Source organism: Grus americana, chromosome 2, assembly GCF_028858705.1.
Source record: "Grus americana isolate bGruAme1 chromosome 2, bGruAme1.mat, whole genome shotgun sequence".
Taxonomy (NCBI): domain Eukaryota; kingdom Metazoa; phylum Chordata; class Aves; order Gruiformes; family Gruidae; genus Grus; species Grus americana.
The window spans coordinates 117491270-117756032 of NC_072853.1; the positions used below are offsets into that span (position 1 = coordinate 117491270).

The window sequence follows — 264763 nt, forward strand, 5'->3', positions numbered from 1 at the left end:
ATAAAAAATAAAAAAGATTCAGAAAAAGTGTTCCCTTCCCAAATTAAATATCACACCATTGCATGTCTTTGCTGTCTCTGGTAAAGGCTGTAGACTGTAATATTACAGAGTTTTAAAGCCTCTTACATTTGTGTGAATGCATAGTGATTGCATATTCATTTCTGACTGCAATGTTACCTCAATTTGTTGAATAAGGGGTATTGAAATATTTGATTCAAAGTTCTTGTTTGAAGGGAAATGATCTTTATATTTCCATTCCCTCTCAGTCATTTGACAATTGTCATTTGACAGTTCCTGGTCTTCCTCTTCCAAATGCCATTTGCATCCCTCCATCCTAGCTCAGAAAATTGCTGTTTTCTGCTCAGTTGCTCCAGGTTGCCATGCTAGAGCATCATGCATCATGCAGGGGATGGGGAGACTCTTTTAAGGAGGATCTGGGATGACAGATCCCACAGTCTCTGGGATTGCAGAGACTGAAGGATATTTTCCATTTTGAGGTATTGGCCAATGAGACCCAATATTGGCTGCCCTTTCCCGGGTATCCAGTGTGGGTTTGCCTCTCAAAGCACCTCAAGGCTGTAACTAAGTCAGAGTCAGCCTTCACACATCAGCTGCTCTACATCATGCTGGTGGAGAAAGGACCGAGCATGAAACCCAGCAGCAGGGTACAAATGGTGGCGTTGGACATCTTTTGCAAGCCTTGCTTTGGAAAGGTATTGTCCAGTGAAAAGCAATGGTTTTGTTAGGGTTTCCTTCACCAACCCTCAGTCCTTAAGCACAGTTCACTGTCAGTCTGTTGCAAATTAGGCTTCCTCAACTACTCCTCCACTGAAAACCTGCCAGAAGTCTGTTTCCCTATTTCCCTTACTCAGGCCAAACACTATATTGCCCCAATCTTGACTTCTCCAGGTAGTTAACTCCAGCAGTCACTGCTGGATTTTACCCCAGGCCTTTTCCCATCTAGGTCCCAAGCCCTTCTCCAGTGCCAGCACTTGGAGACCCTTCAAAATGTCTTGTATTCCTGAATTGTTTCCCACAAACCACTTGCTGGCTTCATCAGATGCTGGAGGGCACAGAGCTGTCTTGCAGTAAGCTTCTGATGTCTCAGCCTCACAGGGTCACCATCGCTTCCCACAGCAAAAAGACTATGAAGCTAGTCAAGCATGGAGGGTAAGCCTTGGGACGATTCAGCTTTGCCACAGCTGTGTGTTTAGCTCGGTTGACTTCTCCGATGTGTACATGCTATGGTGGTTGAGTGACACACCTTTCCGGAGCTTTATTTAGGAAACACCTGTTGACCCTGGTCATCTCTTCTCTGGGTACACCGACCAGTTCTGATCAGCAGCAAGCTGTTGGTAACACGCTCTTTGCCCAATTGCACTTGCCACGTGGTCACTGCCATCACGCCTCTCTTTTCACTACAGCTGGGTTCATATTTTGATTCATTCTTCAGGCATTAATTAGACAATCAAATTAATCTCTGGTACCACTTCTTTAGCTATAAAAAGCATGTCTACAAATTTTAGAAGTGTAATTGGAGATGGAGCACATTTTCCCACTACGGAAAATCCCGTTAGAGTTTACTCATATACCCAAAGCAACTTCAGAAGTTTGTAGAGAACTTTACTTATAAGGTAGAAAACTCATCCACAACTTGGCAGGACATGTATCGCAAGGAAGTGTTTAAAGGGAGATGATAGTGTTGCTGTAGATTTGTTGTTGGCAGCTGCAGAATGAAGTTTCAGTCATAAATAACTTCCAGGCTTCATGTTCTAGCAGAAATATTGCCACTTTTTCAAGTAAAACCAGATTCCACATAAAAATCATATCTTATCGCTTATTCAGACAATATCTGATTCATTGCTTGGTGCTAGTCATTCTGATTGCATCCTTGTACTTTTTCATATGTTGCTAACACTATCTCATTTTGTGGCAATAAAATCTTGGGGTGTAAGACTTTTCTAAGGCTTTCCCTTGTTCATTGGGTAAAAAATGATTATAACTAGTCACGTGAAGTCATGTTCTCTATTATGGAGGGCTACTTAATAGAAATGTGTGTGAATAAATGAGCTATTAACTTTGACAGTATAGCACATTATCTTTCCTTTCTACGTATCCGCATATCAGTTAGATGAGAAATGCACAAAATAGAAACAGAATTAAGACCGCTTTGTCACTATCCTTCTTTCCTTGAGTAAAAACTTCCAGGGATAATACAGTGCCTTGGAAGGACTAAGTGGGTTGATCCTGCCTCAAAGGAGATTTTACAAACAGTACTGCTTTCCAGACAGTATAGATTGCCAGACTGTAATCGATTTATGGAAATCTTTTTTTTTTTCCCCACCTCTTCTTCCAAGAAGGTGGAGTACCCATCTGTGCATAAGGAGGATTTCAACCCAGCTGTATTCCCAGTAGTCTGGGCCTCATTCTTGTCATGTGCTGCCGAAGGAGAAATGATCATGTATTTAGTTTGTCTGGGAAGGCAGAGACTATTAAGCACAGGGCCTGGAAGAGATGGGATGTTTTGGAATTTCTAGAAAAGGACGGTGGTTTGATTTGCATAGTTTTGCTGCTGACTGGTGGCACGAAATTCGGACAGCATCTGTTTTATTGCATCACCATTACTGGACATCACGTGATATGATAAGACTGACCCACCCTGGAATGACTAATCGAGTGGGATGCTTGAAAAGGTTTTTTTCTTTTTTACAACCCTCAATTAGAGAAACCACATTTTCCAGGGAAAAAACAGTAACTTTTAAGCGTGTGTGAATGTGTATGTGTGTTGTGCTTTTTGTTTTTAGGGGTTTTTTTTGTTTTTAACAAAGAAGGCTCTCCTGCCCACTAAAGAATTTGGTCAGAGAGGCTTTTTGTTTTTAAACCTGTAGTGAATCAACATGAATCATCTAATTTTAACCAGCATCTTTATAGTTTGAAGCAAAAAGTAAGACTCACTCCCTAGGCAAGGCAAAAATGGATTTCCTGGCTCATGCAGCTTGTCGCCCCAGTTGTTGTGAGATATACAACCGCGCTACTTTCCCCGCTTTCAGCTATGCCTATTGGAATTGCAGCTACACCATTTCCCAAGAATATGCTTGGTGCGTCAGCTAACCTTTAAATATTAAAAATGGAGAGTGGCTTTGCAAACTTATGCCAAAATGGAAAGGTGTAAGGAAACCGCAGTCTGGAACACGAGAACTTGACGTTCCTCGTGCTGAGGCCCCTCTGCATCTTTCAGCACTGAGGCCATGGGTGGTTTCTAGAAATAATATTGTGCTTGTAGCTGTGCACGGCTAGAAAATGGTTTTCAGATCTACCTGTTTATGATAAAGTCCCAAGCGATAACCAACTCTCTTTTTCTCTTCTCCAGCTGAAATTGGCATGCTTAATCCCTCAGTAAGGGCTATGCCACATTTTGCCCCTCTGTCCTCTTGTGGGATGTATGTTCCGCTGACCTTGGGAGAGCTTAACATAACATGCAGCAGATTGAATGTGGGACAGTCACCATTCATTTGAGATGTTCAGCTGTGTTTAGATCTCTTCAGCAGTTTTTTAAGAGATTTAGAGTAAAAGGCACCATGTACCACAGTTGACGTGGGGTTTATCAGTCCCCTGTGTAAATTTGTCATGCAGCAGATTGAAAAGACATCCTACCAGCCACCATGCACAATAATAACTATCCTTCCAGCCTGGTTGTGTAGGCTAAGTAGAGCCTTTGGTAGAGCAGGCAAACAGTTGCTGACCCAAGTCCCGGACCGCTGAGTTTGAGGGAGATTACTGTCTACCAGGAAGCCTACAGAAAACTCCCAATCTTCCACAGAGATTTGAGAGGTCAGACATCAGATGTGGCAGGATCCATGGTGTCTGACCATATCCATAAATAAGTGTCGGGCGTTACAAACCACCTTCATATGTGACACGTATGGGTGGGGGTGGGGGTTTATTATTATTTCTTTGTACTCTTCAACATTTGAATCTACCCAAAACTGGGGGGTGGGGAAGTGGGGGTCCTTCATTTACATTGTCTATCCACTATTACTGCAAGAACATATCTCCGTAACAGTTATCCGCCTCTCGTAGGAGCTTCAAGACTTTTTCTGCATGTTTTGGAAAAAGAAGGAGTTTTTAGCAGTAGCGTGGCGATGGGCTCTGTGCTAGCAACCTGCTCAGACTTGCTTTGCTTCAACCCACTAGGATGACAAACAGGCCATTGAGGTATAGTATTTTTCACTGAACAAAGTGAAGAAATGGTCTCCTTCCAGCTCAAATTTATCCAAAATTCCTTCTAGCAGTGCTTTTTAGGAAGTGTTCTTGGACATGAAAACAGTAGTCTCACAGACAGCTTCAGGGATGAAACATCCTTTCTATCATTTCCTAAACCTGGTTCACACACTCTTTCTTGACACTTATAGGGTGGGACAACGTATTTTCTGCAGACCTCTTATGGTACCCAAGTTTCTTTAAAGGAGTATGAAAGACCTCCCACCCCTCTGAAAACCTCTATCTCTAGATACCCCCGAGGGGAAGGCTGCAGCTGGAGCTGCTGTGACCACCTCTAGGGATGCCAAAATACAACCAAGATCCTTTGGGCAAATCCTGGGTGAAAAAACCAAACTGAAATGCAAGAGAACAGTTGGGAAAGCACAGCTAGGACCTCCAGGGCTTATATTCCCATCAGGTACATGCTCTAAAACTGTGGAGAGGGGTTGTGGTTTGTAGCTTGTAGTCAACTGATGGATTTGAGCTGCTTTCAGGGCCCCCACAGGCTGTCAAAAGAAAACAAATGTTTGCCGCTGCGGCTGCAGCCCGGGGAATCCCTTGGGCCGCTGGTCACAGTCTTCACGCCCCAAGCTTCAAATTCCCAGTAACAAAACAAAACACTGCAAGGAGCTTCATGAGACACCAACGCCCAGCCCAGAGAGCTGAAGGGAGACAGGTCCTATAAAAGCATCCTTATATGTTATGGGAAGGATCCCAGCCTGCTGTAAAGGTAACAGTCTGTCCGCAGAAACCACCGGTATTTTAGGGAGTTTTCCTGCTCACTACAACAGCTCCTTTTGGATCCACACAGCCAGGGCTGACAGGGAGCAGAACAAGTGCTGGTCACCCTTCAACACCTCCCACTCCTGCTGCACCTCCTTCCCAAGGTGCACCTTCTGAAACAACAGGGCTCACATCAAGATGGGGATTTTAAGAAAGCAGTCATAAATATGTCCCAAGCCTTTGCTGATCTATTAAAAAGGACTGGACTCTGGGCAAATGGCCAAAGATCACCCCCAAAACAGATCTGCAGACAAAGTCCAGGTTATTTAGCAAAATCTTTACCCTCTCCTCTTCCCTTTCTTCCCTAGAAACCATGACGTAGCTGAGAGTATGGCTGGAAGGTTATAAAAGAATTCAAGGAGCACTATGTAACCCCTCTTCTTGCTGCCTAAACCTGCAGAAACTTTGGAGGATGAGTCAAGGTTTTAGGACAAATCAGAGCCATGCCGTGCTCTTCAGGTCTCAGCAGGGCTCACAGGGAGTCCCCCAGGCTGCAACTTCAGGGACTACTTAGTCCCTATTAGCAGCTCAGACAGCAATTCCTCATCTCCTTTTGGGGCAGGGGAATATGGATTGCATCTTAGGGGCTGCTCACAAACTTATCAACTACAGCTTTCAGCCTTCCTATTCTTTAGGACACCAAAGTAGATTAAAAAAGAAGTTTGAAAAATGACTTCTTTATGTTGTTGTCAAAATCTGACACCCATTTGGAGGTACTGATAATGTTTTTGTGCTGGCTTTTCAGTTTGTGCTTTACCACAAATTTCCTATGGCTGTAAAGGCAAATACAACCATGTAATTATCATGGTTTTCATCGTTCAGTGGCATTAACTGGCTGGTTACAGTGGCTTTTATACCCCGGTTCCTAGCCACATTCTAACATTCACTCATAAATTTCGTCCTTGAGTCAGATCCATAGTTCATGTCTTATCATGGCAGATTAATGTTTCGTCTAGCTGTTCTGTTCCTTGCCAACTCTGTGCCTGCTCACAGTTACTGTATACATACCCAAAAAAACCCCTAAAGCAAAACTTAGGATAAGTGCAGAGAAAACTCAGCATGGATACTGGTGAATGATTGATTTAAAAGAAATATGTGTTTTGATTCAGAATGTTATTAGATGAGCTTTTAAGATGTTGGATAGAGTACAACAAAATAACCACTTTGCAGGGAAATCACAGAACGCCAGCAGGACAGCTTGTTAAATATTCACACATTTATTTCTTAGCAGAGGTGGTCTGGCTGTTGAGGTGGTAGTGGAGCTCCATAGCTCTGCCTCCTCAGTGGGGGCAGATAATGGTGACAGACAAAGGGGAAGGCAAAACCTTGTGCTCTTGAGCATCCACACATAAACCCATGCTTTACTACATTCAGAGGAGATAGAAATTGGATTACTTTTTCTATCACTCATTTTATATAATTGCCATTTTCATTTAAGGAACAATAAATTGAGACATTTTTATGGGGATGCCTAAGTTTTGATCAATGGACAATCCCATGGTAAAGAAAATTTTTAAATCACATACACAAATTAAATGCACATAGCCAATAACATCAGTGGAACATGATCTAAAATGCCCCTTGAAAAGACATGGCTAAAGCTCTTTCAGTTGTAAATGAAAAACATGAAAGGAGTTTGATATCAGAGCAAGCAAACTTCACATGATTGTACCAGCCATAACAAAAGCCTTGCCGTCTATTCATTTGGAGCATGATGGAAGCCCTTAAACACCACGATTCTTGACAGAAAACTTGAACTACATCAGGCAGAGGTTCTTTTCAGAGTCCCAGACAGTAGCAAATCCTTTTCCACAAGGGGAGTTTTACTGTGAGCTGGAGGGGGAAGAAAGGTGCAGCAGCAGAAGGGAAAAGGTTACACTCTCACCTTCATAAAAAGTCTCTGCTCAGGAATTCTGTAGATTCAAATTTTCCATAACATCTATAGACGATACAGTTGAAGGAGGATTTTTTGCAATAAATCATTAGCTGTGCTTTTCTTGGAAGACATACTTTCCTACGCTGCCCTGATACTAGAGACTGTGACAGTAGGGAGCTGAGTAACACAACTGGCTCTGCCACAATGCCCGGTTTCCTTCCTGAAATGAAATTTACTCCTTGAATAAGGTTGGAAGCCAGAATTTTACAGACTGAAACACAAAAGCACTATCATCTGGCTTGACCAAGAGAAACACCAACCAGTGGCATAGCATAAGGGTCTTCATATATTCTGGGATAACACACATCCAGCCTCATCCTCCAAACCTTGACACAGTGCTACGGAGTGATTCATACTAACTAGAATAAAAATGCCAGGTAATATATGACTACCAGGTGAGTGATCTTTCCTCTTTCCTCCCCATCCCTGTCTTTCTTCTCTCCCAGGTGGAAGAGGTTAGCTGATTAGACACCTGTAGCATCAAGTATATCATTTCAACTGCTGCTACAAGAAGTTAAAAGATTTACAGATGGCAGTGCAAGCCAGCAACTCTTGTTCAATTTGCAATGAGCAATAACTCAGCACCAGGGTCACATAGCTCCTTTTGTCCATAAATCTGCTTAAACTCAGACAATGAAAGCCTTGTCTTCCACCCGAATGCCTTTTTAATTTTTTTTTTTAATATGTAAAGGTGGTATCTTTGATGTCCAGTGTGAGGAGTATTGAAATATTAATAAAAACCAGAATCACAAAAGGGTATTGCAATTACCAAAGGCACCTGTGAACAACCCCTGTTGTTTTTAAACTCTTTCTGCTAAAGCATTATACAACACTAGAAAGCTGTATAGTCTGGCAGGTGGAAAAGTTATTAAAAGAAAGGCTGCAGTGCCTAGAGGTTTCGTTTTCTTGTACAAACATAAGGGTACATTGGAGCATGTGGTGTTGATGATACTGTGGGGACAAAGCACAAACTACTTGGGCCATTAAAAACCCACATCCCAGACTATGCCACATGGCAGCACAGAAGAAAAACCAAGCATTTCTTGCTAACACAAACCAATTAAATTATTTTTAGCTTCTACAAAAACAAAAAACACAGAAAAAAGCAGCCACATGGGTCACTAAGACAATAAGCATTTCTAAGATTAGTCTTGAAATTTTCTAAATACATGCACCCCCTCCCCCACCTCCGAAAAGGAAAATCATAGTAACCATTAGAGTGTCTGCGTTTATGACTAAAGCCCATAAAACAAAGATTTAGATTAAAGGCTGAAGTTTTTACTTTACATTCTGCTGTGCAAAAGGAGCTTTTTTTGCTCTTCTTTACTCCCAGTAAAATGATCTATATGGGCATTTTCTACGACTGCATATTTAGCAGAGTGAGCTAATGGATCCTCTGATTTCCCTGTCCCCATGTGGGTTTTTTTTCCAACAAACTCAGTAAATTGGGATATTAAGTCTTCTACAGTCTTTGCACCTTGTTGTCAGCTTCATGAGAGCAATTCCTGTAGCTCAATTGCCCAAGGTGTGCATTGCTCTCCCCTTTCCTCTGCCTTTATGATGAAGTGGTTCTGCCTTCAGACTTTTACTGAAAAATATTATGCAAGAGAAAAAAATAGAGAAGAATAAAACCAAGCATGTCCTGGATATGCTTTATTTTCTTGGGAAACAATTTCATGTGTGTGTCTTTGTGTCTTTATATGTCTGCATATAGATATGCATACATACATACATACATATATGCGTGTGTGTGTGTTTGCATATGTGTTATCTGAGGGTCCTGCGTATGGGCAGCAGGGCCAAAATGTAAGAACAGGAGACTAGAAAAACATTCTTTCATAACTTGTGATTATACTTAAAAGCAGCCCTGCGGTTTTGGGGGGAATTGCAAAGCACTGTTCAGGCTCGTATAGTGAAAATACCCACTGAAGGTGCCATAAAACTCATTAAAGAAACATAACTTGTGGAAGACTTTACAGTTTGTTATCATACGAATCCAAGAAACAACAGAAGAAAAAATAGTGGGACTTCAGACAACGTGTGTCAGTGTTCTTTGGAAATTTCCCCTAATATAGCAAAAGGTGGACTTGCTATTCCTCTTAATTAACATGCAATGACATGAGCTGTTACTTTTATTACCTGAAATTTAGCTTGACAATGGTTGTTGTAAATTTTGCAAAAATAAATATGTAGGTATATATTTTTAAACTCTTTGCATCTAGCACCAGCATGTAATTTTTAGAACTGCTGTCTTAAGTAATTACCCTTTGCCTTGCAGAGGTCTGGCTGATGGTCTCGGGCCAGAGCAGCTCCCCTCTGAGAGCCCAGGGTGGATGGTGGCTGCCTCATTCCAAGTCCTGGTTGGCTCATGGAGGAGCCGTCAGAGAGCTGATGCAAATAGACTGGTGGGTGGCCCTACATAGATCCAATTCATCTCCCTTGTTACCATATTTTTGGATATTTCACTTAAAAACTATTAAGTTCCTAAACGTGGGGAAATTCAGACATTTACTACCCTGCGGGGAAAACCATAGGCAACTCCAGTGTGTGCGACATGCCTGGAGTGATGTGGCAGTGTGCTCCCCTGCCCCATTAAGCCCTAACCACCCGAGTGGGTTATGATGGCTGCTGCATCCAGCTTGCACTGGACTTTGGGGGACGGATGGCAACACGGTAGCCAAGGGCTGTCTGGAACAGTGACCCAGATGTCTTGCTGGTATGCAAATATGACTATAAATCAATCATCTTAATAACTAATGGACAGCCCAGTGTCCATTGAGCTCTTCTGCACAGCAGTGGGCTGCACGCCAGCATCTGCCCTTGAGCAGGGATGCCTCTCAAGGTCACTCCTCGAGGTTGAGAGATTCCTTGCTGCAACAGATCCCCAGTAAGTGACTAATAGCATGCTAAACTTCAAAATCTTAGCTAAGTGATATCAAGGATTGATTGCACATATGTAATCCATTAGACATAAACTGTTGATCAAGTCTGGGACTAGGATTGGATCCAACTGCACCTGGATTCCTCTCTGAGAAGAAGTTTAGAAAGCAAGAGGGTCCTTTCTGAACCTCAAGACTCAATGGGAGGGTCTCCTTGGCAGTTTTGCCTGACCCTGTCCTCCATGCAGTAAACAATCAAGTGTACTTTGTCATCGGATCTTGTTAAACCACTGTTGCATTTGCTATCAAACTTTGTTAAATCACTGTTTTATGTCAATAAACATATTGTTGCTTCTCTGTTGCGAGCAAAGTGCATGACTCTATCTGTGACAAGTGAATGGCCACCCTAATTAGAGGCTAAAGCCATAGACAAGCAAAACGTTGGGCAAAGAGGGTTTTTTAGAAAGGAAAAGGCTCCTTTTAAAAAGCCTTCATTTTTTATGTGGCAAGGACTCTGTGTGGATCCTGCACGCCACTGCACCCTCTTTAAAGAAATCAGTTACTGAAACAGGCTGCTACAAGGTCCACCCCAACCAGCACGGCTAGAGGATATGACTAGAGGAGGGCAGAGCAAGCAAGCCAGCCAGCTCCAGAGGCGCTCAACAAGAAAAATGGGCATTCATGGTGGAAAGCAGCAGCCGGTGGGGAACCTTGCCATAGAAAAGCTTAGAAGCAGCAGGTGTCTGCGGTCACCTTCGTGCCCCACCACAGTACCCTAGAGTTAAAAAAATATTTTACAGCTATATGTCCTCTACACCCAATCTTCACTGGGTGGGATGACACGTTGGGCAGGATGTATCCTGCTGGAGGACAGTCGCTGGGTAGGTCAGTTGTCACCAAGAGCTTTACTGGGGTGAAACACGTGCAGTCAGGCATTACCGTTGGGGCATTCATTGATGCTGCTCTGGTGGCTTTGGAAGGGCTTGTGTTTTACTTCTCATTCTCCTTTCTGTGTTTCCACGTTGCTTGCCATTAACACAGCCTTGCATCATCACAGTGGAGCTTGGCTCAGCAGCCTCTGCTCCAGCTCCATCCTGGCACCAAGGAAAAGAAAGCACCACCCTCCCTGGTGCCAACCCCCCGATTTCCTGCTGCTAGCACAGTAGCACTGCCTGACACAGTCCATCGCTTTTGGCAATCTCCCTCCGTGTAGGCTGGATAAGGCTTGCAGGCTCAGCTGATGCATCTCAGTAGGACGGGGGCAATATATTTTCTCTCCATTTTCTGCACCAAGAACTTGATATGGGTTGTTCCTGTGATCATTAGAAAGAAACCCAAGTTTAAATCCATGTCCATACATACATTGTGCTGTTTGGTCTTTTAACTTCTGCTGGTTGCAGAATATCAATCCTCCTAATTTTTCTATTCTTTCTCCTTCTTGGGTGTCAGTTCCTTTCCTTAGCAGCAGTAGTGTGCTTCAAATCTGACTGTCATACTTGTCATCCCTGATGCTTTGCAATGGCGGTACTTATTTTTTTTCAAATTACAGGGTTTTAGTTATGAGACACTTTTAATAAAGGAAGTACTTTCTTGCAGCAAAGAAAACATGGCAAATTCACTGCATGACATAAACACCATATTATCATGCCACTGATTACAAGACTACCCAAGCAAGATCTTTAACACCTTTTTGAAATTCCTTGTTAGCAAAGCTGTTTTGTCAGACTACTGGCTTTGAAGTCTAATTCCATGGAATCTGAGCAATCTTCATTAGTGAAGGATGGTCAAAGATGGCAAAACCCAATAGCCAGTCCATTGAACATACCTCATGAAGATACATAATACAGATTTTTTTTAAAAAAAAGTTAATCAGCTACTTTAATGTTTTTATTTTTTCAGGATTTTCATTTTAGCTGTGCTTTTCTACAGAATTTTACTTCAATGAGTTTCAAGTCTCTCTTCAGTTTATGCTGAAGTTTGGTCTAAAATCCTGACCTGACAATTCATGTTGCTGACTCCAGGGAAAATGGAGCTGCCTATTTTAATTAAAACAAATTATTCTATGGTCTGGGTTAACAATTATTTCTGAAGACCAGCAATTTCACGGATTTTATCTGCCTTTTGCTTAAAATTTAATGATGACTCTGCTGTCTGTCTTCCCACTTCATCCTTCAACACCCTGCTCTCCCAGTGAGTCATTTCAGAAAATTCCCCTGCAATTGTCTGGTGCACTGACTTATGTCTAAATAGGGGAGCAGCTGCCTGGGCTACTGCTGTCTATCAAACAAACATAGCACATATTTTAATGGGTCAATTGCACAGGTATCATCTATAAACCTGTTAAAGACCTTTGTTATTTCTGCCTTTCATTATACAAAAATTTCTGTTGTACAAAGTTTAACATAATATCAGAATGATTCTTATTGTTTTGTAATGTTAAACAACCTTTTTATTAATTAATCACGTAATACTGTATTTCATTTCTGGCATACATTTTTGTAGAAAAAAAGGTACTACAAAAATTCATTATATGTCATTTAACAAGAAAATGGCTACGTAATTCTTAGTTACATTTAATTTTTTAAATTTTATGAAACTAAAAATTATTAATGCATTTTATGTATGAGAATTTTTAATAAGCTAAGGAAAAGCTTATGTTGCACACTCAACTGTATATACAGGCCATACCAACCATGTGAGTACAGTCTCCCTCTGTGACCAAAAGTCCTCTCAGAAATATTTTTCGGCCGCAAGTAATATAAAGTTTCAAACCCCACTTTGACCACTGGAAAACAAATACATTTATGCCTAATCATTGTAACAAGACCCTGTGTCCACATGGTGACATTTTGTTCTGGTTTCCTCCACAGCAAATGATGGGATGAACCACAGTTAAGCTAGAAAGGGTTAAAGCTTACAAGTGGCTGGTTAATTAGACTTCATGGAAGTTATAAGCATATAGTCCAGATATATAACCCCAAAACCCTTATTTAAAAACCTAAAGGAAAAACCCTGTTGCTGTCACTGCAACGTTTCCCATGTTTATAGTCCCTGACTTTATCACATGTTTACATAAATTCGTGCATTACATTCTCCTGAATGCAAGGACTTGAGGTTCTTTAGTATATGCCTTAAAAAAAAAAAAAAAGACAAAAAATAGATTTGCATTTAAAATACTTCCTTATACAAAACTGATGAAGTCCTTTTCAGCCAGGAAAAATCTGAAAAGAGTACCAAAAATCTTCAGTCCCAACCAACCCCTATGAGTTTTTTGAGAAAAGAGGAAAACTCATTTTCCTTGCCCAAACCATGAAGATGTAAGACATTCAAGAGAGCAGACAAATTGTGGAGGCAGCGGACAACTTCAGCGCCCTTAGGCTGGAAGGGCATAGAACACTAGATCTGGAGAACTGGCTCAAAAGCTTCAGCAGTGAAAGGCTTGGGCAGGATTTAGAGACAAAAGTAAAACTCCACATCAGAATCCAGATCTCACATATCTGAGTCCTGCCAATATTTATTTAGGCGTCTGAAGCACAGAAGACCCTGAAAAACACTGATAGGATTTGATGAACTGTCAAATGGATGGTTGTCAGGAGAACTTCCTAAAGACAACCATGCTGTCAAAATATTGACAAATCTGAAAACAGGATGTTTCTAAAGGCTAGTCAGAAGAGGCTGCTAGAAGTAATTCAGATTATTCAGCCCCAGAGGTGTAACAAGAAGAATAAGACTTGGGAGGATTGAAGTCCTCAGCATTCATCACCAATGGGCATTCTGATCCAGTTGCTTATGTTAGGGACAAATGTTCTCGAATTGGACCTGGAGGGTCAAAATAAACTCACCGAGCCTGAAACCGGTCATGGGCTTGCTCCGTTCAATCGGTGGTGGTCCTGTGAAACCCATAATGCAACCTTGCAACAGTCAAGGACAACCGATGCTACAGACCTTGGCTGCTGAAATACAGATGCTGATGTTCTTGGTCTCCTTTTAGGCTCCTAATCTGAAACCTTGCTCTGCACCCTAATCCTTTCACTGAGCAGCAGCAGGAGTTGCCAGACCTCACACAGATCTGCAAGACCCAGGACTTGCGGAGGCACAAAACTGTTCTTGCAGGTCAGTCCTCTTTCTATACGACTGAGGAACCTGTCCAGAGACAGAGAGCAAGCCATGGAGTGGGGTGCCTAAACCGTGCTTGTGAACATAAACTCACACCATTCAATCCAAATTCACTAAACTTTCACCACATTCACTGAGCTGTAGACACTGTGGTGGGTTGACCCTGGCTGGACACCAGGTGCCCACCAGGCCACTCTATCAAGCCCCCTCCTCAGCTGGACAGAGGAGAGAAAATATAACAAAAGGCTCTTGGGTCGAGATAAGGACAGGGAGAGATCACTCACCCATCACCATCACGGGCAAACCAGACTCAACTCAGGGAAATTAGTTTAACTGATTACCAATCAAATCAGAGTAGGATAATGAGAAATAAAACCAAATCTTAAAACACCTCCCCCCACCCCTCCCTTCTTCTCAGGATCAACTTCACTCCTGATTTTCTCTACCTCCTCACCACAGCAGTGCAGGGGGACGGGGAATGGGGGTTGTGGTCAGTTCATCACATGTTGTCTCTGCCGCTCCTTCCTCCTCAGGGGGAGGACTCCTCACACTCTTCCCCTGCTCCAGTGTGGGATTCCTCCCACAGGAGACAGTCCTCCACGAACTTCTCCAACATGAGTCCTTCCCAGGGGCTGCAGTTCTTCACTAACTGCTCCAGTGTGGGTCCCTCACGGGGTCACAAGTCCTGCCAGCCAACCTGCTCCGGTGTGGGCTCCTCTCTCCACAGGACCACAGGTTCTGCCAGGAGCTTGCTCCACTATGGACTTCCCACGGGGTCACAACCTCCTTTGGGTGCCACCACCTGCTCCAGCATGGGGTCCTCCACGGGCTGCAGATGAATATCTGCTCCACCATGGACCTCAATGGGCTGGAGGGGGACAGCCTGTCTCACCATGGTCTTCTCCAGGGGCTGCAGGGAAATTTCTGCTCTGGTGCCTGGAGCACCTCCTGCCCCTCCTGCTTCACTGACCTTGGTGTCTGCAGAGCTGTTCCTCTCACATCTTCTCACTCCTCTCTCTGGCTGCTGTTCCCCCAGCAGTTTTTTCCCCCCTTCTTCACTATGTTCTCCCAGAAGTGCTACCACCATTGCTGATGGGCTCAGCCTTGGCTAGTGGTGGGTCCATCTTGGAGCCAGCTGGCATTGGCTGTATCAGACATAGGGAAAGCTTCTGGCAGCTTCTCACAGAAGTCACCCCTGTAGCCCCCTTCGTATGTATCAAAACTGGTTAGCATTTCTCTTCCTACTAAGCAGACTCACAGATGGTATCATACACTTTATTTCCTTGTGGTTCTCTAGGTGTATTTCCCTTCAAAGGCTCAACTGCACAAATCATCCAGTAAAGTACTGGCAAAGGTGTGGGTGAGGAGGACCTCAGAACTAAGCCTTGTTCAGTGACAGCGGTCAGCAATGTGGGGAACAAAAAGCTCTTTCAAATTATTATCAAAACCAGTTTTGCTGTTGCAATGGGGACTTAGCTACCTCTGCACCCCTCTACTAACTACTAACTACAAACAATGCTTCTAAAAGCCACTACTTGGTGCCTGCCAAGCCCCCCACATGACTGTATACCTACCCACTGTCTTCTCAGCTTGTCACTGACCGTGCAGACATAATGACTATCCCATTGCTACCCAGTACTCCACAACCACTTGGTCACCAACTTATTTATCTGCAGATCCATGTTCTTTGCTTGACCTCCCACCCATCCAGACTTATATGGTAGCACAACTCCAACTCAGGCAACAGGCAACAATGAGGACTGTCAATACTAGAGCTTTGTGGAGATAAAGTTTGGTTTCCAGCCTTCTTTTCTAGGCCTTTCTTTTTCAGCAGTCACAGTCACTTCAGGAAACATCTGTTTCAATCTCTTCAGCACCCACATATTTCACCATGTCGCTAAATTCTACGAACCACCCTGATGGATGTGCCAGAAGGACAAATAAATAAGGATTAGGAAATACATTAGGAGATTCCACTAGCAAGTTCCGGGGCTGGCACAAAAAGAAGAAGGGCCTTATTTTGGTTGCTGCATTCTTCAGGAAAGCAGTTTTATTGCCATCAGTTTCAGCAATAAGCAGCTCAAACAAAAAGCAATTTATTAACAACACTCTGTGTACTTCTTTTCTTCAGAGAGACTGGTAGCAGCAGTCTCTCATCCTCATCTGTCCTGTGGGGCGTCTCCTACATGTGGAGAGAGGAGATGTCTGCTTTTCTTCTCAGCCCACACATGAGCAAATAAAGCTTTCCTCTTCATTCCCTTCTTTCCACATCTGATATTTATTCACGGTTCAATGGGGTGGAGTGAACTTAGCAGCCCAAGGGCCATTTGCTGGGCCCAGACGCTCCTTGCACGCTCTCTGGGGATGACATGTCACCCTCTGCTCTATGTGATGCTGTGCTTAAGGCTGTGATTAGCATGACTGGCAAAAGATGATGGCTGCTGGCATTTCTTTGGTAACTAATGCATTGATAACAGCTTGCTCCTCTGTGATGATAGTCTAACTACCTGCAGTTGGTATTAACTTTAATTTCCAATGTTTATTTTTTAGTTTTGGTGTGGGTGCTGAGGCTTGTGTAAGCATAACATAAATGCAGCTGGAAGTGTATCTGCCCTTTGAACTCCTCGCTTGCTCTTCCCAGAAGGTCCATCTTATTATTTCTGTTCAAGGATACATGAAGTTGGCTGCATGCCTAGATTTGCATCTGGTGTCTAAAAAGAAAAATAACAATTTGCTCCAACACTATATTCGGAGATGACAGAGGACAAGAAGAAGCTGAGGCTGAGAAACTGAGGCATTGGACGGAACTGAGCAGCTGCACACATCCTACGTGTAGCTTGAAGATGTTAGTCCTTGGCCTAAGAGCAGGGGCCAGGGAATGCAACTTTTTCCTTGTACACACATCCTTGTAAAAGCAAAAAATAATAGACTAGAATGTGATTTTTTTTCAAGATCCTGCCAGCTTCTAATTATATTTTATGATTGCTTTGCTTGTAGAAGTCCTGCAGACAGGGGGAGCAATGTTCATCCTCCATAGATTAAGGAAGATTTGTGCCAACATGCCACTCCTATTCTGAAAATTTCTTCAGGGTATGGAGATAGTGTCTTGTCACCACAGCTCTGCAGGAGCTTCAGCAGCACATGGAAACATTACGGCTCTTTAACACTTTAGGCATACTCAGAAGGAAAAAAACATCTCTCTCTTCCAAAGTGCACAAATGCCCTTGATCATGAAAAAAATTAACAGCTACAAGCCCTTCCACTTTCCCTTCTTGTGTGATGGAAACAGCAGTAGCTTATGGATAGCATCCAAACAAACAAACAAAAAAAAAACATTTCCTGCTGATGAGGCTGTAGCACTGTAGAGACCGTATCAGTCTTCAGCATGCTGTACAGTTTTTGTCAATGGGGTCATAAATACTTGCAAAATTCAGTGCCTAATATATGCAATAGCTGTTCCAGAAAGAAGTCTACTGCTTCCCCTTAAAGATGACATCTTTGGTTGTAGCCCAGCTGTCTCACACTCCTACTGCCTAAACCATGACTTGGAGCCATGGTCCTCTGGGGATTTTTTTTCATCTGCAACTTGAACCACCATGTCTCACTTCCATGAGTATTACAAGCACTTCTATCCTGAAAAGCAGCTGAAGAAAAGGTCTGGTGTGCCTGATCTCTTGGATAATCAAGTCAGCATGAGGAAAAACATGTACTTAACTGGTCTGCAGCTGAAGACTTATTGCAGTGAGGGTGTTTTGCATAGTGTCAGCATCTTGGCTAGCTAATAACTAACCTGTAATAACTATCCTGTTCTTACCACAGGATGTGCAGCCTCCTAATTTTTGCGGGATAGATGATCAGTTTTTGCAGGATGGGTATTTCCGTGGATTGGATCCTGTTTTGCTGAAGTACGCCTATGTGAAGAAAAACGTGGTTCTTTCCCAGGCTTGAGATCTGCATTGAACAGGAAGACAATGTTCACTCTTCTGAGACTAATGACCAAGTGAATTTTTCTTTCCTCAGACTATTATTTAGCCAAGACTATTGGTCTGAGTCTTCAGTCACTCTCAGTCCTAGCATTACTTTGGATGCCTCTTTGGGGAAATCAGTGTTCATATTACTTTAAACATAGCTTTATAGTGGAAATGCATATTTCAAATGTTATCTATGTATTGTGGCCACGATATATTGTGGATGTATTTCTATAAATGCACCCTAAAATAACCCAGAGAAAGAACAGATGGAAAAGATTTTTAAAGCCTTCATAACAAATCCCAAGCAATTTCCAGAAACTATGTCAGTTAGCATAACAATAATTGCACCCACAGTTCTTCCTTCTCAAAAGATTTGATATTGTATGTATAGGACTTCACAGTCCTGTATTGCATTTCTACAGCTTTTGAAGTCTCATTTAAACTTTGGAAAGTGAAGCTATTGGAAACTTGGCTATTCCCTTGTAGTTGATGGCCAACCAAAACACTGGATATGTCTTGTCAGATGTAAATGATAGGATAGTATGTTGTGATGTGTGTATTTTAGAGACCAAATTCTTGTTTGTAGAGGTTTTATGTTGACATGGGAATCATGCGCCACTTCATCAGTAATTTCACTCTCAAACCAGTGTAATTATAATAAAATACAATAGAGTAGAACCAAGCCACAACTGAAACATCAGCTTTCTATCCCATCCCATCCCATCACTTGTGAATGAGATGTGAAAAGTTCAGGCTTACCGTAACTCTGCGCTAGTGCCCAATACACAGGATTTTGATCAGTAAAACCAAATATTTTCAAGTCCTTATTTCTTTTTGGTTTTAGGTTGTAAGCGGAACAGTCTATAAAAACACTGCTATAATTCTACCAACAGATGGACTGTTTTGTTTGTAGATACTACTAATACATGAGTAGAACATACTTTTCTGACTTGGCCATCTCTTTTAAAGCTTACTTTCCTGATTGTCTTTTTGTATGGCATCTGTCTGATGAAACATGCTTAGCTGAATTCCCCTTTACTAAGGTACCTATTAAATAGAAAAGTTTCTTAAACATTTCCATGTACCCATATTGTCATTTTTTCTCCACTGATTTGCTGCTTTGTTATCTCTACTTCTGGCAACCTTTCCATCCTTAAACAGTCCCTCAGCTGTATTTGTTAATATTGTAAATTTAGGGCACAGATAACAAATGTCCTGTAATGCTTTCATTTTTATTATGAGAATGATCCCCACAATAATCTCTGGGACATCTGCACAGAGGTCAAAAGTCAGTAAGTCAGTTGTGAACTGATTTTGGGGTGTTGGTTTAGCATCTTGCTTTTGCAGTAGCAGCAGTCCTTGGAGACTCATCTTGTTTTCTGTACTTTGTACCTCACCTGCACTGTTGTAGTTACCATTCTCCTCTTCCAAGTGTGTTGCCACACACCAGATGCAGTCTGATCCCCCTTCAGAAAGCAATAGCATTACGGTGTTCATGCCATGAGCTGTTCTTAGCGACTTTCAGAATTAACTAACGTAATTCATAATCCAAGGGAACTAGTTCATGCTTCACCACCGGTTCAAGATATTTAAATACTTCTCTAATTAGCCCTAAATGTATCATAAGTTATGTCTTCAAAAATTAGGAAAAGGAAAGGTTCTGGTTACATCTACGGCTTAGGTCACAGGAACATTGAGCAAGCTTACTTTGGCCCTAATACATCCGCCCATTTTAGTGTTTGTTACTGTTTGCTTCATTTGAAATCTCTTTCTAAAGGCAAACACTAGCTTTCACCAGAGCAGAACTGCTCCCATTCCCTGTACCATGCTAAAAAGGGCTTAGATCCCAGAGGCTGGGAGGAAAACAAACAAACCACCCCTAGTTCTTCTTCATAGAGGCTCAGGCAGATAATACTTTTAAAACAAACATTTGTCTGAGAAAAACATTTTCCTTTGGAAGTTGAGATCTTCCCTTCGAAGGCTGTAACCTGGTCCTCAGGACACGGTCCATGACTTCTGGCTACAGCCTGAGTTCTTTGCCACCTTCTGAATGGGAGCGCATCTACAGACATTCATGAAAGCATTTACTGGTAGAAGTGCATGTACATCTCTGCCTCCCTACTAACAGATCCCTATGTATCCTCACTATAAAAATCTGTAAGATATTTGAAGTTGCAGTTCCATTTATTGCTGTGGTGGGTTGACCCTGGCTGGAGGCCAGGTGCCCACCAGAGCCGCTCTCTCACTCCCCTCATTCACTAAACAGGGGAGAAAAGGCATAACGAAATGCTTGTAGGTCGAGATAAGGACAGGGAGAGATCACTCACTAATTGTTGTCACGAGCAAAACAGACTGAACTCAGAGAGGGAATTAATCTAATTTATTACTAGGCAAAACAGAGTAGAGGAATGAGAAAATAAAATCAACTCTTAAAACACTTCCCCCCACCCCTCCCATTTTCCCGGGCTCAACTTCACTCCTGGCTTCAACCTTCCCCCCCCTCAGCGGCACAAGGGGGCAGGGAATGGGGGTTACGGTCAGTTTCTGCTGCTTCTTCATCCTCAGGGGGAGGACTCCTCTCATCGTTCCCCTGCTCCAGCATGGAGTCCCTCTCACGGGGTGCAGACCTTCAGGAGCAAACTGCTCCAGCATGGGGTCCCCCACGGGGTCACAAGTCCTGCCAGCAAACCTGCTCCAGTGTGGGCTCCCCTCTTCACGGGTCCACCGGTCCGGCCTGGAACTTGCTCCAGCATGGGCTTCCCACAGGCCACAGCCTCCTTCAGGTGCCTCCACCTGCTCTGGTGTGGGGTCCTCCACGGGCTGCAGGTGGAATCTCTACACCCCCTCGTCCTTCCTCCATGTGCTGCAGGGGGACAGCCTGCTTCACCATGGTCTTCACCAGGGGCTGCAGGGGGATCTCTGCTCCAGCGCCTGGAGCACCTCCTCCCCCTCCATCTGCACTGACCTTGGTGTCTGCAGAGTTTCTTACATCTTCTCACTCCTCTCTCCGGCTGCAAAAGCTCTCCCTCTCTAAGTGTTTTAATTCTTAAATACGTTATCACAGAGGCGCTGATTGGCTTGGCCTAGGCCAGCGGCGGGCCCGTCTTAGAGCCGGCTGGCATTGGCTCTATCAGACACAGAGGAAGCTTCTAGCAGCTTCTCACAGAAGCCACCCCTGTAGCCCCCCCACTACCAAAACCTTACCACGCAAACCCAACACATTTGCAAATAAATTACAATTGAATGCAACTTCATCATAAAAGGGAATAAAATTTGGTCTCTATGTATTACCTATTTACTATTTCTATATGAACCTGTTGCCTATTAATTTGCCTAACCTCCTTTTTGCATTAGTCTCTTTGACCTGCCCTTCTGCCCCTGCTTCTCAGTCTCTGTCCCAGAACTGTGTAAAGCATGGACTATGAACAATGCAGCCTTCATATATAGCCTTCAAAATGAGCATTTTATTTGGTACCAAAGTTAATTATTCTGCTCTTTATCTGATGCCTCACTTCCTAAATTGTCTTTCCAGGAAAAATCCACCTTTGGGAGTTCCTATTCCAGCCCCCCTGAAATCTAGCTACCATTCTCAAACACAGAAACTTTGTCTGCACCTTTAGCAGCTCAACAGAGTGCCTTTAAATCCTGTATCCCTGAAGAAGGTCCTTGGAGTGTTCCCTGCCAATGCAATGATTAACAAAACAGAGGTGTAGATGGTTTCCAAAGCTTCCCAGGGTCTGAACTGAGCCCACGATGAATAACCTTCTGCATCCCTTTGCTGGCCAGCGCATCTGCAGAACCCTGAAGGTTTGCGGGTAACGCGCCTGGGTGCCCACCATGCTTGCAGACAGCATCTGCTGCCACATGTGGTCAGACACCAGCTTTTGGCAGAGCTGCTGCCCGATGTGGGAAAGGCTTAAGCTGTCAACGCCGTTGTGCAGCAGCAGGTGCCAGCTTGGAGCCAAATAACCACCCATTAATTGCGTGCATGTTTCTCTCCCTCAAGGGCAATCACAGAAAGAGAACAAGACAATATTTCCCAGCAAGGAAACAACAACGTGTAACTGTGAATGCACTTGGGAAATGTGTGATAATTGCAGCATGGTCCTACCATAAACAAGAGGAAAGAAGTCAGTGGCGCCAGGAGGAAGGGATCTTTTCCATCAGCCCTCTCTCTGGGAGCGACGCACCCACCACATCTCCCCTGGCTGCCTGGCGTGTGGCAAGACGTAACACTGCTGGGGCAGGAGGGTTTGAAGAGAAGTTTGATGAGGTATTCCTGAGCAAACAAGGCTTGTGTGAATGAAGTCACAACGCTGGCAACAACGCCAATTGTTAATAAGGTGCAAGTTCAAAATCAAAGCCTGTCCCCACAGGGGACACAGTTTTGTGGGCTCAGTGCCACGAGATGACGATTCAAGAGTTTCTTCTGTGTGCTGGAAAGGGAATTGGCTGTGTTACCTGAATGCACTACAAGTCAAAACATATCTCAAAAAATCAAATTCAGCTCCCATGGAGTCAGTGACAGAGGTTGCAGCCCACAGCTGCTTGCACTGCTCTACGCTCTGTACCTAACAGATGGGATTTCCCACCATGACAAGGGACAGTTTTAGGCTTCTGTATCACAGACTGAAAAACATGAGCATTTCCTTCCCCATTTCTGTAGCGTAGGGCAGAATTCAATACAGCGTTAGAACAGCAGCCTCTCTCCCTTTTTAAGCAGCTATACCAAGGACATCATTTTGCAACTGAAATAATTAGCTTTAACATAAAGTTTCTCAAACTATCAATGCTTTATGTTTGCAGTCTCTTTGAACTCAAAGTAGTTTCTTTTAGGAATTTTATTAATCAGGTTTAAGAATTCTTGATTAAAAATACAAATTATTATCAACATTTGCTTAATCTCTAGAAAAGCTTCATTACTTCTTCTTTAACTGGTATTCTCTTATGTATATACTCTCTATATACATAGCTTGTATCACTATCAGTATGTACCAGGATAAGATTATACAAAATACAACACTACAAAAATCTGTATGATTTTAAAGTTGCAGAACCATTTATTGCAAATAAATTACAGCTGAATGCGACATCAGCATAAAAGGGAATAAAATGTGGTCTCTAACATATGAAGTATCTTTCTCTAATAAATATGTGAAGAAAGATAATGCTCTTAATGCCTGCAGAGTTAATTTCTTTATCCAAATTTACCTACATGGACACAAATTATTATGAAAATCAATATGTTTCATATCTACATTTCACTAACTAAAAAAATCCTTTAATGTCTGTAATGCATGTGAACTTGATCTGTTGCATCCAGCCCTGTTTTTAGAAAGTTGCAGTCCACTGCAATACAGATGATGAAACTGCCTTTGATAAAAAGGTGGCTGCACAAAACAAAGATTTTCCCCTGTAGCACGTTATTTCCTGGAAAGAAGGAAACACTCCTGGACAAAAACCTGGAAATAATGTTTCTTTTTCTTTTGTAAAGCCTCTACAAGAGGTAGCTCGAACACAGCTGTACTGGGTCAGATGCTATTTTTTAACTTTCACAGACGTCTTTTGCCTTCTTTCTATAGTGCAATGGTTCAGGATTGCTAGACTGAACTTTAAGAACAAGAATAGCGCAGTGTTTTAGCTTGGCTGACAACCAAATGAATGCTGACAAGATATTTCACGCATCTGAAGGTCTTTTGTCAGCATACGCTGTTCGTATGGATCTTCATCTCATCTCCAGCATCCAGCTTCTACACTTTCAGGGCCAAATGAATTTCTGACTTTCATCCTTTCGAGGCTAGTTTTTGCTTGATGACGGAGGCAGTATTTTCCTGCAAGTCAGCGTTTATTGCCGTGCTGAGCCACAGATGACTTTTATGGTCCCCTCTTCCAACCACGGACTAAAGAAATGCCTCCGCGTCCGGCTGGCTAAGCCCGGCTTTTCAGGGGAAGCTCCGGTTGCCTTAACACCAAAACTCAGCTGAAACAGGGCAAGCCGTTTCCTCGGCTTTGCTCGGAAGAGCAGAAAGTGCAGCATGCCGGTTGCCCAGAAGAGGGGGCTGGCTTCCCGCCCCCAAAAAAAAAGCGCTTCGGGCGCGTTTCCCCCGGGAGAAGCTGAGCTGCGGCTCACCGGCACCGGCTCTCAGGCTCCCGCCGCCTCCTCCCTCACCCAGCCTCTGAGCTGGACTCGCTAGAAAGCGGCTGATGGCCAGAAAAAAAAAAAAAAAAATTTGCAAAAAAAAGCATCTCCCCTGACTTTGTCGGTAGGACTTTGCACCGTTGTGCAAAGGATCAGGGTCCCGGTTGTACCCATCCAGAGTCAGAGACCGTTACATTTCTGAGCAGCTTGCAAGATGCTTACTGTGCGCCTTGAATGTGGCTCTGATACGCTTTATATACCCCCTCGGGCCAAAAGGGGCTTTGCAAGGGACTAATCTGAAGAAGTAGATGCCATGTCAGCACAGGTCTTGAACAGTAGCTGCAAAAACAGCATCTCAGGTTAGAGTGACTCACCTAACTAGATTCAATTGAAAATGCATCCGATACATTGCGTGAGATCCATGTATATTATTTTTAAAAAAAAGAAGCCCAAACTGCATGGGAATTTCACAAGAAACTGCAGCTGTGGGAACGGTAAAAGACATGGAAAAGACTACGTGACATCTTTCACATAGGAGTGAGTTAAAAGAATAGAATATGCAAGCTTCATTAAATTTGATTAGAGAAAATTAAAAGGTGGATTCTGCAGTTTATTCTGCTGTTTCCATCTATATTGTTTTGGGAGAAAGGACTGCAGATATTTTAAAATCTGACATCAACTTATGTGGTCACATGTTAAAGCACGTAGAAAAAAAAGACAGGGTTTAGTCATTTGAATTTTTGAGTTTTCCTTGCCACCTGCATAATTCTGGTTGTCTCATTTTTATTTGCATGATTCAGTACTTTCTCTTTCACTTAGTCAGAATCCTCCACAAATGTTTTGTTCAGAAAAACATTTGTCATTCAGACAGGAATAATACATTTGACGTTAGTGGTGTTCCTATTAGAACATCCTTAAAGCAAAACAGAGAGGAGAAAGAGGAGGGAGGAAGCAAGCGCTAGAGGGACTTACTCACTCTATGGCCATTTAAGATGAAAAAAACTGGACAGCAGCTATTTCAGCACCCCTTTCAAATGGTTTGAACCGCTCTTGTCAAAATATCCTTTTAAAGAAACCCTTTTGCTGAAGCAACATGTCAGCATTTTCACCCTTTCCGGAACTGACAGTGCTTTAAACATACATTACTTCCTTAGCAGAATTAGGTATATTTATGTTCAGAAAATCTTATCAAACACAACTGGGGGGGGCAAATTACATTGCATATATGCAAATTATCCAGTAAACAGTTACTACCTTGTTAGTATTACATTGTTAACCACGTAAGTCTAAAATCTGAGAGGTATTGACTGTCTACTGAGATGATGACAGTCATACTGATAATACCATAATTGTCAATTTGTTTATTGAAAGCTGCAATTGTACTTAACTCTGTTGGTCTGCTGTCTCAGGCTTTGCAGAATTAGCATTATAAATACTTCTTGGGTAAAGTCCAGTTTGGTGAAAAATCCTGTCTTGCTTACAGGGCAGTTTCTGTACAGTAATCAAGACATATTTCCTCTTTTAGCAGAATAAAATCTATTGAAGGGTCACACTTAAAACCTCTGGCCTACAGTGGTATTTTTTTTGTTTTTCTAATTTTTACTTCTCATTTTTCACTTAAACATTTTAGTTCCAATAAGTCTGGTCACAAGAATGACAAAAATAATGCCTTCCTTTTTAAGCTTCATGAAACTACCAGATGTTTGTTTGGTCCTACAAGCATATACACATATTCTTATGGTTAACATCACTAGGTATATTTCTATACATAAAGGAACTTGTTGAGGTTGAATCCATGGACAGTTACACCCAGAAATACATAAAAAAGGATAAAAAAGAAGAAAGCGGATCCAGAGTACACTGTATATATAGTAGTTATGCACAAAACCATAGCTAAAAAATGGGCTACTTATTGATGTATACAAGTATTGCATATAGAAGGCTTTTAATAAAGATAGCAAGATAGTTTTAGGTACAGGTAGAGGGTTTATCATCAGTTTATATGGAAAAGAAATTGTAAAAATGCCATTAAATGTTTGAAACTTCTCATTTTTATTCTCATTAAACTCATAAACTCTAGCTGTGGGTGACAGCACTTTTCCTGGGGCAGAGGAACTCAATACAACAAAAAAAAAAAAGGAAGCACAATTTGAAAAGGTCATGTATAGAAACAGGACCTCTGTAGATGGAATGGAGAGGAATTGATGAGGAAAAAATAATAGACAATAACAATATGCATTAGAAAGCTAAGGCAGTAGAAGAGGAAAAGACAAAGAGTTTGCAGAGAGCTAGAACATGAGTGTGCACAGACAAAAAATGGTAAATTGGCTGTGAAACGGCCCGGCAGCATTCTGCATGCTCAAAGCACTTTCCAAAAGCCAACAGAAATTCAAAGTGGTCTTTTGTTTAAAACTAAAGTACAAGCATTTCTTCCTTCCTCCCAAGTGAATAAGCTCTTATCTTTAAGATGAGATTTGTCTTGTTTTGATGACGGGCAAGAGCTCAGATAGAAACATTTCTGCTACGGAGCTGACTAGCAAACTGCTGTGGGTTTCAGTCAAATAAAGCTCCCATTAACATTAGAGAGTGGGATTTTGGGGTTCTTTCTTTTCCAGGGAAGGAGAGGTTCTCTTTAGAACACAGGGTTATAAAGTTTCATTCATGTACATGTTAGAAATTTGGGGGCTTTTAGCATTTGAGACAAGTGTATGCGGAAGTTATCTAATTTCATGGCATGCAAAAGTGGCACGTCAGCCTTTTAATATGGTATCATTATGCTTAGTTGCTGAGCTGAGTATTAAGCAGAAATTACTGCTTGCACTAATACCATCACATCATCCTAAAAAAAGATCTAAAAAATAATGTATTTTATTTCAATGCCAGACGAATGGTTGGAGTTTCGCTCTTAGGTTTGCTTAGTCATTTTCTTGCCACAGGGTGAGCTTACAGTTCCTACACTGGGTGGTTTCATTCACTTAAATTGAACAACATCATGGAAGAAAGGATTAACATCCGCTATAAGATTGAAGTGTAATAAGTAAGTTAGGTGAGAATCCTAACTCTATACTCACTTTGTAACTTTTGAGTCAAGAAACTCCTTTTCTTCCTGCTTTTTCGTAGAAATACTTGATTGCCTCCCAAAGAGATAACACAGTTGGGATGTTATCTGATCACTCCCAATGCAATATACTTCACTTTTCTTGAAGGGGAAATGGACATTAAGAGCATACCAGCTATAGAAGCAGAGGTGTTAACTCAGCTAACCAGGGATGTCTTTGGTCACAAGTTTGCAGCTTGGGGTTTGAGAACCAGTCGTGCACAGGAATATGAACCTCCCACCACATCCTTAAATGTATTTAAGCAGATCAGTTCCTTTGATTTCAAAGGAGATTTGGGGGTGTAATGACTTTGTACATCTTAGTCTCTATCTTTAGACACTATGTTTAATTACAGGATTATTTGTGCACCTTCTGTTGCAGGAACCAACTGACTCATTTCAGCTGTTTACCACAACATGAAAGAGCAGGAAGAAATATTTAAGACTCTTACATCACAGAATGGCTCATCTTACATCCATCTATGTGATGTAATGAGGCATATTAGAGATAACTGTTGCAGTGCCCAGGCTTCACCTTACAGCATTAGCTGCTGTGAGAACAATTAACCGATGTCCCAAAGCCAGTGTGGACAGCAAAGAGCAGTGTCCTGCCTTAACTGAGACATCCTGCCTTTACACCTGATAATTGCCCTGAGCAAAGGATCATGCTGAAAACATTACCCATATTCCAGTTCCAGCACAGGCTAGGAAGCTCTATGCCACAATCCATCCCTGGTAAAGCCAAGTGACAAGAAGGCCTTCTTGCTCCTTCCCAAAATCCACACCTCTGCTGCTGCAGACTGACAGATCCTCTTTCTAAAAAGCAACATTAAGCATAAGCATAATCATTTTTAGAAAGCAATTTACATCCGGTGGCTTTAATTAGTTTTTACCAATTATCTGTCAAGTAGCGATAGCACTTTTGAATATGGAATTAGGATTTCCTCAGCCCTCAAAGAAGTATCAAACCCTCGTGGTCTTTCCTCAGAAAGAAAGAAAGAATATAAAGCTGAGAATAAGCATGTTAAGAACAATACACAAATATTAATTGTCCTGATTGTTGGCTACTTATTCCGCCCAGGAACCTATTATTGTCACATACTTTTTACAGTGGGAGCAGACCTAAACACTGAAAATAGGAACTTAAATACGAGCAGAGGAAAACTAAATGAGGAAGGCTTTAGGATGTACATTATGAGTCCTGACCCTGTGCTTCTCTTTCCATTTCTCTTGCTCCACAAGATTACAGACACTCTTTCCTTAATGCTCTGTAATAGGCACATGTGAACAGAGTCCAAGGTAACAATTTAAGTGGAATGTGGTCCGAGACCTACATGCAACCTGCTCCGCTCCTTTGGAAGGTGGAGCAGGCACTCCATTACCTGCACACAAAACTCAGTTGCTCACATTCAAACTTCAGTGTCAAGACAGAGACACATGCCTCTGTTTGTAAGGCACTATTGAAGAAACTGCAGAGTCCTTCCTTACACGATCTAACATTGTCTGTCCTTACCTACGTTCAGATCCACTGAAGGCTAGGAAAATACCTCTGCACAGACTGTTAAAACTAGCCCATTAGCCCATGCTCAGCTCATTTTTTCCAAGTCTGCACTGCTAAATGTCCTCTTTTTGGACAGCATTGCATTTACTGGATTACTTGGCTAAATTTGCTCATAAATGAGGACTTTCAAAGCCAACTCCTACATAATTTAATCTGTCCAAAGTTACCCAAGTGGTTACTGAATGTAAATCCATAAATCTCTCAATTTCTTATCCAAAAGCAAACGTTATCAGCTCCCAAAATTAAGGTGCCATTTACCTCATTAAGATGATCTGAAATTAAGGCATCCAGTAATAATACTGTGTGATATACAAGAACATATTTTGGTTCTCAGAATTTCAGTAGATTTGAAAACATAGCCTTAGCATATTTTGCTAAGCACTTTAATTGCTAACTATTTTTAGTAAAGCTTAGGGAAGTCATCTCAGCAAACCTTACTTGAATTTCCTTGATTAATGCAAGATGTGAGGTCTTTGACTCCTTGCAGTAGGAACTGAAACAGTTCTTCACCCATCAGGATCACCTCCACATACCCTGAAGAACAGGAAAAGCAGAACAAACACTGTTTTCTCCCCAGTGAGATTGTGTAAGGTAGTATTTTGACAAAGCTAGCAGAAGAGAGGAGGAAAAGACTTAAACATTAATCCAACAGGTCTTCAGACATCAATTTGTTATCTTAAGGCAGAGATTTCTCTTCTCTCCTAGATCTGATCCAGGATCCCTCTCCCCCCTCCTTTCCATAGTTGCCTCATGCATTTCTCTTAAAGCCAACCACCCCCATCTCTAGCTCTCCACTTCTCTATAGCTTAACCTCTCCCAGTTCTCACCAGTACTCTAGAAGAGCTGTCAACGGGACAAGAGCTTCAGGAGAGAGACAAGTTGCACTAGCTGTTATGAATAGTTTAAAGAAGAAGCTTTCTGTATTGATCTCAGTGCTACTTTCCATTACTTCTACATTTTCAGGAATTTCAGTTTGTTGGTTTTGGTGGAGTTTTTTCCTATTCTTCTAATACTATATCTAGCATAACTACAAAATAGAATAGCCATTCTGGAGCTACAAACTAATCACCTTCTACTTAGTCCTTTGTTTGCAGCCAGATCTCCTTTTTACCATTAACCAGCCAGCTGCCTAGTTCTGTGAATATGCATGGCTATCAGGCCTGAGACTCAGCTGGATATAACTATCATATTTCTTTATTGGTTTATACCAATTTATTCCATCAGGAATGTGCAGGAATATTGAGAGTTCTGCTTTACTTATGATGTTAATGCTTACACACAGCCTGTATAGGCTCTACCTAGCTGAAAGGTTGCCTCCATTTGTTGAGCTTGGCTATATTTTCAAGATGTAAAACTGGGGGGTTTTACAGTTTGATAACCACTCATGGGGCCTGAGTAACAGTGGCTTTTCATGTGTTTTCACAAATTATGCTTTTATCTGTTCAGCTAAATGTCAACCACACTCTATTTCAAGATAATTTTTTCTCAATATATGCAGTGACAGAGGGCTGCTGCTTTTGTTTTGCAATGTGTTAAACCACTGGTATCAAAAATTTTGGAGACAGGTAATTCAAATACAGGCTGCCACTGAGATTCAAAAGTCTTTCTCTTTGCATTTGTATGAAAAGTGACAATAATTCCTAAATTATTGCACCTGTCTGAAAGCCTGAGGTGATCTTTAGTACAGTAACTCCAGGGAAAAAAAGACGATAATCAAACTAACATTGTGTGTGTCCAAAAAAGGGCAACAAAGCTCGTGAAAGGTCTAGAGAAGAAGTCTTACGAGGAGTGGCTGAGGGAACTGGGGTTGTTTAGTCTGGAGAAAAGGAGGCTGAGGGGAGACCTTCTCGCTCTCTACAACTCCCTGAAAGGAGGTTGTAGCCAGGTGGGTGTTGGTCTCTTCTCCCAAGTAACAAGCAATAGGACGAGGGGAAATGGCCTCAAGTTGCACCAGGGGAGGTTTAGATTGGATATTAGGAAAAATTTCTTCACCAAAAGGTTTGTCAAGCACTGGAACAAGCTGCCCAGGGAAGTGGTTGAGTCACCATCCCTGGAGGTATTTAAAAGACATGTAGACATGGAGCTTCGGGACATGGTTTAGTGGTGGACTTGGCAGTGCTAGCTTAGCGGTTGGACTTGATGATCTTAAAGGTCTTTTATAACCTAAATGGTTCTATAATTCTATGGGTAAAAAGCATAGAAGTGCATAAAGTGATTGTATGTTTACTGACATTGCTTTAGAAAAAAGTATTAGCAAAAAAAGAGATCTTGCAAGATTTTCCTCACAGCTGAAGAAATTCCTCTCCCTTCCTACTAATGAGAGGCAGTAGTGGACAGGGTATTTTATTATTTATTATTATCTGGGTTTGTGAAACAAGGGAGAAGCAACTCACCTTGGCTATCATTAACCATAATGGGTTTATTAAATGCTTAGGGTACTTGTTTACAGCTGTATTCTAACTCCAGGTTGAGCACCCCAGCAGTCAGCATCGCCTTGCCACGGCTGCTGTGCACCGATCTCCCTGAAGATGCGTGGCATCCTGCAGAGATGGGCAGGGTGGGGTGGGTGACCACTAGCTGGATGGTTGCAGCTTTTTGTCCTAGACCTCTCCTTTGATTCCTTCTCCTCCGTTCCCCTGCTGTAATGCAATAGCTGTGATTAATGTTATTTTGCTCTTCTTTTCTCTATATGGCTTGAGCTGTACAGCAGAGCAGATAATCGCTCTACATTTATTCTTTGATGTATTGTAGAACTAGCCTGCAACATTGAACTGCAAGACAAACCTTATGACGTACGTAAGTATTTGACAAGCGTTGGGCTTCAATAAGGACGGAGACCATGGTTCCTCAAACGAAAGGATGGTTTTCTTCAGCGGCTGACGGGTTGAGTTTCTGCTGTATTTTCACAACGATGCCGACCACAGTTGGATTTCCTGCTGCTAATCGCAGTAAACACAAGGACTCTGCTGCAAGACACAGGAGCGTAAGCAGAATTTAGGCCACCGACAGATAATGAGTGTTCCTGCCCGCTGTGATTGTTTCATTACAATTTGGGGGTGTTCACATTTAAAAGAGAAGAGCTCCCACCGCGGGGCACACGGCCACGCGTGGGCCGTCCGCACCCTGCCCGGCCTCAGCTGCCAGCGCCGCTTTTCCCCGAGCCCTGGCACCACGGGCAGGCAGCGACAGCGGCGGGGCAGTACCGGGGCCGTCCCGGAGACACCGCGGCGCGTCCCTCGCCCTTAATTAAGATCAAAACCACGCGCTGCCGCGCCACCGAGGGGGCCGTGGGCTAAGCCCCGCCCCCGAGATAGTCCCCGCCCCCTCCGGTGTCAAACCCCGCCCCCTCCGGTGCCAAGCCCCGCCCCGCCAGTCCCCGGGGCCTGCGGCGGTGCCCAGCCGCGGTGCGGGCCCTCGCCGTTGGGCCGGAGCGGAGCGTCTCGGGTAAGCGTCGCCGCCTGGCAGCGGGGAGCGAAGGGAAGGGGCGAGGGGAGGGAGAGCGTCGAGAGGGATGTGGGGCGCGTTGCTGGCGCAGGGGCGGCCTGGTTGCGCCTCTGGTGAGAGCCGGCCGCCCCGGCGAGGAGGCCGCGGCTGAGGGGAGCGGCGCGAGGGCAGCCCGTGCGGGCGGGGGGGCAGCTCGCTGCGCCGCCGCCGTTGGGGCCCAGCCCTGCGTCCCGCGCCGGTGCCGCCGCTCTCCCTGGGGAGGGGGCGGGAGGGGCGGCGGGCCGCCCGCTCTGTCAGGGCGGCTTTGTCCCCCCGATAGGACGCCCGCTGTCTTGCTGGAGCGAGGCGAGAGTAACGGCGCTTGGAGGGGAGAAGAGGAGGAGGAGATCACGTGCCGGGAGGCAGCCGTGCGGGGCGGGAGTCCCCTCAGCGGGAAGGGGATGTGCCTGCCGGGGCCCGGGGGGTGCTGAGCGGCGGAGCTGCGTGTGCTGCTCCTCCCACGGTCGGCACCTCTCTTTCTGCCGGCGTACCTGAAGGCTGGAGGAGGATTGTTTTCCCCTCTCTTTCTGAGATCCTAATGGAGCAAATACATCTTTAGGGAAGTACAGTAATCTGCTTGTCTTCTTGATAACGGTGTGGACAAACTGGAGCGTGCGAACCTCTGGTTTCCAATTTTAGCGTCGGACTGAATTTAGGCAACTTTGGAGACACTTAGCAATTTTAGCATCTCAATTAAAAGTGGGTCATTCATTCTTGGAATGTAACGTTTTGCGTATATCTTAAGGGTTACACTGGTGGGTCTGCAGAGCGAACTGGTTAAGCTTATAGCAGTTTGATCTGCACTAGTAGTTAAAGTTAGTCGTTGATGAAGTGCTAGCTTTGAGTCAATTCCCAGTGTCGCTGTAGTCGGGTTAAGTGGATTCAGTGATTGACTTTAACATGGAAAGTATTCACCACAAATACTAAACTTGAAGAAAGAGTGTTGTGTTTGTTTTTTTAAATCATGTTAGAGTGCTTAGAGGTATAAGACCATCACAGTATTTCCACACAGTGTTGCTAGTACGTTTTATTATGTATGTTTGTCACCTTGGCATTTATAACGCGATGTAGGATTGTGTTGAGCATTAATTGCTAATGAGAGCTGACATTTTGTTCTGGAAATCCGGGTGTTTTGGGGGATTGTTAGTCAATCTAGCATTGCAAGCAGGCTCATTTCTATTTATAAGCCAATAGGGTTATTATTTTTAGTAGATGTTTTTCATCAGCTTACACAGTTTTAAGTAGGCCAGATGCAGAGTGATTGGGTTTTTGTTTGTTTGTTGGTAGTGTTCAGGGCCAGATACTTTGGGTGAAATGCACCAGCGGTCCTCTTGTTACAGATCCTTAACTATTAAGTATTTTTCTGTTATTTGCATGTTAGACTTTTTCAGGATTAATGTTGTTCTTTATAGACTTGGTATGTCAAGAAAGAAATATTTGACCTTTTTAATGATACTGAAATTTTTGAATTACTAAACTCTTAGTTCAGATGGATTTGGTTTTCTTTTTGGTTCATTTGGGCTAGAATACAGTTTTCTTGACATGATGCATTCTAACTTTCATAAATTCTCAAGTGTTTAGCCATGAGCTTTTCAAAATAAATTTAGCACGATTGCTCTAGGCCTTCATTCATGTGAAAGAATGTATTTAGACTTTACTATTTTCAACTTTGTCAGACCATCCTAGTTAAGCATGTGTTTTAATAACTGTACTTGTTGAAATATTTTACAGGGCTAAACGTAATTTCTAGTAAGCAGGATTAATGGATTTCATTCAGTGAATTCAGTCAGCAAGCACAATATTATCAATGTTTTGCAGAAGAGGTTGATGACGTGGTAATGTTAAATCACACTTCTGACAGCAGAAACTGATTTTGCATGGTTAGCCAGCAGCATCCAGCAACTTAGCTGAGTCACTTTAAAGATCACAGATGTGTTGCTTGTTAAATCTTCTCTAATTTAACTATATCTACTAAAAATATGTTCTTAATTTAAAATCCTTAGTGATTGTATCAAAACACAACTTGTACATTACCTTTGTGACTTGCTGTGTTAAATCAACTAGAAATAAGATTAAAAGTGAAAGGTTGGAAAAAAAAAATCTTAGTAAAGAACCAAACCAGTATCTTGTGATGACATCACACTTTTCATGTTAAGATAGGCTACTTAGTCATTAGCTGAAGCCCTGAAACAGCATTACTTCAGACATCGGGAGTTAATTTCTGTCTAACACTGACAGAAAAACTAGATGAATTATGTGGAGATGTGTTAGAAGAAATGTTTTATGCTGAACATTCAGATGTAGATCTTTCCTAGAATTTGCTGCTACTTGGACTAGGTAATTATTTCTGTACAATATCCTTTAAGACTTGTAAGGAGAAAAATGGAGGTAATATGTAAAACCTGACACTTTCGTTTTGAAGCATCTTCAAGAGCTGTAAAATAGGAGTTAAGAGTGAAAAATCTTAGAAAAGTTTGTCTTGTATTCCAAAGTGGATGTTAGTTTCTTAAAATACTGTATTTGTTAAGAGCTCTGAAGAATTTCCAAGGCTTGAGTTTGCCTGGAGAAAACTTTCACACCATTTTGTTAAATAGTTTTTGAGGGCGTGACAGAATCCTGAGTGTTTCCCACTAATACATAAAATGACTGACATATTTTGGGAAGAGTCCTGCAATTCTGTGCTAGCAAAAGAGCTTTTCTTGTCCAAGTAGTATCTGGCTAGCAGCCCTGGGGCATATGTTGTTGACTTGGAGAAAAAAACCAAACAAATGTATATGAATATCCTGTGTAATAAACCAGTATCATGCTTGATGTTTGAGACAATCAGTGAGGTGTTTGGTCTCTTTAAAGAATTGTATTTTGTATTTAGAGAAATGCTGACATGATAAAATACATATGCTTTTGATACCCAGAAGGTTTATTTGGCCTATGGTTGTTTTAACTCTGGGAAACTGAATGGATTATAAGCCCTTGTTGTTTAGTATTTGATGCTAATTGGAGTAAAATCTGCAGTGAAATCTTTACTTCTGTGAGCTCACGTTGGGTGGACTGCAAAGTCCGCTTCAGAGAGTGGGTAATAGATGTGATAAAGAGTTAAAACCAGATTTGGCAGAGGTTTTTTGTCTTTTCTCTATCTTTGTACCACTTCACCTTTATGCCCACTTCTCCTCCCTCTCTGCTTTTGCAAGAAGTCAGTGGTTTCTTTTTTCTTTTTTTTTATTTTTTTCTTGCATGGAGCTATAAGAAAATACTGTATACATATGTTAATATAGCTGCAGGGAGCTGATTGCATTTAACCTTAAAATCCTGACATGGTTTCAGGTCTTTGGCAAGACTAGTCTCGAACCTCTAAACCAAAAAAGAGGTGATGTTTTAGTTTTAAGTAAATAATAACTTATTTTTTGTAATTAAATAAGTGAATACTATCAATCGTAATATATTAGCTTCAAATAGGATGATATGGCATCAGTTTTGTAACTGAGGTACTTGTCTTTTGTATGTTCTAAGGACATAACAGTGACAAAATTAACACACCTTAGTTTTTTTAGTTTGCAGTGGTTAAATATCTTGCGTGCAGATGACACACCTTCGGAACGTGTTATGGTGCATCCTTTTTATATGTTAGTTTTTTTCTTAAAATAGAGTATAGTTGTGTATTTAAGATCACTCTTGATTAAACAAAAGCTGAAGTCCACACATTTTTGAGTTCTGGCAAATGTGTTTTCAAGTGTGTCATGAATTCAGCATGAGGTGTCTTTTCAAAGTCACTTCAATTTAACTCTGAAGAACTGTTCTTTCACGTACTGTTTCCCATGTCTGGTTTGAGCATACTCATACTCAGGCACAAAGTCATACTTGCTCATTTTAGAAGTAAAAAGTTTGGGATGTGCTGTTAAGAAGGAACCCAGAGGGGAAAGTGGCAGTGGAGATAAAAGTAAGGCAGCGCTAATACCAAATTTACAAGCTGTTTATTCTGCCATTTTCTCAGCTCTTGTAGGGCAAGAGGTGGAGTGAAGGACAGCAGAGTTCTGCAGGACACTGCTCAGTAGCAGGGCTTCTTCAGCTACAGGGAAAAATTAGTCCAAGGTTGAAGCACTTTGATTTGACTTTCTGAATCTCTGAGTCTCACTCTTGGGATGGGAGAAGATGATGTTGCCGTTCCCTCAGATGTCCTACTGACCCAAAAGACTGACTTTTTTTCTTTCTCCTTTTAACTTGCAAGCTGTGTCCTGCACTCTTTAGCACCTTCTTCCAGCGTCCTGAGAAAAATATTGTTCAGTGTGAATGTGGGATGTGTGCAACTGCACTGTTACTTTTGTTAGGTCACAGAAAATTGGGGAAACGTCTTTCTCAAGGAAACTTAAAAAGAAAACCTGGTAGGTTGTGGGGGTTTTTTTACACAGAAGTTATCTAAATATTTTTCAAATACAGTTCTTACTCAGTAAGAAGTAAATAGCATGAGTTTAGACTTAAGTTGTGTAATCATTTTGTAGACAATAAAACTTAAACCCCATGTGAAAGAAATAGTAGGAAGTAGAAAAAACAAAATAACATTCATTTGCTAGCAGAATCACAAATACTTGTGTTTCCATTCGCTTTCTAACCAAGGCAAGTTTAATTGCTGTGCTTGCTTTGTTTTTGTCTGACATCTAGCCATCTGCTTGGTGGCATATCTTTCAAAATCTTGGTGATAAGTTATTTCAGAGCTCATCAGTATGAAGCCAGATGTGCATTTTAAATATGAGTAATTTGTATGCCATACACAAAATATACTTGAGTGCAGCTTGTATTCCTCTTGCATATTGGATGAGAAATGTTCTTTTAGCCTGAGGGATGAGTAAGAGCTGCTACTTCAGGGTCAAGCAGAGCTACTCTAGCTTTGAACACTCAACTGAAGCCATACTCTTTGTAAGTTTTCTCTTGTGTGCTGGTAAGTCTTGCCCTGCCCCTCTGACGGGAAGTCTTCCCGGTCTTTAAATGTGTTGCATATTTGTACCTTGTTGTTCCTGCTGTGTTGCTTAATTGAAATCTAGAGTATTGCCAAAAAGTTACACGCAGTATCTTGTGCTTATGTTTGGGGAATTTTGTGGGTGTGCAGCAAGTTGAATTTTTCAGTCCTGTTTTGATTAAAGTATCTAGTGCCTGTCAAATGCAACACTATCTAAATGCCTTTTTTCTTTTTCTTTCTTTTCAGTAAATAACTAGCTAGGAACTCAGTCTAGAGGACAGACTGTAAGATAAGGTATTTCTTTAACTGTGTAACTAGATGAAATCTCTGTTGGGAGTGAGCATTGGAGTAGGCATTGTGGAGCTGATTAACCATATCCTACAGAGTAGGAAGGTGTGCTTCAGTAGTTTGCAGGAATTTCATGAGAATAAAACTGGAGAGGAAGGGAGCCATGGTAGACAAATGAAAGGTAAAGGAAATACAAACCTGTGCAAGTCAGGAACAACAAAGGACAGACTTCTTGGTTGAGGGAAAACTTTCCTTGGACTGAACAGTTATTGGAATTGGTATCTGTAGTACCATTTTTTTAGTGTGAGGCTTCTTCAGGTGGTCTTTAGTACTTTCACATTGGTTCATACTAATCAGTCTCACTATTGGGAGCCTGGGCCTCTTGGTACGGTGTACAGCCATGAGTTTTAAGTTGTGCTGGCTCCTCAGACACAACTCATTTAATATTGATTTGAAGCAATTGCTTTTAATTCTGTAAGTGGTGGTTCTATGTTTGCACCTTTTGATGATATAATGTGACCTGAATGTTAACTGGAATGTCACATGTCAATGAAAATGACATATCTTTCCTATTTTAGTATCCTTTCCAAATGTTAACTGCTGTTCTTTTAGCTTGTATTTGGTTATTTTGTAGTCCTGTATTATTCAGTAGATTTTAGTTTTGAATAGGCATGTCCAGTTCCATGGTGTACCTATTTATACAGTTTAAAAATTTCTGCCTCCCTATTTTAAAACTAGATGATATGAAAACAAAGTGTTTCTGCGGACTTTGTGCTTTAATGGAATAAGAACATCTGTAGAGAAAGGATGCAGAGTAGTCTTAAAATTCCCAAATGTGCTGTGAAGTAATTAATAGGGAAACAGATAAGTTGTGTCAATTTGAATAAAATTTGAATAGCATAAAATATTTTTGTTTCATCTGATTCAAGATTCAGATGCTTCTAACATGTCAAGGAGTAAGCAGGGTTATAAACTACATGATGCATCACTCATTAGGCAACTTCTCATGACTATAAAGGCTACTACTATGTGTAGGGTAGGTGTCTTCAGGTGGTCCTATAAACCTCTGAGTATTGTTGAGTATCAGAGTTATGCCAATAAGGTCTCCCAATGAGTCTTAGCTAGTTTTCTGAAACTGAAAGTTCAGGAAAGGCTGGAATTGCCTTAAAATAACTGCAAGTTGATTTTTGCTTTAGCAAGCTTTTTTTTTTTTTAATGACTTCCTTTCATGCCTGAATTTTGGCTGAGCTTGAGTCTGAAAGCAGTGACTGATGGAGCCAAACTCATCAAGGGGCAGCTTGGGAGGCTTGGGTTGAACCGTAGGAAAACTCTCTGTAGGAGTTAGTGCAGTACCACAACATGTTACCCAGAGAAACTGTTAGAGGTTTTCAAGACTTGACCTCAACTGATCAAGTGTTAGCAGTGGTCAAATCCAGCGCTGGTCCTGCTTTCGGGAGGAGCTTGGACTAGATCACCTCCAAAGATCCCTTCCAACCTACATTTCTGTGATTTTGTGGTTACACAAATTAGAGTTTTTATTCTCTTCATTTGCTATAGCTGTGCGTGTGCTTCATGTTGGCCAGATTTCGTATGAATTTGTCTTTTTATTCTGCTTACACTGTTCATGTCAATGTGCAGGAGGTCGTAGACTTTAGTTGACCAGTCTCTAGACTAACATTTTGTGGTAGTGAAATTCAAGGGCTTTATAATACTGGTTCTTATTTTGCTAAACCCCAAATTTGCAAGATGGAAGTGCATCTGGGGATATTTCCATTTCCAAATTCTCTACTTTCACAAGCAGGCTATAGTATCAAGAAACTGAATAAGCTTTGAAATTAAGACAGTGTATTTCCGCAAATATATGCTCTGTTTAGTTTTTTTAAATATTCCCTCATGTTTACTAAGGAACATTTGTTTTGAACAGAATATTACTTCGGACAAATGGAGAAGTATTTTTAAAGGCATTGAAACCTTATAATGCTTCTGAGGCAACGATGTATTACAGCTAGAGTCAGAATGAGTGCAGCTTGGAAAGGATTTAAGTGCCCTTCAGGAAAGGGAGCAATGACTGTCAGGAGGTCACTAGTAATGTGTTCACTACAAGCGGGTTTCATGAAAATTAGTTATTTCAGTTATGTGGACAGAAGGAGGAGAGAGTGTATCAGCAGAATGTTTTTGGCTCATTTATAGTAGAGAATGATATAAAAAATGTGTCCAGGTATGGAGACATTCTTCAGCTCTTTGGGATTTTTTTTCCCCCCTAATTTACAGTCAGCATTACCTCATCTTCAGAGAAGTTTGGTTTTATCTGTGTTGGCTCTTAATCTGGGTTTATGCTGGGAGTGTTGGAAAACACATTGAGAGAATTCTGCTAATACTCTTGCAGGTTAATACAGGTTTGTACCAGATATTCTCAGTTTATTAGACTTTGTAGATGTGGTGTACCAAAGCAGTGTTTATGGTTAATTGTATATTCTGCCCAAGATGTTGGCATGTTTTATTTATCTCTGCATGAAGAAACTTTTTGCTGTGGAAGCGCTTTGGTTTTTTGCTTTGTTATGAATGAATATTACTACTGTCTATGTCAGCTTTCTCATCAGGAAAGACTTTAGTACTGAAAACCTTGTAGTTTTCACAGTACTTAAGCATCTTGGCTGCTGTATTAGACATGTCATCCTATTTTCCTCATTGAAAAAAAAGTCTTTTTTTTTTCCTTTTTAACCTTCACAGAAAAGCTATTCATCGTGGGAATTCTTGGGCAGTATTTAGTGTTGTTAGACACATATGTAAAAAGTATTCTAGGCTTTCAGTAAGTTTCAGCAGCAATCATGACACAGTATTACTTTATGCAAATATGTTTTTTTCTGATATTTTAAACTGTCAGTGTTGTCTTTTCCTAAAATGGCCTCTATGTGAAGCTTTCACTTTTGATTTTCCTGAGCTGTTCATAGCCCTTTGAGAAAACCTCTTTTTTTTTTTTAATCACTTCTGTTATCTTTTCTTAGTTAAATTGTGCTGTGTGGGTTTTTTTTCCTTGGAAAGAAAAAAGTAATATGTGCTGGTGCTCATGTGTGATACATTAACATAACAAACAAAATTAATTTAAAACAGGTACAATAGAATGGAACAGTAGGGGTAGTATAATGATAGAAAAGAGAAGTACTATTCTGATCTTGCATCTCTAAAATATATGTAAAACTGACATGTGCAATGTGTGTGCCATCTGCTTCTGTCACTATGAGTGAAAATAATGGTGTTAATTGTAAATAATGTAAAAATCATGGGTTACCTCTCACCATGTATTACTTAAGTCTTCATTAGACTTTGAGGGCAGGGAAGGATTGCAGTCCTAATCTTGCTACTTGTATTAAACTCAAGTGTTGGGTTTGCATGGCAAGGTTTTGGTAGCCGGGGGGGGGGGGGTCTACAGGGGTGGCTTCTGTGAGAAGCTGCTAGAAGCTTCCCCTGCATCTGATAGAGCCAATGCCAGCCGGCTCCAAGACGGACCCCCCGCTGGCCAAGGCCGAGTCAATCGGTGCCTCTGTGATAACATATTTAAGAAGGGGAAAAAACCAGTTAGAGCTTTTGCAGCCGGAGAGAGGAGTGAGAAGATGCAAGAAACTTTGCAGACACCAAGGTCAGTGAAGAAGGAGGGACAGGAGGAGCTCCAGGTGCCAGAGCAGAGATCCCCCTGCAGCCCGTGGTGAAGACCATGGTGAAGCAGGCTGTCCCCCTGCAGCCCATGGAGGAAGGATGAGGGGGTGTAGAGATTCCACCTGCAGCCCGTGGAGGACCCCACACTGGAGCAGGTGGAGGCACCTGAAGGAGGCTGCGGCCCATGGGAAGCCCATGCTGGAGCAAGCTCCTGGCAGGACCTGTGGACCCGTGGAGAGAGGAGCCTGTGCCGGAGCAGGTTTGCTGGCAGGACTTGTGACCCCGTGGGGGACCCACGCTGGAGCAGTCTGCTCCTGAAGGTCTGCACCCTGTGGGAGAGACTCATGTTGGAGCAGTTGGTGAAGGACTGTCTCCCGTGAGAGGGACTCCATGTTGGAGCAGGGGAATGATGAGAGGAGTCCTCCCCCTGAGGATGAAGAAGCGGCAGAAACACTGTGTGATGAACTGACCATAACCCCCATTCCCCATCCCCCCTGTGCTGCCGGGGGGAGGGGGCGCAGAGGTTGAAGCTGGGAGTGAAGTTGAGCCTGGGAAGATGGGAGGGGTGGGGGGAGGGGTTTTAAGATTTGATTTTATTTCTCATTACTCTGTTTTGCTTAGTAATAAATTAGATTAATTTCCTCTCTAAGTTCAGCCTGTTTTGCTCGTGATGATAATTAGTGAGTGATTTCTCCCTGTCCTTATCTCGACCCATAAGCTTTTCATTATACTTTTTTCTCCCCTGTTTAGTGAATGAGGGGAGTGATAGAGCGGCTCTGGTGGGCACCTGGCCCCCAGTCAGGGTCAACCCACCACGACTCCATTGCTTTTCACTTAGTATACTAGTTAATACTATTAATAACAATAAAATCTCTGGTTCTCTAGAATAAGTTTTTGAATTTAATTCTGTTTGGAAGCCTGACTTATGGCCATAAATAAGTGTGTGTTTTGTCTTCTTATTTCAACATTTATTTAAGTTAAATAGATACAAACTTTGCTTCTTTCCAGGGGAAAAAAAAATCCACTGCCTATGACTTTTAATAGGCCTGTATAGAAAACGTAAGTAAATATTTTAGTGGTAGGAGTTGAGTAAAAGTGAATGTATGCAGTTAAGAAAAAAAAAAAAGTTAAAATCTTACTTCTCGTGAAGTCAGGAGGAGTGAGGAGAAAGTATATCACAAATATACTAATGTGGATTCTTATATAAGATTTTTTTTATTTCCCTCTTAAGCATTTTGACATTTCAGTAAGCTTTTGAATTCTGTTCTTTGACCTGCCTAGTGGATGAAGGGAAGGCAGTGGATGTAGTTTTTCAGCATTTTACTAAGGCTTTTGCCTTCTGGACAAGTTGTCCAACTGTAGGATGAGCAGGTATGGGGTGCGCTGGTGAAGAACTGGATGGCAGGGCTCAAAGGCTTGCAGTGACTGGTCAGCAGCAGTGTTCCTCAGGGCTCAATCCTAGGGCCAGTGCTGTTCAATATTTTTATCAGTGATCTCAGTGCAGGAGTTGAATGCACCATTAGCAAGTTGATGATGATACTAAACTGGGAGGTGCTGTGGAGTTTCTTGAGGGATGTGAGGCCTTGCAGAGGGATCTGGATAGATTGGAACAATGGGCAATCATCAGTGGCATGACATTTAACAAGAACAAAAGCCAGATTCTGCACCTGGGATGGAGTAATGCCGGATACAAGTATAAATTAGGAGAGGAGTGGCTGGAGAGCAGCCCTGCAGAAAAGGGTCTGGGGGTGTTGGTGGATAGCAGGCTCAATGTCAGTCAGCAGTGTGCCCTGGCAGCCAAAATGGCAAACTGCATCCTGGGGTGCATCAAACACAACATTACCAGCTGGTCAAAAGAGGTGATTTTTCCCACTGTAGCACTGGCGCAGCCTCACCTTGAGTATTGTGTGCGGTTCTGGGCCCTACAACTTAAGAAGGATGTGAAGGTGCTTGAATACCTCCAGAGGAGGGCACCAAAGCTGGTGAAAGGGCTGGCAGGCTTGTCCTCTGAGGAGTGGCTGAGGTGTCTGAGTTTGTCTAGTTTGGAGAGAAGGAGGCTGAGGGGCGACCTCACTGCCCTCTACAGCTTCCTGAGGAGGGGGAAGAGGAGTGGGAGGTGCTGAGCTCTTCTACCTGGGACCCAGCGCCAGGGTGCGAGGGAATGGCTCCGAGCTGCGTCTGTCAGGGCAGGTTTGCACTTGCCACGAGGAAGCATTTCTTTACCAAGAGGGTGGTCAAACCCTGGCAGAGGCTTCCTGGAGCGGTGGCTGATGCCCCACGGCTGTCCAGTGTTTAAGAGGCATTTATTTGGACAATGCCGTTAATGCCATGCTTTAACTTTTGGTCAGGCCTGAAGTGGTCAGGCAGTTGGACTAGATGGTCGTTGTAGGTCCCTTCCAACTGTTTTGTTCTATTGTATTCTCCTACACTCATGATGAGTTGAGCAAAGATGAGACTGTTATTTTCCTGAAATGCCAGGGTTTTTTCAGCTCCAAACCCACTTTCAAGGACACATCACAAAGGTTTCAAGTGGTAAAAGGATTTTATTTTATTTTTCTGACTCTGTTTCAGGGCAGATATTCACAAGCCTTAATACAATGCGCAAGTGTAGCCAGGAAGCAGGCTGATGCAATCCTCAGTTTAGCCTGAAAAAACATCGCTTGAAGTCTGGCAAAGGAAAGTCAGAGAGCTACAGAAAGTTGCAAATCCCCTGCATCTTGTGGAGAGCTGTGTGCTGTTGAGACTGCATGGGGGAATACCGATTTCTGTCTCGCTCGCGGGTCTCTTGTGACGAGGAGTTAACGGCACAGTTAGTATCCAGCACGGTTGCTATGAACTCAACCTCTCTGGGCAAGTTTGCCCATAGAATTTCTTGCAATACCATGAATTATGGGCTGTTTATCTTCCTAGTGAATGTCCTTCACCCAGGCGCTGCAGAGAATGAATGTGCTGGTCTGTAAACATCATTCCTTCATAGGACATACTTTATTTTGACCACACATCCTTCCTGCGGCCTGCCATATAGAATAACCCAAACAATGGGACCGCCTGGAGCCTAAAGAAGGGGTGCTAACTGAACCCAGCCTCCTTCAAATCAGAGGCAGGCAGTGGGTCAACCCACAGATGATACAACAGTGCTGAAAATATGTAACTGATACAGAAAAACACCCAAAAAATAACCTTTGCCAGAAAGAGGAAAGCAGGTAAGTGACTGATGCAAAAAAGAAGGCTCTTTCTAGAGAAAACAAGATTGAAGAATGTGATTTTTCTCTCTTTTTTGGTAATGGAACAGTCTCACACCTAGTTTATAGTGGTGCAAGAACAGCAGGCAAGACCCTAGCCGAAAGGGGCCAGAGGAGCCCCGCCAAGGGGTTGTGCTCAATGCTACGGAGGACTAGAAGCAAGCCCCGGGGACCTCCCCTGGGGCCCGCCCTGGGAGTCTAGCAAGCTTCCTCCCCCCAGATGTGGGGCACGAGGGCCACCTTCGTGGAGCATGAGCAGCAGGCACCTGGCCAAAATGGCCCAAAGCAGGCCTGGCAAGGGGCCAGCGCTCAAAGCCACAGAGGAAGGCAAAAAACCCCCGGGGACACCTGCTAGCCCACCGGGGTGGAAAAAAAGCCTTCCTCCCCCCAGCTGCAGGGCACGAGAGGCCATCTTCGTGGTGCATGAGCAGCAGGCAGTGACCGAGCCAAAATGGAGCGGAGGAGCCCTGACAACAAGTGGTCGTGCTCAGTGCTGCAGAGGAAGGCAAAAAACCCCCGGGGACCAGTGCCAATCTGCCCCGGGGGAAAATTCCTTCCTGACCCCAGCGGCGCTGGCGATCGGCTATTCCCTGAGCATGTGAGCAAGACCGGCCTCCTCCTCCTCCCACAGGCAGGCTGGTCACGCCTCCCGGGAGAGAGATGCCCAAGCCCTGTTCTCCCTCAGCCTGGAGCCATCTCAGGGGCTTCCCAGAGTGGCCAAGTGCCCCCGGCCTGATCCACCTTGGGGGCAAGAATCCTTCCCGTGGGTGTCTGGCGGGACACCAGTGGGTGCTCCAAAGCACCGGGACCCCTTGCAACATCTCTGCGCCCTCCCCTTTCTTATGGCTGCTGCCCCTGGCTCCACGGGGGATGAAGATGGCGAGCTCTGCCGTGCTCCTCAGGAAGGCATTCCCTGGCTCTGGCCACAGCTATCCAGCGGAAAAGGCCTCATAGCCTCGGGCACCTCCAGGGGTTGGTGGTTCTTCTCATCTCCTGAGGGGCTTGCGTCTGTTCCCCGATGGCTGAAGCAAGATTTCCATCCATCCGATGAACTTCAGGAGTTGGCCTTGCAGCGGAGAACACCCAGCAGCCTCGTCCAGGTCTTCCTTCCTCATCCTCGATTGAGGACTTCCACGGGTTCCTCAAGGACTTCCTCTTGGGTGCCTTCAAGCTGCCCCCGGGCCAGCTCTGGCAGCAGCACAGGGGAGGGCGCTCTATTTATACCACCCCGGGGCATTGTGACTGCTGCGTTGCCGGGCAGTGGCATTGTGACATGGGGGTGACAGGGCCCCCCCATGCGCAGCCCCACCTGCCGCGCCTTTGGAGGAAGGAAGGACAGGCAGGCCGGCCTTTGGGGTGCTGGCCTGTGGGCAGGGGGCTGTCCCTGCCCTTGGCAGCCATGCACTGGGCACAGCTGCTGGCCATTCCTGGCAATTCATCTGTACCTTCAGGCTGTATCAATAAACAAGGGTGTTTGTACCACAGGCATTCACTTGGTGGTGGTGATGCTAGAGGTGAAAGAGCGGGTTTGGTTCCCTCTGCATGACCTCTGCAGAGACACAGAGGGCATGCGTGATTTCCTCAGCATTCCTTCCCAGTGCGCCAAGGGACACTCTTTACGGGGAGGTCTTCTTCTGGGAAAGGCGGCCTGAATTGTTTTGTCTTCTTGACCATATTTTCCCTTGCACTTAACAGCTCTTTTGCTCCTTTGGCCTTCATCCTTGTTACCTTTCTTGAAAGCCATGGCAGCCCCCTCAGCCTTTGTCTTGCTCCTTCCAGTCGTCGTCTTCTTCTGGACACCTGCCGTGCCCCTCTTCAGCTGCCTAGTCTGCTTGCCTTTCTTGCCTGACACACCAGAATGCATTTGCCTGTATCACACTGGTGGCTCGTAGTCCCCCTGTGACCTACTCATGCCTCCAGGAACACTGGCCTACTCCACTGTTTCCAAAGGGGAGCAGAGACTCACGGTGCTCCACCTGACGTCGTGTTACCTCTTTCTACCCTGCAGTTCTTCACGCTTCACGTTTACCGATGTCGGGGGTATCTCTTCTGTCAGAGCTTCAGCTGGTCGGGAGGATGGGGCCATAGAACGATAGCACGAGATAGAGCCTTTTCTGCCTCAGGGATGCCATGAAATCCAGGCCATGATGCGCACAAGGAAACCCACGTTTCTTGGGCGATGCTTTTCTGCAATCCAAATTCAAAAGACCTGACCATGAGCGTCACTCTCTCCTACAGCTGATGTCAGCCAGGCATGACGGGTGGAGCCTGAGAGATGCATTAAGGGGGCTTTGGCCCAGCGGTGGCCTGCTGGAGTCCAGCTCCACACAGGCACGACCAGCAGATCTAGACCCCACCGGCCAGCTGAGCAACAGACGGGCTGTTTGGGTGGGCTCCGAACACGAAGCTGGTGGTGTCAGTAGCGTCACTTCCCAAGTGGCTGTCTGCCTCCTAGGGAAGAAAATAGCCCCAGCTGGCATGAAGCCAGCTTCCATTTTGGAGGTTTCCTTGGAGAAAGTGCCCAAGCAGCCCAGGCGCTGCAAAAGCTACAGGAGAGGCAACCCTGGCGGGTCAGCATGACGCAGGTGGTGGCACTGCTGCCCGCGGGGATCTGCTTTGCTCTCCAGGAATGTGAGTAACGGTTGCTGATGATTTCTGAAATGACTTCTGCAGGCATTTAGTGAAGGGGAAGGTTGTTGCTGGGAATGCTTCTATGGATGAGGAGGTGGTTTGGGCAGGTGGCCATCCGACACTAGAAGACAACAGGCCCTCTGTGCCTGTAAGATAGCTGCAAAGAAGGACTGAAGATTTTGCTTTTTTGATACACCCACCTGTCCCGATTCAGTATCGGGGAGGTTTCGATACGATCCCAAGAGCGAGATTAAGATACAACTGAGGTCACACGCCGTATGCCAGAAACAGTTTTTATTATGAAGAGAGTAAAAAAAAAAAAAAAAAAAAGAGGTCAAGGTAACTGATAAGATCTATAGGACAGGGCAGAAAAGAAAGGCAGAAAACCAAGCAAGACTCCGGGATAGAATCGCAAGAATAGTCACCACCACGGATCCATGGTGTCTCGGTGGAGGGGTCCAAATCTCTCATTCTGCAATGGTGGACGAAGACACAGGTCCACAGCGTCTCGGCTCGGAGGTCCGGCTCGGGAGAGTCCAAATCTCTTGTTCTGCGGTGGTGGGCGAAGGCGCGCGCCATCCTCATCTTGGCAGTCCCCTTTTATACTGGTGGCGGTCTTCACGAAGGCACGTACAACACGGCTTCCCTGTTCCTCCACACACGTACACGCAGTTCCAGCCCCGTTCTTCCCGCAACTGTTACCTGACTCTGTGGCACATGACCCGGCAAGGTGTTTTTTCACAGCTTGAAAGTCTTGACGACCGGGCAATCGTCCTTACTACCCGGCAATTGTCCTTATCGTCCTTATCGCACTCAGTAGATGGAGGGGTTTCCCGCTTGAGCAAGGCGATCTTTGAGACAAAAGTTCTTACAGTCCGGTTTCTCACACCACCTGAAACCACCTGAGAATGTTGGTGTGATGAAATTACTGATTATGTTATTCACATAAAAAGGAGCTTCTATTTTTTTAATTAATGAAAGAAACTATGGAAAACAATCTTCTAGCTCACACTTTGTAATTAATCACTTTGCAGAACCGGTGCAGTGAGTGCAGAGATCTGCCAGGCTATGTCTGTTCAGGTGGCCCAAAGTTCATTGTAGCACTTGAGACACCTGACCAAACACATGCCACATATGTCTTCCTCCTCTAAAGCCCTTTGACAGCCATGTTTCAGGCAGCTGCTGTAGAAATAAAGGAGGAACATTTAAAGATGTATTGTGCTTGGCTGCCCTTGCCTGGTACTTTTGGCTTGCTGGGACGTGGAGGCAATATCCAACATTTCCTTCCGCTCTTAAAAGCGATCCTTCAGAGAGGGAGATTTCATTAGCGAGCAACATGTCCGACATCGTGTGAGCGCTGCTCTAATATAGACAGTATTAGCCCCAATCTTTGAAGCACAACAGTGCTTTGATTCCTGTGGCTTAGTTTTTGTGAGTGCCCATTTCCCAAGTGCAGCTCGGGTGGCTCGTGTGATGGGAGAGTCAGCCGGTGCATGGGAACATGTCCTGCCTTGCTTTGTTCTGGACTTCTCCCTCTGATTATTTGCCCTAATGTTTCCCATGGGGACCATCTGTCCTTTTCATCCACGTCTGTAAGAGTGAGACTGTTGGAACAAATAATCCTAAGGGCAATATCATTCTGGCAGCGTGAGCTAGCACAAGGTGGAAATTAAATGGGAGTTAGGTGCTTTCAGTGTCCAAATTCAGCAGCTTAGTTAAGAAAATCCTTTCTTGGAAAGGAAAGAACAGGGTCATAAGTGCTGACTGTTGCTTTCCACTGGCTAGAGATGATTTTGTGCTCAATATATCCACTTCAGTGAGAGGTGCAAATGTTTGGTACTTCCTTGAAGTGAGCCTGAAAGGCCAAATTCACACAAAGCCTCCTTCCCAAGGAGGAGGTGGACGCCCACCCAAAGCCTCCTTCCCTCTGTGGGGCACCTGAAAGCCCTGCGCTGGTCCCCACGGGGCCGTTGAGCACTGACTGAACAGCGTCTGTGTAAGCAAACCCCACACATACTCTGTCAGGCTGGTCAGGTCTTTCAGGGGTTTGTATTGCCTGAAAAGAAATGCTGATGTTTAGGAACCTTTTAAGTTTGGATTTGGTTCCCCATAAAACAGGCTGAGAAGGGGCAGGCAAAGATGGTTCCCTGTCATCTTTGTTTTTTCTTTTTTTTTCCCCTTCTCCTTTCACTTTGGGCATGGTTGACTGGTTTACAGTCTAGGATGTCCCAGCAGACTGGAAACAGGGAAAAACATCATCAGTTTGGGTAAGCTTTCTCCCATGATAAAGGGACACAGCCTGTTGCTCAAAGCCTGCTCTGTGTTCAAGCAAGCACATTCAACTAAAAAAAAAAAAAAAATCCAGGACAGATCCTGTGCTGGCATAAACCATCATCTTTCTTTGGAACTCTGCAGAGTACCGAGGGCACACACAAGAGACCCCATCTCTTTGACAGGATAAGGTTTGTAGGAAAAGGCAGTATCTTTCATTAGCTCAATTGGTAGGGTTGGAAAAAGTAGCAAACTTGAGGCAAGAGCCCCTCTTCAAGCCCACAACAGAACCAGCATCTTCTGAAGCTGAGTGCCAGTTGAGAGTGGTTATTCAGAGTTCAGTCCTTCTGACCAGTTGCATTATTTATGTCCATGATTTAAGAAAATCTTCTTAGGTTCAGATGTTGCTGATGCAGACTCATGAATTTGCTGCCCTGAGAAAGTTTACCTGTAAGTCATCCTTACATTTTATTCTATAGGATGGAGATTCAGCTGAGTAAAAATGATTTTACCAGTTAGGAATACAACATTGTCACTGACCTCCTTTGCTATTGGTATCTGTTGGCCTGCAGCTACTATGTAAGGCTAGGATGCATAATAACAACATAAACCTAAATGATACTCCAAAATTAGTATATCTCATTTAGGATTTGCCTCCTCTGCTGCAGGTGTAAAGCTAAATGGCATTTATGGGCAGAAAGCAAAGCATTGGCTCCATGTAGAGCCCCATGCGGGTCCTGTGGCAGGCACAGCGCCATCACCTTTTCTGGTGTGCAGAGCCGTGTGGTCTTCACTTCGAGATCTTCTAAGAAATTATCAATTATTTCTAGCCCTGTTCAAAATCAAGGTCTTTTCCTATCAAGGCTTCCTGGAGAGGTGATTGATGCCCCATGTCTGTCAGTGTTTAAGAGGCATTTGGACAGTGCCCTTAATGCCATGCTTTAACTTTTGGTCAGACCCGAAGTGGTCAGGCAGTTGGACTAGATAATTGTTGTAGGTCCCTTCCAGCTGAACTGAACTATAGTGTTCTGTTCCAGAATTGTGAATCTGATGGTACTAATGAAATTAATGGCAATTAGTACTATTTCTGTTTGGGGGAAGAGAGGACAGAGTAAATGGCAGATCTTTCTGCAGAACTTCTACTTTTCAAACTTCTTCTTTTCCTCAAAGAAGCAACATGAATCTGTAGATATGGACTAGTCTTTACTAGAGGTTGTTATGAGATAACTGCATTTCTACTCAACTTTACTGTGTACTGTACTGAAATATGTCTTTACATGGTGAATAGTTCAATGATATACTTTGTTTTGAGTAGACATTTTAGATAACATCTGGATATTATCAAACTAACAGATAAATGTGATTTGTAGAATAAGGTTTAGTGGCTGGTATTTGAAACACAGATATAGAAGTAAATGCAAAACAGTTTCTGACTGAAAATGCGTATCAACATGGGGTGGTCAGAGACAAGCAGGTTCACTGGAATTCTTAATGTGCAGTAAGTCTGCCTTTGTGTTCCTACTGTAAAGCTTCCTAGTTCTTTCAGTACTCTGTGTAAGTGTGGGTTTTGTTTTGTTTTTAAAAAGGTAGAAACCTAATGCAAGTTCTGTTTAACTTCAGAGTTTGTCCACTTGCTGAACGGTGTTTATAAACTCTAATTTGTGCATGATTCAGAGGAAGGGAGGGAGCATGTTTTACAGAGTTGAGACTAGTACTTACTGAGAAAGGTCTTTGCACAAATCCCGACACTTCTCACCCGAAGCTGGGTAAAGAAGAAGGTGAGAATGAGAAGTGATGAAGATGCTCGTTGGAAATCTGCTTGAAAAGGTCTTGAAACAGGAGTGAGTGCACTACAACAATTTCTGTATTTTTATTCCAGTTAATGATGAAACTGATTATCTCAATCTCATATACCCAGTACTTAATTTCTCTGGTCATGGGTTCTCTGCTAGCACCTCTTTAAAGGAGCTTAAGCCCAGCAAAAGGCCTGGCAGCTTTCCTGGTCCCATGGCTTATGACTGAGAACCAGAAGACAGATACATTGGGTTGGCATTAGAAAGCCACAGGCAGGAGCATCCTGGGCTTGATTGTCAGGCAGGAACAGGATGGCAGTAGCCTGTGCTTGTGCTTGGCCTTGTGCTTGGCTCGGCCCACAGCTGGATCCCAGAATGAGATAATGATTGATACTGGCTTGGTTTGCCTCCGATTGCTTGTTCCCTGCAGGTGGAGACAAGGTAGTTTCTGTCTTGTTGTGAGTCTGTTAACATTCTCATGACGTTGCCCGAGAAAAGCGGGCTTTGAACTATCTGAAGGCTGTATGTGTGACTTGACATAGACATTGGCCATCCCTGGCTGGCCTGCCTCTTCCTCAGCCATGATGTGTGTGTGCTGGCAGCTCCCTGACCCACCTTTCCTTTCCTTTTCCCCTGGCTCCTTATATCCTTGGGTTTGCCTAGCATTGTGTTACAGATCCCCTGTCTGCTTTTCCTGTTGTGCTTTGACTGACTGTGTTCTTGCAGACTTGGAGTTGAAACACTATTGGAAGAGAAGAGGGAGAAGGGTTTGTCTTTCTGTTTTGTGGTTTACTGAAAGACAACCCACGCAGGAAGAGACAAAGTTTCGTTCTTGAATTTCAAAAAGCTATTCCCCCAGCGTTACAGAAGCTTGTCTGATGTGATTTGTACTGCAGGATGTATAGCTTAATCTTCTGAGTATTTTGCATAAAAATAAATTTTCTGTGCGTTTCGTTGAAACTTTTTTGTGACCTTCTTAGTCAACTCTTTCTAGAAGCTTTAATTGGAAAAAGGTTCTCATGGAGTAGTGTAGTGAATCATACATCAAACTGCTCCAGTTTTATATTAAATTTAACCTGATTTTTTTTTTTTTTTTTTTAAAAAAAGCCTTATAGTCAGAAGACACTTAGGGTAATTGCATTACCTTTTACCACTGGGTTGCATACAGTTTTTTCAGAGACACCCTGTCTGGCAATGTAAGTTGTCATGGCAGCTGAATTTATAGAGCAAATAGCAGTGTATTTGCTTTATAGAATGATTACTACAGTATTCAGGATTTTTAATGAACTTTTAATCTTTTGGTTTTGTCAGCTCAGGATGTGCTGATAGCTAACTGCCATTTTCCAGGAATTGTATGTGGAACTTCCTTTAAGTTGGCTTCCTATTGAGAGCATTTAAATCAGAATTGGAAACCTTAAAGATGCATCATGCTTTTTATTCATTCCCATTTAATGATCTCACTCTAACAACATGGAGAATGGAGCTTTCTAAATCTAGACAGTTCTCCCTTATTCCCACCAGTCTAATTAAACATTTATTCTCTTGTTTCCCAAATCCTGAGAGATGAAGAAAGCCTAGATATATCTTATTTTAGAAACAAATTTTTGAGCCTACTTGCCAAATTCTCTTAGTCATCAGTTTAGCAAAAAGAGAACTGACATGGTAAGATGAAAATACCTACTGGAATTTTGGGGGTTTGGTGACTAACGTGTTTTGTTTTGGTTTTGTTTTAGAAATTCTTCCTGTATGGATCAGCCTTCTAGTGATGGTGAAACTGGAAGACGACCACTCTAAGCAAACCCAGGATGAATCGGGTGCCAGGTGATGCAGAAAATGCTCACAGTAGCAGTGTGGAATCCTGTCCTTCACTGCGGGATGTCCACTCCATCAACCCCGCGCAGCTGATGGCAAGGATTGAGTCATATGAAGGCAGAGAGAAGAAAGGCATATCAGATGTTAGAAGGACTTTCTGTTTGTTTGTTACATTTGACCTCTTATTCATTACCTTGCTGTGGATAATAGAATTAAATGTGAGTTGTCTTTTCAGTACCCTTAGACTTTAATTTATTTATTCACTTCAGGAGTGGTTAATAAGTTGCTTTTTTCTATCCCAAATTATATGCTATTTGTATATATTTAAATTAAAGCAGCTTCTTACTTTTAAGCTTTCATGAACATAGTATCTACTCAATTGCATCTACTTTTAGTCATTAGGATACATGGTTTATTATCTTCTTGTCATTAAACCTTTTGATGTTCCTGTAGCGTATGAACCATGCAGAAGAAACCTCTGGAAATCCAGTGAACTTTTCAGGCAGCAAGTACACAAAAATGTTACTGTACGTCTTTGAATTTGGCAAGAAATATGAATTTTAGGGGGATTCAAGAGTTTGCCTTCTGAGTCAGTGATACTTCACTGAGGTGTTAGTCCCAGGAAAGACTTCCAATGGTCAAAACTTTTCTGTGATGTATTTTCTTTGAGACAAACTTGGTATGCTATACATTGCGTATGGCAGGGTGCATGTGAACAACATAAACTCCCATAGTTGCCACATTTTAACTCCAGCATTTGTAATTTGGAAAACAAGGCAGTTCTGAAACTTCCAGAAAGGTGATTTGTTATTATTTTATATGTAGCATCCTAGTTTTTTGAGCTGGGTCGTAAGCTATAATCTAAAGTATGCATTTAAGAAAGGACACACAGGAAAAATTGGAGGAATCCCTTTTCTAGACAAGAAAGATCTTGAGCAAACATTTTTTGTCAGCATTGCTTTACAAGATAAATAGCCTTGGTTATCAATCTGACATTATGAAGTTTCAGGAGCTGACTATTCAAGTAGTTCATTGTTATAGTGAAAAATACACTTCCCAATTTAATTTGAGAAAGCAGACTGTGCTTGTCTGAATGCTCTAATTCTGGGCCTAGACTTCTGTTGTCTCTCTAGGTGGAAAGATTGTTGCATCCGGTGAGTAAAGTTAGCTTGTCTCAGAAAAGCAGCATAGTGTTATGATGCGTTTCTTTTTTTAGGCCAGTTTCTCAACAGCTTGTTCGACTAAGAGGAGCAGAGTCTGGTTTGTATCTCTTGTTGGGGATTCAGAGTACAGATTTTCATATTAGTGCTCTCAGAATATTTTAAGGCTTTGTATAGAAAATGCTACCAACTCATGATGTTAATTTTGAATGCTGCAGCATTAAGGGACCTCACGATCATAGCAGTTTTCTTTATGTGAAAAGCTTTGGTTTTAGGAGAACATATTATGAACCAGAATTCTGTACTGCCAAATGTCAGCAAGAATGAAAACCAGTTTTTTGTCTTCAGAAGTCATAATATTAGAAGCCATCATTTGATATCTGGGATCTGACACGTGGTTAGTTTTTTTGTTCTGTTTTTTAAATTGTTTTGTTCATTGGGAAATCAAATAGCACTGCGTTAGGACTGTCTGTCACTGATATGTAAGTAATGGAACTTCAGAATTGCTACCAGAGTTCCTGTAAGTATTGTATTCCCTTTGTCACCGTTATCCAGTGCGCTTAGGCGTAATTTATTTTTAAACACCTCAGGGAGTAGCTCCATGGCAGTTTGAGCAAACCCTAAATCAAGGCTTTCATGTTCTCTCTTCATCCTTATGTTAATACGGTGCTCAGGCAGCCATGCAGTGAACAGCTTGGAGGGGGGGACACTGATCTTCCTTATTTAGGCTGGAAACAGATGATCACACCTGATGCAGTAGAGCAACCAAGGGGAAGCTATATTTAGAAAGTAATTTGTCAGGTAGCCATAGAGGGGAGGGAGAGGAGAAGAAATAGAAGAAATTTGGTGTTGAAAATGAATAGTCTCAGGAAAACACTGTCCAGCAGTGTAGTTGGGAAATGTTTGGAGGTGCCTAGACTGTATTGCTTTGAGATGGTGAGCATATGTAGTTGTCACACTTTGGTACCTCCTTTCTTTAAAAGGATGACAGTAGTCAAACTCAGTATTAAAGCTAAACCCTTCTGTGTTAGTGTTGTTTTCCAGTGCTATATGTAACTATTTCATGCAGTGTTTAATTGTTGAATTTAATATTAAAAAAAATAGGATATCGACACTAAGGTTTTTTTCTCCCAACTAAGATACATACTCCTCTCCCTCTCTGACCCAATACATCCTAAATGATTTTCTTACTAACTTACTCGAAAGTGACGAGTCCTTCCACTGGAAAGAAACACAGTGGCTAAGGAAGATGTAATTTTGAATCCCCTCAAGGAAATGAAAGAATTAAACTGAGGTGTTTGTTATTTGTGGGAGAATGATCAAATAGTTGAAACTTCTGTGTTTTTTACAGTGGGTTTTTTGCTCAACTCTTGTAAAACAAATACTATGTATGCTGATAAGGAAAAGGTCTGGAGTATGAATTCAGTTACTGTTTTGTTTCCTATTTGCTTATGTGACTAACAAGCTAGTTTCTGGGTGGCTTTTTGATCAGCTGGTTTGATCCTTATGAGACACAAAATGCTTCGTGAATTTGTGTAACAGACCTTACATTTAATCATTTCTTCTTCCCTCAACTACTTATTTGTTTTTATTTTGCAACAATCTGAAATGTAGCTTGCATAGGCCAGGTGATAATCCTAAATGTTTTCAATTTGAAAATTGTATATAATCATGAAAAACAAATAAGGACACTAATCTTGAAATAAATATTCTTAGCGTGTATGTCCTCTGTACTTAGTTTAATGATCTTTTTGTACATCAGTGGGGAACTATTAATTTCACCCTTCAGATCTGTGTGTATTTTGGCTTCAGTAACTTCTGTTCTAAAGTTATGTGTGTTGTGGTTTCTTTGTAGGTAAAAGGAGGCATTGAGACTACCTTAGAGAAAGAAGTCCTACAATATGACTACTCTTCTTCATATTTTGATATATTTGTAAGTGTTCTTTAAAAAAGAAAAAGAAAAAAAAGGAGAAAAAGCAGCGAAAGTATAGTTTTCCACATTCCTCCTTCCACAGATGTTCCCTAGTTTGAGTCCTGTGAAAGGGTTGATTTTTTCTTGATAACTTAAAGCAGAAGGGCTTGTGCCAAATTTCACCCATCTAGGGGTTGCCCAGTCCTGCTTTGGCAGGAAGCTCATGGAGCTTGTGGCTAGAGATGCTTAGACACACTTAAATTGCATCTTCTGCTGGGTGGGGAGAGTGGAAAAGCAGATGAAAAACTCAGTCAAGAATATGAGACTGATGTAACATAAAGATAATTCATGAAGAGGGCAAGACCAATAGTCCTCCAGCTGTAAAATCTTTTTGTTTAAACTGAAATTTTTGGGACACCCTCCCCCAAAATAAGTCAGTTGCAGTGAGGAAAGACTTGTTCCCAGGTTGGCCTGTATAGGTCAGGGTTTTTTTCAGGTTTTTGTGTTTTAACTGCAATGTTTTTTTTTAACGTTGTCCTAAAAACAGATGACATGAAGTATGATTCTCCTTTACTATGTATAAGCACCTTAGGCACATGGGAGGGGCTCTACAGCATTAGGAAATTTGTCTTTCGGCAAGGCTGTAGCTCTGTAGTTGCAGTGCGTTTTGCACTGCATGGACCAAGTTACTGATGTCTAAGTAAAAGCTGTTTCTTTATGGTTCTAAAGGGCCCCATGTTTTTGCAAGATCATTAATTCTACCAGATCTTGTTTGCCTGGCAGAGGTGAATTGGTTTGGTATCAGTCAGTCATTTTATATTGACAACTATATCCAGAATCTCTCTTTGAAACTGATGTAAAAACCCGTGTCAAATGGAATAAGATACCGGATATAAAGATTTGATAAGGTAGCAAACTGTGCTACTTCTCCCTTTGTGTCTCATCATTATTTTGCTGGCAGGTTCTCCATTATATACCTTACTACAGAAAGCAAAATATGTTACCTGTAAATCTTGATGCTCTGGAAATTATTTTGCCCTGTAGTTGAACTGAGGTTTAAAAACATGTAGTGCAAAATAATAGACTTTTATTCCCTGGAAAGGGACTAGGTCATTGAATTCTGCAGAATGATTTGTGGGCTTATATGGGTTTTCTTCTGTTTCTACTACACATCACTGAAACATATATATTTGCATAAGATTAAATGGGTTCATTGTACCTCTGGCCATGTATGTCCTTGATTTCTCTTCATTTTTAAGTGTTTTTCACATTTTTTAGATTCTGAACACATCTTTTAAAACAAGTTGGAGGCAATCTAATATCAAATAATAAACAGGGAAATTGAGGATTAGGGTCCCTGATTCAGAAATCTTGTCTTGTCTGCTAACTGATTTAATTTTCTGGCCTAGAAATACTGTAACTTTCTTTACTGCAAAATATTTGGAACCGTTTGCTTCTGCAGGCATCTCCATAAAGAATAGATTGTTGCAACATTGATATTTCAATAAATACTAAAAATTTAGTAAGTAGAAAATTGTTTTAAATTTTTTTCCCGTTTTCCAGTTGCATTTGTGAAGTATTTACAGTTTTAATGATATTCTTGTGCAGTAAGATTAGTGAGATGCAGAGTGGTCCTCAAGGTATTTGCTGGATTAACTGCGTCTAGACTTAACTGCTTAGATTCCAGTCAGGTAAAATGATCATGAACATACTTTGTGTGGCTTTCTTATGTTTCTAACTTATTTGTGGAATTGCACATGCTTGCGTATTTGAGCCTATGTAGGCATGTGAATGGTGCCACTTGCTTTACAAATGGGAAATTGTGTTCTATTTCTGTTTTATAAGCACACATTCAAATTTGTTTCTCAATAACAGAACTTAGATTGCCCTATTTGAAGTGTTTTGTAAGCAGTTAGTATTTTCAGTGAGCTGAGAATCATGTGGTTCTTCTGTGTTCTGAATTAACCAACAAATATTTTTCTCCTTTCTCTATAGCTACTGGCAGTCTTTCGATTTAAGGTGTTAATACTTGCATATGCAATGTGCAGACTGCGCCATTGGTGGGCAATAGCTGTGAGTAGTAGCCAAGCATAATGGAGTTTTAACTAGAATGGATCAAACAGACAAAAATTTTAGATGCCTCTTAACGCTTGTATGTTAAGAATCATCTTGATGCTATATATAAAAAATCAGCTGTACAGTAACAGATTAAAAATTTCTGTTCTGGAAGATTTTCAGCTTAAGACAAGAATTTAATAGCACAGTGGGTGTGGTCCTTATTAGGTATCACGTTAATACAAACTGAAGACTTATTTTGAATCTGGTATGGATGTTTAGTTGTAGCCACTTGTTACACCTGACTTGTTAATTAATGTTTGAAATATATTTGCACATGAAATAGTGAACTGTATTTCAAAAAGAATTGGCATTGTTGTACCAGAGATCCAGCTGTCCATTAACTCCCACTTTTTAGAGTTTTAGGTGCCAGCCATTGAGCACTAGCACTTGTATTGCTTCATGCTCCAATACAAAATGTTGAATATGCATTCCTTCTTAGAAAGGTAATGCTTGAGAACTGCAGGCAATGATAATTTTTTCAGTGGATTGGAGCAAAGATCTTTAATGCAGCTGTACTGTGTGGATGAGAAAGAATGCAAAACTTGATGACAAATTCATACTTCTACCAGTTAATACTATAGATTGTCATACAATAGGCACATTGCTGGCTTAGTGCATTGTAAATCTTAGACTTTTTTTCCCTTACACCATGGTTGGTGCATGTAGAATGTGTTCATTTATAACTTTCAAGTGAGTAGCATGCAGTTTGTTTACATCCTGATTTTTTTGAAATTGTTACTGGCATGACACAAACACATAACTAATATAACTGCTGCTCTGACTGTTTATTAAGTGCTCGCCTCTCAGAATCCTTTATTCTTAGTTGTATAGCTTTAGAGGATTTCTTCCAATTACATCCTCCAACTTGATGCAGTTGGTTGTGAGGTGGTGAGAGTGAACCCATTGTGGTGGTAAGCAATAAGTACATAAAATTTCACTGAAGATTTTGCAGAAACCATTCATCTTAAAATCCTACCTGTGCTTACCAGAAGCTAGTTAGGTTCTGCTGTTATTTAAAGAATTGTTGGACTCAAATGCACTAACAGAGTTAGAAGCCTTGCTTAACTGAACAGTACTTGTCCACTGCTTTTTTGGGGCTTTTTTCAGACATTTTACACAGCCTACCATTTTTTAAATGTCAGAGAATATTAAGTCTTCAGTGATTCATTTTTCACTATACCATTACGTGAATTAAAATACTAATTAAAATTTACTCATGCAAAGATGTTTTGTTATTTGAAATGGATCTTTTGATTTGGATGGTAGTGAAAAGCATGTGCTGTTTGCTTTTTCCCAAATACATAGATTTTTTTTTTTTTTAAGGGACTTGGTGAATAAAATACTGCATTTTCATTATACAGTAAGATCACAATTTATATAACTTAGCATCTGTGTAGCATCTAAACTGCTTATCTGCTATGTGGAAATCAACATTTGGAGATGTCTGTATTAAAAGTTATCAATATTAAGATGGTTATTTTAATAGCACATTAAGTTAATTGTATCATACTTGCTATGTTTTATTAATCTATGATCTTGCTGTTGTTGGTAAATATTTAAAGTTGCAACTGATAGATAATGGCAGAAACGAGAAAGTAAATCCAATTATTAGTCTTAACTGTTTTTACCCTGTCTCTTTCAGTTTACAACAGCAGTGACCAGTGCCTTTTTATTAGCAAAAGTAATTATTTCACAGGTACATATTCTAATCAAATGTTTGTTTTACTTTGTTGCTTTCTGGAAAGCAAGGTTCTTCAGGGTAATTTCTGTAACGTTGTGTGGTTTTGTCTCCTTCAAGCTGTTCTCACAGGGTGCTTTTGGCTACGTGCTGCCCATCATATCCTTCATACTTGCCTGGATTGAAACTTGGTTCTTGGACTTCAAAGTGTTACCGCAAGAAGCTGAAGAAGAAAACAGTAAGCTTTTGATATATCCCTTCAATCGCTGCAGTTAGCAACATTTGATCCCCTGCTATCTGGCACAAGAACGCTTCTTTCAACTTCTCAAAATTTAAAGAACTGTGGGAAAAATTAAATTATATGGCATAATTTTTCTTTTTGTGGAAAGGACCATATGCCTTCAACTAAGTGGGTTTTGAATTAATTTAGGGAGGTAGAATTAAAAGTTACAAGGGTCAGATTGGTAATTTGTCAGGCACTTAGGGACATATATAATTTTGTATGCCTAAGACATGAAAATTTAACTGACTTGGGCTTCTAAAATTTTCTTTTTTGGGTAATGCATAGAATAAGTTGCTGTTTCCTCTTCTAGGAAGAGTAGGCACAATAACTAACTCAATGTCACTAACTTTTCTTTTGAGGAGGAAAAGGGAAAGCAAAGAAGTATTGTGGAGAGTCTCCTTCGTGCACAGACAGAATGAGACCAGAGAGAGTACAAATTTCAGCCTCCTCAAGATGAGGCAGCAGGTCATCTGATGCTCAATGTATTCAACTAAATGGAGGAAACCCACCGATTTAGTTGAAAGAGAATATTGCTTGAGTGGTGAGGAAAAGCAAGCATAGATTTCTGCTACAGATGTTTTGTTAGTTTCAACAGCAGGAGAGTAATTATACAGCAATTATGCATCACTATCTGAAATACAGTCTGAAACTGTGTTGGAAGGGCAGGTTTGCATGTTATGTAAAAATGAAAACTTTACACAGGCATGGATGCCTCCATTTTTTTAGTGCTCTGAAATGCAGTCTTTCTGCTTTGATCCCTTCTCTCTTCTTTTCTACCACTCCAAGAAAGAAAAAAAAAAAAAGAATTTGGTTAAATTAGTACATTGGGTTTTTCCTAGACAAAAGGAAACTCAGGGTACTCTTTTTTTTTTTTTTTTGAGGGGGTGAGGAAGTACAGCTGCATCACATTTTAATCTCAATAGATAAGAAATCTGTCCAGTTCAGAGACTTTTGCATGTTTTACACTGAATATTCATAGGCAAAGTATTTGATACATAGACATGTAAATACATACTTGATGATCATAGTCATAAAATTGAGATATTATTTGTAAACCCCTGAGGGAGTCAATGATACTTTCTTCATTCTTTGAAATAGGTGGTATTTATTCAAAAGTATGCTTTTTATTTGAACTCTGTTTCCCAAAAGGACGGGGTTTCACTGGAAAATGCTGGTTTCAAGCAATTAAGTCAGACAAATGATAGGCATGATTGTATTGTGTTGTGTGGTGGTACTTATATAGTGCCTTATTTGCTCTTAAATCTAGGCAGATAATGAAGGCAGATTTTAATAGTTTTTGCTTTTTGACCAGGTATTTTTCTCTCCCCTCTTTAGAGGGAGTGGGAACTGACTCTTTTCCACCTTACTGTTTTGTTTTTTTAAAAACAAACAACCCTACTCACACCAACTTTCTGCCTAATGCAACAGTGCTCATAATTTGGGTGTTTTGTCTGTAACTTAAAAAAAAAAAAAAAGCAAAACTATCTTTCCACTGAAGAAGATTTCCAGCTCTAAAAGTTTCCTTTTGTGAGCAGGATTTAAATCTAAAATCCACCCAGCGTATGTCTTCTAGTATCTTGTGACTCATTGTTAAGTATGGAGATTTACCTTCCTCTTTTGGACAGAATGGAAATATAAGTAAAGCAGTTGTCTCCTTGGAGGCTTCATAGAATAAAAGAATCAGAGAATCATTTAGGTTGGAAAAAACGCTTAAGACCAAGTCAAACTTTGAACTGGTTAATAAGATAGATTGATATGTAGAGATAGTAGTTTGAGTTGGAAAGAGGGGGGTTTTTTAAAAAAAAATAACTGCTGGCTACCTCAGCTCTCCTGATTCAGTAAAACAAGGTGGGGTTTTTTTTTTCCCCATCAGTCTTCATGTGGCAGAGAGTAAAGGATGGAAGTTCAATAGCCTTATGTTGACCTAAAATGCCATCGTTGCCCTGTTATTATCAGAAGACCTGTGAATGGCAGTAAGGATGAGATGAATTAGCTTCTCTACTAACCCTTTTTGGGTTTTGTCCTGTATTAAACACTCTAGAATAGCCCCATGTAATTTCTAAATCATTTTCCTGATTTTAGATGAAATTGAGCCAAAAGGAGTTGAAGATTGCAGTAACTGGGTATGTTGAGACAGATAAGTGAAAGCCATTCATGAGGAGTCTTGTAGTGGCAAAGTGAAAAAATAATTCATTGGTTATGTGTGGCAACTCACTGATCATTAAAGTATTTCAGAGTTTTAGTTAGCCAGTGGATATTGATGAATTTACATATGGCATCCTAATCATGCAATTGCACATAGGAGAAGGAAGGATTCCTTAATTCATGTGTACAGTACCTCTGTTTTGCCAGAGTGTGTCTCCTTAGCTGCCTGAAATTATATAGAAGACATAAATGTTAAATAAACAGTTTGCTTTTTTTCCATGAGATATTTACTTATAGAAGTAACTTGTTAGGAATGCTAATATCAATCTAACATCAATCTTTAAGATGCTTCATCAGTACTTGATCTTTAGGATGCTATGTGACAGCATTAAGGATTTGGTTTTTTGGGATTTTTTTTTTTTTCCTTTTAGGATTTTTGATGGCACAGGATGCTTCTGAACGAGCAGCTCTTCTTCACCCGGGAGTCCTCTCTGATGGGCAGTTCTATTCTCCTCCTGAATCTGTAGCAGGTAGTTATGTTCGCATAGTGAATGATTTTTTGTATTGACGTTAAACTCCTGCATATTTTCCCCCCTTCAGAGGGTAAGGTGGGGGAAGGGTGAAGGGAAAAATATATTTTCCTTTTTAAATTAAAAATGTACTTTACAATCCTAAAATGAAAGATTCTTTTTATTCAGTAATTCAGTTCAGTTACTACCTATCAGATGAATTACAATACACGTAGTTATAGTGGGGCTTCTGACATGCCCTGAAGGTGTTAAAACCAAGGTAAGTCTGAAAGAAAATGGTATCGCAACTGAAAGGGGGTGGTTATTGTTTGTTTCTGCCATCGACGATCCTTATGGATCCCTTCCAACTTGAGATATTCTATGATTCTGTGATCTCTTACCTGCTAGCAATAGTGTTTATGCAGCAATGCGCTATTTGATCCAGCCTAAACTTGGAGCTTTACGTTATCTTAGGATAGACAGTGAACCTGAAACTGCTCTAAAGCAAACTGAAGTTTCAATCACAGGCTCTTTTCCTTTCTCATAACAAAAAGAAAAAGCCCTCTCTTTACAAAAAGGCTAGCTGTGCGGGCATATTAATACTGAGGGCAAGTGTTAATTACATCTTAACTCTGCATCTCATGTGCTTTGTTCTAGTTGAGGTATGAGCTGAGCAAACCAAAAAAAAAAATGGAAATATTGCAAGATTTAAGAATGTGTTTGCAGGCATTTCAAGGAAATGAGTAATTTCTTTATGGGTTGAGTGGATTTGAGCTATTTGAGGATGCAGTGTGAACCCCCAAATCCTATCTCAGTCTTTTTACCCTAAAATGTAAATGCCTTCTGTAAAGCTGTGGTGTATTATACAGTATATTTAAAATATTAATACCTTCTAATTGCTGCAGATACGTTTGCTTATCTTGTATTATAGTTATACACGTTGGTGATATTTTTCAGTTGGCTGGCTGTATGGTTGCTGAGCATCTTGTCGTAATGAATGACTTAAGAGCTCCATCTAGGGATGACAAAGCATTAAGACAATGTTGAGTATAACTAATGGTTCAAAGTGAAAACGTATTTTAGTCAAAGCTGTGAGTCTATCTTGAGGAATAATGATTGGACATATTATACTGGATTCAACCTGGGATTTTTTTTAGCAATAGAATATACAGTGCGAGAGGAAGCCTAAGCAGAGCTAATGTGTTTTCCTTGGCAGTTGGGCCGCATCGGTGTTGCACGTGCAGTGAGCTAGCGTGCCTCAGGTGACTACAGGCCTATGACTATGCCATTGCTTTCAGCTTATTGAATGGCTGCTTGTTACCTGGGTTTCACTAACAGCTTATGCCTTCTCCTAGTCTGCCCTAACTGCCAAGTAAATTTGTTTAAGCGCCCTTTATGGGTATGAGAAGCAAAAGAAACAGTCAAAGGAATAAATTTGAACTAAAACACGCAGATACTGGTAGTTACACAGTATTCTGAAACTGTTAGATGATATACAGTAAAAGTAGCTCACAATTTAAAATACATTCCTCAAAATTCTGCATTTCTTTCAGATCAGACAAACTATGGATTGTTCTCAGAGAACAATTTTTGGTCAATTTACCTTACATAGTGATTGGAAAAATATTTAGAGATAAACTGTTCCCTATGATCATGCAGAGGGGAATAAACCCCTCTACTGACATGGCAACATGTCTAAAAACAAATCTTTGCTGTCAAGAGGTGACATTTTAAACATTCCAACTCTGTTGGAATTTGCAGCATATTTATCTTTTTTATGTCTTCCTTGAAGATGCACATGTCCAGGGTCATGCCCGTTTCCATCCATTTTTTTATATGGGTTGACCCTTCTTTTTCAACATTAGACTTGGTTGCCAAGTAATCATTCTGGAGGTAGCAAGTGGAAAATCAGCCTGGAAAGAATAAACTTCTACAGTTTCTTTACAGTTTGAGCTTCAGAATGAAAGGCAAGTATGCTTTTCCAAGAAAGGAAAGGACTCCAGAGTAGTTTGGCCAAAAAGAAAAAAAGCTTAACACCTTTGTCTTTCTTTTTTTACTTCTTTCTAAGAGAGAATGTGGGTCCATAGTTCAGCTTCAAAATGATGGCAAAAGCCCAAGTAAGTCTCGAAGGCATTTTATCACAGACAGTTCCTCACTCACCCTTTTCCCCCCACCCCCCCTGCTGTGGAGGTCTCATTTTAGACTGTCCAAGATGCGTACGCATACAACGGGCTGCTTGCTTGGTGTCTCCTTGCTCCCCTTGAACCAATCAATGCATCAAGCCACCTTCCTGCAAAGCAGTGCCTCCAGCAGGAGCTGTCTCTGGGCACGCAGCCTGTGACCACCTCAGCTTGCTTTTTGGGGCCTTCTAGGGCTCTGTCACAGCAGAGAGCTGAGAGCAGGCAGGGGACGAGGAGAAGAGAACTGGGCAGGGGGAGGCAGAGGGAGCTGTTTGGTCTCTGGCTTAGAGTGAGACAATCTCTTGCCAGAATGCTAGACACAGAAGTTACTAATTTGTAAAGCAGTATTTCTGGCTGCTTTGAAAGCGTCTTCTGAAGTTGTCTTCCAAAGGGCAGGACGCAGCAAGTGGGAAGATCTGCTTGTCAGTGAGCAATTGTCCTGAATGTGTTGTAGTGAAAACTTGAAGCACTTGCTAACTGAACCTGTTGACAGTGTAGGTATTTCATGAATGATCCCAGTGCTGGGTTTTGTGTTTGATAACTGTTTTAAAAAAAAACTTTCAATGTGAAACATCCAAAAAGATAAGAAATCTAAAGTAAAAAGAAAATATTTTAATGAGAAATAGTTGCTTTGATTTGCCTTTTGATAAGCCATTACTAGTGGTGGTCCGCTTTTTCTTTTCTCTCTCTGTCTCTTTCTCTCTTTGCTTTCCCTTTTGCTCACTGTCCTTCTTGCTCATTCTCTTTTCTTCTCTGAACTGATCTAATAGCATTCCTGTCTCCTTTTCAGGATCTGATGAAGACTCTGAAGAAAAACAAGACAGTGAAAAACCAGTTGTATAGCAAATATGAAAAAGCAGGTAAATTCCTTCACATAGAACCTGCGTATTCCTAAAAATCTTTTTTTCTTCTTAGTTTCTTCCCAAGTAATTTGAAGGGTGGGCTAACTCTTAGGAGTTCATCATCTTTGAACTCAGTCTGTCTGTGTCAGCAACCTTCCAGTAGGAAATCATGCCAGGCTTTTGAGAGCCTGTAGTTGGGCTTCTCTGCTGCTGAGTTCTGGTTAACCCAGGCCCAGGGGTCTGAGAGCTGTTCTGGAGTAAAAGGCCGCAGGCTCGGGATTTGTTGTTTATTTGTTGACTGGCCTGGAAAGGACACTGGTGGACTAAATGTGTAAAAGCTCCTTTTTTTTTTTTTTTTTTTTTTTTTTTTTTGAAGTGGGGAGATATTTCTTTGGAGATGGAAATGAAAGAGTGCTAGGAAGAGATTTTTCTTTTAGTTTAAGTCTAGGACACATATACTCATGTCAAAGATTGCACAGGCAAAACTACTTTGATATTTCCCCTCAGTCTGTTTAATACTACAAATGGGTTACATTGGAGCTGCTGCAGCTTAAGATTTTTGTAGGTTAAATATGAGAGATGATTTCCTTATTTTGGAAATTACTTCATTTACTTTCGGAATTATCTTGCCCTTGCTTTCACTTCATCATACGTGGCAAAGCTCAAGCTCGGGGAGGTATTAAATATTCTTGAGCAGCTGAAGCTTCTGATTTGAAATCTTGTGCTCATCTGGAAGACTGGATGACCTTTTCTTTTCAGCCTCCCCATTTTCAATATCTATTGTCTTGACTTGCATCTTCCTTCATCCTGACTTGTGTAATCTGTTACAGAAAGAAAATCTCTGAGGGAAGGTGTTGGGGTTTGGAAACTGGCAACAGAGTCTGTGCCTGACTTGCTGGTGGAGCTGCTGATGGGAGAATTTTCTCATTGGAAAGCAAAGGGAATGGTTCCCATGTACTGTAATACCTCACAAAGATGTACTTTGTTGACATATGTATATTAGTTGCCTCCCAGGTGGTATGCAAATACTTGTCCATGATGTATTATTATTCGGTGATTCCTGAAGTTGATCTTCTAATGACTAGGTAATTACTGGAAAGTGTTGTCTTGTGTACCTAATCAAGAGACTGGTAATATAATGAAGTAAAACTTCTCTATGGTGGAAGTATATTTAATGATTGTTGGGACTCACTAGGTAAAATTATTTTATGTTATTGCAAATTTGTCATTAGTTTTATGTTTACTTTTTTTAACTCCATGTGTTTTCTTTTTTAATGGATATGTTCACTTTCTAAAATAAAAATGTTAAAACATAGGTAATGCATTATGGTATTTTGTTGCATTATCAACTGAAAATCCATGTGTACCACTTCTGTTTCTTGTGGGGTAATGAGGAGTCCAGTTTGCATAGATTTTGTGCAGAATGTGTTACAGTGGTGTTTGGCTGCCTGTAGGGATGCAGTGGTGGTGGAACATCATTTCTTTGTTGCGTATATGGTATCAAAAAGATGCAAGGAGCTTTTTGAAATAACTTAGTTCCCACTCCTGTATTGGTGGTGGATGTTCTTCAGGTTCAAGGAGGAAACTGAAGTGAAGCCTTTGCAAACACCACTGTTACCCCAGTAATAAAAGGCAGTCAATTGTTTGTTTTAACTGTGTAAGTATAAAATATGTATTTTCAGATACAGATCTTAAGTGTTAACTGATTCTCTAACTGATGCTTGATCAAAAAAGTTTTAGGTAACACCTAATTCTTAACTGAAGGGGAATGAATGTAAGTGTTGTTACTTTGCTTAAAACCTAATGGCTATATATGAGCAACCTGCACAGTGAATATTAAGTACCAACATATTTTTCACATGTTCACTCATGCATATGGACTGTATTGCTTTGTAATATTTCCATTGCTGTGAAACAGAAGCACAGTGGGTAGAAGAGGGGATGGGCTGTGGTCTAACTCCTCCAGTACTGGCTCAAGAAACAGCTGTGATTGATTGACTGTTTGCAGGATTTTTCCATGAAAGGAACAAACCAAAAGCCAGTCCTCAAAGCATTAAAACATACCTTGGTTTCTCCTTAACCAGTCTCAACAAATCAGTAAGCTAACAGCAGGGATTTGTAAGCTGCTGCTGCTGTCAAACTCAAAGCCATGAGGCTTGATGAGCCCTGGGTAGTGCAGCAGATGGATAGTGATGTTCAACACTGCTTAGGGCTCTGTGGATACAGGATTTCTTTTCTTAGCTTTGCAAGTGGGTTGGAAGCTCATTTATTAAAAGTGGGCTTGAGTCATTAACATGATCACTTGCTTAGTTGTCCTGGTGGAGTTGAGGCTACAGCACTGAATAAAGTGCATTCTGGGGGTACTACAGGGGGAAAGGAGAGGAAGAGATGGAAATGAAAGTGATGCTACTGAAGTCTGTAAGAGCTACAGTGCAGCAGCTGTTCTGAGAATACTTTCACAGCTATTTTATTTCACTTTAGTTGCTATCAAGCTTTAACAGCAAAATCACCACCTGCCTTTTTGCTCCAAATAACAGTTCTGTAAATAAGTGTGTGACTAAAAGATACAGCATTTCTATTCTATTCTGTGCTATTTCTAAAATTCTCTTCTGTGGCTGCTGAATGAAAAGAATAAGCCAGGATCAAGTCTGTTCAGTAGTCCAGAGCTGTTTCAGCAGATGCAGGTAAGAATAAATCATTAGAAGGAAAACATAAATCAAACCCAGTCACTTAATGCTGGAATGTTCCTAACCAAATATTAAACTCAGTAAGAAAAACACATCTGGGATATCTGAACAGGTTCTGTTAGATGTTCCATAGAGGGAGTTTTTCATGTTTAATATAAAATAAATTTGATATATTAGGCTTTACCTGTGATTTGGATTTAGAAGAGTGATACAGCAGTATGCTGAAATCACCAGACAAGCACACTATAGCAAGGGCAATATACAGCAGAATCACAATACAAATGTGATTCCATTACCCGTCCCTACGTGCTCCACCATCTGAACACTGGGTGCTCTCCATTGCCAGCAAGTAATATGTTGGTCAAATCCAGCTCCGGCCAGTTGCTCACTTCAAATTTCATTTTCTTGGTTGCTCAGTTGTTATACTCTGTGCAGTCACTTCCCCCTTGCTGGTCTGGTTGGCTCAGGAAGATGTGACTCCAGTAGTAACTTTAGTGACAGTATTGCCGGGGGGGGCAGTACAAGGAAGAAAAAACATTCATGCTCCTCCATCAAGATTTCAGCTTTATCCTCCAAGTAAAACAGCCTAGCATGAATGTGTTTTTAGATGTGCACCAGTTTGTACAAATAACAACTTGCTCAACATCTCTCAAAAACTTTATATAGGTCAGGCAGGTTAGCAAGCTGCAAAATGTTGCCATCTTCTGAGAAGTGTTTAGGAGGTAAAAGATGAGTCCTAAAAGCTTTGTAAAGTACATGTTCCACAGTCCATTTCCATGTTGTTGAACCAGAGTCAGAATCTTCATCCTAAAATACAGAAGGAAAAGACAATTAAATTCTCTTTTTCTTAAGGAGTGCTATCCTCTAGTAACTATTATGTTAGACTACAACAATTGTAAAATTCTGCTAATGTTAGAGAAGTTAATTCTATACAATCAAGTCAGTTTTAAGCTGTGGCAAGTCACCTGCAGAATGATTAAGCAGATAGTTGGACACAAGCAGACTAAGCTTCTAATTTATATGCATCCTTATTCTTCTATAGAAATTCATCACAGCTCAGTTAAAATAAATCCCACACTCAGAGGCCAAAGACTGTTGTAATATTAAATACGCTGTGATACCCAAAGTTAAAAGGTTCTCTTAAATACATATAATACTTCAGAAAATATAAGCTACAGACTTTCAGAATCTTGCCACACTGCTACCTGATTTCACTTCACTGAAAATAGAGTCAGGACTAGAAGTCTATAGTTGAAAAAAGTTGTTTCCTGTGTGGTGTTAGGTGTTTGTTCACATGACTAGTTATATATTCTTGTACCTGTGAGTTTGTCAAGTTGGCTTCATCTATTAGATACTGCTTTCTAATGGAGTAGAACATAGCTAATTCTTTACTTAGGCTTTCAAAACATTCCTTTTCTTCATCCCAGTTTACCTGTTACAAGAAAGAGAAGACATATAATAGACTCTGGAGAGCAGTCAGAGACTTGATAGAAATTCTCAATATGGAAAAGTCATAACACCACCTTGGCCATTTTTGTGCTGATAAGGCATAGAACAAAAGAAAAAGGTAAAAACGCAGGCTTTCAAATCAAAATGTATTCTCATTCAATCAGTAGTTAAGAATGCAGAAGCAAAGCACAACTAGTCAGTAACCATAGTAAAAGCAGCAGGAGCATGTAACAGTACATTTAACCAATTCTAGCCTTTCCTTTGCAGCTTCTGATGAATTAATTTGATTAACTTCATTCTTTCCTGAATAGAAGTAGTTATTTGTGACTGAATACAGTCATTGAGAGATTATACCTCTGTGGCCAAGCGAAGGATAAACATCGGCAGTCCTTCCAGCGGCGGAACATAGTTGTCTATCAGAAGTGGTAACCCAATTAGGTTTCCTTCCTGCAAGGCAACACTGCTGCTTCAGTAACAAAACAAAAGTTCTTTCTTGCAGTAAATGCACCAAAAAAACTGTTACCTGTTGTAAGGCTGACTCTTACCAAACTTAGTGAGCCTTAAGGGTATCTGAAGTTACAAGGTTTTAAAGCCTGATGCCAGGCAGAGATCGCAGGAAGAGGGTTAGGGGTGGCGTTTAACCTCACAAGGCCTGGATTTAAACCACTCAGCTCAGGGAAACTCAAATTCAGCTTCCTCCTCTACCTCTAGCCACTGACTACATGCATCTCACTTCCTAGGAGAGTATCTGAGTGAAGTGTCTGAGTTATATGCTCATCGATGAAGCTGTCTGGTTTTATATAGAGTAAGGGATGCATTAGACCACACACACAAAAAAAAAAGACTCAGAAAGCAACAGTGATGCTGTAGCCTGACCTGGCTAGGGAGCTGGGTAAAGGCACACACCTTGTTTGGATAAGAGCATTGGTCTGCATTCTCGTTACAGAAACACTAAATTATTTGGTAACTAATTAAATATAAACTTCTTTGTGTAGCCTCCTTGTAAAAGCAGCATAAGTCCTGAGTGTTTTTAGTGAAAGGGGTAAGCCACCTAAAGCTTACTAAGCCCCATCTCCAGTAAGTAGCACAAGATAACTACTCTAGTTATCCATTATCAACGTGTAACACCATTTGTTTACTGTCAGACGCAATAGCAGTCACCTCATCAATTTCAAGAGAAAAATAATCTTTCAACATCTCAGTCTTCTTTTTCAGAAACTCCACAATGTACTCAGCAAGCCCCTCTTTTGGGCCATCTTCTTCTGTCCAGCCACTTTCAGGATCCTCTAAAGCAAGCATTGAAAGCTCATATAAAGGAGCTGGCTCCTAAAAATGGAGAAGGCAAAACTGTTGTTAATGATCAGCACAGTTTATTGAAAAATGAATGGGTTCTTCCTTCACATATAAACTAATTGTAATATACCATTCCTGGCCTGCAGAGCAAACTGTTCTGCTTATCATAACCAGTCTAGAAAGTATGAATTTCTTTCTGATGTGATTCTGTGCCATTCACAATCACTGCAAAGTGGCATAATATTTACAGGATAAGCACCAGCAGTCAGTGCATTATTTGTCCCAATGTAACAGGCAACAGCAAAACTTGGTGAATATCTAGAAGTGACACTAATAAGAGGCAGGATGACAACTTAGAGTAGTAGCTACAAAATTACTGAGAGTTTTCTACATTCTATTATTGTAAAAGAAACAAAACATTGCTCTTGTGGACAAAAAACAACCTGTAAAAATATGTTTGAAAGGACAGGCTTACTGTAAATAAATTAAAAATATTTTTATCTGGAATATAATGTAAAATTATACTTACAGACAACCTTAAGACTCCAAAGTTTGCAAAGTCATAAATAAGTATCTGGTAGAAGAGTTCTTGGCTAAATTGAAGTACAAAAATTAGTTATATTGACAAGATCACCTATCTCCAAATTACCGTAATTAAGAGGTGAAAGTAAGGGTCATCTTGGAAATGTCAGATGTACACATCCATTCATATTAACAAAAATCTTACTTTAACAGTTTAAGATTCACACGCACTATATAGATATTTGCAATTAAATCTGTTATGTGGTTTCTGACCACCCACATTGGTGCAGAAGTGTCATGTACTCAAGCATGCAGCTGCTATCAATTTATTCCCAGATACCTTATATTTCAACCTCTTTACTCCTTTGCTGCACTGCAAGAAATGCACAGGATCTTGGAAATTGATAGACATGTCTAATTTTAAGCATATTCTCTTATTTGTTACCCAATTTATGTAGCTGGCCCAGTAAGAGTGCATGTGCAAAAAAATCGAAGCTTTGTTACGATCACATCCTGCAGCTTCTCTTAACGCAACTGGACACATCGTTTTACATGACTTTTCCAAAGCCTCTGCTTGCTTATCTTTATACAGTGTGCTGTAGACAAGTTGCTGCAGTAGAAAATCATGAAGCAAGTAAAACATCATTCCCATCCCCCAGTCTGCGAGCACACAATACAATAGCTGGCATTACACCGATTCCCTGCAACTTTTCCCAAGCACACCAGACTTGTTTCCACTGTTCTGAACTGACTGCTTCATCTTTAGCCTCATGACTTTTCAGATAGGCAACAAGAAAAATCATGTTGTTTTTTCTGTCATTTCCTTCCTCCTCCTAATTAGCTTGGAAATTGGTACTTATTTCAACTGCCAACAAGTCTAATGGCTTCTTTACCTGAGTTTCGTTGTATTGAGAAGATACAGTTTTGTCTGATATTGCACCAGAGCCCACTGAGGACTGACACAGCCAACAAAGGAGTGATCATGGAGCATCTCCTGGAGATCTGAAACAATTGAGGGGGTGGGGAAAAAAACAAATGTAATTTCATGTTTGCAGCCCTGCCTTAATGTATTTAGTTGAGCGGTTCGTGTCTTTTCATTTTAAAGTCTCAGGTTACTGGTCAGTCACTACAACATACTTGCTTCTACTTATAGGCCTGTACTACCAATTATCAACATATTTTGAAATGTAAATCATATCTATCTCATCCTAGCCAAAACCAGCATATGTGCATACACATATATATATTAAAGCATAAGTGAGAATAGTTACCTACGCTACCCAAATTCACTGTTACCTTTTCCAAGAGAATAGTATTTCTTTCTTACAAGAGTCTCCTGTAGGTATTTCTTACACATGTGAGGACAAGACAGAACCTCAAGCAGCTGCACAAGTTCCACTATGTTTTCAGACATTTTTGGACATTTTACGGCTCACAGACAACTGTTTGTTTCCAGTATTTAAACAGTGACAGTCAGATAAGGAATTACCAGCTCAGAATTACCAGCCTAATGCAAAATTTTTTTCTGGACCGCAAGCGTAAGTACATGCTTTCTAAAGATCAAGATTTTTAGTAATTTATAAAAAGGTTATTTATTTTAGGTGTCAGTTAGTCTAGCCATTTTAGCTGTGGAGCTTCCCCAATTCTGACTACCAGAAAAATCAAGATGAATTCAACAAAAACCCCAAAACATGAGATTCCCAACATTTACACTGAATAATACGGGCTACATAACTCAGTATGATTCTGAAGGCAACTGAAAGAGTTAAGAGGGGAACAACCCTAGGAAGAATTAAACCTTTTACCTTTTTCTAGAAAAACTCTTACCAGAAGATAGAATAATATTTCACCAGTCTCATCACTTCATATAAGTAGGACAGATGCAAATGAAAATAAAAAGCAAAAGCAGTAAATAAAAACTATGCTTTATCAAGCCTGTCCCAGTTCACTTCAATTGTGGAACTAAGCAAAATTTTTGTAGTGACTATATCATAGCTGCCATTTCTGTTGGAAAATTACAAAATAAACTTAGCTTTTCAAGCTGTGATTTTATAGTGTTATTAGTTATGATGCAAGTTAAGGTTTGCAAGCTATTTAGAATGCATAAAACTTTTATCAACTAACAAGATAGACTAAAGTTTAAAACACTCCTCCAGCATGGCTCTGTATGGCAGCACTTTGGCCCTTGATGTCTAACAAATGTTTTTGTTAAAAGCTTACTTAGCAGCACACTGAGCTGACTGGGCCACCTTTTAAATATCTTTTTCCTCAGCAGTTCAAACAAATCATATTTAAGTTGGTGGAATAACAATAATCTTGAGAAGCAAAAGGCTTGCTTACTTGCATGTGCCTGGTTATTAATTTCTTCCTGGAGTGTCAATATACTGGTCAAGTTGATAATTCTTCTTCTAGGGGTGCAGGCAGCAGTCATGTCCTTTCTTGTCTCACCTTTCTCCATTTGCATGTCCACATCTTCCCGTGGCCTCTTTCTGCAATACCAAAACAAAAAGGAATTATGGTCAATTCTCTTATCACTTAGGCAAAACACACATGCAACAGATGGACCGCTCAAGTCATGTGCTGTATGTTAACGCAGGAAATGCAAAGTTTTCCAAAGCCTCCCAGAAAGAAAGGCTGGCTTATTTTACTTCCGAGGCATAATTTGTTAGGAAAAGGTAGTTCATGAGAGAATTTGCAACTCTCAAATATCAATCACATCAGACATCTGTTGTTTAAGCACCAAGACAATTGTGCTCTAAAAGACATGTAAAAAGAGTGTTGATATTTCTAATGATTTTGTTCACGATCATTTTTCTGTAGTACTGCAGGGCGTGGGGGGGGGAAATCAGATTCCCTGAGAAAACTTCAGCCTCTCAGAACAGCTCCTGCAGGAGCTATGAAAAAGATTACAGCGCTTTTATCTTTACTAGGGTAATGTCTACAAAAACTGAGTAATATAGTTTCTAAATGTAGTTCCTCTCTTTCTATCCCATCACAAAAGGAGGGCTTCCAAATACAGACAGACCAGTATGATCTCCCTAAACTAAAGTTAATGTCATTATTTATACTGTTTCCTGCCTTTCAGTATGCATGGAAATCCCATTCCAGTTACAAATTTTATCACGAGCTATGTAATTTACAGTTCACAGATGAAGTTTAAGTTCTCATCAAAATGCCATGGAAAGTTATTCCAAGAAAGTTTTTCTTTATGACAAAGCAGAAGTGCAAAGAGATCAGAAAAATCTTCAGTTTCAGGGCCATGCCATGAAATAAATAGGTAGCCTTGCATGACCTCAGTCAAGATGAGACTTACCGAGGAGGCACTGTCTCAGGAGATGAGCATCCACTCTTGCTCAGCTCCCCAGGCATCGCAGTGTCCTCCTGAATATCAACCATTTCAACTAGATCACTGACATCTTCCATTTCAGCATCCTGTGGCCTGACCGCACCCTCCGGAGGTCCTGCGTTAACCTCTGTCATCACTTCAGTGGGGCCTGTACTTAGGGGGTTGTTCACTGGCTGAAGAAAAGCATCCAATTTCTGCTCTCGGGAATCAGTGCGGACCATCTGATGCGCGTAAACTTTATCACCGTTTCCTTTGGTAGCCGCAGAAGAGTTTGCTGCTGATTTTACAACCTCACTGGAAGAACAGTCATTCCCTGGAAGCAGTGTCTTTGTTCAGATATGGGGAAGTAAAGAGAAGAGATTCAGCAACAAGAAGAGACCCACAAAGATCAGCCACATTTCTCACAGCATCTTACTGCTCAGAAGCAAGGAACTTTCAAGCCCCACAAACAGCATCAACTACTTAAAGAGGCTGCCAATTTTGCACTTGCTGTACACATAGCATGAACATCATCATCTTAGCAGTTAGCGAAATCATTTGTTAGCATTCCCTTGTCTCAGAGGAAATCTTTTATTAAAAAAAATCCTTGAGCTTTTTTATGTTAAAGATTATAATTCTTATTCTCTGTTCTTTATATAGAGAGATTAGGAAATATTTTTCCTGAAATTTTTTTTCATTTAGATTAAATCCAGAGTGTTGTCAAATACATAGAACAACCAATTTCCTCAGTCACACACAATTCACATAAACCAAGGCAGAATAAAAACAATTTACCACATGTGAAGGCTAATATACTTGTAAAATAAAAGAGACTGAACAGATACTTGACAGAAAAATATGTTTCATGTACTTTTTCTCCAGTAAATTCACTGCTGCATTGTTAACATCAGTATATTAAGGCAATTTCATCCCTGAAACAGAGCAAAGATCTCGAGCTACCAGTATTAACATTGATAACTATCAATCACTGTATAAATTGTACTACTGAACTAAGTAAACGTATCCACAACAGTTAAAATAGCACAGAACTGTGGTCGCTTGAAATGTGTATTCTCACCTGAGTGAAGTACATCCTTGAAGAATTAGACCCCAATAACTTGCTCTCTACGTGTTGTTGCACACGCTCCAGAATACTATCTTCATGAAGGAAATGGACCTCATGTTTTGTAGGGTGCACGTTCACATCTACATTCTGGGGGGCTATTTCTAAGCTGGAAAACATTTTAAAAGAAGTTAACCTAAAATGTCCCATGGATGACAGAGAGGGCACAAATTGGTTCAGTACCAAGTTTGTCAGACTTTGGGCCATTACTCCACACAGAGAAGCCAAAATAGTCCTGTAACCTCCTAAAGTTATACAAACAAATCTGACTCTAGTGTATTAAGAAATAATTACTCTGCAGAACTCTATTTCAAACTCACCAAAATCAGCTTACAAAGGTAAGCTTAAACCAAACTCTCCATTGTACTACTACAAAACAGCTTTTAGAAATATCTTTTACTTGCAGTGTCTCATGAGTTAATGACTTCTGATGCCCTGTCATTTAGCAATAATCCCAAGCAGGAATTCAATTAAATGCTGCAATGCAAGAACTTTATTGTTAGAAAGCACTGGATATCAATAAGTTTTACAGGTGAATGGCGAGATTCAATTATTTAGCAATTACAAAGCCAGGTTTTCCATTCTATGTCATATTCCCCAATTTTTAAAGCACAGTTTCTGTTCAATTTTAGCTATTACTTGACTTCAAAAAAATATTTATTTCCTGTAAGCAGTATGCAATTCACTTCTTTTTGTTGCATTAGCATACTAAGAACAGTGTTAAAAATACAGATACAAATATAAATCCCAGCAAGATAAAATGTTAATGAGTTTGCAATAAGTGATCTGGCTGGTCCTAAATGCTCTCCTATATCCCTAGCATCTTATTTTCCTAAGTGAAGAGCATCCACAATATCAAAGGACTTAAGCTGGAATTACAGACACTCACTACTTCTGAAAATAAGGCCCCTCTTCTTAAGATTTCTTTGATGTGATTTAATTATCTCCTGTCTGGCAATTAAGTACGTCAGAGCAATGCTTAACACTACTATCAGGAACATAAGTGTCCTTCTAAACCTATTCACCCTAGTTACATCCTACGAGATAGCATTAAAAGGCCACTTCTACCTATTACTTTACCTTAAGTATAGGAATGGATGCGTGCTTTTTGGCAAATAAGCAGCGTACACAGTTTCTATGGCTTTCCGCAAAGCGGCTGACTCTACCAATCGATCTGAAACACAGAACAAAATGCTACGTTCAACGAGCCCCACTGAAATACACTGCACAGCGTCCAACTACTCCTTCGGATCAACATCTTCATATCATCAAAGGGCATCCATTATACCCATTTTTCCCCCCAAGGCCTATTTACTCTTCATACAAAACCAAGAACAGGCAATATCTTCCTAGTATGTTTTATATTTAGAAGTACTTTTTTCCCCACAAATACTGAAAAAAACAGACTACTTTTTCATGATTTCTTACAGTCAAGGTGTGCCAATGTTGCTACAAAATTGAGAGACCACTCTGTATAAGTTGGCAGGACACAGTCATAACTTTGATACTCTGCAGGCTTGAGTTTCTTTAGGCCTAATCATAGCTGCTTTCTGCTATTCAGAGCGCAAAACATGATACACATTACATATAGGAAAACATCTTAAGCTCTACAATTAACTGCAATACTTATTCTTCAATGTTTTTAAGAATGCTCATGCATTTTGTAGTTAGAAAGTTTTGTTCTTCTGATTATTATGTAAACAACATATGATTCTACAACATGCTGCTTATTTTTTTTAAACTTACGGTTTATGAAGAGTAAAAATATACATTTCTTCACAGAGTAGTTTGCATTCGTGATGTAGCCCTTCATTTTAAAGGCCAGATTTGCATCTTCACAGCCCACTTCTATCAGTTCCCTATTGACAGTTTGACAAAAAACACACAAAAAAATAATTTTTCTGTTGATGCAAATTTCAAACAGTACTCACATACTATCTTCTATTTATATCACAGTTAATGAAAACACTAGAATTACCCGAGAGTTCAAACATTCATTGCTGAGTCACAAAAATTATTTAACCTCAGCTGCACTGTTTCTTCTTTCTAAGTACATGTAAAATAGTAATAAAGTATGATTGGAGTCTGTAAAACTATCCATAGTATCTTTTTAATATCTTAACATATCACAGCAGCCATGATATTATAACCTTCTATTAATTCTAATATGGATTTCACCATTTAAGTCATTGACAGTGATAGACAAGGACACCTCAAAGTTGTCAGCAACCAGGGAAGAACATTGCTTTTCTTGAACTACTCTGTCCACTTTTGTCAGTCTAATATTTATTGGTGGGCTGTTCAGAAGTCATGAAAATGTAAACATTTTTTTCTTGCTCATGCATACAGATCCTAACATTATAAAAACTATTATGAAAATTGTTAATTTTCATGATTCATTAGTCAAGGAAATCCACTTTGATAGTTGGTAAGCACAGCTCTAGCAAGGCATTGTGCTGCTTCTAAAGTTAACACAGAAAAGGCTTACGGGCTACTTATTTTCAATTCAACTTCAATATATACTGAGTGCCATTTTTATTTGTGTTCATTTTTTAAGTCAAAATAACAAGCTAGACTAAACACCATCATAAATTGGGTAAAAAAAGTTTCACTTCAAAACATCTGATCAAAACATTTAAGTTGAAATGGACAATTTATTCAGAACTGTACAAAGGAAAAGTTGTATCAAACAAGTATTAGTAGTAGACACATAAAAAACAAATAACAAAGAAATACAAACAACACTGCAAATCTTATCACTAAGCAGCCTCTCTAGTTTGCTGCATTTCATAAAGGCATTTCCATATACTAAAAATTGCATTCCTTACATGTGAAGCGTGACTTTAGTAACTGAATCAAATTGACGTATTTATAGGACAAATCCATTCTGCAAGTTCATTCAATGAATTCTTCACAGCTGAATGTCTTATAAAGAGAGAGTATTTTCCCTAAAGGGACAGATACATTTTCAAAAGATGATCGGTTTTATTTGTTTTCAACTTTTCTGCCTGGTTTACTCAGCCTCAGCTAACGTAGCTTTTGTCAAAATATTAAACCATAATATTTCAGAAAAACAAATTTGTGAAGACTTCAACATTTATCAGACAGCAGACTGTGGTAAGAAGTGGTCATATTTTCATGGCATAGGAAGAGGCTAGGAACTTGTAGAGAATACAGGTGCAGCTTGCTCTTTTTAAATGAGCACACAGAAAGTTACAAGCAGATGGTTCCTCTTTAGTAGATTAAAGGAACAGCTTTGCAACTTGCCTCTTTACTAAAAAAAAAAAAAAAATATCACACATTCTGCAAGACAAGGGAGAGCTCTATTATTGCAATATTCCCTTTCTCTGTAATTCACCTTGATGGAAGGAGGAAAAGTTAAACACAGCTTCTGTTCTTTAAGAGAGAAAGGGAGGAGATTTACTAGAAAACTTTATGTCAAAAGGAAACTTGACGTCAACGTACCTGCTAACAGCATTTCCAAAGACAGACCTAATGTTGTCCACCGTTGAGGCGTTTGATAAGGTTCTAACATCTGACACTGTATCACCTTGCTAAAGAGAGCAGAAACGAGTATCAATCAATTCACAGTTCTGACTGAAGTTTTAGAAATACATTCAACTGAACAGTAACATTTCTAACACAAAGCCACGGGACATAGCACCATTATAACATTTTGTATTATTATTTACCTATTTGTGTTCAGAAAAAACACTAGATGGTAAATGGCACAGAATTATAAGATTTGCTAAATCACAACAGGTCCATTCAGGCTAGTAAATCCATTTTTGAAAGTGCGGAACCTGAGCAGTTCAGTAAATAATTATCCAGAACGATACAGAATGAAGGTACTCTACCCCATACTGTTTCATGCAGTTACTAGTAACCAGAGTCTCCAAAGAAGCTGAAACAGCTCATAAAATTAAAACAAAATAACACATTGACCACACAGAAAACTTGACTCCTGCCAAATATATTTTTGTCTTGTTTACTTTTAGCTAATGTGTTTTCTGTCCAAACTGCATCAACGTACACGTCAACATTTCAGTACAAGGGAAGGCTCTATACAATATTGCCATTGCAAAAGATACAGTGCAAATTTTCTGGCATTTTCAGATACACACGTTATAACACACACATATATACAGACACACAGTAGAGTTATAAAGACTTTATTTACATACCTTTTTAACTGAAAAGCTGATGCCAGAGTTATGGATGGCATACCTGAAAAATAGGTGAACATAAGACTGCAGTATGTGAAAGAAAAGGTTCATTTCCCTGAATGCTGAAAAGCAGCTAGTAACGGGGGCAAACCATTTCCTGTTACACAGTAACATGATTTGAGTCGAACTGAGCTTTTGTAGACTAAACAGCTATAAAAATAGTTGTTTTCTATTTATAATTCACCTGTAACCATATGAAATTCAAGGATCAGCTTAGCTTATTTCTCAGAAAAACCTGATGAACTTCTATAGACCTGGTTAGTTCAGTTCCATTGCATAGGTTTAACTAGAACAGCAGCAAAACTTCCTCAGTGTAACAGAATTAATTCTCAACTACTACAGAGAAGGATCTGAAAAACGGCTGGCTCACCCTTCTAACTTCCCCTGTGCAGATGGTTCAGCTGTCTGTGATCCCAGGGCTGAGTTCTGATACACTACAGCTGTGTAACCTTGGCTCCAACTTCTAAGGAAGTGGCCAAGTTGTGAGAAAGAACACACGGTAGAACATTGCAAGATGAGAAATGTAAAAATGCAGACAGAGGTTAGACTGTTGTGACCAGAACAGTTAGTAACTCAAAAATTCAAGAGGAAAGGAAAAAAAAAACCAAAATGAAAAGATGTAAAATCCCAACAAAAAAACACCCCAGTGAGTTGGAAGCCAGTAACTCAGCAAGACTTCAGATCAGCCTGTTCCACAGAGCAGCAGGACCTGACGCTTCAACTCCTGACTGAAGTCTGCCTGGCCAGTAAAGGCTCATTCAGGAAGCAGGCTAATGCTTAGCATGCAGCCTTGCTACTCTTTGCTAGGTTTTGTGTCTACTGAAAGTGTAAAGCAGTTATTTTGGTTAAATTGTGTAGATCCTGCTTGCAAAGCCTCTGCACATGGCAAAAGATGCACCAAAGGGACCCAGGAAGGGAACATCTGGTAGCTAAAGTGATTTTATTTTTTTTAGGACATGATATCGCCATTCAGCTTTTTCATATTCAGCCAAATCTCAACCCTCCTGCACAGTTTTTACTTGGATTCTATTCAGCCCAAGTTCATTGAGAGTTCACTCATTCAAGTCTCCAACTATTTGCTTCCTGGAATTCTTACTAATAACAGTCATAGACTGAATACACTGTTTCTCCTCTGGATTTTCTGTATCAAGTTGGACTGTTATCTGCCACCATACACTAACAAATAGTTAAAAAACTCCAAAACCAACAACAAAAAAAAGACACCAAACACACAAAAGCCAGTCCCTCTGAAAAACCCCAGTACTCCCCATGGCAGTATAAAAAATTGGAGCCTCCTATTTCAGTTTACCTGCTAACAACTTCTAGTATTTTTGCATATTCTTCGTTTGGATTTTTTAAAGCTTTCCTCCTTGTATTTACATTGTAAAAGAGATCTTCAACCTACAGAGAAAAACATCATAATTAAAAATAATTTTAAAAACCTCTTACTAGATAATTAATCTAAATCCATCTTCTTAATAGATACTACAAAATTTTCTGAGAATATTTTAGTTTATGAACTATCAACATTCAATTTATTCCTTACCTGCTTAGGTTCACCTGACAAAATGCAACTCCAGAGAAGCGTATGTTTTCAAGTATTTTAGTACAGTATTTTTACTAATAATAGCAACAATTCTACAGCTCACTTTTTAGTGAAAATTATATACCTTCTGCTGCAGATGGCAATGGATTCCCTGATTACACTGTGTTTTAATGAAATGCAAATAAATATTAGAACAGTTGCTGCAATCAAGGCTATTAATGTCATTATAACAGCAGCTTAAACTGTTCATTTTCACTATTTATTTAAACAATATGCAAATTATTTTTCTGCTATACTGAGAAAGGCAGAAATTTAAAGTTCAGCTTCATTTAAGACACATTATCCTAAACATTGACATGTGAAGCTTGCTGGGTGTATGCTCCCATGCAAGACAAACACTTACTTGCAGACTCCTAGGCCAGGCTTCCACTTTCCACCTTGCACTGTGCAACATGCACACTCCTTCCTTTTCTCAGCTCCTTATTCTTCATATTCCTAATGCCAATCTTAATCCCAACCCGCATTCAAATCTTCGTATGATATATGAAAGATATGATTCCAAAACTAACAGCAGTTCTGTAGTTTCCAATGCCAACCCTCATCTTCCCACTCTGGCTCGTACAATGTAGACCACTCCTCCATATTCTGAGCTTCTTGTAGCCTTAACTGTCCTTTGAGGCTTTCAGCAGTCCAGAAGGATTCTAAAATATTTCTGATAGTAAATGGCTATACCATTCTCAGAAGGAAGACCAAAAAAAAAAAAAAACCAACAACAAAAAAAAACCCAAAACAAACCAAGACCATCTTCTGAAATTTACCTTGCTATCTTTGGTGAAGAAAACAAAACCACACAACATCATTTGGAAGATATTCTACAAGGTGATACTGTCATGTACCTTACAATGTAACACAAACCAATAAGTGGTGCAAGCATAACGACCAGGGAACAGAAAAGGGACAAGAAAGAACAGGCACAAAACCCTACCGTGATCTGAGTTCCTTGGTTTCCAGCACAGGGTTTCGGAGGGGCTTTAATTTTTCCATCACTGTAAGTAGCTCTAGGCAGAAAATAAAAATGAAAAGCTGTCAGACATCTAGATTTACAGGGGTGCAGACATGGACAGATGATGACAAAAGGGAGAAGACAAAAGAAATCCAATCATCATCACACTCCTCCCAGCAAAGAACTTTGGACACTGACAATTAGCTGCAAACCCTCCACCTTGCTGCCAGAGGAAAACTGTCTTCATTGAACTTAGGACCCAGAGGGGCAGTGGGAGAGTGGGAATAACAGCAGAGAAGGGGCACATAATATGTGTCTCGAAATTGTATTACTGAGCCTTTGCCTGTAAAGACAGAATTATTGTATTTTTCTTTAATAGCTAGACCTGGACTAATAATAATTCTTCCATTAGACTTTACACTTCAGTTGTATGTAAAGTCAAGAATTTCTTATTAGTATAAGATCTATTTCCTTTTTGGCTGTAATGGGACTTTGAGCATAATAGATTTCTGACCCATGTAGGTCTTTCGGGAAGTTATACAGATGCAGAATTTCAAAGGGCATAGTTTTTTTTGCCCTCTCACATACCCTACATACTTAATGCAAGAAAGACCATAGTCACACAATCTTTTGTAAAACCAAGATGCAAAGTTTCTCTTCCCCCCCACCTTTCTTTTCTTAAAAGTAGCTGAGAAGTTAATGGATGGGCTTGCTTATATTTAGAATAAGTTTTCAGAAGAATATTCAAAACCTTTTTTTTTTGGACAGGATTAGGCACCATACAAAAGCAAAATAAGCTGTAAGTTCCTGTGCTCAGACACTTATGAAATTTGCAAGATATGCTGTGCATATACATCATTTTGTCCTTGAATGAAGACAAAGACAAAAAGTTTACCCTACATTGGTTGCTGAAGTATAATTCCCTTTAAGATTTCACAGACTGTTTAGCTAAAGCTTACCTTTAGAATCTGGACTAAAAATCACTGAAACTGTTTTCTCACATTCTGGGTTTTTTTTGTAACTACCCTAGAAACACTTAATTCCATATGCCAACCTCCTCCTTAGTAAGATCACTGAAAAGATAATTAAGTACATCTGTTCATTATTACATTCAGCAGAAGTTACTTGGATAATAGGTAGCATACCTGTATGCACACTTTGCATCAGCTGTTTTAGTTGTTACCATAACATGGGCAATATGACTGATGCTAGCCAATGCCTAGAGAAAGAGAAAGCATCTTTGTAAACCTTGCTCTGGATACCCCTGAGGAGCATCCACACTTTAAACAGCAATACTAAGTTTTGATATACCATTTGCAAGTCATTAATAAAAATCCTTGTAAGAAAATTGCAGGTCAGTAAAACTTTAACAAATTTTAGTACCTATAACACCGACTTTTATCCAGTACCTTCTTTTGGCTTTTCTAACATTTCATTATCTCTGACAATGCAAGCAGCTAACCATGTAACATAACTAAAAGAAATCTGCAAAGTTATTACAGTTGTGCTCTTTTCTTTCTTTCATGTTAACAAAAAACAGCTGGGAGGTCTTAGCCATTACTTTCTCATCCCTGCTCAAGTTCTTCTCCTGACTGTAGGTAATATTATAAAGTTAGGTTACAATGGTTTTCCTGGAAAACTCAAAGGATGTGTCTACACAGCCTACTGAAACCAGTCTCAGGACAAGACTCCACTGGCTGTGGAGCTGATTATGTTCAAAGTGCAGCAGGACTCAAGCAGTCTGCTGTCTGAAGCACAGAAGGATCTATGTATCCGAGTACAGGCAACATAATTACACATCTTGTTGTCCATCTGGAGAGGAAAGCAGAACTCACCCTGGACTGTTCTTTCAGACAAGTTTAGATACAGCTTATGAGAATATGGAGAACTAGTATATCTGAGGGGTCAGAGATACTAAATTTAACTAATAGCAAAAGCAAAGGGAGACAAAGGTACACTTCAAACATTTTAACTATTGTATTTAGACAAATGTCTGATATCAAAGATTCACATGCCACTCAAATCTTTCATTGTCTTTTACCTGTAGGTTCCTGAAGCAGCATTTGGGAAGATAGACCTTGGTTTACTTTCAAAAAAAATACTCCAGAAAGCAAAAAAGAGTATATACCTCTCCCAAGGCATTCATCCAATCTTGAAAGACATAGAAATGTATTTTGAACTATATTCACATGGCAGACTCTCTCAGAAAATGGAAGCTTCTGTAAAGAGTATTGGGAATAAGATAGTACGTAAACCTGTCCTGGTTTCTGCTGAGAGTTAATTTTCTTCATAGTAGCTAGTATGGGGCTATGTTTTGGATGCATGCTGGAAACAGCGTTGGTAATATAGAGATGTTTCTGTTGTTGCTGAGCAGTGCTTACACAGAGCCAAGGCCTCTTCTGCTTCTTGCACCACCCTGCCAGGGGAGTGGCTGAGGGGCATGCACAAGGAGTTGGGAGGGGACACAGGCAGGACAGCTGACCTAAACTGACCAAAGGGATATTCCATACCACATGACATCATACTCAGTTTATAAGGGGCTTGGGCAAGAGGAAGGATGGGACCGAGCGGGAGCTGTTCGGAGTGATGGCATTTGTCTTCCCAAGTAACCGTTACACATGATGGAGCCCTGCTTTCCTGGAGATGGCTGAACACCTGCCTGCCCATGGGAAGTGGGGAATGAATTCCTTGCTTTGCTTTGCTTGCGTGTGTGGCTTTTGTTTTACTTATTAAACTGTCTTTATCTCAATCCATAAGTTTTCTCTCTTTCACTCTTCTAATTCTCTCCCCCATCCTGACAAGGGGGAGTGAGCGAGTGGCTGTGTGGTGCTCAGCTGCTGGCTGGGGTAAAACCACATCAAAACTCCACCACAACAGTGTAACAACAAACAATTAACAGTTTCAAAACCTTGATGAAGAGCTTACCTCACCCCTAAAACCATATGTAGAAATACTAGCCAAGTCTTCAAATTTTTGCAGTTTACTCGTAGTAAATCTCTCACATACAATATCCAGATCTTCTTTCTATGTGAAAGGGACAAGCGATAGTCACTCTCCAAGTTTTTTCAAGGTCAGAAACATTTATAAGTTGAAATAAATTTTAAGAGGTAGTACTAAACACCAGTGATATCTTGCATCGAATTTAAAAGTTAATCATGACTCTGTAGTTAAGGATGTTACAGACAGTTTTGTAGATAGTTGCTAGGTACTACTAAGGATGACTATTGTATAGTCCAACCCCTGTGTTGGTTAAAGTTTATCCAAACAATGTATTAATTAAGATGTGATTGTCAAGAGGTAGAAGCGTAACTGATGAATTGTTAGTTTGATCAGCAGACCCTGAAGAACCACTTGAAATTACCAAAAGTACTGGGAAACTAGGGGAAAGGTAGTTCTGGCAGGAGGATCTGCAACCACCGACCCATGACGCCTCTACCCAAATTATACCACCTATTCAAAATATAAAGGCGGAGAAAAGAACTGACCATGCGTTCTAGTTTGCATACTAGGTGAAGAAACCTAAACCAATCATTGTAACTGAGCATATACTACCTTGTAACATTTGTGTATAAATATGACAAGAGAACAAGGTGTGTTTGATTTGTAGAAATCCACCTAGCACCCAGGCCTGAATAAAAGTAGTATCTCTCCTGTGTATGTGAGAATTGGCTTATTGCACATCGGGCAACGAATCGGCTTTTCAGACAACGCCAGCATACAGCTGTAAACTTTGTTTACTCACTCTGATACCACAGCCATTATCTTGGACCTGGATGAGCTTCAGACCACCTTCCTTAACTACTACCTGGATACTTGTAGATTTAGCATCCAAACTGCAGAAAACAAGAAAGCATTCTAGAGAACAGCAATTCTAGAGTATAAAGGACTATATGACTTAAACTGAATTTTAAATCATTCTCATATAAGTGATAGCTTGTTTCTACTCTAGATGTCATTCATATTGGAATTGGTTATGTTTTAAATAAATCTTTACCATCTCCTTCCCCTTTTTTTAAATGGCAGTGACATATTATTCTAAGTCACCATCCACAACAATTACGACAGACTTTCAAAAACTTCAAAAATTAAGGAAGAAGATGCTTAATCCAAGAACTAGACCTGCTCTCCCCACTACCGAAACCTACTGCAGACTCAGCAGCTTGCTTTTAAACAGCTCATACAGCTCACCACACTTACTAGTGAAAAGGTGGTGATTTTAATCCCAGACAGACTTTCTCTTCAGAACAAATAGCCGAATTATTGACATTGAAAGCAAATGATTCACAGGCCTCTCAAACAACAACAAAACCAACCCAAACACAAATTTAGACAGTCTTTTTGAACAGAGTCGTACACCTGTGCTTGCAATACGAGCACACACGTACTACCCTTCCTCGTCACGCAGAGCACCTCGTTACACGCCGGTGGCCTGGAAGCGGTGACAGCAGCTGCAGCGGCCCCAGCGCCCTCAGCGAGCAAGGCCGGGTTGCGCCCCAGCGCCCGCGGCAGCCCCATGCTCCCCGCCCAGCCGTTACCAGTTCTCTATCATCTCCTTGATGGCGTTCGCCGGTCTCTGGATGACCTCGCCGGCCGCGATGCGGTTCACCACGGCCTCATCCAGCCGCCGGATGACGCCGGCCATCAGTGCCGTGAGACGAGCTGCCGGGCGGGCAAAGGGCGCCTGAGGAGGGGAGGCCGGCTCCGCGGCCAGCCCCAGCTAACGGGAGCTGAGGGGACAGGAGTGGGCAGGGGCTGCTGCAGGAGCGGGGGAGAACCCGGGGGGAGAGGGGGAACCAGAGGGCCCCCGCGGGAGACCGAACGGAGACCGGTACGAGGAGCTGGCGATGAGGGGGAGAGGGACGGGGATCACCGCTTCGAGAGGGACCGACAGGAGGGGAAAGAAAAGGCCGCGCGGCCGCAACCCCGCTCCCGCTTCTCGCGCCAAACCGCCGCTTACCCGCCCCCCGCCTCCTCGAGCGAGCGGCTCTCCGATTGGGCAATGCAAGTGCCCATCACACGGCCTCCTTCCTTCCCGCGGCAAAAATAAACACGGACGGGGGACCGGAAGGCAGCGGGACCACGAGGCCTCGCTGCGATTGGCTGAGCGGCGCGGGGGCGGGGCAGGGGCGGGGCGCTGCGCCGGGGAGCAGCGCGCCGCCTGGCGGCCGGAGGTTGCGCTGCGCGCGGGGTTGTAGCCCGCGTGAGGCCGCGCGTTGCGACGTAGGCATTGCGTTACGTGATCGCGGCGTGCCTCGTGACCGTGGCTGTGACCGCGGCTGCAGTAAACGCTGTGGCGCGTGTTTATGGTGGCAGTTCGGGCTGTGCCGTGTGTCTGCCACAGCAGTACGTGCGGCAGCGTATGGGTGACCACAGTATGTGTTCTGCTGCCTGTCTCGGATCACAATACGCTTCCCGGGGTGTGTCTGATCACTGTTACGCATGGCGGTATACGTCTGTACAGTCTCAGCACACGTTCTTACGCTGTAAGCTCAGGAACTGCTCAGGAATGTAAAGCAGATAATTATTTGTGGCATGGCTGAAACCTGGCAGCAAGCCCCAAGCTTCGGGGTCTCCTGGGCGTTGGAGACGCTGCTTGTCCCGCAGAGCTCTGGCTTTCTTTGCCAACCGTGTGTCGTGCTGGGTCTCGTGGTTGTAGTACGGCCAGTGAGATGAGGGACAGGAGGCCTCTTCCCTGCGGCCAGGGAAGGGACCATAGTCATGATGCAATGAAACCTGTTGGCTCTGGCAGCGATCCTGACCAGGAGATCATTGCACGCGAAGGAGTTAGTGGACCACGTAAGGGTTAAAACTGCTGCACACCCAGCGTGGCCTTCGGGCCTGTGTTGTGCTGCACAAGTCCCCTGTCCCGCAGGACAGCCTCTGCTCACTGTGACGGAGGAGCCTCCAGGCAGCTCCCCCTCCGTACCAGCAATTACATCACCTGCGCAGCCTTGCCCTTATCTAGGAATGCAGCAAGAAGTTCTCATGTGAGCATCCTTTCTGTTGGTAGAAATGATGTATCAAGTTGTTTTCATGCAAGAAAATCCTACAATAGCTTGAATGACCAAAATGAGGTAACCCTTTCTTATGGACGGGGTCTGCACGGCACACTGCACATGCACTGGAGGCCCGTTCGATGCTGCGCAACTCGAGGTTCCCAGCATCAAAAGGCGTGTAAGATTATCTGTACTATTCTCTCTTTGTTTATAGTGCCATCTCATACTGGATTGTAACAGACCAGCACCTCCTGGTGCAAAACAGTTCTTCACAGCGTTTCCCTCAGCACAGAAAGCTCCACTTCTCTCAGGCAAGCTGCAAACAGCTTCAGAGAGGCAAAAGCTTCTCCAGGAGGGCAGTGTCACTGCAGTGCCTTGTCAGGGTGGTGTAGTGGGCGCGTCACTGTGTACAACACCACAGTGTATTCGTGCCACTTATGAGTTGCTTGTAGCTGCAATGACAAGAAATCATTCTAGTTGAAGATGCTCTACCTAGCATCTACCTAGCATCTACCTAGCACCGCTTCATCTAATGTAATGTAGTTTCAGCCACTTCTCATCCTCTACATAAACACCTGTCTTCATGTTTGGAATTGTACATTAAATTTCAAAATGTTGACAGCAATCGATAAAGCAGTTTTCACTTTGCAGAAAAAAAAACCACACCAAGAAGTATATCTTCACGGGTGTCGCTTTAAACAAGAGGCTCATGGCCATGCCAATGGCCGTGCCCTGGCCAAGGGCACGAAGAAGATACAGACCCTGCAAGGAATGTGTGAAGCATGAAGCAAAACCATTTTTTTGTGAGTGTTAAGGATTAAGTGTGTGAAACATTGATTGGCGGTACCTCGGTATAAGGTGCTTTGCCTTGCGAGGACATTTTTGTCCACAGCGCTGTCCAGGACGGTTGCTATGAAGTGTCACTAATTCCTGTCCTTATGCACAGTGCCTGCAGTGCCCCCAGGCATGAAAGGTCTCCACAGGAGCTACTTTTGAGGCTGACTTCAGGTTCCCCACTTGTTGTCCTTGGCAAAACGACCTGGGCGGAGGCCAGCAGTCCTGCCATGCCACCTCCGCGGCCGTGGCTTCCTGAACCTTCTGGTTGCAGTGACAACTACCTGGGCCATGGTGCATTTTTGCTTTGACTCGCAGGAAGAGGTTCGGGACCTTGGTACAAGCCCCCCTGTTAGTGTGAGCGGGGCAGGTGGCAAAGGGTTAATAGACACAAAGAGAGGGCAACCTTGACCGTGCAGCGACCTGAGGAGCACGGGGAGCGTGGGGAGCATTTGGCTTCAGAGCAGATGAATCTGGTGCTGCTCTGGGATCTGAACCAAGGGGAGGAATCTGGTTTCGGTGGCCTTGGGCAGCCTGCCACAAGCCTTAACCAGAGCAGCTGGGAAGGGGAGCGGGAGAGCTGAAAGCGTCTGCTGGATCTCAGCGCACAATCTGGGACAGAACACATTTACTCAAACTCTTCCTTGCGCGCGCTGTTGCTGGCAGCTATTTGCACTGTCAGTATCTGCCCTAGACCAGCCAGGAGGAAAATTTCCACCTTTTATTATTTATACCTGTGTTATAGTTTGTATCATACAGATGCAGTTCATTTTACTGGATGTTGCTTGCATGAAGCCTTAAAATCTTGCATGGTCTGTGCCAAGCTTCCAATTTCCATGTTGAAGCTGATGTGAATAAGGTTATTTCTCTGTTTGGCTGCGAGTAGCCATCAAAAGACTTTTTCATATTTGCATCACAACTGCTCCAACTGGAGGTCAGCCTGGCCTGTTCATACCCTGCAAGCTTTGCTCTGACACATTCAAGCTTAAATTGTTGTTTTGTGTGACAATCCGGTGAAGAAGGGGAACATCAGTCACAACTTAATCCCTAAAAATAATTCACCGGAGAAGCCTGGTAGAGACATACATGTCATGGTAAAATACTTCTTTGGGTTTTAGATTTATTTTTTTTTTACTAAGAAGATAAAGAATATATGAATTTGTTTTTATTAAATCAAATAAAAACCAAATTATCTAGATTTCATTTTGATAATTTAGGAAGATATAACCAGTGTATTTGGATGCCAGAGCTCAGAACTGGTGTCAGAACAATAGAAGTGGTGAAGAATGAATGAAAAAAGCCTGTTGGAATCTTAATGCTTTTTAAGATCCCAAAGAGGAAAGCTAATATATTTAGCAATCAATGCTAAGAAATTTCAAAAGGCAAGAATTAGTTTCTTGGAAAGACACAAAACTGAAACAGCCCCATAGTCATTAGAGAAATGTAGTGAGTTTTTCCCGTGGAGACATACAGCACCATTTAATAAAAAAGAAAAAATAATGCAGTAGGACTACAATCTTATTAAATCTTTCTTACTGCTGAGAAGAGGTGGCCCAAGTGCCAGTCACAATATGGATTTCGAATTCTTTGATTTTTATTATAAAATGCATTTTGTTTTTAAAAAATGGAAAGATCACTCTAGTGCTGGGTGTGATAATCTTGACCTACTATATAATGTAACATTTTCCAGTCTTACCCACTTATTAGCTGCAGCATGTAGTTATTATGATTATTCCAACTTACTGATGATGATTATTCCAACTCAAATGCATTAAGAAGACCAGAAAACTGTTTTTAAACATATTTGTAGTTTGTTAGTGACCCATTCAAAGTCACCATTGCTTTATTCGGCTTGAGCAATTAAAATAGAATATAAAGAAATTGTAAATAAGGTTTAAGAAAGAATTAGAGCATGGGATTGTAGCATAGGGGAAACAAGTAAATCCTGGTTGGCCCAACACTATCTTCTCCTTTACAGAGCGAGAACCCAAGACTACACGCTCTAACAGGAGGCAAGGCTACAAAAAGGCAGAGACCTGCTACACTGGCGAAAGGACTGGAGAGTGATGAAATCAATTTAAAAGGTTAAAATTATTAGGGATTTAGACTGCAGCTCAAGCAGAATAGGAGGTTGAAAGATGAGGATTGCTTGAACAAAAAAGACTGATTTGGGTTTTTTTGTTTTCAAAAAGAAGCAAGTTGAGCAGCATTCCAGTAAGTAACAGGGTTTTTTCTATGCTAGTACTTTTATAAAATTCCTTGCAAGAAACAGCTTTTTTCATAGGTGATATTCCAGTCTCTGGAAATATCTTCTCATTTGCCTTTAAATAATTTTCCTTGATGTGCGTGTTAATAGGAAATTGTATCTTTCACCCTTCTTACAGTTTTTTACTGCCAAACAGCAGCAAAGTTTATGACAGTTTCTTAAAACTATCTCCAGTTGGCTAGAAAGAGATAACTGAAAGAATGCAAACCAAATTTATGAGACCAATTTTATGGCAGCTTTTTTTTTCCCCATTACAGTAACTGCATCGTTCCACAGTGTTTAGATTTTTCCAAGCTATTCTTCACAATGATGTTAGTTTTCCTGATATTCTACTTATCTTTTCCTTTGAAACAAAAAATCATCTGGGCCAGTCGGGAAGTATGAAACAAAAGCCCTATTTTTTTCCTTCATTTTTGTAACTTATTTTCTGTGTGACTGTGTATTCCGCAGAATATAAGACTTATCTTTATAAAACATTTTGTGAGCTCTGGATGGTAATTTCTGTATGATGGTGTAATACTACTGCATGACATTTTATGTATTCTGTCACTGTTTTTTTTCCTCTGGGATTTAGTATATTCTCAAAGATCAGTTATTCTGGCATAGTCTCAGTTAGGGGAAGCTTAAGATGAACTTAAAAGTACTATATTAAGTATATAGAATTATTATATGTTAATGGAAATAAATTGAAGAATAAACATATTTTAAATTATATACAGGTGTCCTCATCTTGAGACATAAGAAAGAAATTTTTTACAGTGAGAGCAATCAATCACTGGAAAAACCTCCTCAGGGATGCGGTAGAGTCCCCATCACTGGAAATTTCCACAATGAGACTGGACTCGGTGCTATATAATCTCATCTAGGCTCCCTTTCCCACCAAAGGTTGGACCAGATGATCTTTGGAGGCCCCCTCCAACCTGGGCTCTTCTATGTTTCTCTGATTATTGTGTGTTTGGACTGCAGGGAAAAACAATTGTTTTGTAATATTTTCTTTGGTAGTAAATACGGGGGGTGGTTTATCCTAATTTTTATTGTCATAACTAGAGAATGAAAAATTCCCATTTTGATTTTGCTCTTTAGTATAAATATCTTGCAAGAATGGACAAAATACATATGCTGAAGTTTCTATACCTTAGCCTTTCCTTTAGTAGATGAACCAGCTCTCGTGGGGTCATCTGAGTCTTGGGCCAAGAGCTCTCTAATGACCTGTACATTCCTGAACTTTCTAAGATAAAAGAAATTTTTAAAAAAAAATGCTTACTTTCCAGAAAGAAGGGGATAAACCGTCCTCTCTCACCTCCAGCCAGTGACCTGCCTGCTCTAAAATTTAGAAGTCACATTTTAGTTAATATGTACCTATTCAGTTACTGGGCAGGATCTGGGGAATTTTTACCACCACTGTTCTCAGGGTATTTAATTTCTCTCAATGGATATCGAGAATAGCAAAAGCACCGTGGACTTCAGTCAGCTGAGAACACCTGCAGGGGCTTGGATGCACGGAGGTTTGCACCACTCCGGCAACCACACTGACATCAGTTATTAATCAGTAATGAAATAAAAATGAACTGGGGTTTGCATGCGGTTTACTCTCCTGCTGTGCTGTAATTGGGAGGGGGGGAAGAGAGAGGAAGGAGGGGGAAATTATAAGAGGTAAGAAGAGGCTTTTAAGTTAGTGGAGGGGAAACGGGCTGCTGAAGCTCTGCCAAATTTTCACTTTTGAGTTTTACTTCCACAGAGAGACCTTGCTCCCAATGGCAAAAAGGTCTAGAGCAAACAGCTACATGCCCAATCAGGGGGACACCCCGTGCTGCAATACGTGGCTGTTGTTCAGAGGAGCCACGTAACCAGAAGAGCACAGCGACCCACAGAATTGCGTAAAATTTGCATCACGTTCTGCAGAGACTTCTGAGGTTTTTAGATAATAATATCTGCAGTGTGTAACTCAGAATTTGTTGCCTGCTTGTGCTACGGTTAAATAGATTTATAAGCCTGTGACAGTTAAAAGTGCTGTGGAAAACTTGGTGAGACATTTGAATAAGTAGTGTTTAGACATTAATTAAAGAGATCCCCACCACTTTTGAAGGTAATCGGAGTATATCGCAGCTATATTGTCTTCCTGCAGTAGTATGACAGTAGATGTGTGAACAAGATGTGCCTGTTTGCAGGATAAGGCTCTTCATTTGCCGAACTGACATGGACACAAAAGCAATCTGTTTTTTCACAGCTTCCTTTTTTAACTTAATGTAGTGGACATTTAGTGGAGGGGATGTATGTGAGTAAGAGGGTTGGGTATAGTGCTGTGTCGGGTTTGCGTGGCAAGGTTTTGGTAGCGGGGGGGGCTACAGGGGTGGCTTCTGTGAGAAGCTGCTAGAAGCTCCCCCTGTGTCTGACAGAGCCAATGCCAGCCGGCTCCAAGACGGACCCCCCGCTGGCCAAGGCCAAGCCAATCAGCGCCTCTGTGATAACATATTTAAGAAGGGAAAAAAAACAAGTTAGAGGGAGCTTTTGCAGCCGGAGAGAGGAGTGAGAAGATGTAAGAAACTCTGCAGACACCAAGGTCAGTGCAGAAGGAGGGGCAGGAGGAGCTCCAGGCGCCGGAGCAGAGATCCCCCTGCAGCCCCTGGTGAAGACCATGGTGAAGCAGGCTGTCCCCCTGCAGCCCATGGAGGAAGGATGAGGGGGTGTAGAGATTCCACCTGCAGCCGTGGAGGACCCCACACTGGAGCAGGTGGAGGCACCTGAAGGAGGCTGTGGCCCATGGGAAGCCCACGCTGGAACAAGCTCCTGGCAGGACCTGTGGACCCGTGGAGAGAGGAGCCCACACTGGAGCAGGTTTGCTGGCAGGACTTGTGACCCCGTGGGGGACCCACGCTGGAGCAGTCTGCTCCTGAAGGTCTGCACCCCGTGGGAGAGACTCATGTTGGAGCAGTTGGTGAAGGACTGTCTCCCGTGAGAGGGACTCCATGTTGGAGCAGGGGAATGATGAGAGGAGTCCTCCCCCTGAGGATGAAGAAGCGGCAGAAACACTGTGTGATGAACTGACCATAACCCCCATTCCCCGTCCTCGGGTGCTGCCGGGGGGGGTGGAGGTTGAAGCTGGGAGTGAAGTCGAGCCCGGGAAGATGGGAGGGGTGGGGGGAGGTGTTTTAAGATTTGATTTTATTTCTCATTACTCTGTTTTGCTTAGTAATAAATTAGATTAATTTCCTCTCTACGTTCAGCCTGTTTTGCTCGTGATGATAATTAGTGAGTGATCTCTCCCTGTCCTTATCTCGACCCATAAGCTTTTCGTTACACTTTTTTCTCCCCTGTTTAGTGAATGAGGGGAGTGATAGAGCGGCTCTGGTGGGCACCTGGCCCCCAGTCAGGGTCAACCCACCACAAGTGCTTGGTAAGAAATAAGTGATTCAGGAAAATCCTGCCAGCAGCTCCAGAACCAAGCAAAGGTCTAGATACTGACTGAAGGAGCAGTCCTGCAACTGGAGGAAACGTCCTGCATGGATGGAATGGACACAGGGGTGCGGTGCCTGGATGCTCAGTTTTGAGCAGGAACGGCCATGCCAGCCATGCTGTGCCCCTGGGATGGGGGAGATCACACTGGCTTAGTTGGAAGGCCTGGAGGATGGGTGGCAGAATGTGTGCTTTTTAGTAGTCACTGTCATGAGCTGGTTTTGGGAGGTTGAATCGCATAAGGGGAGAATTTGGAAAAGCTGGTTGGTCCTCTGCATGCATGATAGCGTGCCCACTGTTGGCAGTGAAAACAAATACCTTCTGCTTAACACTTGGCATGTACTCATCACAAAAACAAACACGGAAATTCCTGACAATCTTGTCCGGTGTGCAGCTAGGAGTGTGCTGATGCTGAGACCTGGATGGGAGCATATTTCAGTTAGGTGTCCTGTTTAGCCTGTGCAGATTCTTGGCTGGTTTCCTGATGCACAAACATCTCCTGGCCCTTGGGCATCTCTTTGTAGGAGCATTCCTCTTCCTCTCTGTCATCAAGGCTGTCACCTCTGTTTCTCATGAAGTAAGGCTCAACGCCACTGTCTCTTGCTGAAATCCCATTCAGTCCTTGGTGTCGCAGATGGACACGTTCTTTGCTGATTCAGGCTTTACCTTCCTGCTCCAAAGCAGGGGGTGGCCCTTTGCTACTGTTATTTTTGTGATTGGCTTCATGCAGTCTTAGCTATCCTGGGGGTTTTGTCATTCCCATATCACACCACCCGTAGGTGGCTACACCCCATTAGATGGTATAGAAGCACAGAAAAGTGGATCTGAAGTTACTGGCAAATTACCTGAAGTAGAACTAGGGTAAATTTATGGATTTACTTCAAAACAAAAGCGTACAAAAGTATGTATCTTTGTTTTATTACAGTTATGGGTTTCTGTCAGGGTGACTCAACTCGGATGACAAGCCCCATGTTTTTGTTTGTTCTGTTGCCACTGGCTGTTGGTTGCCCTTTCTCTGGATTCCTTCAGGTGCTGCTGCTGAGGAGACTCACCAGTCCCAGCCTGTACCAGCGAGCCTCAGGGCATGCCTTCCTCCAACCTTCGTCTTCTTCCCTGCTCTCCACCTTTCTGTCTTTCTTCCCTTGCCCCCACTCCTCCTTGCTCAGTTATTTTCCCTCCAAAACAAATATATTGAGATGACAGGTGCAGAAGGGGCACGTTTCTTTACCCCGGTCACACCTATTGCTCTTCCTAGCTGTTCTTCATCACTTGCTCGGCTTAGTTTCTGCCTCTCATACAACTATTTGAACTGCTCTCGCAGGAGTGGCTACACTTCATGTAAACAGTCTTGAACTGGCTGGGTTGTTCCAAATTGTTTAGCAGCTGTAAAAGGAGATAGTAAATGAAGAGAACTATTTGTGTGGTACTAAATGATTTTTATGCTGCCACAGCTTTAATGCTGCTATCGATAGTCAGGTTAAAGTCTACATCCCTAGAGCAGTCTTTCCATGCACAACAGGCCTTGTGGTGTAAAAGATTATATTGCTTTTCTAAGAAGTTATCCAGTGCTTGCTGTCACAGAACTCCAGTCCCAGCTCAGGACACAACTGTTTTAAGTGTATAAAGAATAACACCAGAAAATGGCTGTGGACTGTGCTGTTGGCAAACACAGGAGGAACAAAACCCCTTGTGTTGCAAAGAGCACCAACGATTGTGTGTGGATCGCTGACAACTGCTTGTACAATGATACAGACCTTTTCTTGGAGGGCTATATAATGCCTTAATAGACGTTCAGATGGTTTACAAGTATACTAGCCTATATGATGCTGACGCAGGCAAGGTTAAGCAGTCAGGCTTTAAGGAAAAGGAGTAACAGGAAAGGATAATGGGCAAGATTCATTAGGAGAGATGTGAAGGGAATTTTCAGCATTAGGGCAACTAGAAGCAAAATGATAAATAAAATAGGCATGTATTTGCCATTACTTGTGTTGCATTATCCTTCACTTATTATATGCTTACAATTCCATTAAAAAGTTCTTTTAAAGCTATTATTCTGAAGTACCTGATTTCTCTGGGATGGGTTTCTTGACCTCACAGATAAACTAGGGAAAACACAAGTTCATCACTAGTATTACTACGTCACTTTGGAGATATGCTTTTAAAGTCAAGCAAACACCCTGAAATAATCACACTGATAGAAGCTGCAGCTTGGATACCTCCATGAAACCACACCTACAACCACAAACTTTTGCCCTCATAGCTGTAATAACTGGAGACATCATTTATGGCCAGTGCATTTTTGTTGACTAACACTCTCATGCGGGGCAGTTATACCAGGAAAAACATGGTTTTCCGTGTACGGTGTGTTGTGGTTTAACCCGGCAGGTAGCTGAAATAACCACACACCTGTTCACTCACTCCCCCCTCCAAGTGGGATGGGGGAGAGAATTGAAAATGGAAAAGGAAAAAAAGATTTGTGGGTTGAGATAAAGACAATTTAATAGGACAAAACAAACAAAAAAAGGAATAAAAAATATAATAATAATAACAACAACAATAATAATAATAAATATACAAAACAAGTGATACACAGCACAATTTCTCATCACCTGACGTTGATACTCCACAAGACCCTGAGCTGACCCGTCTCCTGGCCCACTCCCCACTTATATATGGAGCATGATGTCATATGGTATGGAATATCCCTTTGGCCAGTTTGGGTCAGCTGCCTTGGCTGTGTCCCCTCCCAGCTTCTTGTGCACCCCTGCCTTCTCGTTGGCAGGCCAGTATGAGAAGCTGAAAAGTCCTTGACTGCTTGGCAACAACTAAAAACATCAGTGTGTTATCAACATTATTCTCCTCCTAAATCCAAAACACAGCACTAACCAGCTGCTGGGAAGGAAATTAACTCTGTCCCTGCTGAAACCAGGACACAGTGTCAGGGAGCAGCAAGGGCCAGCTGCTCCCCAAGGGATGGGGAAACGTGGGGATCCCCAGGGGACCAGCTGGGCAGGGGCTTCCCCAGCCAGGGTCTGTCCCACTGCCCCCAGTGAGGGAGCTGGGCAGGCTGGGGGGAGCCAGGTGCAGCCCCCCAGCCCAGGGCATCAGGCAGCTCCATGGGGATTGGGACAAGCTGAGGCCATGCTGGGATGTCAGCCTGTGGGTAAGGGTCAGGATCAGGCCCGGTGAGGACAACCAGGGTCAGACAGAGCCCCGTGATCACTGGGCCCATGGGCAGGAGCTGGGGGTGACCTGGGTGAGGTTGGGCAGAGCTCTGAAGGCTGACTGGTGTCCCCAGGACCCTGAAGTGTGGTATAGTTTTCTCGGGTCCTCGAGGGAGAGAGAACAATGATTTACCAGTTCAGGTTGTGTCAGTGTCAGGTGCACGTTGCCACTACAACAGATGCAACGCCTTCAGTTGGGAGCTGAGTCTGCATCCCACCAGACATAGATCTCTGGTAAGATGTAGTAGTATCTGACCCTGGCTAGGCATCGTGCTCTTGGGATCCAGGAGATGCTGGCTGCTGAGGAAAGCAAGAGCTGTTGGTGGAGTAGCTCCCTCAAGCTCAGCACAGCTGAGGGCTTGTGATATGTGCTGCAACTCTTGTTCCTGGATGTTATGAAGGGTGTTCTTCCCCTCAAAGCAAGGTTTTCCCATCATTGAAAAAGGAGCAGAGCTGAAAAGCATGATTTCTAGCATCGGCCTTGTGCCAAGGCCCATCTTTTCCATGCAATGGATGCATCTCCATCATAAGCTCTGATGCGCGGGTTCATGTATGGAGTGACAAGGAAGTGGAGGGATCTGTTACTCACTTTCCTATCCAAAAGAAATGTTTTCCCTTGGAAACATACCCACACCAATGCCTCTGCTCTACAGTTGCAACAGAAGGGGTGTAGGAGCTGGGTAGAAAGGGCGTTATACATCATTTTATGCTGCCTTGCTGGACTTTATGAGCACCTCCTCCCAGTGCTCCTTCTTCTGCATCTAAGTGCCCCTTATCAGCCAGTTTGCCTAACTGCTTACCTGTCTATCTGCCTATGGACTGTCAGACGTGGTACTGCCTCCACAAGCGGGTCCGCCCTTTTCAGTTTCTGTTCCTTCACTCGTATAGAATGAGGAAACGCCATAATTTGCAGAGTCAGCAATTCACTGGCAATGTGTGTGCATGGCAGGGACGCAGCTTTTGGAAGTATTTTGCTCTGCACGAGCAGGAAACACCCTGATGCACGCAGGCGAAAGGCTTACAAGCTGCCAAGTTTCATTTTTACAGCTGAGTTAAAAAAAAAAAAAAAAAGAAGTTTCGTTTTCTGTCTCCTGACTGGTTTTATAAACATACCCGTGGCTTACAAATAGATGTAGCGAAGACTGTTTGTTGTGCCACTGTTTCAGTCAGAGTGCCTTCTAAGCCAGAAAGCAGTGTCTTCTACTTTCTGCACCAGAATTGAGGTGGGTTGGTCCTTGGTTTCTCTGCACTGAAGTGAAACACCCCTAAATAACAATGATAGGGAATTCAGCGGTTACATGAAATGCTAGATACATTAGTCCCCAACAGCCACTCATTCCTCTCACCATCTATATTTGGTTGACTCACACAAGAACTTTTGCCTGAATAAAAACTGCAAAATCCCACCCGTGGACTTTGATTTAAGTCACTTAGCAAACAAGATTACACTGAGGAGCATGCAGTTTTCCCACCTCGTATCAATGCAGCTCCAAAACAACACTGCTTTTTTTAAAAGTGGCTTTGCTCCATTATTTTGATGCATGTCATTTAGAGCAAAGTGGTAAAAACACCCACACTGACATTAGCATTACTTCATTTCTCCAGTCCCTAAATGGCTAGCAGGATAATTTATGTGAAACCTCAGCGCAGAAAATGGATGATTAGCAGAAATTAATTTTTATATGAGAATGTGGTGAGCTGACCTTGGGTGGACACCAGATGTCCACCAAGCTGCTCTATCACTCCCCTCCTCAGCAGGACGGCAGGGGTGGGGGGGAGGGGGGAGAAAATGACATGGGAAAAAACTCATATGTCAAGATAAAGGCTGTTTAATAAAGCAAAAGCAAAAGTCATGCATGGAAGCAAAGGAAAACCAAAACATTTTTCTCTACTTCCCATCAGCAGGCGATGTCCAGCCACTTCCCAGGAAGCAGGGCTTCAGTACACGTAGCAGTTGCTCTGGAAGTCAAATGTTGTAATAACGAATGCCCCCCCCTTCCTCCTCGTTTCTCTTAGCTTTTATTGCTGAGCAGATGTCATACGGTATGGAATACCCCTTTGGTCAGTTTGGGTCAACTGTCCTGGCTGTGTCCCCTCCCAAGCTCTTGCCCACCCCCAGCCTGCTGCTGAGGGGGAATGCTGGAGAGAAGCCTTGGTGCTGTGACAAAAGGATCGCAAATTGCTGCCTCTTTTCCAATTCCATTCTCAATTCCCTGGTTTCTAGCAAGGAACCCCAGCTGCTGGGCTTCTCTATCTTCCAGTTGCTGACTGTCGGCCCCATTGTCCAAGCACCGGAGCAGCCAGGCAGCAATCTGCTCACCTGGCTGGCAGCTGTAATCTTTCCGCATGTCTCGAAGTTCTGATGAGGTCGGGGACCAGGTAGTTTCTGCCTCCTGTCTGAATTCTATCACTCCTTCCTCCCATTTCTTTGTTGAAGGACTGGCTTCCTGATCAAACCTTTCCTCCTCTTCCTCCTCCCTTACTAATCCATGACACAGACCCATTGGCCTCCTTGTCCACTTTTTCACTACTGGGGCAATCACTGTAGCTGTGGTTCTTTGGGTCCCTATCTTGACCATGGTGTCCTCAGGTGCAGTTTGGGTCCCTGCCTCAACCACAGTCCTCTGAGAGTGTCCACAGTCCTCAACTGTGGCTTGATAGGCACATGCAAGGCCCCAGTACAGTGCTGGAAGCTGCTGGTTTTCACTGGGGTAAGGGAAGGCACCCTTCTATCAGGTGGCGCGTTGGTTTGCCGGGGTTGGTTGCCTGTTCAGGTGTGAAGTTCCAGGTAATGGGAGGTGATAACCATCCTAGGTACCTGCCCAAATCCTTCCACGCACCCTGCCACCCAGGGACCAGCCGCCTCAGGGCACATTTCAGTATCACCTCACCCAAAAGTTGTCTTCTTTTACACCAGGATGACATCAGGTTCCAGAAACCCCATATTATGTTAACAGTGTTAATTAGTAGTATGAAACAGCTCACGTAAGGGTGAACAAGGACCTTGGGAGCCTGCATAATAAACCCGTCCACATCAATCCTGAGTAGGAAGAGGGAGATGTATTCCCTCATCCTCTCCACAAGACAGCTCCCCCAGCACAGCAAGGCCATCAATGCCAGGGCAAAGCACAGAGACATTATTTGTATTAACGTGTTCCCAAGCTCAGCAAAATAAAGAGATAAGCAGTGTAGCCAAACAAACTCTATGACCTGCACAGGAGCTTGCCTCTTAGTAACTACGATAGCCGTAGCATGCTTAATACAAAACTGCTGTTGCCTTGTGGCCCACGTTGGGTGCTGAAAAGGACTGTGGTGGGTTGATCTTCTCTGGACACCAGGTGTCCACCAAAGCCACTCTATCACTCCCCTCTGCAGCAGGACCGGGGGAGGGCAAAAATAAGATGGAAAAAAACTCTTGGGTCAAGATAAAGGCAGTTAAATAAAGGAAAAGCAAAAGTTATGCGTGGAAGCAAAAGAAAACCAAAACATTTTTCTCTACTTCCCATCAGCAGGCGATGTCCAGCCACTTCCTGGGAAGCAGGGCTTCAGTACACATAGCAGTTGCTCCGGAAGTCAAATGTTGTAATAACGAATGCCCCCCCTTCCTCCTCCTTTCTCTTAGCTTTTATTGCTGAGCAGACGTCATACGGTATGGAATACCCCTTTGGTCAGTTTGGGTCAGCTGTCCTGGCTGTGTCCCCTCCCAAGATCTTGCCCACCCCCAGCCTGCTGCTGAGGGGGGATGTTGGAGAGAAGCCTTGGTGCTGTGACCAAACCCTGGTGTGTTACCAACACCTCGCTGGCTGCACAGCGCGATGAGGGCTGCTGGGGCGGGGGTGGGTGGGGGGCTATTAATCTTTGGTTATTGATCCCCTGTTCCCAGTGTGGAAAGACAATGGGAAATGATGCATTAGTAGACAGTTACGTTACAACAGGAGAAGCCATCACTCCCTATGTTTTCCTTAAACCGTGGAAGACCAAAGCAGTAGCGACTTCCTCTGAGCGGGGGCTGTCTTGGGAAATCACCGGGGACAGTACCGCGCCTCAGGATGAAGGAAGGGGTGACTGAGGCGGGGACAAACGCTGATTTTCGACGTAAGCTGAAGACGCTGCTACGTCATTTTTTATTTTTTTTTTAAAAAAGGCATTTACACGCCTGCCGCGGTGGGAGCACAACGCGATCTTGCAGGTTTCTGAATGTGCTGTTAGGAGACGGTTGCCTGCTATCACCCAGCCGCCCCTCCTCGCGCAGCGGAGAACGACCCCCGCCCCCTCCCCCGGGACCCGGCGCGGGCGGGGACCCACACACACACGACACACACACGGACACACACACGGACACACACGACACTCCCGGGAGGGGCGGGGCGGTCGCGGTTTCGATTCCCCGCGCGCGCCCCCCCCCCCACTCCCGGGGTGACGCGGTGGCGGAGGCGGGGCGCGGGGCGGAGCGGGGGCGGGCGGCGGGGCGACCGTGTTTAGGGGCGGCGGCCGGCGCGCGCCCCGGGGGCTTTTGCGCGCGGCGGCGGCGGGAGGCAGGTAGGTAGGTAGGTGCGCGCGCGCACGCAGTGACTGCTTCCCCCCCCCTTTCCCCGCCGTGTTATGTGCGTGGGGGAGCGGGGGCACCGGCCGCCCGTCGGCACGGCAAAGCCGCTGAGCCTGCTGCCGCTCCGTGCGGGGTTTGGGGGGGTGCCTGCCCGCGCTGCGCGGTCCTGCCTGCTCTGCACGGTTCTGCACGCACCCGTTGCGCGGTTCTTCATGCATTGTACGTCTCTGCTTGCACCGCGGTGGGAGCCGTTGCCCCTCGGGGGCGGCTTGCCATCTTGGTCGAGCTGGAGTGAACTTCCCGTGTACTTGAGCGGGAGGTTCCAGCAGTTCGGAGGAGGGGTCGTGCTTCCCCTGATAAGGATCGCGGGTGCGGGGTTTGGCGTGCGGCGGGGCTGTGCTGCTTGGGAAGCCTGCCAGGGAATGCGTGGGGTGGCTGAAGGAGGAAAAGGGAAGAGTGCATTCCTGCTGCAACCCAGCATCTGGGAGCGTGTGTTGGCCTGGTACAGCTTGCGTGGAAGCGCTGGGGGAGATGTCATGATGTATCCGTACTTGAAAAGGAGAAAGAGAACTCTTCTGGCACAGCCCTGAGCTAAGGATTGGCTTCAGTGGTTTTGGATTCTTTTCCCTGAAAAGCAAAACTCTTGTGCAAGGTCGTGGAATGGTCACTTCACAAAACAGGCTTTTTCATTTGAAAAGGATTTTGGGCACAGTGTGCACTTCAGAAGAAAAAAAGCAAAAGATCTCTCATCAGTCTTTGCATTTTTTGCCCAATTTACAGAAAATCAACTTCAGGTTTGATAGTGTGAGTTTATTGCAGATTGGAAGAGGCTTTGCTTTCCCATGAAAACACACAAAACGGAGTGTGTCCTACCAGTGTGTCCTGGTTTCAGCTGAGATAGGGTTCATTTTCTTTCTAGTAGCCAGTACAGTGCAGGTTTAGATTTAGGATGAGAATAATTTGCTATCACACTGATGGGTTTAGTGGTTGCTACATAGTTGTAGTGTCTACACTAAGTCCAGGACTTTTCAGCTTCCCACAGCCTGCCAGGTGCCCAAGAAGCTGGGAGAGGACACAGCCAAGGCAGCTGGTCCAGCCTGGCCAAAGGGGTATTCCCTACCATATGATGTCATCCTCTGTATGCAACTGGGGAAGCTAGCTGGGAGGCGGGAGTGCTGCTTGGCAACAGAATGGGCATCAGGTTGTTTTTGCATGTGGTGAGCAATTGCATTTGTGCATCACTTTTTTTATTGTTGTTGTTGTTATTATTGTGCTCTTCCTTTGTTATCATATTAAACTGTCTTTATTTCAAAAATACCATGAGGTTTTTTTCCATTCTTCTCCCCATCCCACGGAGCGGGGGGGTGAGCAGGTGGCTATGTGGTACTTGGTTATCAGTTGGGGTTAAACCACGGCACAGTGTTTTTATCAACTGTCCTGGTTTCAGCAGGGGTAGAGTTAATTTCCTTCCTAGCAGCTGGTTAGTGCTGTGTTTTGGATTTAGGAGGAGAATAATGTTGATAACACACTGATGTTTTTAGTTGTTGCCAAGCAGTCAAGGACTTTTCAGCTTCTCATACTGCCCTGCCAATGAGAAGGCGGGGGTGCACAAGAAGCTGGGAGGGGACACAGCTGGGACAGCTGACCCAAACTGGCCAAAGGGATATTCCATACTATACGACATCATGCTCTGTATGTAACTGGAGGGTTGGCTGGGAGGCGGGCAGCTCAGGAACTAGTTGAATATCGGTTCCAGGTGATGAGAAATTGTGCTGTGCATCTCTTGTTTTGGATATTCTATCATTTATTATTATTATTATTATTATTATTATTATCCTTTTTTGTCCTATTAAACTGTGTTTATCTCAACCCATGAGTTTCACCCTTTTTTTTGATTGTCTTCCCCATCCCACCAGGGGGGCAGCAAGGGAACAGCTGTGTGGTTGTTCTAGCTGCCTGCTGGGTTAAACCACGACACCAACATGCAATTAAACTTGTCAAGCATTGGCTGTGAACTGCACAAGCTTGAAAACCTTGCTGTTAGGGGAATCTTGTTGTTTTGTTTTGTTTTTCTTCTTTTCATTCCAGATGCAATACCATCTTGAGCTAATCTAAAGAAAGGAAATATTGAGGCTGTTTGTGGCTATTGCTTTCTTACCGGGTCAGCTCTGTTTGATGACAGGAACATTGCTAGGCTGAGCAAACAACTGCAGCAGTGTAAACACCTCCCTCTTGGACTGAGTTAGGTCTTGTATGGCTGAGCTAGACTAGGGATTTCAAGATTGTTGTTGTTTCAGAGCATAGGAAGCAGGGTTAACTTTTTATACAGTTTTGTGAGGGTTTGGGGATTTTTTGTTTTGTAAAACAGTAATGACACTGTGTAGATAGAATATTGAACATGTTTTTGCGTCATTTTTTTCTATATATAAAATGGGAGATGCAAGTCCTTTCTTAGTTTACTGGAAATTGTAAGCATATATACATATATATATAGAGAGAGAGAGTTTTTCTTGAAAATGCAACTCCACACTTGCCTTAACCATATGTTCTCTTAGGTATAACTTGTTACTGGTCCGTTGAAAAGAGGGGAGAATCATTTGAAACTGAAAGCAAAAAAGCCTGTTTTGTTTCAGTTAGCAAAACAGGAAGTTCTGGGGAACAAGGCCAAACCTGTCACTGGGGCAAGCTGTGAAGCAGTCTTCAATGAAAGCTGGTCCACATGTGCTCGGTGTGAGTTCAGCTCACGAGGAAAGGAGAAAGGATATTCTGAGATGCCACCTTAAATACAGGATGATGCGTCATGGTCTTGTGTGAGGACCTTTGTCGCCAAATTAATTAACAACGCATTGAGGTCTTGCCTATAAACTGAGAGCACTGTGATTTTTTTTTTTTTGGGTCTTTGAGTAGTGTTATTTTTCTAGGGTGCTTCCCAAAATGGTGTGTATTTTCGATGACATGAAGGTACCTTATGGACAGGCTCTGGACATCCCAAGTGGTCCGTAGGAGCCATTCTGTCAGGTGTCCGTTGCCCTGTTCATGGATGTAAAACTCCAGTTTCACAGGGAGTGCTCACAGTATAAAGCAGGTACAGAGCTGGTGTCCTGGGGTGGGTGCACTCATCTCATTTCGTGGTAAGTGTTGCCTTGTTCTTGGTGACGTGCTTTGATTTCCATTTCCTTTCTGTGTTGCTTCCTGGCCTATACTGATCCTGTGTACAAGTTAACAACAAATCCCTCCTCTTGAGGATTTATTTGTAATGTTTTAGTAGCGTCCTTGTCTTGAGGTTTTCTTGGATTACTGTGAGTCATCAGGGCTGACCCAGCACTTCTGGCCAGGTTTGGGTCCTGTTTCTGTGGTCTTGTTTGCTGGCCATGCATCTGAAAAGGAACCAAGCTGCTAAGCAGTGTCAGCTACGGGAGTTTGGTGTGTGGCTAGCTGGAGATGTCAGGCAGCTGGGCTTAGTTGTTAGTAATAATTGCTTTATAACAGTTTCATAAACAGAAACCAATGTACAGTGGCAGGCTGGAGAAGGAGGACCTCGGGAGGTCATTCAGACCAGCCCTACCAAGAGCAGGGTCCTAAGCAAGAGCTTGAGTTTTCTTGTGTTTGTATTCCGCTTGCTTCCCTTGTTTCACCCAGACCTTGCATTCATCTCTTCCTTATCTGGTTTGTACATGGCATCTGAGGTATTAACAGGCCGTTGAGATGTCTGTGCTAGTCATATCCTGGGGTGCATTTGCCAAATGTTAATAAGGATGTATGTCTTGTTTCTAGCAATGTCTGTGCCCTGCAATCATCGGTTTACTACAGAGCTGGCATCGGTTTATGTGTGGGAGGTGGTGAATGATTGCCTTTGCATTACTTGTTTTGTTTTCTTTCTCTTTTCTTCCACTTCTCTTTTGCTTATTCAACAATTTTTATCTTGACCCACAAGTTTTCTTGCTTTTACTCTTCCTTTCCTTTCACTCCATCCCGCTGGGGGGGGGGGGGAAGCAAGTGTTTAGCTGGCAATGGAGTTAACCCACAGCACTCACCACAACAAAAATCTTTCTTTAATTATATTCATATGCAGTTGTGGCCTTTACCTGTGCCAGTGATGTCAGAGCAATAGACAACATTTTTGTTTAATCCTCTCCACGCTCAGTAGACTTTATATAATAGGTCTTCAGTTACTCCACTGGTTTTGAGTTAAAATTATTTATGCTTCAGGAAGATGTTAGGCAATAGCAAGACATACTGTGCTAGTGTCGTGGTTTAACCCCAACTGATAACTAAGCACCATGCAGCTGCTCGCTCACTTCCACCCCCCACCCCCCTGCCCCCGATAGGATGGGGAGGAGAATGGAAAAAAAACCTCATGGGTTGAAATAAAGACAGTTTAATAAGATAACAAAGGAAGATAACAATAATAATAATAATAATACATTAAAAAAGTGATGCACAAATGCAATTGCTCACCACATGTGGAAGAAACCCCCCAATGCCCGGTCTGTTTCCGAGCAGCGATTCCACCTCCCAGCTAGCTTCCACAGTCATATATCGAGCATGACATCATATGGTAGGGAACATCCCTTTGGCCAGGCTGGGCCAGCTGCCTTGGCTGTGTCCCCTCCCAGCTTCTTGGGCACCTGGCAGGCTGTGGGAAGCTGAAAAGTCCTGGACTTAGTGTAGACTCTACAACTGTGTAGCAACCACTAAACCCATCAGTGTGTTAGCAACATTATTCTCATCCTAAATCCAAAACACAGCACTGGACAAGCTACTAGAAAGAAAATGAACCCTATCTCTGCTGAAACAAAGACAGCTAGTCAGCACAGGAGTTCTTTTGGATCATTAACTTAGATGTCAGATTTGTCTGCCTGTGTATCTCTTGGGTGTGCAAACTTGGATGTAGCTGCTAAAGCCCACATCAGACATCCCAGTTATTTAAATGACCTACAGTTTGGAGTTTTGACTGGGAAACTCCAGTGCTGGAAAAAGATCAGAATTTGTGTTCTGCTGGAAATCCTGCCACTCAGAGCAGGGAGGGGATGTCACCTCCCAAACTGAAACAGGGAGTTCAGTTCCGAAGTTTCTCAGCACATGGCATGTTTGAAAGTCCTTTAAAAACGTATGTTGCAATTGGGAGTCTTTTGCAGTATTGTGGGAAAAATAATCCTTTAAACTTCTTGTGGATACCTTTTATTTGTAATTATACTTGAAGTGGACCCCAAGGAAAAGTAAGGCAAATATAATTCTGGGTAAAAAGTAGAAGCATAGCCTTCTTAAAAAAAAAAAAAAAAGTTTGCAATTCCACTATGATTTAGAAAATCACAGGTTCATATGTATTCCTACATGAAGAAGCTCCTGTGTAGTTGAACTGTTTTGGTATTATTCTTGATGAAAATCATTTCTCTAACCTTCTGATGCTAAAAAGTTGGAAGCTGAAAGAATTATGAAAACATGAGGTAGAACCATCTTTTAGCACTTGCTTTTTATTCTTTGTACTGTTGCTCTATTTTTTTCCTTTGCCTCAACAGAGCTCATACTGCGCAGTATAAAAAAGTCCCACATACGCTATGAGTACACTTGATTTGCTGTCTGGATAAGTAGTATTTTTAAAATATATACTGTATGCACATTGCTCAATGAAGTATTGATTTGATTTTCCTAGAGCGAATGTCATAATTAGTCCTTTAGCGTGACTGGTTGTTGTACCTCCCTCATGTAGATGGGACCTATTTTTCTTCAGTTTAGTCTATAGCCAGGAATTTCATCAGTTCTTGGTGCTTCTCTGGAATTAGAGAGGTGACGTTTAGATTGCAGACAGAGTGTTTATTTGTTTAATTAAATAAGCCATGACTTCTGACAGGCCTTTTCCCAGCCAGCCTGATGCAGTCTGGAGCTGAGCTTTGCAGTTGCACCTGGTTCTTCTGCTGTTGCTTCTTCAGAGTTGTGGGCTGCTGCTCCCCTATCTGCTTAGTGCAGATGTCATCCTGCCACGCGCCTCTTGCACTTGGATAAGTGAAGGAGGTGCAGTGCCATCCATCGCATGCCTTTTCATACCTTTGTGTTCACAATACAGTACCGATTCCCAATGTTTCAAGTTCATCATGAGGAGTACTGTAGAGAAAATGTCGGTAGTATTTCTTGGTTTGTCTGTAGGTTCACATACTTAAACATTTCTAGTTTGCTCTGTTGTGAAGAGATCTTGCAGATTGTTAGCAGCTTGTGAAGTTACAGATTGTTACTGGTTTTGTTCCAGGTCTGCTAATTCCTGGATAATAAGTAAATCTGTGCATTTCTTCTTGGTGATTTAATCTTATTTTATAGTACTGAGATCTGTGAGCTTCAAATAGGTTTTTGCAAGTAATGGAAATGGCTTTTAATCATAAAATCCCTCTGTGAAGAATTATTTTACTCAAGGCTTTAGCATTGGATTTTTCTCATCTGTGATGTTGATGTGCTGTTTCTCAATGTACATGCAGCTGTCTTTCCTCTTGTGTTTGTTTCCTTTACCTAGCTGCTTGACCGTGTCACTAGTGTTATGTAATGAACCTGATTTTACAATTTTAATGATGAACTATTCTTTCAATCAGTTGCAGTTGATGCCTGTTTCAACCTTTGTTTTCTTGGGGTGCTTGCTGTATTCACTTTAATAACTGTTTTAAATCTTGATTTGAGGTCCTTATGGTCCTATTTGTCGGCTGGGATAGAGTTAATTTTCAGAAGAAGCTGGGAGGGGACACAGCCAGGACAGCTGACCCAAACTAGCCAAAGGGATATGCTCAGCATACAAGGGGGGGAGCTGGCTGGGGAGGAGGGGATCGCTGCTCGGGGACGGGCTGGGTGTCGGGTTGGTGAGCGAATTGCATTGTGTATCACCTACTTTGTATATTCTTTTATTGGTATTGTTGTTAGTTTTCCTCTTCCTTTGCTGGCCTATTAAACTGTCCTTATCCCAACCCACGAGTTTTACTTTTTTCTTCCGATCCTCCTCTCCATCCCACTGCGGGGGGAGAGGCCGCGTGGTGCTGAGCTGCCGGCTGGGGCTGAACCACAACAATAGAGAAAATATGTCGGTAGTATTTCTTGGTTTGTCTGTAGGTTCATGTACTTAAAACATTTCTAGTTTGCTCTGTTGTGAAGAGATCTTGCGGGTTACATTAGCAGGTTGTGAAGTTACAGATTGTTACTGGTTTTGTTCCAGGTCTGCTAATTCCTGGATAATAAATAAATCTGTGCATTTCTTTTTGGTGATTTAATCTTATTTAATGGTGCTGAGATTTGTGAGCTTCGTACGGGTTTTTGCAGGTAATGGAAATGGCTTTTAATCATAAAATCCATCTGTGAAGAATGATTCTAAGGAAGGCTTTAGCACTGGATTTTTCTCTTGTCTGTGATGTTGATGTGCTGTTTCTCAGCACACATGTAGTTGCTTTTTCTCTTGTGTTTGTTTCCTTTACCTAGCTGCTTGATCGTGTCATCAGTTTTATGTAATGAACCTGGTTTTACAACTTCAATGATGAACTATCCTTTCAATCCGTTGCAGTTTCAACCTTTGTTTTCTTCGGGTGCTTGCTGTATTCATTTTCATAACTGTTTTAAATCTTATTCAAGGTCTTCCTGCACTATTAATATACTTAGGTTACAGTATTTTCATGCAGTAATCAAATTTCAATGCAGTTTTGTACACATTGGATTATTGAATGTCTAGTCAGAGAGGCTGGACAAAAAAGTCTTAAAGATAAATAAAAAGCATGTAAATGAGTTTCGTGTTTAATTGAGATGTATAGCATCATGTATTTCTTAAGCATATGAATTCTGTTCTTTCAGATATTTCTTCCCGTATTTAGTGTGTGTGCACACATTTAAATAATTTGGAATCTTAATTTAAAAAGTATGGTTTAAGTCTTGAGGAGAAAAACCTGGAAGAAATGCATACCAGTGGTAGATCTGGTTACCTGAGGTTGATTAAAAAATAGATGGGAAGTTGAGGCATCAACAGCAACGATAAGGCTATCACCTGAGTTATATTTTACTATTCCAGCTGCAGCAAACAAAAAAGATGTGCTCTTTTTGTCCTCCTTTTCAAATATGCAAAAACTAAAGTGAAAATTTAAGTGGATTTGTCCTCGTTCTGGCAAGGACAGAGTTAATTTCACAAGGAGCCAGGACAGGTGATCCAAGCTGGCCAGGGGCTATTCCATACCATGTGACGTCATGCTCACCATAAAAGGGGGCTGGGCGGGCAGGGGAGGGGGTGGCGCGGTTCTGGGACCGCTGAGGGTCTGGGTCAGTTGGTCGTGGGATCGGTAAATTGTTCTCTGTTATCACCCGTTGTGAATATCTGTTATCAGTACTGTTGTCAATTGTTTCCCTCTCCCTTGCTGTCCCAGTAACCTGCCCTTATCCCAACCCTCAAGGCTTTGCCGTTGTTTTTCCGTTCTCCAAGCGGCGCCAGCTGGGGCTAAACCACGTCAGTCTTTTTGGTGCCCAACGTGGGGCTCGAGGGGTTGTGATAATGACAAATCTGACCCAAGTGTGTTAAAACAAAATTGTTACAAGCATTTATAATGTTATTGAAATAGTTGCTGGTCATAATGATGTTCTGTTTGGTCACATGGCTCTGGTTGTAAACCCGTGTTTACTCTATGTAATCCCTGTGGCGCTGTTTATCACCTCTGGGAGAGGGGTTTATGTTCTCATGTTGTTGTATTGTGTGATAATGACTTATGATATCATCGACAGTCATGAGTCTGAGCTGGTACTTGTATGTAGCATTTCTGTCAGGCCCGTACCTCGGTCAGTATCTTTCAGAATTGATTAATAATTGCATCCAATATATGGGGAAGATGGGGGGTATACCTTCTCCCACTCTTTCACCTCCCCTTTTCCCTTTTGGTGGTTACAACAATTTTTGAGAATTTTGAATACCCTTGGAATGTTCAGGCCGGTATATTCCTATTGCTAGGTCTCCTGCATGCTTTCCAAGTCCTGTTCAGGGTTAGCAAAAATTGTTTCAAGAATATCACCCAGGGATCTTCCCCAAGGCTGAATGGTCAGGGCTGGCATGGCATGTGGGAGAGTATGGGCGGGTATCTAGAGACCTTTTCACCCCCAATGGTTTGGAGCTTCACTCCCGAACAACTGCAAGACCCTGATGAAATGGTAGAATATTTGAAAGAAAAATGCTGTGGGTATTCTAAGGAGGCACAACTTACTGCGCTGTGCTGGGCCCTGGCCACAATCTATCAAACACTGCTTGACAGTAGACAGCACCATCCAGAGGGAGAGAGCAGACCCACAGGCCCTGCAGCTGCCCAGGCCCCCGCAGCAGGCCCCGCAGCTGCCCAAACCCCCGCAACAGGCACTGCAGCTGCCCAAACCCCCGCAACAGGCGCTGTAGCCAAGCCAAAAGGTCAACCCATACCAGTATCAGTCGCCCCTATACACAAAAAGAAATACACAAAGAAATCAGTTCGCTTAGTGAGAGATGATGATGAACTGGGACCATCACGAGAACAAGAAGAAGAGCCAGAACCAGAAGTGATCACCCGCTCCCTGTCCCTGAGTGAGCCGCGAGATATGCGGAAAGATTTCAGCCGCCTTCCAGGGCAGCACATTATTACCTGGCTGCTCCGCTGCTGGGATAACGGGGCCAGTAGCCTGGAACTGGAGGGCAGGGAGGCCAAGCAGCTAGGATCCTTGTCTAGGGAAGGGGGAATTGACAAGGCAATTGGGAAGAAGGCACAGGCCCTCAGCCTCTGGAGGCGACTCCTGTCAAGTGTGAGGGAAAGGTATCCTTTCAGCGAAGATGTCGTATGTCGGCCAGGCAAGTGGACCACTATGGAGAGAGGTATCCAATATCTGAGGGAATTAGCTGTGCGGGAGATGGTTTATTATGATCCGGACAACGCACAGTTGCCCACAGACCCCGATGAAGTCCAGTGTACCCGACCCATGTGGCGAAAATTTGTACGAAGCGCACCATCATCGTACGCCAACTCACTGGCAGTCATCGACTGGAAAAGTGAAGAGGCACCCACAGTGGATGAAGTGGCTGGCTGACTCCGGCAATATGAAGAGAGCCTTTCTTCCTCCCTTGTCTCGGCTGTGGAGAAACTGTCCCAGGACGTCCGGCAACTCAAAGAGGATATATTGTACTCCCCACCTGCACAGACCCGTATTTCAGCTGTTAGGAGTAAGCGTTTTTCTGCTCCGGAGGGGGGATATGGAGCATACACACCACGAGGTATCCTGTGGTTTTATCTGCGTGACCACGGAGAAGACATGAGGAAATGGGATGGGAAGCCTACCTCAACCCTGCGGGCACGAGTACATGAGCTACAAGGCAAGACAGCTGTAAAAAAGGACTCTTCCAGAAAGAATGCTGCTCCAGTTTCCACCGGGCAGCCCCCCCAGATCAAGTGGAAGGCCTGATCGCACTTATGATCCTCTTGAAGGGACTTCTAAGTCCTTTTTGCAAGAGATGAGTAGTGACTATGATGAGCAGGATTAGAGGGGCCCTGCCTCCAGCCAGGTGGAGGAAAGGGACAATAGGGTTTATTGGACTGTGTGGATCCGATGGCCTGGCACATCGGACCTACAAGAGTACAATGCCCTAGTGGACACCGGTGCACAGTGTCATTGAACTATGAAGGGGTGGAACCGATATCTATTTCTGGTGTGACCGGGGGATCCCAACAGTTGAGTCTGTTGGAGGCTGAAGTAAGTCTAACTGGGAATGAGTGGCAAAAGCACCCCATTGTGACTGGCCCAGAGGCTCCGTGCATCCTGGGCATAGATTACCTCCGGAAAGGGTATTTCAAAGATCCAAAAGGCTACCGGTGGGCTTTTGGAATAGCTGCCTTGGAAGCGGAGGAAATTGAACCATTGTCTAGTTTGCCCGGTCTCTCAGAGGACCCTTCTGTTGTAGGGTTGCTGAGGGTTGAAGAGCAACAGGTGCCAATTGCTACCACAACTGTGCACCAGCGGCAATACCGTGCCAACAGAGACTCCCTGGTTCCCATCCACAAGCTAATTCGTCAACTGGAGGGTCAGGGAGCGATCATCAGAACCCACTCACCCTTTAACAGTCCCATATGGCCAGTGCGGAAGTCCAATGGAGAGTGGAGGCTGACGGTAGACTATCGTGGCCTGAATGAAGTCACACCGCCGATGAGTGCTGCCGTGCCAGACATGTTGGAACTTCAATATGAACTGGAGTCAAAGGCAGCCAAATGGTATGCCACAATTGATATAGCTAATGCATTTTTCTCGATCCCTTTGGCAGCAGAATGCAGGCCATAGTTTGCCTTCACTTGGAGGGGTGTCCAGTAGACCTGGAATCGACTGCCCCAGGGGTGGAAACACAGCCCCACCATTTGCCATGGACTGATCCAGACTGCACTGGAAAAGGGTGAAGCCCCAGAGCACCTGCAATACATTGATAACATCATTGTATGGGGCAACTCCGCAGAGGAAGTTTCTGAGAAAGGGAAGAAAATAATCCAAATCCTGCTGCAGGCTGGCTTTGCCATAAAACGAAGTAAGGTGAAGGGGCCTGTGCAGGAAATCCAGTTTTTAGGAATAAGGTGGCATGATGGGTGGCGTCAGATCCCAATGGATACTATCAACAAAATAGCAGCCATGTCTCCACCAACCAACAAAAAGGAGACACAGGCCTTCTTAGGTGTTGTGGGTTTCTGGCGAATGCACATTCCGAATTACAGTCTGATAGTAAGCCCTCTCTAGCATGTGATCCGGAAGAAGAATGATTTCAAATGGGGTCCTGAGCAACGACAAGCTTTTGAACAAATTAAACAAGAAATAGTTCATGCTGTAGCTCTTGGGCCAGTCCGGGCAGGACCAGATGTAAAAAATGTGCTGTACACTGCAGCCGGGGAGAATGGCCCTACCTGGAGTCTCTGGCAGAAAGCACCAGGGGAGACTCGAGGTCGACCCCTGGGGTTTTGGAGTCGGGGATACAGAGGATCCGAGGCCTGCTACACTCCAATGGAAAAGGAGATATTGGCAGCCTATGAAGGGGTTTGAGCTACTTCAGAGGTGATTGGCACTGAAGCACAGCTCCTCCTGGCACCCGGTTGCATCACGGTTTTGGCATGGTTCTGGGACGGGCTGAGTGTCCGGTCGGTCGTTGAATCGGTAAATTGTTCTCTGTTATCACCCGTTGTGAATATCTGTTGTCAGTACTGTTGTTGATTGTTCCCCTCTCCCTTGCTGTCCCAGTAACCTGCCCTTACCCCAACCCTTGAGGCTTTGCCGTTGTTTTTCCGTTCTCCTCACCATCCCGCCGGGGGAGGGGTGAGCGAGCGGCGCGTGGTGCTCAGCTGCCAGCTGGGGCTAAACCACATCAGGATTTTAGGGAAAGAAGTGTCATGTAAATCAATGCTTCTGTTTGATTAACTTTATTTTTCTCTTAATTAGCATGGATGCCATGGAACATGCACAGCTTATGAGACAAGCTGGGAACCAGGATTTTAAAAATGGAAATTACTCTTTGGCCATCAGAAAGTATGATCAAGCTCTACATATACTCGGTTATTTAATGCAATGGGTCCCGTAAGTATTCTTGAATTACAAGATGTAAACCATAAGACAAGTCTGAAGTTTGTACAGTACAAGTTAACTCAGAACTGTATTTCTTGCCCTGACACCTGATTTTCTTGTATCTTTTGTCACACTTTTTAGTGTACAAGTTTTATAATTAAAGAGGAATTGCTCTTCCTGACATACATATGGGGGATTAGTTAGTGACTGTAATATGAATATTTTCATATAAGCATCAATTATAAATTAGTGTAATTAAAGCTCAAATTAATTTTCCATAGACCATGTTGGTTTCTGTTAAATTACTTCTGTTTCTTAGCTGACATACTCTGTATTAATCTTGCTGTGATTCTGCCATGTACTCATCATGTCTATGGCCTGTTGTTACATGGGTCACCTCATTATCTTTAAAATTATTTATGCAATTACTTTGTTATTTGGTCTTTCTTAAATTATATTTAAACAAATCTGAGAATACTTTCATCAGAAGAGTTCTTTGGGCATTTCTTTGCAAACATTAAGCACTTGTTAACATCAGTTGCTAATGCTATTAATGATTAAATAAGTGAGTATTATGTTAACTATTAAATTAGCTTAACAGCAGCGTTAATACATGGTAGTACTGAATATTTAACACCAGCCACTCATTTATTTTGACTATTATCCATTTAAACTAAGTAGTAAAATAAGTCTGGAGTATATGCAGGCACTGGGGCTTCGTCATACCGCAGGGGTCCGCTCCTGAGCGTCTCCTTTCCTCTTGCCATAGGACTTGCTTGTGTGCAAGAGCGTGCTCTGAACACGTTCAGTGTAGTTGAAACAACTTTCTTGAGTGTAAATTAGTAGATAGGAGTTTGAGCGCAGACAAGACAGATTTTCCAGGCTCCCCGGGACCCCATGGACTGTAGTCCTGTAATTTGTGTGCAGCTCTTTCCAGAAACTCTCTTGCAAATGCTTGATATACTTTAGTATATTCTTTTCTATAAAATACATTTCTTTATTTCTTAGCTAGTGTAAATGTGGACAATTCTGTTGACTTCATCAACTGGTCATATAGTAAAATGCGTTTAGGTTGTTTTTTGGTGACCGAATTGTGTTTAGCATTCTTTCCATCTAGCAGCTTCCATTTGTGTGTTTGTTTTTCTCCTGTTCTTGGCCACTGGCTTTCACTGAGCCGTATCTAGGTGTGTCGATGTGGTCTAAACTCTTTCTAAATCCTCATACTGCGTTACTCCAGCGGGTTGGTTTTCTGCTTCAGAAGAGACCAGGATATCACTAAGGTATCATTTAGGATGTCTCTAAGAGATTTTTATAGCTGATGTTCAAATGATCTTTATTTTCTACAACTCCATGTTTACCTCTAATTTTGTTTGGTGGGTGATATATAGACTTTTTTCTTTTTTTTTCTTGTTGCTAATAGTAATGTATGATGCGTCCTTTTTCAAGCAAATAAACAGTGATGCTAAAAACATATTTTTAGGTGTTCCAGGGACATAGCTGTCTTACACTGCAACAAATCAACTGCCTTGTACAATCTTGGTAAATGGACAGAAGCAGTGTTTTCAGCCTACCAGAGCTTACACTGGGATCCGGAGTATGTTAAGGTATTCAGATGTTTAAGTTGCCAGTTTTTGCATGCCTTACTTTTTAAAACAAGTGTCAATGTATGCTTTTTATAGTGATTTGGGTTTGAGGTGTGATAACCAAATATAGTATAAAATTCCAGAATTGGTGTCTGACTCTGTACATGAGCATCAGAATTACTAATAGTACTTTTAATAAAATGAAGCAGCTCTCTTTTTTGCACGAGGAGACGCTGGTTCTTTCTGGGTCCCAACAAGAGAGTCACCAATACTTTCAAGAAAGATAACTATTTTATTAATATCCCAGACAAGGTGACAGCAAGTAATAAAATCGTACATGCCATTGTGATGCTGGAGACCAAGGGATGATGCAGCACCAGCCAGGTCTCTGGTCAGGCCACAGCACGCTGCGCAGATGCTGTCCATGGTGAGGTTAGAATCACAGAATGGTTTGAGTTGGAAGGGACTTCAAAGATCATTTAGTTCCAACCCCCCTGCCATGGGCAGGGACACCCTCCACTAGACCATGTTGCCCAAAGCCCCATCCTGGGGGCCTTGAACACTTCCAGGGGTGGGGCATCCACAACCTCTCTGGGCAACCTGTTCCAGTACCTCACCACCCTTGTAGAGAAGAATTTCTTCCTTTTATCTAATTTAAATCTACCCTCCTCTAGCTTAAACCCATTACCCCGTTGTCCTGTCACTACACTCCCTGATAAACAGTCCCTCACCATCTTTCCTGCAGGCCCCCTTCAGGTACTGGAAGGCTGCTATAAGGTCTCCCTGGAGCCTTCTCTTCTCCAGGCTGAACAACCCCAACTCTCTCAGCCTGAAAGCTGGTTCACCAACTCTATGTTCACTTGCGGTCTTACAGAGCCTGGCTCACATTAAAGATTCATCAGTCACTGATAGCAATCAGGTCCAGGATGGGGACTTAGCTTTGAAGGCTCCCTTGGGCACTGTGACCTAATAGTCTTAACAGTAAATAAGCCTTTGGTTTCTGGGAACAGTATGTGGTGATCAAGGTCATATTGTATTTCCAGCGGACAGAACAATAAACCACACATACACTTGTGATTAAGTACACATTAATTAAGTACACATTGACTCAAATTCTCATCTGTTAAGAATTAGTAATGCTTGTACAGTATTTATGATACGGAGGCAAACACTTGGATTGGCTTTTATGTACAATAAATAGTCTTCTGGACCAACCACTACAAACTCCCAGAGACTTTAGTAGAAGGTTTTTGATTTAGATACAGTAAAATTGCATGCAAATATCAATTTAACTTGTGCTGTATTGCAGCGTGCTGGTTATCTGGTTTGAAAAAATTGACTCCGCTGTGACTCTAAGCCAGTTCAGCGTAGTTCAGTGTTGAATATAAATGTGTTCAGGTGCCACTGGCTGAAGAATATATGCATTATGGTAAATACTGTAAAATGCAGTGACATGGGGACATTAAAAAAAATCCTCTCCAGAGGAGGTTAAAATCTAGTTGCTAACAGTATGTCTTTCATCCTGTAGTTATTTTCCAAAGCTTGTGTTCCAGGATTTATCATGCTTTCATAGTATCTGTGATGACATCAGCATATTGTGAATTTCAAGGGATGTTCATTGCACTTTTTTTTTTTTAATCTATGTGTAAGAAGCTGTAAAAACAGAACTACATGTCATTTTTACAGCATAATTAAATAATTTAGGGGGAAAAAATGATAACGTTTTGTAGTAAAGATCTTTGAATATTTTCCCAACATGGTCTTTTTTGTTTTCCTTCTTTTTTCAGGCTTATTATAGAGCTGGCCACTCACTGATCATGTTATCAGACTCTTATGAGGCGATTTCTATGTTTCATAAAGGTTTGATTCTCCTGAATGCTTCTGCAGATCGAACTCAAGTTGCTGATTTTGTAGCAGGAATCTTCATAAGTGTCAATGGTAAACTCAAATTAAGAGTTTAACTTTTCTAAGAGCCTTTCAGTGATGATGATAACGAAAGTCCTTGGTAGGGTGTCCTTCGTGAGCTCATTCATTTGGTCCTTAGTGCCACAGGTCTGTTTCAGGATTATGAATATGCTGAGTGGCCTAATCAAAAGGATGTGGTGAGTTTGGTCCAGTTTACAGCAGGTGCCAACAATCCCAAAATACTGTGCAGCGGAGTGTGTTGTCTCACAAGAACACATCAATTGTGGAATAGTTAGAAAAGGTCAAAATTCAGAATCAGGGACACAGGGTTGGAGATTTAGAGCTCCAGACCCCTAAGGCTTTAGAGGTTTCTGCCCAAACCACTTGGCTTTTCTTTTAGCTGGGTAGATTTGAAAATAATTAGAAGATACTCAGCTTAAACTTGAGTTTACAGCGCAGTGTGTTCAAGCGTGGGAGACTTTCCCTCAGCTATTAATGGGCAGCAATGAAAAGAGGGAATTTGGCCTTTCTGTGTTATTGTGAGGGGTGCGTTTTCTGAGCAGTGTCCACTCTGTTGCCCTGCCCTCTCCTCAGTCTCTCCTTCTCTGCTTGCTTTTTTGTCCAGTTCACAGGCTTTGTCTGATGGGGCCTGCAGGCATGCCAGGAGATTTTGGGTTGTGCCCCTGCTGCATTTACTTGAAACTGTAGCCCTGTATTAAGGACTTTGATTAGTTTTAGCACCATCTGTAGCTGGGCTCACCCACAAGTGGAAGAACCACCACAAGGTTCACAATGTCTTGGAGCTTAGAGAGGTATTTCTTGAGGGCAGGGATTAATTTTTTCTCCCCCTGTTCAATGAAGACTGGCTGCTGATAACAAGGTGCCCTATCAGTTGGGTAGCCAGGGTTATTTAACCCCCAGTTTGGCATTCTCTTGGGTATTAATCAGTACTAAAATTGTCACTGTGCAATGAAGTAATTTAGTTGGACACCCCAACTTTAAAAGTGCTGTGTATACTAAATAGTTTTCTCAATTGCTTATTCTTGCAGATGAACAAGTCTTCCCACCAACTTTTCCCCCTGCATATGATTATATTTTCAGTGCAAGGTTCGATGCGCTGACTTGGCAAGCGGTGATAGAAAGGTTGGCCCAGAAAGGAAAGTGGCGGGTAAGTCTGTCGCTGTGTTACCAACTGCTGCGCGGTAGGCGCTCAGGTCTTACCGCTTCAGGGTGAGCTCGTGCTACCTTTAAAATCCAAAACAACAGGTATTTATTGTTCCCTGGTTCAAATGTCTTGACTTTTAAGACTTGAAAAATAATAACAATAATAATAAATAATAAATAATTTCTGAAATTAATTTCTCGAAGGTATGCAATGAACTTGAAATCCTGCTTGTCTGTTGCTGTTGTCTCTAATTACAGTGCCATCTAGAGTTGTTATTCTTGAAAGAAATCGGAGGGAAAAAAATACATGCTTATTTGTGGGCCCTTTTACTTTTCCTTCTGTATGACAAATTGGATTTTTGAAGCTGTCTGTGAAAGACACAAATAAAGGAGCATCTCAGAATGGATGTACATGGTTGTTAAAGAAAACTAGATCATTTAGAAAAATCAGAAGGTGAATCACCTGAAATTATTTTAATCCTCTGTTTTATACTGACTGTATAAAAAAAAAATAAAAAAAATTGATCATTGTCATGATTACACCTGTATTGGGTGTTGGTGATGAGGTGCTGGCCATGGGGGCTGCAGGGGCCTCTGTGAGGAGAGGCCAGTTCCGGCCCGTTCCAGTGGCCCCACCACAGGTCAGAGCTCAGCCCCTCAGCCAGGATGGTAGCCCTTTGGGGAAAGCATGTTTGAGAAAAGGCAAGAGTCTGCCTGGCAGAGTGAGGTGGGGTTGGAGGAAAAGTGAGAGAAACAGCCCTGCGAGCACCAGAGTTGTAAAAGGAGAGCAGGGAGGGGAAGAAGGTGCTCCAGGGGCTGCCTTGCAGCCTGTGGAGAGACCATGCAGGACCAGGCTCCTGACAGGAACTGCAGCCCTTGGAGGACCCATGCTGGAGCAGGGGAGAAGCATAAGGAGGAGGGAGTGACGGAGAGGGATTGCCATGGACTGACCACAGCCCCACGTTCCCCATTCACCCCTCTGCCCTACTGCAGGCAGGGACGTTTTTCACTAGATCAGGTTGCTTAAAGCCCCGTCGAACCTGGCCTTGAACACTTCCAATGATGGTGCATCCATATCTTCTCTGGGCAACCTGTTCCAGTGTATCAACACCTGTGTCGTAAAAAAATTTCTTCCTTATATCCAGTTTAAACCTACCCTCTTTCAGGTTAAAACCTTTGCCTCTTTTCCTGTCACTACAGACCTTGTTAAAAAGTCTTTCTTATAAACCCCCTTTATATATTGAAAGGCTGCAATAAGGCCTCCCTGGAGAGGAAAGACCTTTTCCAGGCTGAACAACCCCAACTCTCTCAGCCTGTCTTCATAGGAGAGGTGCTCCAGCCCTCCAATCATCTTCATGGCCCTCCTCGATGTCACTTTTGTACTGAGGCCCCCAGAGCTGGATGCAGTTCTCCAGGTGGGGTCTCAGAAGAGCAGAGCAGAAGGTCAGAATCACCTCCCTCGACCTGCTGGCCATGCTGTTTTGGATGCAGCCCAGGATACGGTTGGCTTTCTGGGCCAGAAGTGCATGTTGCCAGCTTGTATCCAATTTTTCATCCACCAGTATCACCAGGTCCTTCTCCACAAGGCTGCTCTCAATCCATTCATCCCCCAGTCAGTATTGATACTGGCAATTGCCCTGACCCACAGGCAGGACCTTGCACTTGGCCTTGTTGAACATCATGAGGTTCACATGGGCCCGCTCCTCAAGCCTGTCAAGGTGCCTCTGGATGGCATCCCTTCCCTCCAGCGTGTCAGCCACACCACACAGCTTGCTGCGTGATTGAGTGCACCACACAATCCCACTGTCTCTGTCATTGATGAAGATATTAAATAGTACTGGTCCCAGTACGGACCCTTGAGGGACACCATTCATTACTGGTTTCCACTTGGATGCTGTGCCATTGACTATAACTCTTTGGATGCAGCCATCCAGCCAATTCCTTATCCTTCCAACAGTCCATCCATCAAACCCATCTCTCTCCAATTTAGAGCCAAGAATGTGTGTGGAATTGTATCAAAGTCCTTACGGAAGTCCAAGTAGATGACATCCGTAGTTCTTCCCTTGTCCTCTGGTGAAACTAGGTGGGTTTTCAAGGAGCAAGGTAAACTTTTTAGGGAAACTGAGAAAATGGAAAAAGATACAGTATGGATTTCTTGCTTTCTGCTCACGATGTTGGTGCAGCTGAGGAGTCTTATCCCTATGAGGTCCATTCCTAAAGCAAAGGGTCACTTTCAAGGTGTATTGGAGAGACTTTTAGGGCCTGACCTTTCTACCTGGTTTTTATTTCTGAAGAAACTTTCATCAGTCATAGCTTCCCACAGTCCACTGTATATTACAATAATTCATCTGAAAAATGGAAAGGGAGATTCAGTAATCTGTTATGATCTTAAAAAAACTGAAATGTTGCTAGCCCTTGTTTGTTTTCCTACAAGATCTGATGAGGCAGCAAAAAAAGTTTTTAAGTATGCTTATAAGATCACTAATGGTGGTTTGTTTTTTTTTTTCCAGTCTTGTCTGTTGTTGTTGTCTGAGAAGAAAGCATTGCCTGCTAATCTCAGAGTCAACCAGTTATCACTGAAGAATCTCTTTGAGGTAAAGTAGCATCCTGTATATTTTCTTGTGTCTATTTCTTTTCTTCCTGCTCACTTTAGTGAGACATTTTCCATCTTGTGTGCAAGGCTAAGACAGGTGAAAGAAAAATCATAGAATCATAGAATGGTTTGGGTTGGAACGGACCTCAAAGATCACCTAGTTCCAACCCCCCTACCATGGGCAGGGACACCCTCCACTAGACCACATTGCCCAAAGCCCCATCCAGCCTGGCCTCGAACACTTCCAGGGGTGGGGCATCCACAGCCTCTCTGGGCAACCTGTTCTAGTGCCTCACAGTAAAATGAAAAATAATATATGGACTTTGTGTGTTTATATTAAATAATCTATTTTGTCTCTTTTTAATTTGAAAATTAAAAATCCTTAATTTTCATTATTTCTGTATGAAATTATGGCTGGCAAAATAATGGTTTAGGGCATGTTGATGGAATGTGCCAGAATTTGCCATTTGGCTGTTACAGTGCTTGTGGTACTTTTGTCATAATAATTTCAAGTTGGGGATTTCCCATAAATGTATTTCAGTTAGGTGCCTGACAGAGTGAGCGGGAGTAATTCTGAAAAAGGCGGCGGCAAAGGAATTAAATCAACATCTATTCATAGGCTTGTTTATAGCGATAGCGGAAGTATTAGCGTATGAGTACACACAAGCATGCCTTGGTTAGCTGTCATTAGGCAGGTATGCTGTGTTAGTGCCAGCGGAGTAGCCCATATGGGACTTTATGCTACCTTTCATCATCCCTTGTCTGTTCACTCATTTTTTTTTGCGGGAAGGGAGGGTGGGTCAGGGTTCAGCCGTGGACCAACGGGGCCCGTGGCCAGGCAGTGACACGTCTGTGGTGGTAGAGCAGCACAGCACAGCTATGGGGACAGGGCATAGAGCCTTGGATCAAAGCAGCTCCCAAGCAAAGATGCCCGCTGTCATGGTTTGCAGCTCTTAGCAGCACCCAGGCCTGGGGCACAGCAGCAAAGCAGTCCTGCAAGGGGTGAACATGCTCCTCACACTGACAGTAAAGCATAGCAATGAAGTAGAGGACACACATAGATTGTCTAAGCAAAAAAAATCTCCCTTCTTAGGCAAGAAAAATCAAAATGCCTCATTGAGAGAGGAGGATAAAAGTGGGTTGCCTTTGCAAAACACTGTGTCCTTCATTGCTGAATTGGCCCCACCAGTCTTAGCAATTCTAGCGGCTTTGTTTTACATGTGGAAGACTGAAAGAATCAAGATGAAAGTTCCTTAAGCACTGCTTCTCTTTTGCAAAAATTGGAAAACGTGGCTTTCTGACAACTCAAACTTCCCCTGCTGCCACTACATACTCCCTGCAATTTGTTGTATTTTGATTTCGTAACTGTGCACAAACAGTAATTCTTGCCAGTCAAAATTTGGCATGAGGTGTTAGAAAAAAAGATTTATTTGTGGATGTTGGAAGCATGTGTGAAAACTGCTATTTAAAAAGATGACTGGCACAAATGGAGAAATCATGTCTGAACACTGTTTCCGAGCACCCCCTCATGTCCTGATCCTTCTGGCATATTGTCTCGATTTCCATCTGAGCTTCCTCTGCCCACCTCCAGAGTTCCCCATATTGCTGTACCCCTCGTAGACTGTGCTTCGTGTTCATTAAGTCCTTGCTGGAACATCTCTTTTGAGTTCAGCTGCCTTCTGCTCAGGCTTGGTGCTTTCAATCTTGGTCCGTAAACTTCCCTGTAAGTTCTGTACTTTTATCAGATCACCTTCTAGGAATTTATCTGGCCAAAAATCTGTCTCCTAAGGCTTAACACCTTTTCTTTGCATAAGCAGCCGTATTATCTTTGTTGTCTTAATAACACCGGATGCTTCCTGAGCTGGATGAGAGTTGGGCTTTGCTCTGCACTCCATCCATGGCATTCCTGAGCTGTAAATGGACTGGTTACCTGAGTTCCCTAAACCTCCTTCTCCCAGTCTCTAAGTCTCTTTTCTCAATTTCAAGTATTTCTCCAGCCTTTTTTTGCTTTGGGGTAACTTCCTGCATAAGCTGCCTCATCCAAGCTTAAAAGACACGATGTCTGGTTACAGCAATATTTACACTGATATACAGTAACATTTATATAGGCAAATGTAAGGCAGAAAGTTACAGTTGATTACAGAGAAGAAATATAGAAATATGTGTTATAAATTAGACCAGGTTCAGTGCTTTTCAGAGCAGGACAGGATTCATGAACATCTTGGAGAAAAGTATTCGTTTTGAGCATCTGCTGGAATTGTTACATACATAATAAATGTTTCATTTTACGGTGGATATGGCTTGATTGTTATTGTTCTGCTGAGTCTTGTGATATAAAACGTGGAAATAGGATTAAAAAAGAAATGCCTTTTGGGTATGTAAAATAATGTGTTGTAATTGTTCTCTTTGTTATCAGACTTCTGAATTGTACGGGCATGGCGAGAAGATGCAAGAAGTGGCGGAGTTAGTCAAGTGGCTAATTTCCATTGGGGCGAAAGTTGAAACCATTGGAGTGTATCCGCTTCATGTTGTTATGAGATTGTGTATCAGAGCAAGTGAGTGACATCCGCAGCTAAAATAAAACAATGGTGGCCTTCATCAGACAACTGACAGCTAGAGCTTTTTAATTTTTTTTTTTAACGCTAATGAGATCAGATCATCTAGGTATAACCTTGCATGTGCCAATAAGGCACTATTTAAAAATTGTTATGAACAGTCTCCTTGATAATCTGTGCCTGATAGTGGTAAAAGCCTAATATGGTTGTTCTCTTCCGTGGTTTGAAGTGAAAGCGTGATTGATGTGGGTCTTTCACAACCTGAGTAGATCAGCTTTGATGAAAATACAATATTTCCTCCTGCGACCTCAGCGTGGAGCAACAGTTTCTATAAGTGCTAAAGAGTTGTGAGTCAACATGATGCTGCGAGACAGTGAGAACGTAGCATCATGTCTCTCACAATGCACCTGGCTCTTACCATGATTTTGTTTACCTATTTCTTCCCTCTCCTATGCCCTGTGTTCCAGAAAAGGTTTCATACAGATGCATCTTGCCTCTCCACAGGGGGAAAAAAACCCAGGATCTGTTTCTGCTGTAGCTCTGTTTACCACTTATAACAAGTGGGGTGTTTTTGATCATTTCAGGGAAGAACCATCTCTTCAGGTGGTTACTGACTCAGAGGCCAGACTTGAAGGATAGAATCAACCAGCAAGACAGAGATGGATGCACCCTCCTGCATATTGTGGCATCTTCCAGTGAATATTTCCAGAAACGCAGTAAATACGATTCTTTTTTTTTTTTTTTTTTTGGAGGGGACGAGTGTGGGGGGGTGTTGTGTTGTTTTCATGTGGAAAAATGCATAATGGCAGAGAATTTCAGCCCCTGGTGTTTACTATTTCACACTAAGGAAAAAAATGAGAAAGTTCTCTTATCTGAATGTCGACTTTGTAACAGTAACTAATACTTAAACATTTCAACAATTCCCTTTTAAAATTATATCTCTCATTTGTGAGCATTTTCTTTGCTCTTTGGTTTGTCTGGCTATGACTTTCCCACAAGTATGCTGCAGTTTTTAGAATCATAGAAGTTACCTTTTAAAGTTTGATGTGTCCTTAAAATCACATTAGACCACCTGGAGACCTATCCTGTTCTTTTAAATAGGTGAAAACTTAAAACCTAAGTAGCAGCGTACCTTGTCAGAGGAGGAAAATTAGATGCTTTCCTTCACGTTTTCTGTGGGATTTCTTTTATGTTAACTTAGCCTGGCTTTTTTTCTTGTATTTCTTACTCTGCCCACTAGGTGGCAACAGGAAATAAGCATCAATACCGAGATAACACCAGACTTTTAGGTCATTAAATGCGATGACATTCTGGTGGTTCTGGTTAACAGTATCAATGAAATGCGCGCAACCTATATCTAAATAATTTCATTTTCTGGAAAGGTGTAACATGTCTTTTTCAGCAGTTCCATCTGTTGCTAAATGACTCTTGCGTTTCCAGAAGAGACCGTATTTATTTATTAAAGTTTATTTATTTATAATTTTATTTGCATAGCATATTATTTTATATATATATATAATTATATATATTATACAGATTATATAATTTTATATGCATTTATTAATATTTATTTATATAGTATACATATGATATAGTATATCATATGTATACTATATGTATTTTTATATATTTACTTATTAAAGTTTATTTCTTTATAGTATATATTATATAGAGAGTATATTTATAAATATATACAAATATATATATGAAAATGAACCCTTGCACCCATCTGTTAACAAACGATAATCACTAAAATAGCACGGATGGTAAGGCTTAGACAAACAAAGCAAGACATTTGTGTTAGCACGCATCATTTTTTCCTCATCTAGGCTTTGCCTTTAGCGCGTGCAGTAACAGAGGCTGTGTGTTGCAGTGGTGTGCCTAGGGGACACGTGGCGGTCTAACACTTATTTGCTCACCATTGCTCAGTCTTGTCCTGCGTGACTTGGTGGTTTGGTGCCCCTGCGCTCTCCCAGCTGTTCTGAGGGCATGACTTATAGCAAATGTGCCTCTTTGAGGCAAGAGGAATACAGGCAGCTGCTTGCAGGGCTGTAAAGTTTCCCCTGGTAGTGCAGTGTGACATACTAAGAAGTGAACATGTCATCTTCCAGAACATTAGATGCTGTGTCAAGGCTTTAAATCACCATTATATTTATTGTGTTTATGTGTGATCGGTAATACTTGTTGTGAAATGCTATAGAGGATAGTAGTTTCTGTTGAAAGCAGTGGAACCTACTGTTAGTCAAATTGGACATCTTTGTTACAAGGCTTATTACCAAAAAAATCATGCGGTTTATGTTACATAGGAAAGAAAATCAATGTCTAGCTGTGTATATTCATGCCTGAATATGTGAAATATTCTCGTTTATTGAGTCACCTTCCAAACAGTAGCAAAATCCCTTGTTTTGTTTTTTCTTTATGTACAGACCAGTTTTCCTAGAGCCTGGAGAACAGGGTTGGGGCATAAGGGAGGAGGTGAATTCCATATACTGCCTCTGGCCGGTGAGGTGCTCATGAGGCACCCAGTCACTTTGTGTTTCCATGCTCCCATTTGCTAATCAATAATAACGAAGCTAGAGTTTTAATTTTTTAAAGGGGTTTCTTTCGGGGAAGAATACCTAGCAATACCTCATTTTTATGACACTGGAAAAATTTAATTTTTTTTTTAATTATTATTAAAATTATACTAGAAATTGTGCCAGGAAATTAAAAATACAAAGGAAAACAAAACCCCTGAGCAATGAGAATTAATCTTCCTCTAATGTTTTTATTCATGTAATGTTTTAGGCCAAACAGACGATGTGATCATGCTCCTGAATTTTGGAGTTGACCCCACCGTTCCAGATGCACGGTCAAGATATGTCATAGATATCTTGAAAAAGAACAAAAACTTCGATGCTGTAAAAGCAGTCAGCAATCACATTGAGAAACACACTTCCTCTGAGAAACGGACAGGTACTACATGGACTGTGTGCTTTTCCTGTTTTAAAACTATATCCTTTAGATACAAAATTGTTTTCTTTGTAATTGGTAATAGTAGGTGGGTTTTATGTAACTTTCTCCATGAGTTGTCACCCCCATCTCCTGTTAGTCAATGATGAACGTTTTGTCCTTGCCTGAAGGTAAGGCAAAAAGCAAAGGTTTTAGGCTACATCCACAGTTTAATGGGTGTATTCCATATAAGTTTGCTGGAAAGCACTGGGTTTCATTGCACTTCCATCTTATGGCTCCTGGCAAGCAGATTCTGACAGTTATCTTTCTTTACTGTAGTGATCTCGTGCCCTGCTCTGGAGAAGATCTTAGCCCAGTGGTTCTCAGATAGGAGGTTAACACCAATACCACCAATCCCCCTGTGGTGGTAATTGCTTTAGTTGGTATTCCAGGTAGCTCAGTCTGTCGTTTGTGGTCTTTTTTTTTTTTTTTTTTGGCAATGCACAGCCCCCAAGAGTTTTCTATGCTTAGTGCAAAATGAGAGGCTGGAGAATAAGCCATTGCTTTACAGATGATAGTCTGAGGTTAATCATAGTTGCTAAAAAGATGACCAACCTTGTCTGTCTCTGCCCTAAGTGATAAAGCTACTGTTTTGTTTGGTCTTTGATGTACTTGAATTCTTCAAAGCTTTTAGGAAAGTCAGGCTAAGTCTTTCAGTTTTCGTTTAAGGGCATTTGTTAGGCTATAATTTAAAATCTGCCATTGCCCATTATGTAAGTATGTCTTAAACTTGTCGGTATGATTTTGGTGTGGTGGGGTTTTTGTTTGTTTTTTTTTTTTTCTTTTAAGAGGACAAATTATTTTATGGCTGAATTTCTTAACCATTGAGGAATCAGACAAGCTCAGGACACCTGATTAAAACTATGCTGAAAACATACCTCTGAAAATTGTGAACAATGATACCACTGTGAGGCAGCAATGTCCAGCCTGCATGCAGATCAACTTGTGAATTATTACAATTTTCAACCTAGTGTATTATGGTAAAGAGTGTATTCAATGAATGTATCGAATATCCTTTGGATATGAAGTCCATCATAGGGCTGGCTTTGGCAATAAGCGTTTCGGCCATCTGATTTTAACCTACCACTACACATTTCTCAGAGCCCTGAGATGTAACGTATTACAGTCCTGCCCTGAAAACATGCCAGCAAGGAACTGGATTTTCAATTTCTGTTAATGTTTTGCAGGGAGGAATGAAAGCAGAGCCATAGCTGATAGAGATTCTCTTCTGGATGGTATCGAACAGTTTGTCCAGTTCTACAAGTTTGATAGTGGAGCACATAATAAAAATGTATTGAAGGAAGATGCAGTTAAGCGATTTCTGAAACTGCTGTCTTCTGTGAAAGGTACAGCAAGTTCCCATTTCTTCCCTTCACAAAACTTAATTGCTGTGAAAAATGCATTTGATGCTAACATGCGGTTTTTGCTCTCTTATCCTTCCTTCCCTTCCCTCTTTCAGCAACTGATACTACTGGAACAATGTGCTTTTACTTATTTTTACTGTTGTGTTTTGCACTTAGAACCACCGGAATGGTCACAAAATTTCAGTATGATGAATCAAAATGTTCAAACTTTTTGGCTGTCAGCATCAGGACAAAAAGATGCAAGTGTACTTTCAATTTAATGAGTTCATTATTCTGAAATGAATTTACAGTGAGATTGATTTTATTATGTGGTTTATGTTGTCTTGACTGTCTTGCAGAAATCCCTGAAGGGCTGGTTTGCAACATCTCCCATGCCTGTGCTAACAGCTTCATAAAACAGTTGCTGGAGAAGCAAATGTGGCATAAAGTTTTGCTGCTGCTAACAGGGAAAGCCAGTGGGGAAGAGCCGTCAAATGGAGGACTCTTCAAAAACTGCAGTCTTTCAGATGTTGACATTGGCAACGTTATCCAACAGTGTGACAGATCGGATAAGCAAGTGCACCTCATAAGATGCTTGATTGAACGAGGAGGTGAAAAACTGCAATGTTAATGTGTTATAATAGATCTGATATTTTATTTGGCATGTTTGGAGCAACATAGTTTCAGAAATAACAGTGCATGTTTTTTGTGGCTCTGTGTAAGCGCAGCAGCTTGTCGGAGTGTAGTGCATTGGCTGCAGCCGCTGAGCACAACATGGGGAAGCTGATAAGGCTACGTGAGATGGAAGACATGTTTCAAATGAAATTGGGCTGTCAGGGTTGGTAAAAGGCCAGAGATTATTGTTCCTCCTTTGCTGGTGGTTTCTTTGGGTTTAATTTCTCTGTCTTCAGCCACAATATTATCCTGACAGATAGAAACTGTAAGCCACAGTCTTTGGGTTCAGTCTGTTGTTATGTTACAAGTAATTGACTGCTTCAGTGAGTTCAAAGGCATGACCAGATGTCTTTCTCTTTTTAGCTAGTGTGGACATCATAATTTTTCTGGTTTTGCGTGAGGCTTATTCCTAGGATTACTCTGGCATTTTTTATTTCATCTTGTAACTTGATGTTAGCTATAAATTACGGACACACAGTCCTGCTGTGGCCTAGTGAGTGCCAGAGGTGCAAGGAGGCTTCTTGTTTCGGTTAGTGACTGACTGACTTGAAGATATGTTCTGGCCTTTCTGTCCTATCATGACAGGAGGACTGGTTGCTTATCTTGATGGGAGATCAGAGGAGATTCTGAAGCTTTTCTTAGTCAATAACTCTTTAACAGATACATGTAAAAAGCTGACACACAAAAAAAAAGTCACCTACTCTGCAGTCAGCATGTACCTTCATCTGTTTAGAACTTTCTGTAGTTTGCAAATATGACTTATCAGATTTAACCCCTGATATCTCATGTTCTTCACACCAGCTCTTCCAGATGGGATTGGAACCAGCTCTGAAATACCACTGCAAATATGCCTCAAAAAGAATTATTTTGAACTGGTATATTTGCTGCTGACCAAAGGTGCAGATCCTCGAAATGTCTCTATTGCACAAGGCGATACTCCTTTGCACGTTGCAGTTTCCATCTGTTTAAATAATAGAGGTAAGGCTTTTGTGTGCCCGGGCCTAGGGGACACAGAGGACTCTTAGCAATTGTGCACCGTCTGTTTTCACAGCAACTGTTGAAAACATCCCCATTTCTTACCTGTTCAGCCCACTGCCCCTTCTGCTGCTGCTTACTGATGTGATAGCAGCAGATCAGGATGTTCGACTGTGTCTCAGCCCCCAAAGTTTGCAGGGCAGAGGATACATGCCAGTCTTTGTTAAACTGATGCGTTCCGCTTTCTGGTTGCGGTGGCTGGGACTGTTAGGAGAGTTAAAAGCAGCTCAGGTGACCGGGGGAATCAAGCAGCTGTCATGTCTCCATCGTTTACTGGTTTGTGAAAATATTCTTGTTTAACCAAGCTGATTTAGAAAGGAAGGCTCCTCTTTGAAATCCTGTAAAATGTGTAATAGGTGGGAAGGATCTAGGAAGAAACAAAGGTAAAGGCAGAGCAATGGCAGTAGACTTTGAAGGAAATCCTACAGTGACATCTGAAATCTGTTTCCCAGGTTTTTTTCAGCCGTAAATCAAGCAAAGTTTTGTTCAGAGGAGTGAGTAAGACTGTAGGGCTTACATAAAAATATAAGAAATTAAGATAAACTATCAAATTAAGCCCCTAAGTCAGGTTTGATTTTAAATTAAGAAAAAATGCATTTTTGAGTTGAAGGATTCAAATAATAAAAAATACTGAATTTATTAATTTTTAAAGCACAAACATTTCATTTAATAGCTTTAGAGAGATTAAAAGCATAGATACTGCCAGTTGTAAATTTTAAATCAAAAGATTAAGAAGTCCAATGACAGTATCTTCTCTTAAGTATTTTTCACTGTGTAAAGTTTTTGAGTTGGAATTTCTTTACAGTGATTTCGATGTTCCACTATTTTACAGTTAGGAAAGATAATATATGTGAAACATTTCTGTATTAAATCCAGAAAGCTGTAGAATATCTCTTCTTTCTCCCACCTGCCCCACCCCCCGCAGGGAGGTATTGCACTAATCTTATTTTGTAGGAAATTGCTCTAGAGACCTCAGATATCAGGAAATGATTGGGATTTGCCACAGGTTATTATAGTACACCAAAGTTATCTGCAGCAGATCACTTCTGGGTGGCATATTAAAGTGAACCAAATGACCCCAGAGCAGTACACAGAGCTGCTGCTTGTCCAGATGACCAGTCACCAGTCTACCCTGGGTAGCAGTCAGGGCTGATGTTGGAAGATGAACGAATTTGTCTGCACCCGGAGGTTTAAAAAAAGAATGAAATCGACCGATGCTACAGGAACAATTGCAGCACTAGGGATTTCTAAAGCTTTGCTGCCATTGTATTGTTTTCCATGAGTATTAGAAAAGCTCAGTTTTCAGCCATTTCAAATATGAAACATAGATGATTTTTTTTTCTTCTGAAAGCAAATTGATTTTCATTTAATAGCTGCAGAAAAAAATGTATTAAAAATTGTTGGCCTACAAAACAGCCTTGTAAAGCAAGTGGTTTTTTATTTTTATTTGTTCTCTTGCTTTCAGATGGCACTGGTTTAAACATCCTGAACTATCTACTTGATCTCTTTGCTTCAAGACCTTCTGACTTCCCATACCTTAATCCAAACATACAAGATGAGAATGGAAATACAGTGATGCATGTTGTTTTTCAGAGAGGATTTTCAAAACAGGCTAAGAGAATCACAGAGTCCTTGGCAAAATTTGATGTTAACTTTAATATAAAAAACAAATTAGGAAGAGATGTGAGGCATAGAATTAAAAAAAATGACCCACTGCTACTTGCCTGGAATACTGCTGCACTGGAGAAAAAGAAGTACCGGCAGGATATAGCAGGCCAGTCAGCTAAAACATCTAAACCCATTCCAGCCTCTGAGATTTCACAGGCAAAGAGCGCAGGGCATTCTTCATCTGGGTCCTCACTGAAGGCACCATCTGGCAAGGCAGCGCATAATGATTTAAAAACCTCGTGTTCTGTACAGACAAAAAAAGATCAGTTGCCAAAGCAGGAAACAGAAAGAATAAATAACCCCTTAACACTGCAGGAAAGTCTAGTGCAGGCAATCACAGCTTTAATTCAGCAATTGACATTGGGTGACACCCTGAGGAAGGATCATCCTCCAGTACAAAAGCCATCTTCAGCCCAGACTAATTTGGAAGAGGGAAGAAGTGAGTCCTTGCAACCTTGTGGAAGCGTAGCTTATCCTGAAGGAAAAGGGGATGATTGGGAGAAAAAGAAGGGAGCAGGGGAATTTAGTGTGGTCCTGCCTGATGGAGAGAAGGAAGAACCAGAAGAAGAGAAGGGGAAGATTCTGGATATTGAGGCGTATGTGCAGGAGTTTGATAACATGACCTGGGAAATAGAGTGCACTCCTGAAATGCTAAAGACGTTGGGCAGCAAAGCTGTGCCTCATTATCTGAAAACTAAAACTATAATGACAATTAAGCAGCTTGGCAATGGGGAATGGACTAGGGGCCTTCAGAAACCACTGAAACACCTGAAAGCTGATATCCAGCTGTATGAAGCCAAGTTGGGCAAAGGTGCGAGAATGCTGTGGGAACTTGCGATTGACTTTTCTCCTCGTTGCAGCGAGAGCGCGGAAAAGATTATGGAGACAGAACAGACAAAAAGTCTTCCAGAAAAATCAGGTAGAGTTTACACGGAAATAATCAGAATTTGGGCCATCGTTCTCGACCACTGCAAGCTGAACCGTGTCTTAGAGAATATATGTATTTCCTACAATCGTGGTTTATCCTGCATCTTGAGGAAAAAGCTCAAGGGCATAAACGAAGGACATCAGAACCACAATGTGACAACACAGAAGCGCGTTCCACGTTGTTATGTTGAAGACCCAGAGGCAGAAAAATCAAAAGAACATACCATACCTGAGTATTTCCCTCCAGCCAGTGCAGCAGAATTGGAATACAATATAATGAAGTTTCACAGCTTCAGTACTAACATGGCACTTAACATTATCAATGATGTACATTCTTCTGTTGAATACCCTTTCCGAGTTGGGGAGTTGGAGTATGCAGTAATTGATCTCAATCCAAAGCCCATGGAACCAATCATTTTAATTGGGCGAAGTGGGACAGGGAAGACGACTTGCTGCTTGTATAGGCTTTGGAAGAAATTCTATTCGTACTGGGAAAAATCCACCTTGGCAAATGGTCCTCTGCTGGAGAGGCAAACATGGCAGCAAAGACAGTGTAGTGAGGTCGAAAGAGATAGGTTAGAGAAGGAAGAGAGTGAACTGAAACAGGACAGTGATGATTCGAGTGAGGAACAGGTGAGCGATGAGCAAGACCAGGACAGTGAGGATGAAAAGGTTCCTGTGGGCACAGCTGGTGTGGAAATGAATTCATGTGATGACCATGAAGATGGCCAAATGCATAGTGCAGAAGTATCAAACAGGCTGGAGCACCTGCACCAGATCTTCGTGACAAAAAATCCTGTCTTGTGCCAAGAAGTTCAGAAGAACTTCATTGAACTTAGTAAGTCTTCCAAGGTAACCAGTCACTTCAAGCCTCTGGAGCCAAATGTTCACAAGCTACAAGACATTAAAGATGAAAATTTTCCACTGTTTGTCACTTCCAAACAGTTGTTGCTGTTACTGGATGCATCTATGCCTGACCCATTTTTTCCAAGAAACGAAGATGGAAGCCTTAAAAGAATCATTGTTGGTTGGAGTCCTCAGGAAGACATGGTTGTACCAAATTGGCAAGATGAGGATGAAGAAGGTAATGTTGAAGCAGAACATAGTGATGATGAAGGACCTGCAGATGCATACTGTAGGGAAAGTGATCCTCGGACTTTTGTGACTTACGATGTATTTGCAAATGAAATATGGCCAAAAATGATAAAAGGTAAAAGCCCGTACAATCCAGCACTGGTTTGGAAAGAAATAAAATCATTTCTGAAAGGCTCTTTCGAGGCACTGAGTTGCTTTGGGGGTAAACTTACTGAGGAGCAGTACAAAATGCTAGGCCGAAAGAGATCACCGAACTTCACAGAAGACAGGAGTGAAATCTATCACCTCTTTTGTCTTTATCAGCAGATACGATCGCAGAGAGGTTACTTCGATGAAGAAGATTTGCTGTATAATTTATCTCAAAGACTGTCAAAGCTCAGGGAGCTGCCGTGGTCCATCCATGAGTTTTATGGTGATGAGATACAGGATTTCACTCAAGCTGAGCTAGCACTGTTAATGAGATGCATCAATGACCCTAATACCATGTTTCTAACTGGTGACACTGCCCAGAGCATAATGAAAGGAGTTGCTTTTCGGTTTAGTGATTTGAGGTCACTGTTTCATTATGCCAGCAAGAACTCCATGAACAAGAAGCAACGTGTTAGAAAACCAAAAAGGATATATCAGTTGTACCAGAACTACAGGTCCCATTCAGGTAGAGTAACAAATTAATTTATAATCTCAGCCTGTGCTCTTCAGCTGTCACTAATAATTGAATTTTTCTACTGGCCAATTCAAAGCATCGTTAAGCAGCCTGTTTTTTTAAAAGATCAGATGGTCAGCTTTTTCTGACATGCAGATTCTGTATTTTGACATCTCAACTGGAAAACCAAGAATGAGTGCTTTTTAAATTGTCATTTTTTGAACACTCATGCTTATTGCATGTTTTGACTGTATTTGTTTGAAGGAAAACTTGATAAATAATCATACCCATTAAAAGTGTGTTTACGAGAGAGTATGAGTCAGACTGAAGTTTAAAATTTGTATTCTGCTTATTACAGGTATTCTCCGTTTAGCAGCTGGAGTGGTTGATTTGCTTCAGCATTATTTCCCAGAATCTTTTGATCGGCTTCCTAAGGACTGTGGTCTCTTTGATGGACCAAAACCTACGGTCTTGGAGTCCTGCAGTGTTAGTGACCTAGCAATTCTGCTGAGGGGCAACAAAAGGAAAACACAACCCATTGAATTTGGAGCACATCAGGTTTGCTTTTCTTAGGTATCTGGCTTTTTGCAGATTCTTCCAGCTATATTGCTAAATCATCATTTTATATGGACTGCCCACAACTTTCTTTTTTAAGCCCTTGTATCTCACTGATAAATTATGCTTTTTAAAATTAGAAGCCTTTACTGTGTTGGTTTCTGTTTCTTCTTAATGCACATCTGGCCCTTTCTGTTCTTTTTCGCATCAAGTGTTGCCTGTGCCATTCCTTTCTAATGCCAGATTTTCTTATGCTAGACCTACAACCGTCTGCACATACTACGCGTTTGTCTGTCTTCTGGTGGCAGGTTTGTGACCTTTTTTGCGGAGTGTGCTGGAATGTCTGTGTTAAATGTTGTCTGGTTGCATTATTGTGACATGTTTGTATGCTTTCTCTATGCAGCTGTTAAGTTGGTTTTTTGCTTCCTAATATGTTCTTTTTATTAATGTATTTTGTGACAGGTGGTGTTAGTGGCAAATGAAACTGCAAAAGAGAAGATACCCGAGGAACTTAGTTTAGCACTTGTACTGACAGTTTATGAAGCAAAGGGCTTGGAATTTGATGATGTACTCCTTTACAACTTTTTCACAGACTCAGAGGTATTTAATTCTTATCCATTTTCTGCATTTTTTTCTTAAGTTTTGATTTTACACGTGGTCTAATTGGCTTTCCAGCTGGAGAAGGATTCCCTGTTTCCTCTGAAGATGGGTGGTTTCATCACAGTAGAAAACAGGGCTCATAGGTTTATGAACTAAAACTGTCTTCCCTTAGCGCTGCATTTTCCCTCAGGTTCGCTGTTGCAATTTAAGGGAGAGCCTTGCGGTTCACACAACAGTGCACGCACATGCACACACGCTTCTGCTGCATACCAAGGCTACTCTGCTACCTTACAGCGTGGCCCTCCTGGCTGCTCCCTGTTCAGGTCAGAGCAGTTGGTGGAGGGACACTCCATCACCCTCTCATACTCTTTACCTTATACTGGAGTTCCAGGTTCCAGAAAAGCACCTTAGACCCCCTGCTTTGCATCACCACAAAATTGTAAACCAATTATGTTTAGAATCAAATAGTGCGCGTATGTGTTTGGGTCGGGGAGGAGCATGCTTTGTAGCCATCCACAGCTTAGCCTCAGAAACCTCATTCTGGTCTAGCTCAGGAGTTGTCTGGGAAGTCTATAGTGGAGACCATCACCCATAGAATGGCCTCAGATAAAGAAGACTTTCCTTCCTGGAGGTGTTGTGTTTTGTATTTCTTACTCCCTTTTCCCTCTTTGTGGTTCTGGGGGGAGCTCAGACCCTGCCTCTCCAGGGTTTCCTGTAACTCCGGACCTGGCGGGAAGAGGCTCCTTGCTGGAGCATCACCAAGCCTGTCCCCGCCTGCCCCAGCCGGGCCATAGGCAGCATCCTTACTGAACATGCCTGCAGAGACTCGAGAATGCCCACGACTGAGCTGCTCTGCAATTAAACATTCCGTGTGAACATCTCTGTTGCAGATACCCTCTACCTCTTGCCCTTAAAACAGTATCTCATGTGGTTTTCAGCAGATGAAAACCACAGGAAAACTGAGGGCAGCTTACTGGAGGCTCTTCATAGAGGTTAGTGGACATTATGTGGTGAGGACAGAAGGAAGGAGCTTGAGGTAAATGACCTTGTATCTGGCTTACTGAGATTTGGGGACAGTACAGTACTGGCTGTCATGGTAGATTTCTCAAAAGTTGATTTGTTTTTTTGTGATGCAAGTTGTACTCAGAAAAACAACGAACTGTTTATCAGAATTTAGCAGAGTCAGTTTAACAGAGTTGAGTTGTGTAGAGCATTTTAATTTAGACTAATGTATGTCAGGCCTGGAGAACTGTTTTCATACAATTGTTCTGTTTTCCTGCGAGCCATGAGTAATGAAGTTGATTTGAGCAGTTAAACAAGCAGGCAAGAAAGCAGCCTGACACACTGAGGTTTTCTAGTTTTGAAAAGGTGAATATGTGAACTGTTGTAAACACAGCCAGTGTGGCTGTGTGCTGTTTGAATGTGTTGGGTTTTCTTTTTATTGATTTTTAAAATGAGATTTGAAATGTGTCTTGTTTCAAGAAGCGGATTTGAATGAAGAATCAAAAAGGAAAAAAACCCCAAATCCCTGAAACTTAGCAAACTGTTGACCAAACTGATACCATTAGCTGGTTGTCATTTTGTAACCCATGACAGGTTCAGGAATGTTTTGATTGATGATTCATTGCAATCTTAACTTCAAAATACATTTTGCAAGAAAGGTTTCCTGCATTTTTCCCCATAGGAAGGCAGTTGACCTGTATCAGGTTACTCAAAGCTCTATTTCAGCCTTATTATGAGTATTTTTCATTTTGTGCCAGAAACTTGGCACTAGGTAATCAGGTTTCCATTAAATACCAAAAAGGAGAAAAAATGAACATAAAATATACTTATGATTTTCTGGGTTGTTAGTTTTATGGGGGTTCTGGAACCTGCAGAAAGGTGTGATCAGGACCTGGCATTTGTTACATGGCATGAGAGTACACAACACCAATCTGCTGCCACACAACATATATTTAAGCATGTCGGTGCACATATTAACATTTCTCACATGTTCCTATGTCAGAATCTCTGACCAGGCTTTTTTAGATATTCCCCACGAATGGTTTTTTGCTCATCTCTGAGCCTTCTTCCGAGGGGGTGTTTTGGCAGGTGCCATTCTACTCCCTGGCTCAGACCAGCGCTAGCAATTACTGGTGTTGCGCAGCGAGCTTAATACATTCATCACATGAATGACCATCCCTCTTGCCTGGGCACCGTGAGGGTGAGAATATATGCCTGTATGGGATACCAGTGGGTCCACCTCCAACCCTGTTTTTTTGTCCATGGGCTCCACCACATCATGGTTTACACAAGCACTGGTGATGACTCACATGCTAAAGATGATGCCCCAAATTGCCCTCTTGTTAATCTACTGTCTTCTCCTGCCAAAGTGAATGATCTCGTCCCTGTTCAGAGAACTGCCTTGTCAGTGCACCAGCCAAAGGACAGCAGCCACTCACCTCTGTTTGTCTGGGTCCTCCTTGTACCAAGTCTCTTTGGTGCTACAGTGATGAGGAGGTTGGTGAGTTGTGGGCCAGCTGGTCTGCAACTCACTGAGATGTTCAGTCTTGTAGCGTCGAGGAGACTTGGCAGCTGCCCATCCTGAGCTACAGGCTAAGATCTATCCAACATGTCTTAGCATGACAGATTGCAACTTGTGAGCTTTATCGCACCACCATTTACCTTTCACCCTACCTCAAGCTGGCAGGGAGCCGCCTGGCCCAGCAGTCAGCACACCCCCACAGTGAGTCTGCCTGTTGCGGTACTGGGGTTTGTAGGAGAATTCTCGTCCCTAGGACTAAACTTTGAGCCTCATCCATGGTGAGGTTAACCTGATTTCCTCCTTTTCCCCATAGATGGGCCATCCCTTGTAGGGGTGTATCTTCAAGTTTAGCTGAAAATTTATAGTCCACCCAAGGAGGTTTTCATGTTTAATATCAAATTTACTTTTTTCATATATTAAGCATTGCATATGATTTGGATTTAGAAGAGTGATATAGCAATATCCTGAAATCACAAGACAAGCATAATACAACAATGACAATATACAGCAGAATCACAATACAAATGTGATTCCCATTAGTGGTCCCTATATGCTCCTCCATCATGATGCTGGGCATCCCCAGTCCCCAGGAAGTAATACGTAGCTTGAAGCCAGCTCAAGCCAGTTGTATTCTTCCAGGTTTGTTTGTTTGTTGCTCAGTTTTCACGCACTGTGTTGGGCTAAGCCACATATTCACTTTCCCCCATGTTGGTCTGGACAGCTTAGGAGGACATTGCTATCTGCTAGCTATTTCAGGGAAAGTTATTTATTTGGCTTGATGACTGCCTGGTACAGACATGTATCTCAAACAAAGGTTACTCTCCAATCCCACTTGCGAGATGAAGTTCAGCTTTCTTGATGGAAATTGGTGGTTATTCTTTACATTCTTCCTTCAGATAATTTTTTTTTTCCTCACTCATCTCCTCTGAGCCTTCTTTGGTTGTGGGAGTGCAGTGGTCAACCACCACGTATGACCTCATCTTTTACATATGTGGGCACTAGTGATTGCTGCATACAAGTAAACCTCATTCCCTTGACATTTTAGGCTAGCAAAGAATGGAAGATAATTTCTTCTTACGCTCCTGATTCGGATGTGCAAGCAGGAAGCAAATTGCTGATCGAAATGCCTTTTGAGGATGCTACTGGTATGCAGAAAAGAACTCCTTTTAATGTAGAAATGTACAAGGTGAGTTTTTCGTAACATTGGGAAGGACAAACTGAATTCTTAAATCTTAGAAGTAGAGAAATTTCTTCAAGAAATCCTTTCAGCCTGTAGTTCCATGTTTATTGAGGTTGTTTTATCTTTTTGGTAGTTGTTCACATTTGTATAATATAATCTTCATTTTGAAAGATAAGAGGTTTTTTGCAAATGTAATTTGATAAGAGAACAAAAACTATGTGTAGTAGACTTTCAGGTATACTTACAGAACAGCTGTAGTTAAAGGAAATAGCAAATTAGCTTGTCAACATTTATTATTACTTTAGTTTGGTTTCAGATCGGTGTCACTACCTTAAATTTAAGGAAACTTCCTAGAATCTAGTGAGTCAGATATTTTCAGCATTGTATGGTAAAAAATGAATAATTTTATATGCAAGTGATTAGAAGGAAAATGGTCTGTCACACATGCAGCTGCTAGATTTGCTGTAGCAGTAGTTGCATGCAAATTAGCTGGACAATGGCTTATGTAATTGAAAAAACACATATTTAGTATTTAGACTTGCTTACTTAAAGATACTTTCTTATTTGTTATTCATTCTGTGTATATCTGCTGTTGTCTTATAACTGCAAAGTATGCTTCTTTCTAACAATTTAGCTCATCTGGCATTTATTTTATTTTGTTGTGTTGCTTTTTTAATTTTTTTGTTCCACTTCAGATGCTGAACGGAGAACTAAAGCAATTGTATACTGCCATTACAAGAGCCAGAGTCAATCTTTGGATCTTTGATGAAGACAGTGATAAACGGGCTCCAGCTTTTAAGTATTTCATCAAAAGAGAATTTGTTCAGGTTGTCAAAGCAGATGAAAAGAAAGGTAAAGTTATCCTAAAAGTTTCTTAAAAGACTGTCAAACAGGACAGCCTACTCATGCTTTCTTGTTTTTAGGCTGTATAATAAAGAAGGTTGAATTCCTTGATCCCTCTAACAGTATGCATTGATAACCACCCTTGCAAATTTGCACTGATTTCAGTGGGTCTTGTTTTATTTTGGCTCTAAAGATCAGTTGTATATGTTAATACATGACTTCATTGCTCATTCATTAGTTTAAGTTTTCCTGCTGTTGCAGGAGAAGAGTCAGAGATCACTTAGATCTGAACTAGTAATTAGTTTATTGAGTTTTAACCAGTAAATTTAGGTATGTAAAATATTTAATAAGTACAGATGGATTGACTGTTAATACTCTATTTACTACACTTCAAGTTAGTATGGGATACAAAGATTATCCTGTAAGCTTACTATACATATCTTAAATGTTACATGCATGTAAAAATGTCACTTACCAACTCATCGATGCCTGGTGTCAGGTCAGGGATCTCTCAGCCTCAAGGGCTAACCTTGGGAGGTGTCCCTACTCGAGGGGAGATCGCCACCACTCAGCCAGCTGCTACAGATGGAGAGCTCAAGGGACCCTGATGGCTGCAGATACTTCTAGTGTAAAGTGGTTGATTTGTAGTCAGATTTTCTGCTGTGTTTATACAGTTTCAGCCGCTTATCAGCCCAGTCTCCAGCCAAACCGGCTTTTTGGTTTTGGTGCTGTGTTCTCACTGATAGCCTCACACAATAGGATTAACTTTGGTTGGGTCTACCTGCTGAGCATCTGCCCGGACAAAAGTTCAGTTAGTTTGAACAGGAGTACATCCATCACACCTGCACAGTAATGAAGGCTGTTCATGGAAAACCATTCCAGCTAAAAGATATTTATCAAATTAAAGAATTTGGTTTCTCTAAAGACAGTGGATTTACTCAAAGTTTTGTCTAAAAAAATCCAAGCATGATTTTTAAAGGACTTTCAAAACCAAACCCAACTTGTTGCTTTTTCAGTGCTGATTGAGAGCGATAAAATGTGTTTAACTCATGGTTACTATTACTGGTGTGAGCACAAATCATAAAGAGTTTGGAACATTATGAGATGTTAATGCTTAGTTTTGGTACATAAGTGGTTTCTGTGGTTTATCCATTCTAACATAAAGTGATTGCCCCTGACCTTCTAGACTTGGACGACAGCATGTTTGCTAAAACTTCAACTCCAGAAGAATGGATTGCACAGGGAGACTACTATGCTAAACATCAGTTCTGGGAGGTAGGAGCATATGTTTGTCTGAAATAAGGATGCTTGTCTACTCTGAAACATTTTTTGTCTTTTTTCTTTCTTTTCATCTATAAAATTATCTGTAAACCTCCAGTTGCTCTGTAACAGTCTATCTTAGCTTGTGGTTTGTAGTTGTGTAGGTGTCTACAGACTAGTTGTAAGCAACTTGCAAGAAGTAAGCAGGGAGAGCAAGCTTATTGTCTGTAATCTTAAATTCATCTCAGAAATTTGCAGTCCAAGGAGGGAAAAACATTTTACTGTGCATAAATGAAAGATGGTTGGAAAAAACAATTATTAGTGACAACTGGAATTGACTGGAATTTGTGAATCTAAACCACATGCTTGACAATATCATTACATACTACTGAAGGAAAATGAAAACATTTCTTGGAAGTATATTGATTTGGGTGATGATCTCAGAGCCCTTTTATGGGTTTTTTTGACAGTAATGAGGGATGGATGCAAAACGCACATTAAGGAACAGCATGTAAGAACCAAGGGAGCACTAAGAAAACCACAGAAAGAGTAGCAAAATGATGGTTTCATTCCCTTACTATTTAAAGAATGTACAGATTTTAGTCTTTTATTTCCTACATTGATAGTTAATACAATACAGATATGGATTATAGTTAATGGAATGGAAGTAAAACCCAGCCAGGACACCACCAATGAATTATTCTACAAGGAATTAAGGGATATCTCTAGATCAACTGCCCTCATCCTTATGGGTGATTTTAACTTCCCAGACATGAACTGGGAATATCGTACAGTGGGCACAAAACAGGTCCAGGGAGATTCTGGAGCACATTGAGGTTAACTTCTTGGTGCAGGTACTAAGGGAGCTGACTAGGAAAGGTGCTCTCCTAGATTTGTTGTTTGCTAACAGAGGGGGACTCATGGGTGAAGTGGTGATTGGTGGCTGTCTTGGTCACAGTGACCACAAAGCAGTTGCATTTCAAATCATTGGTCATGGAAGAAAAACTGCCAGCAAAACTTTGACCCTGGATATGGGGAGAGCAGACTTTGGGCTGCTGAAGGACCTAGTTAGTAAGGTCTCCTGGGAATCTGCTTTTGAAGATCTTGGGGTCCATGAATGCTGGTCACTTTTTAAGAGCCATCTCTTAAGAGTGCAGGAGCAGGCAATTCCAAAGTGTTGGAAGTCCAGCAAGTGGGGCAGAAGGCCATCTCAGCTGTGCAGGGATCTTCTTCTAGAACTTAAGCAGAAAAGGAAAGTGCATGGACATTGGAAGCAAGGACAGGCGACATGGGAGGACTACAGAGACATCATTCACTACTGTAGGGAGAAAATTTGTGCAGCAAAAGATCAGAGTTCAAGCTGGCCAGCACTGTGAAGGACAACAAAAAAGGCTTTTTAAAATATTTTAACAGCAAAAGGAAGATCAGAGATAGCATTAGTCCATTACTTGATGAGGTCAGTCACCTCACAAATAGGGACATAGACAACACAGAGATGTTTAATACCTTTTTTGCCTCTGTCTTTAACACCGATGATGGGCCCTGGGATCTCCGGAGCCCTGTGCTGGAAGAGCATGACTGGGGAATGATAATCTTCCAGCTGACTCTGAACTTGTTTGAGACTTGCTGCTCCGGCTGGAGGTGCATAAGTCTGTGGGGCCTGACGTGATTCATTCTGGGGTACTGAAAGAGCTGGCCGATGTTATTGTGGGACCTCTGTCCATTATTTTTCAATGGTCTTGGGAGTCTGGAGAGGTCCCAGTCAATTGGAAGCTTGCAAATGTCCCGATTTTTCAAGAAGGGTAAGAAGGAAGACCCTGGTAATTACAGGCCTGTCAGTCTCACTTGAGTGCCTGGTAAAATTATGGAGAAGGTTATTCTGGGAGTTATTCAAAAACACTTGAGAAAATGCAGTCATTGGTCATAGCCAGCATGGGTTCACAAAGGGAAAGTCCTGCTTAACCAACTTAATTTCCTTTTATGACAAGGTCAGCCATCTAGTTGACCAAGGGAAGCCAGTAGATGTGGTGTTTTGGGATTTTAGCAAACCTTTTGATAAAGTCTCTCACAGTATCCTTCTGGACAAAATGTTCAGCATACAGCTAGAAAAGTCCATAATACAATGGGTGAGCAAGTGGCTGACAGGTCAGGCTCAAAGAGTTTTATTAAGTGGGGTTATATCAGGCTGGCAGCCAGTCACCAGTGGGGTTCTCCAGGGCTCAATTTTAGGGCCAGTGCTCTTTAATGTTTTTACAAATTCTCCGGATGCAGGAATTGAATGTACATTAAGTAAATTTGCTGAAGATACCAAACTAAGAGGAGCTGTGGACTCCCTTGAGGGTAGAAGGGCCTTACAGAGAGATCTGGATAGACTGGAGGCTGGGCAATCACCAACCATATGAAATTTAACAAGAGCAAGTGCCAGATTCTGCATCTGGGATGGGGTAATCCTGTTTGTACATAGGAATTGAGGGACAAGAGGCTGGAGAGCAGCTCTGCAGAAAGAGATCTGGGAGTTTGGGTTGATGGCAAGTTGAATATGAGTCAACAGTGTGCACGGGCAGCAAAAAGGGCCAACTGTGTCCTGGGGTGCATCAAACAGAGCATAGCTGGCCAGTCAAGGGAGGTGATTGTCCTACTCTGCACTACACTGGTGTGGCCCCACCTTGAGTACTGTGTGCAGTTTTGGGTGCCTCAATAGAAGAAGGACAGCAAACTATTAGAATGTGTCCAGAGGAGGGTGACCAAGGTGGTGAAAGGTCTCAAGGGCAGGATTTAGGAGGAGTGGCTGAGGTCACTTGGCTGAGAAGAGAAGGCTGAGGGGTGACCTCATCGCAGTCCACAACTTCCTCAAGGGGGCAGCAGAGCGGGAGGTGCTGATCTCTCTGTGGTGACCAGCGATGGGACACGAGGAAATGGAATGAAGCTGCATCAGGGGAAGTTCAGGTTGGACATTAGGAAAAGGTTTTTCACTGTGAGGGGGTGGTTGGTCACTGGAACAGGTTTCCCAGGGAAGTGGTCAGGGCACCAAGCCTGTCAGAATTCAAGGAGCAGGGAGCTGGACTCAATGATCCTTATGGGTCCCTTCCCATTTGAGATATTCTATGATTCTATAAAATAAAATTTTCAATACTTTTTTTGGTCACGGCAGAAGGAAAGCTTCCATTTTTTGCTGATAACATATAATTTTATGTATGAAAAATAGATACTTATAACAAAGCAAAAATCAAAATAATCTGCTGCCACTGTACAGACAGTCTTTATCTCCTCTTGAAAAAAAAAGGCAATTTTGTAAATGAACAGAAAAGTGTTTAGATAAAAAACACACAGCTGAAAAAAATTCATCTTGCAATCTGAAATCTATTAACTGTATTATCTGCTATTCTGTTTTCTTTACGACTCTGATCTTTGCTTATCATTGCTACATTAAGAAGAAATTATCTGGTGAATTTGGCAGTTCCAAGACTGGCTTGCAGTGTGCAATTTCCAAACAGAAGCAAATACTAAATTAATGGATAGAATAAAGAAATAATGGTGTTGCAGAATGAGCAAGGTGATAATGAAGAAAACCTTGCTAGGAGCATGGTAACTCCTGCTGTTTCTCTAGTTATCAACAGAAAGGACTTGGTATGGTAAAAGCATGAATAAATGTTCCATGCTTTTCGATTTAACTTTGCACACATTGGTTTTCCTAATTCTTATTAATAGAATTTATGTGGTAGATGCCACATAATGGTTTAGGCCATTATTGAAATTGCATGTGCTATTTGTTCTATCAGCCTACCAGGAATTTTGCTTTCACTACTTCCATGTAAAACATTGTAATTAAAATTCTAATTGTGATAGTTGCACGTGAACTGACTTTAAAGCTTTTCTTTTTGTCCTAAAAAATGTTTTACCTTTTCCTTCTTCCAGGCACCCTGCCAGTCTTTCTGTTTTCCATTACAGTGATTGTAAAATTAAGTATTGCTTTTATGTGATAAACCATGGGTTGGATGCACATGTGTGAATGCTGTGTGTGATTTCACCCCAGGTGGCAGCCAAATGTTACCAAAAGGGAGGAGCAGCTGAGAAGTCGAAACTGGCCCTGGCACACGATGCTGTTCTCAAAGTGCACTCAAAGAAAAGCAGCCCCAGGTAAGTGTTAAACGTGAAAAAGTAAGCAAGTGTAATTCTGTGCCACCAGACCTCGTGGGTGCGTGCAGGGTGGAGATTCCCATCACAGTTGTGGGACTGGAGACATCGGAGAGCCACGCAGGTGAGATGTCTTCATATCTTTGTCTGTGGGTGGCAAAAGAGATTTAAGGAATTGGAGCTGTGCTAGACTTTCCAACAGGACTGGGGCCACTGCTCCCTTTGGGGAGTGGTGGAAGCAGTTGTATGCCATAGGCTGTCCAAACCAAATGTGACCCTTGAAAGGGCTTACTGGTTATGTGAGAGAAAAGCAACAGGACTTGCATTACCTCAAGAAGCTTTATATTCTTATGTATAGATAGAAGAGCGTATGCCATCAGCAGTGCTCAGCTCCAGTTAATCCCACTGCATATTCATTTAACAAAGAAGAAGGAATGGTGGTGTACATTGGGGAAGAAAGCTGCTAATAAAAAGTGAGATTTGAGGTAAAATTAATGTTAGAGTCGATCTAAACAGAACAAGCAGAACTAGATCTGAACCAAAGGGCAGTTTTAAAAGGACAGATTTTGAGATGAATCATTTAGTTCGTGCTGTCAGCTGGGCAAAAGGGTTTGACAGGGGAGAAAGTTTGCAGTTTCCTGGAGAGGCTGAAAAGCTGTTTGGGACTTGTCTCAAATAAGACAGGAAAAAACTACATGGGGAGTGCTCTAGATCTAAGTGAATTAATTTCTGTTCATGCTGGGGAGGCTGAAAACTAGCAGTGATAGCAGAGTGGGTAAGGAATGACTAGAGCAGAGGAAGCTAGCACTGAAGGGAGAAGGGGGAAGATCTGGAGAAATGTTATTACTGGAGTTAATCAAGGTTTTACCTTTTTTAATTACCTGTTTCATATTAGTGGCCTTGGCTGGAAGTATAAGGATACTCATAAAATTTCATGATCATAGAGAATTTGTTGATGGGACTGAAAAAACTTTTTTTCAGTTGTCTGAAACAACAAGGGCTGCTTGTCAACTGCATAAAATTTGAGGAGAAGAAATTGCATATATTAGGATATGTTGACAGAACATATGTAATAATGAAGCTGTGAAAATGACGGGTTTTTTTTTTTAGTAGAAGTATTAATGCTGGTGTACAAAGCATAAGTAAGATTCCTGCGTACTCTATAATGTGAAATGCTCTGTACGGTTCTGATCTTCCAGACTCAAGAATGATGAATTCAGACTAGGTCTGGGAAGAAAGTAGACATGCTGCGTGGACACCAGAAAGGCTGAGCTTGTTTAGTTATACAGAACAAAGGCTGAGAACAAATTTGATTATTGTCTTTAATGGCATTGGGGCTAAACAGCAGAAGGAAGAAGGAGCAAGTTAAGCCAGAAAAGAGAAGCAGCACAAAGCCACACTAGTATCTTTAGTTTGACAATTTAAAAACAAAAAAACAAACAAAAAAAAAAACAAAAAAACCCACAACACTTCTTACTGCCAGAGCGATGAGATTCTGGAATAGACTTCTGGACAGAACAGCGTCAGCCCAAAATATAACTAATTGTAAGGTAATACCTCATCAGGTTATGTACAAAGAAGAACACATGATGTCAGTGTTGGTTGAATTCAATCACAGATCATGTGATCCTAAACTTATTTTGGATTTAAGTGGTAATTTTCTCTTACTTTCTACAGGGAAAAACAGATGGAATATATGTCATTGGCTAAAACTTACTTGGAATGTGGAGAACCAAAACTATCACTAAAATGTCTGTTTCAGTCAAAGGAGTTCCGGCTTTGTGCAGAACTGTGTAAAAAGTTAGGAAAGGTATTAAATCCTCTAAACTATCCTCTCCTTATCACTTGCCTTTTCCTACAGTTTTTTTTTTCTCCCTCATATTACTCATAATGTGATAGTATTTTTCTGTGACATGGTAGTAGCTGAACTAAAACAGCTCTTTAAGCTGGGCCAAAGGCATTTGTCACAGAATAGCCAGAAGGCAAATGAAGACGGCAATGATGCAATTATGCAGTCTAGGTTTATTTCTTTGGCTTTCTTCAAATGTCACCATCAGTCATTTCTGCTTTGGAGTTAAAAGTTAATTAATGACTGATTCATGAAACTTAAGCTGTTACTTCATTCAATACTCTGATGATATTGAAACTTCACTGATTACAGCCATCTAAATGGAACCTTGAAACTTGCACGGGTTAAGTAATGTACTAACAATAATTTTCTAAGTGTATGAGGATATTTAACATTTTTTATTTGCAGTGCATTTCCACTAAAAGAATGTCAACTAATTGTTCCCAAATATTTGAAGTTTAAGATAGAAGCTTAGGGTTCCAATTCTGCATCCATAACTGTTTTATTTTAATCCTGTTGATTCTGAGAAATTTGAAAGTCAACAGAAGCGTGTGTGTTGTTTTTTAACAACAGAGAGCGCTAGGTGAATAAAAAGTACTTTGGAAATCCGGTATAATACCTTCAATTTTGTATTCCAGTTTTCTGGACACAAATATTTTGAAGGTTTTTTAAAATCTGTTCAGTTTTAATGATGGTTACTTTAATATGTATTTGATTACATTCAGATACTTTAATTACATTTTATTAAAGTGTGCTTCTCTATGAGGCACCTACATGATGGAATTACTAAATTCATTCTATTCATGTAGTTCTGACTGTTTAGAGCACTTCAGTTTCATTATTGACTTCTGCGTTGCAGATAAAAGATGCTGCAGTCTACTATCAGAAAAGCCAGTGCTACAAAGAAGCGTCTGAATGTTATGAAGAAATTGAGGAGTTTGATCTGGCAATTAAAATGTATTGTCAGGAAGAACTCTATGAAGAAGCAGCAAAGGCAGTTGAAAGGTACGTCTTCCAAGCTGGTATTGGAATATAATTCTCTTTTCCATTTCCAAATTCAACATAATACAGCTGGCTCACCATAAGATTTTCACAAGTTTTGGCTGGTGACTTTGTTTTATATGAAGTTAAATTAAGTTTGTCAGAATTCTTATTTGGGTAATGTTAACACAGTGAAAGCATTCTACTGCATTCACAGCTGGAGCAATGATTAGCGTCATTTTCCTGGGAGTTTTTTCCAGTCTGTATTACTAGTCATACAAGTTCTCCTTCAGCCAACCTCTGAACTAGATTCTGATGGGATATATGACAAAAACATTTAATAGAAATATTAAATACTTTAAAGGGTGAAATAGCCACTTAGTCACTGACTTCTGTAGGAATATAACCATTAGATGTGTGTTATATAATGCAGCAGTCATTGTGGCAAATGAACTATTTGTCTCTCAAAATCTCTAACTTAAGAGCAAAGAATAATAATTTGAATGGCCACACCTGTCATTACACCTAAATTGATTGATGACTTTCAAAGAATAAGTACACCAATTAGAATCCCAGCAAGGCCTACGGTTATACACCTTCACTGAAATCCTTTGTGATGTACCTTTAATAATGTCAACTGTTTTTTGAAGGACTAAAGGTTGTTTAATATGTAGAGATAGTTTGATTAAAAAGTTTAAGCATTAAAATCACCTTACCAACTAAAGATTTTTTTAAATCAGCCTCCCCAAATCATTCATGCAAATTCATCAGCATAGGTACAAAAATCTGCACTCCCACGTTTATCATGAAAAAGATGATAATGAAAGGCTAATGATAATTTACTCACCCATCAGGAAAAAATTACTCATTTTCAGCATGCAGGAGAGAATACTTTTGCAAGACTGGCTTAGGGCACATCTTAATAATTTCACATCAGCCAGGAGTAATTAATAACAGAGTCTTTTAAAGTGCATGTTTTGAAAGATGCAACCAGGTACTTTGCTCAGGCACCCAATAAGCGGCAAAGTATATGTAGATAGATACAACAGAATTGAAAGCATTCTCTAAACTGACTGGGTTAGGTACATTTTACAGAATATTATCTATATTGGCCTGTGGAGATTTCATTGAAATTCCAATTTATTTCATTCTGGCTTCTGTTCCTGTAAGCAACCATCTATACTGAGGCCTACTTTAATAAACAGAAGATTAGCACTGGCAAAATGTGATTAAAATAATTTGTACAGTGATTTAACAGCATGGGGAAAGATTCACTAATGCTGTAAACCTTGTGATCTTCTTTGTACCAGCAGTTGTAATGATCTTGCTTCAGACAGCCTTATGTTGTAACTAGATTCTTTCTGTAGATCTTTTAAGATGATGTGATTATTTTTTTGCATGACAGACATACCACTCGAAATAGTTGGCCTTTTTGAAGGAAGAGCTTCTAGGGCAGCTATTTGTTTAATGTTTTAGGGGCTTTTTAGAAATGCAGTGGTTTTTTGTCTGGGTTAGTCATCTATGGTAGTAAATCAATGTATCTATTATTTCAGATATGAAGAGATGTTAAATACAAAAGGGCAAATGGTTTCCAAACTGTCGTGTACAGCAAATCAGTTGTATTTGGAAGCAGCTGCAAAGTATCTGAGTATGAACAGAACTGAGGAGATGATGCAAGTCCTCTCCAAACTTGATATAGAGGATCAGCTTGAGTTTCTGAAGTCTCGTGGATGCTTGCGCCAAACAGCAGACTTACTAAAAAGGGAAGGTCGAGAGGAAGAAGCTGCGAAGTTAATGAAACAACACGGGTTTCCTCTGGAAGCAGCCAACCTCACAACCATAAAAGAGTTCCGTGCATCGTGTCTGCTTGCTGCAGCCCGTGCCAGTGTGACTCGCTGTTCAGAATCAGACCTGGTGGACGTGGAGGTCATCCTAAGAGAGGCCCTCGAACTTTGTGAACAAACTGAGCAGAAGTCTGGCATTGCTGAGGCTGTGTTTTTTCAGGGAGCTCTGAAGGGAGACTTCACAAAGCTGAGCCGCGCATACTGTCAGTTCCTATCTCTGAATCATGCTGCTGGTGCAGTTGAAGCTCTCTTTGCGTTATCTCACTGCAGCGCTCCTAGCCAGAACATCCTCTTTATGGCAACACGTGGCTTAATGGCTCTTCTGAGTCTGGTTAGGGCCTTGAAGAAAGCAGCCACCAACGCAGAGAAAGAAATGGTGAAATCATGCTTTGCCTATTTTGGGATTGTCCCAACAGGTGACAGTTGCCAGGTGTCTCAAAATGAAGCTGAACCCATTCTCAAGTTTTTGTCAGACAAGCCAAGTCTCAAAGAGAGGAAGACAAAAGGTGATTTCTCAGTAAGCACAGAGGAGGTGAAATCAGCTTTGAAGCAGCACTTGTTAAGCAGGTTGTGCTCTATCACCCATGAGTTACTGAACAAGCATTATTACCCTGATATTTGTATGAAGTTCATTGTTGGCTTGAACTGTGAAGATAAAACCTGTGAGGATTACCATAAGCCCTTGATGCGCCATGAAGCAAAGACAATATTTCAGTGTAAAATGCATCTGGTGGCAATAAACGGACTGCTGTTGGAAGCCACACATGTTTTCCCTAAAGAGCTACTGAATCAGTGCAAAAGCTTTGATGACATTTTGACTGCTAACAAATATGCATCGTGTAAAGCCCTCCTAGAAATGTTTTTTCCTAATCATTTTCATTTGAGAATACTGTCTGAGAACCCGAAGGCATGCAAAGAAATATTGGAATTCAGCACCATTATTTCGAAACCCTGTAGAGCAGTGTTGAAGGAGTACATCACATTTAAGTTTAAAAATGAAGGCACTGCAGCCAGAAGAGAATCAACTGACTTGTGGCTAACTGCCATGCAAGCTTTCATCTTGTCTTCGGGATATCCTGAAGAATTTGAGAAACTTCTTTTTAAGGAAGAGGACGATTATAACAAAGAGCTAAACTTTGCTTTGTCAAAGGCAAATAACTCCCCAAAGAGTAAAGGCCAGGGAGGAAAGACCAAAGGAATAGAGGGCAGACATGGTATGTTGCTACCTGACAAAAATGCCGAAAATGCAGGGAGAACGCACTTGTGCTTCATTCGACTTCTTGAAAATTCGCTTGAGCAATTTTATGTTCATAAGAACCCAGAAAACTGTAAAAGGTTTTTTTTCCGTTTTATGAATGTCCTGGTCAAGAAAGGTACTAGATACCTGATTCCAAGCATAGGAAATACGGTGATGTTGTTGGAATTCCAGTATATTCTCTGTTGTGCTGTCCTGATGCGTCTCTCCAAGAACATTACTCTCTGCTTCCCAAAGAGTTACATTGCTCTTATTCATTACTGGGAGTTTTTGTTCAGAAGCAAGGACAATAACAAAGAGCTTAGAGACACATTTTCTATTATACAGGAGTATAGACCAAAGGACGCATATGTAGCTGTACAGAATTTCAGATTTCATCTCTGTTATCTAGCAGAAGTTTTGTGTGGAGTTCACGGAAGGTTCAATGTCCTTCTGGATGCTTTCGAGGATCCTGATCGACTAACTTCAGGGGAGGCTGAGCGGACTGTAGTGCTGTGCTTAGTGATGTTACTGAATGCTGACCAGGTACAGAATTCTAAATATAGATCCCTCTTATGCCACCACTTTCCTCAAATCAAGGTGATGCTGAAATTAATGAGAAAAGACTCTCCCTCTAAAGTGCCTGAAAGATTGCTAAGGGTTGTAGAACTTGTGAATGATGCTACACACATAAGAGAAATCGCTGTAGGCCTGCAAGAACTGCTGACAGAGCGAGATGCAGAGTACCTGGTTGACTGCCGATGGAAGTGGGACTCTGCATACACTCAGGGACATCCACCCATACGGGGCATCCTGTATGAAACCATAAACCTTGACAGGTTTATGACCTCTTTGGATAAGACAGAATATGCTGATGAGCTAGAAGATGAACTTGAAAGGGTTCATTGCTTAGAGGATCAAAAAGATCCCCTGGAAGTCATTGCACTCAGCAAGCAACAGAAGCAAGAGCAGAAAGCATCTGCTCAACGCCAGCTGCGTCGTGTCTTCCATTTTGTTTCTCTGTGCATGAAGTGGAAAAGGAAGGCCTGCTCCAAAGCTGAGACTGTTGCAATGGAAGGAGAAGAATTTTTATCAGAGATCTTCAAAAAAGCAGATATTGACCAAACCCAGTGTGACCTCTGTGGAGTCAGATTTATCCAGAGCTCTGAGACCTATTTCAGCCGGTCAGAAAATGTGGAGGGAGACACTTCTGAAGCTGTGACACCAACCGAGATCAGTGGGGAAAAAAAGTTGCATGCAGAAGAAAATTCAGTGTCTATGGCCAGTGAGGCTTACATAGAGCACAGAAACACAGATGAACACAGAAATAATAATGCTGCCTACAAATACTATGCCGACTTTTTCAGAAGAAAGATAGATCCAATAATATATGATGGACTGGAGGTAGTGGAGGCCATTACAGAAAGGACTTACACCCAAGACCATTTAGCATATAAAGAAGGTTCCAACTTATGCCAGAGAAAAATCAAAGAAAATATTAAGAAGATTTCAGATGCAGTAGAGGAAATCTATGAGAGAAAAGCCTGGGCTAAAGGTAAGACCTTTCCAGTTTTCTTTTAGATGATTTAATATGTTGTTTGTGGCCAAACTTCTAGACCTGACAAAGCTCCATTTGACAATCTTAACATGGTCAAGATAAAGGTATTTCAGGGAGCTGAGGAAAAGAGGAACTGAGACAGTTGAAAATATTAAAACATATATTCTCACCTCTTCCAAACACAAAGGAATACATCAGATAGTAAGGGTAAAGTGAAGAGTGGTGAATTTTATTAAATAAAGTGAATTTTAACTACGTGATCAGGTGTGCTGTGTTCTCTGAATTTATACAGTCTTACAGCAGCCTATTATGTTAGACCAGGTAATCTTTATTAATTTTTCTACTGTTTTCTACTTAGTTGGGCCAGCCATAGTAATTTGGATATGCAGGGGTAGAGTGTGAGGAGTACTTGGAGTGTTTGATTAAGGATATCTCTGACTAGTCTACCCTTGAACTTGTAATTTTGCTAGGGCTGAACAAAAGTGGATACTTAACTACAAATCTGTGGGGTGTCAGACACTCAAAGGCAACCCTTGTATTATAAAGTCCAGTAAATTATGGTACTTAAGAGATACATATTTTGATATTTGATTCCCCCCTCCATCCCCCCATATGCTTAAAGCATTATTCTGTGCTGACTTTTGCAAGCAAAATTGAATCACTGAATGAGTGGCCTAGGAGCAAAATTGTTTGGTGTACTTGCTGTGGGAAAGTGACATCTTAAATCAAAACATTGCTACTGGCTTTAGTTGTAGAAATCCACCAACCCTGTCAAGTTGTCACATTGCCTGTGATGTCTGACAGTAATGAAAAACGGTAACATTTGATATGTTCATCAGCTCTGATCACTGAAATATGTTAAATTTGTAACTAAATGTTAGGTTGTGGTCTTCATGTGTAAGCTTTATCTTCTACTCCTAATGGAAAGCTTTTACATGTGGATGAAGTCCATAAAGTTTTGCTTATTATTTAGTTGGCTTTCTGCTCAACGAACCATGATAGTGATGAATATGATAGATGTAGTAGGCTTAATTAGGTAATAGTTGATTTTGTTATGACAATTGCTTGATGAATGTTACCTTGTTCTTCCACTCAGTGAAAATATATTTACAGAAATTATTTGCCTTTGAGATTACTTTTCCCTCACTTTGTAGCAAGCATTTTTTTCAAGTCCTTAATGGTGCAGGTAAGCAAGGGCTGTAACATCTCGGGTCTGTGTTTTACTTTGACTTGTATAATTTCAGAGGGGTAATGAAAGGCAGGAGCTTTAATACCCAAAAATAGGTAGACCAGAATGTTTTCAGGAGTTTCAGGTGTAACTTAAGAGGGACAGCACAAGGATTTAGAGCTTCTCCTCTGATAGTGCTAGTAACATTGATTGGAATGGGGTGTAATATATACAGCATCTTCATCCCCGGTAGTGAATTTGCCTGCACATATCACTGGTGACTGGGACTTCTTGCTTTGCAGCATCATTGTACAACACAGCTCTGCATAACTTCATTTTGTGCCTTGCTTTTAGCTGCCGTCCATCTCTCAGCTAGTGTTCTTACAGAATGTTAATTGTGCTCCATTTCAGCTGAAGAAATAATAACCAAACATGCCAACAAATTGGTTGCCACCATTGATGAGGCTCGTAAGGGGCTGAAGAAGATGGACTGTCATAGGATAAAAGAAGAAGGTATGTTTTCAAATTACACAGGTTTCTGTGCCCCCAGAGGACACTGTTCGGTAATGGTCTCTTGGCATCGCTTTGGTGTCCCAAGTCAGCAGCGTTGTGGATATTCATTTACCCTCGAGGCTACAAGAAGCGGGCCCCTCCATAGGGGCGCTCTGGAAAACATGAGTCTCTCCTCAGCGGCTCTTTAGAACAGAGCGTGAGCCTCGCAGCTGGTTGCAGGGTGGCCAGAAGGGAGCAAGCCTCCTCCCCTGGCCCTCGCTGGATCCCAGCCCGCATCAAGTACATGTGTGTGCATGCACACAGGCACGCGCAGGTGCACGCGTAACTATGGTTCAAGTGAGTCTTCAGGATAGAAACTAGGGTGAGGGGGGACAGAAGAGAAGCTATCTTCATCTTCGCCAATAAGTTTATTAACTGTCTATTAACTTCTGCAGCAGTGCATTTATGGGCAGTGTGGTCCCAAGTTCTTGGGAACCAGCTTCCTAACAAAACTAATCCTTAGCTTGCTTTTAGGAGTTCTGTGGAAAAATATTGTATGCAGTTGGTTTTCTTTTGTTTTCATTTCCATTTCACTTGGTTTCACACCAAAAGTAACATACATTGATGCAGTCTGTTGCATCACAAACCTCTGAGGACAAGTTTAAGATTTCATTGTGCCTACTTGTACATTTAGGGTTAAACAAAGATTTAGGTAGTGGGATTGCAACAGTTTCATAAAAAGGCAGCAATGAAGTGGTCAGGCTTACAAATTGCATTATATGTAAAGCACTAAAGTAGCTCTACTTTAGAAAATTTGATTGTGATCAAGCCTTGTGTTACACCTTCCTATTCCAAGAAAGATACAGTTAATAAGACTACGTGGAAGTGCTCTCATAGTCTCACAAGCAACATTATAGTCTGTCTTTGAAGTCAGTAAACAAATGTATTGTCTGCTGAAACTGAACCCTGAGAGAGGAGGGACATACTGCTTTAAAAAAAAGTCAAAACCAGTAACAACAGAAACAGATTTTCAGTGTAAAAATTACTAGTGCAGTCTTTGCTTCCTAGCAGAGCTCTTAAGCACATTGTCATATTAAGCCCAATACTTGTTAAACATGGTTTTACACATTCATATGTATGCACACATATTGCTGACGTCTAAAATAGCAATGACGTAGCTTGTCATCCTATTAAGAGGAAAAGGTGTTGGGGTTTTCCATTCTCCATTAATTTCTTGTCTTTAATATAGGCTTTGTGCATGATAGAGACTTGGAAAATGAAGTGGAAGATGAAAGCACGGCTTTTGAAGAACTTGTCTGTAAAAAACTCTCAAGAAAAAAAGGAAGATATGGGAAATAGTAATTAGAAGAAATATGCAGATGGCTATTCTATCCTCTTAAAAAATCTAATTTTAGAATTTAAAAAAAATGTTAAAAAGAAAAATAGAGGGATGGGGTCAGAAATGGGAAGAGTTGGAAGAAAACAAGCGACTTATGCTTTTGATTTTTTTTTTATCACTTGTATTGTCTCAGAATAATTACCTATGTGGTGAAGATGTAATTTTTAAAACCTATGACAGGACAAATTTCCTTTCAAAACTATGTGGTAGCTTGAAAGTAATGAAAAGCCAAAGAAACAAACAAGTAGGAAAAAATAATGTTTCTGCCTTATCTCAGGGGTATTTTTCCATTCAGTCTTCTCTTTCTTCTTCCCTATTAATTTACATCATCGTTCTTCTGATCTGGAATCCTCAGAAAAATAGAAGAATAGTTTCTCTGATTTTAAGAGGTTTTAATCGGTGTTTTTAGGTTACCATTGTAAACCTGCTGTGTTCTGAGTCTTGTTATGTTTGGAAATTTTTAGTCTTCAGGTGAGGTACTTATAGTATCTCTCTTCTAATTGTATAGACAAGAACAGCAATTTCTGAACACATTCATATTTTTGACAGTGTACATCTAATTAGGTATGAAAGTTATGGATATCTTCTATTTGATCAAGTTTTGATATAAACTGTTGCCTGTAAATATTGAAATATAGATAATCTTTCTTTAAAAGAGTATTACACATTTTAAGTGTTTTGTAAGTTTTAATTAATAAAAGCCTTTTTGTAATGTATAATAACATTTTTATAAAACCTGTAAGATTTTTAAAATCACTTGATCTTGTCTTATTTTTTTGAATGCCTTCTGAAAGCCATATGTGATTGACGGCATGAATGAGATGTACAAGTTGGGTCCAGAGTATCAGTTTATACTGATGCTGTTTTACTTCTGGGATCTCAATGTGTCCAACATACTGTAATCTCCTCTAGCAACATTTTAAATTCATGCTTTTGCAAGTTAAACGTAAGTAGTTAGAGTATTATTTAGTTGTTGAAGTGTTTGGCCTTGAAAAGGGAGCCAATTTCTATACATAACAATTTGTTTCAATAATTACCTTTTGCCAAAAACTTCATAACTTGTTATTATGCTGAATGTCATGGAAGTGGGACACTTTACATGGATAAAAATGAAATGCTACGGTAGAACGAAGCAATGTGGGCAGCAGTAATAGTTATCTATTGCACTGTAATTGCTGTTGTCTGCACTCTTTACTAAGTGCTGCTCCTTAAAGAAGCCTTGTTTCTTCAGCAAGCTTCTAGAAGATACTTTAAAAACATACATTGATGAAATGTAATGCTAGTCACTTCCACTGCGTAGAAATCAAGAAAGTTAGATCATTACCGTAACTTCTTTTGGCTTTATTTTCTATGATGATGTGTATTTTGCATTTGAGATTATTCCAAGAAACTTTCCTGATTAATTTCTTGACTTGAGTATTTACGTTTGTGGCAGTAAATGCTTCCTAAACTTTTTAAGGACAACTACTACTTAAAAATCCTTGCTGGCCACAGTTGAAAGATCTAGTGATTGTACTTTCTCTTTATGGGAAAAATGAAGCTTTAAAAACATTATTGCAAAACACCAAGCAAAGAGTAAACAAAGGAGGAGAAGTAAGAACAGAAATTACACTGCATCAAGAACTTCATCTTGGGTACGTTTCCTTGGTGCAGGGACCTGTGATCCTTGGTACGGTTCGATGCAAACCACTGGTCGTTCTCTGACTTTGAATCAGCACTCCCAGGTGGAACTTAACTTCAATACCACGTGCTAGCCAAAATTAGTGGCAATTCAGATTTCAGGGTTCAAGGTTTCAGAGCTATATTAGACCAAGATTTCAGTAATGTTCAAGCAGAGATGGGAAATCTAGTTGGATCTCTAGTCCAATACGAGGGCTTATAGGGGTTTTTCCCCTAGGAAACCATAGGATGGTATGCATAAAAAACCATAAACCTTTCTTTTTCATGGTATGCTTTTCAGATAATAATGATCTATGTGCATTAATCCCATTTGAATGCTTAATTAGCAAAAAGGTGTTATCCAGATATACTCTTGGGATTATTTTTTTTTGTTTATTTAAAAATTGTTCTCGCTTTTTCTGGTGGAAGCTCCAGTGTTCTGGCACCAGCTAATGCCTTTGACTCAAAGGGCTTAAGAGCTGTGACAGGTGCCACGGTACGTGTGAGATGCATATTGCACCGAAACCTTTGGAACGGAGTGGTGGATGCAGGCTGTCAAGCTAATCCGCCCACTTCTGCCTGTCTAAGCCATGTTGAGTTGAAAAGAATTTAGAAAAGGCTTCAAAAGCACAGAAACTGGTGACTTAAATTCTCTCTCCCTGGTGATACAAAAATGACATCTACATGAAAAAGAAGAACAAACTATTTACTGTAGTTGGAGGACAGAGGTGTGATCTAGAAGATGACAATTCTCCAAATTCCAAACTCCTTAAGAAAAAAATCTCTTGCTGGCTTGAACTTCATAGTAATGCAAAGGACTGTGTGGTAAGTGATGGGTACTTTCCACCTTTTTCCTTTAATCCTCTTAAAAGCATTGCTTCATAATATTGTCCACAGTTTTATTCCAAAACACTTTCCTAACAATTAGCTGTTACAAACTGACTCAGCAAAACATTTAAACGCTTGCTGTTTTTTAAGTATTTGCTTTCATTCCTAAAGGGAAGCCTTTTGCCTGTACACTTGCTGAAAACGTAGGAGGGGAGAAATTGTCTTATCTCAGTGTAAATAAAATGAAAGGTTTTCCTGCCAGCAATCCCCGTGACATTATTTGCTGAAAACCGATTATGAAGTACTCTTCCTTACATGAAAGAAGACCACAGCTATTGCTGCTGAGCTTGTACCTTTGTTGTGGGAACATTCAGTTTCCGTGAAAGTCTTCACACCTCCACTTACTAAAGTGCCTCTGGGTCTTGCTGTATTGATTTATGGCATGTCTTTCATTCAGGCTTTCAGTTACCACGTAACTCAGAAATGTGTCAGCAACGTACCAGGCAACACCTGTACTCTTTACTTGTTTAACTTGGTGTAGTAGATGTCAGAAATTTAGAGTTTCTTCCCTAATGCCCATTTTAAGAATTGGTGTGGCGGGAAGTGGAAGAGTTTTCATATTTTATTTTGTAGTTTTCATGGCTACATTCATACACCAAGACTTCTGACTGTACACGCGCTCAAAGGCAATGTGAAACACTTAGATACTTAAACACTAAAGCAGTTGAATTTTCAGATTGATAGCCATTACAAACAAATACTCTGTGAGAATTAAAGCATTTATTTCAGGTTTCTGACTGGTGGACTTCTGATACCGCTTTCAGCCTGTGATCTGAGCACAGTATGTGTATGTGCATAGGTGGTGTGTATTCATATTGTCATTGTGGCTGTGGTGGTCCTGCCTTGTTGCCAGAGGATGGGTTGCAGTGTCTTTGAAGTCAGTTACGATCATTCTGTGCCGCTTGCTCTGAGGAAACGGTGTTTGGAAAGAAATTGGTAGAAGACTCTTACCTACCTACAGCCCATCTTCCGCTTAGTCTGCACACAGTTTCATGGCTTAAATAAAAAAGCAGTTCCTAGTGATTTAAATAGTATCAATACTCCCAACGCTTCTAAGTTACTTTTATTTGGCTTCTGATCAACTGGTTTCTTAATTAGCCTGTGTAAAGCATTGCTGAAATTTTAGCAAACAACTGACAAAATTAGGTTTACCTCTAAGACATTCTACAGGAAAATAAATAATAGTGATGCCAGAAAGTAGTTTTCATTAAATCTTGTAGAAGTAAATCCTTGTAATTCCCTTTTATGAAGGGCTGAGTAGGTCTTTACTGAAGCTACATCACACCAGTGCTATATGCCTCTGTGTGGACTATTCATGTAACATTTCCTTGTCTTTGTGCTAGACGTGCTTTGTGAAATCATGGGTTGAGGCTTTTACCTTTGAACAATCAGGGATAGAACATCTGAGTGGTTTAAAAGTTGGCTGCTTCCCTAGAAATAGCAAAACATTTTAAGGAGATTTGCTGCTGACTTGCCTTGTCAGCTTAGATAACACTGAGCTTTGAGTTACTCCAGTGTTAGCAATGTCCCAGTCAAAGTCAATATCTATGTAGTTTGGGGCACTCTACATGCATTTTGCAGCCTTTCTCTCAGGAAGTTTACATTTCTAGTAGTCTTGGACAGGGTCCTCAAAAAGAGAAGAGCCCTTGAACATGGAGCTGCCTAAAAGGACCCTGAAGCTGAAGTGGATGGGGTGCCTGTTTCCAATGGAGAAAGCTGGGTACCTCACTGTGGAACAGGGAGCAAAAGTGCACTGACCTGAGACATACTGGTGATCTGAAATGGTGTTTGCCTGCAAAAGACATATAGAAAAGTGAGTTTCAGACCCTCTGTATCCTTGAGGCTTAGACTGGGGGAGTCCTGGAGTAGGAGGTGTTAAGTGTGCAGCCTGGAAACCTTCAGTAGTCTCTCTGTCAAAAGAACAGATCCGAGTTCTTTATTTTCACCAGGAGACAGCCAGGAAAGAAGTTTACTTGGAGGAGGATGTGATGATGAGTACCTAGGTAACAGCCTGGTGGCTGCAGTACTTCTCCAGGCTGCTGAGATAGCCAGGTTTCAAACCCACCCCTCCCAGGAGGATGCTCTGAGCCATGTGCTGATTTGCCTAGAGGAGCATTCACTGCAGCTGCTGCTGCAGGTGACTTAATTCAGGAATTTGTTGGCCAGAGAGAAGGTGGAAGAGACACCCATTCAGGAACGGAAGATGTGCATTGTAGTTGCAGGTGTCAACACTAGTAGTCCTGCATTTAAAAATACAACCAGGCCTTAGAAGGGGACCTGTAACTCCAGTGTTAGTAGTGCTGGGTCGCCAGGGCAGGGTTGAGCCCCCTTTCCCTGATAAGTGACTGCTGAATTCATTGTGCAGTGAAACACCTTCTGCAGGAGAGGTGGAAATGCCAGCAGCCCGGTAGCCAGGCTCATCCTCTGCTAAGTTGTAGGAGATGTGGAGTTAAACCTGGATCTCCTGTTCCCTGGGAGAACGCTGTGATTCAGAGGCTAGTCAATAGAGACCATCGTGTGTTTTCCGGGCATGCCCATAGTGTGCAAGAACCTTGGGGAGTACTTTACTGGACTAAGGCGAAGATGAGAAAGATGCATTTTCTGGATCCTGGTTGGACTTACAGATAGGTAACATGCTGAGCTGCTCAGCCTTGTCGCAATACAGCAGTTCTGGGTGTATAATGGAGATACTGGGTCAGATCAAGGGTGGTGCAGCCGGGTATCTTGGGTTTGGCCAATTCCTAATCCCACCCATTTTCTTCTGAAGCCCTTTCCCTTCCCTCAGTCAGTCTGCTCCTTTACAAGGTCAAGTTCGAAGTCACATTACCTTTAAAGCAAGGAATGCTGTTTCACAGCCCATCCCCAGGGCGATGAGACTGCTCCTGCCCTTGTGTCCATTAAATGCCAATATTAATACTGCTTATATAACTTCATCAATTTTTAAAGGGACATTTTGGGATAACTGGTGCTTTGCAATCTTATGTGATAATTTTTCACTGAAAAGCTCTGGAATAAGTCAGCAGTGCTGTTGTATTTATTTGAACCATGATTATCAGGCAGATATAAAGCATTTAAATACTTTGTTTTAACAAATCGTGCAGAACCACATTTTCCACAGTTCCTAGATAAAACATGGTCAAGTTTCCTTAAAGATGCACTTTGACCAGTTAGCAAAGAACTCTTGGCTGGAGAGCTGCATGAAGAACACAGGGATCAAGCTGAAGTAAGGAAGGAAAAAAACCTGTCAGCTTCCACATCGCTCTGTCTCTGTGAGTAATATGCCTGGGCACCTCTCCCTTTTTCTTGACCCTGTCACTTTGAATGTGTCTGCTCTTCAATCTGATGTTGTTCAGACAAGGTTAAACACCGGCTAATGGGAAGGAATTTCCCAATGTTACATTCACAGTTTCTCACCACTCTACTTTGGCTGGAGGCGTCATTGATGTTTACAAAAATAACTTGTAGTACAATGAACTGCACCTGCGAGCTGGGCTATTTATAGCTCTGTGCTCTGCAGCAGTCTTGTAGGGGGGGAAAGAAAAGACTTTGGTTGTTGTGTGGAATATTTTTTGTCTTGGGAATTAAAACTAGATTGCTGTTTTGTTACTGAACTGTGAATATGGGTGTGGAGAGAGGAGAATTTTGCCTATTTGCACCACCAGCCCTAAGGAAATAAGTCCTTCGTCCTCCTCTCACCTTTCCCATTTTGTGTTGTTTAGTTCAGAAATAGCTATCTGCCTATTTTTGCTGGAGGATATTTTTGAAACTGTTGTGGCTTGTGAGTCATCAAGTTAAAGATGCCGATTCTTCAGTAAGTAGGGTTTTGGGAACCTAGGTTAGATGACCCCCCTTGGTCAGGAGGACCTATAACTCTCTTGAGTAGCTGCCATGATTGACTCAAGCCTGTCCAAGGCTAGGGCCACCACTTGGGACTGGCCACCATTCCCCAACCAGAAAACATTCCCTTCTAGGTGTAACGAGCTTTTAATCTGAACTGTAATTACCTGGTAATATAGCCTGGGTCTTTTGTTTGCATCAGTGATGCATCTGCTTCTCTGGTTGAAGCCTTTCTATAGGAATTGCTAAAGCACAATCTGTAGAAATTGTGTCCTTATGGAAGAAAGGACAGAATCTTTCCCGGTTCAAAGCTGTAGTCTGGATCTCCATCTCCATATTCCTGCTAGCCAAAACTGGGGTGAGAGAGAAAAGAAAATGCCACTTCTTGCCTGACACTCATCTTCCACTTGCCCTGATTTTGTATTCATTCTGCAAAGATTACTAAAAAATTCGCTGAAAATGTAGGATAAAATTATCTGTCTACCTAGGTTGATTGATAGCTAGACCATTATACATACTTGGGAAGGATACTTCCTTTAACCAATCAAACTCAAAGAAGTCCCAAACTGTACAAACCTTTCTCTTTATGAAAGCTGCAGTATTCAGAATAAGAATGAAGTTGAGAGGTTTTACCTCAATGATAAATGAGGCAATATCTTCCTTTTTCATCTAATTACTCTTGTGTTTTCTCTTTAACAGTATCTCAAGCTCAGACCTTGAGATCTGGCCTAGAATACTGTCCGAACACAAGTTTTTATATTGCCTTTAGTTACACGTGGTGGACAATCACAGAATCCCAGAATCATAGATTGGTAGGGGTTGGAAGGGACCTCTGGAGAACATCTAGTCCAACCCTCCTGCTGAAGCAGGATCACCTAGAGCAGGTTGCACAGGATCACGTCCAGGCGGGTTTTGAGTATCTCCAGAGAAGGAGACACCACAGCCTCTCTGGGCAGCCTGTTCCAGTGCTCAGTCACCCTCACAGTGAAGAACTTTTTCCTCATGTTCAGATGGAACTTCCTGTGTTCCAGTTTGTGCCCATTGCCCCTTGTCCTGTCACTGGGCACCACTGACAGGAGTCTGGTCCCATGCTCTAGACATCCACCCTTTAGATATTTACAAGTATTGATCAGATCCCCTCTCAGTCTTTTCTTCTCCAGGCTAAACAGGCCCAGCTCTCTCAGCCTTTCCTCACACAAGAGATGCTCCAGTCCCCTCATCATTCCCATAGCCCTCCACTGGACTCTTTCCAGTAGTTCCCTGTCTTTCTTGAACTGGGGAGCTCAGAACTGGACACAGTGGACAATCTTGTATTCATGATCACAGGCTTTCACCGCTTCTCACAGTGCCAATTCCACAGATTTAGAAGTGTTGCACACTGGCTTAAAACCAAAGGATTATATTGTGTGTTTAATTAATTTTGATGTTTTCTATATATGTTTATTTCCTGAATCTTTTAATGTCTTCAGCCAAACTTAATTTTCCTCCCCAGCCAGGGGTGCTCAACTTACTGCTTGCTTTCAAAGAAACAGAAAATCTGAAGCGAGCACTTCCTTCCAGTATCCAGGTATTAGAGAAATACCAATTGGTCATGAGACTCAGGATTAAACCTCGAAACTTGGAAATAGTGAGGCATATGACTGAATTGGACTGTTTGTGTCAGGGAAAAGAGAAAGAAAAATAGTCTTTATTGTTGGATATCCTCTGTTCCTAAGAGGTAGGGTGGAGACGATCAATAGTGAACACCGTGTGGGATTTTATAGCAGCTTTTTAGTCAGCACCTAATAAAATGTGCTGTAGAACCCTCTTCTTACACAGGGTGTTAGGTAAGAAGCCATGTCATATTTCAAAATGAAGCACTTGGGCAGTGGGTGTGTGTGGAGGAGAGAGTGGGATCATGCTGTAAAAAGTGCTCACATTTTTAGCCAGACAGCATTTCTGCAGCAAATAAAATCTCTCTCCCCGACAGATGGAGGAGAGGTGAGTGGGAGGGAAGTTTGGAAGCGCACTTTGTCATTTCTGTTCGCTCACTGCTTCGGCTGCAAGGGAGGGTGCATGAAATACCAGTCGATTAAAGGGTGGATTAGAAAGTGCAGCAGCATCAAGGAGGTAGAGGCAGCTCTCCATAATTATGGAGCAGCTTCCATCTGGGACTGTCAAAATGCTTTACAAACATTAGGCAGCTGAGCTTTATGATATCGATCATTCCTATTTAGAGATGGAGAAATTCAGGAATAGAGAGTATATGACAAGATTTAGGTGCACAAGAATATTGATTTGTAGGGCTGGACCTTGTGTTAGTAGCTGCTTCTGCTCCCAGTACAGGACCTCACTCCCTGTAGGTGTTGTTCAGACTCAGACTAGCTGCCTGGCATGAACATGGACAGTTGTTCTGTATGTGCCTGACCCAGCCTTCTCCTGGAATACACTGTCATTTACTTTCCTTGATCAGGCTTAATTTACCTGTCACTTTCATTAGAACTGATGACTTTAAAGCTCTCCTGGAAAATTAATTTTCCCATCTGAGAATGGCAGGGAGAGAATCACTAAAAGTATCTGTACTGTTTCCACCTGCAAAATCATAGCTTTCCCCCCTCCCCAACAATTGTTTTAAGTGGGGGAAAAAAGCCTTCTGATAATTTGTTGCAATATAAAAAAGCTCTCCACATTTCCTCAAAAAAAGACTGCTGTTTTTAAGTAAGGTCAAAATCATGGTTACATGAAGATATATATTTGGGTGAAATGTTTAAACATGAGCTCAGAGAGATCTCCAAGTTCTGCTGTCCATGCATTGGAAGTCACTATGTGAGTATACTTGCATAAACCCTTCTGGACACAATTTAATCTTACTTATACTCGTGGGAAAGTGGAGTCAATTGGTAAAAATCAGATTAATTTCACTGATATAAAAGCAAAACAAGCGAAACCAGAGTCAGATTCCTCCGAGTCTCAGTGCAGGGCAGTTGGGTCTCAATGCACAAGCTGAGATGGACCTTCTGAACTACCCTGACCTGTTCATCCAGTCAGAAATCAAAAAAGGGATGTTCTCTTTGACTGGATGCTGATAATATTGAACTGCTGGTGAAGGCTACAGGGCAATGAACCTCTTGTTTGCTCTCTCAGGTTCTAGAAAGTGTTTATTATGGCCTCAAATTGCTCCAGGGGAGGTTGGATATTAGGAAAAATTTCCTCACTGAAAGGGTGGTCAGACATTGGAACAGGCTCCCCAGAAAGGTGGTCGAGTCACCGTCCCTGGAGGTGTTCAAAAAGCGTATAGACATGGCACTTCAGGACATGGTCTAGTAGACATGGTGGTGTTGGGTTGACAGGTGGACTTGATGATCCTAGAGGTCTTTCCAACCTTAAAGATTCTATGAGTCTACTTCTGTGGCTAGGAGTGTGTGTGTCTGTGCATATGAGGATTTCTTAAGCAAAGCTTCTGAAGCGTTAGGCTTCTCGGCTGTTTTTCTTTGTGAGGTGATTCTGCCTCTGTCACACAAGGGCCTGGTGTTCTGGCTGCTTGATTAGGTATCCAAAACATGGATTCAGCTCCTGGGTTTATGCTTTTTAACTGTGATATCTCAGACCAATCAGTCCTGTTTGTTCCTGCCTTGCTAAACTGGGGTAGCAAAATACATTCTGCAAATGTCTGGCATTCATCATCTTACTATTTTTATAATTGCAAACTATTTGTGTCTTCAGTGCTGACTCATAAAGCAAGGTATTTCACTGAAGCTGAAAGGGAAATGACCCCACATCTTTTCCAGCTTATTTGTCATTTCATTTTTTTGTCCCTCTTTGGGGATGTCTGTCCTACTTTCTGTCACACGTATTAGTCTTGGCTGATTGATATGAAGAGATAAAGAGCCTTGAGCAAAAACAGCTTTATAAACAAAGATAGAAAATTCTTTTGCTTCATGTATAAGAAAAAAAATATCTTAAGAAGAATGAAAGAGCATTAACTGACCCATTTCCAGACTAGCTTAGGAGCAGATTGACAAAGAAACTAAAATGTAAGTTTGATGGTTTATTTTTCTACCTTAGTGCGAAAAGACAGAATAAAACAATGGTGGCTTCAAAAAAAGGCAGGCAACTGGGCCCGCTGTCATGAATATGTTCTACTAAAATGTGTTTACAGCTTATGACCTGAATATTTCCATGAAAATGTGTATTGCAGATTAGATTTATTTATGAAATCCTTGTAAATTACACCTAGGAAAAAGTCACAGAAGTCCAGTCAATGAAATAGGTGAAATCACCTCTGGTGATTTTGTGTGTAGAATTTGCTGAAGTAATAAATTATATGTAGATACTCTTAAATTTTGCTGCATGGAAAACTAAATTCAATACAAGGACCATTAGAACTTGACAAGTTGATTTGGAGTTGAAACCTGGGTAAAGAAAATTTACAACCTAATGACAAAATCTTGAAGAGGAGCTGTTAACCTCCTCTGCTTCTAGATATCTTCAAGGACAGATGGCCATAAAGAATTCCGTGTTCAAATAGTTTTAACTTCAAAATATAATTCAATAAATGTTTTGTTATTATTCATAGTATTTCATGTAATTATATTTAATTGATTAAAGCATATCAAGTTTTTGCCTTTTATATGTAATTGAAATTTCCATTCAAATTAGCTTAACTCGAATCATGAACAAAAAGGAATCTCCGTGGAAATAAGAAGCATTATCTGCCTTTTTCTAATAGAATACAGTCTAAAAATTAAGTTACCTAATTATACATTCTTCTAGTTACCAAAGAAAAAGTACCAGATTTAGTAAAAACACCTCACTTACTTGCAAAACAGCATGTCTTAATAATTGCTAAAAGTGAGAATCAATCTTCAGAAAAATAACTAAGTATAACAAATGTGAGATAAGAATAAAGCCACATTTTGAATCAGGATATGTTCCTTGCTGAACTAAATCATGTTAAAATTAGCTTTTTCAGCCTTACCCATATGTTACCTTTCTCTTTGAGCTCTTGTAGGCTTTGTGTGCATTTCATGATAGCTGCATTTGTGATTTTTTTTTTTCTTTTAGGTTTTCTTTCTGGTATCAGTTGAGTAATGAACAATTAATAGATGACCTCAAATGATGTAGTGACCTCAAGTGTGCATTTTTCTCTCTCTTCTATTTAGTGAAAGCACACAAAAGCCAATGTGTCCAGTGACTGTGTTAGACACTCAAAAGTCCTTGGTTCAGAAATATATGCAGTCCGTGTAGAGTATAAAACACTTTAGGGTGTGATCTAGTGCAGCCATTACACTGATTTATGAGATCAGCTAAAACATACAGCTGCCTTAAGCTAGGCCTGTGGAAATAACAGACAGAAGCATGAACCTCTGTCTGTGGTGCCTTGGTGTCTACATGGGATGCTTCTCTAAAGCGTCTCCTAAAGCTCCATCCTGAAGACGACACTGAAATGGTGGGAGCGTTTGGACACAAAACAGGAGCACAGTCAGTCTCTTCCTCACCCAGGATATTCATACCAACATCTCCCACCTTGAGACCATGACACAAAGCCAAGCTGGAGGCAAGGTTCCCTCCTGGACCTGGCCCTTTCGTGCAAACAGTATTAAGAGACTTACTGGGTTAGAAAGGGAGGGGGTGAAGCCTATGCACCTCGCAATGGTTCTGCATTTTACACTAAACAGCTTCTGTATAAAATGAAGGTACTGACAGCATTTAGAGGTGGCTAGGGGGAAGGGGAGATGCTCAAAAAATGTGATTTTGGTTTGGTGAACTTAAGTCTCACTTCTGTTAGTTTTAGTTCTTTCTTAAATCTAGGTCTTGGACACTCCTCTGAGAGTTTAGGAGTAAAAGAACTGGCACTGCTTTGTTTCTCAGCACATGGATACTATTGTTTCCCTTTGGATTTATGCCATGTCATTTAAAAAAATATGCAGTGAATAAACAAAGCTCTAAGTCATGTGCAATCATCCCCAACCTACTGGAGTTATTAACAGCACCCACACGTTGACTTTATAACGGAGAGATTCAGCTTTCCTTTAAAACCTCACCTCAGAAAGTGGCCATAGAAAAATCCAGGCTCTGATAGACTCTATTCTGAAAGAATTCTTGTTGAAAACTTTCAGAATTTACCACAGTATGATTCCTCTAAATTGTCCCCCTTTAGAGCACTCACTGAACACTCAAAACTGCTAAGCTGGTCATCTTGTCTCCAGATACTTTCTATGCCCTTGTAATATAGGTGCATGTATTACTGTAACAAATAAATTTGATTAAAACATTTATTTTTTTTTAAATGTCTAAAATAAATGAATTCCCATTCCTGCCTTAAAAAGAAAAAGTTTAAAACATAAAGCAAGAATTTGTTCACGTGGTGCTGTTCTTTCCCTTATCGACTTGCTGGAGAGACAATTTTTTGTTACAGTCTTGATTTTCAAGTGCAGGTCACACTCACCACAGGGCATGAAGTACTGTGAAATAATGGGTGTAGCCTCTTTAAATCTTCCAGTGGAAAGGGCAAAGGAACAGCTAGCCTGCATTTTTTTCAGAACATAATGTTAAAGACAGTTCTGCACAGACTGAATTCATTTCCTCAGCTCTAATTCTTGGGAATTTGTCATACGCTGGACACGCTCTATCGATGTATGCCCAACACATGCATTCGCACAGGTATGACCTATGTATTTAATATATTCAGTATTTAAAAATGCCTGGAAAGTATTTAAAAATGCCAGATAGCCTCAATCAGTTTCTTGAAGTGGGCAGAATTTATACAGGGAACGTCTGCTTTCTCTTTAAAGAGTCTCTAGGTTTATCCCTAAAATGAATGAAGTTATCCATAAAAGCATCTCATCTGCTTGGTTTCAGCAAAGGGACTAGGAGGTTTTGTATCTTTAGTTAAGGCTGACTCGCTCTTTTATTCATCTTTGATGGCAAAACTCAACAGCTCATTCTAATCGCTCCCTGAGTGTTTTGAATCACATTTTCCATTTCATCCAAAGGTCTAAGCTATGCCACATTTCAACACCAGCTTCACATAAGGGAAATGCATCCTTGGAGTGCGTTTGACAGTCTTACGGTGATCTTCAGCACAGGCATGGGAGCATAAAGCACTGGTTAACAACTCCAAGTTTTCATCGTAAGCTTCACTTCTTTCTTTACAAGAACTGTCAGATGCTGTATTTCTATCTCGTTAAGTAAGTAAAAGACATAGTTGGTGAGATGCAGGGTTTTTCATTCAGATTGGTTTGCAGATACTATCCACAGGGCTTTACTGATGATGTAAGTTGCCTGGGTAGCAAAATATCGTCCCCAGGCTCCCAAGCTGTGAGCAAATACTCCACTGCAGGCCCGTTCCTAACAAGTGTAGAGGGATTAGAAACCGTTTGCTTACTTTGAACATTTTTGCTCATACTTCCTTACTTGAGAGAGATTTATGGATCATTTAAGGAAGGGAAAAGTGGTGTTTGCAGGGGACGTTTTTGAAGCAAACTTAAATTTTTGGGTTACATAGAATGTTTTCCAGGCAAACTACTGCTTGACCAGATGAAGTGACACAGGCAGCCGGTTCTTGCTGCTGTGCAGTGCCTTTGCGTGAAGTGAGGTGCCACATGGGGTTTTGTGAAGTGATCTGCAATGGATTTAAGATGGTTCTGAAGAGACTGAATTTTCTTGAAGGGAAGAAAATTGCCACCCGTTTTGCATTTCTCCTGTTTTCACCGTTGAAATATCAAGTCTAGTTTTCCTTGGTTTAGTCAGAGACAGTGAGAAACACTGGCAAATGAGAAAAGTATAAATAAAAGGTTGTAGCCATCTGTAGCCATAACAATAAATACTTCATCCATGTCTTCTGCCTGAAAAGATGGAAAAAGCATTCACATCAATGCACTATTCCACATTACTCAGCACGTACAGAAGAATTTCATCCTTTTCAGCAGGAGGAAAATTGGTCTAGTCTTAGGTCTCAGTTCAAAGCAGTTTAAAAGCTTCACCTAGCTGTTTAGGAATGAAATTTGAGTGGAGGCCTAGTAGAAAGTTTTCATCTCTTACAGAATGGCTAATTTAACCCAGTAACAGATCATCTCTGCAATGGTGCCTCTATGTTAACCATTTGAATTTGAGCCTCCTGTGAAAACAAGACCTTACAAACAGACCTTACATTGAATAGAGCACTAGAGAACGAACTGGAACCACAAATCTGTGCCAGGGAAGGAGGGACAGAAAACTTCTCATCCAGAAGATCTTATGCCAAGTTCTCTTTGAACAATATCTGAGATAGGGGCAGCTCTGATCTGACTGAGCTGGGAAGGGGGACAAGGGATTGTGCCCATACCATTTGATGTATAACGTATGTGGGTAGGAGCAGGGAAAGGAGAGTGTTTCCCTCTCCCTCTGAAAGACCTTATTACTGCGTCTGAAGGACACATGGCAGAGGAAAGGCTATACTCAGGCACAGTTCTCTTGGCTGAGTAGCAATGGTTTGGGAGGCCCCTCAACTTTTTCTCCACTTTCTTTCACCGCACCATGAGGAGAAGGGCAAAACCAGGAAAAAAAAAAAAAATTGGCATGCTACCATGTGGCTGTGTGCTAAAATACCATCTCCATCAAAATCCTAATAAAGCACTTAACTGCCTGCTCTTGACTTTTACATTTTTCTCCTTTACTTGGGTATGGGTGGATAGGCAGCTATATAGAAGTACCTTTAGTACTTCAGCTTCCTCTGTGTTCTCTGGGGTTGAGCAAAGTTCATTAGGGCCAGTGGAAAACCACACATTTTCTTGATTTTTCACCTTGTCCAGTTATGTGCATCTCTTGCATTCTTGTTTTGCAAGGCTATGTCAGGAAAGCAATGAAATTAATGCATGAAGAGCTTAAAAGCTTGTAAATAATGTAATACATTACATTGGCACAAGAATCAAAGGAAAGTGCTATCAAAAAAGGTGGCAAGACTTTTAAAGTGCTTCTTTGAAGGGTCAAAATTAATGCCATGTGCTCATTTTACCATGTTTTCCTAAAATTGTCAGTGTCTGTGCTGTGGTGTGGCCCCTATGTTAAAATCAGTGAGATTTAAGCAGGTTGTTCTGTGAGCAGTGGGACTAAGCAATCCTGGTTTCCTATGAACTGTCCTCTGCCTCCAGTCTTTTATCTCTCCCTTTATGCTTTCCTCCAATCTGAATAATGTCATCACTCAACCATGTGCTGTTAACACAGCAGCTGTCGATGCTTGCCCTGTAAAACAGGGCCAGGGCTAATGTGAAGCTACCCATGGATGATTACCCATGTTCAACTGCCAGTTGGTTGTCAGCAGTTGCATATGTGAAGAGGAGCTACGTCCCAGTTGCTTTTCCCTCATGAGGGAAAATAATTTGTCTTGTTATGTGTTAGTCAGCTTTAAGTTTTCACAAAATGTATACAAGACAGTTATATTTCAAATACTTTGGTAGAAATTAGCCAGTGGTTTCAAAATTATTGGGTGAGGAGAGGGAAAATGCCAAATAAGACAGGTGGATAAAATCACAGCCTCAAAAGTCTTTCTTCCTTGGGAAGTCAGGCTTGAAACAGCTAATGCCAGTATTGGGTACATGTCTGCTCCTTCTTCAGTCTCCAAGGTTGATATTTTCAAGATACTCTTTCTCAATCAGGAGGGCTGAGCTTTTTTTACAGTAATACAAATTCTCATATAACTGTAGCTGAGGCTTCAAAAATCATTGTTACATTGTGAGATAAGAAAGAAAGAAAGAAAGAAAGAAAGAAAGAAAGAAAGAAAGAAAGAAAGAAAGAAAGAAAGAAAAGAAAGCAAGCCAGAACTGGTCCTCCTGTTTAGGTTCTCCTGCTGTCTTGTCCATCAAAGTCCAGTATAAATACCTAATTCTAACCAGGGCTCCCAAAAGTTACGGAGTGGCACCAGTCGTCCTAAGCATGCAGAAAAGGAACAGCTGCTGACTGTTTTTACACACCATCTTCCTCTACATGTTAGAGGGTGCTTTGCAATGTAATACTATTATTTAGACTTCAGTAATACCAAGAGGTCCTAGCTGAAAGTGGAGCCTGAAGGTGCTATTTTTTGTATCTACTTGCTGTAGGAGACAATCCTGTCCCCAGTTCCCCTCTATGCCTTTCCCCCAAATATCATAGCTATAGGCAAAGAGTGGAAGAGGAAAAACAGGTGCCACAAAATGAGGTGACTTGTGCCTGGCTCCAGAGCAGATCAGTGTCTGAGCTGAGAATAGAGCTCAATCTCCTGCCTCCCCATCGGAATCTCTTCCCTGGACTCCCCTGCTGCATCGCAAGGTCCCAAATAAAATGTTGCATTTTTAATATGATGTTACAAAACTCAAAGTTTTAAGGAAATATTATAAATACTTAATAAATATAGAAAACTCTGCAAAACACTTGAAATACACTGTGTCTTGAGATATGGCTGAGCAGTATTCACTCACTTTTATGCAAGTTTGTTAAAATCTTTGTTGAGACGAGGGAAAAAAAGGAGGAGAAAAAAGTAACCTATTTCAAGGATTCTGCTTCATCACATGTTTTTCAGACACTCATGAATTGTCATGCTGCTGTGACCTCTCATGAGAATTATATTCTCATTAAGTATATTTGAGTTTACATTGTCTTTAGCATAAATGCGTGAACACTCCATGCATTTATCATACACAGGCTTGTCTTGTCTCTTGGCCTTGTCAAAGTGATACAATTTTTTTCCCCATCACATTCGTTTCTTTAATATACTTTTCTCTCGTAGGACTTTTCTTTCTTTGTTAATGACTTGGATCACAAATGGTCTTTATTTCCCTATTCTTCAGAACTAAATAGCTAAATGCAGGTTCCTGTGGATATGAAAGGGGTTATGAATCATACAAACAAAAATATGTTAACTTCTTGTGTGGGTTGTAATCCATTAGAAACATTTTTATTCCATGTGGTTTAACCTTGTCCTTTTTTGCTATTATAACTGACAAATCACAATTAATCAAAGTGTAATTTTGGACCCAGCTCATCAGACTGTTAGACCTGTTTATCGTAATGCATTCATATAATTCCAGGTGCGAAGAGATGCCACTTTACATCATCGCCTCTCAGTACTACTGTACTATGACGATAATGGATTGAATAGCTGGGATTGCAAGGCAATCTTTTGGGGGTTAGGGTAGTACAAGTGAAGGTAAGTTATATGCTCTGCATTCTCCTCCCTATTGGGTACAAAGTGACAGATTACTTCCTGTTGCAGGGCATTTATATTTCTATATAGATGTCTGGCTCCTTTCAGCTCTCATGAGGATATAGTAAGAGCAGGCTGGTCCCATAGCCTGTCTTCCCAGGAGGTTTGACCTGCCTGACCTGATTGCCAAGGAGTCCCACTGAGGTCTGTATCCATGAGATCATGGCCTGTGTAGACTTACCCCATGAATTCTCCTTGGGGAGAGGTGGCAAAATGCTGAATCCCTGTGTGCCTGAGTTCTCTCCATGTCATATATGCTTCGTAGGGAGAGACTGAGAACAGTAACTCTGACATGGTTGGCACTGCAAAAGCATGGGGAAGCAAGAAGTTCTGCCCTGGGGAAGAAAGGGAAAAGGGATACTGCAAGCAAGCAGAAAGCAACGGTGATAGTGCCCTGTTTGCTGTCTGAATTTTAACTGCAGTGGAACATATTCAAGAGTGAGGAGGAAAATATGGATTCCTTATCCATCTTTTCTAAGAATCATAAGCATTATTAGTTAGACTGGACCTTGTGCAAAAGACAGTTTTCAAATGTTCTTAATGAAGGTACAGAAGTTGGGATGTTTCTTATGGCGATGCTAAAGCCCACAATTTTTATTATTTGGGAGGTTTCTCAGATCAAATCTGCAGTTTTCAAATTCTTGTTTTCCTACCAAGCATAGGCTAGGGCATTGTTTGTGTGACAAGTCCTTATTTCAAAAGATAAGCTTTAAATGAGAATTAATTTAAGAAAGATCTACAGTTGTATTACACAGACAACTGACTGCAGTATCTCAGAGACTCGCTCCCATTTGCATGTATGAACACAACAGGCTGTGGCCATATTTCCCGAAGATGCAGCAGAGGTTGGGCAATCTGAATCTTGTTCACCCACTCCTGGAAACAGAAACACTTTCCTTGTTCCAACCTTTTCATTCAATACAGAAGTGAGGAATTGAATTTACTCATCAAGCCCAGCTGCTGAACATGGGGAGAGAAAATATATATAGCCTACCAAGTTACCTGAAGAGGCCCCCAGAAAATCAGTGATGCCTCTCTTGCCTTGTCAGTAGCAGCTGCCTTGCTCTGGTGGTGCTTAGAAGTCAGATGTGTTCATCAGTACTGACCTCTGTTAGATTAAATGACCTTGAGGTAAAAGATGGTGTCAGACTGGCACTGTTATTTCTGGTTTACTGATCTGTTTTTCCCATCCATCTTTATTTTTCTGGTAGTATTCCATTTCTACAATAAGAATATAGACATGATTAGTAAGTATAAACCGTCTGCTTCCAAACACTATGAATTGTGTCATTTAAAAATGTATCTGTACAAACACTGTCTCACACTGTTTGCAGCTAAATTCTCTGTTGCCTGAGCCATTAGCGGCAATGAAAACCAGTGTCTCCCATAAGCGAAGGTTCCTCTTCACTTTACATGAGGCATGGAATAAGCTGATATGTAGCAAGTGGAGGTATTGACAGCAGGGAGAATGTTCCAAATCTTCTAAGCAAGGAAAAGAGCGTATTTTTAAAGCTAGGCTGTCAACCAGGGAATTTGGCTTCTTAAAAATCCAGCAGGAGCTTATGTGTGTATGTAGGTGTCTAAATACCTAGCGTACTTTCAAGAAATGCATCCAGCATCAAATATTGTAATAATAATGGTAAATATTGAGACACACAAAGTCAAGCAGTTTGGGTTCTATTTCTATTTCTATGACTTGCTATGCGACCCTCATTGAATCTCTTTGTGCCTCAATCTTTTCACTTCTAATATTCATTTAAGATTAAAATAAAACAAAACAAAACAAAACAAAACAAAACAAAATAAAATAAAATAAAATAAAATAAAATAAAATAAAATTTATGTACCTTAACTGTTTTTCTCCAGCTCTAGGTTTTGATCAGGTCACCTACTAATGAAGTTCCTACGTGCCTTACACCATTGTGTGACATTTCACTGAATGTTGATAAGCTTTCAGATACTTGAATGAAAAGCAATATTAGTATATAAAATGTCTCCTTTGAAAAGTGTCTTAATGATGAACACGCTATTCCGTGAGTCTTCCTAGAAGGCAAGAGTCACAATCCCATATCTGTTAGTTTAGCACAGGTAAAGCACAAATCTGGAGTGTCAGGGGATGTCAGGCGGTCACAGTTTCTACTCATTTGATACCAATGAGTATCTCTTAAAATATTACATTAATGGTTTCTAAAACAAGTCATTGAGAATTATCCCACATCATCAAAACGTTGCCATTTATAATACACCTATTATCAATGCCCTTTTCCATTGCAGCTTCTAATTATCTGCATTTTACACTGATTAAGTATATTCATGACTTGGAAACTGAAATAAGGCAGTATGTTAGAGGAAGATAACACAACTTTGGTGAAACTACAGTGCTTTTTTTTTTCTAATTATGCCCTTTACACAAAAAGTTAATTCTGAAAAGAAATACAGAATTATGTTAATTATCATAATTCTTGGTTAGGTAATACATTGCCAAAGTCTGGTTTTTGCTTTGAGTATCTGCTGGTCTGCTGACTGAGGCTGAGGAAGTTTTGGATTCTGATCTTTTTTCTTGATCTTGTGAAGTTGTTCAGTGCTGTTGTCTAAATGACTGTAATATCACTGCTCTGGCAAAATGATACATTGTCATGGTTCTACTCTGGTATTAGGACTTGGTTTCTGTTGGGAGCTATTTTCTTCATTACATTTAGCACACATCTAAGGAGTAGCATGGATGTAAATTCTTTGATTATTTTTTTAAAAATTTATTTTTGAAGGTGGAAGGTAAACCCCATATTGTTCACATATAGTTTGGCATTTGGGGTTTTTGTGGTTTGAATAATGCCTGTCATTTTTGTTATTTTACTGATGGCTTTTGATTTCTTATTGAGGACCTCTGAAAAATTTGCTCCTGGAGCTCTAACAGCAGCTGAATGTTAGCTACTATCACCTTTATTCAGATTAATTCCTTCATCTTTTGCCCTTTGTATTTCATATACTCAAGCCATAGAACATGAGATAGAAACATGGTTTGGAGAGAACTCAGTCTTATTTTTAGTCCTCTGTAAAGGTCAGGGTTTTTGTCTTTATTTTTATATTAAATGCATTGGGTTTCTTTTCTGAAAGGGAGCCATATTAACTGCTGTCTTATTTATAAAATAGATATTTTTGCAAATATTAAATCATCCCTGTTAGTTCTGCCAGTAGCAGCAGTGTCAGGATGCCTGTCACACGTGTTTGTATTTCAGGCTCTGTGTTGGTGAGAGCTACTCTGCACCGCATGATGTGACAAAGTTGAATGTGCCCAAAGCAACCCTCGGCTCCTGGGTGTTTGGAATATCCTAGCGCCGTGGGGTGTTCAGATTCATCTGAAAGGGATACACACGCTTTTCATAATAGACTAAGGACACATTACATTATAGTGCTGGGCTTTGAGACTTCAAACTTAATTTTCCTCCTCAGGGACTATTAGCAAGCTGGAAAGCCACTGTGTATGAATGACTTTCATATACAAATGACAAGCGAACATTTTTATTATTGAAATCGCATTATGAAACTGTTACTTTTATGCTGATTTCTTCAATATTCTAGATTAGATTTCTGGACATTAGGAAGACAGCTCTCATCAGACTTTGTGAATAAACTGATTAAGCCTAAAGTAGCTGTTTTTTCTTGTCAATGAGCAATACATACAGTTCAGCTGTTCCTCTGCTCTTGCTACTTTTTCCTCACTTGATATGCTAAGTGTACAGTTGATTTATCATTTTCAAAACAATGTTTTGTGATATTGGAAGGGAGGATCATATCTGGGATACAACTTAATAGATCCACCATGAAAAAATGTGGATTTTATTATACTGATATTTTTCTAAGAACGTGACAAGAAACACAAAATTCCACCCCTGAGCATGATAATTCCTGAGATTAATTCCTCAAGAGGATCAGTAAGATCTTTTGTTTTATGGATCTCCTTTAATTTAAGTACAGCCCTTGAAAGAGAACAGGTGCCAGCAGAATCCTGGGTCTCAAGGGAAGGGAAAAGGGAAGAAAAGAATAGATGGTTTCTAAAACAGAAGAAAACATCGAGTTTACAACAAGGTCAAAAGAAAGCAGAACTTCTTCCTAAAAGAATATCCATTTCCAAGAGTGTACCGACATACCTGTTGTCAATCATAGGCGTATGTATATACAGCGTATGACCTGGGTGTGCAACACACAGAGACATGTATTTGACAACTTTCTGCTAATTAGTCATTAGCCTGTAATTTCAGTCTGTGAAACTAAGCATTCTTACAGGTTAAAAGGCTTACTGAGAAGCAAATCTTGTGCTTTTTGTTTGTGCTTATTAAGAAATAGTAAGGAAGCTGCAGGTGGTTGAGTAGAGGAATGGGATGGTTGAGATCACTGGCTGGTTAAAAAGTGGATTAAAGGGAAATCAGCTTCACTGCCTGTTGAAGAGAGAGGTGACAAATTTCCAGAGGTAAGTAGGAATGAGATGTCTTCAGAAGTCTGTATTCACTCGTCATTTGTTTTTCATTCTACAATAAGAGATGTGAGTACTACGGATGAATGTTGACTTTTGAGTCATGTTACATTCTTATTGCAGAAACCAACTGCAGGGAGTAATACCAGATAATTAGGATTGATATTTAGCTCTTCTAAGGATTTTGCATCTATAGACAGCTGGTGTCATTATCCATATTTTACAGGTGGAAAAGGTCATACACAGAAATGTGGAATAACCTGACTGAGGAGTCCCAGAGCCAGAACTGAACAAAATCCCTGAATTCTTAAGACAGTGTTAAGCCATTGAGATGCCAAGAACTGCAGAAATTAGTTGTAGCATTGTTTAAAGAACCATGTGAAAGATGGGGAATACCAGAAGACACCTCCCATTGACTTTAGTGAAGCCAAGATTTCACATGGGCAGACTGTGACGGCCTGGCCTACCATACAAGCTGCATGTGTAGTTACGCTCCTCCAGGCAGTTCTAATCCTGAAGACCTATTATTTGAAAATAACTTCAATACCCATGGCAAACAGATAATGATGACTGTAGGATTAACAGGCTATAAACAATGGGGTAAGGCAAAAATAAAAAAATGTGGAATTACAGAGTATTTGAGATTTTAAACAAACTGGAAGATTTTGAACGGAAGTAGAATTATGCTAAATTTTTAGATAGCAACTTGCTAACTTGTTATTATAATGCATTGCAAGTTTTAACAACCTGGGTTTTGACTAGTTTACATGACAGTTTTTGTCTATGCTTTTATTTTACATGGCTTCATTTGTCATTCAACTCTGTGTCTAAGAGCCAGAAGAAAGAGATTTGAGCTTTCTGTCCATGTCATTACACTCAACTCTTAAAAAACACAGTGAAACACATTTCAGGATAAATATTGATCAAGTTCTACATTTACAAAGGTGTTTGTGTCAGACTGTATTACCTCAAAAATGATGAAATACTGTGGGAGTAAAATCATAGAAGAAAACTTAGTTAAATGGGGCAGCAGGACAAAACTTTCAGGAAATGAGAGAAACCAGAGTGGAAGGTACGTACATTTAACATGTTCTGCTTTGTCCTGCTCATACGATTTGAGGCCAGAATGATGGAGCTCTAAGTCTTTTAGTCTGACCTATTAGATATCCCTAGCCACTAAATTTTATCCAATTATACCTATGGTAAGTCCAACTACTTCTATTGGGATACAGTGTATTTTCCTCAGAGACATCTTGTTTTATTTGAAGATTTCCAGAGAAGAAAACGCAACTTCCCTCTGTAATTTGTCCCAATGATTACTCAATCCCATTGATAAAATTTCTAATTTGAATTTGTCCAACTCCAGCTTCCAGACATCGACTGACTGTTCTTCTTTTCCTCTACAAGATTAAAGGGCCTTTTAATTCCTCGTATTTTCTCCTACGAAGGTATATACTTGCTGTTACCAATTTGCACCTCCTTCTTAGTATGGTAAGCAGTCTGTCTTCTTTTTACACAATCCTTCACTCTCACGTGTTTTTTCAAACATGCCCCTACGGCTGTGTGTGCCAGGTGCGCAGCCAGCATCCCATGGGCAGCCTGGATGTTGCAGCACAGGGAGATAACATTAATTCCTTGATCCTCCTCACCTTCTCATACTTTACAAAGACGTTGGGCAACCAGTTGTTCACACATGCAACGTATGTGTTATTTACATCACTTAGCACTTGTCTTTCTTTAATCCAAGCCAAATTAAATGACTTACCAAGTCTACTTGGTGCATAAGGGGCTATGACAAAAGTACTCGCACACATACGCGGCCTTGCTGCTGGGCCTCGTGTCCGGCCACCCGGGGAACAGCCATGGGGACGCCTGAAGCCCCGCCACATCACAAACTCCAGTGCCGGGCGGGTGCGTGTCAGGCTGAGGGGGGTGAACGGGGACTTCTCGGTGGCTGGGGCCGAGCACCACGTCCCCGCTGGGAGCTGACAGGAGGGGGGAGCCCGGGGAAAGGCGGGATGCGGTTGTGGCGCCGAGGGAAGCGGGCCCGGGGGCGGGGGGCCGCCTGAGGAGATGGCGGCGGAGAGGCGCTGTCCCGCGGGGCTGACCCGTGAGGGCGGACCGCTCCCCGCCCGCCTGCGCCGGGGAGGGGTGTGGAGGTGTGACCGCTGGTGTGACCGTTACGCGGCACCGCCTCCCCGCCGGGTCCCCTCCCTCTCACTGCCCTGGCAGCTGGGAGGTGGCGCGGAGAGACTGTGCGTGCGGTGGGGTGCGGTGCGGACAGCCCCCGGCCCGGCCCGAGCCCAACCGAGCCTCCGCGCCATGCCGGCCGCCGCGCCGCCCCCGCTCCACCCCGTGGCGGGCTCCTGCTGCCCCTACGGCCACTGCCCGGGTGAGTGCCCCCTTCCCTCGACAGCCCCCCCCCTGCCCCGGGGGGCAGCCCCCGCGCCACATCACTCTGCTCGCCGCTCGGGGGGGGTCATTTTAGGACGAGAGGGGCGAGCTGGGAGCGCCGCGCCCCGGCTCTGGGGGACGTGAGGGGCTCTGGCGGCGGCGAAACTTCCTCCCCGGGTCCTTGCGTGTCTGTGGGGTTGCGGTGAGCGGGGGTAGCTTTCGGTGGCATTTGGGCTTGAAATGGGGGTTTGAGAGGGACAGAGGAAGGAGCGATTCCCGCTTGGCGGTGGGATTGGGGAGAGGGCTTTGGGAGGGAAGGAACGCTTTTAAAAGAGGGGATCCCCGAAGGTGCGAAGTTGGGGTGGTTATTCCACCCTGCTCCTTCTATTCCTTGTATTTTTGGTTAAAGAGAAGTCCCCCCACCCCCGCTCTGTATCGCAGTGGAAACTAATTCGTTGCTCAGCCTTTGGGAAGCGTAACAAGAGGCTACTACTACACGGAGAGCAAGTCTCTGCTGCTTCCCACAGGGGTGCCGGGTGGGGGTCAGGCTGTCCGTCCGCCCTTTTTCCCGGCTGAGAGACCACCTGTGTAGCTGTAAGAGAGACAAGAGCAGGCTTTGAAGTCTGAATGTGAAGTCAGTGTCTTGCTATGTCAAAAGGCACGCGCAGTGTCATCTGTATTGCAATAAAAATCGACTATTAAAAGTGCAAGTTACTTTTAATCTTCGATGTGAGTATAGTTCTCTCAGAATGAATGCTCATGGGCTGCTCAGAGAGCACCGATGCTCTGCAAAAAGAAGTAAACAGCACGTTTGTAAAGATTTTAAGCTGTTGCACAACTGTGTGTTAAAACACACTTAAGGGTTGTGAATTTTCCCTCAGTTGGGAAATTACTACAGCTGGAGTTAGGCGGCTTACAGGCACAGGCTCAAAGGGTGAGGAGGGCTGTTGTATGGGATGGGGATGCTGTGACATGTGGTAGCCAAACCTCTTTAGGGAACAATGCTGATTGTGCCCTTGTATCCCCTGAGTTCTGTAGTTATATCAATTATGTTTGCTCCTATTTAATAACAGAACAGGTATTTATAGGAAAACTATTCTGTAACTTTTCACTGCGCAGTGTTATTTTCTGCCTTCTTCAGGAAACGTTTACTACACAATGTCAGCAAGACCGGATGGATGGGCCACTGGTTTGATCTAATGGAACAGTTTTCAAGTTGTGAGACACTGAGCTTGGAAACAACCCCATAAACTGAAACTTTTGCCACACTGTGTATTGAAAGGTTTTCTTTTATATAAAACAAACAAACCCATTGTAACAGTACAACAAAATTCTGGCTTCTTCCTCTGAACATTTAGACTGCCACCTATATTGCATGAAGGGATAATCTGAGAGTTTATCACCAAACCTAAGAGTTTATCATGCATGCTTTTTTACTAGCTTTATACAGAAATTAAAATGTACTTATATGCATGTTGACATGCAAGTTTGTCTTCCCACCTCCTTGCCTCCTTTAAAAGCCCGTCTTTTTCCTTTTGACACTTCCTGTATTTTCTATACAGTCTAAATGCAAGTTTGACTCTTTGAAATGTTGAGAACCAGCAGAGTCCCAAAGCAGTCAGCATGCAAAACCAAGCTTACAAAGCATATTACAGCTACTTTATGTAGTAGAAGTGCAGTTATTATAGCAACTCTGTCACGCTCTTCTTGAGAGGTGGCTGCATTTTGTATCTCAGGAAGCCATCCTGTGGTTCTGGATAAAAGTGATCCTGTAGAGTTAGTCTCTTTCTTCTAGTATAATGGGTGTGGATCTCCTGAAATGGCATGACTCTTTCCATGAATATTTTTGTAGGATGTTAGGATGCATCAGCTGAGAGCTACCTCCTGGTAAATCTCCATCTGTGGTTCATTAACCTGAATTGGTTAATTGGACTTAAACTGTCAGCAAAGATAACTTAGTTTTAATTCAAGATATTGGCAGCTGTTCAAGCCTCTGAATTTGAGTTGTGCTGAAGCTACTTGCCTTTATTTTCTTTTTTTATACTGAAGTTAATTACCTTGGGCATGCTAACCTGAGTTTTTAATGTATCTTTATCTGGTAGTGTCACTGTATGCTTTGTATCTGTCTGCACTGCTGCTTTTTCTAGTCGTGTTCTGCAGAGCTTCACAATTTTGGCATCTGCGGGACTTTCAGCATGTGGTGACTAAGGGAAGTTGTGTGGGATTCATTTCCCCATTTCTAAGATTACTTAGCTTAGTTTGTTTTCTGCAGAAAGACATCTATGGTTTTGTAGAAGTCAGGGAAGCTGGTGGTCCTGCCTTCTCTTCCAATAGCTGTTGGGTGAATTGAGTTGGTTTCTGTCACTGCTTTTCCTCTTTTCCTTTGACTTGATGATTCCTCAATATTTAACAACATTTGAAATCAGTGTTATATAGATTTTCTTGTAAATATAATTAGCATCAGAACATTATGGTGACTCTAGCAGCCTCAGTTAGATCTGATCCAGCTCTCACTGAGGGTAATGTGAATCTTTTAATTAGCTTCAGTGCAACTTGGATCAGAGCTGAAAATGGAGTGGTTAAGAGGTGAATGTGACACTCCTCCTCTTAACATTATACTATTTTCTAGGTTTTTTTCTCACTTTCAGGGCATGGTGTCTGTCCTTTTGTAGTGTTCACCAAATACTGGAAACAATGGGAAAAAAGGAGATGGAGCTCCTGCCTCGATCGGATCTAATGCAAATTTGGAGTTTTGGTAATGCTTGCCAACTGTTCATCTTATCTAGCAGTAGTTTGCCTTCACTGCAAATGAAAATCAGGCACATTTACCATCTTCCCTCTGTTGCTAGTATAGTTTACTCAATCTAATTTCTGTAAGAATGCCAAACAATTATTTGTTGTGTATTCTTAGAAGCAGCTCTCAGTAATCATTCTGAAAACATCATCTCCCGCTCAATCAGTACTGCTAGCCCATGCATATACTCCAATTTTTTAGTTTTTGTGTCACGCCAAATAATGTAGTTAATAAAAATGCTGAGAAATGTCTGGTGGTGTGAAAATCCTGATATTTCTGCTTGTCATCATGCTTTTAAGTCTAATTAGCACTGGCTTGCTTAGAGTTTTCCCTGGGAAACCCATTTTCTTAAGTTCTGCAAAACAATTTATTTTGCAATGTTGACTTTAATATGTAAGTCTCTTCTAAAAAAGAGGTTCTTTAATAATGTGCTTGGGAATTATACATTTATAGGTGAGTTAACCTCTTATATGTGGTAAAATTGCAAAGAAAACTTTTGGGTAATTGCCCTTTCTGCAAACCAGGTGGAGAATCAGACTCTAACTGGGTCTTTCCTTTAGTTATACAACAAGGTTATTGGTAATAAAGGATCTGGAAGCCTCAGTGACACCTCTGCAAGCTCTCTTATTTTCACTGGGTTTGCTCAGTTGCAACCGATTAGTCATCAAGTTGAGATTTAGGAAGCAATGCAAATAAAATCTCCCACAAGAAGAAACAGAATCCTCCTCCTTTGACTGAGGCAACATTGGCTAACAGGATTAAAAAGCAGTGAAAGCTTACTTTGTGATGAAACATGAATAATTAATTTGAAATATATGGTAGTTCAGGAGTCAAGAGCATCAACATGGAAGTGAAACCCCCTGTACACTGAGCCTTGAGAAACACACAGAGGGCTTTGCCAGATGGATCCTGGCAAATATCACAGTTGTGTAAGATGGTTTTGTTTCCCTCTGTCAGTTCTGTCCCTCTCCTGAAAGATTCTTGATGGAAGGTCCTGGACTGCAAAGCTCACTTTCCTGGTTAAAGGGACACTAAAGTTGTCAGACTGCAGAAAGCAGCCATGGCCGTTCCCAATAAAATACACAGCCTGTCATCTGTGAAAGAAATGAAATAAATGAGCAGTTTCATAATATTCTTTTTTTGGTTTTATGCAAGGTAACGACTTAAACTGAGCCTCACACCTCCAAAGGCACTGATTCATTTCACGTGCAGTCTTACATTTCACTTAGTCTTTACAGATTATACATCTGTATACTTCTTTAAAGGGCTTTCTTTATGCTTGCTTTCTAATTTGCTACCCTTAAAATGTCAGAAAGAAGATAATGAAAGTGGGGTTCTGCTCTTAAAAAAAAAAAGTTAAAAATGATGGGACTTGTGACTCATTATCAGACTACATGAAATCTTTACCTTCATCTGCTGCTCTGGGGGTGATTCAGCTCAGTTTAACACTAACACATGGCAATAGCCATCTGTGTTTGCTGTAAATATTTTATTTTTTTAATTACAAATGGCTTGATTTAGAAAATCTTAAACTGTACAGTGGGGTGGCTGTGAGCCTGCAGGGGAAGGAGGTGAGCACCTGGGAAGGTAATTTTTGCCCAACCATTGTTGCCAGGTTGGAAAAGGGACCGTAATGCCGAGAAAGCAAACCAGGATGCCCTCCAGCAGTCTGGTCCCTACTGCTCCATCCTGGGGGGAGTTGGACAGGAGAGGGCCAGGGCAGGCTGCAAAGGGGCTCTGAACATTTAGCGAAGGAGGAGGCAGGGGCGGGAGGGGGAAGAGGCAAGGAAAACCCTGAGTTTATCTTCTTTGAGGAGAAAGAAGGAAAGGTGGCTGCTAAATGTCATTTATCCCTTGTGGTTCTCATACAGTAAATATGGTCACATGTTGCTGCATGCTGAGCCTCCTACATGCATTTCACTGCAGGATGGCACCCACACTGGGGCTGGGGGTGACACAGAGGCACCATCCATCCTCACAATGGAAAAATCCAGAGCTCATCTAGCCATAGCAAGAGATCCAATGTGGGCATCCCTCAGGATCCCTCCCTCAGCTGAAGTCCAGCCAGCTGCAAGGTTTTCCACCCAGCCTGTCCTTCTAGACAGTCTTCCCATATTAGGAACTCCTTTGCTACAACATCTGCCTTGCTTTATAGCTGTTCTGGTACTCTTTGCCTTCTAGGATCTCCCATAAACTCAGAGGTCTATGTCCCAAAACTGGCAGTGAAAAGGGAGTGAGAGAAATGGGCAGGGAGAAGGGAGTAGAATCCCTTCTGTCTTTCTAGAGTGGAAGACTGGAGAAGAATGAGAATGGGTGTTTATGGGACTGAAAGATTTGGAGATGTCTGGCTTCCAGTTTGCATGACATAATGGATGTTTATTCTTAAAATAAAAAGCTTTTACTCTTAAAATTAAAAGCAGATATGTTGAAGATATGGTGTATGATGCAAAATTTTGGAGGTTTTCTTGCCTGCTCTCATGAGGGCAGTGAGTGGGTACAAAGGTGTGTGTCTCCCATACTCTTGCACTCTAGGAGTAGACACTAAGGACGTTCTCTTTCCTTGCAGCTGACACTTTGGCATTCATTTAATGGGACCAGACATATTTGGCCGTGAGAAACTTTAGTTCTGTTGGAGACATGTGGGACAGAAGGAACCCAACTTGACACACAGCTGAGTTTGCAGGGCTGACAGTTAAAGGAAAGATATTGCATGCAAATGTAAGCATGCTTGATGTAATATTGTGAAAGATAATGAACTTGAAATCCCATCATACTAATTTTATAGGATCCTTTAGGGCTAAAACTGTATATTTATGACATAGAGATATTATTCTGTTGATTTTTTTTTTTTTGTCAATAAACCCAAATTAGTTTTGCTTTGGTGAACTTAGAATACTACCTGAGCTGCTGAGTGATTTTATTTTTCTACAAATTGGGTTAGACTGGGTGAGCGGTTGATCTCCATTACACTAGTGCAAATTGGACATGGATGTGCTGGCATGACTGGAAATGTCCATTAGGATAACAGAAATGATGTTATAATAATTAAACTGATCCCCCCCTTTTTTTTTCATTGTGACATTATTAAAACTGTTCTTGAAAGAGTCCAGCTGATAAACGGTATTTGTAATATGGTTTTGTTTTCCTTCTGCACCTGTAGCTAATGCAGATAAGAATTAATACAAATACTATGATGAGTTAATTTTTTAATGTAATTGGACAAAATATCCTTTGGTCTTCTAAAATACTTAGATTGTGCTTATATTATTTGGTTTAGTAAACCATGGTTGTAATACCATATGATTTACATTAATATTTTATTTCATAGTATATAACTGCCTTATCATCAGATGTATTCTGAACATATACAATTTGTTCAATGTATTAAAAAAATACAGGCCAGGTACTTATAATCTAACATTACTCAGGTTACAAAGTCAAGCCTTTATGACTATTGATTAGCAGTCCTGTCCCCCAACCCCTGTTCTTGTGCACTAATACATAAACATTAATTAGACTATCAGATACTGCTTTTTTTCCCCTCAGGGTCTCTGGGTCCATCAGTGCATATGATGGACAAAGCTTACCTAATGAACATCTACTTGCTGTTTACTCCGGCTGTTCGTGCCTTTCACTGCATGCTTTTTGAACCCTGCTGTTAAGACAGGCTCATTAACTTGTGGGCTTTTTCTGTCATGGTTATTGTTACAGCAACAAACATGAATTAGCATCTCTGCAATACCTGTAAAGAGAGGGCATGAATTGCATTCAGTGGGAGTCAAGGTGCAAAAAAATGAAGTAAAAATTACTTTAATTTGGGGAAGAATGCAACTTGAGATGCCCAGGTCCTGAATTTTGGGATGATTTAGGATTATCTATGTGTTGTATTATATTACCTTGTGTCTGAAGTACCTCTTCCAGTATATTCTCTTGCAGCTGTGAGCACTGAGCAGGTTTGTGGATCAGGTCTCAGGATATTATTTTGGCCACCAGAATGTAATCCTCTCTGAGAAATCTAGATTAAGTCAATTGCCTTGAAACTCTATGGGATTGGTTGAGAGAAAATCCAGTTCTTTGGGCTGCACTGCCTTAAGCAGAGAAACTATTAGTCCTGTGTTCTTTCACTAAACACTTTTCAGCTCTTTTAATTACAGAGGTTAAGGTCTTGACAGACAACAGATTTTTTTTTTTTTTTTTTAATGGCACAGTCCTGATTCCAGTTTATTTGTAGAAGAGGATCCACTGTATCCTGGAGCAGACACAGGAAAAACTGTATCCACTTCTTTTGTATGCAAGGAGGAGGTGAATTCAAGTCATACTGACAACTTTAATTTTGCCCTGTCTTAATGATGGCCTTGGTAATGTTCTCTCAATGTAGTCACCTGTTTGCGTGCATGTAGTTTTTCCTAAAAAAAAAAAAGAAGAAAAACTTTTTTTTTCTTTAAAAAAAATAATAAATCAAGGTGAACTAATATGGTGACACCAAAAGCAGGTAGATGTCCTTTATGAAGAACTGCAAAGGATTAGACCACATGAAGACAGTTCTGTTCCTCACTCCCAATCCTGTCCCTTTGCCTGAGTTCAGCATCCAACCTGACTTCCTGGCCTGCTCTTATTCTCACCCTCACATTTTACTGCTTCCCTATTATAGTCTCCATCTGCTTCCACTGTGTCAGCACAGTTCATAGAAATTGCTATCAGCCAGTATCAAAGTTCATAGGAATTGTTGTCAGACAGTGTCTAACTATGGCCCTGTTTGTTCCATTCCCTGCAGTCTGTTCCAGTCCCTTTTATAATTTCTTTTCTCTTATCCTCACAGTCCAGTTCTCCACTAGGTTTCCTTTTTAATTTTCAAGGTCTAGCCCTGCTACATACTGGCTGGCTTCTGGATGGTGATACCAGAAGAGCAATGCCCCTTCTAGTTCCCTCTCCTATTCCCAGCCCTCCTCTTATCTTCCTGCAAGTTCCAGTTCCTACGGCATTGTGTCTCTCCTTGGCATTTCCCTGAACAACTTCCACTTTTAATCCTTTTGCCATGCCCTGTTTTATAAGAAATTTCTAATCCTGTCTCTTTGCTGGGCCAATTTGTTTTCCATAACACATGGGAGGACAGAGTGACCCCTCTTCCTCTCATCCTGTTTTTCTGTCTCTGTACGTGCTTGTCTATAGTCTTAGTTTCCTTTGGTAGCAAAATTCCTCTGCTCCGTTTTCTTCCAGTCTCCTTTCTGACAAGCCATTTCCAATCTCATTGGTTTCCCTTATTGACTCTCAGTCTCCGTGTGAGAAGCCCAGCTACCTTGACTCCATCCCAAGCTTTTGATTTGACTGTTCAACTTTCACTTTTTCTTATTAACATTACTCTCCCTCATAGCTGGTGGGGTTTTTGAAAGCAGCCAGACACAGACCTCCCAGCAAAATGGCTTGCATAATACTGCTGAGTGCCCCATTTTCAGATGTTCCTTTCCTTTGTGATCTGCTTCGGCTGCTTTTGTCTGAATTAAACATCTTCTACACAGAGGAGCACCATGGGATCGCCAAGAGGATGGAGGGACAAACTGTCTTCTCAGTTCTGTTGCTTGACCCTACTCTAGCAGTTACTGAAGTAGCTATTGCAGAGGAAAAGACATTTTTGAAGCTTGGCTTGAAGCATGCTGTGGTCCTCAAGGTCCACCATACCTCTGAGCCTTTGAGTTGCTCAGGCTGAAACTAGCAGGGACTGTCCTGCTATGCTTGACACTGGCTCAATTCAGCCCTTGTGAAATTTAACTTTCTTTTTCTACTCAGGATTTTATCTGGACAAAACTGACACAGTGTGACTGCCTTTCGTTGTTGCTGAAATAGCCACCAGTCCTGTCTCAAAATCTCTACCCTAAAATGCTGTGAAGCATGATGGGGATGCATGGATGAGTGGGAGGAAAGGAAAGAAAGGGTGCTACAGCTATGTCTCTTCAGAGAAAAAATCACCAGTAGTGTTTCCAACAGTAGGAATGCCCATGTAAAATTTACTTGCTGTAAAAGGATGCCTGTGATCGTATTGTGTTTCCGTGTAACTAATTCAGTACATTGAGACTTGTCATACTGCTTCTTCAGTCTTGGGCACTAACACTGTGTGCTAGCCCTGAAAGTTGCAACATTTAATAATTTACAGCAAGAAAAGGAGATCAAGGGGGCATACTTCTAGAGGACTCAGATTGCATCCTGGAACCCTCTGCTGATGCACATGTAACCTGTGTGAACTACATACTTGGCTGCTCTGAGTTAAAGACCGGAGACATTCTTCACCCTCAAGTACTTCAACATATTTGTTGATGCTTTGACATGAATTAAATGTTTTCAGTTCCAATTAAGATTAATTTTTTTTTTTTTGTCTTTGTTTTGCATGCCCTCAGCAGGAATCGCTGGGACTTAAGGAAAAAATAGACATTTTTATTGCTGTTCTTTCCATTCCTATTTGAAACAGTATTTTGTTTATGCTATATTGGGACCAATATATCATAACAATTCCCAGATACACAATTTCTGTCATGTGCAACTTTGCTTGCATAAGGAATACTGCTAATGTTTTGGGGAATTTCCACGGTTGCTTTTGTAAGTGGAGGCTTTCATATTGATCCAAGGCCCTCTAAAGAAATCGCAGGGCTTAAATAACACCATCTTATCCACAGAAACCAATGCCATAACTAGATCCTATTTCAGTGTTGCCTTCTGTTTTAAATCATGTTGTAATACTCCTTGTAAAAATTTAATTCCACTGCAACCTGTGACTTGATAGCAGAATTAGCTGCTGGGTAAACCATTCAGTTAATTACTGAAACTGTGATCTCAAGCAGAAGAGCCAAGAAGGAATGCAAGATGAGTGGAAATATTTTAATTAATGAACAAAAACTTATAGACTGGTCAAGGGAAGGGATAAGTTTTGAAGGACAAATGGCAGCAATATATTTTTAATTGCAAGAATAGGTGACCTCTGGTAAACCCTGTTACTCTGCTGTTGTAGGGGGTGTAGCCAGGCAATTCATTATGATATACATTGGTTGAAGCTTTGTATACACACCTTATTCAGAGCTTAAGTCTTCTGAATTCACTTTATTTTACTCCAGGTCCAGAGTATGAGCCAAAACCCCACAACGAAAGGTCTTCTAGAGGAATTTTTGTGATTTCCTCACTCTGCCTTCCTCCCCATAGTGAGATTGACTGTGACTATCACAAATGGTTTGTGAATTGGCTTTTGAAAATGAACCTCAGAAGCCGTGCTCCCTGCAGCACTTGTGCTCTGGTCAGTAGGTGCTAAACTTCTTGTTCCTACTACCTGTTCAAGGGCCCAAATCCCTGCTTGTCCCATCCTCCCTGCTTCTCTAGGGATTTGCTGTGATCATTTATCCTGTAACACCATCATGTCTTGATCATCTGGAGCTCTATATCATTCTGCAAGTCCCAGGTTTTTTTTTGTCTGTGCCCACGTGCGCAGCATGGGTGGCACGCGTGGTGCCCTTGACCAGGCATGCTGCCTTACCCCTGCCCTTCCACAGCAACAGTCCTCAACAGCCTCCTCGGCCGTGCTGCTCCCCTGCGGTTTTCTGCCCTCTTAATCTTTCCTATTATCCTATATATTGGTACTTGTTGATACACAAGCATATACAGATGGATATGTATTCAGATAAAAATAGACGGATGCATGCATGCATCCATATTAACATTTATAAGAAATATGCATATTTGATAACCATTAGCTCTCAGTAAGACAGTAAAGGAAAAAAAACACAGTTTATTCTCTGATGTATAATTTGCCAGTACTCAGACTCATCGAAGTGTGTTTCTGATCCCACTTCCCTCTTCCTCCCTCTCCCACTTGTATATAAATATGGAAACAAGATTTTGAAGCAATATAAATTGTAGCTACAGGATTTGTGTATGTGCGTGACCTTTGAAGGCTTTCTGGAAATGCTTGTTACTGCTTTAAGTGTGTGCATTTTCCTGACAGATTGAGGCTTGCTTCATGTCTGTCAGTTAAATACAACATAACTGGAAAATAACAGAAATTATGACTGGAATAGTTGTAACAGGCAATTTAATTTTTTTATTTTATTTTATGTAATATATGGATTAGTCATTGTGACCACCACTTGCTACAAAATTTGACGCTTCTCCTTTTCTCAGAAAGCATTGGGACGTTCCTTTATGCATTGATTTAAGCATTCATGTAACTTCCCTTTTCATCTTAGAAAAATATGTAATATTATTCTTAAAATTATAATATATTAACTTGTGGCTTGTGTCAAACTGTTTTTGGCTAGGAATTAAGCCAGTTTAAACTGCTTAAGCACAAAAACACATTCCTGGATTGTTCTTAATAATTACATAAAACCGTTTTTATTCCATTAGTTATAGAATTAAAAAATAAACTTGGTTTCTGTTTAAAGGTTAGCTGATTTAGTGAAGAAAAGAAACATTATTGATGTTTGGGTAATTGAAACAATCAAGAGTGCAGCCAGGCACTTAAAATGAATGGTTTGTAGAAAGGTGTGATAATAGCAGCATAGCTGGGAGAAACATAATCTGTGGGAAAAGTCATTAGTGCAGCATTGTTTTTATGTTGTACCAAGATTATAAGCAGTAAAAATGTCACGCACTGTTCCCATAAGCAAGCTAATGCTTTGATGACAGTGGGTACACAAGAATCTGGAAATGTTGATTAAATTCAGAGCTTCGGCAGTTCCTGGTAACCAACGTGTTCTGGGGTTGATTTAGATTTCAGAGAACTATTATTACATCTGAATTTCTTTATTTTTTTTTCCTCCTCATTCACAGTAGGCTTTATTCTGGGTAGAATGTAAATATCTGATTGTTGAAAAATCACTAGCACATATGTAGTCATCTTTTGAGCAACAAGAGATCATCCTTAAAAAGCAGAATGAAGACAGAAATAACTTGTACAACCACCAGCATTAGTCACACGTAGCTCTTATATAATGCTTACGACTTCAATGAGCATGCTGGCAGCTGGGTTTCCTTCTAATATTTATTTGGAGAAGAAGTATCTATCTCAGTTGGCAGAGGAAGAAAATGAAGCCAAGAGTTAAGGGGCATGCTGGGGGGGCACACAGCACTTAGCTAGCGAGAGCATTACAGCTAAGCAGTGTCCATCGTCATACATCGAACAAAGCCAACAGCAAAGTGGAGGTCTGTAGCAGTGTCTCCTCGTGTGCTTTCCGCACTCAACCCCTGGCATTTTGGATCCACTGTTTTTGAGGCAGAGTGAGTGAATGCTGCAGCACTTGTAGTTTTCCCTTTTGTTATCATAGGTGAGGAGGCATATTTCCTCTTCACTCTATTGTGCCTTGATGAAAAGGACACATAGCTTGAAATACTGAAAATGGCTTTTCAGCAGTTGAAAACAAGTATGTAGTAGGTTTAAGCTTGCCAGAACTCTTGAACATGTGTCTGTTAACCCTAGCACCAAGAGGAATGCACATGCGCTGATTTTCCTTTGTGGATTTGCCCACTATGCTGTGACTATGTAATGTATGAAAATGGGTGGGATTTTCTGGGAGATAAGCCATTTGTGTATGGGAATTTCCTTGTAATTGTTCAGTAATCATTCTGGCTGCTTTCTTTTGGCTTGATCCTGTTAGTTCATACAGATTGAATGTTTGTTCCCAACTGAACCACAAGACTATTAAATGGAATTGGAAGCACTCTGTGATCTCGTTCTGAAAGTTTATTTCTTGAGGCTGAAAAGAATTGCATTGTAATCAAGTTTTAGTCTTAATAAGTACAAGAAATCGGAGTACTTTAAGGGGACATTTTTATTCTTCGCTTATTGTTGTGTTTATAGACAGTGAATTATGTTATAGCTTGACTTATTCATAAGCACGTATTATGTTTTCCGTTCTTTCTTTTCAGAATTACACGTAACAAATGATGCAGTTTTCTTTCATTGGTGTTCTAAGATGAAATATTGGAGGGATAATTGTTAATGTCCCAGAGGATATTCAGGACTTGGTGATTTTTACATGATTTTTAGAATAAAAAAGTCAAACCAAAATATTGGAAAACTAGGACTCCAATTATCAAACAAAATTAAGATGACCTTTGTTTAAGGGAAAAAAAATAAATTACATTACTATTAAATGCACTATAAAATTGCTGTAAAATTAATACCTTTTTAAAAGAATCTTATTTACTGGTGAGGGACTGTTTACAAGGGCATGTCGTGACAGAACAGGGGGTGATGGCTTTGAACTGAAAGAGGGTAGTTTTAGATTAGATAGGAAGAAATTCTTTCCTGTGAGGGTGCTGAGGTACCTGGGAACAGGTTTCCCAGAGAAATTGTGGATGCTCCCTCCCTGGAAGTATTCAGAGCCAGGTTGGATGAGGCTTTGGGCAACATGGTCTAGTGGAGGGTGTCCCTGCCCATGGCAGGGGGGTTGGAACTAGGTGATCTTTAAGGTCCCTTCCAACTCAAACCATTCTATGATTCTGTGATACTTAATTTATTATAGAAGTCTAGAAACTAAATGAACGGTCCAGGGAAAACGGAGAGGAGATAATTATTTATAAGAATATAAGGTTGCACACACATAGCCATCTGGTACCAATTTTAAATCAGAAGTATTTAATTTCTTTTACTTCATGCAGTGCAATTGTGGAACTTGTTGCCACAGGGTTTACAGAGGCCAAAATTATAATTGGGTTCAGAAAGGAATTGAGTGAGTTCATGGTAGGTAGATTCATAAGAGGATGCTAAACAATCTGGATGCAATCCAAGCACAAGTAGCCCCATTTTTTTGAGGATTTCTGGAAGATGGGAGGATTTAGGAGAAGTATCTATTTGTTTCCAATATTATTATTTTTTTAATAGCATTCCTCTGTCACAAGGTGGACTTACATTTTCTCACAAACTTGAAAATGTTTGTAGTTGCACGTATGTGGAGTTACTGTTCTTTAGTTCTTCTCAACAGTTAAAGTTCTTTATAAGCATTGAATGCTTGTACCCTTACTCTCTGAGGTCACGTAGACTGATATGTAGAAAACTATTACTCAGAAAGATCTGATAATGCAAAATGAATAATATGTCTATTATTTGTTTGCTTTAGGATGCCGAGGCTTGTTTGACCACTCGTCACACAATGCAAGCTCAAAAGTAAAAGAGAGGAAACTACAAGGGCCTTGTCCTCCTGTTGGTCATGGAAACTATGGAAAACCATGTTTGAGTGGAAGCAGTCATAGGTCCCCATTTTTTAATCCCCGTAATGGTTTTCACACGATACATTCAGAGCACAGTCCTGTGAAGCCAAGGATTATTACAGTGGTGAAACCTGGTGGACACACACTCAGAAGGATAACCTTGCTTCTCAACAGGAGATCAGTTCAGACCTTCGAACAGCTGATGGCTGACATATCAGAAGCTCTGGGATTTCCACGCTGGAAGAATGACCGTGTGAGAAAGCTTTACAATCTGAGAGGCAGAGAAATCCGAAGTGTTTCTGACTTCTTCAGGGAAGGTGATGCATTCATTGCTATGGGGAAGGAGCCCCTCACTTTGAAGAACCTGGAAGTGGTATTACAAGAACTTTATCCTGAAAATCCTTATGCTGCCAGTGCTGCCATTCAGCAGAACAAGGAGGAGTCCCAAAAACTGAAGAGCAGGCTGTATGACAAGGCTTCGAAAGTGGACAGTGGCTTTGATGAGACAGAAATTATGAAGAATTGCAGTGATGGCATGTCTCCCAAACTGGTAGCTGGACATGAAGGAAAAAGTCAAGCCAAGACAAAGCAAGAGGAAAAAATGAAAGCCAAAAAAAAGTGGACTAGAGAGAGCTGGAGTGGTGAACAAGGGGTGAAGCCTTCTAGAAAAACCCGAGAAAGTGAGAGGTACCTTAACCATGAGAGGAGTCCTGAGGAGGGATTTGAAGAGAGTTCAGAGGAGGTGTTGAGGTGTGAGAAGTGTGAACAGGAAAGGCAGGCCAGACAAAAGTTACAAAGGGAAAGGCAGGCTGAGGCCTCATTTGAGAACAGAGACCTGGACACAGGTGCATGTCAGAGGTACCCTGGAGAAAGAAATGCAAAAATGAGGCATTGCCGAAAATCTTCAGAAACTTGTTTGGAAGGTGAAGGAGTTGGTTGGAAAGATAATGGCTGTAGGAGGACATGGAAGCCCCTGCATAGGAATGCTAATGAAGGGCTGGAGAAGCAAAAAAGGGGCATTGAGAAGGAAAGGGATGTGGAGAAACATGAAATCCATGGGAAGGAATTAGTAAAAATCAAGAAGAATGCTGTAGAAGGGCTGCAACTAACTCAGGAAGTGAAGGAAGAGAATGGAAGTAGCTGCGTAATGAACCAAAGTGGTTGGCTAAAGAAAGACACTCCAAGGGATGCTGAAAAACCATCTAAAACACATAGGGAGGGCAGAGAGGGACAAAGGGCTAAAGAGGAGGGTGCCAGAAGAGAGGGGAATATCATGCGTAGAGAGAGTGACATGACGCGACGAGAAAAAACAGGGGAGCGCAGAGCGAACAAAGAAGAAAACAGGGCTCAGGGATTGGAAAACACAAGCCGCAGGCATGCCATTAAAAACAGAACTGATGTGGAAAAACACTATGAGATTGGCAGAACTATTGGGGATGGAAACTTTGCAGTGGTGAAGGAATGTCGCCACTGTGACTCCAATCAGATCTATGCCATGAAAATTGTTGATAAGTCCAAGCTGAAGGGGAAAGAGGACATGATGGAAAGTGAAATTCTGATCATTAGGAGTCTCTCTCATCCCAATATAGTAAGCTTAATTGAAGTGTATGAGACAGAAGCTGAGATCTACCTAATCCTAGAGTATGTCCCAGGAGGGGACTTATTTGATGCAATCATAGAAAGTGTGAAGTTCACGGAGCATGATGCTGCTGTCATGATCACTGACCTGTGTGAAGCACTGGTTTATATTCACAGCAAGAATATTGTCCACAGGGACCTCAAACCAGAGAATCTTTTGGTACGTATTGGCAAACACATTGCCTATGTGCAGGAGTTGAATTTATTTTCCTTTTAGTTATGGATCCTTGAATATTTTTAAGCAAATACTATGCAGAGATAATGTGCTGTGGCAGGACCGTTTGGAAAAATGGGTACAATTTTGAAGGGACGTCACCGTTACAGTTTACCTCACATAGATCTGCTGTGCATTGTAGATAGCAGTGCTTGCAGGTAGAAATTCAAATAAAAATTACCTGGCTTTCAGGGGTAGTGAGCACCTGTACTTTTCTGGAAATCAGTCCTGTTACTTAACATCTGACTTTTAGGTATGCAAGAATGAATTTTTTTTTTTTTTTTTTGCATGAAGCATGCACTGAATCATAAGACATCTACCTTGCAGACCAAAATTTATTAAAATTGTTAATTTAGCTAATTTATTTGGTGGAATCTTTGTCTACTGCGGTCATATATCCTGCATACTGCTGTGCTTGTCCTCTACTGTAGTGATTTCTATCTTGTGACAATTTATTTTCTTAGGAGCAGAAGTATGATGCAGCTGATTGAGATAATCTGACAGTAAAATGTGAGTGTTTTGGTGAAATAGAGCTTTAAAGTCAGCTCAAATAGTAACTTCATGCCAAAGAGAAAAGTTCTTTTTTTCATCGCATTTCTGAGGCTACATTCTTTGCACCCAGCGCTGAAGTCAATAGTTACTCACATGTGTGAATATGCATAGAAACGTTTGCAGTATTGACACTTGACAAGACACCCATTGTAGAACAGTAACAGTAAGCAACTCTCCCTTGCTAATCATGCATTATGTTCTTGTACTAGAGTTCCAGTTATCCTGATAGATAGATACCAAATATTTGCCTGTCTCTAACGATTTGGATTTAATCAGCTGGTGGAAGATAATCATTAGCCAAAAAAAAAAAAAAAGGTAATAGTCCTATGTGCCATTCAGTTCCTTAAGGGAATTAATTTTAGGAAGAAATCAGTGTGAATTTCTGGAGAAAAGCAGCAGTGTAAACTGTAGAACATGCAGAGGTTGAACAAGGCCAGGCCTGAATGGTTTGCTCCCAAACCGTTTGACTAATCCATAGCATCTATACTAGGTCTTGCTATGCATCTGGCTTAGTCTGATGAAAATCCTTGCTATGTGGTGGTGTGTAAATAAAAGATCTGGAGTGCAAGTGGCCGGTTTGCAGGAAGTAAGCTTGTAGGCCCTGTCTTCATGCCTCGTTTTGCCATTAGAAAAAAAACTTCTCTTAGAACTGCAGGGCTTTTTTTCAGAAGCTGATTTTCTATTATGAACCAGGCTCTGCTCCTTCATATTTGCTGAAAATAAGCTAGTGCATGTGAAACACCTGAGACCAGATGCTTCATTTCCCTCTATAATATGTAATCATCGCAGTGATGCAGGTAAGCAAAAAGAGGCAAGATACAGGTCCATTCTGGTTGTTTTCACATTTAGTTCACAGCACTGCAAAATGGAGATTGCTGGGCAGTGGCAAAGTTGTGTAGCACTGAAATAATCATGTTGCCCGTTCTGTCAGTAAGTATTTTTCAAGGACAGACTGGTCCCCAGCCTGTAGGTATTTTGTCAATGAGAGCAGTGTTACCCAAACACTATGGGAAAGAAAATTGTACCTGTTCCAGTTTCACCTTGCTGATAATTGGCTGTGAACACCTGTATTAGAGATCATTTACATAAAGCATCCTTTTGAAAAGTTAGTCTGTTCAACAAGCCAAATGAGTTTATAAGCTCTTTACAGTGTTGGATAGCTCATGTGCTATTTAATAAGCATCCCTATAAATACAGTCAATTTGAGCAAGTTTCTGGCTTTTTTGACTTTTTGATGTGCTGCCTCTTGACTCCTCAGAGCAACTGGAGCAGTAGCAGCAGAGTAGGAAGGAGAGCTGCCATTAATCTTATCGTCAACCAGTGCTGAACAGTAACATATAGCATTGAAACAAATTTTACGCGTTTGTCTGCTGTTGGTGGGTCAGGGGCTGAGGGCAGCCTTCTGGAGAGGAAGCACAATGCTGGAAGTGCTGGCATCCTGCAGAGATGTCCTTGGTTAGGGATACCTCTTGCTTTACTTCAGATTCCAACACTGTGGATGTTGAAGTCTGAATTAGTCTTCCTAGACTTTGTACACAGAGGACAGAAATAGGTATGTTCTTTTAGGCTGTTGACTTATTTGTCCTACTTTGGGGTGGTCTTCTGGTCTGGTGAATCTTGTCCTTTCTTTTTCTTGTCAACTGGTTTTACCTAACCCTTTCCAGCAAATGGGAAATGGAAGAGAAAAGATCCTTGGTCTGTTTTACTAAGGAAGTGCTTTTGTCTACTACAAACCCACTTCGTGTGAGAATCTAACCCTATTCCTAATGACTTTTGAACCTACTGGCTAATTTCCATCAGAGTTGACACAGAAGCAGCAAACTGGGGATAAAAATATTTCCATAAGTTTCATGAAAATAAGCAGCTGGGGAAAGAAGGAAAACTGTTTCTGTCCCTACAGAGCCTCTAGTGAATTGTAAAATTATTGGCACAGGAGAGAGTTGGAAACCTGGTTTATTAGTTTGCTGCACTACTGTTCCTCTTATGGAACTGTCCTCTAGTTATAAACTTCTGTAACAGACCATCATCATCCTTTCTTGTCTTCCCCCTCCCTCCCATCATTACTGGGTCTGCCCACAATGATGAGACTCCTTGCAGCGTAGCTGTGAGGCAGAAGGGTGGTGACTTGCGCTACAAAAACAAAATCTGTTTGGCAGCTGGTGTGAAGACAGCTGCTCCAACTCCCTCCCATCTGCTAACAGAATCACCTCGTTTGGGACTGGGTGTTCAGCAAGAAAACCTTTGCTACCACGGATGAGCAATGTAGTGTATTTGGTCCCACAAAAGAAGCCAGTCACTTCTTTAATGCTACCTGGAGGAGCAGAATTTGCTGGCAAGTTTTTTAGCTAACAGACTGTTTAATTCTACAGGTGCTAGTGTTTCCTGACTTGTGAGAAATGAATTTCAAAGTGTAGTGGTGCTTCTCCAGGCTATAGCCGTAAAAGACACAAAGTCGTCTCCTTGTCCCCTTTTAGGGGGAAGGGGGGAGGGTTATATTTGTGATTGTATGCTCATCTGCTTGTACACTTCTCAAACATACTAATGTGGTAATTGTTTAACACAGCTTCATAAATGTTACAGCGTTTTATGCATTTGAGCCTTTTTCTTCCTCCCTCCTTTTCTCTTTCTTAAGTTTCCTTATGTGTATGAGATCTTCAAGTATAGCCTTTCTGTCCTTCAACTTTGCTTTTGTGACACTATTTACATATACACAAAGCACTGCCAGAGGTTTCCCAGTGCATTTGAGTTTCTGTAAGATTTTTCATAGAGATTCTTCTAGCTAGCAGGAAGGGATGTCTGAAACTCAGATGTGTAAGAAGTGCTTTTTCTTTAGCTCTACCTATTTCTAATACGCAAATGTCCCATGGGCTAGCTTGCTTTCATGATATATATAAGAAGAATCTGTGCTACCATATATATGTGCATACACAGAAATATTAATGCTGCAAATCATCATCTTAACACCCTGATGGATTTTCCAAGGTAGATATGAAAACAAACGAGAGCATGAAGAACTGGGAGTCATCAACAGACAGGAGAAAAGGAAAAGATCAATTTATCCCTTCTTTGAAGATGAACTTGGATTCGTATTCTGGATGTGTGGCTGAGACAGCTAGAAATCCTCAGAGAATATTCTAATATCCTGCTATGGCATCTGCTTTTGAGAGAACAGTGAGCAATTCTGATTGCCTTAAGACTACCAGATACTGGCTTCCCTTGCAGTTGAAGGACACAAGTAGTTGTATGGCCTAAATTGGCTATCTATAGAAAGTGTACTGAATACTGGTCTTCCTTATCTTAATGAACTCTATAGGCAGGTAAGACAAAGCAGCACTTTTTAATGGACTTTTGGAACTATCCATTGTGGTCTTGAATGTAGAAACACTAATAGCTATCTTTTAGGTGTCACAGTAAGGCTAGTATGTCCATCTAATGTTATCACTCTTGCTTTGTTCTCAACATTTCACAGAGCACATACTGTAGATGTCAGAGACTACATTTCTCTCGAGCAGGTTGTACCTTTCTGTGATACTGCTATGAGTAAGTAGTCTGGCCTCAGGAGGGAATAAAAGCAACCTGAGAAGCTTTTGTTACATAGTGAAGCATATTTGCATGCTGAAGGTGATGCCAGGTGACAGAAAGGTAGACAGGAGAGTACAAAATTGGGGGTGAAGGCAATGCTCACTCTGCCTGAGCTGACTTTGAGTATTTCTGAGCGTAGTGTTAGTAAAGATGCTGAGGAGTTCTGGGCTGAGTTTTTCAGGCATGTTGACAGGTTACATGCTGTCTTTGAAATGATTGTCACAAAACTGTGAAAATATACTCACGGTGCGTGCTGTTCCTACCTGTTTGGTTGTTAAGTAAAATAAAAGCTTAGTCCTGGAAGAACAGATGGTGCAGTGTTGCCACCTTGTGCTGTGATGAGAGATTAGGAGCCTGGCATCCTGATAAAAGAAAAAGTACAACACTGTATTTTACAAAGCAAGACATTTCCTGCTGATTTGGGGGTTGGGATTAAGACCAGTGTGTTTTCCACCCTCCCCACCCACCTGCTGGTTTCTAAAAATTTATGTAAATGTTTCAGTATTATTTGTCTTGGTAGAGTAGCATGCAGGGTATTAATTGAAATTCCATGTGACATGATTTTCTTATATAGTTTTAAAAGCTTTATTTATACAATAGGAAAATATATTCATGCTCATATTTTCATAGTACATATAAAATTGAGCATTTCAGTTGTGAGTTTTTGTTGCATTCTACCACTATTACTCCTACTGTTAGAATATAAATCCTGTGGATAGATACTACTGTACAAAGTAACTGTTACATTTGTAATTTGTTTTTGTCACCTATAGTGTCCACAGTGCATCATGGCAAAAAATAATCATCAAGTTGACTAATGTAATAGAGAAAATGGCTATGGCGTTTTAGCTTTCTCCTGCAGAAGTTTTGCCTGCCTGGTTGTAGTAAAATTTATTTTCAGTTTCATACTGAAAAGTATTTTTTCTTAGAAAAACAGAAAAAAATCCAAAATGTTTTTCTTAATCAAGACTAGAAGAGTGCTTGTGTTTTCTAGAAAGAAGACAAAAAGGGTTTAGTAGGTTATAATGTATTATTTGTAATGTAATATTTTTTCTTAAAAAAACCCCACAAAACCACTTTTTGCTTAATCAAAATTGGATGAGTGCTACAGTTTCTAAGAAGTTGATAAATAGGGATTAGTCAACTGTAAAGTAGGAGAGCAACTTTTGTCCCATCTGTGGCCTTAGTTGTCTTGTAATAGAGACCATCTTGAATTTTTTGCTTTCTCAAGCACTGTCTGATGGCAAAGTATGAGGTGTTAAAGCATGGACTATGCCTGTCACATTATACTACAGTTTGTCCGTTCACAACCGTCATCCAGATTTCCTTGGCTTTCTTGTAGAAATTTTAGCTGCTGATCTATTTCTCCAAGCTGAACAAGCCCAACTCTCTCAGCCTGTCTTCGTAGGAGAGGTGCTCCAGCCCTCTGATCATCTTCGTGGCCCTCCTCTGGACCTGCTCTAACAGGTCCATGTCTTTCCTGTGCTGAGGACCCCAGAGGTGGATGCAGTACTCCAGGTGGGGTCTCACCAGAGGGAAGTAGAGGGGCCCCTCTCAAGCTGCTGGCCACGCTCCTTTTTATGCAGCCCAGGATACGGTTGGCTTTCTGGGCTGTGAGTGCACATTTGTGCGCTCATGTCCAGCTTTTGACTCACCAGTACCCCCAAGTCCTTCTCCACAGGGCTGCTCTCAATCCCTTCATCCCTCAGCCTGTATTGATACTAGAGGTTGCCCCAACCCATGTGCAGGACCTTGCACTTGGCCTTGTTGAAGCTCATGAGGTTCACATGGGGCCCACCTCTTGAGCCTGTGCAGGTTCCTCTGGATGGCATCCGTTCCTACAGGCCTGTCAACTGCACCACTCAGCTTGGGGTCATCTGCAAACTTGCTGAGGGTGCGCTCGATTCCACTGCCTATGTCACTGAAATATTTTGGTTCTTAATACAGTGTTTCATTAACTGCATTACAAAGTATTGCTTAAGACCATGCATACAACATTAGAATGGGAAGAAGTGTTTTGATAACTTTCCAGGTGGATGTGGGAGATGGAAACTACTGAAAAGACCCGTTTAGGAGAACATTCTGCTTGGATCCATTTTGCCAACTCTTACTATGTGATGACTGTGACTCTTTGTGATGACTTGCAGGGCAGCAGGTAGAGTAGCAGAGTAATTCGCAAAGAAAGTAAAGCTTTTGTTTGGTTGGTTTTGTTAGTCCGTTATGATGGAGTTATGCCTTTCAAGTGATACTGTAAAGTCAGTAGCTTATCGGGGAATATTGCATTTAAGCTTAAAGATGTCCACAGCATTCTTCTTTGCTTTCCCAGGGCAAAAGAAGAGTTTACTTTCCCAAGAGTAAACAATAGCATTTAACTGACTCCTGGTTATTTTTTGTCTTCTTCATTTTAATTTCTTGGAAATTACAGTGTGCCACACTTCGTAGAGCAAAGTTTTCTTTTTCCATTATTGCTTGTCCTCCTAAATGTATGCGTCCTCTTAGTATCTGGGAGGAAAAAACCACTTCCTGAATACTGTTTATCAAAATACTGGTTTATTATTAGAACTTCTTCCTGTTTATTATTAACTACTTCCTTTATCTTTTGCTGTCTTAAAATGCATCTGGACTAAATATAGGTATTTTTCATTGAGTATAGGTTCAGCATAATGCAGATAAATCTACTACACTGAAACTAGCAGACTTTGGCCTTGCAAAGCAGGTTACAAAACCCATATTTACTGTGTGTGGAACACCAACGTATGTTGCCCCCGAAATACTTGCTGAGAAGGGTGAGTGTATACATTTTATAATTTGTCGTAAATCATACAATTACTCTGAACTTTCTAATCATGGAAATATTCCAGAGTGTTTCAACCTCCTGATACGTCTTTACAGGGTAGGAGTTTGGCTGCAGTGTAATCTGTGAAAGGAAAGGAGACCTTTCAGCTTTTGACAAACACAAGCGTGACATCAGTCATGTTTGCATTATTAATGTCTATGGTAAAATAACACGGATTTCCAAACAGACAAGCCATAAAATATCATAGATGGTAATTGCTGAAGTGGGGAAATGAGCAAAAGTTCATGTTGCAGCCTGAGAGTGTCAGCTGCATTTCATGACTAACCCAAACAACTTTCCAAGGCTCCTAATGATGCAAAAACATTGTGAACATGTATGTTAAACTTGTATAAGAAGCCAAACCATGTTTCACATCAGAAAAAAATTTTGGAGATTTTATATCAGAAAAGATTCAGACCTGGAAAGAAGTCAGTATTGTTTATGACTCAAGCAAAACTATTTCTGTTTTTTGTTCTGTGGAGCTGGGTTGCACATCTCCAGTTATATCCAATTTCAATGGAAACTTGGCACTCTCTTAGTGCTTTTTCAAAGGGAATCTGAGGAGGACTATTTTAGAAATATATGCTGTGTTTTCTCAATTAGTCTTTAATTGACACTGGCCTTGTGAGACAGTGTTTGTGAAACATGTTGAAGAGAGGCGCTTTGTGAGAGCTGTAGTTATTAACAGGCAGAGCAGCTCAGGTTGTAAGCATTGTGTACCAGCCACTTCTGCTGACCTTGTGTTTCTGAGAAACTGAGCAGAGCTTCTGTGTTTCTTGGAAAATAGAATGAAAAAGAAAGTTCCCTATCAGTTGTGAGTTTTCTTTCTAAAACAGGACTCTTTGTTTGTCTTTTTTTCCTTAGGCTATGGGCTCGAAGTAGATATGTGGGCAGCAGGTGTGATCCTTTACATTCTACTCTGCGGTTTTCCCCCTTTTCGGAGTCAGGAACGTGATCAAGAAGAACTGTTTCAGATCATACAGCTAGGTCACTACGAGTTCCTTTCCCCATACTGGGACAATATTTCTGCAGGTAAGATTCAACACATATAGCAGATTTGAGAACTGACAGACTTCCCTGGAGTGGGAAGAACTCCCTTTTGTTCAGGACAGCGAGCTCAGTGAACTTGAGGGTGTCTTGCAGGTCTCTTCTGTGTGATTCTGTGTTTGTTTTAAATATGAATTTAGTCCTCTGGTAGTATTGATGGCTGTGAATCTGAATATTAGGACTGATTGATTTAATGGATTGCTCCCTTTCTGAGGTAAGAACAAGGTTTTCCTCAGTTTGCTTATATGAATTGTCTCTGTGGAAAAAGGTATCAAAATAATCTGCAAGGTTATGTTCGATTGTAAAGATGTATGCAAAAATCTCAAAAGATGAGAATTAAATCCTTGTTCTGCAGAATGCAGCGTGGATTTTCTGTTGAGATCAGTGGGGTCTGCACGTAGTAGTTTTTTCCTTCTCACAGGCTGGTATAATGTCTCTTGTGCACTCTTCAAAATCAGAAACCCTGAAACCCCTTTATCCCTATACAGTCTCTTAAAGAATATGCTCAACAGCATTCTATGACTTCTAAGCTCCTTGAGGGGTGAGATACCAAAGCTAATTCCTGTGAATCTGAACACCTAGCCTGATGCCTTCAGCGTGCTTTCAAGATTAAATTCCCTTCACTTCCTCCTCTCTTTCTGAAGGGGAGAATGGTATCAGTAAAAGATATGTTGGAGATTTAACTTCTCCTGTCACTACTTCTAAATCCAGTTGTTAGAATATCTCCTGGGGATAGTCACAAAAGTCATCGCGGTAAAACTAATAAGAAAAAATAAGACGGATATTTTGTGTAGGTATATAACTGTCAGCATCATCATATCACTGTTCTTTTCCACTCTCTCCTGTTCTTTCCTCCATAATAGCAGCAAAAGACCTCATAACCAGGCTGTTGATAGTGGATCCCCAGAAGCGCTACACAGCACGACAAGTACTTCAGCACCCTTGGATCAGAACAGCTGGAAAAACTAACAGCAGAAATTTGCAGAGGGAGGTGACAATAAACATTGAGCGTCATTTCCGGGCCCAGCGCCGAAAGGAAGTTGCAGATAAGGACACATGAAATCTCTTCAAGCTCGTTTAGTCGTCTTTTTATTGATTAACAAATTATTTATGTTTTCTTTTCTAAATTAATTGGGCCTTTAGCATATAGCTGTTGCTGGCAATCACCATGCCTTTTTTTTTTGTTTGTTTTGAGATTCTGAGGAAGAAGAGAGATCAAATTTGCACCCATTTCCCTCTGTTGTTACATAGCAGTCTCTCCATTGACAGCAGTGGGGACTAGATTATTTCCTGGAGGGTATCTATTATTTTTCTTTAAATACTGATTTGGGCTTTTACATTATGTATACCTTTTAGACAACAAATGTTTGCTTCTGTGGCTGACACTAGTGATGACGATGAAATGCTTTCTCTTGTCTCTTTTCGTATGATACGTCTAGGAGTTTTGTGTTTATTAATGTTTTCAAAATAGCTGTCTGCATACACATCCTGTACTAATTCTCTAAACTGTCTTTTCATCAATTCTTGCTAGCAATGGAGGAGGAGAAGGAATAAAAAAAAGTAAATATATCCTTTAGCTGTAGAATATGTTAAATAAGCAGCAAGATACTATTTATTAAATTGGGAGGGGAGAAAAATCCTTATAGACTAAATCAGATATTTTATGATATCTCGCTTGGCAGCATCTTTCATTGGATGTTCTCATGGACAGGTCAATAGACTGTACAATGTTTCTGTTAAACTATGGCAGTGTTGTGTAGTATGGTAGTTTCACTTGTTTATGAGAAGAAGTAGCAAGATATCATGGCTGATACCTTTTCAAGACTGTAACAATAACTTTCAAAGTGCTTTTCTTCCTACTCTGGGAAGCAGGAAGTTAAGGAATTCTAAGGGAACTTTGGTTCTTTTCCCAAAGGTGTATTTATGGAATGCTAACCCAAGCATTTTTTCATACTGATTTTCTTCTCAGGAGCCATCCATGTGCCTCTGTGACTCTTCCATGCTGATGGAGAATGGAAAGCTAGGAAGCTGCTTTTGTGACTTCAGATATCCCTTACCTTCAAGGTTCCCCTTTCATCAGCACGCTTCACAGCTGAATTGCTTTTATACACTTTTTCAGTGTAGTTTAGCAATTGTTCGGGATTTTTTTTTTCCTTGTTGCCTTCCCTGAGGACTCTTTCTCTTTGCTTCCATGAGAATGGGCAATGGGATGAAATTACATTAAAATTCAGCTTGGGGAAAAACAACAACTTGGCTATGGAAAGGTCTCCCAGGGGAAGTGTCATGCATATGTTTTTTATTTTTTGATTGGATGCAGTTTTAAAGAAATCCTGGAGGGGAAAAATACAGTCCTGAGAAGGGCCATGACCTAGAAGAGCTTATGAATTTCAGAACTTTTGGTTAACTAATCAAATTCAAAAAGCACTTGAGTTGTCTGTTTTATGATGTTTTGTCCATGAATTCCATGTGCTAGCAAATAATATTGACGTTAAAATATCAGTGGTATTAGCATTGAATTCCTAGCTTATAGAAATGAATGAGGGTATTTTACAACTGCAGAGCTGCTGCTCTGCCTGTGTATTTCATAATGAGAAATGTCAGAAGCATTTCAGAATCAGTAGAACATTTTCATAACTATATGAACCAGAATATTATTTTTGGTGAGCGCTAATGTTTTGTGTGAACTTTATGAATTACCAAAAAGTGTGGGACACTGTCATGTTTCTGTTTCAACTTGTGACAGTTTTGCTGTAAGAATGATGTATGAAGGTAGAGACAACTTGGCTCTTAAAGGAGAATTGCACTTTCAATCAAACTGGCTTATTTTTAATACATACTGGAATAAGATTTGCTGTGGAGTTCAAGAATTTCTGTAACAAACAAGTAAAATCTTTACTGTATGCCCAAGTAATATGTATATGATATGTCATACTGTTGTCCCAAAAGCAAGATCGTGTACCCGGTCTGCAATACGCCAGTATACTCACAGAGCAGAGGTATTTATTTCATGTCTGTGCAGAGATAGGTGCCAGGTGGTAATTTCACAAACCTAGCACGCTACACAAAGAAACTATAACATATTTATCTTGTTTCAGGATTAGAAAAAGCAGCCTAAATTTATGCTCATTGGTTAGTAATTACTACATCATCTGCTATTGGTTAAACATATTTAAATTAGCACGCATGCTGCTTGAGAGGGTGTGTGGGGGTAATTTGCATAGTCCTTTGAGTTGGTGGTCTGATCTCCCCCTGCCGCCTTTACCTTTTCCCCAGTTACCGCAGATTTTTGTTGACTCGATGCCTCTTTGGCAATCACTCAGGTCTCAGCGCCTTCTGGGGCAGCATGTTTCCTTTTTATCAGTCTCTCAGTTCCTCTTCAAGGGTACAGTCCTTAGCAAAGCAATGCAATATATTTCACCCTAAATTAAAGTATCTAAGCATTAACCCAAATGAATTTCTGTCCCTGTAAAGTGGAAAATTCTGCTTTATAGATATAAATACCTCTGCTTTAGAGGCCCTGAGTCAGGAAGAATTTCTCTTTTCCTGAAAAGAATGGATTTAAGTACTTTCCGGAGTTAAGGCTGTGTGTAATCTCATATTCTAAATGCATTACGTGGTCTTTGAGCACTAGTAATAACTTCTCCTTTGTTAATTTAAGTTTATTTTGGATAGGAAACTGGAAAAATATCTTCTGACTTGCAATATTATATTTTGTAATGATCTTATTTTTAATATAGTCATTTAGGAATAAAGTTTGAAGTGACAAATAGAATATCAGCAATGAATCTGACATTTTGGAGATCGTGTTATGAGTTGCCTTTTTCACCTTTAAGAACCTGTCTACAGCCTTATTCATAGTGCAGAAGACAGAGAATTTGCTTTTCATGAATATGAAAGTAATTATTTTTTCAAAGATTTTGTTTTTCTCTCAAGTTCTCTGCTCTGGGTCCCAGACAGACTAAACATGGACTGTGCTGTGTGCGGTCACTGCATTGAATCCGTAAGTACAGACACTGCTGGGGCAGCATCGGGGGACTGGTTCGTTGATGTTGCTAAAAGACATGTGGCATTAGGCCCTCCTTCTTCAGGTTGGAGGCTGAAAAAGCTTCCAGGTGCTTCTCAGGGTTTTTGCCTCTTTCTTTCTCTCTCCTACTTAGATATTCCTTCTTTTCTCCCATTATTTCCACTGTTCCTGCTCTGCCTCTGTGCTGCTTTAAGGAGTCCGGGTCCCCAATCATTATGGTTTAAGTTGCTTGGAGGAATGAGAACACATATGATTTTGGTGAGCTCAGCCTCAAGCATTGCTTGCTGATGTTGAAAGTTAGTAAGATTAGAGAGGACTCAGACAAAAAAAACCTGGTAAAAATCCTTTATTGGTCTCCAAGATCTCCAGTGCCCCCTCATCTCCTACTGCCTTTTCTAAAGCTTTTCTCTTCCTACTGCATGACACTCCAACTCAAACCTGATCTTTATGCCCTATAAGACAGTTTCTCATACACAAACCAAATTCACACTCTAGGGGTGAGGATTTTTGCTGTTTTTGCTTCGTTTCCTGAGATTTTTCTGATGATCACTGTCTCCTTCGGTTCTGGAGACATCTTCCCCTTATGCTTGCATTTCTTGATTGGTCCCTTGGTCTACAGGAAGTCTGAGGAAGCTCAAAACTAGGGAAGATTAAAGTCTCACAAGAGAGCAAGTTCTTGCTGATTCATTAGGAGGAAGAAATTTACCTCCTTGCCCTTTGTTAAATCTTTGTGATTTAGTCCCTCATATAGCCTTATACTCCTCTGAAAGTAAAACTAGTTATAGTGTCCTTAGCTCTTTAGATACTAACAATGAAGAAAGTCGGAATGTACTACTAAGAAAAGCAAACAAAAAACCCCCAAAAGCTAAGTGCAAAGTATGAATTCATATTGCAGACCTCAATAGAAAAGATCCACTTACACAGGATTTGCTAGGTCTAAGGCAACAGAAGGGAAGAATCTGTTTCTTTCCTGAAAGCTTTTGCAAATTAGTTGAGTAGGAATCCTTCCATGCCTCTTAAAAGTGTTGGTTGATTCTTGTCTCACAACCAGAGATTCTGACTGAGTTCTAGTTATTCCAGGGTTATTTCATTACTATCTGGTATTGACTATTCAAAATTTTTTCTCTCTTTAGAAACCAGAGACCCTGACTCCATTATCTTTAGAAAGACTTGGCTATTCGCTAGCTGGTTGCCGTTTTTAAGCACACTCTCATGTTTTCATGCCCTAACTGTAAGACTTCTCAGACTTTTGAGACACCAAGATCCAAACATACAGAATTGGTTTTTCAATATTTCATTTCCTAGTGACACACATGCCTCATAGTCAGAGTTGCTTATTTTTTTATTATTACTGGGTCAGAACTTAAAATCACAGTCAAGAGTTTCAACTACAGTAGTGACAAAAGTGGTCGCTACAGGATAACTAGGGTCTACATAAGGATGTGCTATTCCCAGGGATCAGCCGAGGACTCCTGTGAGCATTCTTGAAAGCCAGCGTTACTAGCTTTGCGCATCAGAAACTTTTCTTGACTGTGTTAGGAGTTTCTGAATATTAAGTCCAGGCTTTTAGTGACTGCCTGTGACTGACAAGCTAAGTGAAAACTTTCTCCAGTGATACACTTTCCACTGTCTAAAGATAAAGCGGTCCCTGGATGTCCTCTTCCATTTGTCCACCAAGGTCAACTTCTTCACTTTCACGTACGCTATTACATTTCATTGATCCTAGACCTCACCTACCTATTTTCTAACACTTATCACCTGTCTACTGTCACCTACCTATCTTCTTCCCTCAGATCACTCATTACTGAAAGATGGTGAAATCGTCAGATATTAATATGTTTTTCATCAGGGCATGCTGGACACATATGAAAAAAATTATCAGAATTGGGAAACAGGAATGTGGCCAGTGCAGGAAATAAGCAACATTTTTTGAAAGTATTTAGGCATCTGAAAGTGTGCAAAAGGTACTAGCATTTCACACTGCATAGTACTTAACTACCTTAAAACAAACAATGAGAATTTGGTCCCTATCTGTACTTTAGTCACCTTATATTTAAAAATGTGTGTCCAAGAGACAGAAACTTAGCAGGACAGCAGAGACTCTATTTCCTCTGACACAGACACTAATTTCTCTTACTCAGGGTCACCTCTTCATCTATGATTTGTTTAGCTACTTTGTGGAATAGCTGAACTCAGAAACCATTAAATGTGCCATCTCAGTATAGTGTTCTGACTGGCATGATAGGTGCATCTGTTGTATCTCAGTTATTATGATTTTTGACTGTAGGGTAAAAGAGGGGTCGTGGAATGTTATCCACTGAACTTGAGTCTTTTGGGTTATGATCCTATTGTGAAAGTGAAATTTCTGGAGTTGACTGCTTGATTTACTGCAAGTATCTGGATTTGGGGTGGTATTCAGTCTGCTTGAGAATATAGTAAATTTGCTGTGTTTATAAACTGATCTTCCCAAAGACAAGTAAGTATCAGTCTGAAATCTTCCTCCTGTCATTTCTTCTGTTGCCTAGATTTCTTTTAATTTCAGCAATCTATGGAAAATGCTTCTTATGTTCCTGGGCATGCATTTTTCTGTCCTCTCTGAGTCCACCAGTACAACTCTTTACTGTTGACATTCTTGCTCCTGAAAGGAATATGGGCACTTTAACTGGACTAACAGTGTATATTTGGCACTGTTTGTTCTACAAACTGTTGTTTATTTGCAACGGAGCTGAAGGTGTCATTTTCTAAATTAAAAAACATTATAGACTTCAGCAGAGAAGTGGTTCTTCCCCCCGCCAATAAAGGCAAACTATATAATGGATGTTATATTTCAATATTATTTCCAATAAATCGAGAAACAATTACATGGCCAAGTATTTTGACTTGTGGTTTGTTCCCCCCCCCCCCCGACAATTTATCTATTTGGGAAATGCTTGTTTTAAAAGGTTTGCAATTTCATTATTATTGTGTATACCTTCATTTACATTTAAAAGGACTCATTCTAATGCTGCAGTACTTGAAATCTTACAGATGTATTTTTCTTTGCTGCTGTATGTAATCCCATTAAAATCAACACAATTATTTGCAAAACTGGAGCTGAGATTCATTCTAACACCATTTTTGTCCCTGTACTGTTTGCCACAATGTTAGAGCAATCATGACAAGCAGAGGTAGTTTCATTGACGCTTAATGCACACAGAATGGAATTCTCCCATCTTTAATTCTTATTCTGTAAAATCCAAATTTATTTAGAAAAAAAGATTTGCTTTGTTTGTGGAAACAGGCATTCTGGTTGAAACTGAGTTGATTGCAAAAGTGGCTTTTTCAAAGGACACGTTTTCTTAGTAGCTTGTGTATTTTTCACTTCAGTTATTAAAACTGGTATTTTCCTGCAGGCCTGCAGTATCAACTGAAGCAATAGAAATAAAAATGCGTGTAATATATTGATGGTGTTTTTGAGGAAACTACCTTCTCTGGCTGTGAGCATGTGTGATGAAGGTGGTTGCCAGTGAGAATCAGTACAGACTCTCATTCGTTACATATTGGTACTTAAAGAGACCACAGCCTCCCCACTACTCTTAGAATAACTGTAGCCTGTTAGGAATGACTGACTTTTATGATAATCACACACATTTATTGCAGTGCATTTTAATGGTATTTATAGGTGGTTAATTAAAACTAATTTAATACTTTGCTGTTGGGAATTGAGATTGAGCTGTGTTTGCTGTGTTACTACTAGTTGAAGTCAGAGTCCGGCAATATTTTTTTTTTTAAATGGGCCGTTAAAGTTGTCACTGCTATTTTTTTGGAAGAGATGACCCTTTGTATCGTTCAGTTTGCTGATTTACTCCATTGCCTTGTGTTATAAACAGATGTTGTATTTCTGCAGAATTTTATCTTTTGAAATTAGAGCTGTTTTGACAATGTAGCAATTGGAAAAACAGAAAAAGCAAAGCTAATAAGCTTATACTGTTGATGGAAATATATTTTTTTTTCTGAATTCAGAAACTGAAATGAAGAATTGTAACCGTCTACAAATTAAGAGATGTAGGATTATTCCTGTAGAAAGTGTTTCAGCAATTCAAGCAATAAGAATAATTAACCTAGTGAGAACACAAGCCATGTCAGACGTTGCTAGGGATAAGTAGGTGCTACAACAGTCAACTTCCAAAAGTGTTTTGCTATATTGAGATTGCTCTATTGGATAAAGGATGCAGGACTGGATAAGGGGTGCTCTTTCTAATCACTGGAAAAATGTGACAAAACGTTATTCCTGAGTCGTCATTGCTGTGTTAGTTGGTGAAGCTTTCTAAATTTCAGTGACAACCATTGTATTGTAATAAGGCATTTCTCATGAAGAATTTCAGCGTAAAATATTTTGGATAATGTTTAATGTCAAGAATTTCAGCAGTGAAGATGTTTTTTCTAGAAAATGGAAGTGTATGATTGTTAACTGCTATGGTAAGTTGTCAAGAAAATCTTATTGTTGGATTTTCAAAAAGAGTGTGATTTTGTGATCCTAAGCATTTGCAACTACTCAGCTTGCAATGTTGACAGTTTTAATGACATTGTAATGCTTCAGCATATAAACTTATTATTTAACAGGCTCAGAAGAAACCTATGTTCCTAGTGTAAGGATGGAACTAAATGGGTCAAATACATTTTATTCATTTCAGCTTGGCTGGAAACATACTGGCCACAATTATATTCATGTGGTGACTGATGGGTGAAATGTGTATTATTGACTAGTATTTCAAATGTTGTGTCCTTAAACATGCGAGCATGTTGGCTGTTTGGCTAAAGGCCAGTATGTGTCCTGATAGGGTATTATTTCTATGTACTTTAAACAAAGAGAGAGAGACACCATGAAAAGTAGCCCCTCACCATTTGAAAGAAAAAAGATTATGAAAGAAAAATGTGAACACTCCCCCCCCCCAAAAAAACCAAAACAAAACCCAACAAACAACCAAAACAATAAGAGGAAAAGCTGAAGAAAAAATTAACTTTTTCCAAAATGTTTCCGTTTCTTAAATAAATCAATGCTGTGGACAAGTCTAACAAAGCTTTATGAGTGAAATAAAAAAATGTCTTTTACCTTGCTGGTGTGTAACACTCCTGTGATCGTTGCCAGTTATTTCTGTGTGTCTGGGGATAACTGATTCCAAGCAGACACTGTAGCAGCTGCTAGCTTTATCCCATCTGGATCATAATTCCCTAAAAATGGGACAGGAGGAGAATCCCTTAAAAGAAATAAAAGCAAAACTGCTCCACCATGTAAATAACTCTCAGCCACACAAGAATTTTATAGAAGTTTATTTCTAAAAGCTTTCATAACTCACATAGTTAATCTTCAAGGGACAAATAGAGCTGGATGCTCAAATGTAACAGTAATAAACCCCTCCTGACAGATGAAGCCTCACATACATTAGTGGCAAATGACTGGTAAGGTTGTAAAATTAGAATAATCCAAAATCTCTGTTTAGGTACACGGTTCACCTGGGGAAAGGCTGTGGGAAATATCAGGAAAACTTGAACAAAGATATGCAGATAAGACCCTTAACGACCAAGAAAATGAATCAGTTCTCTAATTGTCAAAACAGACCACTGAATGTGATGGTCACTGAAAATGATCCTGTATTTCTTTTATGACGAAATGTTTCTTTTAAGCTCTGAGGGTGAGATCTTAAAAGCCACAAATAAGGGCTTCAGATTATGGCACTATTTATGCTTTTGCAGTAATTAGCTTTGAAAATCTCACCATTTAAAATATTTCCTGCTGGTTGTTAATCCAGCTTTTAAGGAAAACAGAAACAGATTTCTATGACATTAAATTTGGCTCCTATGTACTTGCCATCAGCAAAGATTCCTCCATGAACATCTTCCAAAATGTGTGTTTTGAAATTGAAAGATCTGCTGGTGTTTCTGAGGGTATTCCTGTGTGTTTCAATGGGTTTGAGCTGGCATATACAGAGAGAGACTTTTGCCCCTTAGTTGCATGTAACCATTACTTGAGGCTTTTCAGGCTAGCAGCTTCCGTGAGGGGGTGCATGTGTGTTTTAATGATATAAATGCTGTATTCTGTGCTGGCTCTTCTGTAGTGTTAGTTCTTGGAGCTATCTGCCGGTGTTACTACGTTTCCACGTAGCAGAAAAAAAGAATACGTTATTCAAAACATGCTGCCAAAAATAGTGTGATCAGATAGTTGTTTTAATGCATCAGTGATGGGACTGCTATGAATTGTACCAACAACTAATCAGTCTTTACCAGGAGGATACTTGGAATGATCTCTTGGACAGATTCTGTGGGAGGAATTCTAGGAAAAGAACAGACAAAGAATTCAGCAGCTTCATTCTAGCAATGTAAACCACCAGGAACCCAGATTTGCTGTCATTCAATCTGTTTTCCATGTCAAACGGACTGATAGAGGAAGGGTAAGGATGGGACAGCTTTGCTTTTTAAGTGGAAGCCTCCTTATTGGTAGGCTACAGTTGTTTGGATTCTAGGGAACTTTTTATTTACGCCAGTCCAAACTATATTTTGTGTTGGGAAAAGAAGCGCTAGTGCAGAGGTCTGGAGGTCATGGGCTGCTGCCATCCTGCTGAGGAACAAGAGAAGCTTCGTGAGTGCAGAACAGCAGTGATGTTTAGTCAGAGCAAAGCCCTGCCTGGCGTCCGTCTGTCCTCTCGTCCCCAGTGGCCATGGTACAGGGTCACCTTCTGTCCTTGAAATCCTTCCACCTCATCTTTGCCGTGTCCAACTTTGAAGTCTCCGCTACTGGGAACGGTGAGAATAGCACTTAGTGTTTGTACAGCGCTTCACGTGTTCAAAGATCTTCAAACACTAACTAATTAAGCCTCAGCAAATCCTTATGAGGCAGGTATTTATTCCAGCTGAGTGTTTGCATTCACAATTAAGAATATGCTAGACATAATCCTGCTGTCAGTCAGCCTAATTGACTTAAATGTCTAATTGGGGAGATCCCCCCAAAGAAAGTTCAGTTTAAAGAAGGTTAGCCTGGGAGGGGGAATTATGCAGTGGAGAAAAACAGAGTGCAAGAGGAAATCATCAGTCAGGGAAAGGCGAGGGTGGCTGTCGGTGGTGGGTTTAAAAGCAGCTAGGGAGACAGGAGCTATTTTGCGATTGCTGCAAAGTATCTTCAAAGAGGCTTGAATTAACCTGGAGTTAAAAAGTCTTCGTAAATGCATTTGTTTCAACAGGAGACATGCAAAGAGAAAATCCCTAGTAATAGCAAGGAGGAGGAATAGTAACAGGAAGGAGGGCAGCAAGGAGCTGAGGGAGGCTGCTTTGTGCATAAGCACGGGTTCAGACTCTCATCGGGGGCTTTGTTTTGCTAGAGAATGACAGCTTCCCTTCACATCTTGCAGGAAGGAGGCCAGCACATAACCTGCTTGAGGCTGGCATGCACCAACACAAATATTTCTTACTGTGGTGTTGGATGGTAGTTAGTATCTAAAGTGCCAGTAGATGGTACTCAAAAGATGAAATATCGTCTGTCTGGGACACGTGAGTTTAAGGGCATTTGGGACTGAATGATAAGCAGCAATTTTTAGTTATAACCACATACAGTAATGCACTTTATACACATTGTGTGTGTGATGGATACAGTGAACAGATACGATTATTTCTCGCTTTTCCTAGCCACCCAGGTACAGTGGTGAGCTCAGGTCAGAAGACTTTGCTGCTGAACAGATCCGCCAGACTTTATGCAACGAGTGTGAGACTTGTGTACTCTGCTCCCTCCTTTGCACTTCCCGCAGTCTGGCCATACACTGCACACTTGCACAATGCAGCACTGTGAGTTGTGAGCCCATGTGCTGCAGGTCCAGGCTGTCTACCATGGGGCTGTGGAGAAGGGGAAAAAGGTCACAAATGGGAGACCTGAGCCTGGCAAGCATTGCCAAGGGAAAACCCCACGCTTAGAGGGGTAGCTAAGAGCTTGCTGACCTGCTGTGGTCTCCCCTAGACATTTTCTGTGACTCTCCAGGGGACTAGAAGACATTTCAGGAGGGCACCACGCCATCTTCTTCCAAGGTAAGATGCCTGTGGCATTCCTGATGGACACTGGCTAGCCTGTTTTTTGAAAGCTTGAAGAAAAAGATCTCATATGCTATTCAGGCAATCTGTAATAGTATTTTGCTCTTCTAACTGTCCAAAAATGTTTCCTAATTTCTCTCTTGCCAGGTGAGTCTCTCTTGCCAAAACCTTAGCTCATTGCTTCTGCTCACAGCTTGGAGACCAGGTTATTCCCTTTCTCCTTCTGCACCTGAAGGTTGTTCCCTTCACAGTCACCTCTCTAGACATGTGATGCAACTGGCTCATGCCTTCAGCTAGAAAATACTTGGGAGATGGGTAAAAGTTTTGACATCCTCAAGTCTGTTCTCCAGTAGGCCTACTGTCATTTTCTCAGGTATTAACAATGGCTTGAGCTGATCAAGCCTACAGTGGGATCAATATCTACGCTTAAGTGCACGTTTCATCTTACTTCACTGTCTACACCTCATTTCAGTGTTGTGTGTAAGCTACAAGCACTTTCCAGGTTGGATCTTGCCTCCCCCTTTGCACCGGTCTTGTTCCTTCATGTGTGGCAGCATGTGCAAACCTTTATAGGTTGGGACGTTGCTGCTGGAGAAATACTTTTGAGAACTGAGATTTAGTGGCACTTTACATGAAGACTTTAAGTACTTTACTTAGATCAGTACTATGAGCTTTAAGAAAAAGGAAGTCTACAAAGACTCTTTAAAATACCTTCTGTGGGGCAGCATCCAGAGACCCTCCAGGGTGGACTTTTGTGCTAGGGGATGTTTAAGCAGGGCGTAAACAGCAGTTTACGAGCAAAAAAACCCCAATGCCTTTCTCCAAAATTTCACTACTGAAAGCAATCCTTGTGGAAATTCACAATGAAAGCAAGCAGCAAGTAATATTTTTGCAGTTGTTGCAGAGAAACCATCTTCTTGCCTGCATCTTTTGCTAGAATCTGCAAATTTGGCTTTAAAAAATAGATGTGGCTGTAGATTCAAGCTGACAAGTGTTACAGCATGAAATGCATTTTAGAGGGGAAAAATGACAATATGAGAAAGTATGTTTAGGAAAGGATACAGCTTAGAAAAGTATGTTAACCTGTCGAATATGTTGCTTTACATATTGTGTCATCAAAAGCGTTTAAGTCAAAGTAAAATCCAATAATGTTACTGTGTTTTAAAAGCAAATGCTGCTTTTGTGATCATCTGTTTCTTATGAACAAAGTGGTGGTTTAAAACAAAAACATCTGAATAAATTCCCAAAGAGCTTTAAGGACGAGACATATAATTTTGGGTTCTCCCTTTTTTTTTTTTTTTTTTTTTTTTTTTGTATTCTGATGAAATTTCTATGATGATGTTCATCAAATGGCTGCTAACGTCTGGAAAAAAAGTGTACTCTGGTAATATTACTCTAAGTTTCAAATTGGTGTGGGCTTATCTTTTCAGTGTCTCCCTATAAAATTAGGCCTTTGCAATTTTAGGAAACTAAAGCTTGATGCTACATTTTGTTACACAACGTGTGCGTGCATGTGCGTATTGACTCTAATGATTTTATGTGTTTGTACTTATCTCAGTTTTTTCCAGTGATGCTGACTTGTCCCAGAAACTATACTGCTCACAGTACAAAACACTTGAGAGGATTTTTCTATTAACTAAAATGATAAAGGTTTACAGCACTGAGGTGCCTTGAAGTGTCTCTTGAAGTGAAGAGCCTTTTAGGTAATTCTATCTTTACTAAAGCACTTTTAATATTTTAGCAAAAAAAAGCCTCTCATGATGTGGCTGTATTTAGGCAAAGTGACATCCAAAAGATAAACAGGACAAGTACCTGCTGGATGTATTTATCAGACTTTTGTAGTATTTATCACAGCTAGGGCTGCATGACCTGCCAGCTGGTCTGTTTACAGACAATAGAAAATGTTCCTTCTAAACTTGTAAGGAAAATGAAAGTGGAAAGGAAAGAGAAATGAAAGAGGAGAAAGAGAGAGGTGAAGGACTGCATGAGCTGACTGAACGCTTTTGCCATCATTCCTGCGACCTAGTGAGCTAAAGGTGCGGCGCGTGACCCGAACTTGCACGTCAGCTGGTGCTGCACTGCCAGGCTGTCCTGGTTTCGGCAGGGATAGAGTTACTTTTCTTCCTAGCAGCTGGTTAGTGCTGTGGTTTGGATTTAGGAGGAGAATAATGTTGATAACACACTGATGTTTTTAGTGGTTGCCAAACAGTCAAGGACTTTTCAGCTTCTCATACTGCCCTGCCAATGAGAAGGCGGGGGTGCACAAGAAGCTGGGAGGGGACACAGCTGGGACAGCTGACCCAAACTGGCCAAAGGGATATTCCATACCATATGACATCATGCTCCATATATAAGTGGGGGTTGGTTGGGAGGCAGTTCAGCTTGAGAACTAGTTGAGTATCAGCTTTGGTTGGTAAGCAATTGTGCTGTGCATCACTTGTTTTGTATATTCTATTATTACTATTATTTTCATCTTCCTTTTCTGTCCTATTGAACTGTCTTTATCTCAACCCACAAGTTTTACCTTTTTTATTTTTTCTTTTTTTTTCTTCCTTTTTTTTCTTTTCACTTCTCTTCACCATCCCTCGGGGTGGGGGGGGAGGGGGCGTGAGTGAACGAACGACTCTGTGGTTGTTTTAGCTGCCTGCCAGGTTAAACCATGACACAGGCTGAGCTCGTGGGCATTTGTTGTAGGCTGCTTGCTCCCAAATTAGTCCTGCTCGACCCTTTCCTCCTTCATGCTCATACTGTTGTGAGGTCTTTTTATTTATTAGTACTTCAGGTAACTGGTGAGGTCACTTGCCTGTTTGATAAAGTCTCCCATGCCAGGCTGTATAAATTATATCCCACAGGGCTGTCTCCCTTGCCGGGACTGAGTTATTTAATGTATTCATGCTTCAGGCAGGTGGAGGATACACACAGAAACCCCACCATGCTCAGGAAGGTCTTCTCTGGTGAGCGTGCCCCAGGGAACCCAACGAGTGCCAACTCCAGCCAAAGCCTGGGAGCTGTATGCAAATAACTACTGATAAGCATGTGTTAAACGCTCAGTTTTAGGCCTCAGGATCTTCAAAGAAACATGCAGTAAGCCCATGAAACACCCTGTGTAGAGGTGAACTGATAGTGGAGGGAGGGTAGAAATGGGGAGGTGAGTGTTCACCACTGTATCAGACCTGCCTCGGCTTGCTGATAGCCCTGGGAGCGCTCGTGGAGCAGGGGCACGCTGCTGTGTGATGCAGCACCTTTGGGATGGTGGTACTTGCTCCCCATGAGCAGCAGGGCTACTCCCCTGGGAGGTGAGGTGCTGGAGGAGGAGGCAAGTGCCTGATATGAGTGGGACCGGAGCTTGCTCTCTCAAAGCCTCTCCAGCCCTGCACCTTCATCTGGTCTCATCAAAACCCACCATGTGACTCTTCCCTCTTCCATGAGATGTCTATAATACAGGTTCAATGCTCATTAATTGGCTGGTTTCATACAATAAACACACAGGGGTTTTATCCAGCTTATCCATGCAGCTCGTTGCACAACCCCAGGCTTCCGATTTTTTTTCTTCTCCTTCAAAGAGTTTTATTACGGTTTCTGAGGGAGAGCGCCGTGGTCAGGGAGGCCACCGGGTGGTGCTCTTGGCGCAGAAATGGGGGGACTCGGGTGCTGCAGGGTGCTGCTCTGCACGGGATTTAGCGGCACGTAAAGCTTTTGGCTCGGCCGCGGCATTAATTTGTAAATGAACTTTGACACGAACAGCTGCTTCTCTCCAGGATGCGCAAAAGTCCCCTGACTTTGAAATGAATCCAGAAAAAGCAGTTTAAATATAGACATCTTCTTCCAGTTCCTCCAGAAGGCAAAAAAAGATGGGTTTTTAAATGGGAATCTTCTTGACACCCCCTTGGCAGGGAGCGTGGTCCAGAGAATGGCTCTGATGATGCCCCTACTTCTGCATGAGAGAGGACTGGGTTACTGGGTGCGCTGGCGTAGCTTTTGGGACACGTGCCACACCCCTGGGCAGCGCGTGTGGAAATTTGTTATTTTTGTTCTGAATCTCCCCAGGGAAAAATGCTGAGGAAACGTCTTCCCTCTGCTTGCTTCCCTGGAAAGCCTCTCTCCTGTTGCTGGTCCCAAGGGACTGCCCTGGGGGAAAACCTAGACCCTGTTTTTTCCTGGCAGGGTTCCACTGGTGTAAACCGTGCCTGTAGCAAACACCCTTTGGCAGCGAGCAACACCTTTTTTTCATACAGTTTGAAGGTTTGGCTGGTTTAGCCACTGCTTTGCCTTCCTCTCCCGTTCAGCTTGCCTGTTTTGGAGTTAAACACCAAGATTTGTGCCCGTTGCTGAGATGAGTAGAAGAGTTGTCAGCGAGGTACCATCTGACACTGTCAGATACTGAGAAGAATCCAGACAGAGGTGAACAGGGGATGGTCTTTTAAGTCTCTCTGAGTGATAAATAGCTTGAGGGTGGATGGAGATGCTGGAGATAAAATATGTTGTTTTGTTCTGTATCTCACTAAGATCTGTGGGCTGTTTTCTTTCTTCTGAGTCACAGCCGAGGAGCTTCGTCCCTGTGCTGCCGGAGCTTGGACTCTGTGATCCTGGACCAGCCTTTTACAAGTGGCTGAAGCTGCTGGGGTAGGCAGGAGGCAGCTGAAAAGGGGTTTTTATCTCCAGACCAGGTCTCTGAGAAGGACTTGGGATCTCAGCAACCTCCCTTTCCCGACCTTTTTTTTCCCCTGATGTCTTCCTTCCTCTAGGAGCAAATGCTCAATTTCTACTGTACGCTCCCTCTTCAAGTTCCCGCGCTTGGCTTCCCACCCTGCAGCCTCCAGCATTGTCATGAGAAGATGAGGCACCTGGCAGAGAGAAGGCCTTTGAGGTGCTGGTGAGCAATTCTCTCTGGTGCAGGAGATGGCAGCCCAGTACCTCGTCACTAGCTTTCATTTTGGGCATTGCATAGGTGCCCTGATGGCTCTGGCCTTTCCAAATTACTGCCTGGGAGCAACTGTTCCCATATAGAAAACATTGGCCACCGGTGGTACAGTTGTAGTGGGTTACATTAAAAATAAACAGACACCAGAACGAAACACTGGAGCGTCTGTGTGCAGTCATCCTTTAACGGCTGATCGCTGCTTTTAATCGATGAACAGCCAGTGTCTGACAGCAAATTTATTTCCTCCTTTATTTTCGGGCTGTACTCAGGGAGCCTCTGCTACTTATATTTCCCTTGCAATGGCTAGTAAAACAATTGCAGCCACCTCTGGCTCGTGATTCTTTGGGTCGTGCCAGGTATTCTGCTGGGGTTTTTTAGCCAAGTTTTGAGACTTGATCTCTCGAGTCATGGATTTAAGCCATCCCGCTCCTGCTGCCATCCACAGCTGCAGCGAGGCAGTGCCTGCATGACCCTGTCCCACGCTGACTGTGAGGGGTGCGTGCAGAAGCTGGAGTTTGAGCCTGTGGAAGGCAGGGCCATTGGTGGAGTGCTTTTGCTTTGCAAAGCTTGTTGAATTAGCCTTGCACTGTATAAAGAGCTTTCTGATGAGGAAGGCTGTGATGACAATGAAGCTGTTCTTAGAGTTGAGTCAAAGTACGTGAGCTCTTTGAGCAGTGATACGCAGAAAACTCACCTGATGCTATCGTAGCATCCTATTTACTAATGGCACGTGTGTACAGATCCCTCGCAGAAGCTGGATTTACAGATATGCTTGCACACCGTGTCATCCGCTTTTGCTATTAGTGTGTAATGCACCCAGCTCTGCAATCAACCAAGTGGAGGGAAAGCTCCATAAGATCCAAAAGGGCTTTTCATTTTAGAGAAAACAAGTTTCCATGCATCATCTTCAGCTTTTTTGATCTATCGCTTGTCACGATAGTTTTGTTTTCCTCCACTGACTCTGACTTGTTTATATTCTTACATTCTTTAAGAGCCCAAAAATATAAAAGATACTTTCAGGTGCCTGTAAAGTTCGAGTCTCTTGAAATAAATGGAAATTTTTATGATAGACAAAAATTCATTCTCCTTCTTGGATTAGACTGACTCTCCTCTAGGGCTGTCCTACCAAACAGGAAGGACAGTGAGGAGCAGATCCTCTCAGGGATCCCTCTGTTATTTGAGCACAAAATTAAGCCATTGGTCAGGGTCGAAACCCTTCTGGGTCTCCCACAGATGCGGAGGGCCTGTGCATCCTGTCAGCTGTGGGACCTGCACATATTCCTCACACCACAATGCTGGTGACTGAGATGAAATTGATGGGAAAGAGGAGACGGGTATGTTCACTGAAAAGCCCATTACTATGGAAAGAGGGAAAGGAAGAAGGAAGGTACCAAGAAGGTGGTGTAGGATGCGCGCTTGCAGTACATCGTTCCTTCACAAGAGGTCTCCCTGTCTTCTTCCAAAGCTTGGACGAGCTGAATTCGGTAATAAAAAGTCCAGCTATGAGGGACTCCCTCTGCAGATTTTTATTATTTTTAACGTTTTGGATACTGAAAATGGTGCCAGAGTGAGATGGGATATGTTTTGTACATCCCTATGATCTTTTCTTTTCATATACAATCCCTTTTAGCAGCATACATTGTTAGAATTTCTAGATTTTAAAATCAAATGGAATTAAAGTGATTGTTCTTTGTCAGGAAATAAGTTATCTGATCTAGTAGACCCTCTCCTCCTTCCAGCAGATCAAGACTTTTCACTTCTTGAGATTGAATGTGCTGTTCAGTTGCAACTGAAAATTTTAATTTTAGATGTTTATCTCATTCCCAGAAACTCAAACTACCAAATTGACAGTGCTGCTGGTTCCGCAGCAGCTGAAATTAGTTTGGGTTGTAAACAGTTCTGTGTATACTGCTTGATCTTTCTGTGCGTCTCTTCTTCGTGCTCTGCTACTAGTTGTAGCATGTGCCTGAAAGCAGAACCCAAGGCACTGAACCGGCAGCATTTCTGGTGGACACCCTACACGGGACTGTTGCTGAAGCAATGAAGTCAGAGGCAGGGATTTGTGCCCTGAGGTGGACCATGAGCCGTCATGCTTGATGAACTCCCCATGCACAGTCCTTGTCTTGTGAAAATGCTCGTCGCAAAAATGAGATGTGAGCGAGGGGAGACAAAATTCTATGAATGTAATGAGTAGAATGGATGTTAATTTTCTTTAAATTTTCTCTTCTCGGCTGTAGGTGGAAACTGGAGCCCTTCTTGCATCCTGCAGACTTATGACGTCAGGGAGGGCTCATGCCCCAGGCCCTTGGGGTGACCTGGTTCCCCCACCAGAGATGAGCACTGAGCTGGCCAGGGGCATTTGCTCGGGGCTAGCACCCCTTTCTCTTCCCTGCTGTGAGTCCTGCAGCATCTTGTCTGTCTCCTTGGCACTGCTGGCTGTTTCTTGGTAAAAGGCACAAGGTTTAGGTCTTGGGGTTTCTAAACAGGGGGTTGGGTGAGAAATCATGCGGTGGGCATTAAAAACTGCCTCTGGAGGCATGAGCTTACGTGTGCACGGGTGAGGGATACATCAGTGTAGTAGTAACATAAGTAAAAGGACATTTGGGTATTGAAAAGAATCGTAATTGCACTGATTCAGTGGCCTGGAAACTCAATGGACTGATTTGAGCTGTTGGTAAGTAATTTGCTTTAAAAGAAATTCCCTGTCTAGAATATACTTTTGACGAGAAATGATGTTCTGCTAATGCTTTTGAAAGAGTTACGGGAGCTGTTCACATGCATAGCTTAGGGGGAAAAAAGCTACATATGAAATGTAATTTGCTTTGCATGCCTTGAAGTGAAAGTGGCCAGAACTCTATGAAACCACAAAGAAAATATCTGTCTTTGTGCTACAGGCATTTGCTACCTAGTCTGACTGTTCAGGACCGGAGAATGATGAGGCTGAGCTTCCTAGATCTGCTGTGCAGATTTTATTTAAAAGTAGGTCACTGCAGCACCTGAAAGTTCATTAGTAGTTGCCAGATGTCAGGCATACCCCTGTGACAGGGCTGAGGTTACAGCGACAAGGGCTAGTGTCTTGATTTCGTATTGAAAAAAAAGGGAATTTGTTGAGCATCTGTGTACATACTTCATCTGAGAGCAGGTAGGTGGTCTGCTCCTTTTGTAGACCACTGAAAGGTGGATTTGGTAGCCTGCTTTACAGGCCATGTGGAGCACTGAGTTGTTTACAAGGAATAAATTTTGGAGGAAAGCCTTTTGGAGACACCTTTTTTTTTCACCCAAGTGCATTCAAGACTGAGAAGCATTAGGGATTATATGGTTTTCCTTAGCCTACTAAAGAAATTTTGTTGTGGTCCATTACCTGGAGCCCAGTTACATCCTCGGAGAATGCAGAGAAGTTTCAGAAGACAACCCAGAGACTCCTTTGCTTCCTCAACCTCTCTCCTTGTTCCCTGTGCTGCAGGCATTGCTCTGAGCTGGGTTTCTGCCGCAGTCCGTTTCCTACATAGAAAACAAAACCAAAACCAAACCTTACTTACTTCCATCATATTTCAAATCTTGGTTGATACTCAGTTGATAAACTGGCCTATGTGTACAAATTTCTCTCTTCCTGGGCTTTTTTTTATGTTTTATAAATCTCCTGGAAAAACAAACCAAACCAAACCAGTGGGTTTAAGAAACTTACTGAAGGAAAAAAAAAATCTCAACGCGTAATTATATGAGGGTTGAGATCAGCCATACTCACAAGTTCACAAGAATACAAACTTCAGGATTGGGTCCTTTTATCTGTATATATAAAGCTGTTGGGGGGGGAAAGGCTGCCAAGTAGTCTCTATTAGAGAATCAGCTGATAGCACAGGTTCAGAAAATGCCTGGCTTATAGCAGTCTTTATTACCCAGGCATATTTGGTTTTGGGACTGCATCTGTCTTGCCTTGAATGGAGCATAAATGGCAATATGGTTCTGCTTGAAGCTACAGAAATGCCTAAGGTTTATGTAGGCTTTAAATGCTGAGCTCTGAATTTATCTGTTCCCATTTGAGAAGGCACCTGAGTTTAAATACCTAATCTGACTTTTTTCAGCTCTTAAAAAAAATAATAAACCAAAATGGGTTTGAAAGGGAATCAAATATAACATTTAAAAAAAAATCCTCTGGGTGGTTTCTGGTTTTCCTCTATCTGACTTGCTGGATAAGCACTTAAGCTCTGCTGGGGTTGATTCATAAGATAAAGTTGTAATGTGTTATCCCGTATATATCTCTGATTATCCTTTATGAGATGGAATGACACACCTGCCAAAGTGTTAAACGTAAAATATTTTTATATGGCATCTTTTATCTCAAAGCACTCTGTGAAGCACTAAAATGGTGCTCTAAACTTCCAGATGATGGGGACCATTACTGCTGGGTGAGTCATGTTTTCAGAGATGAGTGAAGGATTTGGGATTTGGACCTATAAGCCTGATCGTCCTCTTATGTTCTCCTCTGCAGTCAGGAAAATCTCTGGTGTGTCGCAGGGAAAAACTGCTTGACTCGCATGGTTTAAATCAAGTCGGGATCAAAGCGCTTTGTTGATTCATTATGGGCACGTAATAAGCCAGCAATCACTGAACTATATATTCAGCACCAGTAATAGCAATACAACAGATAAACCATGGGACTAGATGCTTATAAGATATTAATTAATGCCCATAGGTGCCTAAACTCCCTCTGACAACTAAGACACCTAACTTCCTGGTAGTGCTGGACTGAGGTTTACCTGCTGCTGTTACCACTTTTCTCTCTGCTGCTTGAAATTTTCACGCATCTTCCACCCTTGTTTCCAAGCTGATGCCTTTCCTGAAGTTTCTTGACAATTCCTCTCCCATTTCCATTTAATCCATCTGATCGTTGTCTTAGGCAAACTTTGTCATTGTTCATTTCCTTCTGCCGTACGAATTTTGGGACAGGCACCCTCTCAGCACCGATGTCTCAGGTCTTTATTCGCAAGCACTCCTGACTCCTGCATCCCTCTCACATCATCCCCTGCTACCCAGGTGCAGGTACTTGCATGTTGCTGTGACTTCTGTTTCTTCCTAGAACTGGAAGTAAAAAAAAAAAATCAGTCGATGGAGTATTTGAAAGCACCTGAGTGGCTTAGGCACACCAAAGGGCATCATTTTGTGAAACTGGGACTCAAGTTCCCAAGGTGCTATTGAACAAGATGCGCACTGTGATTTTTCTAAGGACCCATATAGCAAAGAGCATCTCAAGTGAAAAATGCTGTGAGCTCTTCAGTGTGTGTGCAGAGTGTGCAGTTTCAGTTCTTATAGTCTCAGCTGGAGGACCATCCCTCCATCCTACACGTGGGATCCCACAGTGTCCTACAGCAGAGTGTAAAGAGATCTGTTTCCCTCTGAAGACGAACAGTTCAGCCTGGCCAGAGCACAGCCACTGCTCTTGCCGCTGCTGTCGCTGAGACCCCATGTCCCAGCTCCCCAGCCTGTCCTTTCCAGCTGTTAGCCATTTCCCCGTTGCCTGAATTGAGGGTGCTTTTGCAGTAGGTGGGGCACGTTGCCCCCGCTGCTGCCAGTTTGGGGTTAGTGATGTGAGGTCCGTGAGTGTTGTACCCTGTGGCTGGAGCTGGGGAAGGAGCTGCCTCGCTGCAAGCGATGGCACGTGGAAACCGCTCGTGTTTTGGGTGGCGGAATGACCGCTTTTAGACACAGGGAGCCTTGGCCCGTGTCCCAGCAGGGATCGATCCCTCCTGCCAGCGCCCAGTAGCAGGTTAACTGTCCTTGCATCGGCTCTGGTGCAGCGAGGACGTGTGCGTTAGATGGCTTCCTTACAAAGCCGTGTGCTCAGGCACGCAGGTGTTACCGAACCCTGAGGAATGATCAGGTCCCCAGGCAGCAACACTCTTACAATTTTTTCTCTCCTAGTGTATTTTTTGAGAGAGAAGTTAATATTTGCAGACTGTCTGTGTAGGTGTGCGCGTTTGCGTTTTCATTTGTAAACAGAGTGCAGGAGGCTCTTCCTGCTCTGGGGTGAAGAAGTCCTGCCACAAAAAGCACGGAGCTTTTCAACTTCATGGGAATATGGAAGCAAACAAAATGAGGAGCATAAAAATTGAATTTCCTTTCAAATTTGGATGGTAGGTAATGAGTACATCTGATCTGTGTCAGCTTGCCACACAGAATAGTTTTCTAAGAGTATCCACATGTCTTTGCATGGAATTCTAATGTTTCTGCTCTAGAGAATTCATAAAAGATACCCATTAAATAGACACAGTATTGATAAAGCTGTTTAGACATCAGTTCAATAAGCATCAGGGTGTTCTTAAGGGAGTATATGTTCTATGAATTAATTTCTACAGTACAGGTCAGTCCACCTGAGTTATAAGCAGCTCCAAGGAAAATAGATATTTTAGGGTGTGCTTGAGTGGATCTTTCATTGAATTCAATGCCTGAGATGATGATAAGCTTCCTTAATATCTTTACAAAGAAACCTAACTAAAATCATCCAGCTACTGCAGTCCAGAGAGCTGTACACCAAGGATATATTTATGCTGCAATGAACTGTTCTGGCAGTACTCGAGGGTTATGTAGGTGTGATAAGGCCCTTCCTAATGATGGTTTCTCATAATGTCTGTTCAGAGCTCAGAAGGACATTGCAGGGAATGAGAAACCTCCTTGATCTCAATGTTTCACTGTCCTGCCTTTGGCCTGTGGCCTTTCCCGTCATGGCAGCTCCCTGTGCTTTGTCCTCCACCAATTTTTTCCATTGCAGAGAGAAATGCAGAGCTCCGCTGCTTAGGTAAAATGACAGCTGAGATACTAGTGAATGGTAAAGGGGTTGTTTTCCTTCATCCCTAGCTCCACAGCTGTGCAGAATCCTCCTCCATTTCCTCCTCTCCCTCTCCCCAGTGTCTTGCTTCCTTCCACTGTGGGGTTTGTGTTGTGTGATCTGCTTGCGCAGCCTTCCGGGCTGAGCATTTTAATCACACCGCTGCAGGCAGGGGTGTCGCATACTGTTAACGATGCTTCTTGGGAAATACAAACAACTTGCTGGCTAACTCTCTTTTCTAGCAAAATCCCATGAAAAGTGTACATGGATGTGGAGAAGGAATACTGATACGTGTGAGATACAGAATAAAGCCAGAAAGAAGAAAAATCTGTTTTCTCTAAATAGGTGAGAACCTGTATGTCCGTCTCAAACCTGAGCCGAGCCTGACACAGCATTTTACAGACTGTTGGAGTGGTTCAGGTATTTGTCAGGAGAAAATGGAGCCTTTTTGCTCCTAAGTTGCTTTGCAACCCCCAGCCTAATTTAATACTAATTAAGGGCCTAATTTAAAAGCCAATGGAAATCGATGAACATTTTTGGTGACTAATAGAGAGGTCCTTCCAGAAGACTGTATCTACTTTTTCATTTGTCAGTAGCCCAGATGAAATAAGTTATGTGTTTGCATGGGCTGCCATGGGATGGAGACCTTATCTCCAGGCTGCCTGGTATCTTCCCTGACCACAAGATCCATCTCTGGCCCATCCTTCTGCCTTCAGGACCTAAACAAATTTGCCTTGTGACTTTGCCCCTTTAATGCAGGCTGGGGCATTTTGCAGAGCGGTGATAAGATGCTTTCCCTGTGGCTGAAGTCAGGATATGCTGTTGGCCCTGACTCTCTATATCCTTTTAAGCTGACCTGCCTAGAAAGGAAAAATTCTCATTGTATCTGTGCTATAAGGCGAGAACTGGGTCTGAGAGCAGGCTGAAGTAGATTGCTGGCTGTAGATGCTGCTCAAAGCATGCACTCTGTGAGTAGGTAAAGTCAGATGAGGGGTTAGGCTAGTCCTGTATCTGGTGAAGTTTAGTCACTTCTTTCACCAATGTTCCCCCTCATCAGGGCTGTTTTGCAGGTGGGTGAAAACCATATGAGCTCCTTTTCTCACAAGGACAGAGGTGAGCAGGGCCCAAAGTCCTCGCTGAGGCAGTGGTAAAGCCAGAGCTAAAATCCAGGAGTCGTACCTGCAGGACCAGATCAGCATCCCTGCTGTAAATCTGCCCCATCTCTGTCCCCTAGGAAGTTCAGCCAACACTATCACACCGTGAGCGCTTCTGTCTGTGGGGAGGCCAGTTTGCTGTCCATTGACAGAACAATTTAACTATTAGGAAAATCTGTGTTTGATGGGTAGCCTATTCGATCTGTTAAAATGAGTGCTTGCAGCATATACAATGACTTGAATTTTGACCTTGCTATAGATTACAATTTATTACAATGTCTGTCATGCTCTAGAGTATATCTGAGCTGGGAATGCTCCTTCACAATTGCTTCTCCTGGGATACCAGGATTTTTCAATGCATTTTTTTCATGGCAGTCAATACCCTATTAAGGTGATGACAAACCTTAGTGACTGTAATTTAGCACTGAGTTTCAAGTGAGGTAACCAATTTGCTTACCTAATGATATAATCGATAGGCACAGAAACAGTGCAAGGGCAAGTCTGTGTTTTTCTGCTTGCTGCTGGCAAAGAAAGCAGCAATGTAGCTTAGTGAATTACGTGAACTGCCTGTTACATGACTTGAGAGTCATTAAAGATTAAAACAAAAAAAAAAATCACATCTCTTTTGGGAAAGTTGCCAAAGTGTTTTGGAGGGCAGAGCAATGTCTCTAATCAATTGTCATTGGCAAAATACCATGTTGTATTTCTTATGATATTCTTGTAAGACAGGTACTTTTTTTCCCCCCTACCAGTTCTGTTGTGAATGAGAGACTAGCAGGAAACTCTTAGCTGGGTTTCTCAATGTTGAGAATCTTCTCCGTAGTAGCTAAGCCAACAATCAAGGCTTTTATTGCATTTCAGGGATGTTCTTGTTCATTTGAAAGCATGACCAACGTTGTTCACAAGGAACTACAGAAAAGATATAAAAAGCCTTTTAATTCCTTTCTCTGCTAAATCGGCAGGAGCAAATCGTACTTCCTCTCAGTCCAGACCAGACTAGTCATACCCATCGTCATTTGGGAGGACCTTGCTTACCTCAGTTGCAAATATTAGTACTGCCGGTGACGTTCTTTAGTTCCCATCATTTTATCACTCATTTTATCAAACCAGTCTTGCCAATTAATTAGTGCCTCTGCTCTCCCTCGGTGCCACATCTATGCCCAAGGAAGCAGGTAAGCTCAGAGTACCTGCAGTTCCCACAATATCACACCGTGATAGCTGCAGTTTCCTCTGACCCGTGCAGTCAGAGACAGCCTTTCACATTTGTCCTTGTCTGAATTAAGTCAGAGGAGAAGCATATGAGCTTTGGAGATTGCCAGAAAAAAAAACAGGCCTTTGACATTGAGTTCGCCTGTCCTCCCATAAAAGACAGCAATGCCTGCGAGCACAGGGCACCAGTAGCACTTTCTCCTTAATTTCTTTGTGACATGCCTGGGAGGGAGGTGAAATGCTAGCATCTTGTATGGAGGAGCCAGTTAATGATCATGTATCATATTAAAGGCATCTCTTAACTTTCCTTGTCACACATCGCTGCCATTTCCAGCCCTTTCCACTGGCGAAGAGCATCAGAGCACCGTCCTCATTAACCACAGAGATGTTTGGCCCGCTGTGCTCCTTCCTGATGTCACGGCTCTACAAGCTAGGCTCGCTCCGGCGCCTGTGGTTTAGTACCTAAAGGACCGTGTCGAGTCAGGCGGACGAGGCAACATCCATGGGTCATCTCCGCAGTGTCCTGAGAGGGTGTGCAGGCTGAGCAAGAAAGCAGCCGCTCCTCTGCAGGAAAGCTGTGCTTTCCCAGCCAGTTCGGACCTCCTCTGAGGACGCAGGTGTTCCACAAAACTTACAGTGTGTTTAGGCATCCATTCAGAAGAGCACCCAAATCTGTTCTGAAAGTGATGAGGCTTACGCACAGTCTAACTTTAATGGCGTATTTATGGCACTTTGTATAACAAGCGTGCATTCCTGAATGGTGCCATTTTCTGCTTTTATATTAATAGACTATGATAATTTCAGGGGTATGGAATAGCAAAAAGGAAGCATTTTTCATCTGAAAAGTTCTTGCTGTCAGCAAAGGGAGTGACTAGTGCAATTTTTCACTTCTTTGGGCGGATTCTTTGCTGTCCAGCACAGGCAGCTTAGAGCAATCATATTGCTTTGCATTGCTATTCATCCAATTAGATGTGGATTGCTAAAACTTGGGTCAGTTATTTGCAGACTCATCAGATCAAGTTCTAAATAGTTAAACTCTCCTGGAGGGGAGAAAAAAAAAAGAAAAAAGAAAAGAAAAAATGAGTAGATGAGTAAAGAAACAACGAGTAGGTGAGTCTACTGGGCTTTAACCCTGCAGTTGCTTCACTTCAGATTTGGGGTAAATTAGGCTGAGAACTACTGTGTATTCTGAAGAGCCTCTATTTTCATTTAGTCTATTATCATTGAAGATCACACCATTAACTTTGCAGGAGAGTTTCATATCTTGTAAGGTTTGGGTGGGGGATGTAACCTCTATGTATTTGGAAGTTGCACTGTGCCCCACTGAAGTATGGGTTGAACTTTCACTTCTTGTTCTATAATGCCTTTTTTTTTTTTTTTTTTGCATTCAGTACTGATTTCTATTTCTTGATCTCATCTGAAAGGAGTTTAGAGGTGTCTGTCTTTTGTGTCTGTCTGTCATTTTTTTTTTCCTTAAACTGAATTTTGTGAAATTGCACACATTTTAGGGTTTTTTTCCTTTTTTTCCTATGAAGTCAGTCTCCAGCTTCTGTGGTAAGGCCTCTACCTTGCAGAGAGATGAAAAACCATGAAAGACGTGAGTAAATCCAGGTGTGGACTTCCACTAGAATGTGTAATCTACCTTTTAAATATGTGGTTGTACAAACTGAAGATCGTTACATCTCAGGACAATTTAAGCAAAAGATGGCTCCATCCCGTAAGTGTAGAGAAGTTACAGATGCTTGAGTTTCCCCATCCCTGTGGCTGCAGGGAGATGAAGACATCTCGGCTGCCTGGTGTGGCCATGCACATGAGGTGGTTGGTGTCTGGTTTTTGAGCACTTGGGGGTGGCTCCCGAAGCAGCGGGGTAAGGCTGATGGGTCGAGAACGGTTCTGATGTGTTGGTGCAAAACCAGGCTTTGCTGGAAAGACCTATACCAAGTGCTTGCACTGTTTTGAAACATCTGCTGAACAAGCATAAATTAAACTGGCTTAAGCAGGTGCAGCTGTTTATCCTGAAAGTTACAACAGTGCAATTAGCCTGTTCTGAACTGCATTTGAGCACATCGATGTAGGCTCGCTGTGGCAGGTCGTGATTGAGTATCCCTGTCTTTTGCCTCAGTTCAAAGCAATAACGTGCTGGTGAAACCCTGCTCTTACCTATCTTCTCCAGGGTAGTCACAAGACGTCAGTTAATTTTTTTGAGACAAGACTTACAATTGCCTTCATCCAACCAGAGTGGAAAGTTGGCTGTAGCATCAACTGTGCTGACACTCCTGACTTCCTAAAGCCAACAGGTATCAGACCATCTGATCTTCCTCAGATAATGACTACTGAGTTAGAGTCTGCCTGGCTGAAAATTAACAGCAGGGAAAGAAAAATGTCAAAAACATGTATTAGCCAGAAGAAACAGTATTGCTTTAGTATCAGATCTTCACAAAAGATGCAATGAAGGTACTTGGAAAGATTTCCTGCTTTGTCCCTTCCAGACTAATTTGGGAGTCTTCACAATGAATGGAGCAAAATACTTGTCTAGGGGGCAAGCAGTCACCTGCAGTCTCCTTTGTGTCTCTTTCTAATCTCCTTTGTGGTTCTCTGTTAGCTGTTGTGCTAGTCTTCACTCCTGTCTGGCTAAACTTGGTTGAGCCTGCAGCTATTTTTATAACACTCCCTTGAGGTACCCAGTCGGAAGCTGCCTGTTTGCCTCGTGTTAATGGAAGTCAGGCCCAATTATATGCATGTGGGGGATAAGTTGTTTCCTCTTACTCATAATGAATCCTGACCTTTCCCAGGATCTGGCTTGTCTGTTTATTCAATAACACGCTACCCATCACACTAAGGAGAGAAATGGAAAAATCCCCAAACCTGCCCGACAGCAGACATCTGTCTTCTGATTAAGCAGCTAAGGATGATAAAGCACATGTATGAAGCAAGCAGGTACGACGGCCCAAGCAGGCGGGTCTGACCCTTTGGCAGAAGGAGCACTTCAGCTGCAGTATGTAGTATTTTAGCGTGCAAAAGAGAGCTCCCACACTCAGCCCGGAGAAGCAGCTCTGGGGATGGAATGTAACAGTGCTTTCGTTCTGGTCACACTGGTTTACCTCTCTAGGTAAAACTGGTGTCTAGGACCAGTCCCTGAGAGGAGCCCAGCCTTTTGGGGAGCACGTCTAGGTGCAGGGGCTCCTAGGGCCAGCCAGTACAGTGTGGTTGTGGGTGGGGATGTGCATTCGCCTTTGTGCCTTGGGGCCGCAGTGATGGCAGGGGAGCTGGATTTCTGCATAATGGTTTTGCAAGAGGACAAGCGTCATGGAAATTCAAAACTTGTGTTCTTGGGTAGGATGTGAGTGTATAAATCACACAGGGTCTTTTGAAAATTTTACCCTCTAGCCTTTGGCTGTGATAGCTTTAAGCCAAATTTTTCTCGTGTTTTTTTAATCCCTGTGTGTGTGTGCGTGAAGATGAGACAGCTGCCAGCTGCTAAATTACTAGAACAAAGGCAAGTTTTCTAAAGCATTTTATATAACACTTGTTCCCTTTCATTTGATGAATGATTCATTAATGTCTCTGTTTGAGATAATTATTATGGAGGCTATAACCTTTTTCATTATTTGAACGAACACAAAACATTACGAAGAAAAACTCTGGAAGGACCTAATTCAAGCCCAGCAAAAGAGGTGCTGTTCTCAGCAAGTTGTCTACGCGTGTGTTAAACAGCAAAATCGTATTTATCTGATGGGCTGCAGAGCAACAAAGTCTCCCTAAATGTTTTTTGTGAAGCCAATGCATTTCTGTTGATGTTTAGGAAAAAAATCTCCAGTTATTGCTTCCTTGCTGGTGTTTGTCCAGCCCTGGAATTTCCTTGGCTGCTCCTGGCTCTCCTAGGCACAAATCTGAACAAATCAATGCAGTTAAACCACGAGGTCAGGTCTGAGGGCTGGTCCAATGTGTGACCATCAGAGTCTGTGATTAGTTTCTGTAGTTTCTCCCTACCTTGCTCTCCAGCCCCAGTAGTGAAAGTTTGCTCTGTGGAAGGCAGTGATGGTGTGTTAACCCAAAAACCATGAGTGGGAAGTGGCTGACGCAGCCCTGTGGTCTGTGGGGGTGACTGAAAAGGGACTGACCATGCACAAAAGAGGACAGAAGGGGGAAAAAATTGGTCAAGCAAGAAGAGTAAATTAGCTCTTGTAACCTAGCATGCCGCAGTCCTCTTCCACCACCCTTGGTACAGTATGGTGCATCCAAAGGTCTTGAGGTGCAAGATTGGACCAGTGATGCTGCCCATGGCCCAAAAGCAGTGTGACCCTCTAAAGGAGAACAGTTCACTCTGCTGGTAATATCTGAGCTCGGCAAGAAAATCATCTCTGCTCTGTTAAATCCGAGCTGGGCCTCTTTATTTTCAGTCTTTGTTTTGTCTGATGGCTTCTATGCCTTCACAGGAATCACAGGGGGAGCACAGCCACTTGCTTCAAACACAATGTTCCCTCTGGTGTCCTGGATATTTCCTGACGGTTCAGTTTTAATTTTACTGTGTGTATTAATGGTTAGAAATGTTTTGAAACATTAGTGTCCTAGCCAGTTGGAAAAATGTGAGATGACAGCATCACTGTTCAAAACCTTAATTGAGAATAGTGCTTTCTGACCTGCTGCACAATTTCATTCCTTTGAATTTTTTCCTCTTGCTTTCCAATGAGTTTCTTAGTTAGTATCTGTTCTGATTCATGGATTAGAAGGCCGGAAGGGCCATTAGATTGTATAACCTAAGCCAAATTGCAGTGAAATCTTCCTTGATAATATTATCTTTGAATACTGAAGCCTCAGGATGGCAACATAATTTTCCCAAAACTACAATTTTTTTATTAACACTTCTAAACTTCTATTGCTCATTTTGCACAATCAAATTTTCCAGAATTCTCCCAGATAAACCTTATGTCCAATAGGTTGTTGTCACCACTTCATAGAGCATCCTGTTCATAGAGCATCCTGTTCATAAAGTGTCAGTAAGTGATTATTTAATACGAGTTTGTGGGTTGGCGTGAAAGTTAGCAACTCAATGTGTTGCTTGTAAACTTGCCTTGCAACTGTGTGATATGACATCTCTTTAGAAGATCTGTAAGCAATTTTAACAATTTATAAATGAAAACTTAATGTTGAATGTAATCTTACTGCATTCTGTGTCATGAAAACTACAGGGAATAGTATCGTCTCATTTTAATAGGTGTGCTCTGCACTAGGAATGAGCAGTGTTACCGCGGGTGACTGGGACCTGGGTATTAGGACTCCGGGGTTTTAATGCCGGTTTTACCGCTGATCTGCCGTGTAAACACAGAACGAGGTAATTGCACTCATGTATCAGCGATGATTGGGTTTCACAGCATGCGGCTCTTTCTTAAATCGTGGTGAGGGGTGCTCCTGAAGCAAACCCCACGGTCCCCGTGGGTGGAGGCAGGGGGCTGCACGGAGGGCAGAGCGGGACGGCGCTACCTGCCCAGCTGCAATGACAGGGCACCCTCGCCGACCGACAAACTCCCTGGGTAAGGCTTCACAGGCGGGATTAGCGGTCCCAGAGATTAGCCACCGGAGCACCGGGTGTTTGCTCAGGCACGGCAGTAGCTCTGAAGGGATCAGGAAACTATCTTCCTCTTTTGCCTTCTTAAGCGTGAGAGCTACGTCGCTCTAACGCCAACAGCAATTGTAGTTTCCTGATGCAACGGGATGCAGAGGGGAGGAGGAAGGGCATCATCCACTTTGTGAAAGGGTTCTGCAAGGCAGCCCTGCCCTGCCATCTCTTTTGTTTTGGTAGAACAGCAGTTGTTGAAACTGCATTATTAAAAAATATTGATTTGTTGTATGTATTTCTCTCTGCTGGAGTGCAATGTTTCATGTATGTCATTCGGTACCTTTTACTTACTCAGAAAATGGAGCAACTGAAAGTTAAAAATGCCTTTTTTGTTTCCAAACTGAAATGCTTCAACCTAAACTGAAAGCATTTCTGGTACGCCACTCTTGTGCTACATTAAAGCTATCATTGCTCCAACCTCCTCTCCAGCACCACGGTTGTTCTGTGTCTCCCAAAGCTGCTGTGTAATTGCCATGATCTCAAGTCTCCGTAGACTGGCAAGAGATACCGTGGCAGCTGTAGCTTGATCCAGACAGCACAGGCTCTGGTAGAAATTAAGGATGCAAGGCGTCCAAAGTACAGCTTCTCCTAAGCATTGTGTGGCATTTCAGTTGGTGGTTTAAAAAGCACAAAACCAAAAACAAAACCCACAAACACAACACCCACCCCCCACACCTTAACATTTATACTTTTTTAACATTTTCTTATAGCGGAAACTTGCCCCTCCCACACAACCCTACACTTTCCAAATCTTTGGTGTGGGGTTCCCTGTGTGGGAAGCAGGTAAAAGTCACAGTCATGTTGCTAAGTAAGGATGCTTCATTGCCAGATGTGAGGAGCTGGTGACTCAGCTTGCAACTAGTAATGTGAAGGGTTAAATCCCAGACTCCTCTGTGCCTGGCACTACCGTGAAACAAAGACAGAGCGCACTCTCTAGAGCAGTGAGGATAGCTGGGGAGATGCTGCAGTTACGGCTGGTGCACGTGAAGGTTTTAGGAAATTAATTTTAGGAAATTTGCAAGCAACAGCCAAACAGCGTGGCTGATCACCTCTGGCACTTGACCCAGCGTTGGCAAAGGGGTTGTCACGTGTATGGATTACATACACACCTTGCTTGCAGTCAAGCCTCCTTGGGACTGCGGGGCTATAGGAGGTTGTTGTACCTTGGGCTTTTTGTTTCGCAGGAGGAGATGCAAACCTCAGAGATGTGGTAGTTGCTCAGGCTTCCCAAACAGCTGTCCCAGGTGAAGGTTTAGGGTGGCTGCTCACTTTACCTTCTTTCCTTCCCTTTTTGTGGGTTTGCCAGGGAGGGTACCAAAGGGAGAGGGCAAGTTCTGAGATAAGGTGGAATTCAATTAGAGGAACATTTCAAGGGTTTATCTCCAAGTACAATTCATCCATAGTTTATCTATAAAAGTGACTCTCAAGGTACTTACTGATGTGAGTTCTTTTGAAGGGTACGTGTCCTTTGAGCATTTTCCCTATTTAATTAGGCAAAGTCATACTGTTGACTGTTAAGTTCAGCAATAGACAGAGACAATTAGTGACTGGTCCCAGTAGGCTGGGAAGTGAAATCACATGTGAAAACATAAGGACATCTGGTTGTAAGTGAGGTAACCGAATCTCTGATAGAAATGGTAGTTTCCTTAGTATCGTGCGATAATGCCAGAGTTGTGTGAGTGTGGAGATGGACAAATATCTTTTCTTAGAGCTGTCCACAAAGAGATGCAGATAATACAGTGTATTTGCTGTTTACAATTTTTTGTGGCTTTTTGGTTTTTTTGCTTTTTTTTTTGTTTGTTTGGGGTTGTTTGTTTTGTTTTGGTTTGGTTTGGGTTTGTTATTTTTGGGTGGGGTTTTTTTGTGTGTGTGTAGTTAGTGGGTTTGTTATTTTATCCCAGCACTATGAGTGGGGTTTTATATGGAGGTACTAGTGGAGAACTACCACTCTCTAAGCTTTCTGGGAAACCTGTTCAATAGGCTTGATTGAGTCATAAAAATATACATCTAGAACTTTGTGTTTGCCAAAGAATGATGAAGATATCAGGGAAAAATGGGCTATGAGTACCTTCCAGCCTGATTCAATATCATTTTCCCCTGGTGACAGCTCCAGAAAGCTCTACAGAAGGAAGAGGGTCCCCATCATTTGCAGAAAGGGGAGATTTGGAGGCTGCTTAGTGTTTTTGCAGTCTGTACTTTTTTGTCTCTGACAGAACTGAATTTTTAATTAGAAAACTGATTATTCAAGTAGTTTGGGAGCAGGTAAACAAATAAATAGATGTTTTTTACCTGATGAACCGTGCAGAAAAATTATATATTTACCATTGTTCAAGTATAAAAAAGGGGAGAGCCCATATAAGATGTAAACAGCCAGCTGTTGTTTTGATTTCTGCTTTCCACTGGTGGAAAGCTAGCAAGTTCTGCCACCTCTATTCCACAAGGCAGGACTAGAAATGGATGAACCACTGTGCCTATACTTGATAACCAATGTAAGTTGAGAATTATGAACTGAATTCTAAAGCTTTCAATTATTTATATTAAAAAGGTGGGGTGGTTTCTTTAAAATTTTAAAAGTTTTATTCCTTTTTTTCCCCTTTCTGCTTTTATACATAACATGTGCATGGATAGGAATAAAATTAGGGAAATATAACAGATATCTTGAACCTAGAGTGTTTCTTGTCTTCATTGTTGTCAGAGCGTGGTTGAGCCTGAGGAACTGAAACTATTTTCTTGAGGCTGGACAAAGCAATTTCTATCCTTCCTTCATCTTTTCATCTGAGAGAGATAAGAAGGAACAAAGGAATCTTCCAGCCTACTCCTTACATGCAGGGAAGGATTGATTTTGATCTGGTGTAATACAGGGTCGTTAACCCTTTATTGTACTCTGGTTCAAAGATATTTCCATGTGGCCCAAGGATGAGATTGAGAATTGGAATAGTCCAAGTTTGTTCTTAGCTCTCTCAGAAGTGGAAATCAGGCAAGCTCATTTGATGTTTTCATGCCTCTGCAAAATGGGGAAAGATACATTATTTAGGATGAATAAAGTTAATTTATTAATATCTGAAAAGCAGTTTAAGGTCTCTAGACACAAAATATTGTAGGAAATGTAAGAAATGCGGAAAAGAGACACTGTTATACTTCAGACAAATCTTTCTTTTCCCCCATCAATCAACTCAGTTCGCTCTGAAATGCCAATGAAACGTATGTTATTGTAATAGTTTTAAGCCTGAGTCAAATTTTTAAATGGGCTAAGTCACCCTTGAAACTAGCTGTGCTTTTTGGACTAAAGAGAGGCCAGTGATGTATGGTGTGGCCTAATGTGTGGTTGGTGGCTCTGAGGAAAGGGAAGTTTTTTAGAATACTTTAAAAGTTTTCTAGCTCATTATTTCTTAGCTGGAAAAAATAGAAGTGATACATTAGTGACCGGACTAATACAGAGCATCCCTGCACATTATCTAGCAAAAGCACTACTTCCTAGCATTAGTCCTGGTCAGTTTTCACAGACTTTGCTAAATACTGAAGGTTCCTGAGGAAAAGAGGGAAAGGAATAAAAGTCCCATTTCTCTTGCTTGCTCACTGCAAATGCTGAATGCGGGGCTCTGTGCCTTGCCGAAGGATGACAGATACGGCTCTCTATGATGGATCTGTTGGTCCTGCACTGACAAGTGTAATGTGTGCGCATTGATACTCTCTTCCAACAGCTCGGTAAATCATCCGTGGGAGCATCTGTGAACTGGGTCACCGCTACGGCAGCAAGCAAGCTGAAACAGCACGCAGACGGTGCCCTGATTTACAAACATTTCCTCTCTCTAGGCCAAGGACACCCCTGCTTCACAAGGAGCTGGTTTATCTTCTGTCTGAAGTTTCTTGTCTGTAAAAGTGCCAGTCCTTAGTGGCTCTCGTCGTTCAGCTCCTTGCATTTGTTGCTGTCCTCGTGATGCAGCAAACCCTGTGTCCTTTTTCTAGACGTTAATGCCCTGAGCAAAGACAGGATGCACCGTCACCTTCGGCTCAAGCTAGGTCTACATCTGCATGTGCTTACAGTATTTTCTGTGACTTCTCAGACAGAACTGTCCCAAAGCTAACAGGCGTCAATGTCAAGTCTTCCTTCAGTGAAGGGAAACATTGCCTCAGTTTTCTCAGTCTTGTCTTACACAGAAATATATGAACTAGAGGACCAAACTTGCAAAATTATGGGTTTAACAGCATACCCCTATTTGGAGTGGCAGGTCCAATGAAGGCACAAGGTTTACAGACAAGAGTTATTCTCAATGGCACAAACCTGCTTCTCTCCCCCATGTTGCTTATGGCTCACATGATATGCAATTATTTTCCCAATTGGAAGCTGAGATTCACTTTGAACGAATTTTTTTTTTCTTTCCCTCTAATAGGTGAGCCTATCTGAGACACTGAAACACAGACAACATCTTCACCTTTGAGTCTACATTTGCCCCAAACCAAGGTCCACTGCAGGACAGTTGCATTTTTGAATGTTTTCCATCAGGACTGGTTTTCCATTTTCACACCGCTGACTATGCTGAATGTATGTGGATTATGATACTGCCCTGTAGTCTGGTGTATAGGTAATATTTTTAACTTCTGCTTTGTACCAGGACAAGGAGATAGATACAATCCTATTGCATAAGCAAGGACCTTTACAAACACGTACACACCATTTAACCCTACCTGAATATGTAACTGCACTGAGGGTCTGGTGCAGGCTGCCTGTATAGACAATAAGTTATAATATTGATGAATTAGATATACAGAAAATCTGAACACGCTTTGATTAAAACTTTACTGGTTTAATTCTGGTGACACAAAGGATACCTGAAGAGGTAAGATTGTGTTGAGGATTGCATCAGGTTTGCGTGGCAAGGTTTTGGTAGCAGGGGGGGCTACAGGGGTGGCTTCTGTGAGAAGCTGCCAGAAGCTTCCCCCATGTCCGATGCAGCCAGTGCCAGCCGGCTCCAAGACGGACCCGCCGCTGGCCAAGGCTGAGCCCATCAGCAATGGTGGTAGCGCTCTGGGAGAACACAGTGAAGAAGGGGGAAAAAACTGCTGGGGGAACAGCAGCCAGAGAGAGGAGTGAGAAGATGTGAGAGGAACAGCTCTGCAGACACCAAGGTCAGTGCAGAAGGAGGGGGAGGAGGTGCTCCAGGCACCAGAGCAGAGATTCCCCTGCAGCCCCTGGAGAAGACCATGGTGAGGCAGGCTGTCCCCCTGCAGCCCATGGAGATTGATGGTGGAGCAGATATCCACCTGCAGCCCCCCATGGAGGACCCCATGCTGGAGCAGGTGGATGCCCAAAGGAGGCTGTGACCCTGTGGGAAGCCCGTGCTGGAGCAGGGGAAGAGTGTGAGGAGTCCTCCCCCTGAGGAGGAAGGAGCGGCAGAGACAACATGTGATGAACCGACCACAACCCCCATTCCCCGTCCCCCTGTGCTGCTGCAGGGGGAGGAGGCAGAGAAATCGGGAGTGAAGTTGAGCCCAGGAAGAAGGGAGGGGTGGGGGGAGCTGTTTTAAGATTTGGTTTTATTTCTCATTACCCTACTCTGCTTTGACTGATTTCCCCAAGTCAAGTCTGGTTTTGCCCATGACAGTAATTGGTGACTGATGTCTCCCTGTCCTTATCTTGACCCAGGAGCCTTTTGTTATATTTTGTCTCCTCTGTCCAGCTGAGGAGAGCAGTAATAGAGCGGCTTGGTGGGCACCTGGTGCCCAGCCAGGGTCAACCCACCACAAGGATAAAATGATGCTAGATGCTGGCTAGACAAATCAGGGAAATATGAAACTATGTCCTGGTTTTTTTATGTCTCCCTTACCATCTCCTGGGGGCACTGTTAGATTCAGGATATTTTGTTAGCTAGACTTTTGATCTGACCCAGTATCTTTGTTCTTTTGCTTTTAATAGCTTCAGCGTAGTTGTTTGCACTTCTTGTTTGAAGAAGACTTCTAGAGTGTGAGCAGTCTCAGGCAAACAAAATGTGTCTGTTGCTCAAGCCACAGTTGCATTTTTATGTTAAAACATCTCTAACAGAGTGGGTGAATTTTTTTTATCCTTAAAGGTAAAAGGGAGACACCTTTGAAGAACACTCTGGGATAAATATCTAAAACAGGTGACATGAACTGCTATATGGAGACAACTCTCTGTCAGCTATGGAGGGCAACCAGACAACTGCTTTAACATAGGTGCCTAGATTTTAGGTCATGAAAGTTAGGAGAGACGCTACCTTTTTGTAGTGTCATTTATCAGCTGCTCTATTTTAATGGCAGGGGAAGTTCTAGCACTGGTCCAAGATCTAAGCTGTATCAATGCCTTAGCTTACAGTAAGTAAAGAGTAAGCCACTCATATCATGGTTATCCTGGATGTATCTGGGAAGTTTTCTGGCCAGTTCTTGCATCATGTCAAGTTATGCTTTTGCCCCAAGGTTGAAATTTGCTGAACCAAAATAATTTGTCCTTGGGTACATCTCATCTGTAATGCCATCTGCTGAACGTCAGTGAGAGGTCAATGTTTATTTATTACACTTTGGGAAATTGCTTGGGCTCATTTATGTGGGGAGCTTTGCTAGATGGGTAAGCGTGGCAATCCCATCGGTCTTGGCATGGAGGGGGAGGATTAACAGACAGCTTCATCTGCCATGACAAAACTTCTCTCTGACATCTGGGCCATTAAAGTAAATGACAAGTTTTACTGCAGTGTCCATCTCTTGGAGGGACATTGACAATTTGCTCCTTAAAACCCAAGTCACAGCAGAGCACTTAGCCGACAACTGAGACCTTGGCATCAGCAGCCAATATTGATAATATACAGCACAAACACCACACGAAGGGTGGAAAACATCACTCAGACATGCCTTGTTGGAGTAGATCAACAAATAACACTTCCTTCTCTCTTATGCTCCAGGGAGAGAACCTTTTTGCTCAGCCTGTTGTAAAGACAGAAGGTACCAACTTTGATTCTGTTTTTATTTATTCCTGACAAACATGATTTATGAATTAGAACACTTGTTTCATTACTGAAAGGATCTATCTGCTCAGTGCCCTGACACAATGATTTCCTTCTAAGATTTTCTGCCCATGCATTTCCTAGCCCCATTTGTACACTGTCTTGTCAGTTCCATAAATCATTACAGATAAGTAAATCCTTCTCTTAACCTTTTGGGATGATAGCATTGCTAATATTTTCTGAATGTATTACTCCCAACCTTTCTAGAAGAGAAGACATGCTTTGTTGTACAGCACAATAAATACAAAAGCATTCTTGTTCCCCTTTTTGGTCAAATTGGTAGAGTTTTTAACTCTTCATATTGCTTACACACAGACTCTTTTAAGTGAGAAGTGCTCCATCAAATCTTTGAAGCTACTTACAAAGTTCATGTGTGCATCATCATATTTGAGTATTTTATCACTGAATACAGATATTGAATGTTGCACAAAGCTTCTTAGCAATTCATGAATTGTAAAAAACCAAAAAGTCGGTATTTGTACAGCCTTTCAACTCCTTTCTCTGCTAACAAAGTAATTTGGTGTATAGAAGCATGGGCTTCAAATTGCTTTAGCTTTATCATAGTTCATTTGCCATATTGAAGAAGAGCTACAGGTCTGCCATGTGATTCAATTAATTTGACTTAGAATAAGAAAGTAAAGCCTGGAGCTCAGTGGAGATTCTTCTGGAAAAAAAAAAAAAAGGAGGCCAAAATGGAATGTAGAAAAATTGCAACATAGATGAAAAATTTCTATATGGGGGGAAAAAAAACCCCACAACCTAAAACCCAAGAAAAAAAAGGTCTAAATAACCTTTTTAACATTTCTCCAAGAAAGAATATATTTTGGGGTTTAAAAGGATGGTTTTTTTTCTTATGAAGTGTCTGAATGCACAAGCTGCATCGTGACAGAAGGGTTCTGATTCCTTAGCTCACTGAAAGGTAGGAACAACTTTCCTTCTCTGTCCAGAAAAGAGAAAACTTATTTTAATTTTATTCCCATGACCATTTAGCAAAGATGCTAGAGAAATATCTCTTGCCCACCTTTCATAGTGATGTCTTGCTGCCCCACCTCCTTCAAAGTTTCATCTCCTTTGATGCCTGTGAGTAGCCAGCTAACCAAGCCGTCTGTGACATGAATTTATTCATGGACATGAAAAGAAATCAGGAATACAGATATTCCTTTAAGTATTAGCAGAAAACCAACCATGAGCATATCCCTGACAGTAACATGAAATAAGACAACAGATATGTCGATTATCTCTTTTGTTATGTGTTTTTGGTTTTGTATTGTTTTTTTTTTTTTGGTAGCTTTCTAGGCTCAGATAGGTCATGTATAGCCTACACAGAGATGCTGCGGTGTTTTCCATTACAGCAGTAAGTCCTTTCTAGGGGGGAATTTGGGGGCCAGAATGACGGCACAGCTAACTAGGGGCCAGATTCTGCTATGTTTTGAAGGAGCAAGGACTTAGGCTGAGCAATTTAATTCATTTCCTGGCTTGCTCCAGTAACAAGGTATCACTCACTGTGAGCAGAGGTCACCCATAACGAAAGCAGTTGCTATAATTAGCTGTCATCATTCTGAAATAGCAAGCTCTAAAAAAAGCTCCCCATGTTGGTTTTTTTTTTTACTCTTTTTTCTCCCTTTTTTGGCCTCACCCTTTCAGAATGAATAGGTCTTTCCTGAAATCTGTCAAAGGACTGTCAAGCTATGTTTCACAAGGTAATGCAGCAGGTCTCTGATTGTACTGGACTATGCCCTCTTTTGTAGCCATGAATCTTTCAACCCAGTGCATTTTTTTTAAGGCTGTGACACATCATCTTGTCTTTTTTTCTTTCAAGGTACCTCATCCATATTTAACATCCCCTGGAGCTTCATCTCTATCCAATTTCCTCTGCATGTATTGCTCTAAATAGTTGTCATGTAGCTGCTGTTCACAGTTTTATTCTATTTCCTGGATTTTCCAGTGTTGGGCGTGGTAATTCTTACATCTAGGAGGAAAATTTACCCAGCGGTCTCCATAGAGGTTACAGGAATGATGGTTGATGTACCCCTGCTCTATTAATCTAATCAGCTAGTCGTGAGTGATGAAGGTAAAATATACAATCTTCATATTTGAGAGATAATTTGAAATGGAGGACAAATACACTTCCGGGAAAAAAAAAAAAGTGGATATCTGATGCCCCATTGCATAGGTGTCAGCCTGTTGCAGAGCTCATTGAACTCTGGGGCACGGAGACTGGTAACACGTAAAAGTTGCTCAGGCTGTGATGTTGATGTTGCCTTGCAGTCTGTCTACAGGGAGGAGATAAGCACTGGGTGTTCCAGGTATGTGAAAAGTGTTAGCCTCAAATTTAATCCTACAGCTCCTGATTGTTAGACGATGACTAGCTATAGCAAAGGAGATGTTTGACTCTATGACCCATATCTTTGAGCAGTAAGTATGCATTTAATCTTCTGGTGGCTCATGAGATGAACCTCCATTGGAAAGACAAGTATTGCACCAGACAGAAGCCTGAGTGCAGTGTAAAAAGTGCTTTTTACAAGGAATAACAATCCTTTCTACCCGTAACTATAGTAAGTTGTTGCTTGTATGTTCCCCTTTGAAAAGGAAAGATAAAATGAAAGACAACAGGATCTGATTTTGTAAGCTCTAATGCATGAAGATGTCTGTGTGGGAGTCCTTGTGCTGCATTTTACTGAAAAACCCCCTCAAAAACGTGATAAGGCAGAAGTTAATCTGGAGAAACACTAAATCAATGCTGTCCTATGGAAGTTATTCCCCACTACTTTTATTGCCCAAGGACAAATCAGAAACAGAGAACTGTTCTTCTGCACTATCTAGGAAGGTCAAAGATGCACGGATTTGCAGTTGCGCCAGCTGCGGTCCCGGAGAGCACTTACTGGTGATGTAGCAGAGGCATCTGGCAGATGACAGCAGAGCTAAAGAAGGGACTAAAGCTGCTCTGTGAAGGTACGTATCAGGAGGTTAGGCAGTGAGACTTGGATTCCTCTTCACATCTGAAAGAGGATGAAAGGATGAGCTGGCAAAGCAGACTTCCCCGTGTACAGCGTATGTGGCTGACACCTCTGTGTCTGGGAATGTGGACTATTTAACTGGCTACGAGCCCCTGTCCACATCCTTCCTCTGGACGCAAGGAGGTTAAGGTCTGGTTCACACTGTCAAAGACTTGAGTGACATAATCAGCCTGACTGGAGAATCTGATACCGGTACCAAGAAAAAGAAAGTTTAACCACCATTTAACTTTGTGGTGGGTTGACCCTGGCTGGGGGCCAGGTGCCCACCAGAGCCGCTCTCTCACTCCCCTCATTCACTAAACAGGGGAGAAAAGGCATAACGAAATGCTTGCAGGTCGAGATAAGGACAGAGAGAGATCACTCACTAATTATCGTCACGAGCAAAACAGACCGAATTTAGAGAGGGAATTCATCTAATTTATTACTAGGCAAAACAGAGTAGAGGAATGAGAAAATAAAATCAACTCTTAAAACACTTCCCCCCACCCCTCCCATCTTCCCGGGCTCAGCTTCACTCCCGGCTTCAAACCTTCCCCCCCCTCAGCGGCACAGGGGGACGGGGAGTGGGGGTTACGGTCAGTTCATCTCACGGTGTTTCTGCCGCTTCTTCATCCTCAGGGGGAGGACTCCTCTCATCGTTCCCCTGCTCCAGCATGGAGTCCTTCTCACGGGGTGCAGACCTTCAGGAGCAAACTGCTCCAGCGTGGGGTCCCCCACGGGATCACAAGTCCTGCCAGCAAACCTGCCCTGGTGTGGGCTCCCCTCTTCATGGGTCCACCGGTCCGGCCCGGACTTGCTCCAGCGTGGGCTTCCCACGGGCCGCAGCCTCCTTCAGGTGCCTCCACCTGCTCCGGCGTGGGGTCCTCCATGGGCTGCAGGTGGAATCTCTACACCCCCTCATCCTTCCTCCATGGGCTGCAGGGGGACAGCCTGCTTCACCATGGTCTTCACCACGGGCTGCAGGGGGATCTCTGCTCTGGTGTCTGGAGCACCTCCTGCCCCTCCTTCTGCACTGACCTTGGTGTCTGCAGAGTTTCTTACATCTTCTCACTCCTCTCTCCGGCTGCAAAAGCTCTCTCTCTAAGTGTTTTTTTCTTCTTCTTAAATACGTTATCACAGTGGCGCTGATTGGCTTGGCCTTGGCCAGCGGCGGGCCCGTCTTAGAGCCGGCTGGCATTGGCTCTGTCAGACACAGGGGGAGCTTCTAGCAGCTTCTCACAGAAGCCACCCCTGTAGCCCCCCCACTACCAAAACCTTGCCACGCAAACCCAACACAACTTATAGCGGTGTTTTTAGCTGGTATACTGTTTTGATGGTGGTGTCCTAGATGCCTATCAAAAAGTAGGATAAATTGCTCTCTAGAAGTACCAAACTCCAAACTATCGCATTGTCTGAATTGCATCACTAGTAGCTCTCTGGTTAATTACTAACATTACAATACCTGTCATGTAGCAGCTCATACATGCACTGTAATAACTATTATAATGTCTGCCACTGCAACTTGAGGCACACTGTGCTTATATCTGAGCTTATTAATAAGGTTAAAGGAGATTTGAGTCATTCGGAGCATACATTTTGTACTAGCTGCAGAGGAATTTCTAATGAACTGTTTCCTGATGAGACTTGAAGGCTTCTGACAAACAGAACATGACATTCACACTCTCTGACATAATTTTAAAACTCCACTTCCCTTACTAAGTATGTATTTTCTGTCATCTAGGCAATGGAGAGCACTGCTGTGCTAACGTTTGTATTCTTTACTCCTCTCCTAAGTGAATCTTCTAGTGCTCGTCTTGTCTTATTCCAGCTCTTCACTTCTGTGATATGTGAATGGAGCGGTCCAGCAAAGCCCTGGACATGGATCTTTGGTCAAGCACATGCTCTGACAATTTTGGCACTGTCAGCAGTAACGCAAACTGCCTATGCTTTCCCACCAATCCATCCTAATTCACTGCTGGACTGACTTGAATTCCTACTCTCTGCCTTCTGTTGAGGTTGTAAGTAGGACTCTTACCACGGGTTGATTTTATTCTTATTCTCTGGCAAAGTCTAAAGTTTTACATGATTATTTTTGTAATGATAGCAAAAATCGCTGGGATGACTGGGCTGTAGAACCAGAAGAGTACGTGACACAGACAGGACATTGGTTGTTGCTCTAACAACATCTGAACTTCTGTTTCACCCTTGCAGCCTGTCTGCATGGTCATACATAGCATTTCTATTTCACTTATTCCTACCAGAGACCCAAAGTCAGACATACTTTTCTCTTGCAAAGCACCTTTAATCCTTGGGATACCAACTCAGGGGACTAATTTGAACACTGAACTTCTTAGAGCCATCCAGAGGAACCATTAGGCCAATGTGTCCACAGCACTCCACGGAACCCAAAATCCAGCAAAAATGGTGGAGAAGGAATGATACAAGATTAGTAGATCTCAATATTTCTTTTACTGGACCCAACTGAATATCTTCCTACTTTCTGCTACCAAATTCTGGGTTAAGACAAAAGAAGAAACAGTAATGTGGGTGCAGAGAAAACTCCAAATTTCCTTCTGTTGCAGTGATTGAGTACGCAAGCCTGTTTAAGACAAGATTGTTTTCACATAGCACTTATTACATGCTCTAATAGTGGAGCAAATACAGCTACATTAGTGTGGTCCTTTGCCTGGGTGAAGTAGTCCTGTCAAGATTAGCTTAGGATCATATTTTAATTTAGAGCAATGATTTACTGAACACTGTTTCACTGCATTGTAAGGCCATTGTTTTGGGCTCGGGCTCCAAGCTGTAGCACCTTCAGGCTGTAATCTCTGTTCTTGCCCCTGCTTGACTAAAGCTTGGCCATGATTTAAGCAAGGCAAGCCACTGTCATTAATGCAGCTGGCCATTGATGCTGATGGCATGAGTAGTTTATTTAGTAGATGGTATTCAGAGTGGCACTGAGGTTTGGTTTGCTGTCAGCATCCCATCCATCAGCTGAGCACTGCATAAGCAATGCTCTGACACTTACTAAATTTAGAGTCGTTAGGATTTTTTTTTAGACAACTTCATTTGTTTTGGTGGCTCACAGAAAGCATGTGCTTTCTCTCCTGCCAAGAAAGCAACCATTCCATTTTTGTTTATTTGCAGTTCTTTGGGAGGTGGAAAGGGCAGGACAGGATTGCATTTTTAGGCAGAAATACGCAGTCAACTTGAGAAAGATGGAAACCTGCTTAGTGGATCCTGTTGACGTTCGCCTGTCCTAAGGCCATAGAGTTGTGGGATGACGCTTCTAGAAGGTCTGAATACATCTGTCTCTTGCTGCCTTGACTTCAAGAGAGAGAAGTTTCTAAGAATTGTGCAAAATGGAAATACTTGTAAGCAGGCTGTAGAGCTGTGGCTTGCTAAGCAAGGGAGAAGGGGATCAGAGAATGAGAGCTTTTCCTGTGACTTGGGAGGGAGTTGAACTGGGTCCTCTTTCTTAGGATGAGGACACCCAAGTTACTCAGTGACTGCTTTGCACAGGGGATGTTTTTCTTTCCTTGTCTCTTTCTTTCTTCAGGTGCTTTCTTTTTATTTTTTCAGGCAGAGATGAACAGAAAAACAGCACAAGCTCCCAGGCAAAGCCAAACCCTTGCACAAATCTGCGTGCAAGACAGTACCTGCGCGCGAGCCTCCTGGGCTGCCCCTGACAGCTCAGCCGCCCTCTGACAGCCCATCTCGCTCATCGCACCGCTCCTCCCTGCTGATCGCTAGCCTGGCAGCTGGGCCGCACCGGTCGTGCCTCTCACCACCGGTCCCCCAGCAGATGTTCCCTTTCCAGTTTGTTAGCTGGGGTTGGGAAAGGTCATTGGCACGGCAAGGCGGGGAGGGAGAGAAGAGCTGTCATCTCTGACAGCTCTCCACTGCCCCTCTTCTATACGGGGTCTGGCCACTCAGGACAATGGGGAGAGCTGTGCGTATGGGATCAGGTAGTGAATCTACCTGTCCTTTTTCTGCCGTGGGATGTGTTGGTTAGCTAAGGTCTAGGACAAAACATTGCTGTTGGAGCAGGCACTGGGTGTGCTGTGAGCAAGGAGGGTTTGTGGATTTCCTTGCATGTGCCAAAGCAAAAAAATGAATCATTGCTCATTCTGTTTATTAGCATTTTTAGGCCCCTTTATTACATATTTTGTAGGTTCCCTTCTTCAGGTAGGTAGCCTGATGGGGTGGCATCACGGACTGGCTGCAAGTGCCTCCCATCCCAAGGGTTTGCCCTCTTCAGTTTGGTTCCCTATGGAAATGAGGCTGTGTGATCACACCCTCAGATTATATGTGTCCCCCACCTATGAACTCTTTGCCAACATCAGTCGTATCTGACAGATGTGTATCTGTCTCAAAGATTAAAATTTCCTACCAGGTTTATGAAAGTAAGTGTTTGGGTGGAGGAGAGCGGTGCATCCAGAGAGAGGATGTGTGAGCTTGTGCTACACGGGTATCGGAGAGTCACTAAGGGAGAGATGCTGGAAACACTGTTCATTGGAATTACTTTTAGAGGGGAATCATTCCCATTTAGGCAAGAGAGGGAACATCCTAATGGCATGCTGTTGTGGTCTAAACCCATCAGGCAGCTAAAATAACTGCACAGGTGTTCGCTTACTCAACTCCCACAGTGGGATGGGAGAGAGAATCGGGGGGAAAAAAGAAGGTAAAACTCATGGGTTGAGATAAAGACAGCTTAGTAGGACAGAAAAGGAAGATAATAATAATAATATTGATACGAAAAATGATAAAATAATATACAAAACAAGTGATGCACAGCACAATGGCTCAACCCCCGCAGACCACCAATGCCCAGCTATTTCCCAAACTGCAGTCGTGCCCCCAGCCAGCTTCCCCCAAGTTATATATGGAGCATGACATCATATGGTATGGAATATCCCTTTGGCCAGTTGGGGTCAGCTGTCCTGGCAGTGTCCCCTCCCAGCTTCTTGTGCACCTCCAGCCTACTGGTTAGCTGGGCAGTATGAGAAGCCAAAAAGTCCTTGAGTTAGTGTAAATATTGCCTAGCAACAACCAAAAAAATCAGTGTGTTACCAACTTTATTCTCATCCTAAATCCAAAATACAGCACAATACCCACTACTAGGATGAAAATGAACTCTATTCCAGCTGAAACCAGGACACATGCTTATTTTCTTCTGCAATTATTCATAACACCTATTATAGTAGTTACTTTTGTTTTGGTGTTGCAAAGTGGCAAAGATGAAAGCACACATTTTCAGTGCCATTCAAAACCAAACACTAAAAGCATATCAAGCATGGGCTAAAGTAATACAGCCCTTGTGCAGCTCCCTGCAAAGGCGAGTTTGATTTAATAGAGCATTCAGGCTATGTTTGGTGGTCCTTGTCTAAACACAGGAATAGTCTCCAAAGGAGCCCATGGACTAAGATGTGTGAATCACCGGGATCAGCTTGAATTCAAAAGCTTGTTTGTAGCACTTTGTTGCCTCTATTATCTAAGCATTTGCCAACCAGCTAATTTTCTGTAAATTGTAAGGTGATTTACAGCATTGTGGGTTAGCATCTCTTCAACCTTTCAGGTCATCAAAGATCACCACCAGCATCTTTGGATTATATAGGTGAACCAGGAAGCGTACGAGGCTCCTGAAGGCTGGTACTGCAGAGCCGTCATTTATTAAATAAGAGATTAATGTAGGTTCCCATAATCTGGATCAACACACAAGAATGTAAAGCTGGCTTTCTCTCTGAGTGCTTTGCGCATTACGAGCTGTCATTAGTTTCTCCATCTGCCGGAACTACCCTCATGGGATTTGCAGCTCCCTGGTCCTCCTCCCTGCTGCTCTGCTCTCTGGCCAAGCGTTGGTTCTCAGGCTGTGCCATGCAGGATCACGACTACATGAGTGACAAGCACTCAGGCCCAGCACCAGGGTATGAAGGTGAGGAAAGAGAAGAAGAGCAGGGCAGGAGGTTGTGTTTCACTCCTGGCACCGGTGGGAGATGCGCCGTGCCTCCGATGCCATGTTTTCTCCCTTGCCTCGCTGGGGAGATGCGATGCAGTGGGTACTGCATCAGCGGGGTCTCTGGAAGGCTGACAGGGTTCCAGAGAGGTCTGATTCAGCTGGGGCCCAAGACCCATGGAGAAAGTGAGAGCAATGGGGAAATGAGCTACGACTCCAGGAGTGCTCTGTAGCAGCTCAGAAGCAGTAGATTTTCCTTTTCACACAGCTCCAGATGCAATGTATGACTTTCCTTTTGCTAATAGTAAAATGAACAGAAAAGCATACAAACCTGAGATTTTACTGTTTCCTAATTCAACAAAACCCCATTTTCCAGTGAAGAATATGTAATTCCTAAAACTTTCAGCCAGCTGTGCTGCTGCCTGCCATTTCCAATTTCCTTCCCATGATGTGGTATGCACCAGTGGTACACCTTAAAGATATGCTTTCATCAACTCCTTAATGTAGGTGAGCATATCTTTTGCAATTTGTCTTTCAGAAATGATCTGTAGTCTTTTTACATGTGGCCCTCAGCTGCAAAACCCTCTTAAATCTTTGTCAGATAGGTAATAATGAAGACAATACATTTTTATGCAGCATGGACTTTCCGACTGCAGCACACAGTAATCTCTTACCTTCCAATGTTCTTGCAGTACATTGAACTGTCAATCATCAAATGACCTGAAGAGAAAAGAGGAGACAAAGAAGCTGAAGAAAATTGTGGTACTTGAGAGAAAATAGCTACATTCAGCCAACAGAGGTCTAATAATGTTTCTTATCCCAATAAAGATTTATTGCAAGATGTGCTTAATGGCAAAACTAAATTAGCAGTATATGCTTAATTTGGATCTGGTAAAACTGATGTTTATTCAGAAGATACAACCCTGCATTGAAAAATTCACATGCAAGAGGATCTTCCTTCCAAGCTGTCTATACAGGTGCACCCATACACCTATACCCTCATCCGTCATACAACCTTGGCATCCCCCTAGCCGTTAGGTCTGTCGTGGTACTGCCTGGATAACAGCTGGTGCATGTGTGCTGTGCAGGTTTGTGTAGGAGTCTGGGCATGAACCCATACACCAGCGCTGACTTTACCTGAAGATGTTGCAGGTGGAAGAGGCACCAAAGGGTTTGGGCAGAAGGGTAACAGCAGTGAGAATATTAGTTGGTGCTGACTAGCTGATAGCTACTGAGAACTGCAGCTGTCAAAATCAGCTGAGGGCTGCTACGTGTTGGTGGATATCGGGGCTTAGGCAAAAACATGAAGCAGCCAGAAGCTTACAATGAAATGATGAGAGTGGGCATGGATGTGCCTCCTTCTGGCAGAGGGCAGATTTTTAGAGGTATTGTAACTGGACTGCATTTCCAAGCACCAGCCTAAAGACAATCTTCATCTCTGAGCTGTCTAAGAATGGCTTCTTCAGCACTGATTTGACCAGTGAGTGAGGCAAGTGTGGGGTGTTGAAACATCGCTGAATAGGTTGTTGGTCTTGGCTCAAGTAGCAGTCAAGGTGTCCTACTGTTAGTAGGAAGGGTCATCTCACATCTTTCATGTCCTATTAGGAACTACATTGAAGCAGCTGTGTCTCTGTGAAGATGAGCTGACCACAAGAGCACTCCAGACCCTGTCTTGTGATGGACGCAGCATTTCCTGAGTGTCTGCAGGAGCCAGAGAACATCTACATCCCACGCACAAGTCCTGTGTTGAAAGAAATTACCTCTGTCATCTAAATCAGCCTGATGCCCTCTTGGAAGGCTCTAGAGACAACTTTCAAGTCATATTGCAGATCTGGTCAGTAAAATGGAAGATTGGTAGCTTCGGTCTCCAGGTCTGTCACTAAGGTACACCAGTGAGATTTCATTTTTCTCTTCTCAAAGTGTCATACAAAATGTTTCTTACTCAGGTGCAATATTTAATACATAACTCACTGTTGTTTGTACATATGTCAGTAACCCTTTAGATTCCCAAAACTGAAATACATCTTGTTTTTCTGAAAATGTGTGCTGCTTCCAGTACCATATTTTTGTATTGCAGGACACCCCTGAAGGCTTAGGGCTGTGGATAATCTGATTTCTGTGTTAAAATAAGAAATCACTGAAGCGAGTGACACGAAAGTACGCACGTTATTACACAGGCATGGAAACAGGAAAGGAAAATATTAGCTCATATTTTGAGTCTTGTAGAGAAGTCTGCTTGTGGTTTCCTTCTCTTTTCTCGTGTACCTGAGTCATCTGTAAGTACAAAATTAATTACTGTCTTTATATGGACAAACCTCAGATCAATCTCTCTGTTCCAGACCCATCTGCTTGTGTCCAAATGAAATCTCAGCCTGTCTTTTGGGCATTTCCTCTTGATGTGCCATCTCCAGCTCCAGTTTAAGAAAGCTAAAACTCAGCTGTTCATCCTTTATCACAAATCTTAGCTATTAATCAACAATCTCTCCCTCTTTGGGGACAGTTCTGCTGTTCAGTAGGTTGCCGGTTTCTTATATTTTTCTGAATGGTTTGGGGCTGCTGCTAGTCCTTTGCGTCTTCACATTTAGGAGATACTCCTTCAGGATCAAAAAAAAAGTGACTTCTAATCTATTGTTGAATCCTTCAGTAAAACCCTCATTTGCTGGGAGGCCAAAACAACCCTCCAAAAAAAAAATAGCAAGCACCTCATGAATACCTAAGATATCAAAACTTTTTACTTGTGTTTGCTTTCCTAAGCCGAGGCTTAGATTATCCAGAATTTTTCTGAAATTTGCTTGTATTGCTATTTGGGCAAGAAGTTGGCACTTGTAAAAGCAGCATGATTTGGAATGGAGAACAGTCCCCTGATTTTCACTGTACATTCACTTATTGTTAGAATAACAATAGATCAAATTCTCCCCCCAAAGCGCAAGAGTGTAACGGCAACAAAGGCAAAAATTAGAGTGGACAAAATACCAATCTCCCATCCGAAATCAGTCCTTCAGATCCCTGCATATGGCTGTGATTTGGCACCCTTCTCTGGCTGGGCAAAGGAGCTGTGCAGTTGTATTAGATCTGTGTCGCATGTCCTCTGAATTTGTATGGGTTTTTCCTTGTATGGGGCTTTGTGGCTACAGCTACAATTTGCGAAGATTGGTGTTTTCTAATTCATTAATTTGCTTGTTGCTGTTGCCATGGTGCTTTTATTTGGCAGGCAGGAAGCACTCTTAGCAAGTGCACTGAAGTCAAGCTGGAATTAATTTCTGCTTTCTCTCTGTTTCTTTTCCTCGCCCCTCCAGTGGGGAGATGTGGAAGGAGCCAGCCAGGAGTATTTCTTCCAGTGTGATGGGAAGTCGCTGAAGCTGGAGAAGGGGCACATGTCATCAAGGCATCCCGCCCCCCCGTCCCACAGCCAGCATCACCTGGGGAGAGGAGGAGGATAAACCTTCCCATGCTGATCCAATCCTGATGACCTGTGGTGATGGAGAGGGAAGGCACGTCAGAGATGGCAAGAAACATGTCCTTGAGGCGCAGCAGGAAGGTGTGAGGCTGACCTGAACAGCGGAGAGGTGCCCCAGTGAGTGCTGGTCCAGGGGAGGTAGGCATGAGCCTGTGCCACTAGAGTGACTGTGGCTTTTGGGTCTGGGGTGGTTCCCTGTGAGTCTACGGGAAGGTAATTAGGCAACCAGGCTAAGAAACCTGTTTCCTTGCCATTCCCGATGTCAGAACATTTGCCCTTTCCAAAGGTTATTTTACTAAAATGTACACTGAAATAATTTATTGCACATGAACCCTGATTTTTCTAATTGCGGAACTAAATAAGATATAATGCTGTCATACTAGCAGAGCTAAAATACCCACCAGTAAGCATACCGCAACAGGTCTAAATCCTGCACCAGATGTTTGTGAATGGTGTATACTGTGCCCAGGAGCTGTGACTTTCAGGCGAGACAGATGTTGTTGCTTCTTGGGCTTCAGCCTAATTAGAGCTACCAGAGAGCAAATGTAGGTGGATCAGGTCTCTAGAGCTGGGTCTGCTTGTACGTGCGTGAGCTGTACATGTGGTTTCAACACCTGGTCGCAGTGGGCCAGTGGTTGCTCTGACTCCTACCAGCAGACAGGAATCTGGGTTGATTTCGACATGGCTGCATCAGATTTAAACTGTGCTGTGAACGCTGGGGCCTGGGTCCCAAGAAGCACAATGGCAACCAGGAAGGCAAACACAAGCCCTCACCAAAGACCTAAATCAAGCAACAGGACAAATTCAGGAGGATCAGAGAAACCTCCTTCTACCCAGCAGAGTCACTGCTGCAGGGGGTAGCTCTGCTCGAGGGGAGGCCAGGAGGTACCAGAGATGTTTGTCCTCTTTGCATCCCAGACAATTTTACCCAACCTTTTGCATCCTGACCAGTGTGTATAATTCCCAGTAATATTTGCTCTGTTTCCTCATTGACCTTTTGCCTCTTCTAAATCAGCAATTGCCATCCAATTTTTTCAGTCAGTCTCCTAAATTCACTTCTGTGGTACTTTGCCGTAGTATCCAAGCTCCCAAAACCCCAGATCCGGGCAGAATCCGACCATACGTTTCATCTCTTGGATTTGTGTTGCTGCTTGCTGTTATCACCCTGAATTCGTAACTGGTTGATTAAGTTTCTGTCCAGGTGGCACTGATCAGGTCCAAAGCAATTTGAACTAACTTTGACAGTAAGATTTTGGACATGGTATTAAATGCTTTGCAAAATCGTTGTATATCATAGCTGCTCTCTTGCCATCATCCATACAATTTTTTAATATTCCCTATTATCTACGTTCCTCAATGTCCCATCTGCCTGGTGTCTTCCTTTCTTTCCTTCCTTCCATTTTTCTGAGACCTGCCTTGTGGTTATCGAAAGCATGGGATTCTCTCCCCCTGCCTTCTGCCTCCCTTGTTTGTTGTAAGATGGTGAAATAGTAGCGATTATGATATGCCTTGACATATTGACTTGGTTAATAAATATGTTAATAGAAATTATTGAATACACAGTACATGTTGCTAAGTCAGCTCCACATCTTGTAGCACAACCCTTAGTTATGTAAATAATCACCCCACAAACAGTCCCATTGGGTTCAACAACAGTACATGAACAAGAGAGGATTTGTTATTAAGCATTCAAAATTGGGTCCAATGCATAATATAATGAGCCTATATTATGGTAATGATGCCTACCAAGGTAAAAATAGGAGAGGTAGATGGGAGAGGAAAGAAAAATGCTGAATATTTATCCCATTAACAGTTTGAACCAGTCTTAAAATGAGGCTAGGGAGAGACAGCATTGTACATCCTTTTCCTTGGGGGATCAGCTTCAGGTTTTCTTGGTCATTAATTCAAATAGCAGCAGTATCTCTGCCTCTGTTATGAATAATGCCACACAAATACTTACTGTATGGGCTCCTGTTTTCAGTTTAGTTCCTATGATCAGATCTCTATTCCAATTCCACATATTTATTGCTATTTAAAGAACTGAACAAACAGTGTAGGTAACTGAAGCCTCCCATTAAGAAGCTAGCAGTATAGCCTTTTCTCTTGCAAATTTGATTTTATTGATAGCAATCTCCATTCTGCAGCCCCCTTCTTGGGCTAAATTGTTTTGGAAGGTGGAGATGGACCAGAGAATGACAACTCTGAAGAGAATTTTCACTTTAACATCTCATTGAAATGGGGATTGTGAAGTTATGTGATCCTCAGCTAATTCACTGGGTTTGCCAGTGTCACTCTGTGAGTAATGTGGTCTGTCATCTAGCCAAGGTAATTAGGTCTATGGGCAGGCAATGAATATGAAACTTCGAAATCCGAGCTCTAAACAGAGTGCAGGATCAGTGTGAAAAGGAGTGGTGTGGATATATTACTTCACAGGACTGTATTACTTCAAACAGCATTGAATAAATTGACTGATGGTGAGAAATACAAAACTTAAAATGGGGCAGCTTCATGGTATCCATGGTATCTGCTTAGATGGGGCAGAGCAAGCGCCTTGTTTTCTTTCACATCTTCATGACCACGCAAGTGCTTGGTTCTTCTTTCAGATGAAATTCTGGTATCCCTTTCAAAATGAGTCTTCTCCAACCCTGTGGTTATTAAAGGACTGCATTGCCTTGTGCTGCAAAACGGAAGGTCTACTCTCTTCTGGTTTCTGCCCACCATTCCTGAACGTCAGTTCTCCCCTTCCAGCAAGCCAAGTGACAGCACTGTGGTAGAAGATAACTTACATCCCCAGGCAGAGCAAGTTTCCTTTTCCTATTGGACTTGCTTGGCTTCCTCTATAGAGTTTGCTCGAGGTCCAGCAGGTGCAAGCCCTGATAAACTGAGGATGTACAACGCTGTGCAGAGGTTTAAACCCAACAGCCATGATGCTTCAGAAGAGTCAATGTGAAAGGTTTACCAGGATTTTGTCTGAGCTGAAGAATGTGAAATTGAAAGGGATGGCAGTTAATAGTATTGGGATTATTACAATAATAATTAGAATTATTAGAAGTCTCATGCAAAAGAGATGAAGTCACACGATACCAAAGATTGCTTTTTAATGAAACTGGTTTTGAATAACAACAATCAAAAATGTATCATAAAGCAAAAGACGTGAATCTGATCATTGTATAAGTACCATAAATATCTTTCAGTTATTAGAAGCCGCCAAGTTTCCTTAAGATTCAAGTATTCACAGCTTATTTCAGGGAAATAGGGGTTTCTATTTGGTTTTTTTATCCCTTGCTCTGTACGCCAGATTTTCTTCTAATTTGTGCAGATGCAGGGCAACTGCAGTTGGAAAGACTATGTTTCATTCAGAAGTATGTAATAAAATAGTTACATTAAATACACTTGTTATTAAATGAAAGCTTCTGTCATTCCCTGTCTGTTTGCATTAGCTTACACTCTTCTCTCTATAGTGAAATCATTTATTGTCCACACATAAATAGATTGTAAATATCTAATATATTCTGCACTAATTTATATTTTCAGTGATCTCATTTGTTTCCAAAAGCACTTTAGGGAAAATGATGCAATTTGACCTACAGTTTGATTGTGACTAAGTGACTTACAGTGATCAAATTTTAAATTACCAAATGTTTGTGCAAGGGAGGCAGCCAATCAGCCCTAAATTGGTCCTTCCCTGAGATCTTGCATGTCAAGAATAATTTTAGAGCAAATATTTATTTGTCCCTTGTCGCTTTAAACCACATGTGCTTTTTCTGAAGGAGAAGAGGCTGATAATGTTGTGCCCCACAGCAAGGTATGAAGTTTGGCTCCCTGGAAGGGTCCAGGGAACTGGAGACTTGGAAACTTCAAGGTGAGTTGCCAGTTTTGAATTTTTTTCAATGCCTTGGTCATTTGAGACATCACTTTATCGCCCCTGCTTTTTTAATTTCCTCTGGTCTCCCTCTCTTTCTCTTACATAAAAGCAAAGGAAAAGGGTCACAAAGGGCCACAGCTCACGTTTTCCATGAGGCGGGTTGGATTAACAGGAGAAATTAAAGAGCTCTATGCCTTGTTCATCTTCTTCATAAACAGCTGAAAATTAAATCATTCATATTCTTGGTTTTCAATAGCCCGACCTGAAATGACAGATTTCCATCACGCCTAGCTTGTTTACCAGTGCACAGGCCACATTGTGTGGAGGTCGTGTTGCAAACAGAGTTTTCCTTGAAACAGAGGCATATCACAAACTCACTACTTCTTTACGGTGGAGAGATGGAAAATCATCATTTAAATTTAAAAATGTCTTGTATTTCACGTAACCGTATCCTACAGAGAGATTCTTTGTATTTCAACAGGGTCCAGGTACAATTATTATTACTGGAGGCTGCCAAGACAGTCAAGTGTTCATGGATGTGCGCCTGCTTGTCAGAATGAAAGGACTGTGTTCAGCTTCCATTTATTTTAGCCCTTTGCTATGGCTCACAGTGACAGGGAAGTGACTGCAATATTTGTAAGAATAAAGTCAGACATCGTTAGCAACAGGTCACTGGGGATGGGAAACCATGGTGCTGAGAGGTCCTATGATCACATTCAAGAAAATGTTAAGATTCAATTAGGGATGCAAATATTTAATAAAGCTCTATGTACGACCTGAAGCATTAACTAAGTACATGAAGAAAAATCATATGTTATAGTTGAGATCCTAAATTCAGTGTTGACCTACTACATTCCAGCATGCAAAATGTTTATTTGTCATTTGTATGCAAATATGTGATAGAACACACCAGTGGAAACCCATATGGTTATGGTCTGTTGATGTTAGTCTGGAGTTTCTGAGTCTCATGAATAAAACAGGCTAAGTATAATTTCTGCTTGTGTTTTTGTTGTTGGCCCATGAAATAGCCTCTAGTAGTCAATGGGCTAATTGTGCTATATCTCTTATAATGAACAATGAAGTGTATTTATGGGTAGAAAAGCAAACAAAGTCTGAATTCCCTTCCCTGTGGTCAGCACAGCCTCATGGTCTGCAATGTTCATTCCTCCTTCCCTGCAGGAGTGAAGAACAAAGTGCTGTACAGTGGTTCCTTGCTGCTCATGTCATGGGTTGCAACACAGCATACAACGGTTATGCAGTGAGGCAGTATTTTTGCCCTATTTGCACAAATTAAGATAAAACCCAACTAATAAGGAAAGGCAAGTCAATTCTGTTGGGTTTTTTTTTTTTTTATATTTAGGAACATCTCCATGAATATAGACATCAGTGCAGGTATTGCAAACTCAGTTAACGTGATAAGGGAGATACAAGGTATGATAAGCATGGTAACTCATAATCATCTTTTTTCAGTCGCGTTTCAAAGATTTCTGTCATTCTGAAAAGAAACAGCTAGCATTTCAAAGGCTTTGGAGAAAGGTCTGGTCATGATGTCAGAAATGTGTGGGTGTTTCAAGGAACCAACACAATCCAAAGGACAGACATTAAAACACAACGTTTTTAACTATGTGGGACCTGCTTCCCCACTCCCATATGTTTAGTAGATCAATATTAGCTCCTCTACAGTCAATAGAGCTCACTGATGTAAAACTGCTGTGTGCATGTTCTTAATGATTCATAGTTTTGAAGCCCGGCCAGTTCTATAATTCAACCCTCACAAAGGCAAACAACCTCCTGCCAATCTGCCCTTTCTTCTCTCATCCTGTTATTTGTTAGGCGTCTGTAGCCCATTAGCCGGCTTACTATGGTATTAATATGTGGTATAATTATTCATAGCCAGATCTGCTGATAACAAATCGAATGCTCTGGTAAACAACTGACTGCTTTTTTTCCATGACATCAACAACAAAGTCAAATGGGGTACTGGAAAAAGGATAATTCTCAGGATCATGTTAAAAGATTGCATAGTTATGTAGAGGAGGGGCAAAGCTGCTTTCAAAGCACTGATCGGGAATGTTCTGTGTCATTTCCAGCAGACAAACACCAGCATGTCTTCTGCTCACGCCAGAGACATATAAACTCATATGGCTCATCAGTACATGCCAAGTCTGTCCACCTTTAAGAAATGGATGAGACTTCATGGTGTGGTTCTTCAAAATTATTTTTTTCCAACCCTCCCCCCCAAGATGGCAAATTTATCTCTGGAAGAATTAGAGTCATACTTGTTTGTGCCTGTCTCCTTAAACTAAAAGATTAAGTCAGTGGTAGCTCTGTTAGAATAGATCAGCTTTTCTGTCTGGTCATTGATATTTGGGGTTGCAAAATGCAACCGCAAAGTTAATACACTGGTATTATCCAAACGTTAGTCTCACTCGTGCTTGGGTTATTCGGGGCACACGTAGTAGCAGTGACAGAAACACGTGCATACACTTGACCCACGGTGACTGCTATTCCCCTTGTCCCTTGCTGCTGCAGGTCCACATCTGCCCAGGTCAGCAGCTGGGTCTCTGAAATGGTGGCTACGCCTCCGGGTGTGGGCACAGGGCCGGGGGGCCACCAAGGGAACCTGCCTAAGCCCACTGTCTTCTCCTCCATAAAACCGGTGCCTCGGGGTACAGGAGAGCACAAGTGGCTATTGGATTAGTTTCTGGTACTTCACTTCCACACTATTTTTGCAAGTGCTTTGCTGTCACTCACCATCGAGGAGAGTGGGTTTTGGGGAAGCTCTTCGCAAATTACAGGACTGGCTGAGCAGGGGTCTCACTGTGGAGAGGGCTCCTTCTCAGTGCTGTTTGCTCCTGTGCCAGTCACATTGGCATGGGTGCAATCCCCAGACTCAGAATATGTGTGTGTTTTACATTACGTGTGTGTTTTACATTACTGTGATTCCTCTGGCTTCGTTAGGGTAGCTTTGCATTGACATCTGTGTGACACCAAAACCTTCCCCTCCTCACCTCCCCTTCCCAGTGGCTGGCTGACTAATCACCGGTTTCAAGGTTAAGATTAACTGTGATTAGACAATTGAAAACTCTCACTAATGCTGCGAACACTTGGGCAACAATTCTTGAAAAAGTAAGTGCCATTTTTAAGGCTTAAAATCATTTCCACTCCTTGTTCCTTGATAGCACAATTGCTCCTTTTTGTTTCTTTGAAGTACCCTCAATAACTTAGTGCAAGGATACTTATAATGAAAGGTCTCTCAAAGACTTTCAGTGATTCATTCCCGTTTTATATTTCAGGTTAATAATAATGATTTTCAACAATGGTTCAGAAAGGTTAAGTTCAGACCCCACCCTTACACGGTCTCCCACATTTCCTGTGTTATTCCTGATCTTGCAGGGTTACTGCTGCCTTGAGGCTAGTAGCTTCAGTGCTGGGTGAAGTTTATTTTCTAAAAGTCATCTCTTTCTCAGACTCAAACTCTGCCATTCTTCTTGTATCTTGTCTAATTGGTCAGTTACCCTTGCTCCTCAAAACATGGGCTTTATTTCTGGTCTGAATTTGTCTCATTCATCTTTGAGTCCTTGGTGCTTTTTTTATGTCTGTCTTGGACTAAAGGACTTGTCACTGGCCTTGGCCTTGCTCTCTGAAAGTGATGACACCAGGTGAACAAATTACTCGGAAACCATCCTTTTCATGAGCTTCGGAATAACTACCTGACTGGAAGTCATTTTTGAAGTATCTGGTAAAATTTTTGATGCCTTTTCCAGCATCCCATTTTTCAGCACCTAAATTGCAACTAGTTCTGTAGCTGGTGTTCATCTTATCTCTGTTGCCTGTGCAGGTAAC

At 41.8% G+C, this 264763-nt stretch overlaps 4 protein-coding genes across 14 annotated transcripts; 3 read left to right on the forward strand and 1 right to left on the reverse strand.

Annotated features, from left to right (window-relative positions):
- The first annotated feature begins 32086 nt into the window (after window positions 1-32086).
- Window positions 32087-65709, forward strand: STARD3NL (STARD3 N-terminal like). 3 transcript variants are annotated; one of them, XM_054814923.1, is made up of 8 exons: window positions 32087-32186; window positions 52786-53082; window positions 55880-55957; window positions 57932-58009; window positions 59697-59750; window positions 59853-59970; window positions 62592-62690; window positions 65640-65709. In XM_054814923.1, exons 2-8 carry the CDS (start codon window positions 52858-52860, stop codon window positions 65690-65692), a joined length of 705 nt encoding a protein of 234 aa, XP_054670898.1. In that variant the 5' UTR covers window positions 32087-32186; window positions 52786-52857; the 3' UTR covers window positions 65693-65709. The 3 variants fall into 3 exon arrangements, with proteins under 3 accessions (XP_054670898.1, XP_054670899.1, XP_054670900.1); XM_054814924.1 differs by lacking the exon at window positions 57932-58009; XM_054814925.1 differs by lacking the exons at window positions 57932-58009; window positions 59697-59750.
- On the reverse strand, window positions 63583-87790 carry MLH1 (mutL homolog 1). 6 transcript variants are annotated; one of them, XR_008575689.1, is made up of 20 exons: window positions 87401-87790; window positions 86608-86698; window positions 85791-85889; window positions 84011-84084; window positions 82848-82920; window positions 81626-81717; window positions 80275-80317; window positions 79556-79644; window positions 77837-77949; window positions 77171-77264; window positions 76046-76199; window positions 74956-75314; window positions 73983-74131; window positions 72536-72644; window positions 71650-71713; window positions 70989-71153; window positions 70182-70274; window positions 69697-69810; window positions 68563-69185; window positions 63583-63684 (listed from the first exon to the last, which is right to left on the reverse strand). XR_008575689.1 is itself a non-coding variant. In XM_054814917.1 (19 exons), the coding sequence occupies exons 1-19, from the start codon at window positions 87505-87507 to the stop codon at window positions 69018-69020; spliced, it is 2250 nt and encodes a 749-aa protein (XP_054670892.1). In that variant the 5' UTR covers window positions 87508-87790; the 3' UTR covers window positions 68495-69017. The 6 variants fall into 6 exon arrangements, 5 of the variants coding, with proteins under 5 accessions (XP_054670892.1, XP_054670893.1, XP_054670894.1 ...); XM_054814917.1 differs by lacking the exon at window positions 63583-63684 and having other exon boundaries at window positions 68495-69185; XM_054814918.1 differs by lacking the exons at window positions 63583-63684; window positions 85791-85889; window positions 86608-86698; window positions 87401-87790 and adding an exon at window positions 84907-85768 and having other exon boundaries at window positions 68495-69185.
- Window positions 87791-103100: 15310 nt separating this feature from the next.
- On the forward strand, window positions 103101-158267 carry TRANK1 (tetratricopeptide repeat and ankyrin repeat containing 1). Of its 3 annotated transcripts, none has more exons than XM_054815522.1 (24): window positions 103101-103177; window positions 115614-115748; window positions 117217-117340; window positions 119107-119257; window positions 120274-120392; window positions 122899-122982; window positions 125398-125536; window positions 126121-126252; window positions 128324-128491; window positions 129715-129873; window positions 130230-130481; window positions 131347-131523; window positions 133046-135925; window positions 136272-136471; window positions 136931-137068; window positions 140638-140778; window positions 141468-141624; window positions 142802-142890; window positions 146909-147012; window positions 148687-148819; window positions 149718-149863; window positions 151393-154472; window positions 156055-156156; window positions 157385-158267. In XM_054815522.1, the coding sequence occupies exons 2-24, from the start codon at window positions 115615-115617 to the stop codon at window positions 157492-157494; spliced, it is 8919 nt and encodes a 2972-aa protein (XP_054671497.1). In that variant the 5' UTR covers window positions 103101-103177; window position 115614; the 3' UTR covers window positions 157495-158267. The 3 variants fall into 3 exon arrangements, with proteins under 3 accessions (XP_054671497.1, XP_054671498.1, XP_054671499.1); XM_054815523.1 differs by having other exon boundaries at window positions 103122-103181; XM_054815524.1 differs by lacking the exon at window positions 103101-103177 and adding an exon at window positions 112750-113161.
- Window positions 158268-181823: 23556 nt separating this feature from the next.
- On the forward strand, window positions 181824-212906 carry DCLK3 (doublecortin like kinase 3). 2 transcript variants are annotated; one of them, XM_054817552.1, is made up of 5 exons: window positions 181824-181978; window positions 195871-197759; window positions 204601-204733; window positions 205648-205815; window positions 206694-212906. In XM_054817552.1, exons 1-5 carry the CDS (start codon window positions 181909-181911, stop codon window positions 206888-206890), a joined length of 2457 nt encoding a protein of 818 aa, XP_054673527.1. In that variant the 5' UTR covers window positions 181824-181908; the 3' UTR covers window positions 206891-212906. The 2 variants fall into 2 exon arrangements, with proteins under 2 accessions (XP_054673527.1, XP_054673528.1); XM_054817553.1 differs by having other exon boundaries at window positions 206697-212906.
- The last annotated feature ends 51857 nt before the right edge of the window (window positions 212907-264763 follow it).

Bases quoted from the DNA above. Each gene is read 5' to 3' on its own strand.
- TRANK1 (XM_054815524.1), top strand. From the start codon at position 112,752: ATGCGGAAAGATTTCAGCCGCCTTCCAGGGCAGCACATTATTACCTGG. The intron at 119,258-120,273 runs GTAAACTCAAAT...TTATTCTTGCAG, and splicing joins AATCTTCATAAGTGTCAATG to ATGAACAAGTCTTCCCACCA. The intron at 135,926-136,271 runs GTAGAGTAACAA...TGCTTATTACAG, and splicing joins GAACTACAGGTCCCATTCAG to GTATTCTCCGTTTAGCAGCT.
- STARD3NL (XM_054814923.1), top strand. From the start codon at position 52,858: ATGAATCGGGTGCCAGGTGATGCAGAAAATGCTCACAGTAGCAGTGTG. The intron at 59,751-59,852 runs GTACATATTCTA...GTCTCCTTCAAG, and splicing joins CAAAAGTAATTATTTCACAG to CTGTTCTCACAGGGTGCTTT. The intron at 59,971-62,591 runs GTAAGCTTTTGA...TTTTCCTTTTAG, and splicing joins AGAAGCTGAAGAAGAAAACA to GATTTTTGATGGCACAGGAT.
- MLH1 (XM_054814917.1), bottom strand. From the start codon at position 87,507: ATGGCCGGCGTCATCCGGCGGCTGGATGAGGCCGTGGTGAACCGCATC. The intron at 79,645-80,274 runs GTATGTAAATAA...TGCTCTCTTTAG, and splicing joins TCAGCTTTTCAGTTAAAAAG to CAAGGTGATACAGTGTCAGA. The intron at 74,132-74,955 runs GTAAGTCTCATC...TTGGTATTGCAG, and splicing joins CCTGAGACAGTGCCTCCTCG to AAAGAGGCCACGGGAAGATG.
- DCLK3 (XM_054817552.1), top strand. From the start codon at position 181,909: ATGCCGGCCGCCGCGCCGCCCCCGCTCCACCCCGTGGCGGGCTCCTGC. The intron at 181,979-195,870 runs GTGAGTGCCCCC...TGTTTGCTTTAG, and splicing joins CCCCTACGGCCACTGCCCGG to GATGCCGAGGCTTGTTTGAC. The intron at 197,760-204,600 runs GTACGTATTGGC...CATTGAGTATAG, and splicing joins TCAAACCAGAGAATCTTTTG to GTTCAGCATAATGCAGATAA.